At 47.0% G+C, this 240,163-nt stretch overlaps 4 protein-coding genes across 6 annotated transcripts; 3 read left to right on the top strand and 1 right to left on the bottom strand.

Moving 5' to 3' along the window:
• The first annotated feature begins 64,330 nt into the window (after positions 1 to 64,330).
• PPP2R2D (protein phosphatase 2 regulatory subunit Bdelta) lies at positions 64,331 to 94,104 on the top strand. 2 transcript variants are annotated; one of them, XM_075107864.1, is made up of 10 exons: positions 64,331 to 64,547; positions 64,884 to 64,970; positions 78,788 to 78,885; positions 82,051 to 82,216; positions 83,925 to 84,037; positions 86,794 to 86,971; positions 87,839 to 88,003; positions 89,470 to 89,639; positions 89,729 to 89,820; positions 91,933 to 94,104. In XM_075107864.1, the coding sequence occupies exons 1-10, from the start codon at positions 64,541 to 64,543 to the stop codon at positions 92,210 to 92,212; spliced, it is 1,356 nt and encodes a 451-aa protein (XP_074963965.1). In that variant the 5' UTR covers positions 64,331 to 64,540; the 3' UTR covers positions 92,213 to 94,104. The 2 variants fall into 2 exon arrangements, with proteins under 2 accessions (XP_074963965.1, XP_074963966.1); XM_075107865.1 differs by lacking the exons at positions 64,331 to 64,547; positions 64,884 to 64,970 and adding an exon at positions 65,335 to 65,426.
• A 5,152-nt stretch (positions 94,105 to 99,256) lies between these two features.
• BNIP3 (BCL2 interacting protein 3) lies at positions 99,257 to 108,974 on the bottom strand. Its single transcript, XM_075107867.1, has 6 exons — positions 108,706 to 108,974; positions 105,869 to 106,052; positions 104,621 to 104,705; positions 102,177 to 102,283; positions 101,920 to 102,069; positions 99,257 to 100,242 (listed from the first exon to the last, which is right to left on the bottom strand). The coding sequence occupies exons 1-6, from the start codon at positions 108,899 to 108,901 to the stop codon at positions 100,191 to 100,193; spliced, it is 774 nt and encodes a 257-aa protein (XP_074963968.1). The 5' UTR covers positions 108,902 to 108,974; the 3' UTR covers positions 99,257 to 100,190.
• A 12-nt stretch (positions 108,975 to 108,986) lies between these two features.
• On the top strand, positions 108,987 to 215,931 carry JAKMIP3 (Janus kinase and microtubule interacting protein 3). Its single transcript, XM_075107861.1, has 28 exons — positions 108,987 to 109,374; positions 110,397 to 111,226; positions 114,874 to 114,928; positions 143,844 to 143,989; positions 152,785 to 152,932; positions 155,441 to 155,682; positions 158,951 to 159,448; positions 170,859 to 171,074; positions 172,684 to 172,803; positions 174,026 to 174,172; positions 175,030 to 175,161; positions 175,677 to 175,712; positions 177,067 to 177,126; positions 178,629 to 178,757; positions 180,307 to 180,435; positions 182,441 to 182,524; positions 184,986 to 185,048; positions 185,440 to 185,538; positions 186,546 to 186,644; positions 186,734 to 186,787; positions 189,514 to 189,579; positions 190,039 to 190,107; positions 190,211 to 190,288; positions 193,491 to 193,694; positions 194,045 to 194,110; positions 195,076 to 195,117; positions 195,715 to 196,958; positions 213,614 to 215,931. The coding sequence occupies exons 6-27, from the start codon at positions 155,548 to 155,550 to the stop codon at positions 195,859 to 195,861; spliced, it is 2,673 nt and encodes an 890-aa protein (XP_074963962.1). The 5' UTR covers positions 108,987 to 109,374; positions 110,397 to 111,226; positions 114,874 to 114,928; positions 143,844 to 143,989; positions 152,785 to 152,932; positions 155,441 to 155,547; the 3' UTR covers positions 195,862 to 196,958; positions 213,614 to 215,931.
• A 466-nt stretch (positions 215,932 to 216,397) lies between these two features.
• DPYSL4 (dihydropyrimidinase like 4) lies at positions 216,398 to 235,307 on the top strand. 2 transcript variants are annotated; one of them, XM_075107868.1, is made up of 14 exons: positions 216,398 to 216,675; positions 219,071 to 219,159; positions 219,855 to 220,039; positions 220,907 to 221,071; positions 222,464 to 222,525; positions 222,620 to 222,700; positions 224,972 to 225,040; positions 225,141 to 225,261; positions 225,980 to 226,136; positions 228,173 to 228,314; positions 229,404 to 229,574; positions 230,811 to 230,990; positions 232,973 to 233,144; positions 234,065 to 235,307. In XM_075107868.1, the coding sequence occupies exons 1-14, from the start codon at positions 216,436 to 216,438 to the stop codon at positions 234,154 to 234,156; spliced, it is 1,926 nt and encodes a 641-aa protein (XP_074963969.1). In that variant the 5' UTR covers positions 216,398 to 216,435; the 3' UTR covers positions 234,157 to 235,307. The 2 variants fall into 2 exon arrangements, with proteins under 2 accessions (XP_074963969.1, XP_074963970.1); XM_075107869.1 differs by lacking the exon at positions 216,398 to 216,675 and adding an exon at positions 216,738 to 217,120.
• Positions 235,308 to 240,163: the final 4,856 nt, after the last annotated feature.

The raw sequence follows: 240,163 nt of genomic DNA on the forward strand, positions 1-240,163 counted from the left end.
CAGTGCTCAAGGCCAGGTTGGACGGGGCTTTGAGCAGCCTGGTCTAGTGGAAGGTGTCCCTGCCCAGGGCAGGGGGGGTTGGACTAGATGATCTTAGGGTCCCTTCCAACCCAAACTGTTCTAGGATTCTATTATTTGTCATTCACTGCATTACCACTGCTATGGAAAATAGAGATCTACAAATGTCTTGTTAGATATTTCTTCACCAAAGACAGCTACTTGATCTTCCAGTATACTTTTTTGGCTTTTATAAAATACATGAAAGAAAATACTATTCAGACTTATTTTATGCTTAGTGGGAAGACATCCATACTCTGGGAAGGTATGAGCTACCAACCTGCCTCCTTAGTCTAAAAGGAGGAATTAAACCTTCATTCCTAGCAATCCCTTAAAAGTTGCTTTTCAGAGTATTTACAGACAGCAGAAGTCCTAAGGAGCCTTTCCACCACGCAGGGACATCCTCAGAAGGCCCTCAAAGGCCACCAGGTCTAGAGGCTCGCTTATTCTAGCAAATCCCAGCTCACTGCCTTTTAAACCCCGCTGCTTCAAACCATGCCCTTGGAGGAGGCTCTTAACCCGCAGGGGAAGGACGTGCCGTTCCAACAGCCAGGTGAGCTACCCCGATTTAATAGGTTTTTTCACCATCCAAACGCTTCTTAAAGTATGCATGTACCCAAACCGGGCCAGGTGGCCACAGCCTTAGGTGGCATTACGTACTGGACCGATTCATCCAAGTTTTTTGCAAATACTGGGAAATATAAGTTTTATTATAAAACTGTAGCAAAATTGTAAAGGAAGCATCCAGGATAAAGCTGAAATTCAGAATAATACTGAGGTGTCACATATGCTTATATTAAACAGAAGCTTTGAAAATAACCTACTTTTTTCTAAGGGGCTAGAGAAGATTTGAATTTTGGATGGAGACGGGAATGAGGAAACCCCAAGAAGAATGGCACACTTGTGCACTGAAACCCTCCTGAATATTAATGAAGCCATCACAAAAGAAGCTACAGCATTAATATGACTAGCATGATAAAATATTACTTCAGCTTATGACATGTTCAATCGCTCATTTAATTTTTATAGGGGTTGATTAAGATGCTTTCGCTTGAATTTTATACTGTTTACTATAAAACATTACCCTTTTCTTCAAAATCTATAGAGACAGACAAACCACATATTTGCCAAGCCGTTAAATAAATAGTATTAAATCAACAATACCCAGGGTCCCAAAATGCAAGTCATTTCCATGTATATTGATTTTATTTCCATTTGCTGCAATAAAAGTTTTGTCTCTAAGCAAAAAACCAGCTATTTTATCAAACCGTTTTGCTTTTAATTCTTGAAATAATGTAGTTCTGCAGTCACTACGCAGGGCAAACTTGCCCTAAGTGCTTTCAAATAGATGTGCCTCAAAGAGCTGAGTCAACTTAGTTATGTACAAAATAAGGCTTGAGTGGATACCTGCCCAGGAGAGAGCGGACAAGGAAGAGGGGAGCCACTGCGAGCAGCAAAGCGGCACCACTGAGCCATCGCTCTGGGCGCTCGGGGGGGCCCCGAACGGGTCTGCCCATCGCTCCTCACCAGCGGCTCCAGGGGAGCAAGCTGCCAGTCCTCACCCGCTCCTAACCTTGCTCCGTGCAGCGTTACCCACCTTGCATGCCATGACCCCAAAGAGCGTGCGTTGCCACCAGACAAGCTTCATTCCTCAACTAGCAAAGGCAGGAGGGGAGCTGGCTTCGCAGCAAGCAGCTGCGGGTCAGCGGGCGTCAGAGCCGGAGGACTTGGGCGTCCATCCAGGCAAGTCACGCTTTTTCTTAGCGGCGTTTTGCCCAGTTTTGCGGCAAAGACACTCAAACTGCCTTTTCGTTTAACTCTGCGGATCAAATTTGTCCAGTCTCCCACTGATCCTCTCCACAAAGGTCTGCCTCAGTTTCTCACATTTCTATTCACTGCTCTTGATGCTTTTCTCTTAATTTTTTCATAATGAAATTTTCTTAAGTGCTTGGAAGTGTTGCAACAGTCTTAAGAGCCTTCGTTAACACGACTATGTATTATAGTTCTCGTTGCTTCAATCTGGTGCTCTGTCTTCAACGAGGAAGAAGTAAATTTCAGGCTAAACTAGTTATAAATATTCTTCCTCTGGCTTTGCACTGCTGAGTGACTACAGACCATTTAATTTCCCAATACCTGAAAGCACTACCTTGAGAATGAGGTAGAAACTACAGCATTACGGAGAGTACAGAACGATGAAGAGGTGACACTTTTGCCACGCCTTGCACAGCCATAAAGAGAGCCCCGAGATGTACACCTTTGTCCTCGCAAAACCAAAACAAAGACAACAGGTTTGTCCTTCCAAATCGCCTAAGAGGAGTCACCTCGTTAATGCACATCCTGAATTCACATTTGCCCATCACCACTTACAATTCAAAAGTTATTTGTTGGCTAGTAATTCCAGTTCAGGTGACCTTGGATGAAAACTATTTAAAAGTGCCTTTTGTGAGTGTTTGGATTAGTCTTTCTCCTTTTGGTAGCACTATAAAAGACTGCTCCCTTTTCCAATCTATAATAATCATTTTTGGTTCAGCTACACTGAGCTAAACTCCAATTGTTATACAGCATAACCCGGTCCACAGAATCTATATTATTTTATATTTTCCAGAAGTTTTGCATAATTTAACCCATCTGTTTTCTTCTTCCAAGTTTTACAAGCTGATAGTTCATACTTACTTCATTGTGGTAAGAACAAGAACCAAAGGAGGTTACACAGCCGCGGCTTTAGAGCGCCGTCAGATGCTCCAGCATCCAACGAGCACTAAACACGCGCAGTAAAGCCACCGGCCAGGTCCCAGCCCCAGCGGTGCTGCTGCCTGACCTGCTGCTGCAGTTTGAACATTACACTTCACAGTTTTGATCCATCCAAAAGTTTCCCTCGCACAAACCTCGTGAGCACAAGGGAGGAAGAAGGGATGCTGTAGGGACGGGCTTAGAGGCCTCTTGACCTTGGCAACAGCCTCATCTTCACAAGGCTTCTCCTTCAAGCACAAATGAGACCATTTCTGCAGAAAAGGCCACAGTTTTAGCTCCCAGGGAGACGCTGGGTGCTCCTCCCTGTTACCGAAGGAAGGAAGGCATCAAGGGGACTGGCAAGGCCAAGGTGCTTCTGGAGGATCAAACTAAAATAAGCCTCGGTAATTCAGGTCAGCCTAAGGACAGCTGAGCCCCTTTGCCGTGGAAGGGCTGAATGGGGATACTCTATTTACATTTGAACTGCCATCTGAAAAGCTAAACAAATTTGTTCTACAGGACAACATTTCCAATGCAGTGTTCAAACAGCACCCAGAGGTGCTACTGCTGATTCAGCCTCTACCTCCTACAACTGCTGAAACAAACTGCAGTACTGCTACGGATGAAAACAGAGCTTTTCAGGAAAAAAAACTTGCCTGAGGAGTAGATGGGTAATAACAGAACACTACTGTGCTCCTCAGTAACTGGAGTATTTGCTGTACACTGATAAATGCCAGAACTTTTGAGATTGCCTGACTTTACAGGGTGATCATTTATCTGCCCAAGACAAAAATAAATCAATTAATGGATGAACAGACTGAAAATTAAAGCTCTTTTTTTGAAAGCATCCCCAGAAGCAGGGCACTGAATCCCTGGCTGAGTCAGTACAGCCTCACCGACAATCTCAGACTCGCCTGAGAAACTGGTCTCTAAAGCCTATTTCTCTGCGTGTAAAATGCCTCATTTCAAGGATTACCTTCAGTTTTGTTAAACGACGTTATTGTCCTCACTTCAATCTTTTAATCAGCACTGACACTGAGCAAACCTTGCACTTCATGTTGTCTACATCAGCATAAGCTTCTAGTCGGAGCAAGCAGAGAGGGATGCCTTCAGGCTTCCCGGACGGAGAGCGATGTCAGCTGGGTGTACCTGCTCCTTGCATGGCTCTAGATTTTGATGCTGTTAATTACAGCACTTACTTACATGAGAATTGTGGGGTTTCTCCTTTCATTCCATAACTACAGTTGATATTGGTGACAGAGTTCAGACAAATCTGTCTAGCCCTTCCTCTTCACCCCCAAGAAGAAAGCTAACACATTGAGAGATTGCAGCGGTGGGAATTTCTCAGTTGACTTCATTGGGCCTTAGCAGCAAGGAGCTCTGTACAACAGTGGAGTGGATTTAAATTGCTGGAAGATTCACATGTTTTTCAAAGCAAACACAGAACAAAATTCCCCATCATCTAAAATGCATTACTTGCAAAGGATAACAATCAATAGCAATGTCTTGCTGAAATCCAGCCTGTTCAAATTAACATTGTTTGAACTTCAGTCTCAGATATCTGTGGGATAAGGGTTAGATCAGCACTCTGCACTTAGCACTTAAGCTGCCAATATTAAAATAACCCATCATAGGGAGAAGAAGGAAAAAGAATAATTTTTCAAAAGTTTTCCTTTAGATTCCTTACAACGGCTCAGGTTTTTCATTAGGTACAAGTGCATTAAATACATACCAGCTTCTTGTTTTGTGGTTTAATCAGGCTTGAAGATGAGATAAGTGCAAGCCCTTAAATACAGCTGAAGAAAAATAGGACTTTCGCTCCTAAGCTTAAAGTATCCTCGCTGAACAACTGAACAGCTTCCTCGCCCACCACAGCCTGTGTAGACCTTGTACCAGTTCTCCTGGCAGGGAGCAGAGAATCCATAAAGCACAAAGTCTGAGTATCCTGAGTATCCCTTGTAAAAGAAGTTCCCCAGCAGAAATCGCCGCTCGAGAAGCAGACAGGTATCGCAAGTATTTTGCACATTGTGCTGCACCACTGCTGTCTCACGGTGACATCTCGTACTCCAAATTTTAGCAGTTTAATCCTGGCATAACATATTTGAAGCACATTTTACAAGAGGCAAGCAAGTGTAATTCGGTACAGTAGAAAGCATCAAAGCTGTGAAAGAGGAATGAAAGCACAAGTACTGAAAGGTAAACCAAGGAGCAGCTGCTGAGGCCAAGGAACGTGTAAGCGGCAGGTGGAACAAGCTGCACCGTGCCCATAACTAACTACAGCAGTTGCTCAAACAAAGGCAGAGGAATTTGCTTGTTGGGAAAGCAACGTACAAAAAATCAGATTCAAACACAAAGTCTTTGCCTCCATTCCAAGTACAAAAAGGTTATGGAGAAAAGTATTTATTCTGACATTTTTCTATCTCCAAAAGCCAAGTTTTCAAAAAACCTTTGTCTAGGAAAGAAACAAAATACCTACCTTCAGATTTATACAGAATAAAATTTCTGCTAACTCCACACATGGTTAAGGAAGACACGCATATTTGTACCAACAGATGGTATTCACATAAACAACCACACTAGAAGTTTAGCTACGTTAGTTACTAGTTTTAAATAATGCTCTATAAGAGTATCCTGGGTCAGGTAGGTCACATAAATGACAACCCACCTACTGCTGCCTCCCTAAGCCCTCTCAAGCTCTATTTAATAGAAAGATCTCAATCTAATTACATAAAAGCATCCTCTAGTGCAGCTCAGAGGGCCATTTGCTCGGCTCAGCAAGGGCTGCTCTCAAGGCCCAGCAAGTACTAGCCACAGGAGGGGGAAGCGAGGCAGAGCCTTTCACTGCCTTCTCATTTACAAGGTACATATCGAGCTGATGCATCACGTTTTCCAGCAGCCGCCAATCTTGCAATGAGGTAAAAGACTGCAATTTCAGTGCAAGGCTTACTGAACAGGTTCTCTTTAAATAAGTTAAAGCTCTCTGGTGTTTTTAGACCCTTGTGTACTGCTGTGATACACGAACGCTGTAGAACACTAAAAAGGAAGAGGGTTTTAGAGAAACTAAGCTTGCCTTGTTAAAAATCTGCTCCCTAGAGAGGCTTCCGTACCTCCACATTCATCATCTCATTAAGCTCAGACAGTTTGGAAGCCATTGGTCAAGAAACAAAAGAGAACAGTAACCCAGACTCCTTGTTTTCAGAAGCTAAAACTGGCGTAGGTACTTACAGCATCCAGTGAGGCTCCCAGTGACAAGGAGATGCTCGAGGGCTCTTGCCAGGCTGCTCCGTCTCCGCCAGCTGCCCCATCACTGCCGCTCAGAGCTCCCATACACCGAGCACCGCTGAAAGAGCAAACAGGCTTCAGCTCCATCTAACTCAAAACTTCATCCAAAATGACTACAGCTGCTCTCTGTCAAACTCACCCCACGTTATTGCATCAAGCCTAACCCCAACCTGATAGTCCTGACTTAAGTGCAACCCTCGCTGCTTTCTAGACTGTGACCCAAACCTCAGGCATTATTAAAGCCCACCTGTGTGCAGTCAAGTCTCCCTACAGCCTAACCACATCTCTGCCCTCCCTCCTTAAATTTTGCTCCAAATAGCATTCAGCTGGAGCAAGGTATTTAGCCTGAGGATTTTACAGGCCTTGAATAGATCTCATATTAGAATATGTGGATTTATAACATGATTGACAGCATATCAGGAGCACAGACAATGCATATGCTAAGAAATGTTTCACTTCTTACCTGTTCATAGACCTATACCAAAAAAAGTAAGCTAAATCCGGAGATAGACCGATAGTAATCAGTGGTAGCACGCCTCAGTAAACAAGAGAGCATCTGATAAGAACTTCAAAATTAGCAAAGCAAGTCTGTAACCTGTCCTGCGTCACGCTCCAGACCTGGCCGAGTGTGACACTGGCCGCAGATCGAGCCTGAGGGACAGGCGCGTCCCCTCCGCCCGTCACACCGGCCGCACCCGAGAGAAGCCCAGCAGCGCCGACCAATTCCTTCTAACTGTAAGCAAACCCTCTCTAAACCCAGGTGAGAAAATACTGCCTCACCTGAACCTGGCAATACCTCTAGATGCCTCTTCTATGGCATATGTAAGCAAATTGCTAATAGTTTCCATGCCAGCTATTTGTTTCCCACTTGTTTTCACACCATGGCGCTGTGCGCTATGATTTCAAATTTCTAGGAATAGCCTGATTTTAAAAGGTGCCAGAAAGTTCCCCATTTCTCACTGTGTGACAGCGCCTGGATGCTTTACAAGCCTGTTCTCCTTAGCTCTGTTTCACAGATTGTCAAAGGAGGATCTTATAAATCTGAGGTGGAGCAGAAAAGCAGCTTCTGACCAGGCACTAAGGGACAACCCTAAAACGCACCGTGCCAGCGGCCCTAAAACTGCATGACTTTCCCCAAAGCTTTTGTGGGGAGGGTTTGGAGTGGGCAGGTGTTTGTGTGCGCAAGAAAGAGGGAAAGGAAGCGAAAACTGAGCTCCGGAGGGGCGGCAATATCATTAGTCCTGTACCTGTTAAAGTAATGCCAGCAATGAATCATGATTCACAATGCTGTCAGCAAGAAGTGGAAGAGCTATATTTAAAATCAGGGGGGAAAAAAAGCCTTAGCCAGAAAGCGGAAAAGTCTAAAATAGCAGGAGGTTCACAAGGTGTGAGCTGTGGGACGACTCTGCCCCCGACGGCTTGCGCGAGGGGCGGCGGCGAGCCCAGGCTGCGCTGAACTGCAAACCCCTGCTCATCCCAGCGCCCAGCGGAGGATTCCTACCCTCGACTTCTCCTGCTGGTAAAGAGCATCATCAAGCTCCGCTGGATGCTCGTGCTTAACTTCGTTTCCAAGTCGCATTTCTCTGATCCTCCCTCACCCCAAATCTAGAGAGTACCAGGTAGGATGTGCGAGGTATGAGAGATGAGGGAAACAGCATTTTCTTCTCTACCTACAAGCAACAAAACTCATATGCAGCTTTTCAGGAAAAAAAACAGGAGAGGGATAATGAGGTTTTAAGTAGGTACCATAGTTTATTACAAATTTATCTTTATTCATAAAATTTCCCACTAGTAATATTCCTGTCTGAAGCAGGGAATGAAATATCAAATTAAGATCCAAATACCTCAGCACAGACAACGACTTCAGCACAGTCTAACCGTTTTGACAAAGTGATCTGATATAATTAATTCTTATTTTAATAAAATAAAATTAATCTTCCAATACCATTGGATCATCACATCACACGTGTTAGAGATCTTAGAGGTGCTGTGGCAGGTTATGACTTTGATGTGTGCCACTACTATAATTTTGCTTTTATTCCATAAAGTGTGTGGATTGATCTCTAGTGTCACTGATGGGCAGGTCAGGGGAGGCAAGGGGGGGGAAACGCGCCCAAATGGCCTGTTCGGGCCTTTGTACTTGGGTACAGAAACACAAGATTAACTGAGCAGAGGTCCCAGTAACCCACGTTTATCTCCCAATGCCATGTCCCTCGTGATATCAAGGTCTCAGTGGGATCTCAGAGATAATTCTACACAACTATGAGCTAATTCTCAAGCTGTATATTCAATTTGGAGCCAATGAATGTATGACAACACATGAAAAAGGGCTCTTTGGGGACGAGCCACCGGGTGCAGCTCAAAACAGCTGCAGCCTTTTTCGTAACCAGGTCTCCGCTGCACTAACCAAAGGCTTTTACTGAGTTTAGTTAAAGCAGTTTCTGCATAAACTGGGCTACGCACATTCCCTCCGTTGTGATCTGTGATTGCTAGAGCAGGTCCAATCAACCCACTGAATTCGGCAGTTTTAAAGGTTGTTTAGATGTAGGCGTGCCAACTGCTTCCTTTTGCCTTGCTTCCTTTGCTCAGGGTATGAAAGAGGCCATCCAATTGTTTGGTACAGACCAGGAGAAAACAGCTGCACGCTGAGGGGTCCGGGAAGAAGGCAAGCCAAGCTTCTTTGTCTTGTACCACCACCTGCTTCTTTCCTGGAGCTCATGGGAGGAGCTGCAGGCAGGCCAGCCCCTGCTCCAGACTCCCAGTACAGACTCAAGATTTGTTTTAAAATGAGAAAAAAAAAGAATTACTGGAGGAAAAGGCTAACATCTGTGCAGGAGAGAGAGATCACCGAGCTACCGGGCGGCCGTGGAGTCTCTCCCAGCTGGGAGTTTCTTATGGCAGAGTTGAGCCCTTAAGGTCAAACAGTGAATGAATGGTTTTCTTTTTCCTTCAGAAAAAGATGGAGAGCAACGACACCTCTGGGAAAGCACAATTTTCCAGTGCTCCCCTTCTCTCCTTGGCTGATGTTCAACGTGCCGGGGCAGGAGGAGTTCCCAGGCACTGGAGCGTGAGCAGCTGCCCCACCAGGGCGTCTAATGGGAGAAGAGCCGCAGGCACCGTTCCCAGAGGATGGGCTATGGATCACATCGGCACTGCCAGGGCCAGGAACGGTGTGGGAGGCTGCCCAGCGGGCGGCAACTGCGGCCCCGAAATGCCCAGTCCCCGTCTCCAAAAGACAAGGGCATTCAGGCAGGGCACGGCCGTGACGAACACGGCGCCTCCGGGCAAGGGATTAAAAGAAATCCTGTTTTAAGGTATTGATTTGAATTTATAGTGTAGGGAAAGATCGGTGTAATTTTCAAAACCTTTGCAGAAGCATGCGGCGTAGCTGAAACGCAAATGATTGTAACTTGCACGCCTGCTAACACAGCTTGGTGCGGTTGTTGCCATTCGAAGGCAGACCTGCTTAAGTGCGTTACCATTAAACGGTGACAGTGACGTCACCTCCTTTCTTTACTGATTAACCTTTAACCTGGAAGCAAGACGACAGCCTAGAGCTATAACAGAGAACGTGATAACAGAGCCTGTAAGAAGAATGGACTACCATTTTCCTTGGCCCCGATACAACCCCTGTGCATTGCACAGGCTAAACTGTTCAGATCAGTCGATGAGCCAGGTAATAAGTTCACATGCAAGGCCAAAAAAGAAGCAAAACTTGTTCTTTTCCAGTTGGGGAAAACATGAACGTGTTTTTTGTGAAAAGAGAAGGAGGATTCTTGGGAATACTTATCAGCGTGCCTTCTGACCTGCATCATTTCCATGTTTATGTATTTACGTAGCTCTGGTCTTCCAAGAATCTAAAATTTGCTGAAGCACATGGGATATATTGTCTTTGCATGACAGGTATGTTGCTAATCTCCCTCTCCCGCAAGTGGAAACTTAGGTATAAAGAGGTAAAAAGCATTCAATTACTTACCAACAGCTTTGTATGTGGAGAATGAATTGTGATTCAGCATTTGCCAGCACTTGTCAGATATGACATCTCCTCATGACTCTTTTTTCCCCCCTCCTTTGTGAACAACATCCTGAGCTGTGGATCTAAATACCTCCAGCCGTCCCGGAGGGAAGCCCGGTGCAGTCAGCTCTGCTCCCTGGAGAGGAAGGGGTGGTGAAATTCTTTATTACACCATTTACTTCACAGATATCAGAAGTAATTGCCTGGAGGGACACGGCAATCTCATTAGTCACTTGACTTTCTCTTTATTTGCCCACTCAACGATTTCCCTGTTTTATTTTCTCATTTATAATAATTGGTGAGGAGTGTAATACGGCCCTTTCATCCATCCTGGCACTCACCAGCATCCACTAATGCCTCTTGTGAGACCGTTCAAAGGGAACAAGGTTTCATTCAGGTTCTGTAAATGCTCCCGTAAGACGTGCCAGTAGCTCCTTTCCATGCTGGGTGGCACCTTATTCATCCTATCATGACACCAGCTGAATGCGCTATGACTCCTTTCGGGGAGACCCTGCAGGAGTCCCAAAGCACTAACAAAGAGCAGCCGCGTTGGCAGCCCTTTGCTGGAAAGCCTGTGATCCATCGCTCCGTGAACGCTGCTGATGGCTGAAGAAGAGCATCCCCCTGCCCTACGCAGCCATAAAATCAATTACTGACAAGTGCTAATAATGGCTCTGGAGTTTCTTAATGCTGGGTTGCAAATACACGTATGGGTAGAGGGGGTACTCTGAGAGCATCGATGGTCACAGTTCAGTTTTAGTAGTTCATAATGCTTGAAATAAAAAATAATCACCTGTCCCATCGGATATTTTGATAACAAATGGCCAAACCGTTCCCATCTCCCGCAGAGCCTGAATGTAACTGTCCCAGAGGCTTCGACGGAGCCCTCAGCCTCCCTGCTCATCTCGGCCACCACACGCAGCCAAGGCTCTTGCTGCCTCCGCCCTGGGATTTTCAATGGTTTGTTCAAATGCATCAAGAATGTTTTGCCGCTGATACGACAGACCTGCCTGCGGATCTGAGAACTCAGCAGTTTCCCCCGAAGAATATTCTTCTCTCTTTACCTGTTGATGTCACTAGTTGAAATTCTGAATTTGCCTGACTCCAAACTGGAACATGAGAGACTGGGAATGCGCTGCCATTTCATGTCCCAGCCCGTGTTGTGCTTTTCCCTTCTGAAATAGCGTATTTGTAAAAACTGCAGATTTATTTTTCTATTCTTTCCATTTACTTTTCAAGTCCATTCCCTCCAACAGCTAGCTAAAGCATACCAAAATTATTTCTTCCCCTCTAATAAGTTCTCCAGCTACATTAACCGTGATTCTGCTCTCCTGAGCTTCCCAAGCAAGCCGTCGATGATAAGCCTTGTGCACTGATGTCTTTTACTGTTGGTTTTCCACTCCCTTACTCACAGCTCTGCTGGAAACTGTAAGAAATTGGGCACTTGAAATGACGTCCATTTAGCATCAGCTGAGGAAATCACTGTATCATGAAAAGTGGAAGAGAGACGTTATGAAGAATGAACAGACAGTTTTGCTTAGTTGGCTTTTCAACCAGGGGCTGGACAAATTAGAAATAAGAAGCGTGGAGCAAAGCGGTGAGAGCCCCCATGCCTTCCGAGCTCAGCCACTCCGCAACCTGCAAATTGCTTTGTCTGGGATTTGGGGGTTTAGACCCAAATGCTCCATTTTCTTTTAATTAGCCAGGAAATTTTTATAAGCTATATTTATAAGAGCTGTTTTCTTGATTCAGGTGTGGTGGAAGAACATTTTCCAGCTGTGGAACCTGGAAACAGCACCGGAGATGGGATCTGGCACAGACCCCCTTTCAGGGATGTAGAAACGTAACGCTGGAGCTTCCCCGTGGAGATGGAAGGATTACGTCCTCAAAGCAGTTTTGCGAGATGTCGTTCCTTATCCTAATCCTTTTGATTCATAAAATTATGTGAAGATGGAAGATAGGGGAAGGAAGCGACCCTCTTGCTCAGACACCGAGGATTCATCAGGCCTCCAGGACAGGCACCGGGGATGCGTCCCTGCACGAACACGAACCACCCGCTGCAGAGCTGAACCGTCGTCGGAAAACTCTGCCTGGTCACCTTTGGGAGCAAGTTACGTCTACAGAGGTCAACAGGCACTTGCTATGGCTGAATGGTGTTATTTCAGTACCTAAGGCCCTCGCCAAATTTTTAAGATTCGGGGCTTAAATCTTACCGTTTTAGCTATACACCAAATAAAAGCAAGTGCTTTACTAAGAGGACTGAACCACCACATAGAGTAACCCAAGCTGACTTCAGTGTTGAAAGAACTGATAAACACTGAAACGGAGCTTAAAGCTCTGTGCACATACCCTTGGTGTGGGTTTCCTGAAGGTGAGGAAGCTGGGGGATAGGGGTTGGATGGAAGGCCAATGGACAATGAAAAATTAGTCTTAATTTGATTGAAACAAGGCATTTTTCAACATAATTCCCTTCATAGTGTTTTTTTATTGCTCTTATTTTATGTGTGGCAAAAGACTTCTGAGGCAGTTGTTCCCAGGGAGGTATAAAACACTGATTTACCTCATGGGAATACTTTCAAGAAAGAAGGCAACTCAGTGAAAAAGATGAGTTAAAGCCAAGAGGATGTATACCAAACCAATATCTGGAAAAGTTAGTATTTTATTACTGTCACTGATAGGCTGTTAGCATCTCTGAAATGCATACAAATTTTCCAAGACACAAAAAGATCACACTTGAAAGGACACCCCGCTAACAACAGGAATACTGCCTTTTTCTGCTCTTTTCATCAGTTTCTTCCTTTTGCTACGTTTCACGGGAAATTATGCGTTGCTTCCCTACGTGCTCAGCCTCACCCTTCCCACCAGATCCATTTACTCCTTTGCTTCAGAGATCAGCTGCAAAATGGGAATAGTGGCCTCACAGGATTGCCCTGAATCTTCATTAATTAATACTAACATGACCTAAGGATCATTTATTCTCAGGTCATATTTAATTATTAAACATATAACTTAAATATAAGAGAAATAAGTCAGATATTAGCAGGACAAGGGACTGAAAGGGACTCAAAACCCTTTAAATCACCCCACACCCTCAGTGGGATCATACAGACCGTTCCCCACAGATGTTTCCCAGCCTCCTCTCCGAGCAAGGATGCAGACCCACAGCCGCCGTAGGCAGGCTGTTCCAGTGCCCCGGTCCTCTTAAACATGGCAGAAAGCACTTATTAATAACTAAAGAATCCTCCTTCGCTGTAATTTAAGACTATCCATTTTCGCTCTGCCCTGAGTGGACGTGGATAACAGCTTAATGCTTTGTTCTTTGCAATATGCTTTTACATAATTAAAGACTTCTCATGTCTCTCCTTGGGATTCTTGCCTCTAGCCTGAACAACGCTGGTGCTTGCTTTTTCTCCTCATTAGCATGTACAAGCATTTTCTTGGGAACTGTCTAGAATAATCCTACTCTTCTGCATCACTGCCTGGGTTATTAAGGAAAGTGTGAAAAGGAGAATTATCCTCACAGTATTCCACAAGTTCTTGCAGGGTTAAGCCCTCCCCAGGGTAAACGGTCTTATGAGATGCAGAGTAAATACTACGAGGATTAGTCTCAAAATGCTTCTGAACTTCGAAAACTAACATTAGTCCAAATCAGTCATAACCATGCTTGGCTTGGTTAAGTCTCTGGGTTTAAACAAATACTTTCTCATAGGAAATGATTTCCAGGAAGGAGGTTTTGTCCAAATGTCCTTTGCTTAGGAGAGGGACGAGCTTAGAGTTAGAATAAACAGACTTGGTCCCTCTTAAGTATAAGGCTGTGAGGTGCTGTTACATACCCGAGAGACAGTGACTCGGGGAGCGGCTGGGGAAATTATTTAAGTAAAGGAGGAGGAGAAATGAGGAGTTTTCTTCCTCTGCAGTCATTGTTTAAGTTAGTGCTTATTTTCATCATTAGATAGGTTCTAATCCTTACATCTCTTCATTAGGAATTCTACTTTTCTAAGTCTTACTTTTCTTCATTAGGTAGGAAACCCATATCGGTAAATACAGAGATTATTAAAGCTGTCAAGCTTCCAAAAGAGAACCACGATATAACTTTTAAATTTAAAATTTAAACGTTCATTTTAAAACTTTTGTTCAAAACTCCATGTCTCTTCTCTGTTCACAAACACCCAGAAGTTGACAGTCCCAAAATCTGAACAAGTGCCACCAAGGTATAAATGAATATTATTAATGACTGGCTTCTACACGTGGACTGTTCAGAGGAAGCAGAGTCATCTGCAAAGCTTTCTGGAGACCTGGGTTTTTTTACCTGCTGTAAAGTAGTCGGGTCTCTTTTAAAGCCATGTCTTTATTCTGAAAAATGTCCATGTGTGTATGGGGAGATCTAAGAACAGGAATAATTGGGCTTACCTGGTTCATGACCCTAAATTCCTGACATTTATAAACTTACTTGGTTTCTCTTTAGTTTTTCAAATGCATGGGACTTAAATTGATAGCAACCTAAGGACATGAAACACTGAACAATAAGCAAGCAGCAACAAAAACACTTGACTTCTAGAGCAGAGATTAATGTCTACTTGCCGTAGCTGGAAATTGCCCTTCTGACAAATTTTCTATGACTATTTTTTCACTGCTATATTGTCTTTTTCTGAGGATCTAAGAGTCTTTCCTCATTATTCTAAGAATTCTTATAATGTATTGATCTGGAGCCACTAGGAATAAAAGCTTACTTGAATGAATGTCTGCTCCCTGGGACAGCAGCAAAGAGAAGGTTTTGTCATATAACAAATTAGAGAATAAAGACAATTTTTAAAATTCTGATTTAGCACATCTTGCTAGAAGGGCGCTCAGTGTTATCTTCTTTCTACAGAGTCTTCATTTTCTTTCGAAATATTTAGTTTTAGAATATAAAAAAATGAAAAATTGAACATATGCAAAAGGAAATGGCATTAAGTTAAACATAGATACTATGCATTTATTTGAATAATTATTATATTGTGTAGTAAAATGTCTAACCAATGGAACTTCTCTAAATAAAAGGGCAAAACCATCTCTACAAACATCATAAAAGAAGGCGGCACTGAACCCAGTTCCACTAGAGAGGTGGTTTTTTCTAACCAGTTGAAATTTAACATTTCTTCAAATTTTCCAAGCTCTCCTGGTTTCAGCTGGGTTAGAGTTAATTTTCTTCCTAGGAGCAGTAGAGCGCTGTGGTTTGCACTTAGGCTGACAGTGATGCGGATAACACGGATGTTTCAGTTGTTGCTGAGCAGGGCTTACACTAGTCAAGGCCTTTTCCGCTCCTCACCCCACCCCACCAGCGAGGGGCTGGGGGGCACGAGGCGCTGGGAGGGGACACGGCCGGGACAGTGACCCCAGCCGACCCCAGGGATATTCCGGAGCACACAATGTCACGCTCAGCCCATAAACTAGGGGAGAAGGGGAGAAGCTGGCCGGGGGCTGCTGCTCGGGGACAGGCTGGGCATCGGTCGCTTGCTGGCGAGCAATGGGTTTTCATTTACGTTGCTCGTCTTTCTTGGGTTTTCTTTCTCTTTTTGTTGTTTTCCTTTCCATTACTACTACTACTACTATTATTATTATTATCGTTATTATTATTTCAATTATCAAACTGTTCCTGTCTAACCCACACGTGTTCTCACGTCCACTCCGCTGAGTCTCGCCCCCATCCCACCGCAGGGCAGGGCGGTGAAAGGCTGAGCGGTGTTCAGTTGCCGCTGGGGTTAAACCACGACACAAGCACGCTTTAAAATTCCTCCACCCTTTTCCTTTGGAGGGATTCAACTCGCTGCGCCACGGGACCTGCACCTACACTCCACAGCAGGCGTCAGAGGGTATCAATACAGAAAATGACTCTTCTGACTACTTCCAACGTGAAACAAACGGCGTGCTATTCTGGATCACCGTTGCCCGCAGACCACAGCTGCTTTCCATCTTCTGGGTGTTTTGGCTTCTCCACTGTAACCACCTGCCCAGGACCTTCCTTTTTATCGTCTCAGCAAGACCTTCACGTACATGAGTAGTGAGCTCATGCAACTGGAGGAAATTCTACCTTTCAAATCCTTCTCAAGGTTGAAATTTCTTACTATTTTTCAGAAGATGTACTTGAAATAGAAAACCGCGAAGGAATTAACAGTAAAAAAAAAGAGTTTTTAAACAGACACCTCCTGAACACCCAGAAGGATTGCTCCAGCAGGTCGCCAGGGCTACAGCCACTTGACCCCGATTCAAGAATTATGCTGGCTGTCCAGCAGATTGAGAGAAAACCCCCTCTGAAGTTCACACTACTACAGCAGAAAGAAATTTCTTCCAGCCTGCAGATCCAGCAGCCAGCTGAACCCACGTGTGCTGGCCCGAAAGCCCGAGGCATAAGAATTCCACTTCTGCTCTGAGACGTAAATGATGGATGAAGCTTTTCTTTTCTGATAAAACTACACATTTTCAAAAATTTGACAGCATTTCTTCATCATAACACACTTTTTCCAGCTTTCCAGTTAAGCCATTTGATTATTTTTGCTAGTCCCCTGATTGAAACTTGCAATTCTCCTCAAAACAAGTCACCTAAGGGACCTGATTATATCATTTAACACTGAACTGACACCATCATTAAAGCCGAGTGTGAAGGTCCGCACTGTAATATTGCCCTAACACCAATGCTTTACCGTCCTATAGGACTGAGTCTCGTAGGATGTTGTCCCATAGGTGCAAATGCAATCCGTTTCCCTCCTCCCCAGGAACCATGAAGACCAACAATTCCTGTTGTACGTTATAAAATGTTAACAGCATCACAGTTTGCTGTAAGAAAATGACTCATCTGAAGCCACTGACAGCACACACGCGCAAGACAGAGGTCTTGTACCCACATGAGCAGAAAGGGCACGTCTCCTTCTGCTAAGTTTGGGGTGAAACCAGACACACTCGTAAGGTACCAAGGTGGGAACGCGCAAGCCAAGAGGAGACCAAGGGGAAGGTGCCAAATGATCTGTAAAGCACTTGTGCATCTGCACATCTAAGGCTGCAGATACCAGAAACTGCATTTCTGATGAGGCTGGGAGTCTCTTCTAACCTAACCTGCCTCCAGCAAGACTAATACCGGGTGTTCTGGAGGAATGTGCAGATACAGATGGAGAATAATTTCGAGAAGAAAACCTCAAAAATCTTTACGATCCTGTTATCCAGAAATGGGTTTCTCACTTGATTTTTCAATTTATTTGGAAAGTCTTGGGCTTTATTTTTTTTTTATTACTTTATTACTAATGTCTCTGTGACTGAACATTTTACTGTCCATGTAAACGTCCATCCCATTACTGAAAAATGCTGAGGTCTGACCTGTGATATGCTGGGGCCGGGGCTTAAATGAACAGGTTCTTTCAGCTTCACACAGGTTTGCCTGAGTTCCCAGTGCTACTTTTCACCATTCACTTTTCATTCTGCAAAAAGACCTATTGCTTATTAAGCAATACCTTCCTTCTGGGTTTTTATTTTTTTTGTTTACTTTCATGAAAAAAGACCCCAAAAAATGCCAGATTGGTCCAGATCTATTAAAAACTGCCGAAACAGTAATAGCGCGTATGTGTATCAGTCTCCAATCTACACCCAGCTGATGCAGTCCCAGGGTGGCCCAAGGCTCTGACAGTACGCCAGGCATGTTGTCAGGTTCAAAGCCTCGCTCTGAACCGAGCTGATTTTCAGCCACCTGGTTCCCATTTAGATGCAACCGGAGTCGAAAGACCATCTGCATCGCAAGATGCTGGAAATGAGAAGTAGAGATAGCTAATATGACAGCAAATCTGTACCAGTTTTTACAACGGACCATCAAGTGCTGGATTATTTTAGGATCAGTTTAACTGAGGCTCCCCAGCCACCGCGCTGACCAGGGAGGTGCGCTGATTTGGGATCAGGCCCCAGATTTCATTTTTAATGTCAGCATTGTAACTATGGAGCAATTTTGGCCAGCTGTGTTAGCACAGGGAAACGTCCTACTCCCATCAAACGAAGGGGCTACATGCTGAGGAAGGCACCGCTCAGCACGGCATGAATTAAATACAGGAAAGTCTGTCGGAACACAATAAACCACCTTTTTACTGCGAGGGAGGTCGGACGCTGGGGCAGGCTGCCCGGGGAGGCGGCGGGGCTCCGTCCCTGGAGATGCTCAAACCCTCCCGGCCGCGTCCCTGAGCGACCGGCTGCGGGGCCCTGCCGGGAGCAGGCTGGGACAGAGACCCCCAGCCCCCGCCAGCCCCCGGGGTGTGTGACTCTGGGAGCAGTGACATTGGGTCTTACATGGCTTGGGGTCCCCGTTTTAAGATAAACATGTGTAACACTGGAAGTTCAGTATTTTGGAAGAAAAGAAACAAAATTACAGAGGGACTGAGATGAAGGAAATATTCACATTTTAATTAACCAAAAAAATAGGGCAGTCACACTCCCACTGACGCTCTTTTTTCAGATCTTTTATCAACCAGAGTTAGTCAGCTATTTTTATCATCAGGATGCACACGCAACACTGGAGGTGCAAAGCGGATGGGCAAGGATGTATAATTTATACAAACAGCATGAAAAAAAAAAGAGTGAGTGCTCAAACCAAGGGGAGAAATAAGCTGTGTTCCTCTCACAATTACCTTTTTCACTTTCCTCCCCATGTGCCAGAGGTCTCTGCATCTTCTGTAATAAAGAGAAGATGGGGAAAGAGAAAGATGGAGCTGTCATTTCAGTTGCACTGCTGAACTGGGGATTGCAGCGGGAGGAGAAGGCTCTGCACTGAGAGAGATAAAGTCAAAATGAAGTACAGCCTGGCATCGAGCTGAGACATTTTCTTTGTTTAGCCTGGAAAAAAGATCAGGCAGGAAAGGATAAACTGAAAGTCTTGTGATTTTTTTTGTTAAGCTGATGGAAGAGGTGACAAAAATATTTGTGTGATGTTAAAAACAGGAACCCTGGCTAGCTGGTCGTGACTGACAGCAGATTTTGAGATCTCTCAAAATGTTGAAATATGACAACATTAGTGCTTCACAACGGTGCTATGTTACATTTTTGATTTGTACCTGCAGCGTTTCGGTCATGGGCCAGAGGGCTGTTTGTCCGTCTCCTCGGCAGTTCGGAACCTCTCTGGGGCCCGGGGCTAACGGCACATTGTATTGCGCTTGCAACACGAGGAAACGCCGTTTCAGCTCCTCAGGCGCTTCAGAGGCAGCGTAAGACAGCCCTCTCACTGCACCGTGTCCCTTACACCACTCAGTGATCGCCTCCGAGCCCTGCGCGCTCTGGCTTCTGCAAGCACAGGCAGGGGAACGGAGAGGAAAGGCTGACGTTCTGCAGAAGGGCTTTAGCCCGGGTGTCCGGCCCGAGCCAAAAGCCCCACGGTTAACCCCAGAGCTCAGGGTCAAGCATTTCGACACTTCTCTGTATATTTCTGTCAGTCGGTCAGGCTTGGCAGAGTTAACTCAGCAGGCACCTGAGACACTCGCCGCCTGAGCTGCCCTTCCCGGTTTTCAAGTGTCCAAGGAGAGAGGGATGATGAACAGCGGCATCTCGCAGCTGATCCGCTGACATGCACCTGCTTTTAATCAGCCTGATGATGGTACACGGGAAGCGGGAGAGGAGAGGGCATGCCAGGGAAGCAGCCTTCTACCTGCTGAGAGACGTCTGGTTGTAAGGGACTGTCAGCAGGGGACGGGTGAAGGTCCCCCGGCGTGGTGCAAGCCCCAGCAGTGCCTCGCGGAAGACGGACTTGAACAGTGTTAATGACCATGAACCAGGTTCTGGTCAGGAACCTGCACCACCTTTGCAGCACCGTAAATCCCCTTATTTCAGCTCTGTAATATGTCTGTCTGTGATTCCCCTCTCTGGCCCTGGGAGGTGTCTCACCCCCAGCCTGCGCCCGTTGCCTACCGCTGTCCTACCAATGCTCGGATCAGCCAGGTGACGGTCAGGGACGAACTCGGCTGGGGCTGGACTGGACCCCGTGGGTGCCACCCAGTATCACAGAATCATAGAATCGTTAGGGTTGGAAAAGACCCTTAAGATCATCGAGTCCAACCGCCAACCTATCGCTGCGGACTTTGCTTATTTGCTTCAGATTAAGGCTCTTTCAAACTTCATCTGTTTACCTGTTTTCTCTAAGTTCAAACTGGACCACGATTTAAATTAATAATTGAGATTAGGAACCCAAAGATATTTCCTGCAGGTGTAGTACTGTCATCACTGTTTATTTTTAATATATTCTGCCTCGTAACCGGTGCCCTCGCAAAGCTATTCCTCTTTGAGTTTGCCGAAGCTTTCTCTGTGGATCACAGAAAAACTCCACAATCCCTCAGAAAAGACAGTTACTAATTACTATATGGTTTACCTATGACTCACTTTCAGAGTCTCATACCTAAGACTAAAATACTAAACATGAAAGACCCGTAGCTGAAATTGATTTTTTAAGAAGTTATAAATTACACAAAACATGGTTTTTAATTGGATGTGCAAGAGAACATTTGCAACAACAACTGAAATAAATGGTGTTTAAAAATAACTTTCCTATACGGGGTAATTCCTTTGAAGCAAATAGTCTGAAGGTAATAGCATGAACTTAGCATTTATATATTTATTTCTTTATTTGTGTCACTTTCAAACGTGGAAAAAGCTATCATTTTACTTTGGATCTCATAAAATACAGGCATAGGGAGGTTATATGACTCGCTCTGTATCACACAAAGTTAATAGCAGCCTAGAACTGAGCAGAGCTGCATTTTTCCCACCTACACAACTTGTCCTTGCCCTACCATTAGGCTTCGGCTATTGAAATCACAGCCCCGCCTTAGTCAATGGAAAGTTGTTACCGAATTAATGAAGCCTGCCTCTGGTTCCTGAGGAGAACACAAGCCCCAGGTTTCGGATACCACTTTGCAGAAGGTCACAGCAAAGGCTAAAAACAATAATTCAGAAAGTAAAAGAGCAGATGGCACTGAGTGAATGTGAAAAGAAGGTACGTTATCATTAACAAGATGGGAAAAAAGGCCAACAGATATGAAAGTACCCCAGAGAGGTGGGAATTCCTGTATTCGCTGTGAAAATAGCTCTGAAGGTACCTGTTCCCCGCTTTTCCCAGAATGCTGGCTAAATAACCCAGCAGGTGCCGGGTGGTGGGCAGCGCTGGCTGCACCCGGGCGGGTGGTGGGTGCTCTCGGGTGGGTGAGCAGCAGCCGCGGGACCGCGGGCTGCACTGAAACACAGTTGTGGCTCAACGCCGTGTCGGGGCACACAGCACGGAAGGCATGGGCTTTGGAGTAACAGCTGTAAAAGAATAAAACCATCTTTTCACAAATAAAACAATTAACAGTTGTTAATTAACCATTAAAACTATCCATCTTAAAGATCTGTAAGGTTAAATGCGATCAATATTTATTTGATTACACTGAGCAGGGTCAGGAGCCTCAGTGCACCTGCGTATTTGAGGAATTACCTTAGAAAGAAGAAATGGTAAATCCCACTCACTTTGAAACTACGTTCAGAAATCTGCATGATGGGGAAGGGCACTGGAAAGGTGCAGGGAAGACGAGTGAAATGGTAACTGCAACCAAACGTGGGTTTTAGAAAAGAAGAGAGAAGAAGATAGAAAGAGAAAGAGAGAAAGCAAGGAAGCAAGCAAGAAAAAGAAATTAAAATAAAAAAGAAAGAAATAGAAAGAAAGGGGATTAGAAAAGAAGTTCAGCTTTCAGGCTTACACCCACCGTCTTTCAACAGTCCTGAGCTGTCATCCTCCACCCGTCAACCCTGGGCATAGCTTTTAATCTCAGCCACTCCTCAGTCCTCTGCTCATTTATTCCTCATATCTATTACATGTGCCAGAAAGAAAGCTTTGCCAATATATAAACTTTTTTCTTGACTTCCTCAGCTTTAGCTAGCCCCCTTTAATTTTGAACGTTTCTTTACTACCTTATGGCGACTTTTTTTCCTTCAAAACCAAGCAGGCAAATACCCATCCTTCCGCAGAGCGCTCTTGCCGTGGCTGCTGGGTGCTGCTGCACCCTGCCGTGTGCCAGGCTCACTGCACACCCCACCGCCGGCTCCGACCGGCTCTGGCTGGGATTCAGCTCGAGGGGCGACCCACACCTTCCCTCTGTGCAGCTTTAATCCCCCAGCTGCGGGCTACGCTCACCCGTACCCCTGGCTAACAGCTACAGAACTATACGGGCTGTACGTCCACGGGTACCATGCTCTGCTGTGGTCTAATAATGGGAAGAGGGACATGTCTGGAAGTAAAGATGTGACCAGCTCCCACCTCCTTCTACCAAGTTGTAAAGCTACGGTACTGCTCAGCACCCTTAACACAGACATAACAAACGGCCGGGCTCCGCGACAGCTCCTCGCCTTTGGCTTGTGTTCCCCTCTCCAGGGATACAACACACTCAGGCAGGTTTCCCTGGACGGCCCCACGGGCCCCGTGTAAGGCGGCAGGACGTCGCCGGCGGGGACGTACCCAAACTGGCTGCGCCCCGCTCTCGCGGCCACGTCTTTGTGTCTGGCACAGCAACCCTCTGGAGCTGCCACGTCCACCCGTGTCACAGCCAACCCGTCTTTCACACTCATTATTAATGCTTTTTTAAATGATTAATTAATGATAATTACATTACTAATGATTAAAGATCCACTGGAGATGCTGATCTTACCAAAATGAGAGTCGTTTTTATTTATCCTCTCTGCAATTTACTTTTCCCACACTTCTGCTGGCACCATTGTTCTTCCTACGGGTGGGCAGCAGTGTTTCCGAAGGCACAGTCGCTCTATGCCAGGCAGTCACCGTGCAACAAGGATTCTCTGTATTTAAAGCAGCCAACCCAAAATGTGAGAGACACACGATGTGGGCAGGTCCCCAGCCCTTCTCTCCCCGCAGAAGGCTCACACAGCATCCCGAGGATGCGCAGGTGAAAAAGGCGGAGGTTTGGCCGGGATTTGCCACTCCTTTTCCACCCCGCACTGTGACGGGGGGACCCGGTGGCTGCACAGCCCAGGGGCAGCCTCGGCACCGACGGCCGCCGTCGGGGCTCACCCTGGGGAGAACAGCGGGCACCAGGCAGCCGTCGCGCTCCGGCGAGGCCGTGCCACCACCTCTGCGCTCTGCTGAAGGCTGTTGGTCGCCAGCGGAAAGTCACCTGCTGCAGAAACCAGGTGTTCACAAAGTACAAGTCTTTAAGACAAACTGGCTTGTGTACTTCAACCCATGACAAATAACCCGTTTCTGAGGGTAATGAGGCAAAGCTCCTCGGAGAAGGAAATTCACATTTCTTCCAATTCTGAACTTTGTTACATAGTGTCATCAGAAAAGCTATAATTAAAGTACTTACATGCTTTCACCCTGGTTGTAAAGCAGCAGAGGTTTCAAATGTCAATCAAAACTCTGCCTGGAGCCGGAGACTGGCCAAGCTGCCCCAGGGTAATTCAAAGGCTGGAAGTGATGGTAAAGTAAAGGACTTCTTGATTTCATGTGTTTCTGTTCATTTCCCACAGTGGTTCCCAGGTTCCTAAAAGGCCTGTGAGGCAACGTCTTGCTGCCAACTGAGAAAACCCAGTGTCTAAAACGTCACTTTGCCCAGACCCCGCATCCTGCTGCTCTCCACGGAGAAAAGCTCACGTTCGCTGCAGCTCCCCGGCACGGTCCTGCACACTCTGGAGCCGCAAAACTGGACCAGTAACACAGTTTTACTGAAAGGATCCTGAGTCAGGCCTTGCTACTCGTGGCTAGGCTGCTTACAGCACCTACAGAGCTGGGATAGAGCTCCTCCTGCTAAGCCCCAACGCACGTCAGGCGTGTGTCCATGCCTGAGGACTTCTCAGTGAAGGACAGCAGCCAGACACTCCTATCTACAGCCCTGAGAATGAGCAAACTCAGGTCAGCATCAGGCTGTTTGAGACATTTCTCCTGTTTTTCACAGACTCACAGAACGGTGGGTGTCAGAAGGGCCCTCTGGAGCTCTCCCCGTCCCACCCCTGCGTGAGCAGGCACCCCCAGAGCAGGGGCACAGGGCCGCGTCCAGGCGGGGGGTGAATGTCTCCAGGGAAGGGACCCCACAGCCCCTCTGGGCAGCCTGTGCCCCTGCTCTGGCACCCGCACAGGGAAGGGGTTTGTCCTCATGTTCAGGGGGAACTTCCCGTGTTCCAACTTGTGCCCGTTGCCCCTTGGCCTGGCGTTGGGCACCACTGAAAAGAGCCCGGCCCCATCGTCCTGACACCCGCCCTTCAGATATTTATAGGCATTGATGAGATCCCCCCTCAGCCTTCTCTTCTCCAGGCTGAACAGACCCAGGTCTCTCAGCCTTTCCTCACAAGGGAGATGCTCCAGCCCCTCATCCCCTTGGCAGCTCTGCGCTGGCCTTGCTCCAGCAGTTCCCTGCCCTTCTTGGACTGGGGAGCCCAGAACTGGACGCAGCCCCCCAGATGTGGCCTCACTGGGGCAGAGCAGAGGGGGAGGAGAACCTCCCTCGCCCTGCTGGCCACACTCCTTTCCATGCCCCCCAGGGCACCGCTGGCCCCCTTGGCCCCAAGGGCCCGGTGCTGGCTCAGGGTCACCTCGCTGCCCCCCAGCACCCCCAGGGCCTTCTCAGCAGAGCCGCTCTCCAGCAGGTCACCACCAGCCGCTGCCCACAAACCGACCTCCTCGAAGGACCATGCCAGGAGAGATCAGTCGGTGGCCTGGTCCATCCTCGCGACGCTTTGTCCACTGGTTCAGTCCGTATCCGAAATACACACATTTGTGTCATTGATTTCCCGCCCAACACCGCTCCTGTTCACCTGGCGGGATGTCAGCATGGCTCTCTAATCATAGCAGGTTATAAGAGTGCACATTTTTATCCAAAACCATGGCATTTGTACTTTCCTTAATTTTCCATGACACTACAGGACAAGTGACGCTTTTTCATTCTTTTGGAAGATCTTCAAGTGGAGGCCTCTACACAACACTTGGCATCACTGAGACAAAGATTATCTCAGAATCCAAAGGTATGTTATATCTTTAAATTGTGATCACTACATTTAAAAAAAAAATAAAAATAAAAATAAACCACATATAAGAGAAAAATCTACCTGGATGTAACTTATACATCATATACCAAGATACTTGTGAATGTTCAGTATCTCTGAGAATAATATAGAGAGGTGGTATTTTCTTCTAAATCAAAACAAACAAAAGAAGCCTTGAAAGGACCTGATCTACCACTCTTTGAAGTCAAAAGAAAACTCTCACTGACTTCAGTGAAGCTGGATCGAGCTCAAAGTGTGCATATTTCTGTTTTCATGAGTCGTGCAAACTCCATCTGTTTTCCAGTCCCTGTGGGGAAATGCCATCTTTCTGTTTTCATTATTCAGCTTGCTCTCTCTGTTGTAGTTTGTACTCAACACTACCAGTTTTACAAAACACAGTATTTTATGGCGCAGTGCTCAGCTACCTCACGGAGGCCTCGGTTCCTGTGGCATGACTGGCATCAAGCACTTTTTTTAATTAAAAAGAACACATTATTACATCATAACCACCTCTCCTCTCTTTACTCTGAACAACAAGATCCTGCTCATGGCAGACAGTACAATATGGAGCTCCTGCAAGTTTTATTTCATGTGTGTGCTACCTCTCCCATTTTCGCAGGAGACGGAATGTGCCCAAGACGCTCGTCCCTTCCATCCTCGCCACCGGCTGCGCGCAGGGAGATGTCCCAGGACACGTCCCGATGGAAGCTGTTCCATGCAGGACCTTCGGTGTCCAACTGGTGCCCGTGCCCGTGCCTGTGCCCCCCACCCCTAACCTCAACCGATGCAGGTCCTGGGCTGTCTGAAAGGGCACACAGAGATGGAAAGTCTGTTCTTTACTGTTAAGATGAGAGACTACAGGACATGCCCCTTTCCAAACAGTCTTCATATACAGAAAAATTAAATATTGCTGTCCACCGTTTTTAGATATTCAAACTGAGATACCGACAGAAGGAAATGTGACCCCACCAGAAGCAGATTCCTTTACATCCATGTTTACATCACCCCGTCCAACAGTACTTCTGTGCACAGCAATGTCTACATGCTGCCATATTAAGGTCAGCCACTGCTAAGGATGGCGACAGAACTCGGGGACTCACTAAACAAACCTACTACATCATGTGAAGGGGTGTTGCAAATTGCTCAAACCAGCATATTTCAGCTCTTTATTCATTTCAGATTACTAAAGTATGCTGAAATACTGTTTTTATAGTATAATGCTTGTTGTAAAGACACATTAGTATACTTTGGCTCTAACAAATACACTAAAACAATGATTTTTGCTTCTCAAAATACTGGAAGTTTTATCATTAAATGAAAGACTGAATTTTCAAGTGAATGAAATCGTGCACATCAGTGCAAAATAATACAGTAAATAAGACGTCAGCAGTCTCCTTCCATTAGGCTTTTTGAGACATGCTGTCAAGTGGTGATCAAATGCAAGCGCCCGCTCCCGATGCTCATTAGAATTACTGACCAGGGCCACCACGGCAGCACCTCCTTCATCACCAGATCTCCTCCACATCCGTGCCCGGGGAAAACAACGTTGGGTTTCCCCTGCTACCTTTGGTAAAGTAGTGACTGGACACAACAGCCATGATTCAGCCCAGAGCAGACAGGCGTGGAAAGCCTCCAAAGTCTGAAGAACAGTGAAAAAGAAATAATATCGGTGGAACTGCACTTATGTGTGTGAAAGGTCTAGACTAAAACCACAAAAAAACCCTCGCAAGCAATTGTCTGCATCAGTTGGTGCTGCCAAAGATTGATGACGATGATAACTATGATGAATTGATGCTGTAATTACGAATATATGAAGTTTTATGAGGAGACAACAAATGTGTCACTATTTATACACAGTTGAAGAAGCACTACCATATTCCTTCAAATTGTCTGCAGCTTCAGGAACGAGTCATTAATGCAGCTCTGCCTTTTGATAATGTTCTGCCCAATGTGAATGCTTTTGCACCTGAAGACCATCTAGAACTCCATACTGAAATTAGGTTTAAATAGCCAAACATCATTGAAAAGTACTTAAATCTTTTCCCTTGTTTGGTAGAAGCCACTCTCCAAGAAAAAAAAAATTATTTTGCAAAACTTTTAAATAGCATTCTGCAAGAGCTACGTATGCTGGGGCTGCGAAGCTGAACAAAAACACAAATGTGAGTGGATTTGATTTTGACTTACTAAACATGTACACAGTCGAGTGAGAAATTGCAATGTTGGCCGATATGGGAGCTGGGAACACAGTTTACGTACAAATAAATTCTGGATACTATCAGACAATACTAATGCAGGTGTTTAATCAGCCCTAGAATTAGGAAAGCATATAAATGTGAGCACCACATGGACCAGCAATGACCTGATACTCCTCCACCCCCCAAATTCCACCGAATCTCTGAAAACTCCAGGCCTGCGTGCAGGAGCCCTCGAGCAGGTCCTCCTGCTGCACAAGGCAGGAGAGCGGCCGGCCCCGCCCGGCGCGGCAGGACGCGCCCAACCAGAAGCTACACCCAACCTACACCCTGTCGGGTGACCTACACCCACCGCCCGGCTGGTGCCGGGGACGCGCGGGGACACAAGAGCCACGGAAGAGCAGCCGAGCCGGGAGGCAATGACGGTCAGTGCAAGGAATTGAACAGGAAGGCTCCTCCGGCGCCGCTCCGCAATTCCGACAGAGAGCTGTCATGGAGGTGGGTGGCTTTGACAGATGTAAAAAGGGACCCTAAAAACAAGTGAGTAAGAAAAGCTCCTTAACGATTTTTGTAAAATAAGTGGCATTTGGCGAGGTGTTTTCAACCAATTTTAATTCCGATGATTAACTTGTTTCGCTCTACGGCTCCGTAGCCCTCTCCGTCGTGCACAGTTGACCCAGAGGGGCCGAAGAGCTCCTCCAGCACAGCGGGGACGGCTCTGTCCCCCCACCGCGGGCACTGCTTCAGGCGTCTCCGGGTTTGCAAATGGTGATGAGCAAAACACCATGTGGACACCTACCAAAACACACCCGAACCTGCAAACGCCTGCTCCGGCATCGAGGTGCCGCTGAAGCCGACGTCAGTCGGGCGTGGGCAGTGTTTCAGGAATCTAGCGGAGTATCATCATAAACCAGCACAAATTTCAATCATCATTATAATTATTAATAAAAATAAAGGCACCATTGGCCCGAATGCCTGAAAGACTAGACAGATGATACTTGTGCCTCCAAAACATCACCGTGGCCCATGTGTATTTGATATAAATATCCTGAGGAGCTTTGTATTTATACAATTACTGCCTAAATAGCAAAACTAAATCCACTGACAGTATATGTTGGCCTGCGGGAGATTCATCAGGTTTACGCTTATGGCCAGACTCCTCCGTGAATGCAAGGCTACCTGGGTTTCCTGGTAAAACACCAATACTATGGAATGCCATCGCTGCACAGAGGTTTCAATGAAACACGGCTGCAGCCTACATGTGATGGAACCAGACATTCCAGGCACACGTCGGCCATACCTGTGGCACTGGCATATGCCAGACTCCTACATTTTTAAACTAACATTAGTGTTCACAAGGCTATAATATTTTTTCCACCTCCTATCTTATTCCTAAAAGAGAATTTAATGTACTATTTATGCAATTGTTTACATAAAGAAAGCACAAGTATCACATTTTCTTGCTTGAAAGTAACAAAAATATCAACCTATATGTATAATACCCCAAACTAACAAAATGTATTAGTAAAATCCGGAAATCTAGTGAAAGCCAGAATATATGTATCCTTCACAACTTATTGTAATCTCTTTATCACCTTACCACGGTGTTATCACTTAAACTTGGCCTACCTTATAGGGAACAGCTTAGGAACCAACACCTTACAGTGTTTTGCCTTCATGTTGCCCAATCCTCCAGTGTTTAAAATCAGACCCACCCTCTTCTCTCCAGTTAGAGGGAGGAGTGTCAGTTTAGAAACGGTCCCCTGCTGGGAGAACAGACCGGCAAGTCACCCAGCGCGACTCCAGACGCGCCGCTTCTGCCGTGTTGGTCTTTCTTAATGTTTATTACAGTTTACGTACTAATAATTCATTTATAATTTCAGACAACAAAATGTACCAGAGAGCAGAGGACAACTCATAATTATGTGCTCTCCTTGTCTTCTAGTTAGCCTTAAGCTTCTACCTTTGCCGACACACATAAGGCCCGAGTCAAGCTCTAGTAAGCCGTTTGATTACGCTGTTTTGTACTTGGTTCACAGCCACAGCTCGCACCACCATCGACCAACAGGTCAGCGGGGACGAGTAGACACCTGTAAGCCAGGCTCTGCCCATGCTCCTCCGGCCACGGGCACAGAGGCAGAGCAGCAGCCTGGTAAATCAAAGGGAAGGTGTCGCAGGAGCGTGCGCTGGCGGGCAGGGGCTCCGTACTGGGAGTCCCCAAGAAGCAGGATAGATTTGGGTTCTTCAACCAGCAGGATGCCAGCAACGCTCGGATCCAGCCTGGATCTTTGAAGTTGAGAGAGAGATGTCTTTTCTTCCTGTTTATCAAAAGGATTGATGTATTTCTGGACAATAAAGCAGCTCCTGGAAAGCGCTACTGTTTTTCTTGCCATTTATCAGGAGAGAACAGTTTAATGTTTTGGTAGAAGGCACAAGTGAGTATCTCTTCAGTGATGAAGGAAAATAAGCTTAGTGCTAAGGCAAATAGAAAATATTGATCTATCTTCAGGTACTGCAGCTGAAAATCTTTTGTAAAATGTATCTTCTCCCACTCCTACTGATCAGCGTCCTTTGTCTTTTACCAACTAATTCTCTGTACCGGGAAGTTTAACCTTGAACACAGAGAAGGGAAAAAAGCCAACAACAAAAAACCCTGTACATGCTCACCAACAAAATTGGCCCTAAGAAGTATTCAGGTCCCGCAGACACACAGCTGGGGTGAGAACCCTCTATCCCCACCGGCGGCAGGAGCCCCGGCCCCGCAGCACAGGGGGGCTCCGGGCAGCGCCGGCACCTGGCACGGTGGGAGCCGCAGGGTCCCCTCCTGCGGGCAGGGGTGGGTTTCTGCTGGCTTTCAAGCAAGAGATCACAATTTTTGCACCTGGTTGCGCAAAGCCTCGGATCGCATGAATCCTCCCGATGTTACGAGACTAGGGATTTCAAGCACGCTGGCTGTGCAGATCACACGTTAGATGCTCTTTTTGTTCTCATGCATTTGCTGCCATTTGAGGTAGAGCCTAAGTAATACAAACCTTCAACAGTATTTCCTTCCTTTCCTCATCACTTGCATTCACTGTTACAGGTCAGAAAAAGCAATACTTCAGGTACTTCCCATTCCTGGGACACTGTTTCTTCACATTTACTTCGGGAAATCATGTTTTGAGATTCACTTCTTGGCAAGATGTCTGAGGCAGTATAGAAATAAGGAGAAAAAATTACCTATTAGGTAAAACCAGCAGCTTCATAAATCTGAATCTCTGGGCTCCAGCCTCCTGTTAGTTCGTGTCCCCATCAGAGCTCTTTCCCTGCCCTTTATCACCGTTCAGCCAGCAATATCAGCCCATCAATTTTTACAGAAAACTCCCAGAGGCTTATACAGCCAGACAGCAGAATAGTCCCCAGCGTTTACACCCGCCTCGCCCCCTGTTTGCAGGCTCACAGGACAGCTCTGGCACCGGAGCACTGCCTGAAGCAGCCCGGCTGTGTTTGCTGACCCGCTGCCCCCATCCATCCCCCCAGCCTCCCGCCCAGCGACCGGCACGAGCCAGGGTGTGTATTAGCTGCAAAACCGACCCCTAAAGGCTTGCTGTCTCCCATCTCACCCTTTCCTCTCCATCATCTGAGACAGACACCCTATCTTCACAAGCAAAGCCACCAGTGGTTTCATATCCTGGGAGAAGCAAAGCGGGAAGCAAGCCTGGCCCTAGGCACACGCGGTTAATTTGTAAAATCAGCAGAAAATGTTACTAATACATACAATGGATGAAAAAGAGGCATTGCTGATATCTGTTTATATGTAGAAATAATGGAAGCTTCTGACATCCTTCCTAAGAGTGAGGGATGGAAAAAAGCTGAGCTCTCATCCCCACAAGCGGACACGGCTACGCAGGCTGAAAGCAGAGCGTTGGCATCAGACGGCGCGGAGATCTGAAAAGGAAAACCTCCAGAGAGCTGGGGAAGGAGCCTGTCTCGGTGAGACAATGCCGCAAACCTCCAACTCATCTAGAATTAAGCCAAGACTAAAATCAAAGGAAAATGAAAGAATTTGGAATTTGAATAAGCTGTCTGTATCAGCGGCGGCGGCAGCTCCCGGGCAGGCACCGGCGCCTCGCACTGCGGACGACGGACGCAGCAAGAGATCTGCAGAGCCACGTGCAGCGCATGCGGGACAGACACCAAAACCAACCCAAAGGCGCACAAACACAGCCCAGTAAATTCAACTCTTATTTAAGCAAATATTCAATCAGTGCCCGAAGCAGGCAATCAATTCCAAATTAAACCAGCACTTGAAAAGCTGCCTGTTTATTGCGGAACTCATGATTTGGGATGGGATTCTCCAGGCCAGCTTGTTTGTATCTCCTCTCTGCTTTTATTAAGAGCAAGCCTGTGCCATAATATTATTTTTCCTACTCTCATACCACTGACAGCACATCCATCATTCTTCATAATTGCATCTAACAAATATTGATTTTGTCTCCGAAAGAGTAAACAGAAATATTAAAGTGCTTTTGCAGAAGGCAAAAAAACTAGAGGAAAGCATATTTAAACAGACCGAGAAGGATGAAGCCTGCATCTTGTGGTGGAGCATTTGGCTGCAAAAAGGCAGCACCAATTTACACTGGCTTAAAAATGTAGCAAAACAGCATATCGTGCTGAATTGGGCAACGGAGCTCTGTGCCAAGAAAACGCCGCCAATACTTCAATCCATTCAGTCTCAGACATAAGTGCCTCCAAACATTTTCTCAATCCTCCCTGAATGGGAGGAAGTAACTGAATTTTAGCCTCAGAAAACTATTAAGGCTGATGAAATGCGTTGCTGGTCTGCATTTGCTGTAAAGCCACCGCAGCTCACGGCCCAGGCTGCCGCTGCGGCACCAGGTTGTCGAATACCCCAGCGCTGCTCCCAGCTGCTCCAGGAAAGCGTGTCTTGTCCCAGCAAAGAGGCGGCGCGGCGGGTGCTCGGCACCCCACCAGGCAGCCGCCGCCACCGCCCAGCCGCGACAGCACCGCAACAGCACCGCGACAACACCGCGACAACACCACTTCCCCTCCGTTTCTTCTCTCCCGAGGCACGACACCACTGCACTGTTTCAGCACATCGCTTCTCCCGCTTGGGAGGTTCACCCCGTTTCACCGGCGGTCCCCCGCCCCGCTCCGCTCACCCCGAGACAGGCGGCCAGGCTACAGCAGCAGCACTGGGGACGGCTGAGCAGCGAGGAAGCAGCTTCTGCTGTAATCTGCCCTTTGCTCGGCAATCGTAGGCTCTAAACTTGCACGAGAATTCCAGGTTGCGTGTTTGGCTCACCATCAGGCTATGTATAACCAAGCCCAACCTGCCAAAGAAGAGCCTTTGCCTTCAAGTACAAGAAGTTCCCGCACAATTCCTCCGGCAGCTCCGTTAACGCTTCCACCACCTGCCCGCTCGTAGCAGCGCTGCCCGGCGCAGGAGGTGATGGCTGAGCAGGGAGCGGGACAGCCCCGGCCGTGACAAACCTCAGCAGCACCCGCTCTACCGCGCTGCGAGCAAAATTTACTCAACGCGAGAGAGGTTTCCAGAAATGGCCTTCAACACTGGAGCCGGATCAGCCACAGCTTTGAAAGGTGCTGCACTACAGGCAGAGGAGGAAACATGGCCAGCCAACCATCGAGCCTTAAAAAGCTTTTTAATAAAGAAAACCCAGAAAGCTCTTCATGCACAAGACCAAAAATGGAACGTTTCTGGCAAAACATCCAGGTTCAACACACAGAAAGGGAAAAAAAAAAATCCGTAAATAAAGAAAGAAATACAATTATTTGGAAAATGGCAAATTCTACATGGAGAAAAGCACTCTTTGCCTGGTGCATTTTACTTGGTAAATCAGCCCCGGTAAGTGCAAGGTACCAAGTCTCTACTCACTTGAACTGAAAAAATAAACTCATGTATCTAATTCTCTAAGAACTGACATATGGGAAGAAACAGCAGAACACCATAATGGAAAATAATCTTCAACTGTAAGTTTCTGTGACTTCATGAAAATGAAAAAGCATGAAAAATACGTGAAAATGGAAGAGCTGGTGATACCTTTCTCTCCCTGAACTCTGAGGAGGCCTTCAGAAATACCTGGGTTTGGGGAGGACTGAGGGCTTGTTTGTGGGTTTTGTTGGGTTTTTTAAAGTGAACAAAAATCTTACACTAAAAGGGAAAAAAATGTTTCTTTGCTACACAGCACTTCTTACAAAATATCGATGTATTAGTTAATCGGTAGTTAATTTGTAATTAAGAAATACTGTTTACTCAAATCCTCCAGTAATAAGCACCATCGCTGCAGAGCGCTTGTGGCAAATGTTGTGGGACACGAGGCCCTCCGCGCTGTCCCGCTCCCGCCGGCGGCGGCCCGTGCTGTACCCGGGGAACGTAAGGCACGCACGGCGAGACAGCGGAGACAAGCGGCCGTGAGCAACAGCCCCCAGCACGGGCAGCGGTTACAGCATCCCTCTGACAGGTGTCAGCACTGTAATCAACTACAGCAGGGCCGGAACACTCCCCTTTCAGACAGAAAAAGTATTTCAAACTGCAGCTGGATGAGACTCCCTCGTTGACGAGCGCGGCGCTGACGGTGGCCGACACCTGCTGAGGTTCCCCGAGTCACAAAAAGCAACACAAGTTTCCCTCTGCCCACCGGTGGGGTTTAAGCAGAGCAGCAGTGCTGGCAGCGTGAAGCCACAGGGCCATTTGCCAACCAGGCAGCAGGCGGGAGGGACGGGATGGAGAAACACGCATGTCCTGCCCAGACCCAAGCCTAAGTATGGCGCAAGGCATAAACCTGGCTCATTCTTGTCAAGGATGATGTTTAGCTCTACCAGACCTTAGCTTCAGTCTTTCCCCTGGAGAGCCTCTGGGAAGGCACCAACCAGCCAAAGCGCACAGATCTGTGCACGTGAGAACCCCAGCAGCTGGAGGACAGAGGTAGCGCTAAGGCAAAACCCCTTCAACGGGGCGCGATGAGTTTCTCGTGCGCTGGGCTGGCGCGGGATGCTTCTGGCGCAGGGGCGGCCGCCGGGAGAGCGGCTGGAGGAACGGGCGCATCAGCCCTTTTACCGTCGTCGCCACCCAGCTGGAGCACTGCGGCAGGCAGAGCCCCGGCACGCGCTACAGGAGACACCTTTCATATGGGCGGCGGTGCCCAAAATTTCACGTAAGGGCCTGGGTCTCAGTCCATGAAAGTAGGATTTTCAGTACAAACCGCTGCTGCCCCAGCAGCGGAGAGCAGCTCAGCAGCGTTTGTCAGTGCACGCCCCACAGTACACGGCCACTACGCGTTTTAATAGTTTTCCGTTTGTTTTAACGATACTACTTGGTGAAACCGCGCTTGCCAGCACGCCCTCCGGGACAGTTTCAGGTGGCATCGCCCATCGTTGTCAGGCAGGCAAGCATCGCGCTGTTAAATCACCAGGACACTACCACGCCTGTGCTGGAGCCTCCTCGAAAACTCAGGCAAGACAAGAACTGATATTCCTGACCTCCCTAAAGGTCAATGTAAATTTTAAAAAAGATAATTCCCAGAAACACTGAGGCTGCCTTGATATATCTTCATTAGGAAGAAACATAGGAAGCAAATCTTCACCTCTTACTTTAGAGTCTCAATAGCTGAATATAAAGCAGCAGCCATGCGTGTCACAGCTACACAACAGTCTCTCGACTCCTGATAGAAAATACAGGTTATGCCTATATGCCTATCCCTCCCTCTCCCCTCTGCTTTCCCAAGGGGCTGAAATTGCCACAGAGCAAAAGATGTTCTAATGAGCCAATGCCTTATTTTCTTGAGGATTTTCCAACAATTTTTCTGGAGAGAGCTTAAATTTTTCTAGGAGCTACTACCTTCAGCAACAACCCTCTGGGCAACACACTCAGATATTTATTTCAGCAGGAGATGTTCCATTTGGAGAAAATTTTAAGAGAGAAAAAATGTAAATCTCTAAAATCAAGCAAGCAGTATAATGGCATGCAATAAAGAACCTTTTTTTAAAAAAAAAGAAATCTTGCTAGAGAAACTTGATTGACTCTCCTGACAGCATTACCGAGTTGGAAGATAAAGAGAAAAATTACACATTTGAGTTGCAGTAAAGTAATGGATGTTGTGTCTCATCACATCTTGATCGCTAACATGCTTTGAATTGTCGGGTATGAAAAATACCCCATGCTGGAAACGAGGAGAAGCAAGGAAGCAAGGACAAGAAACAATTCACAGCTCGCGGGTTCCCAGCGCGCCTGTGACACCAGCAGCTGGGAGCAGCACCCCCCAAGGCCACCCTGAGCCACCACCTCCAGCATTCACAGAGAATTCACGGTCTGACCAAGAAATCAAACCCCAACTGCACACACATTTGGTAAAGATGAAGTGCTCGCGCATCGGGAAGACGCTAAAGATTAACACAATAAGTTAAAAACAACTAAATTTAAATGTTAGAATGAAACCCTCAGCAGGAAACAAATGAACATCAACACAAGATTAAACAAGACATTCAACAGAAGTCACTCAAGAGCCAGAAAGTTCCTTCTTAGCAAACAGACCATTTAAATAGCTGATCATTATCTGACACGGCAGCCTCCCCCGTCAGTGAAGGTCACTGGGAGGAAGCCAAAAAGGAGAAGAGGAATATCACATTTCTGAGCACATCCTTTTCCCAGAAAGGCCAGAGCTGCGGTCTGATGAGCACAAGCGGAAAAGCACGAGGCAGCTGCCTGCAAGCCCCCACCAGCCGGCAGCTGCCGCGCTGGGGAGAAGGGGAGGACAGAAGGGCTCTGTGCTGCCTACGGTCCCCACGGTCCCTCGTACCTGGGAGGGCTGGAGAGACAGCAGACACTTTCTTCTCTGTTTTCTGGTACCTATTCCTCCAAAATGGGGGATTAAGTACCCAGGTAAAAGAAATACAGGTATTTCTCCAAAAAGCTCCCTTTTCAACCCAGCCTGATCTCTTCTTTTCCGTAGGGGGTGCTGAGCTTGGCAGCCAGTTTGGCTGACATCAGCCCCATCACCTCTGCTGTTCAGATCACTTTGACCACTTCAGAAGTGTTTATTTGGAAATAAAGAATAAAAAAAAAATTTTTAAACTTCCCTGGATTAATTAATCTATCATAATCTATTTTACGGTTAATCAGGCACAAAACCAGCATAAACACAGACTAATACTTGGACCGTACGTGTGTGACGCCGGAGAACCTCTGCGTGCCCGCGCAGTGCTGAGCAGACCAGGAGCGCCCGAATCGGCTGCGGATGAGCATGGGGCTGAAGCCCCCCTGGCCTCTGTGGAAAAGGGGGTTTCACAGCAAGAAGCCGCTCCGCAGGGGACAATCCGAGTTTGCTGGGTCACTACAAAGCAACAGCCTGCCAGCTGCCTTCGCCTTCCCCTTGTGTGCTTAGCCTTGAAAGCCAGGAGGACCGGACGCACCAACACCCGCCCGGCGAGCCTCGCCCTGCCAAACTGACACACAAAAAAAGAACAAACCCAACCATTCCCCTTTCACAGCCAAGGCAGAATTAATGGCCCAGATGTGTCAGCAGCAGCTCACCATCCTGCCCGTTACACCCGATGACGACAACCAAGATACGATGCTCCCACCATCCCCTCCATCCCCATAGCCTGGAGACAGTTGTCGCGGTGGGAGGGGAGATGGTGGGAGGCCCCACTGTCACAAACTGCTGCGACAAGCCCCAAGGGGCTGCAATGGGACAAGGCCAGTGCTGAGGCCATGTCCCTGCAAGCTGCACCTCATGGAAACCTGCCCGAGGACAACCCCAACCCCGCGGGAAGGCAGCCAGGGAGGCTGGGGGATCTCCACTGTGGACGGAGATCCATCAGTTATACATGCTGTCCCGCCCCTCAGTCATACCCGCTGAGAGCCAATTATTATAACAGCATGAAACAAAGCAAAAAAGTCTCAGAGAAAGGGTTGTGGTGAAGAAAAAAAGCTCCATCCATCTTTTCTGGCTCAACATTTTATATTTGTTGATATCTGGGTTTAAGTTTGTAGCTTCCAACAAGAAAGCGATTGCACAAATTAGGCAATCATAAATCCTGTTTGTAAATCAGAACAGGTAAGAGGTGCTTAGGCTCCTGCTGTCAGAAAGCAACAGCAGAATATCATTATTTGTGCCAAAAATGCCTCCAGGGAACCAACCCACCCAGCTGGAATAGTGGCAGGTTGAAGGAGGCATCCCCCAGACAGCCTTTCCCTGGCCATGCTTTTAGAGGCTGCCACGGATGCAGCAGCTCCAGAAGCCGGGGGTGCCCAGGGCCCTTTTACACTGAGGTCACTGACCTGCCCTTAACAGCTCTGCCTTTATTGACCTTGAGGGTAGGAGGAAAGACGATCTGAGCAGAATTCAACACAGAAGAGGATCTTACAGGTTAAATATACAGCTTATGTTTCTCTTCCAGCGGGATTGCAGCCACAGCAAACACCTAAGTACAGGGTTTTGCTAAGGTTGTGTCACAGAAGATCACCACAAGCAGTCTTGCTAACGGATTTTTATAGCTTAAAAATATTTATAGTTTTTTGTCGCTGAAGAATATGATTAACTTTCTTAAGTTAATGGCATATGCTCAGGGAAATGCCTTACTTCATCCCTTTTACCTGCATCAGCTCTGATTTCCATCCCCAAGCAACCCCCACGCAGACACTCACACTCTCTCCATTTCGGGGAGATTTTGTTGCTGCGTTGAGGCACCATAACCATGAGATCAGCAGTTTTATGGCTTTGTGGTTACTTGAAAATACACAAACAGGACAGACAACTGGAATAACTCAGCACTTAATTATTTAAAATGCAGGAGAGTCCTGCTGTGTTCTGTGGCTCTGAGATTGGGTGTCACCCATCGCCAACCAAGGGGTGAACTCCAAGGCAAGGGCAGGAGACGCAAGCTTGGATGCTGGATGCTGGCAGTGGCCTGCTCCACGTCGGAGCGGCAGCATCTTCCCCTGGCACAGAAGCTACGAAGAAAGTAGTACCTGGAATTTCCAGAAACATTTGAGAGAAATCATTTCTGAAAATTTGGGCCTCTGAATAGCCCAGAAAAACACCAGGAAGATACTATAAGGACAGAAGTTAGTTTGACAGTAAGTGTTTAAACCTTCAGTAGACAACCTGAACCAGAACACTCCTGACCCATCGCTGCGGGGACGGCGAAAAGCAGCAAATTCAACAGATTTTTAGCACAAGCTTTCTAAAAAGCCTTTGCCACACATTTAAAAACAACCTGTTTCTAAAATCCAGCTCTTCCTGACACTGACAATTATGTTCAAATTAATGAATTGTTATCTAATTTCACTGATTTCAACATCCAAGACAGTTAAAACCCTAATACATCATTTCCATGAGAAATATCAATGCATTCAAACACGTAAATATATGCAAAGTATTTTTACAAATACAATGTGTGTCACTGAGATCCATTCTAACAGCTTTTCACAGCATGGAAATGAGAACTGAGTGCTACCGCCACCGCGCTACAAACATCAAAAGACAGAGAGGAAATTAAAATAGGGAGAAGGACAAGAAAAATGACAAAAATGAGAACAAGCAATCACGTGTTTCACTGCACGAGGCACAGGGGAACCCTGCTCAGCACCAGTGAGGCAGACGCCAGCGTCCTTGCCCATGCTGAAGCTCTCCTTCAGGTGACGGCATGCCACCGCTCTGGCTGAAGCAAGGAACTACCCAAAGGAGGTCGTAGTGAGGTGGGGGTTGGTCTCTTCTCCCAAGTCACTAGTGATAGAATGAGAGGAAACCGCCTCAAGCGGCGTCAGGGCAGGTTTAGGTTGGATATTAGGGAAAATTTCCTCACTGCCAGAGCGGTCAGGCCCTGGCACAGGCTGCCCAGAGAGGTGGGGGAGTCGCCGCCCCTGGGGGGGTTCAAAACCGTGTAGACGTGGAACTTGGGGACATGGTTTAGGAGACATGGGGGTGTTGGGTTGGTGGTTGGACTTGATGATCCAAGAGGTCTTTTCCAACCTTAATGATTCTATGATTCTATGTATTTCATAACCAAAGAATAACAGCAACAGCTTTTGAAGAAGCAGTGTTAGAAGTTTAAGGCCAGTGGAGACCACCAGGTTTTCCACCTTGACCTCTTCCATAACACAGACTAAATTTCACCCAGGCGCCCTGTGTTAATCCCACGTACTTTGGGTCAGCCTTCAGTAGCCTGTGTGTCCCCGTGGCCGGGATGGACCGGAGCGCGGCGGGGCCAATCCCCCCGCAGCGGCCACAGGAGCGGTGGGTGACACAGCCCTCGGCCACGCGGCCAGCGGGACCCCCCCGGCACCCCTGACACCCTCCCCAGGGAGGGCCACGGCAGCTCCTCCCTCCTCCTCGACTACAGCCCTGGTACCAGCCACGCTTGGCTCTTTTGCGCTCTGTACAACCCTGGCTCTTTCAGAGACCTAGGGATGCAGTTCACTGCTGTCAGATCAGTATCATAATCAGCACGTGTTTGAAATCAGAGGTACTGCTCTGGCTTCGTAAATCACAAATAAATTATTAGGCCTGTTCTCACCTGTCTGTAGGTTCAAATTCACCTTGCACAGCTGTGCAGGAGCAGTGGGGAGGGAAGCGTGGCTCTGTACCGAACCCGCTGCTGCACCGGGGTACGCGGGGTGGGCTGCTGGGCAGTCCCCTACAGCCACTGCCCCTACATCAGCAGCCCAGGGCCAGGACCGAGCAAAGCGCCTGGGAGCAGCAGCGCGGCTGGGACGGCAGGCAGCCTGACCTCCCTGCAGAGACGGCTTCAGGGGCATCTCCACACCGCTTCCAAGGAGCGCGACTGAACCGTGCCCGTCTGTGCCTAGCTAAGCTGAGCCCTAGGTGTAGCTGCTAGCAAATTTTTCATCAGTCTTCACAGGTTTTGTTTCAGTACTGAAAAAAATACATTCCTGAAAGAGGAGGAGGACTGGACTCCCACTTTGTTTAGCTGGCGATCCAAAGTCCACATTGACTGAAACCTTTCGGGTCATCGCTGCCTTCTGCACAACACAACTCACACACACACTCAACTCCTTATCCTGAACGCTGTCGCAAGGACAACTGGATACTTTAGAAGAATCGGGAATGAGAGTAGCAGAAACACAAATTTTGACTAAACCTATGGGTCAAATCCAGAAGTGGTTCCCTGAGTTCCTACCTATATTATTTGAGGGATTCATCACTTTTAAGAGTCTTTACTCCCTTGAGGTATCTCATGATACGTTTTTAAAAGACACTTGAATGTAATGTACACAAGCTAGAGCTATTGTCCAGGTTAACATTCACATTGCTCAAACACCTGCAAAAACATCAATAACAATGACCTTCTAACGTGTACATCTGTACACGCATTAAGCGGTTAACACAACCGTATTTATCACTGACCACAGTAACTAACTGTAGGTCTGACATTTACTGTAGTAAATGCAATAACTGGAACAGATACGAAAGCAGAACTTTAAATACACAGTCTATTATGGGAAGCGCTATCAATCCTACTTCCCCGTTCAGGGGCTGCACACCTGTAATCTGGCATTTAATTTCGCTGCTGCGCAGGAAAGTCTCCTCTTCACAGCCCCGTTACGACAGCCGTGCCAAAAGCAGGCCCCGACAGCAGGTCTGTGCTGTGCTGCTCCAGAGCGGGCGAAAGCCTCATCCGTTCAATGGTGACTCCCCAGCTGTAACCCCTTTCCTTCAAATCCCCACCTGTGCACTGCAGGAACAGTATTTTAAACACAAATATAGAAAAGAGCATCAGAGAGAAAGTAAACAAGCAGGCAAGGAAAAAAAAAAACCAAACTCCATTCTGAGACTCCTTTTTTCTGAAGTCGGACAGTACACCAAAACACGGAGCACCCAGACCCCTTCACTTCTGTTTTCAGGGCATCAGTATCTGACAAGCTTAAGGCTATAGGCAACAGATAACAAAACCCACAGCTGCAGGTGCCCACCTTTCTTTTTTTTTCTTTTGATTGCTGGGAAAGCCTAACGGTTCTGTTTGGTTTCCCTGTCCATCTCAGGGGCAGACTAATTACCGACTAGTCATGGTACAGCACAAACGCAGGCTGTGCGTCGGGCTGCGGTATGCCAGACACCACCCAAACCCCTGGTCCGGCCGCAGAAGCAGCAATCCCTGCAAGCTCCGCTGCTGTTATCCTTCCAGTACAGATCCCTTCCAGAAAACTGCGCTATCAGAATCAGTGTTTCTTTCCAATTAGCTTTTACACCTTTAAGAAAATACTAACATAATATGCCTCTCTGGGATTTGCTAACTCATCGCCAGTACTGCTTAGTGCTTTATGACCTTAAGTGATAACGAAGAGCTTAAGTGGTAAAGCCAGTGTTAAAACTGTATATGTACATGAACCAAAAGGCTGATTTTCATGCGTTTCTCTGCTAAAAAAAGTCAGGAGTGAATTTATGCATTTTTCTGTCTAGAAGTAGGGTACAAAGTCTTCCTAAATTCATTTTCTTCGTCTGGTGCCCCTGCTTTATCGCACCCAACCTCTCACTCTCTCCTCTGATTTGCCTTTTGCGCTTCCTCTCCTGTTCAGTTCCTAATTCTTCCTTAATTCCTCCTGTAAATAAAGGCTGAAGAACCAGCAGAAAATGGCCACAATGGCAGCAAGTCAGGTTCTCATCTGCTTTTACAGAGGCAGATGAGAACAGTTTCCAGTTCTAATATGTTAAACTGGAAGGAAAAAGCCGTTTTAAAAATCTATATTAAAGCTTTTATCCAATTAATATTTCATTACAGATGCCTGGGAGAGACTAGTCACTCCCTGATCGTTTCATTCTAAAAAGCTAAAACCAGTTTGTTGAGTTTTAAATTCTTACTTTTTAATAAGAAATCTTTGTAAGTTACTAATTAAAAAAATAATTTAAGGAAATGTTTTTTCCTCGATTGGATTGTTCTTCTTATTGCTTTTTGCAGCGTGATGAACTAATATTAAAAACATACTGGCTTCCTGGTGCTTGCTCTAACTGGAGCAGAGCTTTTTAAATGGCAATCTACCCAAGATCATCAAGCAGTTAACAAATTGAAAACAGTCTTTGTTCTTTTATTAAAAATCTGACAAATACATTTTTGATAATGAACCTGGAGGGGGAAGGCGGGGTGCTGATTTCCATCCGCGCTGGAGCACTGCCCTCTGTTGCCTGGTGCCTGTGGGTACCATCGCCCGGAGCCGGGGACGCCCAGCAGCTGCCTCGGCACCACGGCCAGGCAAGAGGCAAACCAGGGGTTCACACATCATGGAAAGAGCCGCTTTATTGCCTTGCTACATTCCATTTATTAGTTACTTGTTCTCCTGCCATGTCATAAACTGCACTTCCACGTTTACAGGGTGTTTTCCAAAACCCAGCGATGCCGTCCCTGACCTTGCGTTATTGCAGGACCGCAGGAAGCGCAGGGAAACGTCTTCGTCAAAGGCTTTTCCCCAGGAAGGCTTGCTGAGCGAGGGGCAGGGAAGCACCGAACCGTGAGGGGGGCTGCAGAACCACCCCATGCTGGACACAGGGGGGAAAGCGCCCCACGGAGCCCTGCACAACAGTCATACCTGCAGATGAGCCCGTTGCTCATCTGCCAAACTTACACCGACTGCTCGGTTTTCCCTCAGCAAGAAGCAAACTTCCTCTTGAGCAGCCACCCCACCGGCCCCGCTCCCCGCACGCTCCAGCTCACCCAGGCACGTTACTTTACCGAGGTCCTTGAAGAAATGAAGAAGCCGTTGAAGGAAGGAGATGGCAAACCAGGAGAGGGAATATCGGCGCGCAGCTGCTGAGCTATGCGGTGATTAGATCTATTACCTACATTTGTAACACCAATGGATTATCCCAGGAACGCTTCTCTACACGCTGTGCCAGGAAGGCTCTACAGCACCTCGGAGTTGGCCAAACACATTTGGGTGAGACGCTCACAGCGAATTGATTCATACGGTCAATATTTAGCATTGAAGGGTCAATCATCAGCACATGGCCTGTCTCTATTAAGAATAAGCCCAATGCTAAACTCATCATTCAGTTTCTCCAGGAGCAATAAGTCCTCTGTATCTCTGCAGATCAGACACTTCCTATTCAATAGTTAATTATGGCAGCAAGTACCCAATTTAGTCCAGCCAGCTTGGAAGAAAAACACTAAACTGATGCAGTTTAAGTAAGATTAACATGAGGCTACCTACAGCTGCCTATGCAGGCATACAGGAGCAAGATGTTCTCCAGTAACGGGCTCAAAAAGGAGAAATCAGTGACTGCCCTCTGCTCTGCCACCCATCCTGTCCCCCAGCAACTCATCCAAACGTCCTCCGCTGCCCGTCCTCTGCTGGGGAAGTGGGGCTGTGCGCACCGACCCATCTCGCCAGCGGGAAGGGGGATTAGGAAAAGCTTGTACAACACATCAAAAGCATAATGCTAAAGGAGAACCCAAGCTTGCCGGGGTTCTTGTTGTGATTATTCCTTGCGGTTCAAGTGATGCTGCTTGTCCCCACACTGGTGCTGAGCGCCAGACCCGGCCACCGCGCTCCGCCACTGCTGCCGATGCAGTGGCAGCACCTGGGGAGCCACAAACACCCTCCTTGTTGCAAGCGGTAAAATAAGTATTCCCAGTCTTGATCGCAGCCAAAGACCTCCGGTTGCTGAGCACCACAAGGGCCAGCCTAAGGAAAACAAAACCTCCACTCATAAAGCAAATGTGCATCGCCAGGCATGCCAGCCTACTGCCTGTGGACATGTATTGATCGTAAAATTCAATTATAAATTGTAAAGGCGAAGCATGAGTTTATAAAAAATTGTATTTACGGTACGTTAACAAGATCGGCCTGGGCAACCCCAGAGTCCACATGCTCCAGCCTGCCTCCAGCTCCACGGGGAGGTGTGGGAACCAGACCACGCCAGGAAACCTCCCATACGCTGGGAATATTCCTCGCACAGATAATTATCGGTCACTATCCAGGCTAAGCTAAAGCTCTCCAGTGTGCCATGAAGTAAGTTTTGCAGTCTTAGTCCCCTCAAGACCTCTGTATTCCTCCACACTCCACTGAAATTCTTCCACAAACATCATTTTACAATTGCTCACACATTGGAAAATGCTTCTCTCGTTTATAAACAAGTAATGCCGCTGATGGATTCAGGATTTTCTCTGTTACCTCTCCGAGGAAACATTCAAGGGCTTGGCGTGGATTGATTTGGTTTTTTTTTTCTTGGGTAGAGAACAGGGGAATCTAATTTTAAAACATGCTTTCTGAATGGGGCCATCTGACCTTGGGGGGTTGTTTTAAGAGAGGTGCACACTGACCTTCCCTTTGACGGGGTGGCTGATGCCCAGTGCACATCCTCCTCCAAAGATGGGAAGAACTTCAGCACTGCTGCTGGGAACCAAGTCACCCCTTCCCTCTTTCCTCTCCTGCCACCCTTCAACCACTTTACGCTCAACCGCTCAGACCCAAGCCCTCCAAGGCGAGGAGCGAGCGGTGGGAGCGGGGGCTGCCCGTCCCTCTGCCCCGCACAGCAGTGAGCCCGGCCACCCACCGGGTCCCTGCCTGCTCCGGCAGCCAGTGCTCCTGTTCCAGACCGGCACAGCTCTGCCTTTGCTCTTCCCCCAGCCCCATTTTAACATCTTCCAATGACACAAATCCAAATTAGCTCTGCTGTGTAATCCCTGCTAGGTGAAGGCTTAGCCCTGGAGCAATTCGCGCTTAGCCTGTATCATCCTGTTTAGCAGCTCACGTAATCTCAGTCCTCCTTTGCTCTTCTGAATGGAGACAGTAGGACTGCCGAGGCTTGGTTACTATCTTTTACTTCCTAAAATCAAGGAAGAATCAGGTTAACTTGGCTCGGATCAGGCCTCACTTAACGTTATGGAAACGTCACCTCTCGGCTCCTTTTGCAGAAGCCGCCGCGCAGACGTGCGGTTCAACAGCCCGACGGTGGACGTGGCGGTCCCAACCCTCTGACTGGGGCAGCTTTGATCAGGGCGAGTTCACTGCAACAGATCCTCAGCTGTTTTCCTTCCAGGTGCAGGAGCTCACAAAGCAGTTTCTATCTTTGCAAAATGCTTCAGGATGATACTGTCCAGCTCATTAAATACTGCTACAGTTCCACAAGACCTTTTGTACCAGCATCCACCTTCTCCTGCCCCTCCACCCCCCTTGCTATTTTTCTTGGTCTTGATTAATTTTCCACTTCTTTAACTTCATAATGCCATTTGGGGTTATTATTCTGGGGCATTCTGTGTTAACTTGATTATCATCTAACCTCGGGTCACCTAGTCAGACCACACAGGCGGTGGTCTTGTGTTTTGTCTCTGCTGCCCTTCACTCGTAATTCCAGCACTGGGCGGTCCAAAGGGTCATTTATAAGTTTGTTGACAAACTTTCCTGATTCCTTTGTGCATCAATTTATTAAAAGTTTGTAATTTACTGAATCCTCCTCTTTTTAGGTATAAATAATCTTGGACCGGATCTTCCCTACAGTAGAAGGAAATTGATGTCTCTCAGTTAATGCCATTATTATTTTTAATTAACTGCCTGACATAGATCAGTTTGTTCAGTTGTTCATCAATATCCGTACGTATCACCTAATGAACTGTAATGGCAGCAAGCCTCTATATTTCAGAAATAGCTCAAAAATTGTTGTTGCTTTCACTTCACTCAATTTCTAATACTTTGAACCAAAAATATCATTGAAAAATGCTTACAAAAGCAGCAAAGCAACGCCGTTTCACTGAACCGATGGTTGTTCTGCAGCAAACCAATGTCCTGTGTATTAACCTCTGCAGCCAAGCACAGGAACGTGCTCTGATCTCAGCTATGACACTTTAAACCTGAGATTAAATGCAGTGATGATCACTTAAGCCAATATCATTGGGAAGACAATAGGGCTCTTTGCAGCCTGCAGATAATAAAGTATCTCTGCTTTCATAAATCTCTGTGGTGGGACACTGTGCTAGCAAGACTCAAAATGAGACAAAAAAATCATAGAGGACACAAAACACTGCAGGATTCATTCAGTTATGGTATTATAATCAGGTTTTAGGCAAGAAAGATGCATCAACAGAACAGATATGAAAAGCAATGGATTAACTCTTTTTCCAACTATAGTTGCCTAATTCTTTGTCGTTGAAAATCATTTAAGTCAAAGAAAAGCAAATGAGAAGGGAAGTAACCTAGGGGCTAACGCAAGAGACACCTTCCTGACGAGCTGTGCGAGTTGTTCATACAAAGCTCATGAGGTGTCAAACCACCGGTGCAGAGAGCTGACGTGGGTGATGGGAGCAGCTCTAGCAGCAGATCGAGTCCCGCGCCTGGCTGAAGCCTCCGTGCACGCCACAGAGCACTGGGTGCTGCAGAACCTCAGCAGGCTCTGAGCTGGCTCCCTGACTAAAGCCCAGGTCCGGCCCTCACTTACCCTGGGCATTACGTGCTCTCTCCAGATCCCTGCCTTACACAAAGAGACCGAGAGAAACCGCTTCCCAGAGCCGCCCCCGACGCAGACTGTGCCACGGCATGCGGGGCTTGGCTTCTTGCCTTCCGCTGTTTGCACCTGCCTTGCAAATGAAGGACTCCTTGCAAACTGCATGCATCTTCCTTGCAAACCCCATGCAAACTTCCACACGAAGGGATCTTCCGTGAAAACTCTCCTCTTGTATGAAGGATACCATGCTGAACTGTGAGGACAGACTTGGTCTCACTGAGGAGTGACAAAAATTTAATTCTGGAGGTCCAAAAAAATATCCATAAGTGTTCATCGGTGCATATCCTGTCCTGCTCCTTACATTAAATACTGGAGGATGCCTGCTGCTATAATTATTCATGAAGTATTACCTATTTTAATTGAATTTATACTCGGATATATTTAACAAAAGCATTGTTTGTGAAGGATTTTAAGTCTCAGTGGCTTAGTAACCCAGGAGACTGGCATCTGGCTATAAAACCTTTGGTTTTGTGTCCTCCCCTACCACGCCTCACACACAAAAGCCGCAGAGGAGGAAGGAGAGTGCAGAACTCCGCAAACCCCTCTGCTTGCAGGGGCAGCCCACAGACCGTGCCCCGTGCCCCCGCACGGGCCGCCGCCGCCCGCGCAGCCAGGTGCAGCGGTGTGCAAGGGACACCGCGCCGCTGCCCACCCGCCCTTGACGGATGAGATACCGCGGCTGCACTGCACCGCGCCGGAGCAAGAGCAGAAGGTCACCCGCGTTACCAGCATCCCTCCGGCCCAAAACGAGAACCCCTCACTGCTCCCCATCGGCTAATTTTCAAGTCTGACTCATTAACGTGCCCGTCTTTGCTAGAAGCTGCCATGCTTTTCCTTCACGCGCCCAAGAGCCAGCTGAAACGCAAACCAACCACAAAGCCCCCCGGACCAAACGCCTGCACCTTTTCTAGGCATGAAATGAGAGAAAAGAAATCATGGCAGGAAGAACAGCCCTTGTGACAAGACCATTTCAGTCACGGTGTATTACCCACGAAACCAGTTACTAGACGTAACATTTTAAAGTACCTTTAAATAATGCTTTACCTTATCAGTACTTAATGTAAGACGAGATTGCCCTATAAGAGAAGATTATGACGGGAGTTGCTAAGACCACCCAGCCAACACCATGGGAGCGTATCTGCATCACTGGAAATAACCCTGAAATCAAACAGCAACCATTGAGATGTCTTTCTCCCCAAACTCTATATCAGCTGCACCATCTAATGCACTGTAGGATTAGTGGAAATACAGTGTTCCAGATTTATAGCCTCTCTGAAATTACTTCTGGCAAATATTAAAATGAAGTTTTCTTACAAAAAAAGTTTTTTTTTCCAGGGAAAGCCACATTTCAATAAATACAACTGGGGTAGGGGATGGGGGGGCAGCATATGGATTTTCCAGGTTTAATTAAACACCTATTTATTTTTCATAGAATTTAAAGAATATTTAAAGCTGAAAACAGGGATTTCCTAAACAGACCTACTCTCAACCCCGTGATAACTGCCCTTCTGACACTAGAGTGAAATAAGCCCTCTCCGCGAGGGCCAGCTGAGCAGGTAGCAAAGCGGTTTGGGTGAAGGCTCAATGATGCTGCCTGCGCAGACGGGTGCAGATCAAGAGGGGGAAAAAAAATAAAAGATGAGCTCTTCTCCCCTCCTCTGAGCACATGAGGTGGAAGATACGTGTGGGCGCAACCGGTGAGCAGGGAAAAGAAAGAAAAGTGCCTCTGCAGCAGGCCCCTGGCCACAAACACCCTCTGGGGTCCGTTGTGCAGTACAGCTACCGGGCGAGGAGGAGGAGGAGGGATGCAGAGAGGCCAACGCCAGGCACCAGGGCACGGACACCAGGAGCCAGACCAACCTGGTGCAATTCCCTGCTCCACCAAAGGGTCAGACCCGGACCTTGGTTGTCACTTTGCTCCCCTCTACAGCATGAGCCAGAAGCATTTCTTCCATGTTAGGAGCCAGAAGATAAAAACACCGATGATTTGAGGTAGACATGTCAGGGAGAAACAGTGTTATCAGTGTAATGACTCTCAGTGCTTTTATTACTGCTTTAATTTCATATGTACACTGGGAAGGCTTAGGCTTTGAAATGCAACTTCCCAAGACAGCGTTTCAGTATATTGTGGTAATCTTCATTTTAATGTCTCTGCAAGAGAAAATGTCTTCACAACTGGCTGAATATCATTACTCAAAAGTATTGCAAATTACAGTTTGAAAACCAGACGCTTTCCAACGTGCTGCCCAAACTCACATTGTGCCGACGGCTAACGCCACGGCAAGGGCTTGCACTGCCTGCTTTGCCTAACTCCTACCGTACAGCGCAACTTCCAACGCGAGCTGGGGCGAGCCGGGCTCCACCACCTGGAAGCGGCTGCCCGGAGCTGCCGGCTGTAACTGACCCATGCTGCGGGACGTGGGATTGTTCTGGGGTAATGAGCCGCCCTCGTCCAGCGCACACTGCAAAAGGGATGCATAAGAAGTGTCGAGAAGGAAGAAAGGAATGTGAAGGGTAGATGTCCTAGGGAATTATTTTATTTTTAACAAAGCATGCTGTCTGTCTTCTCTGTCATGCCTTTGGTCTTGTAGTTATTAATCCATCACTCATTTTTCTGAATTAGCAGACAGCAATTACGCATTCATTCTTATGGAGTATAAAAATGAATCCTTAACCTTTAACTTGTGATAGAGCATTTCCATACAAAACGCTTTTCCTTTATTAGTATTCTACCCACTAACTCGGAGTGTGTGAATACTTGAAACAGGGTTCAGAGACATTTCCCTGTGTTTTATACATTTTTCACTTTAAAGAAAGATGAAAAACCATGACCTAGAGAGGCCGGTCCATTAAGATAAATCTCCATAATATTGTAGGCATTAAAAAAAAAAATCCTACCTGTTCCTATTTTCATTCATGTGGAGAAACTGTTTCTAAGAGACCCCAAAAGTTTAAATAGTTTTTATTAGAAACTGCAGTTAGTGAGAGTCTGGTATAATAAGGAACAATGGTGCCACCAAGCGGCTGTGCACTACAGACGGAAGGACCGGCATTAATTCATAGTTTTGATGGAAAGCCATAGAAAAGCAAACGTAGCGATTTCAATGAAAGCCGCCGTATTTACTTTTCCCCATGTCTGTAGGAGGCTATACATGTTACTTGTATTTTTAAGCACTGTAAGGGTGAGAAAAATTGTAAAAATTGAAAACTGCTTGAAAAGCCTTTCCTATTTCAAACATTTTCTCTTCCACAAGCAGAAAGGCATTGCATACCAAGAATTTACAACCTGAAGAATACGTGTGTTCTAGAACCACTCCTTACTTTCAGAAAAGAAGAAAAAAAACCCAAAACAAACAAACCGAACAAAAAACCAACAACCCACAAAACTAAAAGAAACCCGAAGCACAAGTCACTGGCTTTAGGAACGCTGCACGGCTGTCCCTTGTCGAAGCCGCGACTGCTGAGGGAGACGGAGCCCTTCCGAGCAGCAGGGCACAGCCCAAGGCACCCTGCCGGGGCAGGGGCACCGCACAGGCTGCACGAGGGGTCAGACACCATTTAGCGGGGTGAAGCCTCATGTGTCACTGCTGGGGTTTGTGTGGGGAAGACCTTGAGCTTTCCCAAGTTTGGAAGATAACGGTCAGACTTTAAAGACATCGTCAGGATCACAGGCACGACGTGGAAGTAGCTCAAAATAATTTAAAAATACAGTGAAACCCAAACCACTGCTTGTTTCCCTCTGGAGCTTTTAACAACAAATGCACTGAAAATAATAAATTCTATGTAAACAACTGAAACAAACTGAGCCATTACTGTCAAGCAACACCTTATTTGGGGAGGGCACGATGCCTCACTCCAAGGACAATGTCCTTACTGGCATTTAGCTGGAGGTGTAAAAAACGCAAAAAGCAAACTCTAACCACAAGTTCTCAGGCTAGAAGCAAAGACCTCTGCGCTTTACTGCCAGCAGTGCAGACGATCCTTCCAAGAAAACAAAGCTCACCAAGAAAAACCAAATTCTCATCTGATCTTTGGCTGTGTATGAAAAGGCACCACCTACAGAAAAACAAAAGCAGAAACTCCAAACATTTTTTCAGGCCGACACAGAAAATGAAATCTATGCTTATTCACCCTCTTATCCCTCCATTTAATATGCAACAGCTGCTTTCTACACCACCCTCCAGCCACCTAATCCCTGGAGATCCAGTTTCCTTTTCCATAAAAGCAATGCGGGAAGTGCCTCGGTGGGGTCTGCTTTGCATGGGAACGCTCCCATGTGTGCACAGCAAGGTACGGTGGGACGGGTGATGGACACGCTCACGCAGGCACTGTAGGTGCAACAAGGGTTTATCTGCGAACAAGCACAGGCTCCAAGGGATGTTTTATTCTGGAGCTTTCTTGTTTGATACCCTTGACCTCTGCTCTGACTATTTTAAGATTTGTTTCGTTGATCCTCAGTTCTCTGCTTTTGTGAAAACTAGAGGCAGGTTCTCACCCTGGATTTCAAGTGCTGGTTTAGAGCTGATGAAGTTCCTTTGTCCCTGCTTAATCCTGCGATGAGACAGGATCAAATATCAGTGTCCAGAAATAAAAGCTTATCATAATCCAAGAGAACTTTGTGCCAGAACAGAGACCACTCTGCTGTGAACGCCCGTGTACCTCCCCAGGGTTCAGGGGAAGGGATGGAGAAAAGGCGTGATTCCCACACACGCAGTCCCCAGACCCCAGGCACGATTGTTGCTGCTCCCAGGCAGGGATTTGTCAGGGAAAAACCCTTTATATCCCGATATACCCTGTTCTACTCCATGCTCCCTGCCCCCCAACCACAGGAATCTCTTCAGAGCTTTAGTACTTGAAAACCTTCCGCTTCCCCAGGACAACGCAACTGTCTTTAGCTACAAGCAGAGGTTGCTACAAACACTGAATGATTTAAGTACATAAAACACTACTGCTTTAGCAGTTAAAATTACGTGTTTCTACGTCATCCACAAACTACCTCAAACTCTAAGGAATATGCTTACTTACTCCTGATTTTTTATTTATAAGGAAATCAAAACTGTCATCATCCAGATCTAGGTCAAAACCCACACTGTCTCAGGTGGTCCCCCTGCCCCAGACTCCCACCCGGGTGCTGGGTGGCCCCAGCGGCAGCGGGTCCCTCGGAGCCCACCCTGGCCTCGCACCCAGCCCTCAGGCAGAGGAAACACCATCCCACCACCCGTGGAGAGACGCGTTACAAGCCAGGAACTAGTCGGAATGCAAAGTTCGTTTTGCATTAAGTTAAACCTACGAATGGCCAGTACCTCAGAGGAGGGTGTGAAACCACCGAGGGAGTACCCAGAACACTCGAGCCTCCGGGATGAGTGGCAAAGGATCAGCCACAGCAGATGACGTTTCCCTGTTGCAGCTGTAACTCCAGGACAGCAGAGAGCACTACTGCACACAGAAAACAACACGAAGATGTTTTGAGTATTGCATACTTGAAAGTAGAAAGTAGATAAGCAGAATAGCAAACATGACAAACCATTCTCTTCTTGTACAGAAAGAGCTAATAACATGTAATAGTTAGCACCAAGAGTATCAATTACACCACATAAAAAAATTAATATTTGTAACACATTAAAAAGTGCTGACTTAGGAAAATAATGTATATTTGAATATTCTTTAGCCTAAGGGCTAGACTTCTCACAGGAGCTTTATTTAGTGGTTAGAATTACCCTAACGTTTGGTTCCAGAGAAGGCAGGAGGAGCTGCTCGGGCACAGGAAGCTTTGCTTTACCAAATGTCCTAACGCTGCTAAGGGAATCCAGGAGATCGCAGCCAAATGGGCAAAGTCAGTAACGTGTATATTAAAGTACAGCACTTCAAAGGAAAACGACATTTTTTAAACACTGCATGAGTTTTAAATTTGCTGGATGGACAACAGCATATTTGCTGAGTTTTTACTTGCAGACTACTAACTAGTTCAAAAGAAATCAAAATTCAATCCTTATAACTTCAATCAATATTTAAAACTGTATGGTCACAGCTGTAGAAAATACCTTGTGCCAGCTTTCCACATCGAAGGGGTTAGCCGAATTTCCCTTATCAGTGTAAACACGTAACCTGTGAACGACCCATCATCCCCACTGACAACGTTCCTGGCACTGTGTAGTGAAAGACAAGATTGGAGAACACGCCATCCATAATTTATTTAGCTTACACAGTACTAAATTGATACGAACTACCCAAACAATGCTCCGAATGAGGAGGAATCTATTAGCATTACATCCTAATTCCCAGCAGCCAGCTTCATTTTCTGTGTGATTGCACAAAAGTGTCGGGATGCAGCATCTATCCATGTTACTGTCAGTTTACATGGCAGTTTGAATATAGTTACCATAGCCTAAATTCTCAAGACAAGGACAGAAATAAATCTCCATAACCCAGTAACGGAAAGAGCCAGGGTGAAAGCTAAGTGCCAGCAGCAGAACGGGTAAGGCACACAGGCAAGGTCATAACGCTGCGCAGACAAGCAGGAATTCCAGATCATCTCAGCCCTCAACAGCAATAATCAGCAAATCTACACTCACACAACCTCCTCCCCGCCCGACGGCCTCTTCCGTCTCACCCCGGTCATTGCAGGTATTTGCCGAATTCTGAACAACCTGGCGTGCCTGGATTCTCGCCCCTGGAAATCTCTCGGCTACTTCAAACTGCTGCTGAACCGGCAGCTATTTTGTTCCCCGGCTCTGCCATCTCCCCATCTCAGCACACTTCTGCTGACACTTAACAAAAAGGCCGTGGGCTAGAGAGGAACATATAGACAGGAGATACAACCACCTCCGCAGAAGCCTCTAAGCCATTTCCAGGCAGCTAACTTCAGAAAGAGATACCAAACTCATCCAGTACCTCAGAAGCAACCAGCTTCCATCAGCCACGGTGGGAGATGGCGGCCCTTCCAACCCCACCGGTTTGCCTCTCTGGCAGGAACAGTTTTTCCTTTTGATTTCACAAGGCAGGAGGAATAGCACTGTAGAAACCTCTCTCATTGCCGTGACTGTTTCTGCGAGCCATCCATACAAGCACCTTCTTCCCTAGGTCAGCACCTATTCTGAAATGCACTATGTGGCTTTGGACTTGAAGATAAGCTTCCCTTCTCTGAATTTTAAGCAGCTCAACTTCCCATAAAAAAACGTCTGCCATAAGGAGACTTTGGTGTAGTGGCTTATGAGCAAGCCCAGCTCTCCCTGCTGCTCCCCACATGGTTAGGATCACTGGAGAGAACAACTTTGCTTTAGAGGAAAAACACCTCTCAGTTTCTGTCAGAGTGCCTGAAACCCGAGGCTGAATTTGGGACGGGGACCTGGTACCGGTGCAAGACAAGTCACCGAGAGGTTCATACTGGATGGAGAAAAGCAAAGGCCAACTCCAAACTAAACTGGATTGACTGACATCGCCCAGCAACAATTGCTCAGGGCAATGCTTTCAAGCTCTCAGTGGAAAGGTGTTTTTCCAAGACCTTATAATTGAGATAATTTCACTGGCTGTTTATAACCGCTTCTCCCGACCCCCCGGCCTGGGGAGGCTGAAGGCACAGGGGCTGCAGGCTCCCTCGCTCCCCTGGGGGCATTTGCTGGGCTGGAGCCCTCAAGGCAGGTTTTGGATTTTTTGGGGATGCTTCAAGAATTAATATTTATTACATGCCTAAGATAACAAAAGGTTTTAATATAAAATATTTGTAAAATGGCAAGTACAATGCCCATTTTGATGTGCTGAATGCAGGAGAGCCTGTGAATGAGCTGGTGCGCTTCTATCAGAGCAGTAAACCAAGAGTCAGGGTCAGCAGCAGGACCGTGAATTGTTTTGAACACACGCACAGTGGGATGGGTCACCACCAAGGGGAAGCTCCCATAGCCCGGACATGAGGAGAGGGGAGTTTTGACAAAAACATTGGTATGTGGGTAAAGAAGAAAGGTTAAACCTTGGAAACGCTGTACAAAAAGCGGTAAAGTTTAACAGCATTACCATACGTGGACTGCAGCACTGGAAGAAGCTGAATATACAGCTAAAATTGTCCGTCTGGGGGGCAGCAAAAGCAAGCTGGCAAAGACAGCTGAACTTGCACCTAGCGACTCCTATCACAGCAAACCTCCCTGAAGGCATCTTCCCAGGTAACCAACCAGCTTGTAACACAACAAAACAAGAACCTTCATCCTTTCTTTTCTTTTTTTTATAGGTATGCCTTTGTTGGTAGCTTTCATGACATTTAAATGTAAATGAATCCATGCAAAAGGCTTCTGTTTGGAACTCTGACTTTATAAAACAGTTCAAAAGTAGAATCAGCTTGCAGTACGCATAAAACTTGTATTCTTATACAGCTAGGATATTCCCTTTCAGTAATCGTCAATTGGGAAGTGACTGTAAACACTTTATAAGCTTGTGGCAAGAATACAGGGTAGTTCAAACAATGGAAACAAATATTTAGCAAATACCTGTGTTCCTTTTCTTCAGGCTGCTGTTTGCCCTGGCTCCCTTCCCAGAGCAAGCCCATGTTTAACAGCTCTGCTGAGGCGCAGCCACAGCTTCACCCAGCACTGGCGGACAGAAGCTAACGGCCCTTGCTTTAGCTGACCAGTTTGAGCAGAAATATGTGGCCAATAATACCAGTAGCCAATGCATAACAGTATCTACTATGGGAACAGCTCTCCAGTTTTGCTCCAGTTTTCTGTGACATTATGTGTTCTGGCAGACAAACATTTAAGGGTTTCTGCTGGGCAGCTAAGAACTTGCAAAGAGCTGCAAGTCTCTTGAGCTAGGCTGGTTTTTGGTGGCTGTTCCTCTTCTGACGCCCAGCCCTGCACGTGCCTGCAGCTCAGTGACATCGCTACGACACCCAGGAATACGTTCATGGCTGTCTCGCAGTGGTTAGAGCCCAGGACCCGTATAAAGGCTTGCAAGGCCATTTCCTGCCACGTTTTATAGGTCAAACTGTAACTATTATAAGCAATAACATTCCTTTTCTATTTTTGATAGAAACTTAAGTTTACCACTCTGGAAGACCTGAAACATGTATATGAAGTTCACAGCAAACTGGTGCATCACTGGTGCGTGTATTTTGAATAATAGGGACTTCTGAGGGTTACACGAGTGTACACAGACGTGACCCAAGCCTCCCTGGCATCAGTGGAGAGCATTGACAACTTCAGCCTGCGCCGAAGTGGCTCGTGCATGGGGACAGCGGCCCTCTGTGGGGCATTAGGCTTGCCCGCTGTTTTCCACAGGCTGGAGCACAAAAGCGCCCTTAATGCGACAGCTCCTGGCATTACACTGAGCTGTGCATTGTTGCGCACAGCCCGCATGTCCAGCGGAAACATCCGTGTCTCTGCTGACATTCCTCAAGTGGCACAGTGGTGCAATAAAACCACCCATAATACACATGGCAGCTTTCACTGGTTTGGAATTTACTCCGCTTCACACATCGCTAACGCTAAAGGGCGCACAGGACAGACAGATTTAAGATAGAAGAATTTTACAGACCTTTAAAATTGCACCATTTTGAGCCTGTAGTAAAACACATATTCTGTTCCCAATATCCACCGACATCTCAAGTACTTTTTTTGAGTCTTCCAGCCAGACTTAGCTCTAACATATGTTAGTGCTACTTATTTCAGCACAGGATTTTCTCCATTTTTTCACTATAGCTTAAACACTCTTACATTACTTTCAATATACTTTTAATTCTTACTGGAAAGTCAAACAATTTAAGAGGATGATAGGTCTGGAAGCCAATAAAACTTATCATCCCCCTGTTGGGCAAATAGCAGGCAGTATGCTTGTGTGGCTGTGAAAAGGTTTCAACATTTCATTTAGTCCCATCTCACTTTTAAAAAAAATAAAAAACAAAAAAACCCACATTGTTTAAGAATTTTACTTAACACCTTTCCTAAACAAAAGCCTCACAGGCAGACCACCCCAAGGGTTTATTACAGCATTGCTGCTAGAACATGTATGTCCTGCCGTAGCTAACAATGAACGCAGAAGGGCTTAAAAATAAACAAGATTAACAAGTCATGAATTTGGTCCATATGGCCTTTTGGTCTTTTGCCCTTCCTGAAATCATACGCTGCAATCGGCATGGTACGAGAAGGTAAAAATAGTCTTCATTCAAGCCTTCTTTATCTCAAAATAGAAAAGCTGCATCAAGAAAAAAAATGCCATTTCCTACAGTTACATATATCACCACACACAGGTCTTAAGTGCTTCTCTTTGCAGCCTGTTCCAGCATTCAGATAAATAGGTGTTTCCCTAACTTGAGTGTTTACAGTAGAATTCAAATATTTTCATTTCAAAGACAAGTGTTTCTTTTTCTTTCCCTCCCCTCCTCAAGCAGCCAGGTTAGTTTTATGCAGGAAGAAATACTTTAGAGCTGAGTAAGTCCTATACCATGCTTAATTTGCCATACTGTTAAAATGTGGGTAACGACTGACTTCTTAAAAGTCGAAGGAGTGGAGTATCTGCAGCCACACCTAGCTAAAGAAGTGACTCATAACTTGGTTGTGACAGGTTTATAACTTTTCTTCCCCAGTGGAAAATGCACAAGTTGCAATTAAAATCTGGGTGAGGCTGGACAAACCCAAAAATGTTTGGAATTATTCTGAAGTTTTAATTGAAGCTGCACAGAATGGAGCAGCTGCGGCTGGGTGGGAATGAGACTTCGACATTTAGCAAAGTGTCACAGAACAGAAATCTTGCTATCACAGATATGACTAATTCACTTCTGTGTCTGACATCCATCTTCTCCAACTTGTGAAATCAAGATAATTTCTACTTCAATCCGACAGAAGCAGAGGGATGAGCAATTCCATTCAAACCAAATAATACAAGTTCCCTTCAAAGGTAACTTGAAAATTAATATTTTCACAAGATGTTCATGGTTCATCAGCTGCATAGGTCTTTAAAAAGCATAAAGGGTCTTCTCCAGATGGACAGCACCTCACAGAGAAGTGATGCCAACTACCTCCCAATCCACGTCTATTTAGGTAAGAGACCACCATGTGTCCAGGGAAGCTAGCTTCTAACCCCTAGTAGAAACCACTGCAAGCAACAAAACAGAGATTCGCTTGATTTTCATTACATTAACAAGATCGCAAATATTTGGCTTCCATCTTAAACTGAGAGACTATAATGACACACCCAGTTCCTTTTGATAGCTGTTTCAGCTGAGAAGTGGATAGCACCTCTGCAATGCCAAGCGTCTGGAACCGCGATGAACGAGCCCTGAAGCAAAATGGCAGGGACTGGCTCTGGGCAGGACAAAGCAAAGAACCACTTGTGTCAAAGGAAATAACCACCTTAAAGCATACTGAGATGAATCTAATCTGAAACAAGACAGAATTCCTAACTTTCATGCAAATAAGTCACACAACCCTCAGTAGTGCTGAGTAACAAGGAAAACTGCACGGGAAGGGAGGTCTTTTAAGGACTTACCTGATGGTGGGGAAAGCACACATAGGAAACAACATGTGCAGTGTTGGGCGCTGCAGGACATTGAGGGTATAAAGCTACTGGAGAGTGTCCAGAGGAGGCCACGGAGTTGGGGAAGGGTTAGAGGGGAAGCCGTACGAGGAGCAGCTCAAGTCCCTTGGGTTGTTCAGCTGGACCAGAGGAGGCCGAGGGCAGCCTCATGGCGCTCTGCAGCTCCCTCCCGAGGGGAGGAGGAGGGGCAGGGCTGGTCTCTGCTCTCTGGTGACCAACGCCAGGACCCAAGGGAACGGCAGGGAGATGTGCCAGGGAGGGTCAGGCTGGGCATTAGGGAAAGGCTCTTGCCCCAGAGGGTGGGGGAGCCCTGGCACAGGCTCCCCAGGGAGGCACCACGACACCAAGGCTGGCGATATTCCAGAAGCACTTGGACAAGGCCCTCAGAGACATGGTGTGAATTTGGGGTGTCCTGTGCAGGGACGGGAGCAGGGCTCCATGATCCCTCCGGGTCCCTTCCAGCTCAGGACTTGCTATGATTCTATGATCTAGGGTTTGCTGGCACTTTTTCTACTTGACAGAAGAAAACTGAAATGCAGAAGCAGATTGACATCTTCACAGAACATACTATCTGAACTCAGAACTAAAAATCAAGGGCAGCTCTGATCAAAGCGATTACAACCTCATTACATTCAAACAGAGCATATCCACAGCTATACTTCATGTTCTCTATGCTTTAAAATTATTCATATGAGCCAAATCAACCAGAAGAAAGAGAGCAAACAGATGCAAAACCACACGGAATTGTTGTAAGAATATTTTGCTAAATGTCCAGTGATCCACCGCTGAGGAAGTAACCCACCTTCAAGGAGAATCGAAAGCAACTACAACCCATTACCATCAAGCACATCACTTCTGTAAAGGTACTACAGGCAGGAGGCAGGAGAGAGGACCGGGAAGAAGGACTTCATTTTGGAAGAAAAAAGCTGAAAAATACAGCTTCTACAACAGCATTCTCTGAAGGGCCCAGTAACCTGTATGGAGTGATCAGGGCAACAGGCGGAGCTTTGACACCTGCTGACAGTGGTACCTGGAGAAAATGGGTCGTTCAGCTTTCAGATGACAGTTTCAGCTGCCTAGGCATAATCGGAGACAAACAGCAGAAGGCTTCAACGCAGGAGGAGAAACATGCCAGAAAGAGACTAGGGCATGCTGGTGGTGGTGTAGTGCTACAGCAAACACAGAATAAAATTAAATAAAGAAGCCAACTCCCAACCATGAGTACACATGGACTGAAATTACAAGCCAAAATACGAGGCTATAGCACTGATCAAAATTACTGCCTGTCTGCCAGGATGGCAAAGCTGACTGCAGTACGCTAAAGCGTACCCGAGAGGAGAAAAGGGCAGGAAAGGCAAAGGTATAGTCACTCAGAATTCTCCCAATCTACGCAGACTAGGCCATAGAGGCCAAACTAATAGATAATCTCCAAACTTAATCTTAGCTACTGCCAACTGCTGTTTTATGAAACAGCGAGTTACTGCACAAAATGAGATGTAATCCCTGGCTTGGTCCGAGTAAAATGCCAAACCATATTCGAACACACACCAATGCAATTTAGGAGAAAACTCTTGTGGCTCCTCAACCACGCACATGAAGCAACTGTTCCCAAGATCCTCTACAAGTAGCAACATTTTTGACGTCAGTAAAAAAGTGTTTTATATCGAAGTGTTCAGAGTGCTGAGAAACTGCCTGAAGTTTTTGTTTAGCTCAAGATCTTTCCTTATAATGCCAGAGAGCAATTACTGGATCAAAGCATGAAAAACACAATAGAGCAGACATTTTCTTCAGTGAGGAGGTGATTCAGCTATCAAAGAGTTTCTTTTGTTTCTATTTTGGGGAAAAAAATCACTGCTTTCAGATGTCTAAAGCTGATGTTCCCAAGGTATACTCATCGTGACTGTCAGCTGCAGCAAAGGTCTCTGCATCTCTTCCCTTCTCCTCACATTCTTTCCTCTCTAAACAACCATTCGAAAAGCCTGACAATACTACTGGAGCGTAAGCAGGACAAGAAATTGTGACTAACTAGGGCACACTTTGTCTTTGCAGCTGTAAACAGAGCAAAGCAAATGCCATCATCCCTTCCTTTCCTTCATGCAGAAGCTATCCATAACGCACAAATGAAATGCGTGGCAGCAGCCAAACTAGTGCTAGGAAAAAAGGTTGTGCTGCTTCTTCCTGGAAGAGCTCCCCTCGCCAGTGCCGTGAATCAGCTGGGGCCAGGCTGGCAGAGGCGGCTGCAATGCGTCACAGGGATTTCTGCACGGGACACACAGTCTGGTGGCAGCGAGGAAGGTGACGGTGCTGCCTGGAGGACTGGCCTTTTGGGAGAGCAGGAAGCCAGGAGAAGAGCTGAATTGCGAGTTTTAGGACATTAGGCTGGATGTGAACAAAGGGGCTTAATTTACTGAGGAGCTTGGATACAGGGACTCTTTGGTGCAGAAAAAGAGAATCTAAATGACAATATTTCTGCGAGAGCGGGGTCTGTAGCTCCCAGCTTTGGGACAGGGCCGAGAGCAGGCATCCACGTAGGAGGGGGTAAGGGGCGAAGACAACAAGGGCAGCAAACTGCTGTAGTTAAACAAAGACCAGTCTACAGTTGAGGACTGAAGTCCAGAATATGTTTATATACCATATTGATAAACAGCGGTAAAAAATACAGGGGGTAAGAGAGGGCTAAAAACTTACCATACCAACTTCTCAACCAGATTTTCTCTGAAGTTTGGAAGACTGACAAAAATTCCATGGGAAAAAATCTGTTGCTCTTCTCACCTAAGAATAATCAGATGGTTTTATGTCAATAAGCATGTGATACGTATCTATTAGTGAGATCTGATTCTGTATGCCAACCAGTTGTATTTCACTCTATGATAAATGCTATTCCTATGGCTTGCACTACATTTTTTTGAAAATACAAATACACTTCCAGAGTGCTTTGTTTTCAAAGCAATAGCAGTAAGAGGCCGCTACCAAACCACCAGCAGAGTTCAGGGCTTTGTTTAATCATAAACAGATAATGGGAAATATGATGAGAAACAACTGCTGATGCGTTGGCAACAACATTTCACACAGCATATGTCAGGGGGCACGAAGCAGCTGGCTGGGCAAGTTACTATTTTGAGAGAACATTTGGAAACATCGCTGTCAGAAGCTTTTCTTGCTAAGTGTGGCAAGAGCAAAGCGTCACTTTCTCCTAGGCACAACTCCTAAATACATGACACCAAACGATTAAACTGGAAACAGCCACCGCAAACGCTGCGTGCTTTAATTCTGAGAATTATACAAAAGCATTACACCCACCCCCATCCCACTGCTTGTGCAGCCTCCCTCTCCCCCCGGGTGCCCCAGCACGTGGGTAGCTGAGCACGGAAAGCTTTCCCAGCAACCCGATACCGGTGACCAACACAAACGCCCAGGTAGAGGCAAGTGAGCGGAGAAGTATTTTAAGAAAGTCCCACACAAGTGTCAGGCAACTGTAAACAGGCTGAGAAACTGCAAACCCCCCAACAGGTCATGGTGGGCTCAATCTTCTGTTAACACATTCCTTGGAATCTGTGTTCCAAGCTTTAGAAAGCTTGTAAAAACTAACTAGTTCCTTCATTTTACTTAACTTATCAAACATAATCAATGAGATGCATTCTGCATAAAAATTTTAACTTTTTTAAAAAAAAGCCACTCATACAACACTTCAAAAAAGGACCCTGCTCATAAAATCACATCCATTAGAAAATGAACAAATACATGCACCCATTTCCAGAGACTAATTAATAGTTATTTTATCTTCAGTTTTCAAATTAGAATATCCTCAGAACAACTGACCTAAGTCAACATTTGAATTCTCTCTCAGATTATACATACTCATTAATTTACATGAGTTTATTGCATATAAAAGCATCTAGTTCACTCCAAAATCACACCTCTGCACAAAAAAAAGCAGGGGGAACACTACCCCTGCCCCATACATACAAAAATACTGATGTAAGAATTAAGACCGTATATCGTAAACTTCAACCATTTGGGTTGGGAGGGACCTCCGGAGGTCACCTGGCCCTAAGCCCTGCTTAAAGCAGGGGTGCTTTTAAAAGGTGGATGAGGCTGCTCACGACCTCGGCCAGTCGGATCAAGACCCTCCCCAAGGATGGGGCTTTGCCCACGCTGGGGCCGCTGGCTCCGGCGCCAGCCCACCCTCCTGCGAAGGGCCCTTTCCTTACATCTAAGCTGAATTCTCCTTGCTGCAACTTGCATTGACCGACTTTGGCTGTAAACCACTGAGCAGGGCTGTCCTCCACCTTCCCCACAGTCACTCCCTAGGTGGCTCACGATATCCAAAGCACAGACACAAGAGATAGCCAACAGCTGTATTTATTTTTAAAACTTTACCATTACATGTACAGCTCACCATAATGGCAACGTCAACATGACACATGCAAAAAAGCTAGTACGAACACCGAGTACCTGCTGGTTTTTTTTATTTAACTTTGAAATTTATGTTTCTTGTTAAAAAATTCCTAGAAGCTCAGGTCATAGACCTGATTCATGACTAGTAGCTGTCATCACGATTAAAGCAGACTCGGGCCAACAGTGTGACATAAAACCTCCCCTCTCGGTTCAGTAACGGAACGAAGCCAGTGTTTACTTCAAGGTGAAATAAGACTTCAAGGCACAAGGTCGAGTCCGCGGTGGAGCTATACCTATTCTGCTCATAGCATGCATAATTTTTTTTTTTTATTTAAATATGTATCTATCTGTTACTAACACAAAGCAATTAAAAACTTAAAAAATGAAACCTTCAAGACTGAGTTCCTTTCAAAATACAATTAATACTGTTTGAATGTCCATTAGCAAAATAATCTTCATTTTCCAATACAGAAGTTTCAGGTATCCATAAAATTATGACATACATATAACATTAATTTTATATATGGATATAGCTGGCTAATCACCACGGGCTAAACGCGCAAGTCAGTCAAAAAATAAAATGGGCAACCTTCAACAGACAAGTAGGAGTTTCGCTAAGCACAGAGACCAAATAATAGACTGCAACTAATACCTACCCAGGAGACACACTCAGAAGAGTGAGCTGAAAATTATTTCATTCATATTTGTAAATACATAATACACTGCATAAGGAATAAACAATACAAATCAAGTCATCAACTCGTAAATGGGCACTGACATCATACCAAGAACTTAAAGAAAACTTAAGTCAAATGCATTTCTACAGCTGAGGTATAGGAAGAGGCTGCAGGCCTCGAGCGTAAATGACCCCCGAGAGGCACCTGAGGGAGCTGAGGCAAGTGCCAGGCCCAGCCCGACCCCGAGGCACCCGCAGGCTCCACAGGAGGGCAAGGCTCGCTGCAGAGCGCTTCGCTTAGCGGTAGTCATCACTGACAAGGCTCTTACTCCTTAAGGAAGAGGTTATACTTCTTTTCTCATCTGCATTCAAGATCACAACTAACGTTCTCTGTTCAGTAACCACTTTGCTTGTATTTCCCACAAGCAGCACGATTTAGGAAACCTCCCTAACATTTAAGACACGACAACAAAGACCTGTTATCTTCTAAGCGCTCAGCACTTCCCTAGAAGCAGTAAGGGTTTTAAAGTTTGCGTTGTAGCACCTTCTGAGGGGCTCATAGGTCAAAAACACAGGAGTTTCGGGAAAACGCTAAATAAGTTTTCTTTTTTTTCCGCTCTTTGAGATTTAGGGGCAAAACTTGCATCCTCACAGCTTTCAGCATCCACTCTGATTTACGAAAAGCCCAATCGGCGTACGAGGCCCGAACTACAGCGAGGATCGGCGGCGCCCCCGCCAGCCGGGCCCAGGGGCTCCGAGGCGCCAGGTGCCCGCGGTTACACCCCATTTACGGGGCACCAGCTGCGGCCGCTGATACCGCCACAGCCCCACCGCCCCGGGCGGGGGAACAGGCCCCCGGCCGTCTGCTTTGCCCTGCCCGCCCGAGGGGGGGCTGCCCCGGGGCCCCCGGCCCGGCCCCGCCGCCCGCCTCTCCTCAGCCCGGCCCCACCGCCCGCTACTCCCCGGCCCCGCCGCTGCCCGGCCCCGCCGCCCGCGCTCGCCGCCTACCGGAGGGGAGCCGGGGCGATGACGTCACCGGATCAGGCCGACCGGCAATGGGCGCCATTTTGAAACCCCGAAGCCTCCCGCGGCGGCAGCTCGGTGCGGCGGCGGCGGCTGCGACCCGCTCCCGGCCGGCGCCTCCCCCCACGGCCCCCCCGCCCCACCGGCACCGTGCGATATGGCAGGTGAGGCCTCGCGGGCCGCGGCCCGGCTCCGCGGCGGCTCCGGCTCCGCTCCGCTCCTCCCGCCGGGCGGAGGGCGCCGGGGGAGCCGGTGCGGCGGGCAGGGCCGGGCCGGGCCGGGCCGCACCGCGGGGATCCGGGGTGCGGGGCGGCGGGCCGAGGCAGTGTGGCCTGGTCTGGCCGGGCCTGGGCCGGGCCGTGCGGCGGTGGAGCGGGCCCCGCCGGGGAAGGGGCTGGGCCGGGCGCGGGGGCGGCGGGGGCCGGCGTGGGCGCTGCCGGGAGCCCCCGGGCCGGGCAGGCGCCCCCTACCCCTCTCACCGCCTTCTCTTCCCTCCTTAGGGGTGGCAGGAGGCGGCGGCGGCAGCAACGACTTCCAGTGGTGCTTCTCCCAGGTGAAGGGGGCTATCGACGAGGACGTGGCGGAAGGTGAGGGCAGGCCGGGCGCGGCGGGGCAGCGCTGCCGTGCGGGGGCTCCCGGGGCGCCGCGGCTCCATCCGCCGGACGGCGGGCACCGACGCCCCTTCCCCCCCCCCCCCGCCATGTGCTCCGCGCCGCGCCGAGGGGGCCGGGGCCGGGGCGGCCGAGCCGCAGCATCGCCGGTCGCTGCCCGGGCTCGGGGGACGGGGCGTGTGTTGCAATGACTAAGCTGGCGCCTGGCCTTCCAGGGCCGTGGGCGCTTTCTTTTTATTTATTTTTTTTTTTTTCTGGAGAGCATAATAGGGAAGACACGGTGGCTTCCTCCTGTTCTTGAATTCTAATCGCTAGGGAGAAGAGGTAATGACAGTGATAAAACACAAGGAAGAAAAAAAACCCACCCAAATGGAGTCTGTCAGGCTTGTCAAGTTTCGCTCTGACGCAAAGAGAGCAACAGAGAGTGTGCAGGTCTGTCATTTGTGCTTCATTTAAAAAGTAGGGTTTAAAGGCTTTCTGCAGCTATGAAGAGATTCTATTCCTACTTGTTAGCGTTTGGAAGGTATAAATAGGGATATTTCAGCAGGGAAAATGGACACACCTTGACATTTCTCTGAAAATTCCTAAGCACAGCATGTTTTGGAAGGAGTAGACAATAAATGTTTTAATTGGAAAAAAAACTTTCTCTGCAGTATGTAGAAATGATGTGAAGTTTTGCTCAACTTTGAAGAGAAAGTTCTTTTTTTTTTACCCCCCCCTAAATTCTCTGTGTTCAAACTGCTCAGGCTGGCAGTACTGTTTAGAAAAGAGGGTGTGAAGTATGTGTGTGTGAAACAAAACTCTCTGCTGTTTATTTGATTTCTACTGCGTTGACTGAAATAGCTGTATTTACTGTATTAAGTGAGGTGACTTATGGTGCCAGTGTGTGGTCCTCTTGGGTTTGGGATGTTTTGGGGTTTTTTTTTGTCCTGGATGCAGTAAATATTTTTTCTTACTGTCTACTACAGAGAAATTATGCTGACAATGTTTTTGTTTTCATGCCACTTGTTTGGCATTCCATTTAGAGTAATAGCTATGGGAGGAGCAGACTTGAAAACTGCTCCAGAAACTAGTGCTTGGACCCAGTTGTTGTTGTTCTTCCTTTTTTTATTTTTTTCCCCCTAAATACGCTTTGTAACTTGTACTATTGTTCTGAAGTTCCCAGAATTCTTATGAAAATGTATTTAAGTAGCTTTTATGAGTTTCCCAAACAGTAATTGTTTTTTCTTAGTGACTATCACCAGTGTGACTAAAAGTCAGTTTTCTGTGTTGCAATAAATATGCTGCTATGAGCACCTTACTTCCCAGGCAATTGCTGAGCCCCATGAGTTTGTGTAGAGCTGGAAAGCTGTTCATTTTTGAAACATCAATGTGTCTTAAACCCAGGTAATTATTTGAGCGGGTACCAGGTATAAGAGAAACTTATATTAATGATAATACACATCACCCTGGCAGAGCGCTCTCCAGTTAGAGAGGGAAAGCTCTCTGTTCTGAGTAACTAGGAGTAATAAGGGGAAATAGTGATGATAATGCTTTTGCCCTGGATTTTCCCAGCTGTACCTTATTAACGTGACTTTTCCTGGAGTGAGGGCTTCAGATTGTGTGTGATGCTCCTGCATATGAAGAATTTCATTTTCTTCATAGGGCAATTAATATAAGCAATCATTCAGCACGTGCTTTTGCAGAACTGGTACTAGGGTTTCGTTTTCCTGCTGGGATATGAGAACTACTTACGGTTTTTGTGACTCATTGCCTTTATTTTGGTTTGTGGGCTTCCTCCCCATTAGTTTTTTTTGCCTTGAAACTGGAATTAATTAATAATTCCAAGGAAATATACAAGGTATTTGCTAATAGTTGCCTGAATTTGATTCAGCAGTATGTGGTAAGAGTTAAATTCCATTGCTAGATTTTTTGGCCCCAGTAAAATTTTTTACCCAGTAAATATTTACTAGTTACCATTTTTTTAAACATCTCTTACCAAACTGCACATCTAAACCTATTTGATGGGCCACTGATGCCTTGAAATAGCCTCGATGCAAATAGTACATAAAACTACTGTGAATTTCCTGTAAATTTTTGTGATAGTGAAAACTTGCTGTTTCTGTAATCTTTTTTTCCTCTGTTTTGTGAAAAATAGCTTCTGTAGAGGAAATCTGAAAACACCAACATAAAGTGCCTGTCAGACATATTAAATGCAGATATTTTTGCTAAATGTTCTTACAGACGGTTCATTCAGTAGTTGAAATTAGGGAGTCTGAGAGTCAGGCAGCTTAACCAAAAAGTCACTTTTTGCATTGCAATTCTAGAATACACTTTATAGTCAACAGCTGTTTCTCATGTGTATTACTTCAATAAAAATATGAACATGGCTATGACAAGTTGCTATAGGTAGACTGCTAGCTCCAGGATCCCAGGATTTTTTCAAACTAGGTCATTAATATAGTAATTATCTTTTCTGTGTATTCACTTTCGCCAGTGAGTAATCTTTCAAATCTGTACAGTGCTCTCTTTAAGTAACTAGAAGAGCAGCGTTTATATGACCAATCTGGCCATTTCAGAAAAGATCAGAAAAATATACAAGTTATTGAAATATGTAGTTTTCTGAAGCTGAAAAGTGTAGTTGGATTCAAGGAGGATGATTGGAGGCTAAAACCGATATTGAATGAAAGAATTAGTATTGAGGATGGCAGCAAGCTTAAGTTTAAAAAAAAAAAGTAATTTAAAATTCTGTTGTAGTTCTGTTGTTAGTGTAAAACCATGTAATTACTAAATCATACTGATTGCCTGTGAAACTTGCTATTCTTGGATTACCTTTTTGGTTGAAAGTAGCTTTCCAAATGCAGGTTGTTCTTTTTTTTTTTTAATAATGCTGCCTGAGACCGACGAGTTTTGTGATTTCAGTGTTTAATTTGTTTTGCATGTTCAAAAAGTTCTGTTTTAGGGCAAGCAAAATATGAAACAGTTTGTTAAATAATGTACAGATATGCCCAAATTCCCTTGGGCCAGATGTTCTACGTATGATCCATGACCACTTTTGGATGTAATTAACAGCATATATTTTTTTAAATGTGTAGTGGGCACTAAAATACATAACCCTATGTAAGACTAGAAATCTTCATAATGGACTGGTGCTAGTGACAAGTTGGAACTTCTGGGAAGAATCTCACCTTTGCCAGAACGTGAACCTGTGTGCTGTGGAGATCATGGGTTTCCTGTTAGTGACACTGGGATTTCTTCGGGTTTTTCGAAGTAGCCAGTACAGGGGTTTGGCTTGTGAGGAACTGTTCCTTCTGTAAACGCTGTTTTAATTTGGGACCGGTTAGTTACATCTTGCTGTTTCAGATATAAGCAGCTTGAAGGGTATGGTTGCTCCACTAAATGAAAAGGGTACTGCTTTCCTCTTGGACCCTCAACAGCTTAAGTCTTAAAATAATCTAAGTGTTATATTTAAACCTTTTCTGAAGCAGCTGTGTGTAAAGGCTGGTCTTGCACAGAAATGCTGGACATGGTGCCCTTCCATAATAGACAAGAGCTCCTTGGAAGCTCCTGCTCATTAACTTGAGGATGAATCTGTGTAAGGTATTTCACCTGAGCAAAACTTTTGCTCTTCAAAAAAAAAAAGCTGTCATTGACTTTCAGAATGCTTGTCTTGTACTGGAATGTCTACTTGTTAAGAAATTTTGTACCTCTGTTTAGAGATCAAAGAAAAATACTGGGGTTTTTTAATTTTCCAGCTATTAATTGGCAGTGACAGCACTAATAAAGATACCTTGTTACCAGTTCAACAAATTCTTTACTTCTCCTTTTAAAGCTTGTTACAGTGCTAAGTAAGTCCGCCTCAGAAGTTTGTCAGAATGCAGTACGCAAGAAAACAACCATGGTCTAATAAAAATATATTGAACTATAATCCTGTAATTGTTCTCAAGTCCTGATACAAGAGATTTAGAAACACTTTTAGTGTTAAATTGTCTTTACAAATCAGTGGTGTTCTTATGTGTTGGTCAGGAATTTAACTGGCCTATTCTCACTGTTTTTAAAGCAACTTCTGGCATGATTTCTGACTTTTAAAATAATATTCCAAAAGTTACAGCTATTTGACATCTGGTTAAAATTGCATGGAAGAAATTCCAGAATTGGTTGATATCTTTAAGGTTTTTTCCTGTAAGAACTGGAAAATATCACAATAATGGCTCCATTATTAAGCCATATGTATTGTTTCCTTTCATCATAAATAACTGGCTATTCCTGAGGATGTTACTTACTACTGGTGTGGGGCAGAGGGGGGCTTCTGAGCTGTGTTTTGGGGTTTCTCTTTTTTTTTTAATTCCTTGAAAAACAGCATTTTGCCATAAGCAGGACTTTAGATGCCTGTTCTTTTGCCCTTCCTAAGACATTATGCACTTATCCCTGTTTTTTGGTGACGTGCTTTTGCCTTGATCCTTTGGCAGTTCACCGCATCTCTGCTCCCCAAAGGACTGCTGTGACTGTTCTGAAAAGCCACCATTTCTTGCAGGGACCAAAGTTCTTGAAAGTCTCCTTATCTTCCCTGTTTTGTGTGTGCTGTGCGTGGTATTCTGTGCCATACATATGATGGCATAATATCGACTTTGGGAAACGTTTTTGTGTGTTTTGTTTTTTTAAATGTGGGCAGAAATGATACTTTGCAAACGGTTTTGACCTGAGCACATGTTATATAGTGGTTTTCTGTTGGAGAAAGGAGTCTTAATATTCCTGGTAGACCACTTTAATCTCGAGTCATCGTACAACCCCAGGACCAACAATTTATCCTCACCCTTTATTTCACAACACTCTCTTCCATAGTTCACCCATAGCTTTTGTATCTAGCATCTTTTTCCTGACAGATAGGTAAAAGAAAGTCAGGGAAATCTTGTCAGAAAACTACAGAGGTGTAGGTTTATGGGCATCGAGGGGGGGAAAAAAAAACAACCTCTCAATACCAGTGAAAGATGGAAATGGAATATTGAAGAATAGGTAAGAAAAATCCTTTAAAAGACTAAGGAACCACTAGGCTACAAGAAAAGACAAATTACTAGTTGTAGCTGGATGATATCTTGATTAAAACGTGAAGCTGCAGGAGTGCATAACTCATGAATGATAAACAGTTTGGGTGAGCATTGAGTATCAGCTGCAGAGTTGTAAGGTGGGAATACAAAATAAAACATTTAGAGTAGTGGGAATACAGAATTTAATACAAGTCTTTACATCTGTACTGTTCATCTGTGAACAGTGAAAGCCGCTGCCATGTGTCTCGGCAGAACTGTGGGCTGTGATGACAGCAGGTTGCACTGCCTAGTGACCCAGGAAAGCTTTGATACCCTTCCCATGCACGCTGTCATTACTCTGCCAGTTGTTGGGTAGTTTAACATCTGGGGAAAAGCTTAATAAAAAATGACAAAACCCACTTTATTTAAATTTTAAGAGAAAGGAAGGTACGAAAGCTGTAACTGGACAAAAAGTTTTATTTGCCCATCGTGTTAAGGCTTTCATTAACTCTTATTAAAGGTGCAATGAAAAGCATGACAATTAACTACTTACAAAAAAGAGTAACACAAATTAATTAAATATACTTCCAGTAGGAGAAAGATTATTGGAATTACTGTTCCAGAGGTTAAAAAAATAATACTGAGGCAATAGATTTCCATACAGAATACTGGATTATGTCCTGAACATTATAAATAGACTCCATAAGTTCTCAATGCTTGTAAGAAAAGGCATGGCAAGCCTTGGCAAGCATGAAGGTAACGTTTATTTCTGTCTTACTGAACTTCAGCTTTACTGCTCTCTGTTCTGGCTGCTGCTCTACCCTTTCTTTGTACTAATGCATCCAGAGAACTACTCGCACTTTAAGCTCAATAAAGACAGGTGGTTTTTTTAAATACGATTCAAAGGAGTTGCAGCATCAAGTTATGGTCTGGTTCCATTGACAAGAAAATGCAAATTTGAATAAATGAGGGAGTTGCACTGGTTGTCCTTTATGAGATGCAGACTCTCTGGTGACTCTTAAATCAGCTGGACAAGTGTTTGCTTTGGGGGAGTTTGCTGGGCAGCCTGGCCTTTGGAACAGGTCCTGGGAACAGTTTGACACCTTCTGTTGCTGCTTTTCTACCAGTTCGTTGTAGCCCTCCGAATGGAACAGCCCGCGCGCTCGCTCCTCAGAGAAGCCAAGTGGCTGAGCTCCAGAGGGGGTCCAGGCCACGGGAGCTGGCAGTCTTTCTGGGAGAAATGCTCTTGTTTGTAGTTTGGCACGGCCTGTCAGTGGTAATGCTGACTCGGGCCAACTTCTGCTGCTTCTCGAGCCGTACTGTGCTGGCCAAGCTGCTGTGCTTCTGCTGAAGCAGCTTAGGTGCCCTGTTTGTGCCCTTGGTCGACCTTAAATCTGTTCAAGGATTGAAATTAGTTCAAAAAGCAGAGTTATTTTGGACTAAGTTAAACTCTAGCAGGTACTTAAAGGCAATTCAAGTCATTTTGCAACTTGTTTAAGTATTGGGCCGTGAAAAATTGTTAGACCTGATGGACACTTGAAGTGGGCCGAGTGCTTAACGCTGTGAGCTGGAAGAAATTTGGACTGAGCAAAACTATACCACCTTTGATTTATTATCCTGACTTTTTGACACATCTCACCTCTGTGTTAACCCTTCAAAGAAATCACAGGAGTGGAAATGTAAAAATTGAGTATATAAAGTGGCATATTGTGAAAAACAGGTGACTTTAACATACATATAGTCAAGTGATTATTGATAGGTTTAAAGTTCAGCTCACCTTTCAGTGCAATTTATAGATAAAATCTCATTTCTATCAACTCTTAATTTAAGAAATATGCTAGGTGAGCTTAGGCATGACAGTAACAGCCATACTAGTCTTAGTCTGTCCTAATTGCACAGCAATACCAATCTTTCATTGGCTATCCTGGCAGCCATAGTATGGAGAATCCGCACTCCCCTGAGAGCAAACCAGGACAAGGTACACAAACAAGGAGAGAGCCTGGGGACTAGAAATCGGTGCTGGAGTCAAACCTGTGGTTAGCCTGCCCCAGCAAGAGGAGGGTGAGGGTGGTAAGAGCAGGGGGCCTGCCTGGGGGCCTGCTCTGGTAACTGTAGCCATCCAAATGTGACTAATCACCAGAACTCACAGGACTGCTTCCCCCCTCCCAGCCCAGGGGCCTTTCAGGGCCTTCCCTGGTGTCTGGGGAGTGTTCCCTTGCAATTATTGTGGGTCGAGTAGCCAGCAGTTCTGAGGCCCTCTGTGTCTGTAACTTGTTGAGCTCAAATGGGATTTGGGTTTTTGTAACATTGTTTTCTATTATTTACTGTTTAACAGGCATTAGGCTCTAAATTGCTTCCTTCGCTTTGGTTGCTCTGTTCCCTCTAACAGGTCTCTGTGTATCTTTTTTCCTTTGCTAATCTTACTTGTTCCTTTAACGTTCTGTTTGACTATTTTTGAGTCTTCACTTGGTTGCTCTGAAAGGTTCCTGGCCGTTCTCTGTATGGGCCCCAGCTGACCATGCTTCTCCCACTTGGACCTCAGCATGGTGTGTTGTCACCTTCTGTTGCAAAAGAGGTTCTGTTCGTTCTGATGCCATGTCACAGGGAGATCCCAACTTTCGATTCCCAAGTTGATTTAGGAGCACATAACCAGCGCTTATCCCCTTCTACGCTCTCTGCTTCATTCCCATCAAGTGTAGGAGACCATACAATGTCTCCCGCAGCTTTCTCCAGCTGTAGAATAAGACGTTCTGTGGAATAAGAGTGTGTGTCGGAGGGAAAGGTGTGTCACCTTTGATCTCAATTACAGGCACAGAAATGTGCTCTCTGTTTAGTTTCCACTGGCAATCCCTTCAGTTTATGCCAGCCGTCTGGCCTGGGTCCAGATCCAGTCATTTCCTCTCAAAGCATGAGCCTCTTCAGAGTTTCATAGTCCTTAAAGCAGCTCATTCTTTGGATCTCTAGGACAGGTCATGGAAAAAGGTGCTGTGTATTAAAAACATTTTTAAGGGGAGGGGCAGGAGGCAGCTCTGCTAACACGCATTTTTGTCAGTCTGTGTCCTGAACACGAAGCAGTGTGTTGCTCATTACATATTTGGAAAACTTTAAAATCCCCTAGAAGTTGGAGCAGCACCTTCTTAGATAATGTTCGAAAACTTTTGACTTGTTTGTTAAATGCCTGAGGAGTGAGCTTTTTGCAAAAGTCTTTGAACAGCTTATAAGGATGAGAGAGAAGTTGGTGCTGCTTATGTCTAGTTAGTGTTAGTCCTAAGCGTGGGCTACAGCTGCAAATTCATTAATCTACTGGGTGAGCTTTGAAGTAATTATGTTTTTTCAGTTCTTAGATTTTAACCAAAGTAGCAATGTGCAGCCAGCTTAGAGAGGAAAAGTTCACGGTAGCTAATTTTAGGCATTTAATTTAGATGTTCTGGATCTCTGCATTCTCCATTACCTAAACAGACAGCCCAGACATTGATATCGGTGTCAGTTAGACATAGCTAGTGTGAATCCTTTGTAGGATTAAATTAGTTTGCAGGTATAAGCTTGCTGTCATCTCAGAATCCTAACAAATGCTGGTCTCTGTCAGCCCGTTGCTCTTTGCCCCCCAAGATAACTAGCCCAGGTGGCTTTGGAGGTTATAGAACTGTAACAGAATTATGACGGGAGTTTTGTGATATAGGGAGGCTAATATTCAGCAGTGATGTTAAAAGGCTTAGAGCATTTGCACTGAATTTTGAAACATCTTTCAAGGCTTACAGGACAGTCTCCTGAGTCACTGAGAATGGGTTCCACTGCATTATTATAAAGATAGATATTTGTAGCTTTCTAATGTGTTGGGAGGGTGTTTACTACCCATGGAAGTGCTCAGTGCTTTTAAATCTGGCGATTCTACAGAAGCCTAAGTTAGTTTCCAGCAATCCTTTTAATATAGTAGCTTTGAAAACAGCTAAGAGTTTCCTACTCTGTGTAGACTGTAACTAAGTTAGAACTCCTTCCCAAAAGTGAGACTAAACATTAGTTTTTCATGTCTGAAAATAAATATTGCTAGACTAGTATCTTACCATAAAGCCATAGGCCTTGCTTGTCTCCATAGTTTACAGGAGGGAAGTGTAAGTGGGTGCTTTCAGGACAGTGAGTCCTAGCCACGTTCGAGCAAGAGGGGAGGGAAAGGTGTACAATCTGCTCTGTTTCTGGAAAATCCTAATTGCAAAGGTCTCTTGTGGCCAAGAAGAGTGCATTGGGATGCTGTATGTGAGCAGATATTGTGATAGTTTGTCTTTCCTCACGGTCTTGTACGTGTCACTATGAGTTACTTTGCTAGTGTGGAGAAAAGGCTGAAATATTCCGCTGGGAACCAAGACTGGTGCTTGTACACATAAGAAAACGATATAACATATAATAAAAAAGCTTTAAAAATTCCAAAGTTAATGTGATGATTAAGAACCTGCAAAGGCTTGCTTTGTTTTTTTCCTGAAAGCTTTAAGCTACCTTGGAAATAAAGGGTGAATGTAGATGGGTAAGGTGCGTTGAGCAGAACAGTGGTTGGTTTGGAATAGGTTGTGGCTCACCTCTAGCCTCAGATTTATTTTTTTTTTTAATTTATTTTACCTGCTGTGAGATAATATAGTGCTGAGGATACAGGATGGAATTATACTGGGGATCAATATTCTTCAATTAAACATGCCAATAGGGAAAACTGGTTTTACTTCATACCTTTATATATTGAAGAACATGGTGTTGTTTAAAAGAAAAATACAGTTGATTCATCATATTCCAAATTTTCTAACTTACAGGAACTTTTTTCAAGTATTTTCTGGTTTTTGTCCTGATGTGTCCCCTCAGGTACCCATTTCCGTATAGCATGTTGGTACATTGGCGACGCACCATTTCAGTGCTGATTTAAAATGTCAAGCTGCTTTTTCCAGTTGGTAGTCAGTCGTTAAGGAGAGGCACTCTCTGCTGGCATGATCGTTTTACTGATGCATGTTGTTTACCCTCTTCTCCCTGTACTTCTTGTTTAAAACCATAGAATTTGGGTAGCGACTGTGTTTTAGCACGTTTCCACAGTTCTGGATGGATTCTGTTTGGCTAGATAGCACTGCTAGTAAATCATAGCTGTGTCAAACATGTTGAAGCAAAAGCGGTGCACAGTGGATTTTCAGCAAATAAGTCAATAAATGCTTTGATAGTGTACGTGGGAGAAATTAGTAAAATCTTTTTCCCTTTCTGAAACTAAATGTAAAAGCGCGGTTTGTGACTTTGTTTGAAATAATTGCTTCCGTTAAGGAGTCATTTATTTTTGCTGGCATGTTTACTGATGTCTCAAAGGGTTAAAATGATCCATGATAGAATGGCTGTCAGGTTTTTGTGGTAGAGGAATATTAGTTTTGCTACTGATTAAGTAGCTCTTGAGTTGCAAAGCTTTATGTTTGAGTTGACAGTACTAAAAATATCATGAAACTACTGTATCAAGTCACTTCACTGATTGCTTACCTCGTTGGTTGGTTTGTTTTCCTTAGTTTGCTACTTTCCCATGGTTTCTCTTGAAATGCCTGGGTTTTTTCTGGTGTATAATTGAGTGATAGTGGGATGTAGGATTTTTATTTTTTTTATTTTAGCACTATTGTCAGTCTTGGAGTAGAATTTAATTAAGATGCCATCTCCAGCTAGTTCACTAGCTTTCTCATTTTCATACAAAATTCTTCGCTTGTGTCGTGCTGTTTAGTGTTTGTACCTATAAAACCTCTCAGCCAGCCAGCCATTTGTAATAGCTTATAACTTATGCATTCACACAATGTAGGCATGTATTGGGTACAAACCAAGCATCTAATTGTGACAGTAATTAGCGCGGGTCAGTATTAAAGCCCGACAGCAATATTAGCCACGTACACAGAGATTTTTCTTGATGTTGAATCTCATTTCTCAAAACTCTTGTTCGCCCCACGATTGTCAGGCAGGAAGAACGAGCTGGGATTTGAAGCATTTTCACAATCCCCATATACATTATTTATAGATTTTATATATATATTATATAGAGAGAGAGATTATAGATTGTTATGAAGGGGCCTTGTTTAAGTTTTTTTTCTTTCTTAAAAAACAAAGAAGTTCCAAATTACAAAAAAGCTTGACGTGGAGCAGCTCATATGCTTCCTGTGTATGTGACAATCCTTTGCCTGTCTGAGGACCTAAGCAGGGTAGGAGACATTGCATTGGAGAAACGTGACAAGCTTTGGAAAAGTGACATAGCGCATCAGCATTACAGCCTGACGTGTTTTTTTCTTATCTGTCATAGAAAGTATATTTAAGAAACAGTTAAAATTACTTACAAAGTACTCTGAATGTTCTTTTGACTTGCTTGGGGTAAAAAGTCTGAACAGGATTCACTGGGAAATCAGTGAGCTGGAGACTGGTCTCTTTATGGCTGTCCAAAGCGCCTGTCCATCATCGCGAGTCCTGTTTACTCGTAATATTAATACCTGTCCTTCCTATACTTATAATCTGATTTTAGTGTATCAATGATCTGAGTTTTCCTTAACCTTGCAAAGAGAGGAACAGAGGTCCCCTTCGCATGCAGGTTGACAGGAATCATGTCATTGTTCAACCTTAGGCATTTTGCTGCGTGTTTTAACGCTGAGGTTGGGGGCAATGTTACCGCTGTGCCCAGGGGGCAGGTGTAGTTTGACAAAGTGGGTCTCTATGGTAAGTGGAAATATGTCACCTTTCTATTTATATTTTTGGGTTGAACACATGTAGTGCCACTCTGTAGCATTAAGTTTTTAATTACATGTGTACAAAAATACATATTAAAATATATATATTTAAGGATGTGTATGTATATGTCAATATTTTATCCGAGTTGTGCTATTAAAGCTCATAACTCTAAGGCAGTTTCTAAAGAGATCATTTAGTCTAGTGAAACCTTTATACCATATGCTCTTTTCTGTAGGTAACTACTTATTGCTGTCAATTAATTTTAGCAGTTTGGAGAGGGGAAGGATTGTTTGGGGGAATTTTGTGTTTTCAATACTTCCTGCATAGTCTGTTACAGAGGCAAATGGCCACATACCAGAAATTAGCTACAAAATGTGGAATTGGTGTAAAGAGAATAGGGGGATTAATTTTTATTCTGACACTGCTCAGAGCGAAAAGCCAAAAGTTTGCTCCTTCCTTACTTGGAAGGGGTCAGCAGTGACGTGTCAGGTTTGCAGCGAGCTCGGTGGTTGATGACTGGAACTGGTGAGGTGGTGGTCGCCGTAGCTGGTGGCACGATGGCAAGCGAGGGTCACTGTGAACGGAGGGGAGACGAGCTAGAGAGACCAGCCAGAAACTAGCAATATGGTTAATTTTCAAAAGTAGGTCAACCGAGGAAAGATGGGTGTTTGCAGTGTGGAGTACATGCAGCAAGGGTGTGGGGTTTGTTCTGGTGTGTTGGGTCTGTTGGGGATTTGGGATTAGCCATCATCCTGTTCTTTACCAAAGTAGAATCTTTTCATAACCTTTAAAGAAAGGTGAGTGTAAAAATAGATGTGTCCAGAAGCAGGTTAGTAATGCCGTTTTGAAGGCTGAGGTAAACCTGTAGAAAGATTTTTAAAAAAAAAATGTATTTTTTAATCAAAGAAGGTAAATCATGGTCTTAAAACAGTTTTTTCCTAGTCTATAAAGGCATCTTTTAATAAAAGATGAAATATGAATTATGTATTGGGAAAACTGATTAGACTTCCTAATCACCTTCCTCATAGGAGTGCGGGATTATTGAAAGGAATTTGAAAGATAGCACATCAGAATCAATACAGGAAAGTAGTTTTCATCTAGTTTCCAATTGCAAACTCTGAAACTAATTGATATCATATACTCTGTCTTACAATTTTTATACCTGCATAATATAATGACATATTTGCACAGCTAGCAAGCTGTGTGTATGGATAAACGCTTACTGACAATTTTATGCCAAGTGGTTTGTTACCATGTGCCTAAAACCTGTGGCAGGCATTTATAGTGCCTTATCTCTCTGCCCCTTGGTTAGAGTTGTTTAATGGCAATTACTTCTTTATTGCCACCTCCAAAGATTAATTGTGGTGTGCAGGGGTAAATAAATACTGGTTGTTTCCAAGGTTCAGTCCCAAGGGCACTTAAGTCAGTTTAAACTGGAGGTCCTGCGGTCTTTTCCTTTGCTCTCCTATTCCTTCAGCTGCAATCATCCTTGCCTCTTGTTTGTTGTATACATGCTGATGCTTCTCCACGGGGTTGGTTCAGGAAGCTCAACTGGAAGAACTTTCTTTTTCTTTTTTCCCCCCCTTTGGCAGAGAGGGGATGCCCAGTTTGGGTTCCCGAACTGACCACATGAGTACTGAGCTCAGGGGAAGGCAGGTATGCCTCAGCCTTGCTTTGGTCAGCGCGAGCTGCTGTGCTGCTCCAAAGTAATGCCGCAGATAAGCCACTTTTGATATGAGTCTTAACTTCTGGAAGCTCTGTGCAGGCATGTCTCCTTTACATATTGTAGCATCTACTGTCAACAGGCAGAATACACCGTTTGGATTCTTAAAAACGATATGCCTTCTCTTTTAGGATTGAAGGCCCTCAAGCTAAAAAACAGACATGAGGAATTGTTTTAGATTGTAAATAAAATTTGATTATGCTTTGAAATATGACAATTTCTGGATACTGATGATGTAAATCAAGCATTTGTGCTGTTGTGTTAATACAAGTTGTAATTTTGTTTTGTGTTCAAGTCTCAAAACATCTTGATTTGCTTTACACATTACAGTGCTATTATTTCTGTTTTGTTTACAGCTGATATTATTTCAACAGTTGAATTTAATTACTCTGGTGATCTTCTTGCAACAGGAGACAAAGGTGGCAGAGTGGTTATATTTCAAAGGGAACAAGAGGTCAGTGACTTGAAAAACAAAAGTGCTGTTACTACACTGTTCTTGTGTTGCGCAGTTTAACATCATCTTTTCATGCCATGAGGCTTAAATGGTTGGACAGTTTTCTCATAAAACCCGAATTTCTAAATACCTGCCTTGTGCTGAACCTGGTATAGGATAGTTTGGTGGTGGTTCCCCTCTCACCGTTAAAAAAAAAAAGTCCCAAAAATACGACGAGTTCTTTATACATGTACCTAGTATGCTCAGTATCATTTTGCAGAATTGCCTTTGGACTTTCTCCTAAACTTTGCCCTTGGTCAAGTTGGTCTAAGACAAATCATAATGCTTTTGAAGATAATGTAAGAAAAGCTTATTTAAAAAAGAGATACATATTAAGCTGCAAGGACAACAGGATAAGATGGTTTAAAAAAGAAGAATTAAGCATCCGATGTGTTTTAGGGTCCTATGAATCAAAAACAATGGGAACAGCTACTCCTCCAGAAACACTTGAGCATTTTCAGTTCAGAGAGTAGGAAGGCTCTCCAACACAGCTTTTCAGCTGGCTCTTTGCAGTGGTATTCAGTTGTGTGATAATGCTCTAACGTATTCTGGCCATTCATCAACACAGATACATCACTGAGTCTTTGTCTTTTACATCCAGAGAAATAGTGTCTATTGGGAAAGTGCACTACATACTGGAAAATAATTGTCATGCCTTGTGATGTCTGGGAGAAATCTGGAACTGTGTTCTTTAAAGAAGTCAATATTCTCACCTTTTTCCCCCACCACTGAAGAGCATGTTTATCCTTTCCTTTGAAGAGCTGATGAAAATTTGAGCCTTTGGCTGTGAGCCTTCTCGTGGACCAGAAATACCAAAATTGATGGTGGGATTTTAATTCAGCTTGTCTGTGCATGAAGTGCACTAATCTTAGGTGCTGTGGGGGGGTTTTTTCAGCAGAATCCCGCTTCTTTCATTGTGCGGTTCAAATGATGCTCAGTTAACAAACAGCCATCCAATATTTTGCATTTCATCCTCGCTGTGATACTGTCTATAAAACACTTTACCAAAGGTGACCTGTCGGCTGTACTGTGAGGACTTTGAGAGGTAGTGAAATGAAAATACAATTGCTGAAATGTTATACTAGTACACCTAGACAGCTCATAGCTCATTTATCATTTAGTCTGGCTTAGGTAAGGAGCAGAGAGATCAAGGTCAAAAGTGTCCACCGCTCAGGATCTCTGACTTCCCTGGTGCTTATTTAGAGTGGAACTGTTATTGGTTGGCTTTCAGCTGTTAGTGCTCAGTTGTTCTGTAAGCCATAACCCAGCTGTCACGTCATTTCCTCATAGTGTTAAAAAAAAAAAAATCGAAGTCAGACTATCCACACAGGAATATTCAACTGTCTGCTTAGGAGCACATGCAAACTGTAGGGAAGAGTTGGGTATAAGAGTAATTCCTCATGTGCAAAACTGCAGACTTTCTGGAGTGGAGGAGAAAATCTAAATTAATTATATAATACTGGAACCTTGATAAAATCTTACGGCCAGTATTTTTAAACAGAGTGGATTTTAGACTAGGTTAATAACAGCTTAGGATAGTTACAAAATTTGGGATAGCTACTTTAATTTGGGAAGGCAGGCTGACACGTTGTGCATCGTGCCCCGAACTCGTACAGCATGATCGCAGTTCCAAGCAGCTGATTATTCCGACCAAATGTGTGAGTAAGGAGTGGACCGCTACCTAGCGCCAGAAAAGGCAGCTCGCGCAAAATGCGGGCGGCTGGGTAAGTAATGTAGACAACTATACTGAAGAGTGTTAGGTGAGAGGATCCTGTCCAAAATGCTGAAAAGTTAAATGACAAGTAGGGAGTAAAATAATGTGAAGTCTCAGAATTAACTAAAATGCCATACTTGTGAGAGACTGCAGGAAAAAATCCTAGCTGAAAGAACCTTATCCAAGTCGCCAAGCCAAGCGTGGAAACATAAGGAAGTGTCAAACAAAGGTTGCCTTTGCAGCCTTATGTTGGCCTAGCAGTCCTCGATGATGTGAGGCACTAGTGGCCGTTCCACGGTAACGTACCACTAGTCACTGGGCCGGCTAAGCTTTTCCTGCACCGACTCTCGCCTGCCTCTGCAAGTGTGTGACTTGCTGCTTCCCGAGAGAGACTCCCAGTGATGTTTTGGGGAGTTTGTTTTTTCAGAGGTCAGGGCACCGCAGCTCCACACGTGGGGCTGTTCTCCAAACGTGAATCACTCCCTAACACTAACGTATCTGAAAAGCCTGATAACTGGTTGCCTCAAACCTGATGCGGCAAATCTCTTCATACTTGTGACTTTGATCTTTGTTCCTTGCTGTCACATCTACTAGATAAGGGTAGGACAAAGGGGTCTTCTGTGAGTGTTGGTAGTGTATTTGTAATAGTCTTTGGTATGTCATGGTGAGCAATATAGAGTGGCTTAGATGAAAATGTGGTAATTTCAGCCTTCAATTTTTTATAATAAAAAAGGTCAAAGCTTAATTATAGCCTTGGTATAGGCTGGGCACAGCATGTTGTAAAATCAGTACGAGAGGAGCTAGATCTAATGCTCATACTTGATCTTGCTGTCCCTTCAGCAGAACGACTTCATGCAATCGTGGTTTTATAAAAGAACATATTTAATTACTCCATGTCTTCTGTCCTTCAACATTTAGCTTCTAGTCTGGAAACCCCACATTATGACCATACTGTGGTGATTAGAGGGAAGAGCTTCGTAAAAGGAGGGGAATAGAGACTAGATGAAGGGCAGAAACTAATCACATGAGTTGGTGGTTTAGGATTTAGGATGTAGCAAAATTCTCTGCTCCAATTCTGTTGAAACCGCTTGGGAGAGGGAGCGTAGCCTAGAACTCTTCCAAGGAAACACAGGAACTCCTTTGTGGACAGCGTGCCTCTCTAAAGGGCTATAATATGTTATGTTCTATGAGTACGTGCGCGTTTATATATAACAATACATTTTTAAAAAGGAAGTCCGCACTATATTGATGGTAAACGAGCTATGGTGTCATAGACTAAAAATGTAAAAATCCTCAAGATCTGTGGTAAAAAGCTTACTTTCTAATTGACAATTTCTACTCATCAGTTTGTATGTACAATTTCTAATGAACCAAGTAACATCAGCTTCAAGAAATATTATGTTTCCTTGCAGAATAAAAGCCGTCCTCATTCTAGGGGAGAATATAATGTTTACAGTACCTTTCAGAGTCATGAACCTGAGTTTGACTACTTGAAAAGTCTAGAAATTGAGGAAAAAATTAATAAAATTAGGTGGTTACCACAACAGAATGCTGCTCATTTCCTGCTGTCTACAAATGGTAAGGATGCTTTATTTTTGCATAAAGAACTTTTTATGTCTTTTGAATACTATCTCACCTGTCATGCACTTGCAGGGGTTTTTCTGGAGTGTTTTGGGGTTGTTTTAATGTCTTATCCAATTACGTGCAAAATATGTTTTGATTGTAATACTCTAAATTACTGATTTATTAATGTAAAAATAGGGAAGCAGCAGCAGAATAGGTGTAGTTAGAGCTACGCTCTATAGCCGACCACGCTATCAACTTACATTCCTCTTACTCTGCTTTATGGTTTTGGTATAAACAGGTTCCCAGCATGCTGAACTGTAGCAGAAGTCTGAATTTGACTCCCTCATCCCCGTTTTGAAACTGATTTTTTTTTGTCTGATCCCAGATGAATTTTTAATAAAAGCACTTGAAATTGAAACGCTGTGGTTACAATGCTCTTTTTGCTTTTCCAATACCAAAATATCATGTGTGCTTTGAATAGCAACTGTTTAAAATACAACAGTCACCCTGGGAGGAGTACCTTTATACCATTTTCACTGTGTACCTTAGAATACGTAAAAGCAGTGCATAAATTACAAGTTGGAAATGACAAGTTTTCATGCACTTTGGCTTTTTAAATATTTTTTCCAGTATTTTGGTAGGGGCTATTAGGCCTGTATGAGTATCAGCTCTGTTTCATTTTGATGCATCATGGAGCAAGCTGTAAATGTAAATGCAGAACTGTGCGTGGAAACTTGCTCTTAGTGTTGGAGGAATGCACTTGTTCCTAACAGGTTTTGGATCACTTCTTTTGCCTTGTACTTAAATGACTTTAAGGGCTGATCTGCTACCTGCGATACGAAATTCTAAAAGTGGAGCAACTTCTGTCTACTGGACTTTGAAATTAAAATAATCTTACTTTGATATAAGTCTTACTAAACTTAAAGCAGTCTTTAAACTCTCGCAGTAGTTTGGTGAGGAGGGGTTTGTTTCCAGTGAGATCCTTAGCTAACTCCTGGTGCTTGCTGAGCTTCCTGCGCTTGGAAAGGCTTCCCCTAACAAGCCCTGGGAAGTACTTGCCTTCAGCCACGAACCCAGAAATAACGGGGCGAGTCCTGTTCTCACTTACTGCCTTTGGCTGCCTCTTAGCAGACACCTGGGACACGCTTGGTTTTCCTTGAGGTAGTTAGTGTAAGTAGTTTATGGGTATGGGGTTTTGTGGGGATCTCCCCCCCCAATCATTTATCTGTCAAAATAATTTAGTCGTACAGGGTTTATGGTAAATTGTGGTAATTGGTGTGTGAAACTTTCCCTGTGAAGGGTCACTTTGGTGAATGGTGCTCATGGGGCCTTATTGTTCAGGCAGAAACTTGCACTTTATTCAGACTGAACATTACATTGGAGTTAAAATGGAAACCATCTTTTTTTTCTCTCCATTTACTGATATTTTCATGCATTTCCCATCCACATCCTCCAAGTGCATGTCTGGTATATTTTTTGTTTGGTTTTCATGTATCAATTCTGCTAAACAATATAGCTGAAGGCAAAGTACTCCCAGTGTAGGTAGGGAGGGCTGCACTCCATATTGCATTGTTGTTTAAAGGGTTCCAGCAGGTCCACTCTGTTGCAAGCAGTGGAAGCCTAGAGAGATAAATAATATCCACTCTACTGACTCCATTATTTACTGATTTTACTTTGAATTTAATTCATTCTCAAGCATGTGAATTTTTGTTGGTTTTAGATAAAACTATTAAGTTATGGAAAATAAGTGAAAGGGATAAAAGAGCCGAAGGTTATAATTTAAAAGATGAAGATGGAAGACTTAGGGATCCTTTCAGAATCACAGCACTACGGGTATGTTCCTGATCTTTGACTTCATGTTTTTGCATGTACTTCTCTACCTTTGTATCACTGAAGTTGTCAACTGAAATGCGTAGATCAAAAACGATGCTTTGGTCAGGGTCGTTGAAAACTTAGAAGAAAAGACACTTCATTATACGTATATAATTATTAAATAAGGCTCCTCTGGAAAACTTGAGGCAAGATTTCATTATTATAATATTACATTATTGGCTTTCTGATAGTTTGTTGGGTTTTTTTTTCTTGGAACATCTTAGCATATTTTAAATGGATTTTAAATTTAAATTGTTTTGTAAAATTAAAATATTGTGTTAGACAGCCTTCATCCACCTCAGTATATTCAGACTGTAGAAAGAGATATACTAATTTATTGACAGCAATAAAATAAAACAAAATATTGTTGCTCCAGCCTGAAAAAGCAGCATTTTGGAGTATGTGTGTCTGGGGCTGCACTACTCTGTACTCGGTTCATAGAAAGCATGGACTCCTCCTGCTGTGTTCTTAAAATAGTCTGATGTCTTAGTGCAACCTGAAGTGCAGGGAACAGATTTATTTCAGAGACCCGTAGCATAGTGACTTCTCTTCCCGGCCCCGGCTATTCAGCAGAGGATAGCGCTGACGTGCCTGTGCTGCTTCGCTGGCACGGCACGGTAGGTGCCCGGGTTAGCCCCGGTATCCCCCCCGAGTGCTGCTCTGTGAGTCGGGCAGAGGGGGTCCTGCTGTTTGGCTTACAGCCCGTGCCACGGTGAATTTAGGAAGAACTTGGTTTTGGTTGTATTGATAATAGTTTTTCCCCCCTCAATATTGCTCATATCAAATTTGTTCAGTCTTTTTTCTAAGAACAAGACCCAAATGGAAACGGGGTGCTGGGTATTCTAGGGTTAGGCAGCAGGTGTTTCTGTTAGAGGCAAGTTCTGAGCATTTGGAAAACCTAACATATACTTGAATAACCTTGACATTTTCTCCACTTGCACAGTGATGTAGTGGTAGTGTTAGTGTTCCAGGCTTGGGGTCATTTGATGCAGGAGCTCAGGAAATGAAAACATGTGGGGTTGGGGTTTTCCTTTTTTTTTTTTTTTTTAATGTTGTTACCACAAATAGGAGTCGAACTGAGGCTCTCACTACTTTCAAAGCCAATGCTGCTCCCGACAGTTGTGGGTTTTTGCCTTGCTTTTGCTTAAATTGAACATTGAACTGAAGCTTTAGGTATATGTGAGGCTGATGCATAATCACGTTGGGAGAGGATATCCTATTCCTCTGGAAAGTGTCTTCCTACTCAGCATGTGGGAGCCAAGATCTGACAGAGCATTCTAATGAAAACATCTAAAAACAAGGAAATAAGTTATGATGCAATGCCTTAGCCCAAAAGTAGGTAGAGGTAGAATTTTGGGCTCTACATCCTTGCTCTTTGGTGGGAGCAGGCTATACATCCGGGAACACGGAGAGTCCAGAATGTGGCCTGCGGGTTTTACCCGGTACTGGCTGTATCGCCGAAGGAGTGCGCTAACAGCTACTTTAAACACTAATACGTTTAGGAACCATCGAGCGGAATGAGAGGAAGCAACAGAAAGCAAGAACCTCTCTCTCAAAAGTTAGTTGTATAAATTTGCTGCTTTTCTGGGAAAGGAAGGTTGGGCTGAGCTGCAGCCCTTCCAGGCACTGCGTCTTAGGAAGAGATGATGGAATGAACCAAGTCTGAGCAACGATTGGCAGAAGGGGAAAAAACCTTGCCCACAGTTACCTCCGTGTGCTGAAATGATCAGGTTTTAGAGATCTAGAGTATATGTACCTTGGGCTTTTATGGGCTTTGTTTGCATATTTCATTACAGAGATATAATCCCCATTTGTTTATAAAGAAGCAGGCATGGAGGAGCAGCAGCACTTCAGAGCTGCATCTTTCGCATAGAGACCATGGCATTCCTGAGTACCGTTCCTGATAACTCACATTAATGCGTTTTCAAGGCTAGGAACACTCACGTGGTGAGATAGGAAAATTGCCTAATAAAAAGAAATGGATTAATCTTAATCATTGCAGTTTGATGTAAACAGACTGTGAGTTGCAAACATGGTGAAAGCAATTACAGAGCTCTTGGATTAATTGGTCTCTTGTTCCAGGAAAACAAGATTATCTTGGACACTGTCATAACTTTTTCCTTGGTTAGATGATGTAAGTTAGTGTTCTGTTGAATTGTATGTTCTGGAACAGCATAGGTCATCCTTGGGCAACCGTAAACTAATCGCTAGCTGGTCAGCGAGAAGGAGCAGGAGGGAAGCTTAATCCACTTGACCCTGACAAACTATGTCAGCCTTCAGATCAGCTAGTTGTGGAAATAGGGTGTCCAGGCGTTCCTGAAATCCTAATGACTCTTCAGTGGGGATTTTCTTTGCAAACTGTTCTTACCCATTTTACAAGCACCCCTCCAAGATATGGGGGTCACTTTTAAGCGCTTGTTTCAAATCAACATAATCTTCTAACATCATTATAAACGTACACCGTTTTGTTGTTGGATGGGGTACAAAGCGGCAGTATTTGACAGGTAGCTTCTGCAGAAGTCAGTGCCTGAGGTCTTGTGTTGGTAGTGTGCCGAGTCAGCATTCGTAGGCTGTTTGGTTACTTTCCTTGCTCACTGAATTTGGGAGGTGTTTAGCCACTAAATCAAAACAGAAATTTGTGGTGTGCAACTAATTAGTATCTTCTGAAGCAGAAATAAATTTTATGCCAAAATTGACTCTTCTTTTTCATGTTTCAGGTGCCAATATTGAAACCTATGGACCTAATGGTAGAAGCGAGTCCCAGAAGGATATTTGCGAATGCACATACTTATCACATAAACTCTATTTCAGTAAATAGTGATCATGAAACATACCTTTCTGCAGATGACCTGAGAATTAACCTATGGCATTTAGAAATCACAGATAGAAGTTTTAGTATCCTTTTTTTGTTTTCTGTGAACACTGGGGCACATCTAAGTTGTGTATGCTTAAGAGAATCACTTTAATTTTACTCATTATAGTAGGTGTTTGGATCTAGGGATTAAAATACCAGATTTTAAAATCTGGAGGTTTAATACAGTGAAAGCGGGCCTTAGGATGCTCTCATTCATTCCTTTATTCTTGGGCGCCAGCATTCTTTCAGTGGAAGACTGCCAGTAGAGGTATCATAGATAGTTCGATTTCTAAATGGAAATTGAGGAATTTTGGGAGCATCCTTTATTTGAGGAGTTCAGTCAATGTAAATAAGAGTTGAAATATTTGAAAAGTAGATTCTTTGTTTTGGTAGATGCTTCTTTCCAAAGTTTAAGGTCTCTTAACTGTTGAAGTGACCCTTCTCTTGAAGACATTTTATTTTTTTCCATGTCAAATTATATCATTAACAGCAGAAATAATTTTCAAATCTTTTTGCAAGCCTGTGTATCCCAAACCAGCAGTGTGTCCTGCATGGGCAAATCTGCAGGGAAATAAAAGTTGCAGAAATACTAAATATTAAATGGGTCGTACGCAAGTTTTCTAAACCTTTAGGTAAATAGGTGAAGTATGTTCAGTAGGAAGCGTTAAGAAGGAGGCTTGAGAGGAGTCTGAAATTATCGCCAGCATCTGTTAAAGTTGATTTGTAAAATCTAGACTTCATTTATTTTTAAATCTACTCAGGTCGCATTACTTTGTGTAGATTGCACACCGCGGAAATTAAGATCTCACCCTGGTTTTCTGCATTGTATTTTTAACTTTTTTTAATAATTATCTTCTAGAAGTGATTTGAATGTGAATTGTTACATGTCTTTACAAAAACCTTCCCAGATATTGTAGATATTAAGCCTGCTAACATGGAGGAGCTGACAGAAGTGATTACTGCCGCAGAGTTCCACCCTCATCACTGTAACGTGTTTGTCTACAGTAGTAGCAAAGGAACTATTCGACTCTGTGACATGCGTTCTTCAGCCCTCTGTGACAGGCATTCGAAGTGTAAGTTAGGATGCGTCTTTGGCTCATGGCCTTCTTGCTCTGTTTTCCCGCAAGATAGAGTGCGTAGGTGTTCTGCTTGTAAATAAACGTACCACGTTCTGCTTATTGGTAAAGAGCATACAAGGTAAGGGGTAGCGGTTTTGTAGAATGGAACATGTTAATTGTCTTGTTCTAGGCCACCAACAAGCAGAAGTGTAGCATGAGACAATTGACGATCTGACTCTGCTCCTGTTTACCCATTTATGCATCATAAACTGATGGGAACAAGTGCTTTTGGCACCAGTGAGACCTGTCTTCTGTCCAGACTCAGTCTTGGTGCTTCTCAAAGGTATCTGCTTATCAAATGCCAGTTCAGGGCAGTTTATTCACCTTTGTGCATTAGAAACTGGGCTGATGCTGCCAGAATCCATTTACTTTGTGACCATTTGCAGCTCCTAGGGTAGAACTAATTCTTAAGAATACATGCTGCGTTAGAAGCGAGCTTGCAGGGATGAAAGGTGGATGCTGTTTAGTCTGCTGAGCCACGTAAACTTATGTAGGTGAGGAAGGCTTTTCTACTGAAGCCGTGAGGAGAACTGCCTGTGCCCTGCACGCAGCCTCTTGTTCTTGCTCGCTACTGCAATAGTTGTGGCTTATTAGTAGTACTAGTCCTGTGGGGTAACCTACCGTACTGATATTTGCAGGTAAGCTTTCTAGAGTGCAGATAAGGTTTTCCTGTTGGAAGGAAGCATTTGTGCCGTGGGCAATGTAGAATGCTAGGCCGCTTCATCTGTTTGACTTAGTGTTGCATTAAATTTCTTAGAAGCACTTTTCTTTTTTAACTGCCTGTCACTGAATAACATCCCGTTAAAAGGGGTCTGTTCAAAAATTAAATCAATAGTTCTGGGTAGCTTGTGTCATGAAACGTTGACTTCAGAGATTGACTCTTCAATTTAAATAATGTGTTTCTTTATCTGCTTTCTAAAACCATACAAACTGCATTTCAAGGCTAGATACTAATATTTCAGTGGGTTGTGCTGTACAGCTTTGTTCAGATCTAAAGAAAAGTATGTTGTACAGTAGTCTCAAAAAGTGGGGGTCATGCATTAAGATAGTGTGTTTGGGGTGCTGGTGTTGTCATCTGCTCTCATTCGACATGATTTGTAGACCAGTTGCAATGTTTTCAGTACCCATGTGCTGGTTTTTTAACTTTTATTTTTTAATTTTTCCTCGGATTCATGCCTAAGACCTGGGGACTGTAGTTTGCTGGTGCTGTGCTCCGGCTGAGACTGTTGGAGAGGCACCTAGCAATCTGATGACTAGGAGCATAGCATTGTTTAAAAAGAGATTATTTTTAAAAAGCATTTAACAGCAACTTTCTTTCAAAAGAAACTACTATATTGATTTCAAGTTTTCCAAGTACCAAAAAATGTTTGAAACTGTAAAACTTGGTGTTGGTTTAATTTGTAATTGTCTTCTATCTGCAGTTTTTGAAGAACCTGAAGATCCTAGCAGCAGATCATTTTTTTCAGAAATAATATCATCAATATCTGATGTAAAATTCAGTCACAGTGGTCGATACATGATGACAAGAGACTACCTTTCTGTTAAAGTGTGGGACCTCAATATGGAAAACAGGCCTGTAGAGACATATCAAGTATGGTGTTCAAGTTCTCTTAAATATCCCTTCCTTTCCCTTTTCTTCTCTTTCTTTATATCTAATGCAAATTTAAATGTTCCAAAAAGGTTCACGAGTATCTTCGAAGCAAGCTTTGTTCCCTTTACGAAAATGACTGCATCTTTGACAAATTTGAATGCTGCTGGAACGGTTCTGATAGGTAAGCTGGGGGTTAGTTTTGTTCAAGTGTTAAGGATGTAATTGGTTACATTCAAATCAGCTGGGTTTGGTTGTTTCGGGGGTTTTTTGGCAAGAACACTTCATTCTTCAATCCTCCACCCTCCAGCTGCAGAATTGGAATAAACTTTTGCGTGTCACTTTCCTTCTAATACGAATTATTGTTGAAGTTTTACATAGTCAAGACTGGCCATTTCAAGCCATGAAAATGTGGCTCAGTTTCATTCTTGAAGCGTGTACAAGAACACACGTTCATAGCCTTGCAAACCGAACCTCCTTCCCGTGTTTTCTGTAGGCTAAAAAAGATAAACTGTGTTAGATAATTACTCATACTTGTTGCAAACAGTGGAAATGCACGTCTTGCCTGCAAGCTGTGGAAGCGTAATCGGAGAGCAAAGGCACTGTGCTGGCGCACATGGCGTGGTCTGTGGCACTCACCAGCTGTGGTAATATTAGCCACCTGTTAAAATGCTTTCAGAACCCGTGGATAAGATCGTGGCAGATCTGAATCTTCCATCTGGATGCGTTGTGCTGGCTTGCCTCGGGGATCCTCCTTAGTTTTTTGTAGGAGTTTGAGGCTCTCTGAAATACCTACAGCAGTGACTTGCCTGCCACCAATTGCTTGCAAGCTGCTGAATGAAAAGGTGTCGGTTTTGATTTGACAGTAACAAGACCAGCCTGCGAAACAGGCTTTGGCCTAAATCTTATCAAATATTGGCAAACAATAGATCCACCACAAGCTTAGACGGGGCAGTGATCAGGGAAGCCAAATCCCGTAAGCTGACAGGAGTCAGCAGAACAGGTGAAACCTGCCTACGTTGCTGTTGCAGCGAGGGTTGAGATGGCACGTGCCGCTGCGTGCCGCTTACCTACTGATGTCGTAAGGAAGCTGGTGCCCAGGCTTGCAAGTGGCTTTGAGTTATAGAGGGGAGAAATCGTACTGTATCATCAGTTTACAAAATAAGACACAAAATTGCTAGCAGTGTTTACAATATCTAAAACAAAATATGTAAAATAAGAGGTGTATGGTTTTCCCTAAGTTAAACGCAAGGAGACTGACCTGATTTCTGTGGGGTTTTGTCAAGCAACTCCAGTCAATCTTTTTTGGAGGCGTAAAAAAAAAAACAAAAAAAAGTCAAAGCAAGGTCACCTCCCTTTACATAAGAACATAAGTTGTCAGAAATGGTGATGCTCACCTCCCTTTGAAAAAGAAAAAAAAACCTTTCCCTCGGTGCACTCCCTGGCCCAGCCTGAGCGGTAGATGTTGTGGTAGTAGCATCTCAGTCTCCTAGTCGTGGCTTTGTTAATGCCGTGAGAACTATGTGTATCAGCAAATAAAGACGACGAGGCTGAGGTGCTTGCGACTTTGCCCCTCCGTGGGACTTCTGCCCTGTGGGGAATGGCTTTTCCAGTTCCAAGCCGTAGAAATGAGTGTCCAGTATGGAAAATAACGAACGGCTCAGCCTCAATTTCAAACATATTCTTTTGTGAGAGCTACAAACAAGCTCTTCATTGGAAGTTAGATATACGAAGGCATTTTCACGTGTAAATTTTTTCTACCTCGTTCAAAAGCAAATTTGAGACTGTGCCGGAGCTCAGAATTGTTCCCGCAGGGCTGCATCAGGCACTCACGCAACGGGTTTCTTTTACTGATTCAGGATCCATTTTTTTGCAGTAAATCCATTGGCGTGCTCGCGGTGAACACGTGCCCGGTGCCAGGGAAGGCACTTTGAGTTGTGACAGTCGGCTGAAATTAAGCAGTTCACAGTGGCTTTGCTTCCACCCTGGCGTTCATTGCCCCGCGATAACACAGCGGGGGAAACGCGCTTTGCTCGCGTTAGGACGTAAAGCATAAGCCCGGTGCTGAGGGCTGGCGGCGGGAGGGGGGCGAGGGGTGGTCCCGGAAGAGGAACTGGTGGCTGAAGTCCAAAATGGGAATGGAGCAAAGGTGCACGTCGGGGGAAGGGAGCGCGATGCCCCACGCTGGCCGTGCACTTGCGCCGACGGCCACTCTGGGTGTGGGAGGGAGAAGGTGGGGGAGGAACGCCGTTTCTGGAAACCTAACGAGACCTGCCTTTCTTCCGCTTTCAAACAGCGCTATCATGACGGGATCGTACAACAACTTCTTTCGAATGTTTGACCGGAACACGCGACGGGATATCACTCTAGAAGCATCCAGGGAGAGCAGCAAACCTCGTGCCATCTTAAAGCCGCGTAAAGTGTGTACAGGCGGAAAAAGAAAGAAGGATGAAATAAGCGTTGACAGTCTGGACTTCAACAAGAAGATTCTTCATACAGCATGGCATCCCATGGAGAACATCATTGCTGTAGCTGCCACCAATAATTTGTATATATTCCAGGACAAAATTAACTAAAGATGACTTACTTGAGGACAGAGTCGTCGTCTTGCATAGTTACGCTCAGTTGTTTATCTGTAAAAGAGAAGGCCTTGTTGTCCTACCAGTGAAGAACATTGATGCACTTACTTCCCTTTAGGTAAAGGAGAGGATCTGGCCTGGGTTTTGAGTTCACGGTGTGGTTCTGCCTTCAGCGGGGGTGGGGAGCGTCAGCTGCAGTTTTCTGGGAGAGACCCTCTAGAGGCAGAACTGATGGACAGTGCTCGATAAGGCCAATACTCAAAACATGTATTTATTTAAGTCTGAGCCTTCCTTTCCAGTTTATAGACCAAAAATTTAACACCCAAGAAGAAAAATTGTCATAGAAACGTAATTTCTATCTCTCGCGCGCTCTCTCTGCTGTAATATTTGGGCCTTTCAAAACATATATTGTGCTTGATGCCTGTAAACATTCCTCCTCTGGCCTGTATCTAGGCTTAGGTGTTTTTACCTTTGAGCACTTAGGTAGGTCTTGAGTTGGGTTCGTAGACAGGTTTCCATGAATATTTACTCACCAACTGTATCTATAACCACACCTTCTGGTGTAAACCACTTAATAAAATAACAAACTATAAAAAGCGGTTTTAAATCTGAGGGTATGTATTCAGTCTTTTTATTTTCTTTTTTATTGCATGTACTGAGATTGTGCAAAATAATTCTGATGGGCAGGTTTCACAACGTTTGCCCCAAAACATGGATATTTTTGGCAGACTAATATGAACTTTTTTGTGTAGTATTTCAAATTCTAAATCTAGAGTTTCCATGGAATTGTCATTTACTTTCACTTGCACTGTTTTTGTTGGGTTTTTTTTTTTAAATGCTATCTGTGTACCAAGTAGGAGATCGAAAAGGTTAGACTATAGATATCCACAGCCTTAACAGAAAGCGACCACCTTGCGCAGGAGGGAAAACAACATTTAACAAATTTTCTTCTTTGAAGATAAAAATTCAGTTTATCTGATGCCTCTCAATGTTAGACATGCCTTATGTGCATTATGTTTTTTTAACCTTTTTAGTATTTGTCATGAAGATAAAGTTTATTTTAAATATTTGGCATAATATATTGTATTTCACACTGCAGTTCAGGCCAGCAAAAAAGGAACCAACCGAACCTCTCTCTGACGCCCAGCAGCAGCGCGGCACGTTCCAGCGCGTTCCGGCTCCGACACGGGGGCGTCGGGAGACACCGCGGCCGCGAGCTGGCGTTGCCGCCTCGGCTCCAGCGCTGCTCTGGCTAACTTTTGCTTTTTAAGCCTTAGGTACCTGTTTTGTTTGTTCGTTTGTTTTTTCCAAAGAGGCCTAAAATGCATCGACCTTCTCTTCGCCCTCGACTAGCCGGGGTGCGAAGCGGTTCCTGAAGCTGTTGCAGCACGTTTTAGTAGCACCGAGTAGCTCGGCATCGCGCGCCGCGAAATGTGCCTGCAAACGAGAACCTTTCTGAAAAACGAGGTCCCTTGAGCTTCCCAGAGGAAATACAGAGGTGTGGTTTACACTCCGTTTTTCTTAAAATGAAGGTGTGTTTTGATTACCGAACCAGATCTGCGTATGCAAGAGCAAAATGTCTCCGTTCTTACCCTCCCGATTGATGTCCATAGAGTGCCACTCTTGTTCACAGTAAGCTAGTGAGTACAACTAACTTTGAGGTTCTACAAATAAAGTTTAAATTAAAAAAAAAAAAAACACAAAAAACTTATACTGTATATTGGTTGTGACACTATTTGAAAATCTTGAAATGTGGAACTTGCGGGTCACTGAAGCATTAGGTTTGACCTTGTTCCTAAACTACGTACTAGAGCTAATACAATGGGATTGTACATATTGTTCAGTTATTTTGACCAAAAAGTTTAATAAATTTTAAATGTTTACCTGGACTCGCGCTGTGTATTTTGGCAACTTCTTCCGTTGGTGAGATGACTGGCCAAGCGAGGCGACCGGGAGATTGTTTGTATTTCCGTTCTGAATGGTTAGTTTTTGAATGGTCATACCTCTAACTCGGAAAGCTGTCTGTTCATATTCAGTGAATATATTAGTGCTGTCTATTTCTGATCTATTTTTTCAGCAAATGTAAGTGGAATATGAGTAAAAAGAAAAAGGAGATGATGAAATCTTCTATTATATAAAATATGATTTGCTTGTACCACTTTCAATTAAATAGTTTTTGATGATTGATGAAATTTTTTATCATTTCGTTGTATCTAAAAACAGATTTTATTGTCGATTTGATAAAATCACTGTGTTTTTCAGATATTTTCCCCAAAGCACCCTTGAGTTGCGGGACCAGTGCGGGAGCGTCGCGCTGCTCGCGGTGCCCCCAGGGCTTAACATCGGGGAGGTGGAGGGTCTCGCAGGGACGTGGCGGTAGGGATGCGTTGGCGGGGCGGAGGGCCAGACCCCCGCGCCCGTCCCCCTCCGCGGGGCGACCCCGGGCCTCGCTGCCTGCGGGGGTGGCTGGCGGCTGGAGGCGGGCGGGGGGCCTGCTGAAGCTTGCTTTGAACAGTCACTTATTTTGGTGTGATGAATCCTTAATGCCCAGTCAATCCGGGCTTAAGTGAGCGTTGCGCATCAGCGACGGTGTCTGTGAGCCTGAGAGGGTTTTGCACTAGTCCTCGCTTTGTGGGACTCGTGCACGTGTTTGGAAGTGTCGCTGAGCAGAAAGTCAGAGTCTGTGAGACCCGTAATCGCCGGTTACGTGACGGCAGAGTACTGGGAGCGGACGAGCCACCCTCTGAGGTCATGTGCTTCCCCTCGGCGGTGGCTTTGGAAAGGGCAGGAATGGGATTTAAGATTAAACTGAATTCCGTTGTCATTTTACATTGGCCACAACCACTCGCGCACAGAGAATCGGGCTTCCTGGCGGAAGGGCCGGCGGCTCCGGGAGAAGCTCCGGTGAGGCAAAGTGAGAAGCGGCGGGGGTGTATAAACACAGCCCTGGGCTGGGGGCTGCGGCTTCGATGCCCAGCGGTTTCTGAATAGCAGGACCTGGAATTGGTGTCGGGGGATGATCAGCTCCCGTGGCCGCGGCCGTGCTCCTTGGGACACTGGCCTGCGGGGCGGGGGGCGCACGGCCCGCGCCCAGCGAGGGGAGGGTGAGGGCAGCTGGAACACATCTTACAGCCTGAAGAAATAAAACGTGCTTCCAAAGAGTTCAGGCACTTAATTGGTACTTCTAATTTCCCGGGGAAATGAAATGGGCTGGGGCTGAGGAGCGGGGTTGCAGCGGGGAGCGGGTGGGCTCCAGCCCTCGCCCTGGGCCCTGCTCCGTGGGGTCTGTGACTTCTCCCGTGCAACGGCTGTCCTTCACACTAACCTGGTGCTTCACCCATTATGTGCTAGAACGCTGTTTTTAGGCTCAAAAATCAGAGAAATTGTTTCCAGCAAGCGTTTAACGAAAGGCCCTGTGTTGTACCCTGCCCCAAGGCTGTCCCTAGAAATGAAGTAACCTTCCAGGCTCCCTGGCAGGACTTTCCCGTGGAACTGCCCTGTCCTGGAATTACAGGGGCCGGGGAGCGGTGTTTGCCAATGCCCATGCTCGCCCCTGCATCACCAAATAAAACCTAGTGAGGGTGGGTCGGGTTTTTTCTCTCCCGCAGGGTTTCCGCCTCCTGGCTTTTGGGGCAGCCGCTCTCTGGGGGCCAGGGTCTGGGCTGGGGGTCAATCCCCCGGCCCCACGGGTGGGACCTGGGAAGACGAGCAAGCGTACTGGGTGAACGTTTAAGGGGATCAGAACGCAGCGAGACGGCTGCTGCCGGACCCGCCGGCGCGGGTGGGGGGAAGGGAGGGCCAGGCGTCGGGCTCCGCCGCGCGACGCAGGGAAAGCACTTGGGTATTTGGTGTCCTGCTCTTTGCATCCGGGGGTCTTAACAGGCAGACTAGAGCCCCGTGCTGATCCGGTGGGGTAAGAGGACGCAGCCTGACTCTTCCCTGCTCCGAGTGATGGTTACCTGGCGTCTGAGCCGCTCTGAAGAGCGAGGCGTAACTCAGAGCAAAGGCGGGTGCGGCTCCTCCTCGACACCCGGTGCTGGGCTGTACGTGGACATGTGGGTGTCGTGCCCGGGTGCGGAGCACGGCCCCGCAGGCCGAGCAGGCGAGTGCCGGCCCTTCCCACCCCTGCGGGCTGCCTGGCCACAGCCAGCGCTGGCCCTCTCAACTCACCCGTGACATAAACACCGAGGTTGATCCCAGCTCCTGTGGTGCGTCCAGAACCGGCGCTAAGAACCTTCATTAAGCCTTGAAACAGCTGAAGGGCCCCCGTGCTCTGGCTGCGGTGGGGAGGCAGCTCCCTGTGCTGCGGAGCAATCCCTGGCCTGGGAGTCTGTGCCACTCCGGGCGGTGTTGGAAAGCGGCTCCTGGAAGTAAATCACCTCCTCGTCCTCCTCGCACAGTGCAGGCTGAGTGGAGCCTGCAGAGAACAGAAACTGGTTTTGCAGCTAGTCCCCTCTGTTGTAGCATCCTTGAAGGCTGCAGTGTTAGAGCTGAGCTTCTCTCTTGACCTTTCTGGCTCCTTGTACGCTGAGCCTGCCCGGACACTGGCCATCCTCACGGCGTCCTCTGCGGTTACAAATAGCATGTGCAATGCGTCCCGTGTGCCCCAGAGCCATCAGCTGGGCCTCTGAGACTGCTCGTTGCTGCTAAGGATTATGTTCCAGTAGTAAAGCAAAGCACACAGAAATGCAAAGCTTTAAACCCAGGTAGGGACTGCAACAAACTGATGGCTGCTCTAGAGCAAGGGCAGGCTTCTGGAGCGTCCCTTGGGAGCCTTTGGTGACAGCTTGCACGGGAGGTCAGAGAATGCCTGGATCCATAGCAATTCTTTCCTGACTTCCTTTTAATATTTGGTAAGTTTCTAATGCCACAACTTCACTGAACGTATTTCTTGCACAAAAGTACACAAGCTCTCCATCTGCCCTGTGCCGGCCGCTGCTGGCATGAGCCTGCCGAGCCTGAAAGTGCTAAACCAGACCCTGACAAGCTCGGCTTTGAATAGGGCTGGCTGCCTCCCGAAGCCTGTGCTCCAGCTGAAGCTCTGCACCACCCCAGCAGCATCCATGTGCTTAGGACTTAGTTCACCTTCCAGGCCTCTGTCTCATGTGAACCGTCTTCCCACAGCGCCGTCCCCACTCTGCCCCCTTCCCAGCCCCGTGGCTGCCGGGGTGGCGTGAGCCCGGGCAGCCGCGGTCCCGCCAGCGCCGGCATCGGAGCTGCAGCCAAGCCACGGCCGGGGGGAGCTGGAGAAGCGGCTCTGTGACTGCCCACGGTGTTGGAGGGTGAAGCTTCTCAGCCTCTTAAAGCTCCGGTGAGTCGAGGCTCCAAAAGCCAGGCGCTCCGACACCTCCTCCCCACGAGGGGTTGTTTTCCCCATCCCACCCAGGCCGGTTCCCAACAGGCAGCTCCTGTTGCGGCCGAGCATCACGACCTGCCGTGGTGGTGCCCGAGGGGCGATGCTGTGCACGGGGCTGGCGTCCTCCTGTCCGTCCTTCGGGCTGCGGCTGCCCGCGGAGGGGTGACCCCGGCAGAAGGGACTCACTCCAGCCCCACGCTGAGCCCCTGGCGCAGGAACGAGGGTCATTAAGTCAGTTCTAATGAGTTATACTTGCTCGTCTCGCCTTGGACTGGAAGTGTGCTGTACTTAAAATGTTGCTTATTTATGCTGACTGTGGGGTCAGCATAAATTTTTGGTGGGTTGGTTTGGTTTTTGTTACTTTAAGAAAAGAAGTTTAGTTGCAAAATTGACCTGACTTTTCCATTTCCATTGGTATGAATTGTGAGGATCAAAGGGCTTAGAGGCTTCAGTGCAAATTTTGTCACTAGCCAGTGTGTTACGGCAGCTCTAGGCTGTATCTTCTAGTATTTGTATTTCTCTTTGACTACTTTTCCACTGGTTCCATGGCTTTAGAGAGGCCTGTGCAGTTTAAAGCTGTTTTAAAAAATTGATAACTGTGAAATCTGTGTGAGGCATCTGTTACAGAAATCAATGTGGAAAACGCAGAGGCAAAAGGCCAACATTTGACCACGGAAACCTGATGTTGCTCTGTGAGAGTGCCTTGAGCAACAACGCGGTACTGACGTCAAATATTTTGCCAGTTTAATGGCAGCAGGATGAAGAGGTTTGGGTTTTTTTTTTTTAACTTTGCTTCTTTCAATCGCGTTAAAAGTAATTGTTATGTACGCACCGGCTCAGCTTGGCTCAGCGCAGCCCGAGAGCGGCTCCAATAAACATAAAGCTCTGAGTCAAGTTGCTGATGAATGTTTAGGGTGGGTCACACATTGTTTTTTCTGACACGGGTAATCCTTGGGCATGTGATGGACATACAGGGGGCGGGGGCTGACGATGAGGTTTTCTGCCTGTTGATCCTAAAAACGTGGGTAAATGGAGCGTTAACGGGTGTCTGATACTTGTGTAAGTCAGCGCTCCCGTAGCGAGTACAGCGTTAGCATCCCCCAGCACACCTCGCTGCTGCGTTCTTGGTGAAATAGAGTCACAGCCCAGGCTGCCCCCCCAAACAAGTATCTGTATTTATTACCTTTGATTTTCTGGAATAAGTCAAAGAAATGGGCAAAATATTTCTGCTTGGTACCTTCAGGAGAAGTAGGCCAGGCTTGCGCATGCGCACCGAAAAGCTCTGGTGAAACGATACTCGTCCACTGCAAGATCAAGGGCGTCGGACCAGACCCTCAGAGATAACTATGCATGTAATGGTAATTCAAATGAATACAAATTAAGAATGACTAAGAGTGACACGTGTAACTGCCTCTAAACCCTCATAAACAGGGGCAAAAATAAAGCAGGAGCACCTTTACTTTTAAACGATGACGACGGTACGAAGCAGAACACGCGTTTCGGGGTGAGTTTCTGTTACCTGAGTGACTCCTACCCCCAGCTGAGCCGTATCCGACAATGAAGTTGTTTTCTCTAGAAATGTCTCGCGTATTTGTCAGTTATGGAAGTCAGTAACCTGCGTGAAACTCTTGTTGAAAGGCAAAGAACCTTGTCAGCTGCTTTCAAAGGAATGAGGAAACTCTGAATCCACGAGGAACCTTTTTATTTAAATATATAAAACATGGTATTTTGGCAAACATTCATTTTCTTCTCATTAAATAAGGTAAAATCACTGACTGAAAAGGCATTCCATTAGTAAAAACAAATAAGCAAGCAACCCTTTCTTAACTCTATACAAGGATGAGGCAAATGTGAGATGCAAATTTATTATTTTACAGATAAAAAGACTGAGAAGCGACAGTCTGCAAGTAGATACAAGAGAAGGAGCTTCTATCAATTTGGGAGTTGAACAAACATCTTTGCGAAAGCAGCTATTTATCAGGCACTAAAGTCCACATTTTCATTCAGGCTGCTGTGCGTCGCACTCTGACCTAGTAAAACCCGACGGCAGCTCCACTCGCACGCTAGCTCCTCCCAGGGGCTCTCAACCTTTCGCATCTCACACAAACGCAAAGGAGAACTAGGCAAAATCTGTGGAAGGAAGAAACGGCCCCGAGCGAGGTATGAATCGGGAACTCCCGTACGTGATACGTAAGGCCACACATCGCTGTGGGCTAATCCCTTAGTGTCGTGATTACAGCAGCAGTGACGGATATTCACATCTATGAAGTATAAAGAAACAGCAGTTTAGAGGAACACCAGCTCAATCACAATCGCTATACTGAAGCTATGATTGTTTTTAAACATCAAGTTGTTTTAATTTTCGAAGGTACTTCACCACAAGGCAATGTAACGGACGTTAATGCACCTGAGACAAGCGCTACGCACGGACCCAGAAGACGACGTGTGGCACGTCGGCTTCGGCGTCCCTTTTCCCATTCTCACTAAAGCAGGAGCACAACGCTGACAACACGCACACACCGACCAGGCGCTCGTCGCCTGCTCGGACGTTTCTGCTGTTCACCTCCTCCCCTCCCAGATGAGTATCTTCTTTGCTTCGAAGCTAGATTCCAGGTGCCTTTAAAATGTACTGCTTGAAGCCGTGGTCGTAAGGCGTCTTCCGATGTAGATCCTGAGGACCAAGAACACGCGGTCAGCGAGCGTTACACGAGCAACGTACCGCACAAAGGAACACTATTTCCCCCCCAGGTTACCGGTTACGTCAGCAGGAGCAGCAGCGACAGCTATAATTGAGCGGCAAATCAAGCCACTACTGTGAAACTCAAGTTTTTGGTTGCTGGTGGCTTTGTGCGCACCCTTGTCTAATTACGCTCCGAGTTCCCAGACCCGGACAATTCTGTGGAAGCTGTTCAGCTTCAGGAGTGGGAGGCAAGCACGGGGCTCGCCAGAACACCCTGCTTCGGGAGGTTTCCCAGTCAGATGTTTTATTACCTTTTTCCTTTTGTTATCTGAAGGTTTTCTATTTGCTCAGTACCTCCGAAATTTGTAAACCTTTCATTTTACTGTCACCTTTGTGTACTTCTCACCATTTCCTTGGCCGTTATTTCCCAGCTGGTCACACTTCCACAGCTGCCCTACCTTGTGTCGTCTGTCCACGTACTTCTTGTAGCTTAAAGAAACCCATATTTTGAAGCGTGACTATTTTACTGACACCACATTAAACGCTTCCTGAAGATGGGACTTTGTTACTCACTCATTCTGGAACTGGAAAGATGCAAATTTGCAGCAGTGGTGGAAGTGACCTGGTCATCCCCAAACTTGTGTTCATTTTGAACGGAAAATGCCATTATGCTTTTATTCTATCTTGTGCCGTTGCTCATTTTAACTTTGGAAGGAGTTAGATTAGTTTCACGTCACTTTTACAGCATGATGTGGCTGAGATCTTGATTTTGCACAGGAGGACAAGCTGTGCCTTCATCCACCCCAAGCGACGCGTACGGCAGGGGCCACAGCGGATTCGGGCTGTCCCTCCTTCCAGCCTCTGCAGGTGCGCAGAGCCCGGCTCTCGCCCTCAATCTCTCGCTCCCCCTCACTTTCAACTTCCGTGGCCTTGGTAAGGTTCAGGATTCATGCGAGGCAGCGAGCAGAGGAAGGGCAGGACCAGAGCTAACGATGGCAGGTTCCCTGGCAAGCAGGCGTCGCCACCCCGGAACATCCCTGCCCGCTCCCCCAGGCCCCCCGCGCGGCGCAGCGCGCTCCGGTGCGAGGGCAGCCGGACGTGCCCGGATCCCCACCGCTCCTTGCTGATACCAAGGGATCTGCCGCGCTCGGGCACAGGCAAACTCTGATCCTGACCAAAAGGCACTTGATCTCTTCCCTTTAGTCTGGGCCCTGTAACTGTTTTCAGAGGAGGATCATCTAATCCCTAAATCATCTAAAGAAAACCAATTCCTCCGTCCCTCCCAGGCGTGAGTGTAATTTTAAAATATATTAAATAGTATCTTTTCCCTTTGCAATTAGCTGTGAGATTAAAAGTATGATCTCCAATGGAACCAAGCATTGCGTAGGTGTGACTATAGTTCATGTACATAACTCCTAATTTCACTGCCCCTTAATTATTTTGAAAGGTTCTCAACTAGCGGGAAAAGCAGAAAAGGAAAGTTTGGTACATTCAGCAATACCACGAGCAGACAAGTGGAGAGCGCTTCCTGACTAGCTACCTGCCCCCTGTCTATGGAGAAAGGCGCGTTACTCATCTTTTAGAGGGAATCGGGAGTCAGGATTAGGCCTCAGAGAAAGCAGGTTAAAAAAATCTACCTTTTTTTTTTTTTCTTTACTTTAAACTTACCCTAGTCCAATGGCAAGCAAATGAGACAGAAGCAGAGAAGGAAGAAACACCTTCAAAAATTCCGCTGAGAATATCCCCCCTTTCTTCATTACACTGGTGTTTCTCATGCTGAGCGTAGCTGTGCGCCTGGGATGCTTGAAGAGGAATTCCCTAGTTTTGAGGAAGAAAAGGCAGTCACAGCGTTAACAGACACCTATTTTGACGTGTGGAAGTAAAAGCTGCACCCGAGTTCATCCAGAAACACTGGCAGCACTCACTTTGGCGGGATGTTCTCCGGCCTGCTGGACCAGTCCCATATCCAATCCGCATTCTTCTTCAGCAGCCTCTCCACTTCTTTCCTCCTTTCAAGGAAATCTTCTTCAGACTAAAACAAAGAGCCATCACCAACCAGTACTCAGGACTAGGACAGGTAGGAAGTTAGTACTTACTGCAAAACAAAGCTCCTGCTCCGCCCCTAAGACCTCAGGCTAGGCTACCCCTGAAGCCCCCTTCTCCCCGCTCTTCCCGCTGAGGCCTCTCCACATCACTTGTATCGAAGTATTTAGATCCCAGGTAAACACGGAGGGAAGAGGCAGATCTGTCTCCAGAGGAGGATTTCAGCGGAAAAGACTGTATCCCATATCCATGTCCTGTCCTCAAGTGAATCACAGCATTAATGCTGAATAAGGATAGAGTTTATCGCTTAATACGTGTGCATTAAATGAAGCCAAGGTCTTGCGATAAAAATAGTATTGCCTGATCACAGGATTAAAATAGCTACATGTGCGCACATACATGCTGAAGAACGGAAATAAAATTGTCCCAGCAACTTGAATTCTGATGGTTTTCTAATTTTTGACTATTTATTCTCAAAGTCTAAATAATGATCTTTAAAAGCATGAAGCGTTTTCTGGAAAGATAAAATAAAAATAATTAATTTCCAGCAACGCATTTAGCTAAGCTAAAGGTGGGAATCTGTTCAGCTAGGCTCCTGTAGGAGCTGTAGAGATGAAGGGGAGTTTCAGATAAAGGATGAGGCAATGGGACCAAGCACATTTCATGTAATTTTGAGAACTGATTTCATCTATGTTATTGATACAGCTGTATAACTTAGCAACTGTATGAAGTTGCAACCCCGCAAGGTTAAATACCGTACAAACAGCGAACACACAGCCTTTGTTTTAAAAAGTTTGCAACACTGGGCAGAAAACGATAATCCATGAGCTAACAGAGGCAGCCAAGGAAATCAGGGAGCCCCCAAGATGGTAATACCCAGCGCGCACCCAGCTGCAGGTGATAAACAACAGTAACTGAAAAAGGGAAGAGCTGGAAGAAATCAGGGTTTTTGAAGTAAAATGCAAGGATCCCAAGTTCTTGCTAGAATTAACGGAACACCACTCCCCGCTGGAGCAGGAGGAACCATCAGGGCTGGCAGCTTTCGCCAGTTTGTCATACATCACTGTTTCTTTTCATGCAGAGGCCCCAAGTGAAATATAATCCTGATTTCTAATCCCTATCTGCTAACCCTGTACGAATTAGTCACAGGCACGGAATATACTTCAATTTAATGAGAAAACAGTATCACTTTGTATGTAAAACAGCGCAGGGAGAGTGATTTACCCAAGATAATAGAGCAAGTCTTTGGAAGAGCAGAGGAACACTGTTGATACTTCACTCCTCAAGATGTTTTATAAGTAATTTTTTTTCCATATTAAAGCCAGTACCTAATTACAGTGAAGACTTAATATTTTAGCCTGTCATCATGCAGTAAGCTATAAATTGATACAACATGCTTAATATACAGTATCCTTTTCCCCGACTCTTTTCTCAAATGTATTTACTAATTTTCTTTGCAAGTACGTAAACAAACGTACAAAATCAAATGAGAAATAACAGCGAGCTTTTCAAAGCAGCCTGTAGAAATGCTAGGTACTGGTTGTTAGAAAAGAACGGAATCATAAAGCTATGGCAGCGCTTTGAAAGCGTATGTCATTGGCTGTCACGTTTAAGTGACTAAAAATTCCTGCTGCTGCCAAATTCACTTTCTCAATTCCCAACGCACCGGTGGTAGCGCATTTAAATAGAATTTCATCGTGGGGGACGCATGAGACGTACCAAGCTCACAGTCAAAGGTGGAAGAGGAAACTTCAGCACCATAAGGTGTCCACAGAACGCTGAGCTTCGCCTGTACTGCCACCTACGTGCCCGCCCTATCGATGCGCTTCCTGTACACCTCGTCTCATAATCTGTTCGACTGACAACAATGCCTGCTGCACAGGACAGAGAAACCACGACAGAGGACACATCGCCGGATCACCAGAAGCTGGAGGCCTAGCGAGGTGCTGACTCTGGCTCTCTCGAAGCCTAGAGCAGTGATTATCTTCTGGATTATCTTTTTTCCTAAAAGCTACTTGTAGGATCTGCAGGTTGGCCTTTTCAGCTTGTGGCTAGGAAGGGACATCTGAGAACCCAGCCATTTTAAAAGACAATAGATTAGGGCACTTAAATCCTTCTGAAAAAATCTCACATTAGAGATTAAAAAAAAAAAATAATCCATGCAAGTCAGATTCAAATACACAAAGCCTGATTCTGCAAAGATTATTCTAAGTTACTAAATTATTTAAGCCTCTGCATTAGCAGCGTCCCCTCTTACCTCCTAATGCTGGTTTTCGAACAACAAGAGGAAGAAATTCTTCCTCCCAAAGCAAGATGAGATTTTTACCTGAAAGCTGTTCTTTTCTCCACTGCTGTGACTCTCTATTTCCAAAGCTCGGTGACTGTCCTGAGGTGTCTGGGAACGAGGAGGACTTGATAAAAAGAGAAACGCAAGTAAGAAAGAACTCATTAAATTTTTTCATGACATTGTTTATGGTATGAACAAGAAGCTAGTGAATGAGCTTATGCACGCTTCTCCTGAAGAGCTGCAGTGCCCTGGCCCTAACTTAAGACATTAATTTCCCAATGGGTGATATAATGCAGCCATCGCATTCAATTCATCTTTGATTTTCTAACAATCTGCCAGGAAGCTTGCTGCACAGAGCTGTTTTTCAGCAGCGCGGAGATATGCCTGTGAGGCTGTACGATTTGGCCCACGTTAGTTAGTAAGTAACAATGGGCAGCAAATGATGAATAAAAGCAGGGTTTGGTTTGAATTCAAACTAGCCAGAGAAGGCTGGGAAGTTCTGTAGCCAACTGTCTATTTTGAACCCTGTAGCTCCTTGGTTTTTTTTAAATAAACCTTAGGCTGCAGACTTCACAGCCCATCAAAAATCAAATAAATGAATTAACAACACTGACTGACAATTTGCATGAGACATAAGTTGTTTTGTTGTGTTATAATTCTAGAAATCTGTTATGTTTTGTAAACCAGACGTCGGACAATTCCTTAGAAATTACCTTAGAACTACTCACTGCCATACCTCGTCACAAACCACAGGTTGCTTTTTATCACCGTTCTCTGACGCTCCTGTTCCAGGCAGCGGCCTTAGCGCTACACGCCCTTCGGAGCGGCACCGACACCGCTTGCCCAAGGGCCGATCCTTCAGAGCGACAGCCCCACGCGGCTCCGGCATGTTTGATTTGCCAGAACGAGGCTGCTGCCGGTACACAAGCAGCACGCCCGTGGGAAGTTCGGCTGCTGCTGCTGGACTTCTGTATCAGGCTACACCAACACCCCAAGATGGCATCTTCATGAGGTGTGAGAACTCTTCGAGAGTCCCCTCCTCTGTAGTAACTTCCTTCTGGTTTCAGGACAGGCTTCTACCCAAGCAGTACTCTAGTATTTAAATACCAATCTTTTAAATATGAAATTTTCCTATCTCTTCCTCTCCACATGCGTGTATATGCACGTGCATAAGGATATACACACACGTACGTAAGCATTTCTGCACTTGTCTCTGCCCCTTGGGCAGAAAAGTGGCTTTGTGTGACAGCGACCTTTCCTTTGCTCACGATACAGCACCCTGTTTACCTGTCACAATGTGAACTTTCTCTTGAACTGCTTCTTCCAGATTCATGTTGAGCATCGAGGAGTATCTTCTCCATGTCACCGTTGTGAATGGAAATAGAGGCGGGCACTTGTTCTTGGCTCGCTGGAGTAGCAGCAGTTCCGCTGCCATTTCCGTTACTGCTGAAGTGGAGCTCTACCCAGGAACCTGCTTGGCATAATTGAAAACAGAACCAGAGTAAACCAAGTGGTTTTGCGTAAAAGCCATGTAAAACATGAGACTGTTGATCCTCCCCAGCGTGGCATTACAGTACGACACGCAGAAGTACCAGCACTGACACCTCGGCTAATAAACACGCTGAAATGCCAAAACGCGGGGGCGCTTTGTGAGCGAGCTGGGAACTCTCTCAGAACTGGGAAGCTGGTCAGTACAGCGTGTCTCTTTCTGCAGCTGAAGTCCTTTTATTTCAGGATATGTTTAATTTTTATTGTTCAACATAGGTGGTAGCCAAACAAAACAATCTCAAGGACTTTCTCTGCCAGAAGTCTATTTATTCATTTATTGAAAATATTTTAGGCTCAAGACTCCAAGAACTGTGTTTTGTTTAGTCTTTTTTCAGGGAGCATTTTTAGGCGTTGCTGTTAAGCAACAGAGGATATGTGGCAATGACTAGATCATGTGTTTGCTGCTCGCAGTATATTTAACACGGACAGTCACATGTTGCTTTGTTTTTTTAAGAGTGCACTGAATAACAACTCTCTTCTGGCTAGCAGTAACCAATGCACAAAAGGACCTGTATCTGTTGTCTCATTTATAAATCAGCTCAAGGGACAGAAAATATTTGAATTACATGAATGCCAGTGGAATTTACCTATGGAACATGGTCACGTGTGTAAACAACAGCAGAGCAGACAGATGTATCGTGCCCATCCCCAAACAGTTTACAAGACACAGAACAGCAAGTGCAGCAGCAGGAGGGCAGGTGAAAGCCCCCGAGTTTTGGAGAGTGCAGTGGAAAGGACGTCTAAGCCATAAGCAAGGAACGGCAGTGACACAGAGTGTTTGAAGCGTTCCTGCTCTGGGGCAGCAGAGGCTCGGGCAGAGCCCGGGAGCAAACCACGTTCAAGGGAACAGCAGGAGGGACAAAGGAGCTGTTTTAGAGGTATGCAGAAGGGGAGACAGCAAGGCGGAGATCTAGTGCGAAATACAAATGTCAAGTGAAGAAAGATATGCCAGCTGTGAAAAGATTGAAAGTTCATAAATGGAATGAAAAGCCAAACTGCTTGGCCTGCATTATTAACATTAATCTCTCTCTTCTGAAAAGCCAGACGACCACCAGATCTTTTGAACAGAAGCACACCAGGTTACCAAGTTTTGAAGCAACGTTTTTCTGGATAGCCTCTTCTACTTTACAACTGTTCCGTTGTTTTGGTTGGTTTGCGTTCCCTCCCCTCCACATGACCCTGTGTGGTATGTGTCTGGGTATGTGTTTACACCCAGACAAACCCTTCCCTACTCTTTCCCCCCAGATTTATGAAAGCTCAAGTTGTTACCCAATAATGATCACAACCACTGACGTTTAAGATGGTGTCCAAAAGGAGCTCTGGCTCCAGCTACCTTGACAGTACCGGCCAGCTCCGAGCGTACGTGCCCTTGCCCCTCCGCACATCCCACCTCGCCTCCCGCTCCTCTATTTAAAAAAGCAGAACAACTTCACACTGCGTGGGCTGCGCTAGAGCCACTCACAGACGTGGCCATAAGCGATTCTCGCCCTGACGATGTGTACTGCTTCGGGCTCGCGCGCGTTGCAACCGCCAGCAGCACCACAGGCAAACCTAACTGCTTCCTACAGCAAACGACCCTACCTGGGCACAGCGCGGCCAGCGCACGGTGAAACACGGAGAAGATTAAGGCTATAACAGAAGGACCACAGGACCCGTGTTCTGCACGTTTCCTTTTCTTGGGTTTTTTTTTCCCTTTTAGACACTCCTGAGATTAAGGCTGTGCTACTGCGCTAAGAACAGCTTGTTATATTATCATTTAAAGATAAAAGAACCTGTATTTTTATGAAGTTGGAAACATAAACAGGTAAGAGCACGTGTAACAGGGCAATGCAAACCAAACAGACCGAGCTGTGGGGAAGGATTTTTGAAGGCAATGATCTTATATCATGTTCCAACCCAGGGTTAGCATTAAAAAGAGGTACTGGATCAGCTCTGGACATCTTAATTTCTTAATATACGGCTTTCAAACCTGGAAACAAGAAAGCGAAATTCCGCAGAAAGATGAGAACGTCTCCTGAAACTGCTAAAGCCACCGTGCAAACGGCACACAGACCTCGCTGCTGAGGCTCGTTTGCTTCCGAGCTCCGCGGAACGCCGGGACGTGCGACGGCCCGGCTCCCCTCGGGCGCCGCGGCCGCGAAGGGGCCGCGCTTACCGCGGCACGAAGCCTCGGGGCCCGCGCAGCCGGGACAGCGCGGCCTTACGGCCCGGCCCGGCCGTGCCACCGGGGCTGCGCGCCCCCGCGCCGGCCGGAGCCCTGCGGGCGCTTCGGCGAGCGGCCGCGGCCGGGGCGATGCGCGGCCAAGGGGCGGCGGCGGGGAAACCCGGAGCGGAGCGGAGCGGCCCGGCCCGGCCCCGGCGCCGGCCGGAGCCCGGCCTCGCCTCAGGCCCGGGGAGGCGGCGGCCCGGCCGCCCGCCTCAGCGCCTCGCAGGGCCCGGGCACCCAGCGAGGGAGGGAGAGCGGACACGGACACGGACACGGACACGGACACGGACACGGACACGGACACGGACACGGACACGGACACGGACACGGACACGGACACGGACACGGACACGGACACGGACACCCTCACCCTGCAGGTTCTCCTCCTGCGGGCTGAGCCGCGACATGGCGCGGCTCCGCTGCGCTGCTCTGCCCGGTCCGGCCCTGCCGCCGCGGCGGAGGGACACGCAGGCCCCGGTGCTGCGCACCCAGACGCAGTAGGACGCGCACTGCCCGCCGCTCGGCGGGACGAGCCGCCGTGACGTCAGCGGGCGCACCGCTCGCATTGGCCGCTGCAGCGGGGCGGGGGTGGAACCGGGCGGGTCGCGCGCTGCCTGAGGCCAGGCGGCGGGGCCCCTCAGGCCGCCATGGTGGGCGGGGCTGCGGGCGGGGGCCCCGCAGGGCTCCGGGGGCTGCGGGCGGGCGGGGGCCCCGCAGGGCTCTGGGGGCCGCGGGGGAGGGGGTCCCCTGCCGGCCTCCGGCCGCAGCCCGGACAGCCCCAGCTGAAGAAGAGGGCGGCTCCCTCAGGGAACTCCTCACCTTCCCGCTCCCCGCCCGCTCCGCACCCCCCGCGCCCCGCAGCGTGCCTCCCGCCCGCCCGCCCGCCCGCCCGCGGGCGCCAGACACTGCTTCTCACACAGAGTCAGCGAACAGGCCTGTCCTCGGGTTTTGAGGGAAGCCGCATCTGACTGCAGAGGCGGGAGGGCTGGCCTCCAAACCAGCCTCGGGCAGCTCTAAACTGACGCACAGGGCCGCGTAGGTAATGGCGAACCCCTTCCCTGTTCCCGCCGATCCGTTGGCTTCGTCGACTCAGGCCCTGCTGCCACCTGAGCAGGCAGCGAGGGCTCTCCAAATAGAGACCACTTAGAAAAGGCTAGTGGTGCCATTTGAAAGCGGATACTGAGTTACTGCTGGGAATTTATAAAGACAAATACATAAAAATTTACTCTGCTTAGCCAGAGGATGGGTAAAGTGTTACTTACTTAATTGGAGGACGCAGGCATTTTCTCTAGGGTGAAACTTTTCATTTGTGCCTTTCTGCAGCAGGCAACCACGAAGCCCAAGTAAAATAAATCTGGTGATTTTTCAGTGAGTCCACTAATAGCCAAGGGTACTAACCTAAAACCTCCCCAGAAAGACAGGGTCAGGATTTTATTAATACATGCATTATACTCAGTACAGCCAATGGATAAATGGACAAAGCAGAGTAACAGTTTGGCCAGCAAAGACATTTTCTGGGTCAGTTCTCCAGCTTTCAGTCCATCCTTAGCACACCGTTTTTCCATGCCTCAGTCCTAGGCCTCCCAGGACTAACACAGAGCTTTAAGCAGGACCTTGTCTGTACTTCTGCCGTAGCCTAACCCACAGCAGCTCCCCGGAGCAGCCCACGCGCCCTGTGCTGCGCACGCAGGCGGAGGTGCAGAGGCTGCCCTGGCAGTTGCGCATCTGGGCACAGCTGGAGCACAGCTGTCCTGCTACGCTCCTCCCAGGCAGGCAGCAGCGAGAGGTGGGACATGGCATGCATACAGCCCCTTCAGAGATCAGCCCTTCCAAGCATGCCGATGCCTAAATTACCTTGTTATGCCTAAATTATCTCGACCACAGGAAATCTGCTGAGAAAGTTGCATTTAATTTGTGTGATTAAAAATCAATTCTGTTCTGCCAAGGAACTTAGGGCAAATTTGTCCTTGGCTGAACAAAATACAATTTTTAATTGAATAACTGTTCAAGAAGCAAGTTCCTTATGTTTATGCGTTTATTTATTATGTCCTGCCGTGCTAGGTCGGATAGACTGGCAGAGGAGGCTCTGGACGCTGGAGGCTGCCCTGGCTTTCGTGCTCATCTCGTAGCTCTCTGCTGCTCTCTGCTGTCCAGCGATCCTCCCGCTGCACCTCGCTCTGAGGAGGAAATCAGGCAGCCCTGAACACAGAAAACAAGAGCAAGTTCATCACTCCAGGAATGTGTTAGTTTTCACCGCGTGAATACTGCACTTGCATGCCTCAGGGGCTGCGGCAGCGCTGAAGGAACAGAAAGCTCAGTGCTGTATTGGCACGAATACGCGCTGACTGGCTCAGAAGGCAGGAGGAGGTCACCAAAGCAGCTGCGATCCCGCTGGCACAACCACCTTTTCAGTCTTCTCCCACCACAAAAAAAAAAAACCAGACAAAATTGCATGGGAGATATTTACAGCCACGGGATATCCCCCAATCAACAGGCCCAACAGCGCTTTCCTCCGACCTGGGAACCAGCAGTAACTCCACGATACTCATCACAGGCAGAAAAGTTCTCTGACAATGTCTCCGAGGAGCACAGAAAGCCCTGACAAGTATTTTGTCTTATGGTGCTGTGCATACCCTCTGTGGTGTATTTGCCATGGGCTGTTGCCTGTTTCTGCAGCACAAATATCACATTGTCTCCGAACTGGCTTCCACTGTTACCAGTTTTCAGCAGCAACAGGCTTTTCTCTGGAAGGAATTTGAGAAAACATAGAGCTCTGTAAGGGTTTCCTGATGAATTCGCTCCCCTGTTGCTCTCCTGGAAGAAGAGAGGAGCTGACCCCACCTTTTCCCCTCTGCAGGACGCGCTTTGCAATCAGCCAACTGTCTGGGAAGGTAAGAAAGACAAGGCATCGTAGTTGCAAGCTCACTGTTCTTCTGGCACCAGGGAATTGTCTAGCTGGTGTCCAGTGCATTCAAACTGCCTACAGGCCATTAGATTCTTCAGCTGGCCCAGCGTGCTGAGTGAGGCAGAAGGGCGAGGTATAAAAGGGAACTCGGAGCAATGCTCTACCTGCTACCATTAACTACCAGAGAGATTTTGGTAAGGGATTTCCAGCAATCTTCTGGAAGGAGAACGTGCGGCTTGCAGGGCAACTCTTCTAAAGTAGGGACTTTGTTCATTCATAGTAAAACTGTATTTAATATTTCTACCAATACTTGACAGTACTCCCTGGCACTCTGCACCGCTGGAAGGAGTCCTGGCCAGAGCACCGGGGCACGTGCCAGGGCGTGGGCAGACTGGGGGGGCACAGCTGGGTTGCTTCCAAGGGCACCCCGCTGAGTGCGTCAGTCAAACTCGCCTGTCTCAAAATGAAATCACTTTCTCCACCTTCTAGGAGAGGAAATTGATTTTGTTTTGAAACAAAAGGAACGTCACTGTTAAAATGTTGCAAAATTATTTCCCAAAAGGGAAACACCAGGGAAAGTTCGCTATGTTTATCCCCTAAATGCGCATTTGTGATTTTACAGTATTGGTTACCCTAAACATCACAGACAAGGGGTTTGAATTAAAAAAAATTCATTACATTAAGAAGAAAAAAGTCATAAATGGCAGGGAAAGGTATCATTTGGGTAGTAAATACTGAAGTGTTAAAATTAAGTGTTCAGAATTCTTTCTGTCAAACTTCTCCGACTTTGAAAAATAATTAAAGTTGCAAACCATGGGTCAGAGTTTGCTCTGACCTTGGTCATAGTAAATTAATGGAAAAAATTTACTGCTGTAGGTGTAATTACAGGTATAGCAGGTATAATTACACGGGTAGTTATAATAAATATATTTAAGCACCTAAAATATGATGTCTGTGCTCAACAGCTGGAATAAACTCTTCAGAGATCCTGCCAGGGCCCAGAGTGCACTGGTGGCTCCCCCAGCAGTCCCCGGACCCCCACCCACCCACCCTCTGCCTGTGGCCCTGTGGCCCAGCGAAGGCCAGCCCTGGGCCTTTGCTGCTGCCCGGAGTGGTGCTGCAGGCGCTGTGCCGGCTCCCAGCCCTGCTCCTGGATTATCTGGATTTTCTGACCTGGTCTGTGGGCTTGCCTGTGCCTGATGATCGCTGGACGGGGTGTGCTGCTTCTCGTCACCAGCCTGCCCTGCTCGCCTGGCGCGGGCAAGGGAAGAGGTGAGAGGGACGGGTCATCCAGTCAAGGAGGATGTGAACAAGCTCAGAAAAGCTTCAGAGCTTGACAAAAAGAAGTAACAGCACCCTCCTTCAGTCCTAGTCCTCAAAAAGAAAGATTAGAACTCTTTGAAAGTCCTTCAAAGGCAGGCAGCCAAGGGTGCAGCGTGTTGTGCAGATTCCAGGTGCCAGTGCCGCTTGCCAGGGCTCAGCCAGGTCGCCTCTGCACACAGTTTTGTGCTTCTCCTGCCACCCAGCACTGGCACGTCCCCACTGCACAGCGCATCTCTGACACTCACTTTCTCTTTATCTTGTTTTCTGTTGACTGATCTTCCCATCAGGAAATCGATTTTCCAAAAGCCTTTTCTGCTTTAAGGCAGGTGTAAAACAGGGTCAAGTTAATCTTCTTCTATACCAGCAGACAACACAAATCGGCTGTGACAGCTTACCTCTGGGATCTTTCATTAACAATTGGATGACTGCATTTATTTTCATATAAATCTTTATGGTAAAAGGTTTTTGGTTATTGCCAGGAAAGCACTCTGCTGTGATTATGGAAAATTGTAGATTGTATCAGATGAAAACTTTAAAAGCGTATCAATTTGTTAAGCTGCGATCCTCTTTCAGGCTGGAACCTGCTTTAATTTTGTTTACTTGCATGTCAACAGAACAATCGTGTATCGATTAGTTCCTTTTAAATCAGAGGCAGTGACCCACCTCCTCCATTGACTGAAGAAGACGGTGGTTTAGTTATGAAGTCACGCTTGCTGTCAGACAACTCCCAACTTTGTGTTTAGTTTTGAGCATGTGTTTCTGTAGTGACGTGGCAGCTTGCAACAGTTGTGAGGAACGATTATTTTAGGCATTATGCAAAAACTGTTGGTAATCCCAAACTGATTATAAACGTAAATTAATTTTAAAATGGATAATATTGATTGACGTTGCCTTGGTTTCTTATTGGTATCAACCAAAGTCATCTGCACCAGCTCTGTAATGGATACGGTGTAGGGTGCGGGGCAGCCAAAGGCAGCCTCAGGTCTGATCTGGGAGAGTGTGCCTACATCACTTCGGATGGTGACACCACTCCGCACAGCACAAGAGATGAAGCTCGCTGCTGGCGTCCTCTCCAGCAGCATGGTACCCCCATCTTGCTCACCTGTGCAAAACACAGGTCCTTAAAAGCTGCTGAAATCTGAGAGCTAGCTGGTTTTGTCTGTTTTTTTCAGTGCCAGCAATGGCTTAGTTATTAACCTTCCTGGCTGCCTCTGGAAATCAAACCAGTACATATATTTTTATGGTGTGCATTTCTTGGAACGGTGTTCATCATTAACTACCAGACTGTTCTCAGATACTTGTTTCTGAGCCGTTCACGCTTACCCAGGCCGTTAACAGAAGGAGATCTAACAGACACACGTAGTCTATCAATTTGACTTCTTTATATCTGAGTTTTAAGAATCAAAACAATCTTGACACAGTGGATTCAATGATCTGATTTAATATACAGTCTAAAGAAGGAAAGGAATTAAGGTTTAGGTCTACACATGGTAATCATATCAGTTTAAGCAAACGTATTTCTAAAATTATTTAAATGGGAAGAGTCTTAATATAGACGCTCTTAAATTGGCTTATACTAGCTTAGAAGTGGATAAGACTGATGATCAAACTGTTGGGCACAAGCCGTTGGGTGCTGCCGGCGAGCCCGAGCCTGCGGGCACCACAGGCTCAAAGTCCCTGAGCTGCCTCTGGGGTGGCATGACCTGAGCCAGAGCCTGCCTCTGCACCTCAGCCCTGCTCCCTGCCACCCCTGAAGCCCCCAACAAAATGGCAGCGACAGATGTCACCAGTCCTGACAGCTGCTGGCGAGGATTTTGTGATTTTGTGCATTACTTCTGGCAGCCCTGGAGTCGGCTGAGCTCATGGGATCAGGCAGGGAGGCTGTGAACAGCCTTATAAGATGTATGCATCTTATAAGTAATGAAGGAAGCACAGAGGAGTGAAATAATGTCTCCCCAGTCCATCAGGATTCAGGAGAAACTACACAAGCACAGAAGTTTCCTTTTGTGTAATTTTTAATGTTAGGTTTTAAAGGGCATTTGCACTACAGGGGTAGAGGAGAGAGGAAGCGGGATCCTCTTACAGGTAAAAGAAAACCAAGACTTGGGTGCAAAAGAGCCTGAGTCTTCTATTTGGGCCAATCTTGTTACTTTTTTGTGAGATTTGATTTCTTCAAGTTTAATTTATGAGTGCGCATCACTGTTTCTTGCATATGCTTGTCTCTCTTTCTGTGCGTTATTTCTTTCTTACAGCAATTTCTGATGGCCCAATGACAAAAAGCTGATCATTAGTATCATTCATTCCTTACAGAATCGTCAGTTGGCTTTGCGGCCTGGACAGGTGCAGGGAACAGGACCCATTGACTGTAAGTAGGACTTCATTGATTTTAGATATTCAAATAGATACTCTACTGTTAGGACTCAGAAATATAATTTTCTTAGGTCTAAAAGTTGCTCATAGAACCAGGTTTGACATTAGAAACGTGGATCGAAGCTTACCTGAAAGACAAGCAAAGAAGGGCTCTCTCCGGACATCCTTTATCTGGCTGTAGCCCTGAGGTGTTGTTATCCTGCTCCAGAGGATGAGGTGCAAAGCAATCTCCTGCAGAACAGGATCTGGAGTGAACCTGGCCATCTGTTGCTCCTGCCCTCTGCGTATTTTGTAGCAGAGCAGTGCCCCTGCTTATCAAAGCACTGCTTCATGCCCTTCACCTCAAGATCTCATCGTGGTATTTTCTTGGCTGAGAAGGTTCCCTTTTGTTCCATTTGGAGAGAAAAGAAAAAAAAACAAACAAAAACCAGAGCTGCCTCTGGCATAACTAGTGCAATCCCAGGGCTCTGCTGTGCGCTTTGTGCAGGGACTTCCACGTTTATCTCCAGCAATGACTGAGTGAGAGGCTGAGGAGAGGACTTGTGCCTGGTTTCTGTAGGTAGCTGCGCAGAGTGCTACGTGTAAAATCACCTGGCTGACCTGCTGATCTGTGTTACAGGTAAGTTGTGAACAGTGTGCTGGGACAGCTGAAGAAGGCAGAAATCAGAATGTTTAAAACAAAAACCAGCCTTCTATTGGTTTGCTTTCCAGTCTTTAAAATGGAGGACATTCTGACAGCTTCTAGTGTGAATCAGAAAAGTGGAGCATAAAAATTTTTTCAGCTCTCATTTACTTGCTAACTTTGGGTTTTTAAAGATCATTAGCATTTCTGTTGGGCGTGATAAAGGACTGAGCAGTGGAGTGCTTTGGACAAGCCTGCAGTGGATCAGCTCAGTAAATGGAAATTGCCAGAAGAATGCCGTTTCCCTAGCACTTGCCAGCTGAAAAACAAAACCCGATTCTTTGAGTGATGTAAACTAACGATGGCCTCTTGCTTTTTATCACTTACAACACTGGGTTCTATGTTATTTGTTTTACTTACAAACTCCCACAAAATGTTGCAATTCAACTCTAAAAATAGAAAATAGTTTTATTTATCCGACGGTTCAAAAGCTATTGTTCGCACAGCTCTCATCACAGCCACAGTCAGCCCTTGCGTCTCGAGGGAGACGGTTCCTGGGTGAAACTAGGGAACCGGCCAGAACACGCATGACTTGGTGGTCAGCTCACCGTGGAGCGGGCTAAGCTGTAGTGAGGTGATTTCATTTTAAAAAGTATTTGTGTGATAAAGGAGCAAGGAGAAATGCTGAGAATTTGTCAAAGCTGAAGACAGAGATTTCTGCAGTTGGTAGTGCGCCTTTGCCTGGGTTTGACGCTGAATTGAGTAGCTCTGTGTTTGTCGAGGCACTGATCCCGCGGTGCCTCTTGCAGCCTGGCGTTGCACTCCCACAGACTTACTGGCTTCAGCGGGATGCCAAAGAGGCAGAATGTTTCGGATAAGCAGCCCAGACTGGGGCTTAGGAAAAACCACCCCTGTAAATGAGGTGTCCATGTCTGTGAGTAACACTGCTGTTTCACACTGTGCAGCCCAGTATGGATGGAGAGAAAAAAAGGAAAATTTTGAGTCTATGACTTTGATACCAAAAAACCAAAGAGATCCTGTTCTTGCAGCTTCCTACCACTAGAAACTTTGTCATATCTTTGTCTTCCTAGGTGTTTCTATGATGTAAAGAGAAATTTTGCTCTAATGGCTTTCTCAAAGTGCCACTACATGTACCTTTGTCAAAGGATAATTAAACTGCAGAGAAGGGGGAGAGGGCATCAGAAATACAGCAGTGGTTAGGCACAAGAATGGGAACAATTTCTAGGAATCTGGTTAGAAGTCGCACACGTTTCTTGGCTTTGCATTCAGGTGCTGCACAGCATCAGGGGCTTTGGACTCAGGGAAAACCAGGTTTTTAAATTGAAAGTTCCAGATATTTTAGGTATTGTTTAAGGAGAAAAATACCCCACACCCTCTTTTCTAACAGCTGAGAATATATTTCAGGGTAGGTTTCTGCCTTCCAGTCCTGTGCCTAGATCACTCTGTCATGCCTGTCAGCAGTTCACAGACATTCACTGGGAATTCTTCCCAGCCTTCACTGTCAGGAAGACAGGAAAAACAAATAAATAGGCCCCATATCCTCTTCTAGATAATTTTGCAGTTTGGGGCTGTTGAAAGTATCTTGCAACCAAAGAGATTCATTTTATCTGTATTTGTTATTCAGTTCTAATGTGAAGGGGAGTTTTCCATGTGGTGAGTTTGAATATTGAAAATTAATATTTTTTCATTAATGAAGAGTAGTGAGAGACAGCAAGCTAGGGGTTAAAGACACTCTTTTCATATCTGCAGTGCTTTAATTCTCAAATCATACCTTACAGGAGTTTGTAAAGACACCTGCCTTTTTTCCACCATATTGCCATTTCCAAATAACTTCGGAGTAGGGGGTCCTTCAGTAATGACATTCCTATTAGAGATAGGCTCCAATGCCTGGCCCCACACTTACACATGTCAGGATTTCCATATAACTTGGGTCCATTTCTTTTGCTAGGAGCAAGTGCAAAGGCTGCTAGCTATTTTTAAATCTGAATATCCTTCAAATCTTCTCTGCCCTTTTCAGTAATTTAGCCCCCGCTTCAGGAGGAGTTCAGTTCAGATTCAGTCTGTGCTGGATGCAAATCTTTGGCTTAACAATTAAGCTGGAAATGCAAGCCCTTCTAGCAGCATCCAAGTACAAGGGGACCTCGGGCTGCGTGGAGGTGAGCTGGTTTTATACCAGCATGCTTGACTTAGATTTCTGAAAGGGAGGGCTTTCGGTGTTGAGGGAGCTGGTGTGATGACGTGCCTGCGCTCAGCTGCAAGCTGCAGTGACACTGCAATGGCTGAGGGGCGGCTGCTGGATCTTCGCAATGAGCTCATTCTCCCCGGAGGGAGCAGGATTTACAGTGCATCACCCAGCAACTGCAGCCTCCTTGTGAAATTCGTCTTTAGCTTCTCCTCAGTTAGGCTGGTCTGATTCTTCACTTTGGGGGTGTGTACATGGTGAGCAGATTTTACTGTATGGTTGATTTTTTTCTTTTTTTCCCCTTTTTCTTCTCTGTCCTCTAAATGCTTCCCCGGACTGGTTGATGAATCATTTCTCATTCGATTCCACTATTCAGAGGACAGAGATGGAAAATATAATCTTATGCAGTGGGGTGGATTATTTTTTTTTAGCCTTTTGCAGCATGAATCATAAAAATCCTTTTAAATCTGTCTGCTAGGAACAGCCTACAGGTTTTAAAATGAAGTGCACTGCATACAAGGAATGGTACTATCCTCAGGTAAAGCAGACAAGCAGTGTGCATCATGATGGAGCATGCCTGTGAGGTTAGTTCCTATATGTGTTTATGCATATATAAAAATGTACATACTGTGTGTTTTATATATATCGATGTTACACGTGAATCATCTACTTCCTCAAGGCTTTGCATAATCCATTTTCAAATTCTATGCTTGGGATTCCACACACCCCCCCCTTAATACCTAGTTTGTTTTTGGTGTGGTTAATAAACATAGCTCTGATTTGCAGCGGCTTTGCTTTAGGATGCCGGCAAACCCATCGAAAATAATGTCTCTGCCTTTCATTGGTTAAGTGGGCTGCACCTTCCTGCTCCATTTATTCGTCAGGGTCTTCACAGAGTCTCTGCCATGTATGATTGACTTGAAATGTCAGGGCCTGTAATTGTTGATAAATGTCCTCTGCAGCTGTGAACACTGGTGTTTCAGGGTAATACAAGTTATGGATTACTGTAACAAAGTAATCTGGTTTCTGTGCTCGCTGAGTAACTGATTTGGACATTTCCTATTTTCTGAACTCCAATGCATATACTGCGTTTCTTGACAACTGCTTCCTATTCTGTGCTGTTTAACCCGTTAGATTAAAAAAAGAAAGTTCATTTTCCTTCCAGCTGCTTGCTCCCTTGGTGGTTGTAAATGTCAGTTATCAAGATTTCTTTTCTTGTCCATTAATGTGGCTGCGCCTCTATTGACAGTGTTTAATATGCAGATAGAAATTAGAAAACAAAGGCATTGGAGTCAGACTGACTTTTGTTTGTTATTTCTCACATCATGATACTTCCAGAGAAATGTATGTAGTATGAAAGCATAACTTACTGGCAGGAGGCGCTCACTGCTGTCAGTCTAGGCTCGCAGCTCGCAGCTGACATACCTTAACCTGCCACCTATGCTATGCTTCTGCTCTGCGCTGTGTGTCTAAATGCATGGCAGGTGCTTGAAGTATGCTCAGAAATGGAAAGTTGGGTGTAGGGTCTGTCTTAATACTTCACTTTTGCAGCGGACTTTCTGTCTATTTGGTATTGGCTCTTGTCAGCTTTCTGAGTAATAAATGCCCGTTCTTCACCTGGAAATACCAGACGGGTAGAAAGTTTAGCTTCTGTAGGGGTGAATTAAAAGGTGAAAGATGCTGGTATGAGGATACAAGAACGCCTTGGCTGGAGGAAGCTGCATTTGTCACTAGGACCCTGATGGAAAAAATAGCACCCCGTTTTAAGACGACTTTTAAGAATGGGCTTACGGCCCATTGGTTGTCTTGAAAAATTCTAGTCTTGAACATATTTGTGGAACTGTGTGACTATAAATGTTCCCCTTATTATATGCTCTGAAAGTGACAGTTGTCAACACCTCCTACTTGGTGAAGTTTCAGAAAGTTTCCAAGTGCACTGTCAATTTATAGGAAGAATAAAACTTTGCTTCACTTTTTTTTTTTTCAGAATGCATCTCTGAAATATTACCTTTCATTGTAGATAGCTCAAATGCAAACTAGTGTCAGAGAATGAATGTGAACAGGCGAAGGCCTTTGAATAATGATCTTTGTTATTAAAACTTTCCTTTAAACATCTGTCTTCTAAGTTTATTACCTTCTCCGGTGCAGCTCTTCATGTATAATGAACAGCAGAGGTTCAGCTTAAATGGAAAAATTAAAAAAAAAGAAGGTTCTAAAATTTTTACACAAACCAATTGACCGGGATGTAGGATTTGAACACAGACCTATTCCACGCAACTACTCTGGTTCTGAGACTCCAACAGGACCGAGTAATTTTAAGACAGATAACAGCATTTTTACTAATATACGTTAGAGTAAAAGCAGCTAAATATTAGCCAACACTTCAGACTTCCAAAAGAAAACATTCCTGAATCCTATCTTTATTTGACCACAACTGGCTAGTAGCATTTATCTGCATGCAAAGGAAAAGGGGAGCTAACTTGTCCCTAGAGCATCGAGTGCTGGCTATTATTGGTGGCAAAATACTAAGCAATTTCTACCAGTCGTCTAACCTAGAAAGGTAAATCCCTGATTTTCATTAGGCACTGACAACTGAGTGCTCTGCAGTCAAATAGACCTGAGATGCCAAAAGATCTTAGGAATTTAATATTATTCTGTAGAAATTAGTCCAATGGAGAATGACATCCTTGTAGATTTTTAAAAAACTCTTCAGTTCTATGAAAATCCACAAATCATTATTTCCAGGAACACGTGATTAGGGATTTATTATTCACTGATGATGCAGAATCAAGGTGTAGGTTCAATAAATTCCATCTGTGCAGCTTCCTAAATCCTCCGGCATTGACCCGCCCTTTTATACTCCATAAAAGCAGAGGCAGTGTCTGAGGAGTAGTTCAGGAAGGCTTGAGAAAATGTCTGGAGAACAAAACTTGTTTCCTCAAACACACAAGTGGGAGGGTGTGGAATGTTGTCTTTCTTTAAGGCCAATAGATACCCTGTCATGCTGCTTTTTCAAGATACTCCACCAGCGCAACTGTCATTTGTCCTTGACAAGGTCATGTGCAAACAAGGACCTTATATTTCATGGAGCTCAGGTGAAAAGAAGAGTTGGTTGAAGATGCAGAACGTGTATTTTCCATTGTTTTAACTAATGTTTCTCGGTTCTCCTTTTCTCCTGTTGTTGGTTCGAGGCTCAGGTGCCGTTTCATAGCACAACTGGGAGGCCTGGCTGTTGGTGGGGCTGGCTGCGGGTCTGGGTTTCGGAGGAGGGCGATGTCCCCTGAGCTTTCCCAAACTAACCGGGATACGGTGTCCCAGGGCTGACTGAAACCTGCATGTGGTCTGGAAAGCTGCTGCCCAAATGATGTTGGATATGGCACGAGGCTGACTTTGTCATAGTTCATAGCCAGAATTTATTCTGCCGGCAGCAGACTGGTGTTGATTGCAGAGCAAAGCGTTGGCCGGGCAAGGCTGCTGCGGTGTGAGGCGCTGTTCAGGCTGGCCACCAGGCTCTGGTGATCCTGGTACCTCTATTGCAACCCTTTGGAAATCCATCTAGATGGAATTGATTCAAGCTGGGCTTTTAATAACAAAAAGACTTCTCATCTTTTTGCTGACTGCTCTGTTTTGTCTTGCATGACCCTTAGTTGCATAATAGATATGTCCCCTGGCATGTACTGTAGGTAAAGGACAGCATTAGTGAACTCCAGATGGCACATACTACGTTTTGCTGGGATGTAAATCTGAAACAAGCTCCGTATTAGTGGGGTTTAATGAAAAAAAAGAAATTGTACACAAAAGGCCTGATTTTGATGCCACTGAGTCAATGTCAGAAATCTTACTGACTTCAGGGACTCAGGATACACCCAGAGGGAGAACTCTGCTAAATATCCAGGGTGGCTGAAGATTTACTGATTTGCCCTAACTTCTAGGAGGACTCTTACACTAATGGTCCTCCTAAAACGTTTTTGCTGCATTTTGCATTTTAGCTAATTCTATACTAAAATAATTATTTGATTAATCTGATATTGGATTACTTTTCTAGCTGCCTCCATAAGAAATGAATTCTAGCCATGGTTTATAATAAGAATGTGCCTATTTGGATGAGGACAGTGCTTTTAAAGCAAATCTCTTGCCAAAACCCCTTTGCACCTTGGTTTACGTGATGGTATGGTCTCAGCATCCACAACCTGCGTTCCTTTTGGGTAAAAGTAAATCAGAAGGTGGTTTCCAGCCAGTGACTGGTGCTCACACTACAAGATAACACTAGATTTTGAAGTTCCATCAAAATGTTCCATAATGTTGGCTTTTTATAGATACAGGGTTTATTCTTATACGTCATATTTTCTTGCTCTATCTGAAAAGAAGTATTGGCAAAGAAAGTTAATGAGAAACTCAAAGGCATAGTAGAAATCTAATATAACCATCCAAAGCATGGATTTTTCTTTACCTCAGAGACTAAGGTTCAGATTTTTGCATAATTAGGAAAAAAAGTTCCCTAAATATAGTTGATGTGGTCATGTTTGTATGTTGAAGTAGACAGTAATTTATAGCCACAGCCTTTGTCACTCTGGAGAATTCCAGAGATTTGTGTACCACGCTGTGATACTGGAATTTTGCCCTGGGTCAAAGACCGGGGCTAGCAAATAGCAAGTATTGGCTCCACAGCAGTCAATACCCACGGTGATTTGTGAGATGCTTGTCGGCATTTTTATCTTTGCAGGTTGCTTGTGTTGTTAGCAAAATAAAATGATTAATCACAAATTATTTTTTCATTATTGTCTAATTACTTCTTGCACGCTAGGAAAGGGCAGATTATCCCGACAGTATTTCCTGGGAAACGCTTTTTGTGGTGGATGGGCAGATTATACGTATGCTTCGGCTCAACAGAAAACAGTCGGAGTACCCCTTAATGTCTGAGGGAGAACGAGGCGGAGCGCGCGGTACGCGGCTGTGAACGCGCAGGTGCCGGGAGCGCAGGCGACCTCGCTCGTTGCTCAGCTCTTCCACCCACTTTCCACAAAGCCTTTCCCCGTCTGGAAAATGGGGGTGGTGCACTGAGCATGCTGAAGCTTGCTGGCAGTTATCCGAGAGTGAGTCAGGTCTTGCTGCTGCGACTTGTGTGATGATCGCTGGAAGTGTCAAGATCTCTAGTTTGCATGCAAAGCAAAGTCAGAGGAAGCTACAGGCAAAGGAAATATTTGCGTGGAGCTAGCAAAGAAAAAATGAAAAGGGTCTTAAAGGAAAATGTATTAGCTTGATATGTAGTAATAATAAGTAAAAGGAAAACACGCTGACTTAACAATCAATATTAATCCATTTTATCTCAGACGATGCTTGCAGTTGTTAAAAACCTTTTCCCTCCAAACAAAGCAGTTTTGGGATTTCTAGTGTTTTCAAATGCTCCTTAAGAACGAACTTTACTGGTGGATTACAACTTTTCACTGCATAAGCTATCTATTTTACCAGTTGTCCTTGAAAGAAGCATTATGGGTTTTGTTTGTGTAAACAAACATCTGATATTTCCACCAAGCCCTCGGCTCGCGATGGCCGTAACTCAGAGCGCTGCTGGAAGCCGCGGGAGACTTCCCTTTGCTCCGTGGGTGCCTGCAGGTTCTGGACCTGGAGGGCTGAGGCAGTCTTGTCACGCCAGGGTGAATGATTTATTATTTATGTTGCTTGCAGAAGGATTCATTATACATTTTGACACTTCCACCTTTTACTTGTGTCTTCCTTTTTCTCAGTATTTTATGCCGGGCTTTATCAGGTGCTGTTGGGGTTTGCCCACAGAGGTTGCGAAGGGGGCAGGGAGAGGCTTGCTGCACTTACTACCCCGTCAGACATTGGGCTGTTCTGCTTCTGTCCTTTTCACCTCCTGGCTTATTTTTTTCCTGCTCCATAATAGAGACTGTAAATTCATTTGGCATTCATTGTTGAACAGCTCAAATAACCACAGGTTAGGCATTGAGAAAGACTAGTTCACTTGAAAATCATAGTAAAGGCTGATTTTTATCTCCAGAGATCACAGACAGCAACATTTAGTGGCACAGTTAGAGAAAAGTCAAAACAACGTTTTGAAACAAAGGGACGTATTTTGGTTTAGTTGTCTCTCCTTTTCCCAAGCTTTCCTGAACATGTGGCTGGTTCCTGGACTTGCACATGCAGAAATTCCAGTGCCACATATTGCTCATACCTGTTTATGCCATTTATAGGGACAAAACCATCACTGCCAAAGCTTTGGACTTTGCTGGTTTGCAAGTTTGTAGCAGAAAGGAAATCTCATTATGCTTAACTGCCCCCAGGATACAGTCAAGCTTAGCAGGAGTTAAAAAACTAGTTGTTTGCTCACAGGTGTCCCTCATTACACTGTCAATTAGCCCAGCAGGCTGTGAAGAGCTGACCTGGTTTTAGGCAGAGCCTGGCAGGGGTGTCTGGGGGAGTTTTGCCAGGTAGTTCTTCCTAAACAGAAGCAATTTGGTTGTTTTCTTTGGTTTGGGTTTTCCACCTCGCTTTCCCTCTTACTAAATTATCTGTGTGTCTTTTAAGACTGGCTTACAGTTTTGGCCTAATAAGATTTTATAGTCCCAAATTAAGCAAAAACATAGTGGAGAAGCAAGCAACCTGGAAAGTGGGAGTACGACAGATGTGAAGAGGAGTGGAAAAGAGAGGAATGCTTGATACGCTCCTGCAGCTGTCCCGTGTGAAGTAAGCGGTGGGTGAGGATGTCTGGTCTGGCTGGGACAGGCAAAGCAGGCGGCGCGGAGGACAGGGAGAGTAGCTTTGTGTGTCAGGCTCACTGTCAAGAGTAGGAGCAGAAAAATGTAACTATGCTCTTTTTCCCTCAAAGTTTGTTATGGGTTTTTTTAATAATTATTTTGTTTGTTGAAAGGGAAAATCTGAAATAGGGAAGTGTGTGAAATGACTTTCTTCAGCAGTGCCAGGTAATCAGGATGGCAGTAGGTGGCCAGATTCAATTTCGTATTGACAGAGATGGCAGGTCCAAAGCCACAGGAGAGTGGGAAGATGAACAAAACCCTCAGAACACCTGCAGGCAGCTGGAGTGAGCTCTGCTGCTCTGTAATATGCTGCTTGGTAAAGGACTTGTAAAAAAATTGGGGAAAAAGCTCTTAGCATAAAACTTCTTTCCTTCCTTCACCTGTAAAATACATACCATTCTGAGAAATACAATGTGAGACACTGTTTTTTCTGCCATGAGTTAAGCTGAGCTGCCTTTCTATTATGGCCTGTGCTGCGAATGCTCCCAAAGGAATGCCTTGGGAGTGGCAGAATGGGTTGATGCTGTACCTGGTGCCCCAGTCCATGGGGCGGTGAACAGCTATTGCTGGGCTGGTGTCCTCTTTGGGTAGAGCCTATGTCATTGACAGCCTGGGAGAGCTGGGACTCCATAATCTCAGCGGAGAGTCTGGATTTTGCTTGTGAGAAGGAAACTGTAGGTGTTGTACTGTTTTTCTGGTTTTCACTCCATTATCACCATCTCTCTCTGGCACTAGAGAGAGGCATGTGTGTCAGGGGAATGAAGTAGGCCTTGGGGACAGGGCTGGCCTGACAGCATGGCTTGTATTTGCTCTCCACTGTCTCCAGCTCTCATGAAGAACATCATGAGTGGAGAGCAAGTGATCTTCATGGCCCACGATGCATTCCCTTTCCTAGATAAGAAGTTGGGCATTTTCTGTGTGTACAGAGTTCATGTGGAAGAAACAGATGTAAGAAAATTCTTCCATCAGATAAAGCTAGAGGCTGGATGGCCGGGGTACTCACCAGGAGCAGACTTACATCAGCTCTGCATGCTTTTGAAAAATCTGGAATGGCTCCCAACAGACAAGATGCTTATTCATTGGCATTGGCCTTTTTACTGGTATTGGCAAGGGGCTGGGCATCAGTTACAGGTCTGTTTTAGTGGTCCATTTCAACATAGTCATTGCTTTGCACCCCCCTGATGGTGTCAGAAATGTTTGGATGTGTTTTATTGTAAGGGCAGTAACAGTTATGTGAAGGAGGAAAAGTTGCTGATTAACTCGGTGTTATGAATAAACATGTGAAACTAAAGAAAAATAGGTGCTTCTGGTAAAAATATCATTACTGTCATTTAAAAATAAGTCACTCAAGAACTACATTTGACACTGAATAATATTATACAGGCATGAATATTTTTCTTCTGTTATATGTCTATGTCAATCAACAAACAGTGGTATCAAGTAGTGTTAGTCAGCGCAAGAGTAGACATACCTCCTGGGAAGGAATGTCTACATGGAAATGGCTGTACACGTGTATCTCCAAATCCCGAGTGAAAGGTAGGGAGCAAAAGATGAGAGGATTTGTTAAAGCAACAGACGCACCTTTGGAACAGAGTTTGAAGATATTACTGTGTACCAGTGCTAAGTGAAACCAGGTAGTTTAGTTACTAATAAAAACTGTCCTGGAAACTGCAAAATACATTGCTCCTGCCTTCAGCCAGCCCTCGGGCTTAACGCCTCACCCTGTCGTTTGCCTTAGCGTCCATTATCTCTCTATCACTTCTTCAAATACTACTGTTTCTAGGAATGTACATAGTAACTCTGGGTGTGATTTAGGAGCATTGGAAGTATCTTCTCTCTGTTTGTCATCGTTTTAACTCCCGTGTTGCCATCCCCATGTCTACTCCCAGCTCGAGGCACAGCGTGTCACGTATGGATGTAACGGTCTAGAGGTGAGGCAGGTGTTTTCAGTAGCGCTTTCCTGGGTAGCTCAGGATGTGCAGGCACGTGCCGACACGGCCGGCTCTGCGTACCCAGACGGGTAACTCCAGCCGCCCCCAGTGCCGGGCTTTGCCTGTTTCAGTGGCGGCACGAACGTGCTGGCTGACTTTGCGCTGAAGGTGCTGATGGCCTCTTGGCTCTTGTTGATCGCCCCTTACTGTTAGTGCCCCGCAGCGCGAGGCCCGCTGCCGTGCCTCTGAGTGTGCGCCTGCGCTGCGTGTTTAACAGTTACCCGCAGGACGAGCCACCGGCTGGTCGTTGGGCGGTGTGGGCCTGACTGTCTCAGGCTTGCCTTGGTGCTGCGGCCGCCCAAAGCTGGTCTTTGCGCTGCGTGCGCTGAGCATGTAACCGATCGATTAAAGAGTTAGTTTTGGACAAAGCAGCTGAATATTTAAAATTGTGGATCAGAACCCACTTCTAGGTGCATAAATAAATGTAGCCTCAAGGCATAATTCCCTGAGGTACCTTGGAAGATTTTGCCCTTTAAGTTTCTTGTAAAAATAACATTTAGTGCTTGGATAATATGCTACGGTGTTTAGAACTGGGTATGACCTGTATGTTTCAGATTGCTGTGATTGATTCATGTTAATATATTTGTGTATATATATGCATACACACACATCTAGATACATATGACTTTATATCTATATTAGGGCTCTATAAAGAGCATAAGCCTTTTAGGAAAAGGGAAGTCAAATTGTACAAAAGAGAAACTAATTTTTTCTCACAAAGACCTCCCCTCCCCCCCCCCCCCCCCCCCCCAGCTATGATTAACACCAAGGACCAGAAATGTTTTATCTTGTTAAGAGCAATAATTACCATTTTCCCCAAAGGACCTAGACATACACATTGGTTACATTCGCTGGTGTAAACCCAGGCATTTCCTTACATGGGAAATCAGCAACAGACCCCTTTCCCCAGGTGAGCGCTTCTGGAGCGATAGGTGATGGTGTGCAGAACCTTGGATGCTACTTTAAAAAAAGGCAACTTTTTTTATCAGTGACTTCTCATAACACTTAGCTTTGGTTTGGAAGCTCAAGGCTGTGATTATGAACATCATTTCATGCGTGCGTACTTCATATTAATGTGACTTTAAAGCAATGTAAGTGCAAGCTTAGGTCCCTCAGGTTTCCTTGGAGTTTTGGATTCCAAGCACTAGCTTGACTCACTTTGAGTTAAAATTTTGAGACATGATTTCATGTTATTTACAGCCAAAATAATTTTTATTACATCTAAATTTAGGCCGTCGGTCACGCAGGTGGGATTAGAAGCAGTTATTTCTCACAAAGATACAGTTACCTCATTACTGTTGTGTTTTCATATGGAAGTTCAAACCAGTTTCGGGGTTTGGGCTGTGTCCTGCCTGCCGCCTGCCTATAAAGTCTGTGTTAAACATCAGAAATGTGAAGGAAGGGGAAACCTGAATGGCCCCAACTTACCCCTGCATATTAGTATATTGTTTCATTTCCTCTACGGCTCAAAACAGCTTTAAGTCATTGTTTTCCAAAGGCGCCTTTGTGCAGTAAATCATAAGCACTTTATGTTAGGCTGCTTTTCAGAAATGTGTGACTGTCTTAAGGGCGGTTTCATTCATGAGAAGAGGACTAGAAAGGAGCTTATAGAGCCAAAGCTGTAGGTAAAATACCACATTTGGCAGGCTTACAGTACCTCTTCAGAAAGTTTAATTTGGATTCTGAAATATTTGTAATATTCTTTCTGGGATGTAGGTTTTGGGGTGGGTTTGGCTTTTTTTTTTTAAGCATTGTGTCACATCTACTTTGAAGATGAAGCTTGAAAATCCAACTGGTCTTGCAGACTTGCTGGGCTCTGGTTGGATTGTTGTCTAGATTTCTCTGAGATTCTGGTTTTCCTCAGAGGGATAGCCCGTACTAGCACATGACAGTGAAAAGTGTTGCCTTAGTTTGTGCACTAGCCCAGCTGAAACATCTCAGATATGTTTTTCCTTATTGGGAAACTTCCTTTCCCCTTCTTTCCCCCTATTCCTCTCCCAGAGAGAATAAAACCTTATCACCTGACACAAACACATTCTTCTTGGAAGACAGTGTTTTAAAATAGGGCTTTTAAACTCTTGTTTTTGATTACGTGTGAGGAATTCTAAAAATTCAAATGTCATTCTAAAACATTTTAGTTTCATTTTTGACATCATCATATTTTTAAAATCTTAATATTTTTACTAAAATGATTGAGAAATAAATCCATCAGAAAAACTCTTCAGCCAGCAAAGTTCATCACAGTAGCAGTGGGCTGCAGGTATTGCCTTTTGCCTACAGCCCTTCGAGATCTTATTGTAAATACAACTTACTGATCTGCAGCAGAGTCATTGCCCTTCTGGGTTTTTTTTTCCTGTTTGGTTGGTTGGTTTAGGTTTTTTTTTGCTTTGTTGTTGTTTAGTTTTGTGTTTTGAAAAAGAGAGAATATGAAGAGAGGAAGCAGAGGGCAGGGATGCAGTCAGTCTGCCACACGGCAGGCAGAAGATGGTCTGGAATAAAGCGAAGCACATCAAGGGCACGGCTGTGCCGACAGCCCGGCTCCATAGCAACTGCAGCTGCTCCCATCAGGAGGGATTGAAGTGTTCTGCTGGGCTTGAGGTTTTTTAAAGCTGCTGCGTGGGTAAGTTGTTCCTGAGTGTGTATTTGTTTTCCAAATCTTGTTGGCTACAAGCCCATTTGCCAGCAAAGAAACTAATCCTTTCTTTAAATCCAGTTAGCAAGAGCGATGATATTGCTGCAAATGGATTGAGCAAGTCCTGCTCAGCCCTCGCAGATCACACCAGCTGAGCTGCGTCTTCCAAATAATCTCGCCGGGAAGGAACACGGCGCGCACAGCAGCTTCTCGTCTGGCACGGAAGGATGGGGCCCATTTGCATCTTGGGATCTGAAGTATGAGGTGGGGAAAGAAGGAAGTGAAATTCCCAACCGGCTGTTAGGCACAAGTACTTGTGTCTTCACAGGCCTGTGATAAAACTTGTTTTCTTTTTCCCTTCATGTGGCTGTATGCTAGAAGTTGCCAAAGCGTGGGTCAAACGAAGGTGTGGGTTTTTTTTTTTCTTTTTTTGCCTTAACCTGTGCTATAAAGACAAGCAGGAAGGGAAGGATGAGAAAAGGCAAACTTTGGTCACAGAAAATGTCTCCTTAGCTCAAGACAAGACATTTTATTTCAATTTTACAGTCATTATAACAAAAACAAAGCAGCAGAAATCAGGAGCCAGACTGCATACCAAGGCAATGGGGAAGAAAAAGAGATGCATAGAAATAGAGCGTTTCCCCCCATCTTTCTGCCCCCTTTCAGAGACGTTACTGTAGTTCGTGTGTAATTAGGGTGAGCCTGGTGGGATTCCCTCCTCGGGGGAGGATTCGGGCTGGTGCCTGCCACCGCTGTGCAGGAAGGCTGGTGACTGACCAGCTGCGAGCAGAAACTTTTGCAGTGGGAGGATGGCTGGGGAGGGCAGAGCAGGCTGCCCAGAGAGCTTGAGCGGCGTCCTTGGTGGTTTCAAGTCTTGCTATTTTAAATTGTGATTCTGTAGTGCCTCAGGCTGATATTGATTTATGTATTTATTTTTAAAATTTTTTATGCAAGTATTCACCTTATGGTCTCCTGAATGCCCTGAAAATTTTATTCTTCTGTTTTCTTACTCATTCACCCATTTAATCCATTCTAAAGCTCTCAGCTATACCTTTTATTTCTCATTTTACACTGGTGACTGCATCAGCTCCGGGCCAGTGTTTCTACCTGCACAGTTGTTTAGATGTACAGGTGCTGGTGACAGAACCAGTAGAAGATTTATTGTGGCTTTAGGTAGGTGTGCCACGCGCTGAAGGCAGCGGGTGACGCTGCCCACCCGAGCAGCACCGGGTGCATGGCACAGGCTCTGCCGCACAGCGCTCCCAGCCACCACTTCCCCTCCCAGTAAGGTCCTGTCATCACCAACAGGCACCTCTTGCTTTTCTCGTTGCAAAATGACACTCCTAAGTACGAGACCTGTATGGCTGCATGTGGTTTTTGGTGATCTCCACGACAGCGTGCTGGTGGGACAGGTGCTCCTCAGAGGCTCCCTGCTACCCGCCTGGTCTATCTGCGTGCCCCGTGGTGCTGGCGTGTCCTCTCTGACACAGCATTGGGTGCGGGTCCCGGGACAAGGTGCCAACCTCGGAAATACCCCCTCCCGGTGGTGGGCAGGGCCCAGCCCCAGGGCAGCAGAAGGCTTTTGGACATCCATGGGGCTGGGCGGGGGGTGCTGCGAAGTTTTCCTTGTTGCCGCCTTTTAGCCCACATCCCTCAACCATGGGCTCTCCCGTGGTACGTACAGAGTCAAGGCCCTTTATTAGAAGAAATATTTGAAGTTCTCACTGGTAAAGACCTGTCAAACTATAGCTGATGATCTTTAATATTTTAATGGTTTAAACAGATTTATGGCTGTGGATAGGTGTAAAAATTGTATACTTTTCTACACCAATTTTTGACTGCTGCTGGAGTACCCTGTATCTCAAAAGCCTGATGGTCAGAAGTTTTGTAACCCCGAGGACTTTATTAAATCCATGCCCGGTGTGACTGAGATTCAGTTGTACTAGCAGTGGAAGAAAAACAACAAAACCCTTGTATATAAATGACATCCACATTCTTGCTTCTAATTGAAAAATTGAAGGGAAAGACTTTATGTAATTAAAGTACATGTTTGCTAATTTGTCACAGGCTGAACTCTCAAGCACTTCTTGGTTAGATGCTTCTGGAAGTAAACTTTCAGCTTTCGTTCTCCACAGTAACGGGCTAATCATTCATCTGAACAATTACACTTACTCATGGTTTAAGATTCTTTAGGTATTTAAATTCTGAGGTCAGGTCTCAGGGAGCGGACAGGGACAGGGCTTCCCCTGGTAGCGGTGGAAGCAGGGCTCGGGCTGCAGGCACCCCTGCCCCATGGGCCCATCCCAATTGCCCGTGAAACCTGGCCGTGATTCCCTGCCTGCAGCACCCAGAGCTGAACAGGGCTGGACCTGAGGTCTTTGCTTTCTCTCTTGCGCTTGCTTTTGTGAGTTATTAGCAACTAGAGTTCATAGCGGCAGTGACAACATCTTTCTTATCTTTGTTTTAAAATGAGATAGTAAAACAAAAATTGTAAAATAACCCTGGGGAAGGAAAAAAGTCAGTTCTCTCTTATCTGGCTGGAGAGCAGCTCTGTGGAAAGGGACCTGGGGGTCCTGGTGGGGGGAAGCTCAACATGAGCGAGCAGTGGCTGCTGCGGCCAAGAAGGCCAACAGGATGCTGGGTTGCATCAAAAAGGGCATCGCCAGCAGAGATAAAGAAGTCATCATCCCGCTCTAGTCAGCGCTTGTCAGGCCACACCTGGAGCACTGTGCACAGTTCTGGTCCCCGCTGTACAAAAAGGATGTGGCCAGGCTGGAAGGGGCCCAGAGAAGGGCCACCAAGATGATCCAAGGACTGGGAAGCTGCCACACGAGGACAGGCTGGGAGAGCTGAGTTTGTTCAGCCTTGAGAAAAGGAGGCTCAGAGGGGATCTCGTCACAAGGTACCAGTACTTCAGGGGCAGCTACAAAGAAGATGGAGACTCCCTTTTTACACGGAGTCCCATGGAGAGGACAAGGGGGATGGACACAAATTGCTCTTGGGGAGACTCCAATTGGACACAAGAGGAAAATTTTTCACAGTGAGGACAGTCACCGTTGGAATAATCTCCCCAGGGAAGGGGTTGACTCAGCCATGTTGGGCACCTTTAAGAGTCATCTGGACAGGGTGCTGGGTCATCTTGTTTAGACTCTCCTCTTCCCAGAAAGGGTGGACTAGATGATCCCTGAGGTCCCTTCCAACCTGGGATTCTGTGATCTGGTGTAACGGGGAACTTGGGACATCTTAGATAAGGGAAATAATCTTGTAGGATCAATACAGTGGCATGGGGAAAACCCCAAATCCTGCCATGGGGGTTGCTGGGGCTCAGGGCAGCCCTATGCATCCCATGCAGCAGCATCCTCTTGGCGGGACCATAGGGGGAGAGGAAAGCCAATATGAGATGGGTGGTTATTGGGTTTGTGTCTCAGGCCTGACAAACAGCTGGCGCTGGAGCTGGCCTGGAGCTGTGGACGGTCAGCATTTCTGGAGACAGTTCATCGTGCCTGAATGCACGTTGCCATGTGTTGCCTCATGACAAGCTAGGCTGCTTAGGTTAGTGCAAGAGATGGGATTTTACACTGGAATAGGCTTGGGATTTTAAAACATTGATTAGCTTTTTGTCCCTGAGTTGTTGGAGTTCACAGTTTCTTAACGGCAAGAGCCGCAGGTTGCACAGCCGGGAAGTACACCTGTACCTGCAGCGCCGCCGAGGTACTGCTGCCTTATGTGGGCTCAGCCTAACAGAGAGCGATCGCAGGCTGCACAACTCACCTGAAATCCTACGCAGAGATTTCCGCGCGCAGTTTCTCCGTGGTTTCGGCAGTGCAGAGCAGAGGGAGGCAGCGGGGTCTGGCCCACGAGCAGGGGCTGAGGTTGGGGTAAAGAGCTCTTTTCCCACACACCCCATTGCCCCAGCGTGTGCCAGGGCTTGTGCCCAGCCTGCCTGTGGGGTATGAGGTGACCACTGACCCTCCAGCTGATCTATCTGTGGAGGGGCCAGAGGGATGCTTTCAGAGGGCAGAGATGAGGTGACAGGGCAGGAATGGAGACAGCTGCCTCGCTCCCGGGGCACTCCCCGCCTCTGCCAGCCTGCCTGGGGCTTCTCGAGCAGGAGGCTGTTCTTCTGCCGAGCTGCAGGTGCATCGCAGATGGTTGCAGATCTAAGGATGTCTGACTAGGAGCAGCACAACTCCTAGGCTAATAATAAGACGCCACCTTTTCTTTTAAATACAGTGTAGATAGAGGTTGGGAATTTTTTCTTTCTTGCTCAGCCTAGTTTCCATGCAGGCCTGCATTTGATTTTTCCCCAAAGAAATCGTTTCCTGTTGTCATAACATAACCAGATGGGGAGGGTTCAGTGGAAATATCTCAGGAGAGACCGGCGGAGAAGTGGATCCAGGAAGCAGATCCTCCCCGTAATATTGGCACGGTTTGGTAAGTTCCATCTGAAAAATAAAAAGCTGCTCCCTTTGCTGAGTCACAGCCCCCTCAGAGCTGGAGCTGTGACAAGCCGGGAGATGCTGCGCTGCTGGAGTTGAAGCAAAGGTGAGGAAAGGCTGTCCAGAATCCTTCTCGAGTGCATTTCTTGTCTGAAATTATTTTTAAACCTCATTAAAGTGTATTATAAGCTTAATTCAGTCTGTAGTGTACAGTTACGTTCCTGTCTTGCAGGGCTCGGGGTTGCATGGCTGGTCTAAGGCAAACGCTGGGCAGCTCACGGTGGTAGCCCCTTCCCTCTCTGAAGCCCTGCATCGGAAACAGGCTGTGGCTGTCGCTGCCATCGCAGGGGCTTGCTCGGGATGCAGCGCTGCATCTTCCCGGATCCCCTGGCACGGGCGATAGCACCGCAGGCCAGGGAAGCCCGTACCTGCCAGGGCAGGGAACTGGAGGGGCAGTGGCAGGCGGAGCAGATCTGCTGGGAAGGAGGTGGCCAGCATGACAGGAAAGCTTTCTTCTTGATGGAAAGGGAAATTGGGTTTGTTTTCCTCTTGCAGATTAAACGGTGAGGTGGTGGGTAGCCAGATGCGTTGCTTCCTCCACTGCTTGTATATGCACACGCAGTAAAGCAGCTAATGATCTTCTGTTCGAGCAGCCCCTCTTAGTGTCCCGAGTCTATTCTGCTTTCCTCGTGGTTACAAATATCTCCGTCGCTAAGGCCTGGTACTTTTCCAGGCTTTGCACTGTTGTTTAATCGCTGGAGTTGTAACAGCTTTATTTATACTTGCTTCTATATCGTGTTTCAGTGGTGCAGATGCACAATCAAAGATTGTTTGCTTTCTGAAGCCTTTTCATCTTCTTAAGCCTACAGAACCGGGTGTCAAATCCAGAGGACAAGTCTATGTGGGGAGGAGGGAGTTATGGTTGTTGGAGGAAAGCCAGCTAGGTTTCCTTACGGCTGCAGGTAGTACAGGGACACAGGAGCATTCATCAATCACCTTTAAAATGTAGCATTTGACACTTGAAAGTAACTCTGGTTTCATTGAAATGATGCTAAGGTATGCGTTATCTAGACAGAAAAATAACCTTTGGCTATTATTTCAAATATATATGTGGACATTTAATTTAGGGTCACTTTTCTTGTGAATTCCAGATTTGTATTTTAAGAATAAGAAAATTTCAAAAGCAAATGTTGAACTTAAGATGCTACAAGTGAATATATGTTTTCCATATGCCTTTTAACAGGTTTTTAAAAAGTGAACAAAAAGCTCAGCGATGTCTTTAGAGGCTGTGATTTTGCTGCTGCACAGGTAAGCGGCCCAGCTCAAACTTCCTATCCGCGGCGCTGGACGCTGTGGGGTGAGCTGACGTCCCCCGAGGGCAGGAGCAGAACGTGCCATCCTGCGTGTGCATCAGCGCAGGGGGTGGCCGAGGCGTGTTGGGCTCCTGCATTTTGCAGGCAGAAGAGCTGTGAGGCGGCGGGGCTGTAACCCGTCCGGGCCCACAGTCAGTGAGTGGAAAAGCGAGCAAACTTTGCTACAGTTGCTGCACCATAGAAACCTGCACCTCTACTGTCTTCTGTGTAATCTGCAGTTTTGTCTTGCCAGCTTCGTTTGTATTCCCCAGCCAGGTCTCTGCCTGGCCTTCGAAATCAGCCTGGATGGGATGCAGCGCATCTCGCCCGGCTACTCCTCCTGGCCTGTGCCGAGCTGGTGCTGCCCCACTGCTGGCGCCCCTTTCCCTCCCCTCCGAGCCGTGGGCGCCTTTTCTGCTCCTCCTGGCCCAGGTGGTCCACTCCCAGGCTGTCTTACCAGGACGTCTGTCCTGTCCCCCTGGCTTTTACACAGGGCAAGCTGAAAGAAGAAACTGTGTGATTTCAGTACAGAAATAATAATAATAAAAAAAAGTAAACTATTCTCACTAAATGGAAGGGCCAAGATGCCTCGTTTCAGTCCTAATGCCCAGCCTCGCCCTGCCTGAAGCAGTTTGTGCAAGGACAGTCCGAAACTGAACAGAGTACGGTGCTGCTGCGCGGGGCGGAGGCCACACACCACTTTATACCGGGAGCCACCGCTGCCTCTGAAGGATTTTCCTAGCCTTAATTACTATTTTTTTTAAACAGCTGATCAATTTTAGCAAAAGCGAATGCAGAGCGGTGCATCAGGACTGACCTGAGGCTGCCCACTGCCAGCAGTGGAGAATGGTGCCTTGGAAAGGGCGCGGGAGCTGGGGGTGGACGGGTCTGCACGGCCTGACAGCGTCTGTGTTGCAGGGGCGCGCTCCCCTTCCCATTCCGTGGGGCTGTAGCGTTCGCAGTATGACGTTATTTATTGTGCCCACTGACAGGGGGGATTTTGTCGCTGACTTCAGTAGGAACAGAATCATAATTTTAATTATACTGTTGTAGCAAACAATTGTCGAGGAAAAAAAATATTGTCTTGGACATAGTGTATGTATCTTTATGGCCATGTAAGTCTTTTAATTCTTTGCTAATTATATCCTGATGCAGGGCAGTGTTGAGGTCAACTTCGGACCCTGATTCTGTGTACACAGTGCTCCTCTCTGTCTGCCTGTCAAAAAAAATGAGCTTAAAATACATGGAAATGTGTTCATATTGACATTCTCCCCTTAGTCATGGAGCTCCACAGCCCAAAAGTGAGATGAGCATCCACTCTGTGCTTGGGTCCAACCTTTGAGATTTTAGTACAAACATTTTAAAATGCTGCACTGAATGTCGATACTTGTTTGAATCTGGACGGGGACTCTGAGTGACGTGGTGCTAGTTGGAGGCCAGAAAAGCAGCCCATCCAACCTGACTGCAGTGGGATGCTCCTGTGCTGCTGGGCAACACAAAGAAGATGTAACGTAGCAGTTTTTTCTGTTGCGTGATTTAACTAAATACAAGTTTAAAAACAGATGTAGAGACATGTTAGCTCTGTAATGCACACTTGATGCGAGCTGGGATTAAGGTGAAGCATTACAGAAATGAGGACAATCTCGCTGTACTCCTTGTCGCACCATGGCTGGACTGTGAGGCTCCACAGGCCTATTTATAGGCTGTAGCAAAGCAGAATATTACCCTGCACAGGCTCCACAGCGTGACAGTCAGCTTGGGTCAGAGGGGCAGTCGTCCATCCATGCACATAGGAGCTGCAGGGGGGTGGTTGTGCTTCATCCCTGGTGGATGAGAAGTAGAATTAAGAGCCAGATGATAATCCTGATTGAAACAATGGGGCGGGCTGCAGGTGAAGCACCTTGACGAGCTTTGTGTTCAGAGTTTCTGGAGAATTCTTGATTTCATAGGAAGAATGCTTTAAGGAAGTGAAGCAGGGTGGAAGTTTAATTATATGTCCAGAACTCTGTAAAAATGATAGCTAGCTATGAGAAATGAAGCTGGATTTTACTAATCATATGCGGCTGAAAATAAAAATGACTGCAGTTTCAGTTTACTACAGGCATCTTAAAAAACCCACCACCGCCAAACCCTGTGCGCTATGAAGACAGGCTGTATAATTTTAATGATAATTCTTTTATCTCTTTTAGCATCCTTCCAGAGTCGGAGTATGTAAAATCCGGAACAGACTGGGGAAGCAAGGATCTCTTAACAGGTTGCCTTCTAGGGCTGATGTAGGTGCTCTACCTGCAAATTGAAACGCTCGTCTCTTCCATATTCTGCTTTACTGTTTCCAGCAGGTCGCCTCGGCGAGTTTGGGTTGCAGGATGTTTTGTGCTCAGTGTGTGAACCGTGTGCCAGCCTGGGGAACGCTCTGGTTCCTTGTTGGTAAAGGATTTATGCGCTGTATATTCAAAGCAAGGGTTTCAGAGCAATGTGGTTCTGCTCTCGACAACACTTGGGAGGCGTTTGCAGCAAAACCTGTTGTGCTGCTCATTAGTTACTGAAACTGAGCCCAAGGAAAATCATCCCAGCAGAGTTGCCAACGTACCTTTTCTGAGCGCTGTCACAGGTTGCGTCGGGGCTGGATGCTGCCAGCTCTGCTGCTGTCGCCAACACCTTGTGACCCAGCACGGCAGTGTTTCTCTCCCCTGTTGTATTTGGCTTGTGGTGGTCTGACCCCAGGAGCTGCAGAATGACATAGAGCTGCTGCCGGCATCTGTGGTGTACGATACAAAATGGAAGATTCATCTTTCCACTGGGGAAGTCATGTAACTACCTCCGGCCAATGTCCCATAGCGTGGCTTGTTCTTGCTTTAGGGTGAAAAAGTAAATGAAACATCCTTTCCCCCTACATAACATCAGTCATTTTATAACTGCCTTTTCAATGTCTCTTCAAAATATTCACAGATCCTGATTCTTTTATTACCTGGTTGTACCTATTACATTCCTTTAAGATGAATGCGAGTGTAATAATGAGTACCTACCACTTACCTTTCTGCAACATTATAATGCTTTTCATCTTATTTCCCATCTCCTACTATTACAATCTAATATCTCATTTACCTAGCTGCGTACACAGCAGATGTCCTCAGTGATGACTTGATCTTTCCTTCTTATTCTCTGTGTGCAGGATATGTCAAATTGTGTTTTTAAATAGAGATTATCTTGTACTTTCCCATATTGAATTTCATGTTGCCTAGTTACCTAATATTCTAGTTTGAGGTTATTGCTTTATTTTTTCTTCCTTTTTTCTTGCTTTATATTCCCCTCTCATCTTGATTGACCTAAATAATTCTCTGTTATCAGCAGACTTTGATATCCTACCCTTTACTCTTTTTTACAGGTCGCTAGCAGAATAGCAAACGCTGCCAGCCCTATCTCTGGTCCTTGGAGCTCGCAGCTGTAAATCTCCCCACGTTAGCAGTAATTCCTCTGTCTCTGTCCCCCATCCGTGACTAGAGTTTCTTACACATCACGGTACTAAATCTTCTTAAGCAGTTAATTACATAAGCGTCCAACCCTTAAGTGTACACTGTGAAGCTGAGACTCAGGTTTACATTCTCGCATCCTTTTCACGTTCACGTGCAAGGTTTCGTAGAGGTCGTGTCTGCTAGCCCAAACGCAGCTCACACCTCAGGTGGCGAAACCCTTTTGCCTGCTGGCGAGTAGCTATCTGTGCAGGTGGTCCCAGGAGCTTCAGCGCGTCTGCTTGCGCACAGAATTCTCTTATGGCTTTAATAATCTATGTGTATTTGCACAGTTCTTACATACTTTTTGTCAAAACTTCAACAAACTCAGGTTACCCTGGAGCAGAGCGGCCACAGCAATTGCTGTATGTGATGTTGCGCATCTTTTCTCCCAGAGCTTTGCAGATGTGTAGTTCCACCCTCTGCTGCTGCTGGAGGACTTGCCTGGCTGTGATGGCAGCCGCTGGCGGGGACACAGACCCCAGCGGGCAGCACTTCTTGTGCCCTTGGGCATCCAGAATGGCTCCCTGCAGGCAGAATCTGCTCCCAGTGCAACCTGCTCCCCGCTGTTAAGAGCAATGGTCAGCTAGAAAGTCAGAAGCCAGATGGACACATCTTCTCAGCTAAAGATCAGTGCAGACCAACCCATGCAAGAAGCAACTTTCTCTGAAACAGTAAGTGCAGAAGGCTGAAAGATTGGAGAATCCTGAATTCAAACCCCAGGTTACCCAGATGCCACACTAAACAAACAGCTAGGGAAGAGCACCTCTGTAGCTGTTTCCTGACTGTAAATGGAGGTGTTTGTGGGGATGTTTTCCCGGTTCTTTTATATAGCACTTTTCACAATGAGAAGCAAGGCTAGCACTTTTCCAAATCATCTGAACAAGTCTGAGGGGGAGATACCTGCACAGGAGGAAGGTCTCCCGAGGTTAAGACACCCACAAGCACTGCTGTCAGAAGGTGCCACTCTGGAATGAGTGACTTGGCCACAGAAGTGAACTCCAGCAAGTAGGTCTTAGTGACACAATAGAGAGCACGAGCAGAAGCAGCTCCTGAGGTTCCCTTTTTCCCTTTTTTTTTTTTCTTTTCCTTCCCCCCAATATAGAAATAAGAGACTTTTCCGTATATTTACGTATCCTGAGATTTCCCCAGTGTTGTTCCTTAGCAGAACCAGGAAGCTGACCTGAACTTCAGCTCTGCAGGTGCCAGCTGATGTTGGTGCCAGCGTGCTGCCCCGGCGTGCCTTGTCCTTCGTAATCTCACAGCTGGTGAGCAGCAAAGGTCAGGAGAGCTTTCAGAGTTGCTGTTCAGTTTTAGTCTGTCACAGGAAACTCTTACAACAGCAGTTATGCAGCTGCTGTTGTGGTAGGGTTTTTTGTGGTTTTTTAAAAATAATTTGTATATTGGTCGCTGGATGTCGTTTGTGGGTAGGTGGAGGCCGCGTGGTGCTGGTGGAGGTGTAATCCTCTGGGTCCATGTTTCATCCTTGGTCTTGGTAGCAGGAGGCTCTATAACATGGTGTAATTTCTGTTAACTTTCTCATCACATGCACACATGCTTGGTTTGGACCATCTGCCTTCTGTGGGTTGATCATTCCAGTTATTTTTACATTTAAAAAAATCCAATTATATTTATATTCAAGGTAATTCTTACTACATTTAGTGTAGCATTAGAGGGATCAATTTATGTTGTGCTTGTTACTAACTGAAATTATATCTTGGGTGTGATAAGGTATACAAACTGTGGTTTTCTGTGAAACTCAGCCTGTGTTCTAGTTGTTAGTCTTGGTTAAAAAAAATATAGAGCTCTTGTGTTGAAAATAAGATTTTCCCAGAGGAATGGATCATTTGACTTCAAAAGTTAAAGTTAGGTTGAAACAACCCTTAACCTTTTATCCCCGTTGAAATGCTGAAATATTTGAGAATGCCTCTGGTTTTGCCATGCTGAAAGGAAGTCTTAAACCTCTTACTGATCTGTTCCATGACACTACGGAGAAATGGATACCTGCGTGCCAAGCAAATTGACTGGAAAGGTTGATGCATCTCAGATCAAATCAGCTTTAAAAAATCAGATTATAGCTCAAAAATTCTCAGCCACGTACATCTGGTCAATGCAGAGGCACCTACTCACAGAAATCACCTTGACAAGGTCGGTGGTGGTGGAACACCACCGCATCTGCGCATCCCAGCGTGGCAGTGACCCTGTTACCAGCCTCACGGACAAGAGGGTTTGCTTCATGTCACACCCAGCATTTCTTGCTCTTCAGTTTGTTTTTTCCTGCGTACCTTCAGCATTTTCCTTCCTACTTGTTGCTTTGCCTCTCTGTGAGAAAGATGAGCTTTGTTACTGCGAGGTTCTCCAGTATTTGTTTCATGATCTGGGAGGGCATTTTGCCCTTAGCATTTTATTCAGTAATCTTCCATGGGCTGGGTTGGGCTTTTTTGTTTGTTTTGCCTTTAAAATCTTTTTAAAAGTGGTTCTTTTCTTTATAGTTGGAAATATGTTCTTAACCAGATAAAATTGGAGTACTTCTCCCTTTCTATGTAAATACTGAGTATTTAGATACTTGTCATGGGTTGTAGGACCTGTGGGTTCTTCCCTTAGAGCTTGCTTCATAGCACAAGTGTCAATAGGGTCCTCCTCTGCGCACCTCAGCGCCTGGCTCAGACCGTCATTTACACGAGTGTGTCTGAGTTCCACCCTCCAAGCTGACAGTTTATTTGCCAAAAAATGGTTAATCAGAACGGGCCCCATACATACAAACAGCAAATACAAAAAACATTGTCAGTGGGAAGTTAACTTACTCATATTTGGCACAGCCATGGCTAAATATGAATTTGCTTTCACGTGTAAAATTCTTCCAAGGTGGCAACATTTTTCATGGCCACCTAAAAAAAAAACCTCATTCGGTGTTACAAGGATTGAGTATTCTGCTTAAAACTTTGTATCGTGCTTTTCTTCAGAGCACTCAGCCAGCTCTGCTTTCCTCATTCTCCTTGATTTCTTTTCTGGTTTTTCCTAACATTTCAGCCTCACTTGCCCTGGCGGTGCATGGGCAAAGGTGACTGACTTGTGCCCGGGTGCGGCTCAAGGGTGTCATCCCTCTGCCCCTACAAACTGGAAGACATCCTTAGGAAAAAAGCAGCGACCCGGGATGTCTGGCTCCAGTGAATCATCCTTTCCAGCTCTGAGGAGAAATAACTTGTCTCTTTTCTAGGGTTTATCCTGACACAGCAGTCTCTTGTTCCTTTCCCTCTCCGTGGCACAAGGAGAGCACAGGTACGGAGGAGGACCAGCAAGTGTTCCCCCCGGGAGCTGGCCGTGTACTGTCACTGTCCAGCCTCCTGCCAAGACCGCTTCTCCCCTTGCCTGGCCAGGGCCCTGCTGCCGCCCTACCCTGCCCGGAGGATTGCTGCCGGGGACGGTCCCGCTCCTGCGCTGGGCTCCGCACGGCGGCCATCGCCTCCCGGGCTCCTGTGCCTCACCGGCACCTCCTCCTCCCCAACGCTTTACGCCACTGAGCGTTTGGTCCATCTCTGAAGAGAGAATCTTTTGCTTTTAAATTGAAGCTCTGGAGAAGTGGCTTTTAGGCACTTATTTTTGACTTCTGAGTATATTAATGACTGGATCATTACAGTGGATGGAAAGTTTCCTGCTGACTTGAGTGGAACTTGGCTCAAGAGCCTCATTTGTAACTCAGTGGAGCAGATGGGAAGAGCCTGGTTTCAAGGGGCCGTGGGTGAGGCTGCGAGGGGATACAGCTGCTCCCGAGAGCATCGCTCTTCCCTGGCATCCTTATTCCTCGCAGAGATGCATTCTTTCTAAAGACGTACGGGGGCTCTTCTCTGAAGTTGGCTAACGGTATTTTTTCCTTTTTTTTTCAAATCCTTCTTTGCTTGCTCAATATCACTACATTTCCTCTTTACGTGGATCTTATTCCGTGCATAACATGAAATGCGCAGTATCAATGAGCTGGGTATTTTGACTTCTTGTTTCTTCATAATGTTTATTAGCTGTGAAAAGACACTGCTCACATGCTCATTATTGGGTGAATCATGAAATAGGTGAAAACCTACAAAATCATTAGATATACAGCAGTTCATATCAACCAGTGATCTGGTGTCCCTAAGGGTACTAGTGGTAAATTCAATAGCTTTTCTGAAGTTGGTTTTTTTTTTTTTAAATAATCTGTTATTTTGTAGCCAAGTGTATAAGCTAAACACGGCAGTTCCAATCTTAGCAAGATTTACAAATAAAGGAACATTTGCTTTGTTTCTTTTTCTTAGTGTCTCTGATAGTAATTTTTAACAGAGGATTTGCCCAGAGCACACGGGCGAGACGCAGAGGTGCTGTGGAGGGAAGCCGGGTCTGGCTGGGCTGCTGGCCTCTGGCTGGGATGCTCCGGAGGTGCTTCTAGCTGTCATCAGCCCTCTGCCTGACTTCAGGGGTGACCCCTGGCCCCTCACATGCCGCAGATAACCTTCCGTGGGACCCAAGCTATGCATATCACTTTACAGTCAGTAAATCCTGCTGTAGCTGCCCCAGGGCAGTGGGAAGTCGCGGTTCTACAGGAGAACAATGATGACTTGCTGTTGCTGAAGTTAGTGCTACTCCAGCTTAGAACTGCTCCGCTGACTTGTGAAAACCTTGGCTTTTTGACTAAAACTGACAGTAGTAACACTCTTGTCTTTTGTACCTTTGTATATAACTTAGACCTCTTACATGTGTGTCTCTGCAGCTCTTTCCTTTAAGAAGACAAAATCTTACATTGTTGTCTTGTCTCCCAATTTGTTGTAAGAGTTTGTACAAGTACATGGATGAACACCAATAATTAAAAAGCACTGCTCTTGCTGAATCCTGCAGAGCTTTGATGCATTGAATTGTCAGCTTCCTTCAGGAAGGAATATAAGTCTGAGTTGTTAACCCCCAGGGTACGTAATAATTTCCAGAACTGTTTTTTATTTCCCTTCCGCATGCTATGACGTTATCACGTGATAGAAATCCATGCACCTAAAATAATCCAGCTAATTGTGTGACAATCCATATAAATGACTGTTATGTTCATCACAGTTTTCCCACCCTGTTTCCAGTTCTCACACCGAGTATTCATTTAGTGCTGCCCACTTCAAATGTTAAGAAGCCCCGTTGTGTGATACTCGGCAGCAAATCTTAAGGGATGGTTAATGTGCTATTTGAACAGTTTCTCTTTTCTGAACTCGTTTGTCATATCTAAACTGGATATCTCTCTTGGCTTTATCTTCTCTAGCAATGCTCTTGCCAGAAGCGTGCCCCGTGTGAAAAGCAGCACGTTGTCTCTTCGGTCACTATAGTGCAAAGGATCTCCCCTTCACCAGAACTTACCTAAAGCTCTCTTGGTCTTTCCCAGGGACCACCTTCCCATCTGAGATCATGCTGCAGGGCTCACACTTGATTCCATGAGATTTTGGACCTCCAGCCCCCACCAGGACTGCCCTCGTCAAGCAGATGTTGGTGGGAGAGGAATGGTGTTAATCCCCAGCGCTGTCGCCTTCGGTGGGTACTGCAGCGCACCCTCCTAAAGCGTCGCCACAATGAATCTCCAACAAGTCTGTTAGTTTGATCATGTGTTTGCTTTCTTTCTAAATCAGCTTATGGGCCAAGGGACCTGCTCCCTGTTAAATAAATGGGCAGAGCTGGGCTGAAATTAGGGAGGGGAGTCTCAGCAACTGTAAGGAAAGGTTATTTAAACTAAGATATTTAGTAGTCAAAAAACAGATTTTAAATAATCTGATCCTCAGATTTTTTCAGGCTGAAAGAGCAGATTTTCATAAGTACTTGATGGTCTTCTAGCAGCTTGCAGCCGTTTTCACTGGGGAGCTTAATCGACCTTCCATTCATATTCTTGTCTGTTGCTGTTTAATATAAATTTTTATCTTAGTTTGGAACTGGACACGCATCTACTGAGAAATAGAACTCACTGTCAGATAGGAATATCTTTTTTGGCTAACCATGGTCAGCCTAAAGAAAAGTTCCTCCTCCCGTCAGCGTCCTTCCACGCCGCCCAGTTCCTCAAAGCTGAGTTTGATGAGGATGAGTAATTCTGGAAATTAGTCTTAATTCTGAAATCTGAAATGCAATGTTTTTGTTGCCACAGTAGAGTCTGATATTTTCAAGCTCATTTATAAATTGAATAAATCCAAGAACTGCAAATCTTTTATAACAGTGTTGCGGTTAAATACTGCCTTTTCCACTCTCAAATCCAGCTGTGTTGTGTGTTCATGCAGAAGAGGGCTGGAGAGGTAGCGTTAAATAGTTATTTAGGGATGTTAATAGCATGCTTAAAATGTTTCCATAAAGTGCTTTTGGATCATACGATGCCATCTGTGTCACAGTTGATTGTAGTTAATTATACAGGCATTAATTCCTTGGGAAAATGGATGGCATTACTCGTACAGTTTGTTTGTGATCGAGATAATGGAATGACACAATATTAAACTGACGGAGTTAAGTCTGAAATGCATTCCTCACTAATAATCCTCCACAAATCAGTGGAATTATTCTGAGTTGCTCCAGTTTAACGGAGAATTTGGATGGGTGTGCTGTTGTAATATTATTGCAGTAACTCCAGCGTATTTTTGTACCTCAAGTGTTGTGGGGTATCCGAGAAAAAAGAAAAGTTAGTTTCCTACATAATAGCCACTGTTTCTAATTAATTATTTCACTTTCTGCAATGTAGCCATAAAAGATGTAAAAGTTAAGCCGGTGGTGTGCTTAAGTGATGTAAACTTGTGGTGTTACAAAATACATGTTGAGATTTAATAGCAATTATGTCTTCCGGTACTTAAATTCTATAAATCTCTTCTGTTTTACTATAAGCCATTGACTAATCACATAACTGACACCCAGCTATGTTTTGTGTTTTAAAAAAATACAACAAACTGTGTAAAACTTAAAATGAAAAATCAGTGGATATGATTTAGATAGGGGTGTGTGTGATGCAAACAGGTACCTGTACAGACGCGTGGGAAGCCTGCACATAAGAATCTGTATGAACTACATGGGTATGGCTTACGAGGCGCAGGATTTTGCCTGGGTTTTGTAAACATGGTCCACCCATCAAGGAGTTAAAGCTAACTGTGATTGAAGGATTAATCTTTGTGGAAAAATTCAGGTCAGTCAGGATTTGACATGTGTCTGTTAAAGCTGTTGTTGGAATTGATCTAATCCTAAGCAAAACTTTGGCTAGACTTCCATCTGTAGAGACTCATTGCTGTATGGGGGGGTTGGGGAGAGGGGGTGTTCATTATTTTTAATTTAAATCAGCTATGATTTCATCAAAGTTCCAGAACTTAGTTCACACTAGGAAACATTGGTTGACTGGTTGGTTTTTTTCCCTTATGGAAACTGAGATTTGCTCTAAACCAGGCAACTCTTGGTGGAGGCGTGCATTCCCTTGGCGACGTGGGTAGCCTGCGAGGGATTTGCTAGCACATGGTAGTGCGCGGTAGTTCTGTTGGGAGGGGAAATCTTCAAGACAAGACCCTATTTCCCAGTGAGCGTGGCGCTGGATTAAAAGCAGGGCCCTGACCGCAAGTCTCTCTCATTCTGAATGAGTGTCCTGTGCGCTCGGGCTTTGCCTATGCTGGTGTCTTCTGCTAGTTTTGATGAGAAACTTCTCTCTTTGAGAGCAGAAACTCTCTCACCAAAAGCCTGGTCAAGACAGGTATGCTCCTTTGGAAGTTTGGGTTGAGATACCCACATTTGGTTGTATTTAAAAAAAAAATTGCTTTATCAAACTAGTCTCAATTTACTCATTACCTAAACAGCACAGAGAAGAAAAATCCTCATGGGATGTATACAGGAAACATGCAACACAACCATATGTACACGACAGTGCCTGTCTTGGCAATTATTTCTTGATCTCAGGGCTTTCAAGACTTGACAACTGCTTACTCTATTTTTCCATGTAATTTCCAACAGATTTTCTTTTCCTTATGTTGCAGCTGAGTGAATAACATACTGTTTGTGACAAATGCTTGTACAGAAAAAAAAAAACCCCAAACCATAGAACCAGCACATGATGCGATTACATTGGCAGAGCACTTTGGCTTAGCATGAAATACCTTTCCAGAGCAAAACTCATTTTCTTGCCTTCAGATCTATAGACTGCTGAAATCCTACATGAAAAATTAAGATTACTTAAGAAGGGCTTCCTCACAGGAGGAAGTGGGAACTCAGAAAATTCTATTATAGCAGAAAGAGAATATTACATTTTCTTTCTATTATAATATTTTGAGATGCACCAGAGACTCAAAAAGGTCTGTCTAAACTAAGTAATTATAACAATTTGTCAAAAGTAGAAAACAACAGTGTTCACAAGGCTCATCAGACATTTGAGATTTTCAGCATTTGTAAGAATAGGGTTTTGCTTAAGTTATGCTTTGCTTAAAATATTGGTACTCTGGGTAGGGATTTATTCATTGATTTTTAAGTGCAGTGAAACATTGATTTCAGAAACTACTCTCTAGAAAACACATTTTCCAATTAGCCTTGATGTCTGAATTGCAAGTCAGGAGGCAAGAAGAGTGAGCTTCTGCTAAAGGCAGCTTATGGTGCATTATTAATGCTATTTTCAATATCAATTGAAATTTTGCCAGGAATCATATGCATAATGCATTCTCCCAGAATCAAAAATATGAAGAGCTTTCTGTTCTAGTGAGGTGATGTGTCTTAGAGGTGTCCGCTTCTACAAAAGTCATTGGGAAAAAAAAAAAGGAAAAAAAAGGAAAAATCCAAAGGCACCGCAACTGGCTTTATAGGCAATGGCTTCTCTGCCCACGACTGGCCAGCCCTCCGACGCCGGCGTCCCACTGAGCTGGTCCTTAGCCGTGGGGGCCTGGGCACTGCAGGGACCTCCGGTCGGTTTTGGCTCCGGAGCGTTGGCCTCCGGGGCTCAGCGCCCGTTAGCGTGCTGCCCGAGCAGGGCGCCGAGCAACCGGGGAGCGGCGGCTTTGCACTCCCGCGCCGTTGCAGGTTGTCTCTGCCGCGTTCTGTATCAGCACAATGATGTTGGCTTGGGAACATTTTCTGTGGAAAGTTTTTTTTTTTTTTCTCCCAGTATTTGGGAGAAATGTTCTTTTAAGACTGGCATTTGTCACCAGTCCCCAGATGGCTTTTCTGTGCACAGGCATGCACCAGCAGACACTGCTGCCTCTGTATTACAAGACCGGCACTTTTATTAATAACAAATAACTACTTTCATAGTTCCCAACAATGATGCTTGTCCCATGGCGTACACAGAAGCTCGTGGTTGTCACTAGGAAGCTGTCTTACTCTGCCCAGTCTGATTTCCCATTACTATCCCTGGGAATAACAACCCAGCGTACGTCAAGTAGACCGGCGGCTCCAAACTGCAACTCCCTTTATGGTCTGCAGGACAATGAATACGGGAGGGGGCCTCTGTGCGCATCACCAGTTCTTGAGAAGAAAACCATTGCTTTTGGGTTTTCCCCTTCAATCTGTACAGTGGCCTGGCCACCTGGTCAGGAGTCCTGGCCCAAAACGATTCCGCAGTTGCCTCCCCGTGCGTCTGCTGCAGCCCGTGGCGGTGTGACGGCTACCTGCAGCCAGAGGTGCGTCTGTGACTGGGAGAAGGGAGCTGGGATTCCCTTCTCTCTGCTTTGTGCCCATTCTTGGCAGTGTTTTCATCCTCTGTGATGCCCAGCTCTGCGAGGTGTGCCATTTAAGGGTGAGGAAGCCGCAGCCTTGGGGCTGTGCAGGAGTGCTGGGGGAGAAAGGGCTCCTGTGCTCCCGTGTCCCCTTGCACCCATCCCGCTGCTTCCTGCACCGCTGTCTTGGCCCCAAACCAGACAGGCGCTGCCTGGGGGGAGCTGGGCAGGAGGGGAGGGGGAGCGCTCGGTGCAGAGGGCCGAGAGCTCCCGAGGGAAGGCAGAGCAGCAGGGGAGTGATCTCACCAGAAGGAGTCTGCTCCCAGGGAGTAACTGCAGGTCGCGTGTCAGCCGGCGAGTGGGTGAGTACCTGTCTGCTACCTGCTTTTCTTCTCTTTATCCTTTCTGCGGATTTCTTCAGTGTGGAGAAAACAGCGATGAGTGAACAGTGCGTGTAACGCGTTTATTGAAGCTTTCATGCTCTGACAACAAGTCTCTGACAACAATACCAATAACAGTTGCTTTTTGCTGGTTTTGCCTTCAAACTAACTGTCCTTGCGGGTGAACAGCAAATCTGATTATATTTCTTGGTTTACCAAGACATAAATCAACCTGGTCAATACCAATATGTACTGCTTACACTGCGTTTTAGTCTTTCCATACTTAGAAGTTCAAGAGCCTGTAGGTTTCATTAGTTTAGATTTTCATAATGTCTTTGAAACCAATGGAGTTTCGTGAATGTAAATTATCCAAGGATCTTTGTATTGTTACTAATCATTCATTAATTTGCATAGAATGAAGTAGAATTACAGGTAAACCGTTGAAGCGAGCATTAGGTAACACTGAAGCTCCAGTCCTAAGCTGACTTTGCTTCCCCCTCATCCCACAGGGCGGACAGAGCCGGGTCTGTAAGCACAGAGGCGTTTGGTCCCTGCCTTGCTGGGAGGGGAAGGGGGAGCCTCCCGGGCCTCAGCTGGGACCCCAGCGAGGGCAAGGGCACCTCCTTCTCTGTCATTCTCAAGCGTGTGCCTTTTCCGCTTGCAGAGGGATGTGCAGAGCATTCTGCCAGCTGGGGCCGCTGCCAGCAGGGCCTGAGCTTTGACACATCCAGGAACAAACCCATCTGTAGCATCGCGGATGGGCGCTGCCGCTTCTTGACCAGCACTTCCATCCCCACTGGTTTCTACGTGCATGTGGAAAGGCTACCACAGCCACCACCTCCGCAGGCTCCTTCCCACTCCGCATGAGCAAACCTACAACTAACATAGCCCGGCTTTGCCCTGAGAAAGGGGAAATGTACTCCTCAGAGGAAGGCCTGCAAGAAAGAAGCCTTCCCTGACTCCCCCACGGGTTTCTGGAAACACGGCGTGCAGAGCAGTTTTCCGTTGTTCTGCAGATCTCTTCGCTGTTGGTACATTTGTGCAGACAGACCACTACGAAAGCTGATCAAACTCCTACAGTCTGGATCTCTTAATCCTTGGATGTTATTCTTGGCTACATTCAAGTTTTATCATTATGTCCCTTTTCATCCTTAAAGATTTAATTGAAATAGTCCTCAGCTAATTTCTGTGTAGTTCTTTTTGAAGCAGTCTTATTACTTTAAGTACTGGCAAGGGAACTGATTTTTCGCTGGGAAAATCTCTTTCAGGGTTCAGCCTTCCAGTCTAGAAGGTATTTCCAATGTTGGCCCCTTCGCCCGCACTGCGCTGGTGGGAGCCTGTAGGATCTGTAAGTCAGCTCTGTCCCCTTTCCTTTGCCACCTCAGGCTTACCATGGGCCATAGACATGAGCCACAGCTGAGTCTCCTGGCACTGATGGTTGGGGGAGGGACGCCAGATACAGGCAGTGCCTTTGGCTGGTGAAGCCTTAGCAAAGCTTGGCTGAGGGTGGGCAACTGCAGTCCCTGGCAGGTGTTCAGTTTACTGTGCTTGGGCTGCTTTTATGGGGCAGCAGGGAACACCTTGCTGATAATATTTCAGATTATCTTTAAAGGTTTTGCAGAGCTGTCCTGAGCACACGTTGCGATCCAAGCCTTTCTTTCTTGAAATAAGCTAACCAATTTAACATTCTATTTTTCAGTGGAGAAAAGTCAGGTTTAGGCAGTTGCTTGGCATGATGTGTGTCAACTCATACAATCAAACCTTGACAACGCTTTAAACAAAATTTAAAAGCTTAAGCACTGAAAGCATGAGGACACATAGTGCTACAAATCGACCTCAGACAGAATTCCCACCACAAAACCTGATGGTGCTTAGAAACCCCTAGGCCCCAGCTCTGCGGTGAGACGCCAGGGCGGTGTGCTCCTCGGCGTGGTGCTCCTGAGGGGCTCTCTGAGACCCCGCCAGCACGTCCCAGCGAAATGGTTGTTCTTCTGCTAGGTGGATGCACTGGGGCGCCTGGGGCGTGGGTGTGCAGGGTGTCCGACTGCTGACTGTCCGACTCGCACGCTGTTACCAGGCGCTGTCTCCCAGCAAACCAGCTGCTGGGCTCGGGCTCCTCCTGGCATGCCTCTAATAACGTTTTTGCCTTTCAGTTTACTTGTATCAGTTCCTTAGATTTATTTTCTGTAAGCAAACAAAAAAATTTCATATAGCTCTCATCCATCAAAAATAATCCTTCTGATTTAAATTATTTTCACAAATCCCTTTATTGTTCAAGTTATTATTTGTCTGACATTCAAATGTAAGCAGTTAAAAGTTTGTATTATACAGGACTAGGGAAGAGATTGTCCCCTTTGTCATTGTTTAAGCCCAGCCCCCCAGCAGCTGTTCACTCCCCACCGGTTGGATAGGGGGAGAGAATCAGAAGAGTAAAAGTGAGGAAGCTCATGGGCTGAGATAAAGACAGAGTAACAGGGAAAGCAAAAGCTGCGCACGCAAGCAAAGCAAAGCAAGGAATCCCTTCACCCCTCCCCACGGGCAGGCGGGGCTCAGCCACCCTCGGGACCGCAGGGCTCCATCTCACCTAACGGTGCCTGGGGAAGGCAAACGCCACCACTCCCAACGTGCCCCCTTCCCCCTCCTCCCCCAGCTCCATGTGCTGAGTATGACGCCATGGGGTGTGGGACAGCCCTGGGGTCAGCTGGGGTCGCTGTCCCGGCCATGTCCCCTCCCAAACCCTTGTGCCCCCCGGCCCCTTGCTGGTGGGGTGGGCTGAGGGGCAGGAAAGGCCTTGGCTTTGTGCAAGCCCTGCTCGGCAGGAATGGAAACATCGCGGGGTTACCAGCACTGTTTCCAGCACAAATCCAAACCACAGCCCTGACCAGCTACTGTGAAGAAGATTAACTCTATCCCAGCCAAAACCAGCACACCCCTGTGCTCGGCCCTGGGGAGGCCCCACCTCGAATGCCGGGCTCAGGTTTGGGCCCCTCGGGACAAAAAGGGCCTTGAGGGGCTGGAGCGTGTCCAGAGAAGGGCAGCGGGGCTGGGGCAGGGTCTGGAGCACAAGTGTGCTGGGGGGCGGCTGAGGGGGCTGGGGGGGTTTAGCCTGGAGAAGAGGGGGCTGAGGGGAGCCCTTCTCGCTCTCTGCAGCTGCCCGAGAGGGGCTGGAGTGAGGGGGGGGTCGGTCTCTGCTCCCAAGTCACCAGTGACAGGACGAGAGAAAACAACCTCAAGCTGCGTCAGGGGAGGCTTAGATTGGATATGAGGAAGAATTTCTTCTCCAAAAGAGTGGTCGGGCATTGGAACAGGCTGCCCAGGGCACTGGTGGAGTTGCCATCCCTGGCACTGTTTAAGACATTTGCAGATGTGGTGCTGAGGGACATGGTTTAGTGGTGGGCTTGGCAGTGCTGGGTTTACGGGTGGACTTGATCTTAAAGGTCATGGCCGACCTAAAGGATTCTATGACTCTCATTTCCTCAGGTTGTGAAATAACCTGACTCCACCTACTGCATCTGTCATTATAATGTATCATTTAAGAAAATAACTGTAATATGCACAAATGCTTCATTCATCAGAGCAGGTAGAATTCAGTGCCTGTGGTTATAGACTGCCCCATTTTTTTGTCTATAAAGAAAGAGGGGTTTTTTAAGACCTCCAGTCTAGAACACTGTATTACATCTTCTTACACAAAGAAGCAAGAGTCTTAAGTGCTAAGACCATCTACTCCTGCTTATATGTTTTTCAGGCAATACCTGTAAAATTTTATTTATTTTTATTTCCTTGACCAACCAAACACATTTTTTTGATAGAAACATCAAGGCTATGAAGTCAAGCCCGACTGAGAAACAACGGAATTGGGACTTTTGTACTGCCTTGGTTTGGTCAACTCATACCAGAAATTTTATTTTTTTTCCCCACTTTTTTCTCTAAGTCTCAGCCTCCCCACTCTTGCCCTGACCCAGTGTAGATTTGTAGCGACTGCTTCTCCTGCTTGATTTCTTTGGCTCTCAGCAGCTTTGCCCAGTTACTCCCAAACTGCAGCCACTTCTCCCGGATGCTGTCAGCCCTCTCCCAGCTTCATATCCCATTTATTTATCCCTCAGGGCAGCTGCTTCCCTCTGTTCTTTTCTCCCTAATGGGTACAGGGTTTTGCTTTTAGAATTCAAATCAGGCTGTTCTATTATAATAATAATAATTATTATTAATAATATTATTATCACCATCATCATCTATTACTATTTACTATTATTATTATATTGATATTTTGCTGTTATTATTTATTGTTATTTTATTATTACAGCTGCCCGGAACTGTTAAGCCTGTTGGACAGTTGCCCTGCTTGGACAGGGACTGGTGCCGCTCTGTTGTGGTTTTGACTGAGAGTCAGGATGAATAAACCAATGCATTGAAGGTCATCGTCCGGAAAGATTGTAATCCTCATTAATAAGGTTAGTATTAACAAGGTTGGAAATATTTTCCAAAATTTGAGCTTTCTTGTGTATTTTTTCAGTATAACTTAAATCTTTAAAACAAGGATCCCTTCAAACTCGAAATATAGTGACAGTTAAAAATTAATTCCAGTAAGCTTTTGAACTGTGAAATACATGTAATCCGTTCAGGATATAGTTTTATCTAAGCAAGTCAAAGTTTTCCAGTGAAACATTTTTCATTAGATTTTACATTCTTCTGTAAATTTACATGTTGTTGTAAAATTCCCGAACCGGTCTGCTGTTTGCTCTGAAACACCGAAACCGCGATGTCCTCACGCCTGGGCGAGAAGCTGGCCCAAATCTTGTCTGAGGTCTTTGTTGAAAGCACCTTTACACCACTGGACTTCACACCTCATCTCCCACTGCAGTCTTTGGGATCATCTAGTTCTCTGAATGTCATTTTGATCCTTCTCTTTGCTGACGGTGTGTCCCCATCTTGCATTACCCTGAGTGTGTATCTGTTGTGTGAGCTTGCTAGCTGCTCCTCGAGCAGTTTCATTCATTATTTCACTCCTGTTAGTTTTTTTCATAGACAACATTAAAATAGGCTTTGACAGTGAGTCAGCTTTGTCTAGAGAAGCAGAGGCAACGGCTTCTTTGCCTGTGTTGCTGTTTATCCTTTAAATAGGAATGAACGGGGTTTTCACAGCCTCAGTCTTTATCCACAGATTGAAAAATTGCACGGGATAATTACCAAGGAGCTCGTGTGGTAGCGTGGAGGTTTTCCTTCCATGGGGCTACGACAAAGTAATGTCGTTGTAAGAGAAGATCCTTCAGAAAGTATACAAAGTGTGGCAGAAACCTTGGGGAAACATCGTGTGTCAGGATAGAGCAGACAGTACCTATGTTCCATGGCTCTGGAGCTAAACAAAGCCCCCAGGACACAGAGTTTTGCCCAGAATTTCTTGCTATCCTCAGGTTTCTGTTAAATGAAACCTGTTCATGCTACTGATGAGCACAGAGCTAAATACTGGTCAGCGGAAGGATTGGCGGCAACCCGAGCGCCCTCCTACTGACTTGTCAGCACAGAGTGATCAAGTGCGTAATACTAATGGACAGCCTGTCTGCAGCAACAGCTCCAAGGAATGAATCCAATGAAGTCAGGACAAACCGTGATACCTTCAGTCAAGTTCACCTCTGTGCAGACAACGCACAGCTCACAGGCATTTAATTTGATTTGACGAGTAGATTAATTATTTATTTTTACATAGAACGCTGATAGAGTTTTCTGAACCGTGGGACGGATGCAGCATAAAAATGGCATTAACAGATAAAAAAATAGCATCTTTCTCCCTACTTTAATCTGTCTTTGTCTCAGATTGCAAACTCATCAAGTGAGTTTGTGTCTTGCTCTTAGGCTCCCTGTGCCTGACAGTTACACTAAGCTAGAATATGTTTTTTGCAAGGATATGAGCTTTCAATAACTCTTATACTCTTTCCTTAATCGGTTGATTATGAAGGAGCTTTGAGTTTCATTGATAATGTGATGTTCTAAATTTGGCACGGTCTCCACAGACTTTAATAACGCTTACCCATTCCCAAATGCTGCTGTTTAGTCTTTGTTCTCTGTTGGAGAACCTTGAAATAAAAATGCAGAAATGCATGTAGCTTTTAGCACTGTACTTGATACTATATGTGCTGTTGACAAATCTGAAGTTACCACTATAAATTGTGTATGTCGTATAGTTTATGAATGTGTTGGGATTAATGGGTAGACACTGAGTGCAGACTCTATTAATACAGTAATTCTGTGAAGTCGGGTCCACTTTTGCCCAGTTCTCCACTGTTTAATAGAATGAATTTGCTTGTCTCGGTTTTGTTTGCTTAGATTTGACTCAAAACCTCTTAGTGCAGATAAAACTGCTACCCTGTTACCAGACTTAGATAAACCTACATAGATCTTAATTGCTGCGCTGCTGATAGGCCGCATGCTCCTGTACAGAAAGCTTCGGTTGCCTTTGGGTAATCTCTGCTTGCGTCTGCAGCCTCTCACTTTTCTTTTTTTTGCTTTTATTATTTACATTACGAATATCTGAAAAGTATTTGTAGGAAACCAAACATTATTTTCTTAATAGTTTTTTTTTAAAGAACATAAAAGTATCCTGCCTATACTGCAAATGGTTTTCCCGTCTCCAAGCCGTGATGGTGCCAGGGGATGGCGCTTGGATGTCCCTCCTGAACACCCGCATCCTGTGCGCTATGTGTATTCCAGCGCAAATGAAGTGACAGAGAACGTTTATAGTTTGTGATTTAAATGTTTTGCTCTATACAGGTGTAATACAAAACACTATTACACCTGACAATGTGTCTAGCTCTTACTTAATCCAGGGAAGAGCCCTTTCACTGGCTGATGTGTACCTCGTGCTTTCTAGAAATGTCTGTGTCTCACGGTGCGTTTGGAGGGTGTCGCATCCCCTACCCACCTCTGGTGCTCTGACAGTGGCTGTATGATTTCCCTCCTTCCAGGAAAGTAAGAAAATGTAGTGGGACAGAGGCAAGGACGAGAAGCCCCGAGCGAGCGCTGGGACGAGGGCCTCCAGGCAGGACGCCCCTCCCTGCCGCGCAGCCTCACCATGTCCAAGAAGGGTGCCAGCAGCCGAGCTAGGGGGGAGAAGCCGGACGCCTTGGCCGCCTTGCAGGCTGCCAATGAAGAGCTCAGGGCCAAGCTCACCGACATCCAGATAGAGCTCCAGCAAGAAAAGAGTAAGGTGTGCAGCTTTTCCTTTCCTTCTGCCGTTAATTAAAATAGTCTGTTGTTTCTGACTGCTGACCACTCTTTGCCCCGCTTGTCCATGACTTTGACAGTAAATCATCAGCGTGTGTGCACCAGGAATTAGCCTTCCATGGGAAATAAGAGGGAACCACTTCACTGCAGATTTTTTAATTGTTCTCCTTGTATTTACAATGTGCACATGGGACAAAAGATCTCTGAAAGCGAGGATGCGTCGGCAGTATAGCTCTCGGTGGGAAAGCTGAGCAGTGAGGACGGCCAGTCCCTGCGCAGGCAGGGCTCGGCCGCGGGCAGCACGCTTGCTCCCACCAGCCAGGAAGAAATGAAGTTGAAAAACCGCGTAGCAAAATGCCAGCAAAAGATCTGGAAAACCAAACATCTGCTCAAAACAGATGGCATACTCGTAGTGGTGGGCTGAAAGCTCTCCTCGTCCTTTGTTTCTCTTGCTGGAACTTTTTCTAGTAAATATTTACCTATTTACAAGGATGTCTGCATTAAGGGTTTTGAATGCAATTTTGTGTTATTCAGAAATTGTCTTTGCTTATTACTCTCACATTTACACTCATTTAATTTGGATTTTGTGCTCAAAATCCTTCAAACTGGCTACATACAACTTTCAGATGTGCGGTAGTAGGCCTCTGCTCTGCCCTCCTTTCTGATTGCCAAAGTTCAAGGAGCCACAGTTTCACCCGGAGCCGTGGAGGGAGCGGCAGCCGATGCAGCTTGAGCCTCAGCTTTAAGAGCTTTTAGCCGTAGCCTTCAGACCACTTCTCAGTGAGGGCATGAAACATTCATTTGCTTTTCCATAATCCCCCAAATTAGTTTCCACTGATAAACTTTGGGGTTTTTTGGTTCCAGAATGCTAATAGAGACATGCATTATCATGCCAGGGACAGAATAATAGCCTGCATTTTTCCATTCATTTGCATCATTATCAGGCATTGTAGACTATGAATCTCAGTTTTAAGGAAGCTTCTAAGGGGAGATATATATATATTTAAATGGAACACCTATTAATCCTTTTGTTGTGAAGCATCATTTGGAGTTTTAAGACTGCAGACCCTGTTTTCCTTCCCCCGCCCTCCCCAGCCCTTTTGATACAACGCTTCTCATCATGGCTCCTTGAGTTCATGATATGGTTTTAAACTGAAATATCATTTGACCCTCCAGTGGTCAGATACAGTTAGTTATCTGTAATGCATAATTCATTGCTGAAAAAGCATCTGATAAAGTGCAATTGTTTGGGGCTCCACAGTAGCTTGCGCAGAGCTTTTTGTGTCTTGCATACGCAGGTGCGCCCGGCGCGGTTTGGATCAGCGTGCCAAAATATTGGCTTCGCATCTGGTTTCTCACGTTTTCTTTCGGGGACGTAGTGTGGCAGCTTCTGCGGATATCCAGCTGAAAATGAAGTATGGACTCGGACTTACTCCACAAGCTGTTGGCTAATTCCTAAATGCGTGTTATCTTAAACATTAGTTTGTTAGCACCAGCTGTCACACACACGTTAGGCTAGTCCCCGAGCATACGCTTCAGTAGTGCTGCAGTGCTTGGATATTGACGGCTAGTTCAGCTGCGGTTTGTGCTTCTTGCATAACTCTGTGATATTTATAGTGTGTTAACTCATGCTTTTTAGGGCACTGGATTGGGCATAATAAAGAATCAATAAGATTGGACAGCATTATTATTTAATTGTAAAAATAGAATATGATGCTAAAATCAGCATTGGTGCGGAGACTTATCCTCAGTCTCAATAATTTGCAAAATTACGATGACACACTTTTGTTTCTCTTTTTTTAAATATGCAGATATTTCCACTTATGCTGATCTCCAGTGAAAGAAAAGTCTTTTCTACAAATTTGTCAGTGTTCTTTTTCTTATTTTCACAAACGACTTTGTCCTTAGAAGTCTTCTCAGAGTTCTTTGTAATGTCACAACTTTTTCTTTACAACTGCACGGTTTGGTTCTGCAGTGTTCTTACCCGTGAGGCAGGCTTAGGCATATTCTTCGCAAGGAAACCTTATTGTGTCAACCAGGGAAGAAAAATGCATCTTTACTGGAGAGAATTGACCCGAACATTTTTCCAAAAAAACACCTCGGTAATTAATTATGATGTAGTCAATACCCACTTCTTATTTTTAGCATTTCAATATGTGCACAGGCTGTTCTGATAAACATTACAGGACAGAAAAGACAGAGCAAACTTTCTGAGGCAGGGACTGCACACCTAAACCTGCCCAAAGGAGAGGGTCAGCTGTGCAAACGCTGCAAATGCTGCTGCAGATACATGCTGGGAATATCTTCTAGTGCAATACCTGCCGTTACACAGCAACCACTTCAATGCAAAGCTGAGGTGGGTCATATTTTCCCCTAAGACACATGATTCTCGTTTGTACCCCAGAAAATCACGGACGACCCAGCTGTCGGCTCTTCTGGTGTGCCTGCACAAGTGCGGCCTCCCGGGCAGGGGCGTGTAGTCACTAGTGCAATGGACAGAACCGGCGGCGGCACCCAAGTGCAGTGGCTCTTAGCCACAGCCACCCGGAGGACAGGCTGTACCTTAAGGGCTTTCATCACTGTCACTGCTGGTTTGGGTTATGTGGAGCTGCCGTGGCTGCATCAATGACAAGTGAACTCTCACGGGGGCTCTGGAGAGAGGATGGGTCTGTCAGGCTAAGGCAGAGTTGTGCCCAGAGTGTCTGTGGTAGATTTAGAATCCCATTTACGACCCCGAGTCCTCGTGGCTGCGTTGCAAGACGGGCTGCGTTACTAAAGATCCCCAGAGGTACCTGGCGAACCTCGACTCCAATGACAGCTGTGACCGTGCATTGAAAATGTTTGCCATAAATTGTAAAAAACCTTCTCCCTGTGAAAATGTTTTACAGGGGTTTGTAATATGTATTTTCTTAGCACAAAATGCATCAACAGAGGAAATTGCTCTTTCGTAAGTCTGCAGCGTGAAGGCTGTGAGGCAGAGCTCAGTGACCCTGGTTTTACCTGGAACCTCCTTAAAAAAGGGGTGTTTGATATATAATAAAGTATCAGATCGTAAAGAATGAAAAAAATGCCAAATGTGTAGGCCTGCACGTGGTAATACTAACTCACCAGGTTGGGCTTTCGTTCTAAGGCATAGACATACAGCCTTAAGGTCTAATACTATAAAGTGATCCATACCATTTTTAGATAATATCATCATTTGTATTAATGATTGTTGATTAAAAACACTTTTTTTTTTATTTTCCTTGTAGGTCAGCAAGTTGGAAAGAGAGAAAAATCAGGAAGTTAAGCAGATCAAAGAGCACGAACAGCATAAAAGTACAGTGGTGGTAACAGAGCTCAAAGTCAAACTTCATGAAGAGAAAATGAAGGAGCTCCAAGCTGTTCGAGAAGCACTTTTGAGACAGCATGAAGCTGAACTACTTAGGGTAATAAAAATTAAAGATAATGAAATCCAGAGACTACAGACCCTTCTCAATGCTGTACGCGATGGGGCTCCTGACAAGGTGAAAACGGTGCTGCTCACGGAGGCGAAGGAGGAGGCCAAGAAGGGGTTTGAAGTTGAGAAAATAAAAATGCAGCAAGAAATTTCAGAGCTGAAGGGGGCTAAGAAACAAGTGGAAGAGGCTTTAACGATGGTCATCCAAGCTGACAAAATTAAAGCAGCGGAGATAAGGAGCGTGTATCACCTGCACCAAGAGGAAATCAGCAGAATTAAGAGGGAGTGTGAGAGAGAAATTCGTAGACTGGTACGTGTTGCTATCTGCATCTATGTTTTTACTAACACTTAATGTCATTGATAGTAAGTGAATGAAAGTTCAGTGCTGGACTCAGATGCATGGATAAGGACGGGCATTCAAACTTCTTCAATCTTGCTTCAAATCTGTTTTACATTTACTAGTAGAGATGTCAAAATATTTTTTAAAAATTATTCGGAAGCATTGTAAGGAACTTATTTATCCTTGTCAGTGCCTATTAACGTTGTTGACATTTTAGATAGGGGTTACTAGCTGGTATGGGGAACTCTACAAAACAGTTACGTTTCTTGGCCCATGCCTCTATTTCCCCACCATTTGTTCCTTGCTGATCCACCTTGGTCCCTCCCTTTCCCTGCCTTTGCGAGTTCCCGTAAGCAACGCATAATGAGCCCTACGCAATCCCAAAATGTTCTTTCCTCTCCATCCCATGGTGAGTCCTACAGCCTGCAGGCAATGACCCCCTTCTCTCTGCAAGGCGTTCGGGAAGGGGTTCTTCTCTGTGACCCAACTTGGTGGCTTCCCCCCAGGACAGGCACCATGCTCCTCCTTTGGTGGCCCTGCGAGCAGCAACTCAGCAGGCTCCCGACCTCAGCAGGTTACTGGGGTTCCCCTCCCGCCATTGCTCACCTGGTCCTCACTGGGTCTTCGTGCATGCTGATCAGCCTTCAGCACCTAATCGAACCATCCGAGTCTTGGGTGCGACAGTGTGACTCTCAAAGGCAATGGCTACATGCTTACGGCTTCCAAGTATTCCTCCAGTGTGTTTGGAAACTCATTGGAGAGATTAAATTGGAACATGTTGCTTGGAAAAGGGGAGGACTCCCTATGGGAGGGAGCTCCCTCCAAGAGAGAAGCCGTTGCGTGAGAGCCTGGCCGGCCACCGATGCTGTCTGTGTTTTGGGATGATTTCTTCCCCGCTGCCATCTCAGACACTTGCCTGACGATTCACAGTCTTGTGTGTGCACAGCTGATTGGCAGGACCGTATCCCTTCACTGTTGCTGCCGTTCCCAAGGACGTGAGAACAAATGTAACGCCCATAACTCTCGTGATGCGTATTTTGGGTCTTGCCTCAGTATTTATTTGAAGTTACCGTCTTTTTTGTTTGCCATGCTTTTTTATAGAATTCAGTGTCTCAGTATCAACTCATCCGTGTCTCTTCTAAGTCATTATCCCTTGACTATTATCCAAATCCTAAAAAAAAGTTTTAAAATGCAGAACCAGCTGGCAGACTGGCTCGAAGTCGAAGCATGGCAGCGTAGCCGTGCCTCAGTGAATGCCCTGCAGACCCTACCCACCACAGAGGTGGTGCAGCATTGGCTGTGCCCTAACGAACGCAAGTGGCTGACAGCGGCTGGTCACCGTGCGCTGCTCCGCGAGCCACTGGAGCATACGTACCCTTTATTAGCCCACCCGTTCTCTCAGACTTTAGGCCGTTAAGTTTTTCCCCTCATAGATTATTTTATTTTTATGAAGAGGATTTTAAAATAATTTATAAACGACTGATCTATTGACACTGTTCAAATATCCTGCAGCGTAAGTACTTTCTTCTCTAAACATCCATTACCAGATGCATTGATTTAATACACCAGAATGAAAGGATGGCTAATGAACATCCTAAATAAACTTGCTGCGTTACATGAAAAGTCCACGCTAATGGCCTCTAATGTAGAAGCTATAAAATAAATACGTTCTTAGTTATAAGGAATAGAGTGGTTTGAGGTTATGTTTTCTAAATTGCCTTTGAAAATCAACCTTTTTTTTAAATTCCTGCTTGAAAGAATCAGATTATCTACCTGTGCTAATTAAATTACTTGATGCCATCGTTTTACCAAGCCCTGAGTGCTTCCTGAATGACTTTAAGTACTCTCAGCTCCATTGACTCAACTGTAATTGATTTCAATGGGAGCTGTTGGCTGCCGGCACCTTGCAGGGGAGGGCCCTGCCGTTTCAGGGGGAAAGGCTGGTGCCACGCCATATGATAAGAGCTCTCCTCTCTGTGAAAATGAGGCAATTCTCAAAACACTTAAACTGTTACTGAAAACCAGTGCTTTTTTCCCGCTTTAAGACAGGGGCCAGCTATAAAGTACACCCACTGAGCCTGATGACAGAGAGAGAAACGCAGAATAGCCAGACGTGAGCGGGTCCGTCCTCCAGCAGGGCGGTGGGGTTGCACCTTCTTGGAACGGCTGTGGCAGACAGCCAGCCCTGAATTGTTAATGGATTCACATCAGGATTTCAAAAGCTCAATGATGCATGTACAATGCATTATTTAGCCATTTTAACCAAGGGGGGAAGTAACCTTTGAGCAAATTATAGTTTCCCGCCTAGAAAAATTCTGCTTTTTTTGTTTAGTCAGAATAGAGAAAGAGGTTGTACTCGTTCATGTTTAGCTTCATAATGATGTGACGTCCTTTAACATAAAGTAATTTTTTGAAGTTATTTATCTCTGATATGTACAGTTTTCCATTTCCAAGTCAGATATACCTGTGCAGGCTTGGCTTACAGAAAATACTTCCATACATAGTCAGACAAAGATTGTTTTAAAAAGGTGGGTTAGTACTACAACATCATTCTCCTTTTGAATTGAAACAAGGGTTTTTTCTTCATTGGAGAGAGAGGAATACATTTGTTGATATCTCACTTTAGACTTGGAAAAATGTTAGGTGGCCTTTGGAGTAACAGATGTGGTAGGAAGATACAGCATTATGCGAAAAGGACCTGTACTGCCATCAAAGTACTTCAAGAATATTGGAATTTTTTTTGGTCGTCAGCATCGCCCTGCTTTGCCAAGGGAGATGCAGGGTATATACGCTCAGGCTTTCAAAACAACCAGCTCTAATACAAACCCTTCTGTTTCGCTGACTTACTACAACTTGGAGAGCAATTGAATTGTTGCACTGAGACAAACCCAGAGCCAGTGAAAGAACTCTGTCCTCACCAGCTTTCTGAGCCCTCTTCCAGAAGAGCTCTTGGAGAAGGCACAGCTGCACTGCAGCCTGTCAAACCAGCTGTGCCTGCCTGCGTGCTGTGCTCATCTCCAGCAGCAAAACTAAACCCAAAACACTCTTGTGGTCAAAAGGAGACTTCCAAATGGGACTGCAAGCTGGCTCCTCCCCAGCTTGCGCCCTCGTGCCAGGACGCGTTTTCAGCAGAGCCTACAGATGCAGCAAGCGGGCTGTTGCAGAAGAGGGGCGATGTTTGCAGGTGATAGTTTTGTGCTACAGGCACGCAGAGGATGCAGATTGTAGCAGCTGACAAGGTGTAGTCTCTCTTCAGAAGCAGTTCCCACTTGGTATTTACCAAATAAAAATTCTAGCTATTTATTCTAGTTATTTTTCAGGTGCCAAGGTAACTATTACTCATTGATGCCGATGGCTTTGGGCTAATCCCCTACAGCAGAGCTGAGCGTCAGCATAGGAAAGGAAATAACGTGTTTTGCAAAAGCGTATGTTCAAATTATTCTGGCCTCGTGGTTTCTGTCTGCACGTATGGCTTGTGCCGTTTGTGCCTGTGAAGTGTGAGCGTGATGCTCTCCAGAGAAGTACAACTAACCCAGTTAAGCTATCCCTGGCTCAGAAGCTTAAGAAATGTTAATGTAAAAGATGAAAGACCCTTGCAGATGGTAACATGTAAATATGGCAATGAACTTCTTTCTAAAGAATTTCTAATTTTAGTAAACTTTTTTTTAAATTTTAATTTGTACATTTTAAAACAGCTTAAAATACTACACAAATGTATTTGGTTACATTTGTACGGTCCCTCACTAATAACAGCACACCCTGTGTTAGTGTGTGCACGTCCAGGGAAACCAGCCCTTTGGTCAGGAGAATTCCCTGAGATTGACAGACCTCGAATTTTGCTTAATGGGCACTAAAATTCAAGGTGGTAAAGAGCATTTAAATCTTACCTCAATGAGGACTGGTCAGAAAGGAGAAGTGCTGAACAGCAGTGGCCACTGCAGCCTCCCTTCCTCCTGTCTCGTTTATAAGGGGACTAAAACAGAAATCTGGAAAACTGAAGAAATGAGATTTGTTAAAGACTGGAAAGTGTTTATTTTCAATTTAAGAAGCTGTAGTTGATGATGACTACCAAAAGGTTTAATAACCTGCTCTGACAGCTCATGTGAGACCACTGAAGATCGAGACCTTCACGGCTTCCTTATGGTAATCCAACAGCACGGACAAAGAGGAGAGCAATCTTTTCAGCATCTCTCTGAACCTCTATGTTTACAGGCACTTCCCTGAGGCTTCTCTGTTAGGCAGTGATAAATTAGTGAAGACGTGTAATTTAAAGGACGATATCAGATGAAAAGTGTAGGAAGTTGACTTTTTAAATATTAATTTCATGGATCATTGATGTAGTCTTTATCTTCTCCTTTCTATTCTCTTACACGGTGAAAAGTTGCCATATTTGGCATCATAAAGGCATCTCAACAGTCAGCCTATACTGAAAGGTAGACAAATTATTCAAGGTGAATAATTCCTTCTTGCAAATGCGGATTTTTTCCACCGTTTGTGGTTTGAGCCTCATTTACAACAGTATTTCTTTCAACTAAACCTGGACTGCTGAAGGACTTTGTTGTCTATTAAAAGCTATACAACGTCACTCCTATATTTTGGAGGGTCAATAAACCTCCTACCTCTGAGTTGTTCCTTTTGTGTCTTACAGTCCAGTTTTTACAAACATTTTTCTCTACGGTCCCAAACAAGAAGCGTACTCTCCCCTGCGCTGTAACCGCGCTCTGTTGTGCTACAGCACACCTAACGCGGGGCCTGGGGCTCCCGTACGTCCGGAAGCGCTTTGAAACCGCGGGCCGTGGGTGTGAGATTTCTGCTTTCAGCAGTGTCGGTCTGAGACAGCACACGCCTCATCTCATGGCATTTAGCAGGGGCAGAGGGTAGTTACACTGTCCTGAGCACGTCCTGAGTGAAGTATGTCCTGTACGTATGTGTCCTGAGGGAAGTAGGGTGAATGTTTGAGGGTAGAGCAAAAGGGGAATGCAAAACAGGGCTAGTGTGGGAAAAATCTTTGAATCTTTCTTTATGCACGGTTATTTCTCCCATCCAATGTACTTCACTCTTCAAATTGGTCTTACATCTAATTCTGCTAGAATTCTTGTTACAAACTGTGCAAGTTATTATTCATTCCAAAATCTACTTTGGTCAGAAATTTTTTCAATATATCTTAATATAAATCCAGAATGTAACAATTTGATGTGAGTAGCTTTACAAATAACACTACCAATGCTGTGTACTGCAATTCTCACCTCACACTCCAAAAGGAAACAGTTTTCAGAAACAAAAGCCTTTAATCCCTTAGCAAAGGATTTTTTTTTTTGTTATTTATAGCCTGATGGGGCAGCAAATTAGGATTTCGCCTGCACCACTTAACCTCTCTATGCTTAACAGTTTAACGCTGCATCTCTCTCAACATTGGTCTGGTGATTTCAGTGGAATTACGGTGATGTGCAGGATGGCGATAAGGGTCCAAACCCTGCCCGTCGGTGTCAGTCGTTTCAGCCGGTGAAGCTGCCGGCGAGGCAGCCGCAGCGCTCGGGTTCGAGAACCTGTTCCCGGGGAGGCGTCGGGAGCCCGTGCGATCCCAGGGGAGCCGCGCCGTCGGCCCTGTGCCATGGGCGGCTCCGCTAGAGGAGCGGTTTGCTGCGTCACCAGGTCCCAGGCAGCACATGGCTGCGTGTAACAGCCGCTGTAGTGTGCTAACCATCTGGGAACGGGCATGTTACATTTACTGGGCGTTATAAACATTTTCTGTGTGGTTAAGTATAACTGGGATTTAATCATTCGGAAATAGAATCATTCTTTGGCCAAAGTTGTAACAAAATCACATGGCAGAATGAGGTTTTTGGTAATACATATCACATGTGTCCTCGTATCATGGTTTAAGCCCAGATGACAATGCAGCCCCCACCAGCCGCTCACTCACTCCCCACTGCTGGGATGGGGGAGAGAATCAGAAGAGTAAAAGTGAGGAAGCTCATGGGCTGAGATAAAGACAGAGTAACAGGGAAAGCAAAAGCTGCGCACGCAAGCAAAGCAAAGCAAGGAATCCCTTCACCCCTCCCCACGGGCAGGCGGGGCTCAGCCACCCTCGGGACCGCAGGGCTCCATCTCACCTAACGGTGCCTGGGGAAGGCAAACGCCACCACTCCCAACGTGCCCCCTTCCCCCTCCTCCCCCAGCTCCATGTGCTGAGTATGACGCCATGGGGTGTGGGACAGCCCTGGGGTCAGCTGGGGTCGCTGTCCCAGCCATGTCCCCTCCCAAACCCTTGTGCCCCCCGGCCCCTTGCTGGTGGGGTGGGGTGAGGGGCAGGAAAGGCCTTGGCTTTGTGCAAGCCCTGCTCGGCAGGAATGGAAACATCGCAGGGTTACCAGCACTGTTTCCAGCACAAATCCAAACCACAGCCCTGACCAGCTACTGTGAAGAAGATTAATTCTATCCCAGCCAAAACCAGCACAGCTTGCTTAACTGAAAACAGATAAAACAGATGACATATTGTCTCCTCTCATATCTGATGATCTGGCAAGGTTACTGGAACAATGGCCATGGACTGCTGACAGCGATCACCTTTTTATGAGGGTTAATTCTGGAAGGAGATGTGAGAGGAGAGGTTTCCTGGGTGACCCCGGCAGCACTGTACGGCTGATGAACCACAGCTACTGCTGTCCTGCGGGACAGGGCTGCTAGGGCTGCACCCGACGGCTTCCAGCCGCTGGTGATGGCAGCCAGCCTGTAGGGGATGCTTGCCTGCTTCAGGAGAAGCAGTGGGATAGCCACAGGTTTTTTTCTAATGTCATCTAATGATGACTCTTAAAAACCCATGCAACCTGTGAGATTCAGGAAATTCAGGCTGGAGAGTGTATTTTCACCTTACAGCTGAGCCGAGCTGAGCACACACGGCTACCAAAGCCCCAAGCCACGCTCCCTGCAGTGCCGCCTCTCCTGCACTGGGCCAAGGATGCACAGAGCGAGCCAGCCTGGGGAGCTGCCTCGGCAGAAAATGAACCATGGAAGTGGAAAAGAACGACGTTCCCATGGATCGATCTGATGAGCCAACTTCTCCGATCGTATGGCCTAGCACTGATGTAGGATTTTGGAGGGAGAGGCAGGGTGTGGGACCACCTCTTCTGGTGGGGGTTTGCTCTTGTGTCACAGCTTCACTGCAATCAGAAATTATCCTCTTGCGGAGCTGCGCTCACTGCAATGCCTCTAAGCAGCAACGTCGGCATGAAACGCGCTCAGGTTCATCTCCTCCGTCAGCCGTGAGGGAGGTGCGTCGGTTCTGGCCCCGCTCCCCCAAGAGCACCAGTAAAACAGCCTGGGGTATTCCTGGGGGCCACGGCGTGGGTGTGGGAATGCACAAGTGGCTGTAAGGAGCACTTTACTCTTCTAAAAATACATCGTGTACTTTGCAATATGCAGCTTATTTTTGCAATATACATTGCAAAGTACATCGTAACAAGGTGTTACAGCAGCGTGAGAGGTGATTGCACTTTGCGTTTTGTTCTTCATCTGAACTGAAATAGGGAGAATTTTCCTTGGTCAAAAAAAAGAAGAAATCTCAGCTTGCCCCTGTATCGTACCGGCTGTGTTCCCGTCGTCTGCGGTGCTGGGAGCCAGTGCGGGTCTAGTGCTGCAGCAGTGTGTGACAGCCTGGCGTGGACAAGGGAGCGTGTTAGCGGAGTTGAAATGCCTGGAGCCAGGAACATTAACAAGTCAGCAGGATCACCCTGCAGGTACGCTACCGCCAGCCCCCCCAGCCTTTCTGTAAAACACAGATCATCATAGGGGATGAAACCGTGCGGTATCAGAACACCAGCTTGACTTGTTTGAGTACTTGGCAAAAAACGTTTGACTTAATCTAGCTGGCTCTTGCTGGTGAGTGCCATATATCCCCCGGGCAAGGGCCAGTTGCATTTATTTCTTTGAAAGCCTTAAGGAAAACATTAGGAAAATGGAGAGGGAAGGTGAATGTGAGCACCGCTGCACAGGGGGCATCCACCCCCTGCCAGCCTGTACATGTGAACCCCGGCTCTCGTGGGGGAGACCACGCCAGAGGGTGACCCCGTCTCCTTCCCTCTGGGCCTCCTGTTGCCAGCCGGGGTGGCAGGGGCTTGGCAGGAGCAGAGGGCTGAGGCCGGGGCAGGTCTCCTCGCACGTCCTAATTGCTGGCTTTCCCCACCGTGCCCGTGGGGAAATGCGTGTGTCATGTAGCAGCTCCACCTGGCAGGGGGCTTCTCGTTTGCATTTAAAACCGCTGCCGACGAACGCGCGGCTTTTATCCACCAGGCGCTGGTGGCTTCAAAGGCGGATTTCTGGGGCGCGTGGCCATGCTCCTGGTGGCATCTGTGAATCTGCAGAGCGGCAAAGGCCCCGGCAACATCGCGACGAGAGATTTCCCAACCAGGGAACCTACATGTTGATTTTACAACCATGATGGAAATAACACGCTTAAAGAGAGTCACACGGCTTAAAACCTGCTGCACATCAGAGCGTGACAGGCATTGCGCTGGGTTGCACAAGGAGGGAATAACAACTTTAAGTTTGCATGGGATTATGTTTGCATAATTGGCATCAGCTGTGCTCACGGGCTGGTTGCTAATTAGCACCTCCACATAAATATTCATCCGGAGCCGAGGCAGCCTGCTGGAGCCAGAGCGGGAATATCCACAGCGCGGCACGGGGCATCCTCTCAGGTGGTTGGATGCTGCGCTCCGACGTGCGCTGACGCCCTTCTGTGAGCGCTGCCGGTGTCTGAAGCCACCAGGCACACGGCGGGAGGAGGAGCCCCGCCGGCCCCGCACCCAGCGCAGAATGAGGCCGGCGTGGGCGACAGCCTGGTGGGGCGCACGCCTGGGGACCGGCGCCTCTTCCAGTGAGTCCCAAGTTGTTTCTTGTCTTTACGTCTTCTTATTGTTACTAAGGCTAGGAAGAAACGTGCTAACTAATATTTTTCAGTGAAATGCTTCCTTCAATTTGTAATATCTACAATGTTGCTATATAATAATGGGCTGCAAACATCAAATTGTTATGCCTATTTCATGAATGTGAATTTAATCATATGAGGGGGAATGTGAATGCTGATGTCTCCTTTGTTGTTTATGATGATTATGTTTAGGGTTTTTTTCTGGAAAACAAACCATTAGTGAAATACTGTGAAATTTTTTGTATTTTCTCCAGTTTCTTTGTTCCTCCTAATTTAATGTGTTGCCTGTGTTGTAACATATGTTTGTTTTAATGTAAATTTGGATCAGCTACCCCATATTCTGCTTATTTTAAACAAATAACCATTTGATGATGTCTTACCTTTTCATCTATATATCCATTTAGATTTCCACCCCATTAGGTATCTAGCAGAAGGACCTCGGGGGGGCATCTCTTTGTTTCATTCAAAGTTAGTAGACCATCGCTTGAATGGAAATTGTTGAAAGCACCTTTAATAAAATGGCACCCGAAGTACATTTGATTTGCTCCATTTTACTAAAAGAATCTAAATTTTGCATACCCTTGAATCACAGTTTCCACGCAGGTATTTATGAGTTGTCCTATGTTGTCTTTTGGCAAAGGCTGGCTCTTCCCCCGGGGCCGGTGCGGGATCTCTCCGCTTTGCAGCCTCGGTCCTTCCTTCCCGCGGCCCCCAAAGGGCTGTGCCGCCCTGGCAGCGCGGCCCCTCGGGGGGCGCCTTGGCTCCCGCCTACGGCCGGAGCTGGGGCCGCGGAGCTTCCCCGGAGCGTGAGGGCGATGGGAGATGGAGCACCTCGCCTGGCCTGGGGCCGGACGCAGCCTCCGTGCCATGCAACAGAGGGGCATCGTGCCCCAAGCCCCTGCGTCCTCTCCCGCGTAATTGATTTCACAGCTGTAAGCTGCAATCAACCCCTCCACCCGAAAGCACCTGATGGAAGTAGTTTCCCGATGCCATTGCTGGGTGTGTGCAAACTGCCCCCACTTGCTTTTTTCCCTGGGTTGGCCATTTTTGTAGTTATTGGAAACAAAGTGCTTTGACTGATCTGTTAATTTACAATGTCATTTCTTTCCAGGTTTACAGACAAAGCTAGCAAGGATAAAAGTATCAAACGCGGTTCTCACAAGGCAAAATGTGCTTATTTCAAGCAGACCACGTTTTTAAAACTGATCATTTAAATTAAATGTGTAAAGTCTCAAAAACTCATGCCAAAAATCTTATGTATCTACGGTGTCTGAAACCAGATCAACAGACATTTTAGAGGATTTATCTGCTTTCTTTCTTTCCGTAGAATCATAATCTGTAAGCACATTTGGCAGCCCTGTGGCGTGTGAGCGTAATTAATGCTTTATATTCATGTATAATGTATATGTATGCGATCAGCTGGGAAGAGCCTGAGGTTCTGTCGCAGCGTCGCACAGCCTTGCGGACACAGAAGATTTCGGGCTGTGCTCAGTCATTTTTCGTTTTCAGGCAGGGCACGGGCCGTCCGTGTCTGTAGGTCTCTGAACAGGCTGCGAGGGTCCGATCCCCGGCCGTCAGCGGCGGCGCGGCGGCGAGAGCCACCCCTCTGGCCCCGGCTCGCCGCCGAGCGCAGCTCGCTCCGCGCAGGGGAATGGGGCTCGGCTCCGTACAGGGGGAGGCTTTAATTCCACATGAGCATTCGGAAAAAAACATCCAGAACATATTCCTGGAGCACCTGCAGATTCAGCGTGCCCGACGGAGCGGCGATGAGCCTGGCTCCCTGAACTCAGTGCAGGCGAATAGGAAAGAGGACAGTTAGAGATAGCGGGATGTTTGTCATTGAAGCACTTAATGATTTTGCATGTTTATGATGCACAAGCAAAACCTTTCATGGGAAGGGGGTAATTAAACAAACTGCTCACATGGGAGACTTCTGGAAAAAGAATTTTAAAAATTCACATTCCTTGTATACTTTGAAAATTAAAAGGATATTGAGGTTTAAATATTTTTCTTTTAAAATAATGAATCCAAATTTTCACAAGGTGATGTCCAAGCAGAATGCTGCAAAATCATGGACATGTTGAGTGAACCAATCCAAACTGTGATATGAATATCAGGTTGTAATTTTTTTTTAAGATATTCTGAAATGCTCCTAAGAGTATGGGTTATTTCCCAATCATTTTAACGCAAAAATTCCTGCTGAAAAGAGAGATTTTATTCTGGGGGGCCTGCAAAAGAAGAGTAATAATCATGAGTTGGTTAAGCGATTCCGTTGATATGTTCGCTGTCAAATATTCGTTGCTGTTCTATTTCCAGGAGAGCGTTGTTGCATTTTCCATGTTGAGGGGTGTCGGCTCCGTGCAAGTGTTCTCTGGCTGCGTTTGGGGTCATAAGATGCTCTGTTGTTGTCAAGCCGCTGCCTGCCTGTGTGATTGTGTTCTGTTCTCCTTGTAGATGGAGGAGATTAAATTTAAAGACAGAGCAGTCTACGTGCTGGAGAGAGAGTTAGGGGTTCAAGCCGGGCATGCTCAGAGACTGCAGCTCCAAAAGGAGGCTTTAGATGAACAACTTTCCCAGATCAAAGAGTCTGATCGGCATCTGAGCAGCCCCAAGCGGGAACTTCCTTATGCAAGTGGTGCAGGAGACGCTTCAGATCATTCGGGAAGCCCCGTAAGCACTTTCACGTGGTTTCACCTACACAAACGAGCAGACAGTGACAAAACGGCACAAAGTGACAGAATCTTGATGAGTGCACCCTCAAGCAACAGCTTTCCCATAGCCGCCAAGGGGAAGCCCCGAGGCACTGATTTCTTGCTCTCGCTCGTTAGCCAAGCCTTTCAGATTTAAAATCAAACCTGGTTATGGGAGAGCTTTTGCTTTTTCGTTGTTTTGTTTTTGGTTTGTTTGGTTTGGTTTTGTTAGCAGGGTGAAATTTTTCTGTTCTCTTTCTCTTCCTTTCCTCACTGTACCATACTTCTGCCACCTGCCTTAACGTGACACTTTGACACAGTTTTGCCAACAAATGATGCAAATGCATTTCTAACCAAGTGATGTATGTGTGCTAGCTTTCGGACTGCTAACAGTGGGGTTTGTGAGCAGATGTACAAGGCCAGTTTACAAAGGGAAACGGGGAATGTAGTCGGTGCATGAAAGTGTGGGAAGTCCCGGAACCCCGCTGCTAGCTCGGGTTTTTGTGCTGCTAAGTGCTCTCGCTTCCAGTGGACCAGAAAGTGAATCAAACACCTGTTAACCTCTTCTCTCCTATTCCTTTTCTGCAATGCAATATCCAGAACATTAAATTTCAGTCACCCCTCCACAGTGGCTTTTTTAATGTAACTATGGCACGTTTCTGCTTTGGCCTTAATTTGCTAATATCACAAAACCCTCAGTTAACTGACCTCATATACCTGACGTATGCAAATTTTCTTCATTGCTGATTCTCATCAAGATTTCTTTTGCAACAGCCTTAATTTTCTCGGTAGAAGTGTAAACACTTGTACATGAGCAACCCGATCTATTTTATTCTTTGTCCCAAGCCTCTCCTGCACCTGTTGAATGAGGAACCCTAGACCTCCCAAAGTGCCACCAGCACTATGGACGCTAATTTGCCTGTTTTGATTTGTACTCAACTTCTGCCAAACACCAGAACGAGACCTAGAGAAGGGGAAAAAGTCTGTCACGTTTGTCAATAGATGTAACTTCTCTCTGATTCTGGACGAGAACGTGTCTACCTATATTTCTATTCATTTATAATCTGATTTAAGCATTTTCACTCAGATAGAGTGCTACCCCTTTGGCTTCACGAGTGACCCTTTAGAACCCAATAAGGGCCACAGCTTTATGGAAGAGGAGCTTATGCTATGGCATAATTGCATGGATTTTCCCCAGTTGTACTTCAGTATTTTTAATATCATTTTCTTATAACAAAGTCCTTGGAGTGGGTGATGTGTCTGAAGCACTCAGTTCAACAGTGGCATACATTGGAAACATCGCCTTAATTTTCGATATTTTCTTTTCTATTTCCAAGTTTACCATTTGTGACTCTGTATTTGCATATACATACTTCTGCATTTGCATACTTTGTTACTTTTTCACTCCTAACTTTCTGTTGGTCTCATCCTGCAGCTTTCCGTGGTCAGTTAGGTTACGTAGGCTACACTCTGCCATATAATGTTTTGAAATGTTCGCATTTGGGATAAGAAAAAGTTTGAGCTTTGAAAAAATACCGATAGTGCGCGTACACTCATGAACAGTTATTTGCAGTTGATCTTTGTTTTAGGAACAGCAGTTGGATGAAAAGGATGCCCGGCGTTTCCAACTTAAAATTGCTGAGCTGAGTGCCATCATCAGGAAGCTGGAGGACCGGAACGCGCTGCTGTCGGAGGAGAGGAATGAGCTGGTGAGTGCAGCGGCCAAGTGCGGCGATGACGGCTTGTGAATGCGCTGCCAGGCCCGCACCTTACCCCCAGAACAGAATCACAGACTGGTGGGGGTTGGAAGGGACCCCTGGAGCTCATCCCTTCCCACCCCCTGCGTGAGCAGGCACCCCCAGAGCAGGGGCACAGGGCCGCGTCCAGGCGGGGGGTGAATGTCTCCAGGGAAGGGACCCCACAGCCTCTCTGGGCAGCCTGTGCCCCTGCTCTGGCACCCGCACAGGGAAGGGGTTTGTCCTCATGTTCAGGGGGAACTTCCCGTGTTCCAGCCTGTGCCCGTGGCCCCTTGGCCTGGCGTTGGGCACCGCTGAAAAGAGCCCGGCCCCGTCCTCCTGACACCTGCCCTTCAGGTATTTATAGGCACCGATGAGATCCCCCCTCAGGCTTCTCTTCTCCAGGCTGAACAGACCCAGGTCTCTCAGCCTTTCCTCCCATGGGAGATGCTCCAGCCCCTGATCCCCTTGGCAGCTCTGCGCTGGCCTTGCTCCAGCAGTTCCCTGTCAGTCTGGAACTGGGGGGCCCAGAACTGGACGCAGCCCCCCAGATGTGGCCTCACTGGGGCAGAGCAGAGGGGGAGGAGAACCTCCCTCGCCCTGCTGGCCACACTCCTTTCCATGCACCCCAGGACACCGCTGGCCCCCTTGGCCCCAAGGGCCCGGTGCTGGCTCAGGGTCACCTCGCTGCCCCCCAGCACTCCCAGGGCCTTCTCAGCAGAGCCGCTCTCCAGCAGGTCCCCCCCAGCCTGTGCTGGTGCGGGGGGTTGTTCCTCCCCAGGGGCAGGGCCTTGCACTTGCTTATTTATTGTTTATTTAGCTTTATTTTCCCCTGTGCCATTTTGAAATCGTTGCAGGAGGACCTGGCTCCTCCTTACGCTCTGGGTTTGGTGGTATGCCACATTACACTCATCTTTGCTTACACAACAGTGGTTTCTTAGGATGGCATTAGCTGGAATTATTTTTATTTATTTTTATAATAAATACATTCCCCTTGTGGTATGCTTGTTGCACAGACCGAATACTTCATGAAGAAGAAAATATCTGCTTCCCAATGGAAAATACCAAGAATTTTTTATCAGTTCTGCTTTGCATTAGGAGAAAATACTGCTAGTGTGGTAGTTAAAGAAAATTGTTAATGTATTTGATGAAAAATAACAGCTCCGGAGGTGTTAATTGTCTCTTTATCTTTCAGTTAAAACGTCTTAGAGAAGCTGAAAGTCAGTATAAGCCCATTTTGGACAAAAATAAACGCCTTAGTAGGAAGAATGAAGAATTGTCACATGCCTTACGTCGAATGGAAAATAAATTAAAATTTGTAACACAAGAAAATATAGCAATGGTAAGCCTCTGAATGCTCCAGAAAGAACATGTAATTTAGTACTCCCGGGGCTGAAGAATTCAGGCATCATCCCAAGCCTGCAAGTTCGATAGGAAGCTTTCCCCCTTCTGGTGCTTGCTGAGGTGCTCTGCAGAGCACTGCTGAGTGGTCTGTGGCTTGAACATGTTTTGTTTTACATAAAATGTTTTATTTTAGCTTTAAAAGCAACCAGTTCTGAAGTAACTGAGGGAGCTTTGCATGTTTTGATCAGACCGCTCGGTCTCTGGCTACTCAGCTTCCACGCGAGCACAAACCACCGCACTGCTCCTTTGACTTTTGTATCAGAATCACCTCATAATTCCTAGGAAATCAGCGCCTGTGACTCTTTTCCAGGTTTTTTAGTTGAATATTATTAGTGGGCGACCGCCGGTAGGAAGTAGCTGTGGTACTGCATGGCTGTAGGAGGGCTGGGGTCATCCCTGGGGCTGCTGCAGATCAAAACTAATGAGAGGAACCCGGAGAGAAGCGACATTGGCCCCAGCTCTCCGAATTCCTTCTCCACCCAGAGGAAGCCACACAGCCCTTGGCAGAACCAAAGACCAGGTGCAGCTGAGTTGCTGCTAGCCCCTCTCTTTGGTGCCATGGCCCCCTGCCCGCTGGCCTCCCCAGTGACCACGAGCGTCACGCCTCAGTCTGAGGAGCAGGAGCACCCGGTGTGTTTGCACGCTAGCTGTGTCACCCAGCAAAAGGGGAGCAGGACAGCGGCCAGAACAGCCATTAGATCGGCTGCATCGCTAGCTGTAAAGGGAAGGGTTGTGTACCGTCCCTTGGCAAAGCCTTCTGATCATTTCCTCTTCCTCCCTGCGGGTTTCTTTTAGAGGCAAAGAGCTGGCACAATAAGGAGACCGAGCTCTTTAAATGACCTTGACCACAGCCAGGAAGAAAGAGAAGTTGATTTCCTGAGACTGCAAGTTATTGAACAGCAAAATATCATCGACGAACTCTCCAAGGTAAGAGGTAATTCTGCCGCTCTCACACGAGGTTGCCTAAGGCCACAGAGAAGAACAGGAAGCCTAAGCAAGGGGTGCCTGGGGTTGGGTGAGCTGGCTGGCATGGCTCGCACCAGGGGAACACGGCAGCACTTCTATGATTACTAGTAACTGAAATGAATATAAGTTATCTGGGGCATAGTATTTGGAAAAATCCTTTCAACCTACACTGCGCTTGCATGACAGAACCATTGCGGGACATCCAGCAGATATGCTGACGGCCGGGTCCTGTGCCTGCAAGAGAGGAGGTCAGGGCTCCTTTAGCTGGAGACAGCATCAGAGCTAAAGATCGCTGCCTACAAGGGGGGGATCCTGCACTCTTGTGTTTGGGGTTTTGCTTCTTTTTTAACATGTTCTCAGTCTTTGGAAAGAGAAAATACTGAAATCATAATACTCCTCAAGAAAATACCTTCTTCTGTTTTTTTTTTTTTTAAAGTCTGCACACTTACTGACATTATTTCACTCTTTTTCATTAGACACTGGAAACTGCTGGCTATGTGAAGAGTGTCATGGTAAGAATGACGTTAACTTCATCCTCACCTTTGTATGCTTTAAATTGCTGTTCACAAAGAGCACGCAGGGTATAACAGTATATATTATCACTTACATCTCCATTCAGGCAGCAAGCTAACACAGTGTTTTTCTCAGCGTAGATGTTGTCAAAGGCCGTATCAGCAGAAGCTGTTCACCAGATAAAAAACTAGTGATAGTGGAGAGGAAAGCTCTGGTGAGAGGAAAGCTTTTTTTTCCACCACTAGAAAGACCTCAGTGGCAAAGGCCAGCGTGGTCCCCCTGGCCTGATGGCCGATAGCAAGTGTTCCCCGTCTCTGGGACAGCTCTGCTGTCGTGGAATTGCATTTTTTTTAGTGTCTGATTACCACTAGCTTTGTCTCACCCATACCAGCATGTCCTCAGTCACTGCCCTTGCCCGACTCATCACTTTGTTCTTATCGGTAAATTTTTGTGAAGTTAAGCCACTAATATGTGTTGATAAAGTGCCTGCTGTTTGTTCTTCACTGCTGAGTGTGTTGTCAAGCAAAACAAGTGCTCCGTTTTCTTCTGTCACTGCTGCTGCTGTTAGGATCTGCCACTGGGCTGCGGGTAGTGGCGCATTACCAAAGTCCCACAATGTCATCGCACCCTTATACCAGAGGGTTGAACTGAAAGATTACAGGGGTTTTCCCGTTACAACTTTACTCTGCAATCCTAAGGTTTGCCTTATATGCAATCCAGAATAAAGGATTTTTTTTCAGTACTATAAAAAATTGACATGACTCTGTGAAGCGGGTCATAATTTCCACGGAACGGACAAACTTGCTGGCAGCAATAAACGCTCCAACCCTTTTTCAGAAGCACTGGGAACCTGCAGATCCTTAGAGAAATCCACTGAGACTGAAAGTACTGAGCTCAAACAGCCTCCGAATTTTGCGCCGCTGGGCTGTTAGGTGTGCGCACCCTCCGGAGGGCCCTGACAGCCGCGGCACCGAGAGCCGAGGCGGGAGTCGGTCTTTGCTTCGCGCCCGTCAACCAGAGCGGAGCCAGAGCGCGGGCTTGAATGTGCACGCTCGCTCACGGGGCAGCTCCCAAGCGCGGCCTAAGCCGTCGCTGTGTCGTGCTGGTTATAACCGGCTTTCTTTTGCTGTTTTGGTTTTCATCAACATAAAGAGCTACTTGTACACGGCAAACTTGGGGGATGTTGGAGTAAAGCTAACGTTTGACTGATGAAAGCACCGTTATCTGATGTTGAGGCGGTGGCCAGCGCTGACATCACTATTTCTTGATTGCCTAATGACTACTAGTACCGACATAGTTAATTTAAGTAGCGGCTCTCTGAAAACAGCTAACGTATGTATCTGATTCTTTCAGGAACGTGATAAGCTGTTGAGGTATAGGAAGCAAAGGAAAAAAATGACAAGAATTCCTAAGGTAAAAAGAAAGCTTGTACCGTGACGTGCGGGTGGGCGTGCTGGCTTCCCGGGGTGCTCCGAGCGCCTTGGAGCCGCGCAGGGGGAAGTCCTCGTCAAGGGTCTAGGAATGGGTCCTAATCTTAAATTTGGGTCCGAGGGCGTTCACAGGCAGCATTAGGATAATTCAGACAAGGTCTGGTAGGGGTAGGGGAACCGTTTGCATTGCGCGTTACAAGCATTGGCGCGCTCTGCAGTTTGTGTCCCGTGGGACTCCCGTGGTACGTGAGTGTCTTAAGACAAGACAGATTTTGTGAATTAACACGTCGCAGAATGATCTTTTGATAGCACTGCCTGAAAACATATGTAGGTTGTAAATAATTCATTATGGAGTTTTGTAACATGCAAGAATTGCTGATTACAAGGAGCAATGGTTAATGCTCAGGGAAAAAGAAAATGTTAGTTAATGAAGACTCAGCAGGGTGTTAATACAAATACTAACACTGTAATGACATCGTAAGGTATAATGTCGGTGACCTGAGAGCAAGCTGTGCTCTACATAGCAAGAATTTAGGCGGTGATGGAGCTAATGAATCTGTAAACAAGGAATTGCGGTCAATGTGAGAGAACTCCTTAACTCCTGTCATCCCGCAAATGGCAACCGGGCCTTTGGAGGAGAGTTACGTTTTGTCTCCTTCAAAAGTTATCCACTGCAAATACAAAAAAAAAAAAAAGCCAAGACCTAGAAATGTTTTTTGTAAATCAATGGTTTAAAATGTCCTTAAATCTGTGTTTGAAATGTTGCCTTTGACTTTCAAGCATGTAACAGTAAATCTTTTTTTACCAGCATTACCCTCATTCTTTTAAACAGAAACTAGATTTGAGTGGAAAGATCTATTTCTTCAAACTGTAAAAACATTGCTGTGGTGATTAACTTCAAATTTGCAAGTAGAACATCTCTTGAAAAATCTAATTTTTCATGCTTCTTTGTGGTAATGACAGGCGGGACATCGTGGTGATGACGATGGATTAACACAGACGTTTCAGTGCACAACTCCCACCTCACACTCAGCTGAACACACAAAGTAAAAAGGGTGATCTGCCTTGGCTGGAGAAATCAGGACGTATTTTAAATGTATATAAAATACATTTTAAAATTTATTTTTTTAAATACATTTAATAAAAGGCAGGGCTTTGAGGTTGCACCCATCATACCTAGTAACAAATACAGCAATTACATGGTTTGAATAGTTTTAGCTATCGTTAGAGCACTCCCATTTGGGCGAGAAAGCTTGACAGAATACATGTGAAGAGCTGGGTGGTTTTCAAAAACCGATAGAGAGAAAATTGCCAATAATCTGGAATTTAGGTTCCTCCGAAGGCACGTATGTTCAAATCCTACAAAGGCGCAGGGTTTAGCCAAGTGCCCAGAGCTGCGGCTCCCCCCGGTGCCGTGGGGCGGCGCAGCCGACGGCACTGCTGCGGCGCGGCACGCCTGCGCCGGTGACGCCTTGTCTCTGTCAGAAGCCGGTTGTGGAGACGTTTTTTGGCTACGATGAAGAAGCTTCCTTGGAGTCTGATGGTTCCTCTATCTCGTACCAAACTGACCGGACAGATCAAACCCCTTGCACTCCTGAAGATGACTTGGAGGAGGTATTCATCAAAAATATGTGTTATTTTGTTTTGAAACCTCATTACTAATTTTAAATGAAACTCCTGGTCTGCTGTATCATTCATTATTCATCATTCATATGTATCATTATTATTCATCATTCATATCTGACCATAAAATTCAAAATTTATGTTAAATTTAATACTGTGCGTGTTGGTTAATATCTCTGGATCTCAAGCCTTCATTAATTTCACAACTTTTAGCCAAGCTGGAAATATTAAATCCTAAGAATATTAGATTTATAATGGGTTCATAGGTTAGAGGCATAAAAAGGCTGAGGCATTGGATGACCTTAGGCAGATCTGTTCACACGGAGAGTTACTGCAGGTTTGTGTACGTGTAGTTTGGCTCATCTCCTTCTATTTGTCCTTCTGACCTCGGCACAGAGTGCAGCCTTAAGTGATAAGGTTTGTGTTTCTGGAAGGAGAAGTAAGCAGCCACGTAAAACACCAGTCTCCAGAGGAGAGGCTGTCTCCTTGCCAGTATATCGAGGTCGTGACTTTTCGGGAGGCTCTGAATGCAGAGGGACACAAAGTCAGCTGGTAAAACAAATAAAAGTGATTATTCCTGGTGTTTTGCAGGGCTTCCCTACAAACGCATTCCCGAGCGTGTGTCAGATCACTGTAGCGTTATGTGTTTCTGGGTTTAACAAGAATCTTGTAATAAACAAAAAATTGCTAACAATGACTTGCAGCCTCTTTGTGCTGCGCTGGCTGCATTCTTCATCTGCCATTTCACCTGTTTCATGAGTTGTAAATAGACCTGTTAAAAGGGAACCTGAAGGATTTCTATCTCCATCATACAAGGTACAGGACTGGTTACCAGGTGTGTGCTGCACTGCAGGGAATCTGCATGTATTTTTATATGTATGAGCCTATTTATTTTTCATTCCTGTATTGACTTTTTTTTTCCCTGTTCAGATAGCACGAGGTTTATGCATGCAACCAGCAGTATCATTTCATTTCATGTCGAATGAAATATTCCGGTCAACCTGGCATGAAAGCAGTCAATGCTGGATATTGTAAGGAGAGTGAAGAAGATGAAGGGCTCTTTTCATGTTGATGTCACCATTTCTACAAGTATTAACTCTAGATTAGTGTTTTAATAATTGAGTGAGACCGTCAGGCTTAGCTTATTCTCCAGACTGGAAACCTTTTGTTGTTTCAAGATGGTTCTATTTTCACCTTTAAGCGCAATGACTTTGCCTGTTACAGTAATAAAGGGCGATTCGGTTGTTAGTGTGTCAGATGGCAAGTTTTTACCTTTCCAAGGCGGGGGGTATTATCTTTTTTTTCTATATTGCATTTTCTTGAAGTAAGTGTATGCAAGAGATGTTTAAGGGACAAAAGAGAAACAGTCTGAGGGCACATAGACAAGGTCCTTAGTGTTGTGCTTCCCAAATTGCATTTTGAAACTAATAATTTTGGCACTTTTTAGGGGAAGCAAACATAATCCACTCTTATAGTATTTCTTACTTTCAGTGCAGGAAAAAAGGGAACAGGTGCAATGCATATTTGTTTTTAATTCCAGGGCATGGCCAAGGAAGAGACAGAACTGCGGTTTCGGCAGCTGACGATGGAGTACCAGGCTCTGCAACGAGCATACGCCCTATTGCAAGAACAGGTCGGAGGAACATTGGATGCAGAACGAGAAGTTAAGGTCTAAATGGCTTATATTACATGAAAATAAAGGACTGTGATTGTATGGGGGTTTCCAATTGTACTTGCTCAGGTTGTTTTCAAGCTACACCAGAGTCAGCCAGCCCCTCCAACATGCTGCTGGCCAGGAGTGCAGGGCAGGGGACCCAGCTGGGCTGGCTAAGGTGGGCTCTAACTCCAGCCAGCTTGTTCGGCATCCCCCACGAGGTGCTGCTTGGCTGGAGGAACCACCATTACCGTGGTTTACTCTTTTCACCTCTGATCAGTTTAGGAGAAATTCAGAGAGAATTTATATGAGAAATACTTAAAATTAAGCTCTTTTTCTATAAAAATCTGGGACAGATAGCCTTAAATATATAAGACTTGGTATTTAATTCCTTCTGGATTCTGTGAGATTATGTGATTCCTCATAAAATGTTTAGATGGTTTATAGCTGAGATTCTTGTTCTTAATTAAATTGCAAAGTGTCCTATGCTATTCTGCCTGCCTCACACAGCCCACGTGGCTTCAAACATCTGGCATAAAGTGCTACATTTATCATGGGTATGTTGTATACTACAAGGAGCTGGCAGGACTCACCATGCACAGAATGTGAGGGTGACAAATTCTGTTCTGAGCTAACAGTTTGGAGTTTAATAGGAGCATTGTAACTGCAAAGTCTGTTGTATGAATGTAAGTGTGAGCCACACTTACAGTAGTTCAAGGTAAGGATGACAACGCTGGGAGATGATACCCTCATCCTGCAAACTGGTGCCTGCGGTGGGGACACCTCCGGCAGCTGGGGCACAGCACCACGTACCACCACGCTCTGACTGTCCTGACCGCGGGCACTTCCCTGGCCCCAGTTAGGCATAAAACAAACAGCCAAATCCCTCTAGCTGAAGTCCATCGTTACGATAAGATTTTGGCTTTCCAAACTATACAACTAGTCTGTTTTTCTCCCACTGAATAGTGCCAAGAATTAACTTCTCATTTCACCACTGCCCCCACTGGTGCGTACCTCTCAGCCACGCAGATTTTGCAGCAGCCCGTGTGTCCCAGCCACCTCCCCGTTTGGCAATCGCAGACCATCTCGCTCTTGCTGAATGCTCAAACTCCATTAAAACCACCGTTCCCAGAAGCACGCGCTCGGCTCTGAAGTGTTAGGGGTTGCACACGTAAAGAAAATTGTAATGAAACAAGACATGCCCAACTTGAAAGGTGACTTGATTTTTACTTTTTCCGTAGTGAGACAAAAAGAGAGAACAGTGCAGGTAACGCAGACAAATAAGATCATTTTTGTTATAAATAACAAGATAAATAGCAGATAATTGGCTCAAGGAAATAAAATGTTCTGTAAAACAGTATTTAATTAATAAAACAGCTAATAATAGTTACATTCATTCTCCAGAAAACACATGTTGGAAGGTGGTGTATATTTAAATCAGCATAAAACTACAAGTATGGTAAAAAATTACCCACAATACAGGAAGACCATAGGAGAGGGTACTAAATGCATAAGGAGGAGCACAGTTTGCCAGGTGGTAACGTTACGTACGTAGGGTTAGTTCTGAGCTTTTTAGCTCGTCAAAACTTTAAAGGAATCAGGTGTGCCCAGGATTGTGGCATAATCATTTTCATTTGTCTCCATGGAGAAACGAGCGCTTGCATTACGCTGGCTTTTTTAAACACCTTGTTCTAGAACAGGGCAGGCTGCTCGCTGCAGGCTGTCCTGACCAGCTGTCAAAGGCCATTGATATTGTGCTGTCCTACTGTCTGCCTCGTGGGGTGCTGTTTATGTTAATCTTGACTTAAGCCTCAAAACTATTGCCCTATCTTACAGAGTTCTTCTTATGATTAATGACTAATGTTATGTACTTAGCTGCAAATTTATTCTGCCAAAGAACTTCAAAAATTATTTGTTAAAACTATTTGATGTTTCAAGTATTTTCTGTACCTGTGTTAGCTTTTGTCTTTTTCAGAAAGTTTGATTTATTGTTTTTTTGCTTTTCCCTCATATCCTACAGACACGTGAGCAGCTCCAAGCAGAAATACACCGATCTCAGGCTCAGATAGAAGACCTAGAGAAGGCCCTCGCTGAGCAGGGGCAGGTAACGCATGCGGCCAAACGCCGGCCCTTTCGCCAGCCTTCATGCTGGGGGCGGGAGGGGGCTCTAGGAACGTGCCCGTTCGTGTTACCACATAATACCGCGGATGCTAGTGCGTGTGTATGTACGTATAGAATGATCCTGATGCGACTTTTCAATAGCTGTTTCATTTCATACAAAGCAGACGTTCCAGGGGAGCAATTACGGTCCCTGTCGACGTGTGCTGTAGTGACCTACCCTGCACAACCCCCATCACCACTGCACCCCTGATTCAGGAGACGTTAATGCAACCTGCCAAGTACTATTTCAATAAATGTGTCAATTTATTGAAAAGAAAGCACTTGAAACCAGCTAGACCACGTGTATTAAGGGGAGTCAGGCATGCAAGGGCTATTGAAAACCCCACTCTCCCCATCTGCATGCATTAATACCTCAAACATCAGTCCCCAAAGCCCTGCATCCCCGTCAGTGCCTACATGCTAACTCCTGAAATCAGCACCCATTAAAGCCCTAGGTACCGTTGCTGATCTCAGCCTTAATGCCTCCCTGGAGGGGACAGCAGGCGATGCCGGCGTGAAAGGGTGTGTGATGCGCAGAGGTTACAGCAAGGGAAAGCAAAGGTCAGCTGCTGAAGCAGTGCCTGGATCTTGTACGTGTCCAGCTGTGAAGTCAAACCGGGTGCGGTATATCTGCAGGACACTGAGAATGGCTCTGTGCGGCGGAGAGGAAATGAATTCCCGTGCTCATTGGCACTGCCTGACGTCCCAAAGCACAGGCTCTGCTTGGCATTCAGCTGCCAGCCGCGCCTGTTAGTGTTCCTCTATCCCTCTGCTGTCCCTAGCCTGGAATTGCCTGTTATTTTATTCTGCATCTCCTGAAAATTCAGTGAATCACTAAGTGACAGGTCAGCTCCCTTATCAATTTGAAGATGCCTATAAATACTGAGAAAGTATGATGATAGAGAGAGGGAACAGTTGTGTTAGGCAAGAAGTTGGTCTACTTTAAAATCTCACAGATTTTACCAGTATTTTTGATACCTGGGAGAAAATGGGGAAAGTAAAATAAAAGAATAATACTTATTTTCTAACTAAATGTTTGCTTAGTGAATGTAAAATTAAGCCTTCCTTGCCAGCAGCTTTCCTTGAAGCTCCACAAGACGCTACGTGTGAGAAAAGGGAGCAAAGCAGGTGTTAAATTAGAAAGTGATTAAACATTTCAAGGCAAGGAGGAAGTGCACGGCACAGGCCGTGTATTTTCAGCAAACACAAAGTGGTTCTCATCATGTGAAAACCTTTGCTGTGGATGCTGTCTTTACATTCAGACTAAACTTGTGTATCAGGGGTATTTGAAGCAGTTTGTGTAGTTCACTGTGCAGCCTGTTCATGCACTAGGTTGTCGAATCATCTCAGACATTCTTTCAAAAAGGATTAAGCTGAAATACAATTGAATAATCTAAGAAACTACACCCTAGGAAATTTAGTCTAACTGATTAACATGAAGTACATCACATTCAACCAAACATCTGTCGAGCTCTGCCTTTTTCATCCCATCAGGCATTACTAAGATGCCTTATTTTTGATGTGTTAAAGGCTCGCACTTGGTAATTTTCATTTCTGAATTCACTGCAAGGCGCCTGCTTTTGCTCACCCGGCTCATTCCAGGCTGCCTCAGCAGTCTGTTACCTTGGCCTGACCTGGAGATCTCACTCTGCAAAGCCAGCCCCACTCGAGATCTTGCCACTGCGGCTTTCGGTGGGTGACGTTCAGCCCCTGGCACAGAGCACGTTGTGCCCCTGGCGGCGGCGCGCCCTTTGGATCGCAGCCCTGAGGTCCGCGTAAACGCCATTCGCACACATTCGCCTCGCCACTGTTAGAAGATGCTCCCCCGTGATGTTCCCCAAACAGAAAAGGCATCACGGTGCTGGGAGTTTCTGCTTCCCTGCCTGCAGACTGCGCTCAGGAACATAAAATGTTTTTTGAGAACTTGAAAATAATACTGTCACTTGATCGTTACCTTTCCAGCCTAACCTCTTATTATTGTGAACCGTACTGATAAATAATGTTCTGGGGTTTGCGGCTTTTGTATATCCATTAAACTAAGAAATTAGTTTCAAAATAAGGTTTATTTTTCTTAGCCTTCAGAATTATGTCATTTATATTCAGGATAACTGAAATGTAATAGCAACTGTATAGCTAGAAATATCCCTTTTAATGCAAACCAATCTTCTATCTGAAAGCGGTTTTGTAATCATTGGAGTGTTTCTGTTCCATTTGTATACCACAGACTGTTAAAATAAGACAGAAGGGTGAGGTTTTGTGTCATAGGAAATAATGGAATTATAATTTCATATGCGATATTATTCTGTCCCTCTTCTCTAGATGTGTGGTTTAATGAAATACTTGCTACTGTGTTTGTGCTAACCATTGCCAGCTTCACCTACAATATTGGTCACTTCTTTTTCAAGGACATGAAGTGGATTGAGGAGAAGCAAGCATTGTATAGAAGAAATCAAGAACTGGTAGAAAAGGTGTTCAATGTTTCTATCTCTATTATTCAAATAATATTTGTAGCTTAAGGAATGCAGAAGGTACAACATTTTGACCTCTATCACACAGCTCTACTGGAAATAATATATAGTAACAAAATCCTTACAGTCCTGCCAGAAAAAGTAGTCTTCTGGCGTGCCTTATTGCCCAAAAAAACATCCCGCTGTGAGGTTGTGTGAAGACGTGGTTGTGGGGAAAAGCCCCGCGCTGCCCCGGCGCTGGTGCTGTGGTCCCCGCTCGTGCGGACCCCGGGGGTGGGCTCAGGCCCTCGGCGTTCGCACCGACCCCGGCACTTCCCCGGCGTGGCCGAAGCGTGGCGGATCTCGGGTGATGCTGCAAACAGGGCTAACACGTGTTGCTTTGTTTTTGCAGATAAAGCAAATGGAAGCCGAGGAAGCTCGCTTAAAACATGATGTCCAGGATGTTAAGGATCAAAATGAGCTCCTGGAGTTCAGGATCTTGGAGCTTGAAGTGAGCACGTGTTGCAGCCGTGGTCCTGCCTGCCTGCCCACCCTGGGCTGTGCGAGCCATGGCCGGCACCGCGGCTTTGGGAGCTCACCCACGTTTACCTTAAAGAGCTGCATTGCACTGAAAGAGACCCAAGGGTTTGGTACAAAATGCTTATAAAAGAGAAAAAAAAAAACCCAAACACCCAGAGATCAATACTGGTATTCTTGAGAGGTTGTTCTGGCAGTCTTACTACTTCAGTAATTTTAAGATCCAGAAGACTGGCTCATGATGTAGATACACATTTTACTATACTCCATCTGTTCTGAAAGTGCAAAGAGATAAAACCAGAACAGATCGTATGTGGGAAAGAAAAAGGAACTTTTTTGCACTGCCAAAAATTATTGCAGTGTTTCACCTCTTGGTAAACCTGCAGAGGAGGCATCACATGGCTTAGATGGCTCTGTTTACTCCACTGAGCCTTCTGTTTTCAATGTCATTGCCTGTATAAACAGAATCTGTAATCTAATCTTGGAAACTGTTTTCCAGATTCTCCAAAGAAAGCTTAACAAAACAGCCACTTGAAAGAAAAATTTAAATGCTGTTTATATTATACTAGGTGTAAATGTACGGTTTTGTTCAAATGTATTATGCGGTCGAAATAGCAGGTAAGTGGTCATGATCGGTGCCCTGTGAAGAAGCATGGTGGGAAGATACTGGTGCTGTTAATATGTACGTCTGCCCTGCTTTGCTATGAGGTGGAGGTCTTCCCTGTCAGCCCTGAGCACCCTCGCAAAAGCGCGTGGTCTGGCCGGAGGAACGGTTCTTGCTCCTGGCTGCTAGCGTCCATAGCTCAGGGTGCAGGAAGAAGGGCTGCTGCGCACCCAAAATAAAGCCGCGCTGCAGTAGCATTGCTTTGCAATGTGGTCCGTTAGAGTGAGCCTCTTTCGAACTGTATTTATCAAGTTCTTGGTGAAGCTGCCATTTGTGACATACCGTAGTAAGTAACCAAGCAATTATTGTCGTTTCAGGAGAGAGAAAGACGATCGCCTGCCATCAACTTCCATCACGGTCCTTTTACAGAGGGGAAAAGCCCTCTCCAAGTGTACTGCGAGGCAGAAGGTGTAACAGTAAGGGATTCTCGTTTCGTACTTTCCTTTCCCCAAACAAAGTCAGAGACTCTGTTCTGACTCCTGGTTTTCCATTTCTCTCTTCTTAGGACATAGTAGTAGCAGAGCTGATGAAAAAATTGGACATTTTAGGGGATAACGCCGTAAGTGTATGTTCCTTTAATAAATTGTGCATGCTTTGGTAAATATTTGTCCTCACGTTAAGCTAGCAAAGCCTTCTTGGTTTGCTACTGCACAACCTGTCCTCCCTGTCGTCAAAGTGCCGGGCTACGAGCTAAGCATTTTCTGGCTTTTTAAGATTTTGTTAATAGCCTTCTGACCAGTGCCGCGTGGGATCTCGGTGTCACAACATTGCTGTTAAATTTCCAATGATTTGGAAAATATTTTGAAACTTTGGGGCGGGGTGGGGGAGGTCGGTCGGTTCTGGCCACTGTTCACACACGGTTTGTTTATTTGCTTACTCTGCATTTGCTTTGCTTTTGCATTTTAGCAGCTGTGTGTATTAATTCTGTCTGATAACCCACAAACCTTTGACAGTAATCAGGCTATTAAGCAAAAAGTTACAACAGCAGCATGAAAAGAAGAAACAAATAATAATTCCTCCTTTATCAAATGGAAGTGATTAATTATGCCTATAGTTATGTTTACAGAAGATATATATGCCCTTGTGTGTCTTTCTTCTGTACTCCCATCTACCAGCGGAGCCCCAGAGCCCCCGTGGCTGCGAGGGGCAGAGGAGAGCAGAGGGTCTCGCAGAGCCCTTCTCCCTGGAGAACCCCGCTGCAGACATCGGGTCTGCGGAAAGGTCCCCCACCCCCATGGCTCCTCAGCGGAGCTGCCCCGGCTCTCCCCCGTGCCTCGCACAGCTCGGGTACGGGCGAGAACGCCGCCCCCCGGGCCGTGGGGGCAGCCTGGAAGTACCTCCTGTCCACCCCTCGGTTAGGCCTGTTGGGTCGTCACGTCTCCACCGTCCCCAGCCTCTGACATCTGCGTGGTCTGCCCCACAAAATCAAGCCAGGAGCTAGTGGAGGAGCTGAAACACATTGAAGCAATTAATAAGCTTCACCACTGCTGCAGTTAATGCTATGCGCGGTGGCAGAAATACAAAGAATCCTAAAATCTTCTGTGTGCAAAGAATTAAAAAAAGATACATATAAGCCTAATCACCAATGAGCTAAGACTGACCCTACTGATGTGTAGAAAAGCAATACCTATTAATCTGTTAATGCCTGTGCTAATGTTGGCTTCAGTGGCATTGTTAATGTCAGGTTAGTCCCGTGCAGCATCCCGAACAGGCAACTTGGAGGCAAACAGGAACAGAAAAGTGATACCTTTTCTCACATTTTCTATTCCCTTTCTTGGCTTCTTTACTTATATTAATGATCCCTAGTCTAGAATGTCATTTTCTCCTGGTTTTTTTTTCCTATTATGTACAACCAGGTAATTCCAGGTGCAACACAAGGGGCAGTTCTCAGTTCTCACCTCAGATAGCTTTAAGATAACTGTAGACTGTTATCACTCAGTTTTTTCTTGTTTTCACGTTTAACACCACAGACTCAGCCACCGTTGGCAGACCCTCCCCCGTGGGTGCATGTCGTCATGTCTGGCTGTTAGGGAGTGTGGGAAAGTGCACCCAAGTCCTGCCTGTGTGCAGGTGACTCCATCCTTTTCTGCACATTTTCTCACTTGCATTTCAGTAAAGCCCACTGGCAGCTTCTAGCTGCTTCCTGCTGAACTGTCATGAGTCAAATACTGCTCTGAGGGAGGCAGACCCAGAGACAGTACCGTAGGAGCAGGGCAGAAGCACAGGTCAGAGGGGTGCAGTCCATCCCCTGCAGCCTACGGGGTCGCTGGGAATGGGCACAGAGAGAGGGGGCTGAGGAGCACAGATGCTCTCCTCTTCCCACCAACAGGGGAATCAGGTCAGGGGATAACCCACAGAACAGGAAAGGACACCGTTAATATTCTGGGTGGATGGTTTCGTTTTTAATATAACATAACTTGTTTTAAAAAATTACTTACATTTATGGAAGAGACAATTTTCAGGGCCCCTCAGGACAGGTCTCCTCCCATCCCTGACAGAGAGCACTTCCTCTCTCCCCAGCCACGTGCATTAGATTCAAGTGCACCGTAGTCACCCCTCTTAGCAACTTCCTAATTACCCCGTGGGAATGGTAACACACGGAGACTGGCCCGTCCTCCTGCTCCTGGAGGCAGCGTGTCAGACTCGGCTCTCTGGATCTGAGCAAACACGGGCCACAAACTAGAAGGATGCGCTTCTGCTACTGGAGACGTGGCCAGAGACAGGCTGAGGTTTGGGATGAGGTGAAAATGTGGTTTCAGTGCTTTCATTGAAAAAAACAAATCAAAACAAAAAACCCAAAACCACAAAGCAACAAAAACTCCCAAAACATGAAAACCTAACATCTTAACAGGCGTTTTCCAGAACCACGACTTCTGGCTGTGCAGAATAGGGATTGTGTATTAACCTACTGTGCATATAATGGAACAGAGAGGACTTCAGATTGCATCTCTTCACTTAATGGCACGTTGTGCTAAGCTTGGTTTTGTCTTGTGTAACTGTGTGTTTATTCCCTGTTGGGAAAAAATCGATCCAGTGTCAACACCTTTTTTTTGGTAAATGTGGGAATTTTAGAAGAATTAACTCTATGTGTGATAACAATTCAGCATGAACAGTTGCAATCGTTTTTACAACAGTGTTGCATTGCAATACTAATTTTTTTTGCCTTAGCTTATTGTTCCTCAAACGTATTTAATTTCATATTTATTTAACACAGCAGTAGCCCAAGTAGTGGATTAATAACAAGACACTGGGATTTGTTGTAATTGTATTCTGCTTTTGGCGCAGAATCTGACCAACGAAGAGCAAGTAGTTGTCATACAAGCAAGGACAGTTCTCACATTGGCTGAAAAGGTAATTACAACTGCATCACTCGTCAGTAAACGCATGTCCTGAAAGCACCTGACCCTCTCAGAATAGCTCACTTCAAGTCACTGGTGATGTCAATGACAGCTGCATCACAAAATGCCCTGATTCTTTATGCGGAATCACGCTTACGCTCGTTTTTGTCAAAATAAAGGTAACATTCAGGCAATGCACACAGACATCGCTTATTGTAAAATGTCACTTAATTAGCAAAATGATGTTAGAAGGTAAACGGCTGGGCTTTGAAATAATGCTCTTTCCACCACCAGTATACATAAAAGAAAAGATGTAATAATAAAGTTAATTTTCCCTCTTTTATTTAGTGAATTTAAATAAGTACTTGCAGCGTGTGCTGACACACCCTAAGGTCGCAGTGAAAGCTGAATACGCAGGCGCGCTGCCGCTGCTCTTTAGGCTTACGCACCGGGTCTCTGTTTTTGTGCGCAGTGGCTACAGCAGATAGAAGTGACGGAGTCTGCGCTGCAGCAGAAGATGCTGGATCTAGAGAATGAAAAGGTACCGCGAGGCGTGGGGAGCAGACCGGCGGGAGAGGCAGCAGGAAGGGCCGCCGCGTCAGGCGGCAGCCGTTGCTCTCACTGCCTCCTCCTTGTGCCCCCAGGAGCAGTTCAGCAAGCAGAAGGGCTACCTGGATGATGAGCTCGACTTCAGGAAACAGTCCTTGGACCAAGCTCACAAGGTGAGGAAAACCAGTCTTGACTGAAATATGCCATCTTGATTACCTTACCTTGTGTGATGCATGTTCTCTGTAGAAAAACTTTCTGCTCCTGGAGTGACCCGAGGACTAAATAGGCTGAATTTTAAACAAACCATCTATGCCCTGAGCTAACAGTGGGTTCCTTACAAGCCAAGTTCCTTGTGTTCGCGTGGTCCATGCAAGATTAGCACCTAAATACTGATTTATTAAACACAAATTGGAATTTAGTCGAGGTTTTGGTAAATGACTGATAAGAAAATGATGGTTTGAGTAATTTCTGTTTTCCTTCCAAAATAGAGATTTTGACCTAGACATTTCCTTAGATCTGAGATTACAGCCTCTGTAGCCAAAGCAGCAGGAGGAATTATGTGATTCTGAAAATGTGAAATGAAACTGCTTTTAGGTCACGTTCAGCATTAGCTGCTCCTGACCCATTTCAACCATCTCTTCAGTCATCAGCTGTCGTGTTTCCTTCAGGTAGAGAAAAGTTCAGTATATACTGATGAAAGACATAAATGCATAGATTTTCATATCAATTTATCTCATTCTTTCAGTTCCATTTAAATCCTGAGCACAGTTACACTTTCTGAGAAGCAATGAGTATTTGTGCCTCTTTTTCTGGATACCTATTACCTACTTGTATCTCAAACCATTTGGGGGAGCTTTTGCTCAGTACACTTTCTGTTCCTGTACGGATGATATTTAAGACTGATTTTGCCAAATGCTGCGCTATATCTGGAACCAATGTCTATGCACAGTGGAAACCCTGGAAAGTACACAAGCCCCTCTCACCTGCAGTCCCAGCCCTAATGCCAGCTCATCTCCTGCAGCCTTGAGCTGTTCTGAGAAGCAGTTTGGTGCAGCCAAAGGCTGAGCCTATAGGATTAATCTTCAGAGATAAGCCCTGAGAGACATGATCCTCTAGGTCTTGGCCAAGTTCTGAAACAGATACATAAATCTGAGTATGTGGAAACTTGCAACAGCAGCAGAGTGGGAAAAATTGTGTGGCATCACTTAACCCCTGGTAACATCAATGACTCTGCGGGAGAGCTCCGCCGTGGAGCCGTGGCTGTCTATCAGGGCGTTACTCGGCAGCCCTGCGGCTCATGGCCAGCTCACTCTCCATCTATGAGATGGATCTCCAGTTCCAGGATCCTGAGTTTACCACAGGGTCCAACAACTACATGCTCCTTGGCTCTGCTGATTGTGGAGAAGGAACAAGCGTAATGGATGTGTTGCAGCCCGTGCAGAAGTAGCTGAGGGTTATTTGCATCTCCTGTATTCTTTGAATGCATCATGCGAGTGTCCCCAGGCAAAGCGATGGGCTTTACTCCCAGGCACAAATGCAGCCTGAAAGCAGAAGAAAGCTTTGTTCTGCCCTGAAATCCGAGTGGCAAAAGCTCTTTTGATTTCTATAATTTGTTTCACTTCCATGTTTCCTTTGTGCCCCTTGAGATGAGGAGCCGCTAATCTTCCCCCGCTAACTACAGCCAACAAGATTACCAGCTGTAACTGCTAAGCTTCTGCACGGTTTTCACTCCCTTAGGTTGCTGGCGGGAGGTTTTGCTCCGAGAAGGACTTGCCTCCCACAGAGACTCCTGGCACTGCTGCTGGTCTCGAGACCATGAATTTCCCCACGCTCCTCTTTCTTCACAAGTCAATGTAATCAGAGAGGGATAACGGTTGTATAATGAGGTTTGGGGCCCAAGAGAAATCCATCTTTCAGATAACAGCGTGTTGTTGAGACAGTTATGGTTAGCAAGGATGTTGGCATTATTTTTAAAAGTGAAAGCAGATTCTTCAGAGATCTGATCTGATCTTCCCCACAGAGATATCATGGTTGTTGTCTTTCAGTTACCATCAGTACCCGTAACCCCTGCCACGACGCTATTATTCTTGTAAAGGCTTGTATTCTTCTGCCCTGACTCTGCTAAGACGTAGTAAGGAAACACCACCAGCAGCCTCAGGGGGAAAAACTTGTTGATTTTGAATTGAGCTGAATTATCACAACAGACGTCTATGGCATTTGCAAACGGCCCGTGTCGAGGTTCAAGCCGCGCTGTTGTGGCTGTCCCGTTCTGAAGCCGCGGAGAGCTCCGCAAGGTTCAAACGCCACTATTGCAGTCACGTTCTCCAGAGGCCAGAGAGCGCTGCAAGACACCACCAGCCTCGGAGAGGCTGCGCAAAGGTGCATCCTATCCTTGCCTGCTTTGTCTCTTGCTCTGTATCAAACTTGCTGGAAAAGATTTTGTCTTGTTTTTGGCTTGCATGAAGAAATAGCATTCATCTTGGACGTTGAAGCAGAAGACATTGTCTGGCAAGGTCACCTGCCCTCGGAGGGTACCAGGCTCCGCGGCCCTGCAGAAGGGTCACCAGTGTTTTTCCTGCACACCTGTATCTCAGTAAATCTGGAGGGTTCATCCATCTTTGTGCAAGAGACGTTTTCTGATGCAGTGACGGAAAGGCTCTGCAGCCCGAGACTGCAGGAACAGAGCCCAGCTACCAGATATATCTTTCTTGAGCATAAAGCCTCTTGGAGCTGACAGCTCTGCCAGAGGAAGTGCTGGAAACACCTTCACCTTCATTTTAAGCTAGTTGGGACAAAATGCCACAAGCACACACAGGGAGTCATTCCTTTCTGGCAGGAGTATGAACCGGTGCTGCCGTATCCTCTGCTGCTGCGAACAGAATAGCTGGGAAAGGTGAATTGAGAGAATGAACATTACATTTTAAAAATACCTGTAACTCACAAAATTAGGTTTTTTTGAACCTCTTTCCTTCTTCCCTCCTCCCTCTTCCCTTGTCCCTCATCCTTCATCCCTCGTCCCTCGTCCCTCTTCCCTTTCCTTTTCTTCCTTTTTTCCTTTTGCCTCTGCTCCCCACAGCCATCTCCCCATCTCCAGAAAGGAGAAGCTGACACCCATCTATTTTTTGAGCAGCAGACTAGGCTGGGCCCAGGGGCCGTCCCGGTTCCAGCAGTGCTGCTCAGAGCCCCACGGGCTAAAAGCAGCCTGAAGTATTTTCCCCCTGGCCTGAGCTTTCTGCACTGTCCTGTGTGGGAGGCTCAGCACAGCCCCCCTCCTACTCCCATTGCCTTACCGGGGTAGGATTTTCAGTTCCTCACAAAATCCTCATCCGACCAGAGACAAGGTCAAGCTGACAGCCTTATATTGTTTTTGATTAGCAAATTCTGGAATTAGAAGCCATGCTCTATGATGCCCTGCAGCAAGAAGCTGGAGCCAAAATTTCCGAACTTCTTTCAGAAGAGGAGAAAGAGAAACTCAAGAGCGCCGTAGAGCAATGGAAGCGGCAGGTGATGAGCGAGCTCCGGGAGAGGGACGCCCAAATCCTGCGAGAAAGGATGGAGCTCATTCAACACGCGCAGCAGGTAGGTGCCGGTGCACGGGCATGCTGAGCTTTCGGGTGGGGCGGTCCCTCAGACAGAAACGTAATGAACTTGTGAGCACCGGCCTCTCCTCATAGAGCTGTACCAGAAGTGGCTGGTCCTGGGGCCAGATTTCGATTTGCCTTGGATAATCCCTGCAAACTGGGCATTTTCATTTTCGTGAATTTGGCACGCGTAGTGATGTTCACGGAGGACTCATCTACAGCTTAAACCCCAATTTATTTTTTTTAGAAGCACAGCACATACAATTTATAACTCCAGAAATAATGCATCTTCTGGGTACATCTGTATTTGGTTGGTTAATAAATATTTTTTTATTTGAAATCTGACAGAGAATTAAAGAGCTAGAAGAAAGAATTGAAGGCCAAAAAAGACAAATAAAAGAGTTAGAGGAAAAGGTAAGGTAATGCAGATGAAACAGTTATTGTATGTGCACATGACCGTGTATTCATTTCACCTTGGCTAAGAAAGCAACCTTATAAAAAGTTTGTGTTCGTTAGTGCAGTGAGCTGATGTGGGAGCGCTCCAGGAAACCATTTTGCATTTGCATTAGTCCCTCTGAGAAGGAAAGGCTACCAGCTTAAAGTGACTCCTTCCTTCTGTTAATCCCTCAGTGAAGTCTGAAGCACAGGACTTGGCAAGGATGGAGGGGTCCATCTGCCCTGGGAAGGGAGTGATGGAGAGCTGCTTGATGGCAGAAGGCTGAGGTCTCGCAGGTGCTCCGGGGCAGGAGCCAGGGATCTTTTCTCCCTCCCATCTCCAGCATTTGCATGTGCAGCTGCTCTGACCCGCCTTCCCAGAGGGAACAAGGAGGCTCCCCCTCCTCTCCGTACCTGCAGCCGCAGCAGTCACTGTCATCGAGCTATCTCCAGTCAAGCCATAACTGTTGCATTTTACCCCAAAATTACCCTTCATCTGAAACCACCTACTTCTAGTGAAGTTGCCCTGGGAGAACTTGTTCAGCTACAACAGGGACTGAGCTGGACTTTCATCTGAAAATAAACTCAAACCTTAGCATGGGTTTGGGGTTTTTTTGAGGTATCAGAAGAATTCAGCTAATTTTTTTCCTCCCCGTTTTTCCTGAGCCCTTGGCTGTCAGTGGGCTGGGCTCCGCTGGGGCAGAGATGACGCTCATCAGCCCGAGAGTTGCCGGGCTCTGGCTGAGCTGAGCCCTGAGCCCTCAGAGCTTACTTCACACCTTATATTTCTTTTCAACTGAGAGTTTTGTTGCACTCTGTCTGTAACCACAGCTTATTTCTCAGCTAAACACACTGTAAACTCTTATTCTCTTTCTTCTCTTCCATTTTTTCCTCTCCTCCCTCCCCTTTTCAGTTTTTATTTTTGTTTTTATTTTTCTCTTTAGCTTTCATTCTTTGGTCATAGTCCTTCAGGCCACACACAAAAGGTAAGCCCTTGGATCACCTCTGGTCTCCCCTCTTCTTCTTGTAAAGCACCAGAGCCTTGCCCTTGCTGCTCCAGCTTCAGCAGTATTGGGGTGGGAAGGGGGGTCTCCTGGGCGCCCCAGGTAACCCGAAAATGGAAATCTCTAACGCCACTGCTCTTCCTCCCTGCTCAGCTGGGCCGTCCGATGTGCTCACAGCTGGATTAAACCCCTTGCATTAGCTTGTCCTGTCTTCAGGCTAAAAAACCAGAATGGTTTGCGGGTTACATGTCATTTATAAACATGTGTTTCTCCCAGCATCGTGCCGTAGGGCCCTCGATATTGCCCAACTCCACCGTTTTCCCCCATGTAAATAGGAGACAAAATGCCAATCTGTGCTTCCAGAGATGGCAGGAATCACTGCGTCATGGGTGGCACTGAGGGCAGCGTTCCCTATTAGTCATCAAAGTCAATGGAGCACAACACAAATCCTTCTTCGTCAGTTGTACAGTTCGAACAGATAGTTACATATATAAACCTTACAGAAATGTCATGCTTGTTATTTTTGTCCAGATATACTTTTTGTTTGATCCATGTTTTTATATCTTTTTCTTGTTTCAGCCTACTGAGGAAGCTCGAATCGCTTCTACTGTTATTAACAGGAAGACAGCACTGAATACCAAGACAGAAATAGAGACATTGCCATTTCGAAAACCCCAGATATCTCTCATATTTTGCTACTGGCAATGGAAGGTGCAATCTTTCTGACCCTTTCAGACTGAAGCTGAACTAGGGTATGTGGAAATTTCTGCACAGGCGGCACCTGGACCACTGAAACCTCAGACTGAACATTTTGAAAAGCTAGAACTAAGTCAACAAAGAAGAAAGCCAAAAACCCCCTCCCTCTCCTACAGCCACAGGCTCCTTCCCGGAGTCCTGGCTCTGCTGCTTGAACTGACTTTCAGTGGAAGTCCTGGCTCTACTGCTTGAAATAGCTCTCAGCTTTATGTAAGGAGCAGTATTCTAATTCAGATAAACTGAATGCATTTTCATTCCCTGCTAAGCAGGTAGTAAATTGCTTCTCTGTAGAAGTGACCGTGTCCGGTTTTATATGTCACGCATTTATATTTGTTATTCATAGTCATTTAAAAATCTGTCTGAAAGAAGATTTTAGGAAGAGATCCAGAGGAGTAACTCTTGAAAAGATAAATGTGAATGAAAATGAAGTGTTTTGTTCCAAGGTATTTCTTCATAACACAGCGTGTGTCCAGTGGTTGGTTGAATACCCTGCAAGCCCAGTTTTAGGGAAAAACGTGAAGCTATGTTTGAACCCTTCGAGAAATCAAGTTGTAATTTTGGGGGGAGTTTTCGGTAGACCATGGCCAACAGCACGATGAGAAAAGTGGCACAAAAATTTATCATTTGCTGTCCCTAAATGATAACAAAAGACTTAACGTTGTCCCAACAAAACGTTCAACCTGGAAGAGTGAATGGCAAACATGTTGTCCCTGATCTGCACTCTGGGCTGGGGGAGGCGGCAAAAGGCAACAGAAGATTTTATCACCTTGAGGCAAGGGAGCCCGAGCCCAGGAGGCCGGCACAGGAGCCAGGAAGGGAAAATGCATCCTCTATAAAAACAGGTGAAGGAGGGGAAATGCAGAAGAAATCCCACCAGTGTGAGTCGCCAAGTGGGAGCTGCAGCTGAGTGCACAAGCCTGGGCTGTGGAGGAAGGGCCAGAACAAGCTCCCGTCCGCAGCTCCCCACAGCTGCAGCGTCACGAAGGTCCCCGAGGCGCAGGACACGGGTGGGACCTGCCCGTCCCTTGGAAGCATGGGGCAGGAAGCAAACCCAGAGCTCCTGACAGGTAAGGCTGGTTAACTGGAAACCAATTTATTATATCATTATATATACTGTGTAACTTCCTTTACATGTTAGTCCCTCTTGCTCAGGTTGAATTGTTTGTGATGGTAATGCAGAGGAACTTTTGTAATTACCAAATGTAAACATTATCTATCTATCGGTCTGTCTATCTATCTATCTATCTATATCCATATCTCTATCTATCTATCTATCTATCTATCTATCTATCTATCTATCTATCTATCTCCATCTCTCTCTCTCTCTCTCTCCATATCTCTCTCTCTCTCTATCTATGTATCTACCTACCTACCTATCTATATCTATATCTATCTATATCTCTATCTATCTACCCACCTACCTACCTACCTATCTATATCTATATCTATATCTATATCTATATCTATATCTATATCTATATCTATATCTATATCTATATCTATATCTATATCTATATCTATATCTATATCTAGCAATCTCTATCTAGCAATCTCTATCTCTCTATCTCTATATATCTCTATCTCTATCTCTCTATCGATATCTCTATCTCTATCTCTACCTATCTCTACCTCTGTCTCTATCTCTCTAGCTATCTCTCTATCTCTTTCTCTCTCTCTCTCTCTCTCTCTCCCTCTCTCTCTCTTCTCTCCCTCTCCCTCTTTCTTTTACTTTACTAAATTAGGTATCAAATTTCTGTATGATATAATCACAAATCCTAACTTTATTTCTTTAAATCAGTGGTCACTCTTAACAAAAAAGTACTAGGTAGGTAATGAAATGCACTGTCACATTTGTATGAACAGCAAGCAGTCGTGCTACTTTAAAAATGTACATATTAAATGCAATAGATGAAAATTTCATTTTGGATTGAAAAGACAAATAGTATTCAGAAAAGTATTTTAATTCACAATTTCACTTACTTTTTTTCTAATTTACGCTGGTAATGAGTTACTTGGCTGGTAGACATGACGGGGACAGCAGCAGTTACCCTAGCACTGCCTGAGGCTGTCTTTTTTCAAGAATATTTAAGAGTACAGGGATGTTAAACGGGGCACCAGAACCCAGCTAGACGGTTGACAGGAAATTGCTGCTACCACAGCCTGGGGAGTTTGTCCTGCCCAGAAAAACTACTGCTCGCGGGTCCCCCCCATCTCTCTCCCCAAATGAGGGGAAAGTCCTCAAATCTCCAAAAAATAATGACCTGGAATAGAACTGTTGTTTTCCAGTCACTCCTGTGGATAATGCTCTGGCTAACTCAGTCAACCGGCAAACCAACAGGCAAATCGGAGCCTCTGTAGTGCTTGGAGGCCGTTCCTTTTCTCGGCTTGGTTGGGGCCGTCCCAGTACTTGCTGACGTTGTACTTGTTGCACTAGAAGTGCTTCTCACAGGAACTTGTCTGCTGTAAAGGAGGAATTGTCTCTCTGTACTTCATCCCATCAGTTTTCTTTTTTCCCAAACAGTTTTTCTAAGCAGAATGTTGATCAAATCTGAGTTTTAACATCTTAAGGTGTTTGACTGCAGGCAATTGATTTGCTGCTCTAGATAGGATTGCTGCTTTTAAAATCAGTCAGTCAGACCTAGGCTGTCTACATACAGAGGGATGCACACGGGGAACGTTAGGAATCATTTGTCTTGCATGGCGCTCACCGAGGTAACCTGTGCCCAGGGTTAGGTTCAACAACGCCTGCTCTTCTTCAAAACCTGCAGTTGTACATCTCAGCCCTGCCAGCTTTTAGAGAGGGGCCCAAATCCTGCGTGTCCGTCAGCGTCACGCCAGTCTCCAAGGGGCTGGTGTTTCCCAGGCAGTAAGATCAATGAGGTCTATGTGTTTAGTAACCCAAAAAAGAACCTTAATGGAGTCAAAGGAGGGAAATAATTTAAATCAGGAAATGGTTGAGATAAGTATATGACAATGGGAGGGCTTTTTAAAACCAAGAGCAGATTTACAAAGATGGCAAACTTTGTTTTGTAGAAGAAAGACTTACCCAAGTCTGACTTTCACGCGAAGCGTGGCGTGAGGCTTTCCAGGAGCGTTGGCAGGAGGGTGGTTAACCTCCGGGTCTCAGACTGCTCCACCTTGCTACGTGGAGGCATTTCAGATACTTGCCAAAGCAAAAATTAAGCGCACGCACATGGGGCTGGCAAGCCTATAGACTCCGAGTCGATATAACTCAATGCATGCATGCTTTCAGGATCATACCGTTCTTACACCCTTAGCACACCTGCGTGTCCGTGTTTCAGCAGCGCTCGCGCGCAGCGGGCATCGCACCGTGGCACCACCTCCCACCTATGGCGAAGGGCTGAAGCGGTGGGTGGGAGCTGGTGCGGCGGGGGCTGCGGGGGCTGCGCCCAGCCCTTCCCAGCGGGGGGCTCGGTGCAGCCCGGGACGTGCTGGGACGTGCTCCGGCGAGATGAGAAAGGAAGGGAGGAGTATTGAGTAGGGACCACGGGCTGCGAGTAGCACAGGGTGCTGGGGGCAACGCAGGACAGCGGCGTCAGAGACGGCACCGGCACAGGAGGCCAGTCAAGGTCCGACGAGTGGGTTTTTTCTGGCTTTTCTTAGTTTATGACTGCTTAACTTCTCAGCATACTTCTAATAACATTTTGATATGAATCTGTGTTTGTATACATACATATCTATGTGCAGGCACAGAGGAAGTTGCAGTTTCAAGTATTTTATACAAGTATGATTTATGCACCACGTTTATGCGTTAATTATGCACCAAATTTAAATTTCACTGCAAGACTAAGCGCTCCTGTTGGGTTGAACTTAACGGCGGCCGGAGCGCGGCTCACCCGTACCCAGCCGGACCGGGTGTGGGGCAGCAGGGCTGGGCAGAGCGGGGGGATCCCGGGGGGGGTCCCAGTTGTAGAGAAACCCATCGGCTGGATCAGCCACCGGAGGGTGCTGCAGGCAAAAGGAAGCTGGGAATAGGTTGTACTGTAGGGAAAGGAACTGCTGCTTTATGGGCTGTTCTGTTGTTTTGAGCAGTTTTAGGAAGTTGCTTTAGGCTGTTACCTATCTCGGTTATTTTTCAGTATATGTTTAAGTCATACGGGAGATCGGAGGCTCCCGGGGATAGGTAGCCCTCGCGTCTTTCCAGATAAATAAGTTGTCAGTTAAGCTAAGAGAAATTCTTCCTGATAGAAGGGCTTGAGCATCCCAAGATTTTTTTTTTCCCAATTACCTTAGTTTAATTTTAAAAAAAACAACATTTATTATAACTCTAGTTGATATTTGTTTATTCAAAAGAAATAACATCTGAAACATGCTGAAGCCCAGACTTTCGTAAGGGAAATCCATACTTGATGCACAAGCTTGTACTTGAAAGCATGTACTTCAGGAATTTAGCGGCACGTGTCTAAGCGTATATTCGGTCAAATCCTAAATGAATGCTGGGAGTTACACCCCAGCATTAGACCCATATTTCATATATCTGGCCCAAAGGATTTTTGGTTGCAGGGGAAAACCCCTAAGACCCTGCATATTATCAGATGGAAACCTGTCCCTCGGGTTGGAGTTGCTCAGGCCATGATGCTCTTGGGTTTGGAAGATGATTTTCCCTGTTCCCTATTTTTTTTTCTGCCTACAAGTGTCCTGTACTCCCTGCCTCGCCCTCACAAGGTGTGCATGCCCCTCCGGTCTGCGGCCCCATCCACCACCCCGCAGGAGGTGGCCACTGACTGTGCCGTTCCCCCAGTCTCTTGGGGGAACCCCTGTGGCCCCAAAGGCTTCGGGGGCCACCGGTGCGGCAGGAGGTGGGACCCCAAGGACCCGAACAGCATGGGAGGTCAATGGGGATGTGTCCCACTTCCCCAGTCTGGCGAAGAGGACCTTTCAGTCCTTCCTTACCCCTCCCACATTGCCTTTCCTTCCAGAGGATGGACAGACAAACAGACGCAAAGTCAGGTTCACCTCCAGGCCCTGACTGGGACTTAAATAAACACGAAGGAAGAGCTCCAGCACGACGCTGTTGCCCGCAGCCAGCTCTGCCAAGAGGAGGGTGGTCACAGACCGAAGTCCTCTGTGGTCGGGGTGGGCAGAGCTTTGTAGCAGAAATTATGGGGGTTTGTACCGTGTGGGCTATAATCGCCACTGCTCATGTGGCAATATCTGATTGAGTAAGAAAAATTGTCCTCAACACAGAGTAGGCTCTGTGAGTAGGTTGTGGTTTCCAGTGAATTGATGCAATTAGTCCCTCTGTAGCGAAAAAGTTATACCTCGTATCGTATGCTTTGTGTGTGCGTACGGGTATGTAAGATGGAGAGCTGCGAGACCCGTCCTTGGAGGAGTCCATAAACGTGTGCGTCTGAGGAAAAGGGGTAGTTGGCCATCACTACTGCACAATATCTTTCGTAAATGAATTCCTTCTGACAAATACATTTGAGGCATTACGTCACGTTAACCTGGACTGAAGACTGGCACAGATAAAACTGGAATGACAAAAATAGGTCTTGTGCTCCCCCTTACAAAGGGATATTCCCATGTGCAGAAGGATCACATCAGGGGGGTGATCCAGTTTGATTCGTGACTGTAAGGTTTCCTGTTGGTAACAGAAGATAGTACTGTAATTACAATCTTAATTATTTTAATCTTAATTAAAACATTGGAAATATTAGTATTAAAGGAAGATTATTTACATTTTTTCAGTGACAGGAGGATGGAGAGAAGACCTCAGCTGAAAAGAGGGTTGCGATGTTTAACTGGCACCTGTGGAACACAAGTGCTCCAGGAGCATGGGGAGAGGCCTCCCCCCAGACTGTCAGCGATGTCGGCCAGCAGCGGGCCAGCTTTACGCTCATCGTGGACAGTAACCCATGTATTTACAGATCCTCTCGCCCTTGTGGTTCTTACATCAGTCTAAATTCTTTCTAGAAGTGCTCTTAACGTTTTTAAGAAAGAATATACAATGTGTTTCCGACGGTAGGCAGCAATTAGAAATACCAACTTCAAATCTTCAGAATCTGGTCTTTTTATTTAGCTGTGGGTAGTGCGTGCGAGCGTGCGCAGCAGAGGGGCGGGTGGCATTTCTCCCAGCGAGCACCGGCAGAGCTCCCGCTGGGGTCACCTTCTTCTGCAACAGTGCTGGATCTGTCCATGTGAGCCCGTTTGGTTCGCAGATAATTACTTTTCTTTAAATTTATGCATTGATCCCAGAACCAAATTGCTTTCTATTGGTGTGCTTTAATTGTCAGGAGGCATTGGGTTTTTTTAAGGTCAGCAGCACATTTTCCAGAAACAATCCACAGGGGAGATGACGAGCTACTGGAGCTTAAATTTTCCTGTAAATTCTATCAGCTGCCTTCTTATATATATATTTTTTCATGCATTTTGAAAGGGGCTGTAAATGGCTTTCTTCACAGGGGTACGGAGGAGAGGCTAATGAGCTACATTATTAGAAGTCTAATTGGCAAGTCTTTGCTGTGCAGGATGACCCAAAACGTTTTTGATTAAAGTGAACTGTGTAGGGAAATTCAAGCCACCAAGATGACCCCAGTCGAGCAACTGGCATTCACGGGAAGGTGCAGAGGAAATGACTGAACGGCTGCTCATTTTTACTGCACTGTAAATCTTGTGTAACTTTCTTGATCTCAGTAAAAAGCAGAATTTGGCTCAGTAATCATGAAGTGATTTCCGGCAGATTAATAATTGTCAATTTATATAAGAGCTTAGGGTGTCTCATTGCACAGTATTTCTGCTTTAATGTTTCAGGGTTGTTGCAAACTGAAATGCATAGAAACGACAATGTCAGTCTGAATTTGCAGATGAGATGAGATGGAGGGCCTCGGGCAGGAGCAACGACATCGCTGGTGCTGAAGCGATGGATAGCTTCAGCACGGTGCAGATTTGAGGTGAATCAGGGAAAGCTCTTTGACCATGGAGAGTTTATAAAGAGGCTATTTACTGCTTTGCTAACTCCCACAGGAAAACAATTTGAAGCAGACCTGCTGAGGTTTTCCTTCTATGCAGAACATCTGTTCTATTATGGCAGTAACTTTTCTTTGTGTTTCCTGGCGAGGCTAAGAAAGAGCAGTACCTGGGACAATTCTTTACGTTGTCCTCTCTACGATCAAGCAGCCCACATCCCTATTCTGTGGTAGGGGTATCTGATATACAGTGTAATTCATACGGGTGCTCTTGTATCTGTGAGAAGTAGTGAAGAGCTTTGTTGGAGGGTAAACATCCTGTAATTTGTGCACAGCAGCAGCAATTCTGCATCGTGCCTGTCCTCCCCAGAACCTCAGGAGCTTCCATCCCAAATCCTTCTCTCAAATAGAAAATTGCAGACATGCTCCCGACGGAGCCCGGAGTTTGGAACAAATCCCCACAGAGACATTTCTACGTAAACTGACCGTTTCCTGGCGTGCCTCACGGTCTAGACATGCTCCGCAGAGACTAGTTGTTTCCCATCAGCAATGTGAACGTTTCACTACCAGCAGTGCAGGGTTTTTGTTAGGGAAAAACAACAAATCAGTAATTATAATCGAACTACACATTCAGCATAATTCAGTACAGAACTGAGATTTGCATTGTAAAAGCCTGGTCCGTGGAGCTGTTTTTAAAAATAATAATTCTTTTTCCAAAGTACTCCCAGGCAGAGCAGATGCAGTTGTCATTAAGTCTGAAGTGTTCTTCCCCTTAATTTTATTATTGCTGAGTTCTTGTAAATAACAAGGATGCAGATTTTTATAATGTACTGAATTCAGATTAGTCTGAAGAATTAATTAGCTGGAAAACCTATTATAAAGTGAACTTCTTTTAAAAATGCATTATATTTGTAAATTAGTATGTTTGTGTATACACTCCCCTACATCTATACATAGCTACATTTGTATATGCATAGCACTAGTTTGCAAGGCTTGCAGGAGTCAAAACCTTTGGTGAAGTTGTCATATTGCTACGTAACAGCACAGGAAGAAAAAACAATATTTTTGAGCATAGAATCATAGTTTGGGTTGGAAGGGACCTTTAGAGGTCATCTCATCCAGCCCCTGCAGTGAGCAGGGACATCCCCAACCAGAGCAGGTTGCTCAGAGCCCCATCCAGCCTGGCCTTGAATGTTCCCAGGGATGGGGCACTGACCACCTCTCGGGGCAACCTTAGCCAGGGTTCCACCACCCTCCTTGTAAAGCATTTTTTCCTTATATCTAACCTAAACCTGCCCTCTTTCAGTTTAAAGCCATCACCCCTTGTCCTATCACTACATGCCCTTGCAAAAAAGTCCCTCTCCAGCTTTCAGCTTTCTCATAGCCCCCTTCAGGTACTGACAGGCCGCAATAAGGTCTCCCCGCAGCCTTCTCTTCTTCAGGCTGAACAACCCCAACTCTCTCAGCCTTTCTTCGCAGCAGAGGGGCTCCAGCCCTCGGATCATCTTCATGGTCCTCCTCTGGCCCCGCTCCAACAGCCCCGTGTCTGTCCCGTGCTGAGGAGCCCCGAGCTGGAGGCGGCGCTGCAGGGGGGTCTCACAGAGCGGGGCAGAGGGGCAGGACCCCCTCCCTCGCCCTGCTGCCCGCGCTGCTGGGGATGCCGCCCAGGGCACGGTTGTCTTCTGGGCTGTGAGTGCACATTGTTGGCTCATGTCCAGCTTTTCATCCCCCAGCACCCCCAAGCCCTTCTCCGCAGGGCTGCTCCCCATCCCTCCATCCCCCAGCGTGTGTGGATACCGGGGGTGGCCCCGACCCAGGCGCAGGACCTTGCACTTGGCCTTCTTGAACCTCATGAGGTTCAAGATCCTCAAGCTTGTCCAGGTCCCTCTGGATGACATCCCACCCCTCAGGCATGTCAGCTGCACCGCTCGGCCTGGTGTCATCGGCAAACCTGCTGAGGGGGCACTCGATCCCACTGCCTATGTCATTGATGAAGATATAAAAGAGCTCTGGTCCCAGAACGGACCCCTGAGGGATGCCACTTGTCCCTCATCTCCATCTGGACATTGAGCCATTGACCACTACCCCTGGGATGCGACCATCCAACCAATTCCTCATCCACCGAACAGTCTACCCATCAAATCCATATCTCTCCAATTTAGAGAGAAGGATGCTGTGGGGGCAGTGTCAAAGGCCTTACAGAAGTCCAGCTACATGACAGCCATAGCTCTCCCCTTACCCATTGATGCAGTCACTCCATCACAGAAGGCCACTCGGTTGGTCAGGCAGGACTTGCCCTTGGTGAAGCCATGCTGGCTGGCTTGAATCACCTCCCTGTCCTCCCTGTGCCTTAGCACGGCTTCTAGGAGGATCTGTTCCATGATCTTCCCAGGCACAGAGGCGAGGCTGGCAGGTCGGTTGTTCCCCGGTGCCTCCTTTCTACCCTTTTTAAAGGGCATCATGCCCTACTCTAGCATAAATTAGCAGGAACCTTCTCCTGGGTCCTGTCAGGATCCTCATCCTTTCGCTTCTGATAAAGGGCCAGGATGCACAACAAAACACTTAAATATTATCTGGAGAATCAAATTTTAAGCACAAATGCAAATTAGCTGGATTAAACTTAATTTTTTACAACTAGTTCACAGTACTGTTAGGCACAACTTTTTGTGAATTCATGCTCTTTATTCACAAAGATTTCACATAATAGGCCTGAAAAAGTGGTAAAACTGTTTGATAGTATCATGGACTTCATGTATCCCTTCCAAGGCTATTATTATATGCATATATAGAAGCATAAAAATGTTTCATGAAGATTTTGGTTTGAGATGTATTGGGAAGAGTTACAATTCTGAGGATTTTTGGTTAGATAATTAGGTGAGAGTAATGAATATTTGACTTACTGTTTAGCATTATTAGCTATTAGGATGCTCTGTTATCGAGCCTTAAGCTTCTAGTTTTCCAGTTTTCTAAAGACACAGAAATGTTGTGTGTCTGCCTGCCCGGCTGATCCCGCTGCATGCACACCTGGGGTTCGGGGGTGCCGGATGGCGGCAGAGAGAGGACAGCCTGGCCGGGGGTGGATCGGACGCGGGACGGCTCCAGACTGTGCCAGAGGGGTTAATGTAAGCGTGGCTGCGTGTACGTGGGATGGTGCTGTTTCCTCCATGACACTCTGCTGCTTACAGGGTTTGGGTGTTACTGTGCTCCACTAAAATCAAAGAGAGCAGGATGTCTCCTTGCACCTCTCCTCTGCTCCACAGTGGCACAAATGGGGGGGCTTCCCCCATACGTGTGCCGCGTCCAGCTTGCGCGGCCAGCCCCAGCCCGCCCACCCGCCTGCCTCCGGCCCCGCACGCCCCCAGCCCACCACTTCGCTGCACGCGTGCAGATGGCCTTCAGCACACGTACGCAGTGGGGCTGATACGCGGAGTGGCCGTGTCTGCGCTTCTGGGTCGTTAGAAACACCACATAAACCTCCCCCAGGAAGGGAGAACATGTCCAGAAAAGGAAGACCTGTAACAGCCTTACGCAGATCTGTAGAGGCAGACGCAGGGAATTTTGTTCTGTCAATGGCTTTTCTAAAGACAGATTGCCCCAATGGCCAGTTTCCTTCTTGTTATAAACAAGAACGTGCCCCAGGGAGACAGCAAATTGATGAAATGAGTGTCAGAACGGCTGTCAAGGAGATACCAGCATGTGTTAGCAGTGCTGTGACGGTCACGAAGGTAAGAGGAGTGTAAAATATTCACACATCACCAAATCAAAGCAACCTTTTCAACCTACGCTAATTGCACCGAGAGAGCGACTGTGGAATCCTAAAGGCTGTAAATTTATAACCTAACAGGTTTCTGAGAGTGTTAATTGTAGCTGTGTTTCCTAAAAACTGCCGTGAAAAGGTCATCTAGGGAAGAGAGCTATGCTTCAGTAAGATTAAGCAGCTGCCTTCAACCCGGAGGACCCAGGGGTCCTCGTCAGGGCTGGGATCGGGGCTGACATCTTGCCCTGAACGCTCGCCCTTGGGCTGCCTTTCCCCCAGGAGCAGCCCGGGTTCCAGCCGGGGTGCCAGCCTGCGTCTGCTGCATTAGCTCCGCATTTACGCCTTGGCTAGGTTCCCCACCACTTTGAAACCCCCCCTTCCGCAATGGCGTGTATTAATGCTGCAGCTGATCTCCTATCTGTGACCTGGTGATCTAGAATAAGAAATAATGCTTGTGAGCAACCAGGTTCTTGACAGATGGACATGCTTTTATTATTTTTCTGTCTTTCAGAGCTGCTTCAATGGCTTGTTTCCATTGCCCTTCAGAGCCGATGTAGTACAGAATAGGTGAACCAGGGGGATGTTTTTATTCCCTGCTGTGTTGTGTAATTATGATTTTCAAGGAGTACGAACGCCTTGGCCATGAATTTAGCAGCGGGGCACGTGTCCCCCTAACGTGGCGGAAGGGGCCTGTGCCATACCTGCTTGAGAGCAGGTCTGGGCAGGGACGATGCTGAGCTCAGCCCCAGGCCCGGGCAGAGGCGGGTGCCAACCTGCCCGCCCCAGCTGCCGAGGCGGGCACCCCCAGCTCGGCGCTGCCGCCGCTGCCGTCAAAAGGCTCCGTTTTCTGCAGATTACTTTTGAAAATACAAAAAATCCGTTACTATTTGGCTAGGCTGAGTGGAGCTGAATGGCTTCTCTGTCTGCAGTTTTCACGGGAGTGCCCCAAATACAAAATTCCTGATCCCCGGCTGCCCGCGATGATGCTCCCAGCTAACGGCTTTATTTCTCGTGGGCTTCTTCAGCCCTTCCAGCTGCGGCAGCAGATGGGTGCCTGTGCTACCCAAGGGATTCCAGCCATAAAGTTACTGCTTCTCCATGACAAATAGAGATTTCTATAAGGGTTAAATGCTAATAAAGTTTTAAAATCCACATTATTGCAAATGTAGAAGACAAATATTTTAAATTCTTTTCTTTAGTTGGAAAACAAATTAATGCTATTTATGTTTTCTGGGTATGTAACAAATAGTGATATTATCTCATATTTGATATATAACACAACAAGTATCATAGCAAGTCCTGAGCCGGGAGGGACCCGCCGGGATCGTCGACTTCAACTCCTGTCCCTGCACAGGACACCCCAAATTCACACCATGTCTCTGAGGGAATACGTAAATATACTTTAAAGCTATTGTACTATATTTTCTAAACCTTTAATGATTGTCTTCTAATAGATTTGTCTTTTTAAAGAGCATTCTAATATCATTTACCAATTACGTGAAAAGTGTATGTAAATGCATTACAAATTCACTCATAAGCACCATTTACCCAAATTAAATACCCCAAATAATTAGGGGATGATACCAGCAATTAATGTAAGCCAGGTTTCAGTGCAGAACCAGCCATTATTCTAAAAACAATGCGTGATGACACAGAAAAATTTAACCTGTTCTGGTGGGAGTGCAAGAACCCGGGCTGTGCCGTCACGTGCTGCTTTTAGGATGGTATAGGAGCCATCAAATAGTTTTAAATACAGATCTTCTCGTTCTCCGTTACACGCTGCTTCAAAATCCAACTTGAAAAGAAAATGCGATAGACAACTTCTGTGCACATATATATTATATACGCATATGTGTGTGTAAAATGAATAGTATTCTGTTTATTTCCAGAAGATTTTATCACAAATAAATAATTTGTAATGGGAGAAAACAGCTTTTAAAAACCCTGCTTTTAAGCATCAAAGGATCAACACTATTTTATCCCGTAGCAGAAGCAGTTTATCACGTATCTGTGTCAGATTTTCTCCTATCTCCATTAAAGAAAGATGGGTAAGCCTAATTGTGCTGCAAGAGCCCCGGCATTCTGCGCTTCATGAGTGCGATGCTGGTGCCAGGAGCCCAGCTTTGCCCTACATGTGGGTCTCTTCGCAGCATAAAATCATGACGAAAAACGAACAGAAACGGTTAAAAATCAGACGTCCTAGTTGTTGCCCGTGTTAGCCACAATCTCAGCAGAGCCCCAGCGATGGGAGGCGGAGGGCGGCGTCTCTGATCTAGGTCAGGGCTTGGCGCGGGCAGCTCGCATTAAGGGAGGCGATGCCTGAAATCCCCAACCCGCCCTGACGGCAGCGCCGGCTCCAGGCTCGCCCCAGCCCCGTGAAGATGCTGAAAAGGTTCACTGAATCCCAGACTGGTGGGGGCTGGAAGGGCCCTCTGGAGCTCATCCCCTCCCACCCCCTGCGTGAGCAGGCACCCCCAGAGCAGGGGCACAGGGCCGCGTCCAGGCGGGGGGTGACTGTCTCGTTCAATAAAGGGGGACCCGGGGCCCCAGGAGCAGCGTTTCAGATTCCAGTCCTATAAATATTTATGAAGTGAAATGCTTTCATGCTCATGAATAGTTCTTTTGCATAGCATATGTTCACAAGGTTTATCAACGTAAATGGATGATGTCGGGTAATTTTCCTTCAGTTGGTATATTTTACTATTTTAGGGGGGAAAACCCCAGAATTTTCCGAATCGGTATGGTCAGGAACAAAATGCACCATAGATATATTCACTGGGATGTCGTGCAAACAAGTGCTCTTAATTCTTAAATGCCAAAATCAAAGTAAAAATTAAGAATTTGGGAACAAATTAAGTGGACAGTAGAAGACTGCTGATGAGTGAGGCTCGCAGAGCTGGTAACCAACACTCACGCCACAAAAGCCACTTGGACGTGGCCTTAAATGCAGTCAGCCCTGCTGCCTGGTGTTTGCTGCTGGCCGGGCAGCCGGCGGGCGCGCGAGCGGCCGGGGAAGGCAGGGCAGGGCCGCGGGCAGCCGGCGCGAGCGCGGAGGGCGGCGGCGGGTGGGGATCGGGCTCGCACTCACGCCGCGGGAACGGGCAGCATCAGAGCAAGCCTTCACGTAAAGGGAGACCGTGGAAGTTGGCTGCGAGCGCTGCTTTCTCACGGGAGCTGCTGCGCTCGCAGCTGAACAGCGTGGGCAAAAGGCGCGACAAAATTTTCAGTCAAACTAGCTTTGCCACAGCCCTTTTGTGTTTTTTTTTTAAGCTCCAGGCAGGATGATGCTCCAATAGAAGCCTCTGAATTTCTGCAGACTTCTTTTCTTTGCTCAGTAGAGAATTAAACTAGGGAAATTGCATGAGTGGTCTTCAGCCACTCATCTGGCTCACACAGTCAGGTATTAGCAAAAAATTACATCTTAAAAAATAAGGTACGCTAGTTCCAAGCTGTTGTTGCAGCTGTAATTTGTGTAAGTACTGAAGGATCCATAAATATTATTAGCCTGATCTTTAGATACTGTAAATCACAAAAACTTCATTGCAACTAGCAGAGTTTCCTCTTTCTCACAAAAAAAAAAAAAAAAAAAAAGAAAAGGAAAAAAAAGGAAAAGGAAAAGAAAAAAGAGAGGTTGTCCCCTCTTCCTCACCAGGGACCTGCCCCGTCGCCTTCCCTGACATAAAACCTTCACCATTCTGTGGAACCTGTTTGAACTAAATGGCTACTTTTTTTTTTTTTTTTCCATTTGAAATGATTAAATAAACCCCCTCCATATTTCATTCTGCTCATTATTTCTTCCTGTTTTCTATGACCTCCTCCCTCCCGTGCAGTAGATACCAATGGGTTATCTGCATTTACAAGAGGAGGGGTTGAATATGCTGTAAATTTACTCATGTATGAGGATCTAGAGGGAGAGGAAGGGGATAATAAGGAGGAAGCCATGCCTGGCCCATTTTTCTTAATATGTAAATGAAATTCCACCTTTTTATTCCCAGCATGGACGGTAAGTGGGAAGACAGGAGAGACTTTGCATTCACAGGTCCGAGTGACAAAGCCTGCGGGTCCCCAGGGGAGGGTGGGATCCAGCCCCGCGCCCGCAGGGTTTGTGCGAGGGCTCTCACAGCCTGTGATAAGGGTCCCGGGAGCCTCATTCTTTGGCCCACCCACCTCTCGCAGAGGGCAGCTGGGTTCCAGTCGCGTTCAAGGTTTGCGGATGATAAAGGCCCTCGGGCTCTCCGTGGGGGGAGAGGGGTGACCTGCTTTAGAAACGCCCCCGGCATCCCTGGCCCGGTGCAGTGCCCAGGGTGCCGGGAGGAGCGGCCGCAATGCCGCCGCGTGGCACCGGGCTGGGGCAAGCACTGCTACGAGCCCGGGCTCACAAAAGGCCGTCAGCCGACGGTGCTCGGGACTGAAGCCACCGACTGAGGTTCGTCCTTCTAACTCCTGGCAACTCAGCCCTAAGCAGAACGCCTCCAGGCTAGAAATGACTGGCTTAGCCCCCAAATTCACCGTGTCTCTGACCTTTTCGGCAAGACAGCCACCGAGGTTACTGCTGTGACGGGGCACACCACGAAGCACGACCTCCCAGCGACATTCACCGCACATTGCTAGCGTGCTCAAGCAAGTATTATGTCACATTTTCAGCCAATTTCAACTTGCACCCCTGTTTCAACTGATCATTAACTCTGGTTAACGGAAGCAGTGTAAGATAGGTAAAGCATTAACTTAGGGAGCTGAGTTACTGCCTGTGCGTTTTAGTTGCCGTTCTGTTTTTCCCTGAGCACCTCTCGTATTTCCCCCAGCAACTGTGAGAGGCGCAGGCCCAGCGCTAACGCTGTCTGCCCCTCTCAGCCGTACGGCCGCTGGGGCTGCTAACGCGGGGCAGCGGGGCTGCCAGGGCGGGCGGCCCATCTGCCGAGCCTCCCTGGGGACGGCCTCGTCCACAACCGGCGGCCTCCTCGCTTCCGAGCCTGGCGTACGACGGGCAAGATCCTGCGAAATGGGATTTACAGCTCAGGGTGGTGTCTTCAAACAAACCACAGCAAATCCCCTTAGTGCCATTTATAGATAAAGAAACGTATATTTGTGTGTATATAGACCTCCTTCCACTGCAGCCTTGGTAAGAGGCTGTGCCTAGTAATAACAGGCAAATTAAGGCAATAATTCCTTTTCCATATGAAATTTTATCCATAATCTTTGATGAATTGCATTTCTGAATGGCTCCATTTCAGGGAAGCTGCAGTTTTTCACAAGCAGTGAACGCTCAGGTGCACAAATGTGAGAGCTCCATCCATTACCATTTTTGAAATGCTTCTTTTGTCCCATTTTTACAGCTTTCTGGAGAAAAAAAAAAAAGCTCCCTTCTTTGGCAGAAGATTGCATGGTGTGAAAATGATAACTGAGTTCCTTTTGAAGTAAGCAAGCATCAGCCCTCCAGACAGGGCCCCAGACAGCATTTAAGTGACATCTGAAATGGCAGCGGACGTGATCGTGAGCGAGGGCACAGCACCGTGGTCTGCCTTCACGTAAACTCGTCGTGACGTCCTTACCCTGCCCGGCGCTGCCGACCTGGCTGCTGTTTAGAGTGACACAGCCATGCCTAAATCAAAGTGGCAGCTTTAAAATTCGACGTTATTTACTCTTGCTTTCTCTAGGTTCTGTGCCCTTTTAGGAGCTGCTTATTGAAATTCTTGGGTTTTTATTTTCCACACAGGAGCAGCGCAGCCCTGTCGCAAGGCTGCCAGGGAGCTGCGGGCTGGGTGGCTGGGCCGAGCTAGTGCCGGGGAGGGGGATCCGGTGATCCTACTGGTGGGGGGTGCGGGGGAGACAGGGCGGGGAACGGGGGTTTCTCTTCCTTTCTAGTCGTTGGCTGAACTATCCCGCTTTCCATGTGTTTGCCCTAGAAATTGCCCCTCTGTCTGCTGTTGGTCTCGTAGCTAAGTGTAGATAGACACCGAGGAAGAGCGGTCCAAGAGCGGAGCAGACGAAGGGATGGGGCAGCGCGGAGGCAGCCACCCTTCCCACCTAAGGGCGTGACCTCCTTTCGTGCCATCCCTCCTCACCTGAGGAGGCCAAACGCGGCTCTGCAGGTTATTAACTCGCGCTCTCCATGACACGACTCCTTTCTCTGTCCATTATCCCTATGTAAAACTATCAGTAGGAATCAACTGTCTCTGCAGTAGCTTACGCTGCTGCATGTCTCTCTGACGGCCCCGGTGCCTGGCGGTAGGATTGAGCATCTGTTGCTATCCTGGCGACACATCCTGGCGACACAGGGAGGTGTGTATCCGTGCAGGATGGCCACTGAACCCCGGGTTTGGCAGGGGAGGGAGGGAATCGCTCCCGCTCGGAGGGCGCGTTCTGCCACCGCGTTGGGCAGCCTCTGCCAGCTCCTTGTCAGCTCCGAGGTTTAGCTGGATTGTCTCAGCCTCTCTCACCTTTCCTTTCTGAGAGCAGGAGAATCCGTACCCCTCCTTGTAAATGACAACTATCAGACGAATCACCTGGGTGCTCGTTACCGACTGTAACGCAGAAGTGGCAGCGCCGCAGCATGTTGCAGGTCGCTGCTCACGCGCTCGCTCTCTCGCGGGGTCCCGATCCGCAGCGCTCCCCGCGGCCCCGGGATTCACGTGCACCAGCGGATGCGCCGAAGGGGGGATGTGGGCGCTGCGGCGGGTGGCGTCAGGCAAGGCGGCCCCAGAAGCTGCGTGAAGACAAACGGGGCAAATTTTAAATTCATTATTTACTATTGTCATCAGTATGTTCTGAGTGTTACCTGAAACCTGGTAGGGGAGTATTGCTTAAGAGAATTGAGTAACATAACATATGGCACAGCCTGTAGAAAATAGCACATTTAACGTTTAATAGATTTATTTTTTCAGAGAACAACCAGCGGTTGGATAAGCCTGCTCCAACTGTAGGCTCAGCTGAGAGCTACTTAACGCAGTCCAGCCAACCCCATGAAAGGGAAATGTTGTAGTGCTCGGGACTAAAACTCCCAGCTGTAGTTAATCCTTGCATTTATTTTATTCTGTAGGTACCTGCACCGCTCCCAAAACTTGTGTCGAGTTTATAAAGCTACGAAGAAAATCCCTCGATACTGAAATTCTAAAAATTCTCCAGATACTTGTACATCAATGGTCTGTTTTAAACCAGGCAGTGTAAACAGCAAAGGGAGCTAAACCACCAAAACGTAAGAAAATGAATTGTTCGGAAAAGTGGTGTATTTGTAGTGAAGTAGTATGACCTTGTAAGCCAAAGGTTACGGATTTTGGTATCAGCATATGATTATATTACAAAAGTAATTTAACAAACTGCAATTCTACCAGATGCAAATACCAATATCGGGATTACATTGATGAGCTACATTTTCACTTCTGCATTTCGTGCTTAAAACGTGTCCGTTCTGAGTTCTACTTAAATATTTAAGGTCTTAAAGTGTATTATTTACTTGGAAGAACTGCAAACAATAGTTGAGGCAACCGCCTGCAGTCCAAGGCACTGCCGAACTCTCGCCGGACGCCTGCAGGACGCCCTGTGCTGGCATCTCTCCCAGCGCCTGAAGGGAAAGGCCCGAGGACGCAGCCCCGGGGCACGGGAATGCGGGAGCCGCTGGGGGCGAACGTGGGGGTCCCAGGCGCTGCCGGGGCCTGGGCACGGGGATGGCCAGCGCGTTTGGAAGCGGCGTGGATACGTTTCACCGCTGTTCAGTCACTCAGGCCATGCTTTTGCACGGTGTGTGCATGCGTCTAGAATTTCGGTTCCGTTTTCCCATTAATTAGGCTTTCTTAATCATGGCGGGTTTTTTTAATTACAAAGCTAACTGTACAGGACAGGTACACGTGTAAATAAGGGATTATGCTTATGTATATGTCAATATTTATATGTAAAAAGATGTGTACATAGGAAAGAAAAAAAATGGCTCAAAGAATGTTTTCAAAACTGTTTCTTTCTTACAAATGCACAAATGGGAAATTTATGTAAATGTGCTCCTTGATTTCAGCATAAGGGTTTTTGCTCAATTTTCAGTAACTTTGAGTTTGATCCAGCTGGGATTTTGTACGTCGGTTTGTACGAGTCCCTGACCGTGGCACGGAGCCATTCTGGAGACGGTGCCACCCTTCGCCCACGGATGAGCTGTGTCAGATCCCGTTTGCCGTCTCCTCACCTCTGGGTCTTGCGCGTCTTTTAAAAGCACGGTCTCAAAGCCACAGGACTGCGGCGTGGGGGGGCACCACCCTAATCTGGGGCTCTGTCCTGCAGCCCCTCCGTCCCTTGGCGCAGGCGTGAAACAGCAGAGGAAGGTGGGGTTTCCACCCGGGGAGGGACCCCAGCCATTCCCAGGCTGGTGAGCGCCCGCTCCTCGGGGAAGCAGCGCAAGGCAGGGGCTGCCAGCGCCTCCCGTTCCTCACCTGAATTTTTTAGAAATAGAAAAAAATATCTTTTAGAAATTCCCCAGATTTTCTTCAAATAGCGACACGATGGGGGGCGGATAAACCAAGCGCATGACGGGGTGCGTGGCTGATAGAGCTCGGCCGCTGCCCTTCGCCACGAGGGCCAGCGCAGCGGCTGCAGACGCGCTCCCTCGGAGCAGCGCAGGGGTGCGAGAGGGTCCCTGCCCGGGCGGGCACGGGCCGGCTGCCGCCTCCGCGCCGCGGCGCGTCTGAACTGGCACCTGCTGGCATTGCAGCTCCCTCTGCCAACAGCCGAGCGTTGTGCGTTTCAGGCCTGTACTTCTTGTTCAAGTTGTCGGAGGACTGTGGCTATTATTTAAAGTATTCTGCCCTAGTAATATCTGTAGCCTTCAGCGTACCCTCGAGTGCCTTACACAGCGTGTGAACAAAGCTCCTGACCGTGACGAGAGAGTGCACCGCCAGTCCCTCGGGGGGGACCGATGCCAAAGCCCTTCGCATCCCGGACGCCTCCACCCGCGGCGGGCAGCGTGCGTTAGCACAGGCATGGGTTTAGTTCAGACTCAGGAAATCGTATTGTGAATATGTGTATTAACCCTGTACTTACCTATTGTACATTTTATAAAAAGGAACTATTGTAAACTTATGCAAAAGGTAAACCAGAGAAAATGTTTGGTTTTGTTTTTTTTTTCCCAATGGCCGGTGTGCCGTGACTTGTGTTCTGATATAATCTCCTAATAACCGTATCCTAAATGCATAACGTTTGGTTCAGTGCTGAAACAGTGATTGACAGGCCTAAAATAGGGCTGGATTGGTCAATTACAGAATTTTACACATATTTTTGTATTGTGATTCATATGATATATATCAAGAGACTTTCTATTCATTTGTAAAATACATAAAGTATTGGAAACTTTTAATAAAAAGATCTGTTTTAAACCTTCGAACTAGATAAACCAGCTTGGTTCTTCTCCCAGGTTGCACTACGGAAGCCTTTGATTAGTTATAGTAACTTTGCTGATTTTTCTTTTATAACACAATAATTTTGAACCCCTTTTTAAGTTCTACGATGAAGTCGTGAATTAAAAGGATGCCAGACGAGCCTCAGCGATGCGGCAGGCCTCCTGCTGAGCCTGGTTCGACTTTCCTCATGTTCCCCTCGCTCGACGGCCGCTGGGGTGAAGCCCCCCGGCACCCCCCGAGGTGAGCGGGCGGCCGGGGCCGGGGGGGGCGCGGGGGGGGAGCGGCCGGCCCGGTGCCCTGCTGAGCTCTGCCCGGTGCCCGGCTCTGCCCGCCCGGTGCCCCGCCGTGCCACGCGTGGGTGGTCACGGGCGGGGCGGGCGGGGGGCGGCCGCTCCCTGGGCTGCTCTTAACGCGCCCGGCTCCCGACGGCGGGGCGAGGCGCGGCGGCCGCGGGAGCCGCCACGGGGGGCGGCGGGGGGGGCCCATGGCGGGGCGGCGGGAGGAGGCGCTGCCCGCCTGCTTTGCGGGGCTGGGCGCGGGCAGCCCGCGGCCGCGGCAGAAGCGCGGCGGGATGTTCTGCAGCGTCGTGGACGCCTTCGAAAACAAGACGCTGGATTTCGCCTCGCTCGGCGCCCCCGGTCCCGGGACCCCCCCCGGCGGGCACGGCCGCGACCCCGGGCCCGGCCCCGGCGCCCCGGCGGCGCTGCCCGACGGCTGCCCGCAGGTAAGCGCGGCTGCGCCGGGGCAGGGGCTGCGCCCGCCTCGCCCCCTCCCCTCCCGCCGGCGAGCGGGGGCCCCGTCCCGTCCGTCCCGTCCGAGCCCCGCCGGCCCGGCAAGGGCGCCGGGGCCGGGAAGAGGCGGGCGGAGCCGCTGCTTGCAGGGGACGACCCGAAGTGCGGCGAGCGACCCCTCCTCCTTCGGGCCCGGGGGAGTCGGGGCTGCGGGCCGGGCGCGGGCGGCCCCGCTCCTTCCCCCGCCGGGAGACGGAGCCGCTTTGTCTGCGGCGCCGGGAGCGCGGCCCCGGGCCGGCGGCAGCGGCGGGGGGCGCGCACGCACGCGGGGGCGTGCAGGCACCGGCACACGGGCCCGCACACGGACACACGCACACGCGGGCGGAGCGCGGCGGGAAGATGTCGAACCAGGGCAAGAAGAGCGTCCCCCGCATCACGGTGAGGAGGTCCCCCGCGGGGGCGGCGGGCGGCGGGACCCCCGGGGCTGGCGGGTCCCTCGCAGCCGGCGGGGATGGAGCGGGCCGGTCCCGCCGCCCGTGGGGCCGCACGCGCGGGAAGCGCCGCTGGGCTTCACCCCGGGCGGGGGCCGGGGGCCCGGCCGTCCCGCGGTCCCGGAGCAGCCGCCGCCCCGAGGAGGGGGTGCGGGCCGCGCATCCCCCCCCTCCCCCGCCCCAGCCCCGCCGCTCCCTTTGTTGGCGGCGGCCCGGCCCGAGCCCGCCGGCCCCGGCGCTTTGTCCCGCAAAGCCCGCCCGGCTGCGGGGCCGCCCGCGGGGGACAAAGGCGGGCGCGACCCTCACCGCGGCTGCGGGGCCGCCCCGCCGCCTCCCCAACTTTCCTTCGGGCCGTGGGGCTTCGGGAGCGCTTTTTCATGGGGTGGGCTTGGCGGGGGCGGGGGGGGGGGACACCTGCCTGCCTTGTTCCCGGCCCCCAGCCCAGGCCGGTGCAGGGGACGCGGCCCGAGCCGGGCTTTGCTGGCGCCCGCTCCCGCTCCCCGGGGTTGCGGTGCCGCTCCGGAGCAGCGAGCGCTCCCCGCCGCCGGCTGGTGCGGGGGGGTTCCCTGCTCCTGGTGCCTGGGCTCTCGGCACGAGTAAGGAAAGCTCTCCAGATAGCGATGCTGGTTTTTTTTTCCCCCTCGTTTTGCCGGCTCACGGCTGAGCTCCCCTGAAAACACGCCGGGGGCTGCCTGGCGCGGCGGAGCCGGCCGAGCTGCGCTACCCGCTGCGGGAGCAGCTCGGGGCGTGCGGGGCTGGAGCTGGTGTGGCTCAGCTGGGCGGGGATGGGGTCGGGGTGGGCATGAGGGTGAGGATGGGGTCGGGGTGAGGAGGGGCCCCGCATGGGGAGGGGCAGTAGGGCTCTCCCGTGGGGCAGCCAACACTGAGGCTTCTTTTGATTGATTTTACAGGATGAGGGAAAACAATAAAGATGCAATAAAAGCCGTGATATTTTAAAAAACACAGTGCAATTATTTAATAAGTTTTTAAAAATATGCCAGCGGTGTTCATCAGAACAAGACCCCAAAATGTTTTCCAGGCTGTTTCCCATCAGCACACGTTGCTGTGTCGTGAGTTATCTCCTGGGCCGTATTGCCACGCGCTCTTGCATCCCTCCATTGTGTTTGTGCTGAGGCCGTGCTCTTTGTGGTGCCCATTTTAGCCTTGGTGGTAGTTTTTCTAGCAACACCAGGGAGTGGGAAAGGAATCCTCTTAAATTAGGCTGCGGTTGCACATTTACATAAATGCAGCTGCTTTCTAATCTTTCTGATTAAAGATTCTGTAAATCTGACAACCGTGCGGCTGCTTGCTTTGAAGTGAGGAAAGTCCTTGAGGCATTATCTGCCTCGCGAGAGTGTGAAAACATCAACAAATTACCAGGTTAATAAGATGCACTTGTGAGTCTCTGTAACCGGAGCTGGCGGAGGAGGCTGAGCTGCAGGTTGTTACCTTGCAAACCGTGCAGAACCGCTGAGAACTTCGGTCCGTCTCTGAACCTGCTCCGAAGGGGGTCTTGGTGGGCCCCGGGGTGGTGGGGTGCTCGTGGGGGTGTGCAGCGAAGGCTGCAGCGCGCTCCCGTTGGCCAGCCCCACTCAGAGATGTGCGGCTCAGGCCTCTGCAGCGGGGGGACGTTCTGGTACCCGGAGCTGTCAGGCTCGGCTGTGCTGCCTGTACACCCCCAGGCTGGTGCCGCGCTCCGTAGGAGAGCGTGCCTGCCTCTGAAATGGCAATTTTGTGTGCTTTCCTTTGCAAAATACAGATGGGCTTTGGTGCACCATAGTTTGGATATTCAGACTATGGGCAAACATTAAGTCCTGGGCGTAATGAAAGCTCAGCATTAGTAAAGCAGCGTCTAAATAAAGTAATCTTAAAAAAGTGTTGGTGTTTTTTCCATTAGAGTGACCGGCTTCTAATCAAAGGAGGAAAAATTGTCAACGATGATCAGTCATTTTATGCAGACATTTATGTGGAAGACGGCTTAATAAAGTAAGTTAAAAATTTATATTTTATAAAGTAATTTCCAAGCATGCTACAGTGCCATGGAATTTGAACAAGGTCCCTTTCCATCATTTTTCTCTTGGAAATACATTCCCTTTTTGAAAAACAAGGACAGATTTTTAGAATATCGTCAAGACAGAACCACATTAGTGTCCTTCTGTGGCCGGAAAGGCGAATAAAGCGCTGACAGCTGGGGCTGTGTCGTATGTTGTGCGGCAGACGAGCGAGGAGCCAGGATGAGCTCCGCAGAGGAGCAGGTCAGCAGTAGGGTGCAGAGTCTGGCACTGGGGCCTCAGCGGCTCCTCTGTGCTGAGCGGGTCCCTCCGGCACCGACGCGTCCGGGCGCTGCCCAGCCGGAGCTGGAGCCAGAGCCGGAGCCGGAGCCGGAGCCGGAGCCGGAGGGGTGGGGTGGGGTGGGGTGGGGTGGGGTGGGGTGGGGTGGGTGCCGCGGGGCCGGCAGGCTGCGACCCGCCGCGTTCCCCGGCAGACCCCGGCGCCGCTGCCGCCCCGGCCGAGCACACCGCACGCCCTCGTGCAGCTTCGCCTCCCGGGGAGAAGCCGGCGCCGCGGGGCGAGGAGGCCTGGGCAGTGCCGGCGTGTGTGCCGCGGGCAGTACTGGAAGTCGGTTTTGCGTCTTCACTTAGAAGTTGTTGCCATTTAACAGAGCTTAATATCTTTTTCAGACAAATTGGAGAAAACCTGGTTGTTCCTGGCGGTGTAAAGACAATTGACGCCTACAGCCAGATGGTGATGCCGGGGGGGATAGACGTCCACACCAGGCTGCGGACGCCGGTCATGGGGATGACCTCAGCTGATGACTTCGCCCAAGGCACGAAAGCAGCCCTGGCGGGAGGAACAACAATGATCAGTAAGATGGAGCAGCACTCGAACCGACTTCTAAGTAGAACGTTGTTTAGCAGAAGGTGTTGGGCCTTTTATCATTGCAGAGGTTATTTGCCCTCATAGCGGAGAAATGTTAATTTTTGCTGTAGAAATCAATGCATTACACAGCTAATTAAAATGCATTATGTGCCTCTCGGAACCTCCTTCTGTTGCTACACACTTATATTAAAAATATATGGTTGCTCCTGCTTCACCTCATAAGAGAATAAAATAGAGGGAAACTTTAAAGACCTTTTAATATGTTTTTAATAGCTTTGTAAGTGTGGTTTTGTAAGAGTTTTTCAGCTCTGTGAGCGTGGGTTCCACTTTTTGTGTTAATGATAAATAATTTTGATGTCTGTTTTGTTCTCGTGCTGGTCCCAAGGCCCGCTGCCGTATGTGAGCGAAGGACCAGGCTCAACAAGTCCTGGCGTAGCTCTGTGCCGACCTCAGAGCCAAACTGCAGGGAATAGGAGCAGAGACAAGGGAAGTGCAGAAACTGATGGGCTGTGGGTGGCTGCACATGGAAAATGCCCAAGGGAGCTGTGCAAGTGTGTGCAGGGCCGTGCTTTGGTCACCAGCCTCTCTCAGATGCTGTGCTAGGTAGGCTGTGTGAAAAAGGCACAGCAATAGCCTTAATTTGGGGTTCATTTGTTCCATTTGTTTCACTTTGTCTGGGACATTCAGTATCCTTCATCTTTAATCAATGCTATAAAAATGAATTAGTATTAAAACGTCGCCGTTTCACAGCAGTAGAGTCTTGCACAAGGCTACCAGTGGCGGCTGCACCCCGCAGGTATTTCTCTAGCCCTTTCCCCGGCACGCGTGCTAACGCTGTGCAGTGTCTCCTCAGTTGACCACGTCTGCCCGGACGCTGGGACGAGCCTCCTGGCTGCCTACGAGCAGTGGCGCGAGAGCGCCGACAGCCAGGCCTGCTGCGATTACTCGCTGCACGTCGACATCCCTCGCTGGCACGAAAGCCTGAAGGAGGAGCTGGAAGCCCTGGTGAAGGACAAGGGTAAGGGCAGAAAGCGCCGTGTTCTGGCAATAACCCCACAACCCGCCCCCATCCTAATTATTGCAGTACAGACGCATAAGCCAGTCGCCGTAGGGGAGGCTGCGGTCGGTGCTGCTGCTCTGCCGTGCTCCTCTTACCCGGGGGTGAAAGGGGTACGGGAGGGACCGCGCGCCTTCGCTCCCGAGGCGTGAACGCCCGTCCTTTGCCATCTAGGAGAGGGGTGTGCACGGGGGTATCGGCACCGGGTTCACACCGCACTATCGTGGTCGTGTGTCCTCACCCGAGGGCAACTCGCAGCCCGGTCACGAAAACCGAAGCCAAAGGCATGGGATCGGGCACCCTGATTCAGGCTGCCTGGTGTACAGAAAAGTACTTAAATAAAAACGTTCAAGAATATAACTAAGCTTTAGGCTTTGCATAGAGATTTCCTTCGTGCCTATAATTCCTGCACATCCTGAAGCATCCGCTGGACATGGCTTACTGGAAAGCAGGCCGTGCAGCAGGAATTCATGCATTTCATTAACACTAATTTCCATGTTCGGAACTACATTTTGCTTTCAGATATGCTAATGTGGAGCTAAATGACTCCAGTGTAATTTTCAGTCTTGCAGGCAAGGGCTTAATTGGTCAATTAACATAGAAATTTGCAGTGGAATTCCTATTAAAATGCAGAGTGGCTGAAGTAATGTAGCTATTCCGAGCTTATACCGGGTATTTTTCATATGTACGTTCACATGAAATACAGTTTATTTGTCATCTGATTGTAGTTCGGTATTAGTTGTTGCCTCTATCCATATAAAATATGGTAGCAATTCTCTGGCTTTAACTCAGTGCTTCATGAATCATCCTTTTTGGTAGATAAAAACGATAGAAATTAGCATTGTGTGCAAAGTACTGCCCATCTATTTCTCTGCTTAAATAATAGCGCGCTAAATAACAGTGCTCTAATATCAGAGAGTCCCATCTGCTGCTGTAATTTAGTCTTAGCACTAAATCACTAATTCAAAGACAAGTCTCAGACAGAAGTTGAGGATAAGCCGTAGATTGGACCCTCCACGGGAGGGAAAGCGCAGCCTGGGAGCAGCGTGTTTGATTCTGTGCGTTCGGACCAGCTGCAGAGAGTGCCTGACATGGAAATGGGCCGCAGGTTGGGGTTTTCTGGTTCAGGTGCATCCAAAGACGGGTGTGTTGTCTTTCATGGCTCCCAGGCTTTGGGGTTCAGTTCCTGTGGGGACAGTTCCCGCTTCAGCCCTTATTCCTACTTTGCTTTCAGTCCAACCCCAGCCAGCACAGACCCCCCCCCCCGGGTTCAAATGCCCCCTGCTCAGCCCGTAACCGTTCAGCGAGTTCTCAGCCATGGCAATAACGCACGTGCCATTTTCTTTTCTCAAGGTGTGAACTCCTTCCTGGTTTTTATGGCCTACAAAGACAAACTTCAGTGCAGCGATGCCCAGGTAACAGCCCGGCAGCGGCCGGTGAACGTCATCACCCACCCTGAGTGTGACCTGTGACTTGCCTGATGTTGGGCAACCCACTGTCTCTTGGCAGATGTATGAAATATTCTGCATTGTTCGAGACCTGGGGGCCATCGCCCAAGTGCATGCTGAAAACGGAGACATCATCGATGAGGTACAGTACTTCTGTTCATTTAAATTCAAGGTTGACCAGAGTACTTCGATTTCAGGCAAAGTGCTGACTTTAACAGATGAGCTGTAGTGCCTAGAGGAGGGCAGAGCAGTGCCAGCATGCTTTTAGCCTTCCGTTGGTGCTGCAAATTCAGTAGGGATCGGTCCGGATGGGAGAAGGAGGAGCAGCCTGCCGTGATGCCCCGTTGCTTTGGGGAGAGGCCCAGCGAGCACTTTCCAGTGTCTGCTCCCAGCAGGGCGTCACCCCGGGCGCTCGCCTCTGAGATCTCCGGCAAAAGCCGAGCTGAGCTCGTGGCCCTTGCAGCAGAGCAGCCCTGGTCAGGCCGTGCGTGCGGGCACCGAGCCTTGCAGCAGCCAGGGGAGTGGAGAAGCGGTGCCCCTGCGTCCTGCCCCGCGCCCCCAGCCCCGCACTGGTGGGGGCCCGCTCTGCGGTGCGAGCTGATCGCCCGCGCCTCGGAGGCAAGGGGCCGACAGGAGACCCTGTGGTGGCAGCACGTGCGGGCAGAAGAAGGGGCAGGAGGATCGGGGGCACCTGCTAAAATCAGCAGCATCCTCCCAGTTTGTTGCACGCAGTTGGGTGTCGCCACGGAAATCTTTGCAAGGACTGTTCTGTGGTTCCCAGCAAGTACATTTTGGGGCTTCTTAAAGGATGACTGACTGCCTTAAGTGACGCTTTATCACATTATCTATCTTGTTTAGAAGTCCTGAGTACTTGAGGAAATAAAGAGGTTCGGATCTTATGAAATAATGAACGTTACACTTGGCAATATTTATCTCCAAAAACGGTACTCGGGAACTTCCTTGGTATTGCAGACTTGGTGCCTGTTCATTATTTTTCCTTTTTACCTTTAAAAAGAAAATCTTGGATACATACTGCAATGAGGTGGTACCAGGTAGACCTAGACTTGCAGTTCCTCTTAGCTTATGGTCCCGCAAGTGCTCAGTCTGCTGTGGGAGGAGGGTTTAAAATGAAAGCAGGATCCCAATTCTTCAAATGGGCTTATTTGAACAAACAGGATAAAGGCTAATTATCACCTCCCCGGGGTTTCATCAAAGAAGTCTTTCCTTCATCTAGTGGTGAAACGTAATGTGATCCGAAGCAGTTCAGTATCTTCAGAAGTATTTTTTTAAGCTGCCAGAGTGATGACACTCGAGCCCTGGGGAGAAACTGGAGGATCTCTGCAATAGGAGTACAGCGGATGGAAAAATAACCATCCTCTATGAGCAGGATCCTTTAAAGCCCGTGAGATCCGATCCGCAGTGCTGAGTAATGTCCTCGCATCTACCGCCAGCTAAGCGGGCGCGTTGCATGGTACAGAACATGGCAGGAACCTGGGTGAGGCACGTGCTGGGCATCGGCTTTCACAGACGACGGCAGTAGCCTGGGTGCAGCCCGGTGTTCATTCCAGCTTGTCGCGCTGGTGTCCCAGCTAACACGGGCTCCCTGGCGGGGGCTTGATTCGCGCCCAGGGTGGGGGAGGCTGTGGCAGTGGGGACCAAGTGCGTCGCTCTTCGGGCGCCGCTGCTGCCAGCGCAGCGGAGCTGGGTGGGAGAGGAGGTGGGCGCAGCCAGGTGGGGCTGCTCGGCTTCATCCCACGTGCTGGGGCACACGGCTGTGCCTGTGGCTGTGCAAAACCTCCCCTCCCGCCGCTGCCTCCCCCCAAAACTGCGAGGGGGCGAGTGGCAGCGGCCTTTCGTCTGAGCCGCGTCCCCGCTGCTGCGTGGCGAAGCGCAGCGGGGACGGGGAATGCACGTGGCCGTGGCTGTGAGACTTACCGGGCGAAGCTCTGCAGGGGCGGCACCTGCTGCACCCCGCTGACAGGCTCACGTGCCTCGCACCCATCTCTGCTTCCTCGGTGGGCTTCTCGGAGCAGCCTCGGGTCTGGGGGAAACACCTGCTCCTCTCCTGTAGCCGAGCATCGTACCTAGCACAGCCTTAGAGTAAGAGGTGACAGGTTTAAGATCCCACATCCTCCAGAAACACAGCTGGGTGTGAAGAGCGGGGAAGGTCCAAAGGTACCGCTGGGACACGGCACTTCCCAGTCCAGGAATGCTTCCACAGCTGAGGTGGGTCTACTAGGAGGTAGCTGCAGCGGTTTATGGAGTGTCACAGGTATAAGTGGTACCGCCTAGTTGTATTCAGGAATCTCCATCATCCTTCAGGTGCTTTTGAAAAGGTGTTTTGTGTCCTGCATTGCTTCGGACAGGCTGTTCCTATCACTGACTGCTCTCCTGTTCATCTTTGTCCATCTAGGAGCAGAAGAGGCTGCTGGAACTTGGGATTACGGGGCCAGAAGGGCATGTCCTCAGCCGCCCCGAGGAGGTAACATCTCCAGTCCTTCAGCAGAACTACCCAGGGGTTTAGAACAGCCGCTGCGGCTGTAGCAGAGGTGTCCTGAGACGTTTTCTGCCTGTGTCCGCAGGTGGAAGCGGAGGCGGTGTACCGTGCAATTACCATCGCGAAACAAGCCAACTGCCCCCTGTACATCACCAAAATAATGAGCAGAGGTGCAGCAGATGTGTTGGCTCAAGCAAAGAGAAAAGGTGAGGCATTGTTTCATATTTGCACGCGAATTGGGCCTATTTAAATGTGTCCAGGAATATCGTTCTAGCTGCAAGGTTTAAGAGCTCGTTATCTCCCAAGTTGTCTCACATTTTAAGGGTGCTAAACCTTGGTGTTGGCTTTTCTTCGCAGAGTGAGCCAGAGCTAATTGCTCTGAGCTCATGTGCTTAAAATCTGAGCTGATGTGCTCAAAACTTTGACACCTCAGTCTCAGTAGACACAAGTGAAAAAAAGGAGGTAATTCACTTGCAATCATTTATCATGAACTAAATGAAAAATGGCTCTGGAGCAAGCTCCACATTCAAACTGGGGGTAGAGTGGGAAGAGCTGGACACTGTCCTGCGGGGAGCAAGACAGCCGGCCATGCCCAGGGACAGGCGGGGGTCCACAGCCACCTCTGCCCCCGGCCAGGAGACTCTGCCAGAGACTCCCTTTGATCTAGAGGAAGGTGCAATGGTTTGTAGATACGAATGTATGGTTGGTCTAAGAAGAAAATAGATGAGTTCAAAACTTGTTTTGACAGCATTTCCCAGTCGTGTGAGATAATCTGAGGGATTAACATGAATTTAAAAAGCTGAAATGCAGAGAACACTGAAGATAAGTGAAACTGTCTCGTTAACCACAGTATTTGTCTGTACTCTGTGAAAGGAGGCTGCAGGACATGCGGCGCGTTTGCAGCCATTAACTGATTGCTCTTAGGCACGGTTGTGTATGGCGAGCCCATTACTGCCAGCCTGGGCACCGACGGGTCGCACTACTGGAGTAAAAACTGGGCCAAAGCTGCAGCCTTTGTCACGTCTCCCCCCATCAGCCCGGACCCCTCCACGCCGGATCATCTCACCTCCCTCTTGTCCTGGTGAGTGCCGTGTCGGCATGGATGCCTGCGTGCATCTGGCGTGTTTGCATCCCACCTGCATTTCTTCGCATGCCATTTGCAGTAACAGCATCGCCTGCAGAGCGGGCCTGGCGGGGGGTCGCAGCCCCTCACCTCCCTGGCGTGGCCCCCCCGACCTTCCACCGGTGGGTAACAGCCTCCCTGTTCCTGGGGGCACCCCCACTCTCCTCCCATACCTGGGCACTGTGGGGTGCAGCAGCACAGCAAAGCCTAGAGTGCAGTTCAGCCTTCCCCTGGATATTATAATCAGAGTAAGAAAAACAATCTATCACTGCTTGCACTTTTCCATATCAAAAGAATAAATCTTTATGTTTTTTTGAGCAGGGAGCCAGGTGACTCTTTCAAAGAGTCTAAATTATGCCTTGATGAAGCCAGGCAAGAGTTACCAGATTTTTTGTGCAAAAGTTAGGCTCGCGCTGCCCGGCTCCTCCCCCAGAACTGGAGCGGGGAAAGCGCAGCGTCCCGCGGGACGGCCAGGACACCCCAGCACAGGAGGCACAGCGGTTGCTGCTGCTCTGCCTTGCTGTGTCCTGGGGAAAGCCTCCTGCGCTGCTTTAGCACTGAAGCAGAAATAAGGATTTTATCGGAAGCAGTGTTGGGCATTTGCAAGATTTTGAGGTGTGTGAAACATAAGCTTTTAGGGCACGTCACTGTGCGGAGTTGTTTCGAGGTATTTGGTTATGCAGCAAAGCCCCAGGGGCTGGCAGGAGCATCTCTGGAGCCGTGCACGGGCCAGGCAGGTGCTGTCAGCCCAGACGGGCAGGGAAATGCAAACACGCACGTGCTGGGGCTGTATCCAGGGACGCAGCCGCCGAGCTGTTAATCACAGTTGGAGCTTTGCCATGGACCAGGCTTTCCCATTCCACAGCTAATACGCACCAAATTTGTCACTGCCGCCTTGCAGAAGGCAATCCGTAGAAGCAGGGAGGGTTTCCCAGCGGCGGGTTTGCATTCAGGTGCCTGCAGCTTGGCCCCAGCATCTTCACAGCCCGCCGAGTGGCACCAGTCAGTAAAGCTCTCTGCGTTAGCTGGGGTTTGGTATGGGTGGAGTTAGAAAAATCGGGTCCAGAAGGAATGCATGAAGAATTTTTGAAAAGGGATGAGAGATGTTTATGGATCCAGATAACTGTAGAAGAGTCGCGTTCAATATATATTTTAAAGAAGAAATAAACATTTCTTAGAATTCCCTGAAATGTGATTTTTTCCCCCCAGGATAACCATTTGCTAACAAGAGAGGGGGGTTTCAGACTAGTATATCTATCTAGTATATAAAGATATCCCAATGCATTTAATATTTTCATAGAAGAGGCAGTAACATACAAGCGTAGCTCGGTCTAGCACAGCTTTGACGTAAGTCTGGAGGCACGCTCCCGGGCTCGTCAAGCTACGCACGCCCGGCTCTCCTCGTGCCCTGCCGAGCCCTGCCTGCCAGCGTGGATCCAGTTCCTCCCACTGCAGTGTATGATAGTCCATAGTATTTGGGTTTGTTCTGGATCTTGTTTTATTTAGCCTTATCCTTGCTTTAAAAGAACCTTCCTTGGAGAAGTATTTCCTAAAATAATCTGAGGTTCAAAAGGAAGGTACAAAGATTAAACTGTTGACTTAAATAGTAAAAATAATGGCCAGTTTAGGAGAGAATATAAATCGTGCTTATGAGGCTGCTGTTTACATCTTTTAGGTGATTCCAGTGCTTAATTTCTGTATAAATTAGTAGAGTGAGATGCCCGTAAGAATTGCCTTTTAACTTGACTTCCCTTGGGATTTACGGATCATAAGTTGCCTGCCATAACAGTCTCTGTCGGTGAAACCAGCCTGTACCGAACAGCCCGAGCACGGGGCCCACAGGCCGTTAGTGCCACACGCGGTGTTCCAGGCGAGGGTGGCTTTCGCCCGCCGAGAGGAGCGGTGTCCCAGGGCCGGGGAGCTGGTGTTAGTGCCGGGGGGCCGCTTGCGCCGGCGGGTGCCTCCTCTGACCTCCTCCACTGTGCTTTGCCTAGCGGGGACCTGCAGGTCGCCGGCAGCGCTCACTGCACCTTCACCACCGCGCAGAAGGCAGTGGGGAAGGACAACTTCACCCTCATCCCCGAGGGAACCAACGGCATCGAAGAGCGGATGTCGATAATTTGGGAAAAGTGTGTGGTAGGTACTAAAATAAGGCCGGTTCCTTGGGAAGCCGTGGGCGCGAGAGCACGTGAGCAGCGCTTGTGCTAGGTGATGTCGGCGTCCTCGTTAATTCCAACGAGGCAGGAGGTGTGACATTGTCTAGACTGCTGCTTCAGAGGAGCTTGCTGATCAGAGGAAATGTGACAGTCGAATGCCTTCAAAGTGCCTTCAAAGGCTTCGGTGTGGGGATGATCCACCCCGCTCCCACTTGCAGTCGCAAGAGAAAGTCTCTCCAACACATTTTCCTAAGGATAAGACGTGACGTTCCTCTTCCCTGGTGCTTGCGGGAGGCTGGGGGAGGCGGATGGCGATGGGCATCTCTCCCTTGGGGGCCGTGGCCATGGCCGTGCCTGCCAGCTGCCCCAGGCCCCACCGGTGGGGACGGGTTCCCACGGCGCCTCCGAGTCTGCCGGGCAGAGATGCTCTGCTGCTGAGGAGAGCTGTGGTGCAGGAGCATCGGGCTGGTGGGACCGAGTCCTGTGTCCCTGCCCTCCCAAGGAGCATCCCTAGGAGGCTCTAGCCTGCATCCCACGGAGCAGATGTCTCTGGGTGGACTTCCAGGAGCTTGGGAACCAAGCCACCCTGAAGTCTCATCTTAGCTAGGTTTTGAACAAAGGTAAACGGAATTTATCATAAGATAATAAAGAAAGATGACAAATGCCACTAGTTGTGTTCAGTTCCACTCTTTATTGAAATAGCCTTAATCATCTTTAGTGACCGTGAGAGGCCTGTGCAGGGAGTTGGAGTCTACCAGTGAAAGTTTTGTTTTTCAGAGATCTTAAATTTCACGGAGTCCAGGAGAAATAAACCCCATCTATTGTATTATTTAGCCCCAGCGACAAGGCTCAGCCGCCCACGTCCCCCTTGTCCCCAGAACTGCAGCCCCGTCGCAGTGTGGGTCCTCACACCGCACGGTCACGCCGCTCGATCCTGCGGTTTCTCCTCCCGGTGCCTTGTTCCTGCTGGTGGGAGAGCGCGGGTCTGGCCGCGGGGACGGGGCTGCTGCCGGCTGCTGGGAGCAGGGCACGTCTGCGGTGACGGTCCGTCCGTCCTTCTCTTTCCCAGGTCTCTGGGAAGATGGACGAGAACGATTTTGTAGCAGTGACCAGTACCAACGCTGCCAAGATCTTCAACTGCTACCCCAGGAAGGGGCGCGTCGCTGTGGGCGCTGACGCAGACTTGGTTTTGTGGAACCCCAAGGCCACTAAAACCATCTCAGCAAAAACCCACAATCTGGTAAAATATTTTTAAAATTGTTTTGTTGAACTGGTTTGAAAGACAGAAGAGAGCAGTAAAGCAATATATTTCTTCAGATGAGAAAGATCAGATCGTTCAGCAAGGGAGGAGCGGTTTATGTGGATAAAGTGATGACGGACCTTGAATTTCCTTTTTAAAATGCAAGTGAAAATAGGCTTTGGTTACTGTAAAGCTGGAGAACCGGGAGGGGGAAGGATTGTAATGGAGTCGCAGGGTGGCTGCTCTGAGACAGTCCGCCTCTGGTACACACATTTTAATATCAACGTGCTCGTGTGGACTAGAGAAATGTAAGTGCTGGACTTTGTTTAAGTATTAAACTATTAATATGGTTTAATAAATCAGCATCCCTCCCGAAGACCCCCTCCTGCTGTGCTCCCGTCCTCCGCGGGCGCTGCCCCTCCGCAGGGGTGGCTCATTCCGCAGAGGATCGCGTGCACCGCAATGGCATTTTAGCCACGCTTTTCCATGGGCGGCCCCAAACCGCCTTCCAGCGGCAGCCTCGGACAGAGAGCTGCAGCTGGGAGAGCAAGGGGGCGAGGTGTTGCGAGCATTGTTGGCGACAGAGCTGGTTGAAGTTAATGTAGAAACGTTTTGACGTGGGGTTTTTTCGCCAAAATGTTTTTTATTGAAGAAAATTTATCATTGTGATTGAAATATTCAGGTCTTGTCTTTAAAAAAGAGGAGCAGGTTATTTTTTCATCCAGAAAATTCACCTTTGCTTTTTTATAATGCCACATTTTTTCACTGTAAAGTTTATTTTTTGGATAGTTTGTTAGTGATAGTAATGGGAGCATTTGAAGAAAGTGGCATGATTTTGCATTTCTCACAAAACAGACCTGACTGTCCACCCTGGTTTGGTGGAAGACTTGCAGTGACTTGGAAGAAGTGACAAGACGGTCTGTCCCCACGTGCAGAACTTAAGCAGAGCTCTCCTGGGGCTTAGCGAGAATTAGTTGTTGGCGTACAGTAAGAGCCTGGTTTGCTCCAGGAGTGCTGCATGTCTTCTGGGCAAGTAGTGAGTGCTCTGAGGGCGTAGTTTCTCCACTGCTCTTTGCTTTAGTTCATGCAACGAGAAGAACCTTATTTGAAATGTAAAGGGTTAGTTCAGTACGACTGGCTGGGCCTGAGGGGCAACGCACAGACGCGGGGGGCTGTCGATGGCTATCACCTTCTCTTCTTCAGCCTTAAACGTATTGAATACCTTGTTCTTTCCAGAACGTGGAGTACAATATATTTGAAGGCACGGAGTGCCACGGGGTCCCTACCGTGGTCATAAGTCGAGGAAGAGTTGTTCTTGAAGATGGAAACCTGTTTGTCACCCCGGGGTCAGGTCGCTTCATTCCTAGAAAGACGTTCCCTGATTTTGTTTATAAAAGGATAAAGGCAAGAAACAGGGTAAGGAGAAATTTATTTGCAATAATCCCATATTTTCGTTGCAATCTCTCTGCATTATTGTATTGCAGTCGCTGTTACAGTAAGCTTCCTGACGGAATAGGCAATGGAAACAATATTATTAATATTATTTCTTCTTAGGCCTCGGAAATTTGTCCTGTCATGTAACTGCTTTGGTGTGTGGCTCAGCTCATTAATCAGTAATGCCTATTTTAGTATTATAACTAGTAATACTAGTATTAGTATAATATGCCTATTATGAAGTTATAAAGCAAAAAATATGACTTCTAGCAATCTGGTTTTGTTTGTTTTGCATTGAGATAGACGGGAGGAATTTCCCTCCTACCTGTATTGGAAAAGTTTATGTTACTGTATTACCAGTATCTGCTTTGCATCTGTCAGAGACTAATGGACGTAGCGTTTGGTAGTTACTGGAAATACAATAAGATAAATCCTTCAGTGTGCTGGCACAGCTTTTTTAGGAGTCACGAAGACGTGCAAATACATAAAAAGCTTCTTAACAGCTCTGCCCTCCTTTTTTCCATGTGTTATTTTAGACATTTTCATTGTGCGTTGTAGATGAAGGTAGAGCAGAAATCATTAACCCCAAATTACCTGCAGAGGCACCAGCCTGTGGGGTGCCTCTGGGTGCCTGGGGGTGCCTGGGCGTGCCTCTGGGTGCCTGGGGTTCCCTCCAGGGGTGCCTCTGGGTGCCTGGGGGTGCCTGGGGGTGCCTCCGGGTGCCTGGGGTTCCCTCCAGGGGTGCCTCTGGGTGCCTGGGGGTGCCTCCGGGGGTGCCTCTGGAGTCAGGGCGGGCCGGGGACGGGAGCTGGCGGGTCCCTGCGGGATGGGGATGGATGGGAGCCTGCCGGCTCGCTGTGGGCGCTGCCGGGCGGGGGGCAGCCCTCTCCGCTCCGTGCCGCGCCCCACTCCGCGCACAGGGGAGCGGTGGGGCGGGCTGGCCGCCCCGCTCGGCTGGGGCAGAGGGTCGCTGGGATCCTGTTCGCGGTCAGGCTGCAGCTCTGTCCGCTGTGGAAGCAGACGCTCCGCCCCGCATTTTGTATCGTAAAGGACGGAGTTTGCCAAACACAAACCTTGACCCAGAGTGAGCTGACCTGCTCTGGCGGGACGGTAACCGGGCGGTGAGGGGGTGGTTGGTTCAGTTAATGCTTTCGGGCAGGCGCCTTCGGCACTTTGCAAACAGCCCGGAGGCCTGCCCGTGCCGATCTCCAGCCTTGATTTAACCAGAGCTTGTGACAAAAGCTACGGTCAAGAAGAGCACTGGGAAACACTGAGCAGGGTATATTCTTTGCCAGATATTCAGCGTGATGAAGGCAAAGGTCATGTAAGAGAAATGTTGCTACAGAAAATACTATATACTTATTGATAACCTATCCTCCGTGCCTTTTTAATATGAAACCCAGCACTTTTACTCTTCAAAACCAAGTCCCTTCTGACCGGTGGTTGTCAAAGGGCTGTCACTGTTGCCTAGGGTGAGAAACAGCCTTAAGGAAACCTGTGATGACACACTGGTAACGACGTTGTTCCGGCTTTGGCCCCCCCCCGCCCCCGGCAGCCGTGTGCGCCCAGGGCTGGGCTCATCCTCCCTGCGGGAGGACGTGGCGGTCGCAGCGGGTGACCCCGGCTGGGGCACGGTGCCCTCTGGGGAGCTCGGCCCCTCGCGTGGCAGGCACGCCCCCGGCCACTGCTCCGAGCCCTGTTTCCCGGGGGGGACAGGACCTCTGCCCCTGCGGGATCCGGGCAGCCTCCTCCGCTTGGCTTTGAGGGTGGGAAGCGCCGCTGGCTGCCCTGTCCTGCCTGGGCTGCCCTCTCCCTGGGGGGCATCTGGTCTGCTCCGCGTGGGGCTGCCGTCTACCCAGAAGCCCTCAGTAAGGGGTTAAGCACAGAGAGAAGAACCCATATGTTGGGCCTGGGTCTTGTTCACCTGAGCTTAAATACGCGCCTTCCGTGTCCCCGCCTCGTAGCTGGCCGAAGTCCACGGCGTCCCCAGAGGGCTGTACGACGGACCGGTCCACGACGTCCTCGCGAGCGCCAAAGCCGTGGCCCCCACGCCGGCGTCCAGGATCGCGCCCTGTGCAGGCAAAGCCCAGGCTCCTCCCGTGCGCAACCTCCACCAGTCGGGGTTCAGCTTGTCTGGTAGGGCCCGGGGCCCCCTGAAAGGCGGGGGCTGGGGGGGGGGGGCCTGGTTCGCGTGGGGGTCACAAAGTCCCGGGCTCGTGTGAGCGGCAGGGCGAAACTGAGGCATAGAACCTTCATTTTTGCTCAGTAAAAAGCAATTGTTACTGTCACAGCAGGCTAGGGACTAAACGCAGCACAGAAATCTCTAGAACGTTTCACAGCGTCTCTGTAAATGCACTGATGAGCGTGTTGTGCAAAGCCCGGCGGGGGCTGCGAGGCTGTGAGTAGAGGCTCCGCGGAGGGGGGGAGGCTGCAGCCGCGGGGAGCAGGAGGATGAGGCTGGCAGCGAGGGAGTCACCGTGGCCCTGCCCGGGTCAGCGGGGACGCTGCCGTGGCTGTCGGGGGGTCGGGACTCCAGCCCTGGCTGTGTCCCCTGCCAGTCGCGGGTTAGAAGTGGTTGGGTTTGTAGAGATAACTTCATTTTCAGAAACCAAACCGATAATTGCTTCAGGGTTTCTATGTAAGCAGGCAGCGGGTCAGCATCGCTCAGCTCAGCGTCCTGCAGAAATCTGCTCGGCAGCTTTAGGGACCTTGGAAAGCCAATGCTCTGCCATAAAATGGCTTTCATAACTTTGTTTTCTTAGCTCGTTGAAATCAGATGGATCACATGTTGCTTAGTATTGTAGAAGGAGTCACATTTTATTCTATAGAAACTTTATGTAGAGGAAAGCCACTTGGAATGTTTTCCGGAAAGAAGCAATAAAACATGAACACGTTCAGGCAAATAAAGCCATTCCAAACCGTACTATGATAATACAGTGTCCGAAATTGTATGTAATGCAAACCCTAGCATTTCCCACAAAGGGAGCATTTCATGATTTGTGCATTTAAGGCAGCGGGACTCCCACATCCCAGCCCATGCCTGTCCTCTTCCCTAGGGTCGCAGGCGGACGATCACATCGCCAGGCGCACGGCTCAGAAGATCATCGCCCCGCCGGGTGGACGGTCCAACATCACCTCGCTGTCCTGATGGGCAGCCCGGGGGCTGCGCCCTCCGCCCGCGCCGCTGCTCCCGCCGCAGCATGCTGGGGTCCTGCCGGGGCCGGGCCCAGCCGGGAAGGGGCGGTGGGTCGCCCTCAAGCTCAGGACGAAAATCGAGCATTTGTCAGCTGCCCCAACCCCTTTTTTCTCGTAGGTAGAGAATAGAGTAACCCTCCCGAGAGGTAGCGCTCCCATCTCGATTTCTCCCAGTCTGTGTTTCTTCACTAGCTGCTCGGAAAGCCCTTCCCTTGTGCATGCGGGCACCGAGACGTACACTTGGCAGCGTGCTCAGCTGTGCTGCTGGCCGGCTTGTGGCCAGGATGAAACCGAAGGTGCATTTTGGCTGGAATACGCGCCTTTCTAGTAGCAAGGACTGCCCTTTCTAGTCGAAGGACTTTTAACTGATAAGCACTTCCGAATCTGTATGGTTTTAATACGGTGAGTTTGCGGCGTCCCCGAGCAGAGCTCTGCGCCGCCACACTGCGCAGCCCCGGCCGTGCGCCGGCAGCCGCCGTCACTGCGCCCGTGAGCGGCCGCGCAGGGTGGCAGCGCGTCCGTCTGTCCCGGCACCGGTCCCGGCGTCAGTGGGGCGGGGGCGGGTGCCCCGCGTCGCGGCGCAGGGTGGGCGCTGGGTGCTCCTGGCACCCCGAGCTGTGGCGGCCGTGCCAGTGGGCTGTAGTCCTTCTGTTAGGCTTGTTTTTTAAAGATGATTATTTATACAGTTTTTCAAGAACCAAGTGTAAGTCTTATAACCAATAACGAGGCTCGTTTAAAGGCCAGTTGCATACGACAAACTCTTTTATAAAGGTTGTTATAGCCCGTTTATTTTATTTAAAGGTATGTACAGTAAAGGTGAACCTCTATGCCACAAAGCTATGCATGTACCTCTAACAGAATGGCTCGCCATTCCTTACCTGTTCCTTGCTCTGAATAAAGTTTGTTGGAAATCATAAAATTATAGAAGTGGTTCATCCAGCGTAGTCACTTTTGTAGCTTCAGTTCATGACTCGCAGGTTCCGTACTTGCTTTTGACAACAAAAACAGGCTTATTATTAGCTGCGTAGGAATAAAGGGGAATCCCACCCTTCTCCTTAGACCTGGCACGCCTGCCAAGAGCTGCTCGATGAGATTTGGTGTCACACAGCTGCCTGTCCGCTGAAAGCCTTTGGTTTGCAGATAAAGCTAAAATACCATGAGGGTGGTCTGATTTGTCCCATTAGGTCAATAACGCGTCCAGTGCCTGTGAGACACAGGTGCGCTAAGAGATGCTCTAATGTGTCTGAGAGATGCAGAGTCTCCTCAGGCAGTGTTATTCTGTGATTTCCAGCTCTGGCTGAAAGCAGGGAGCAAGAAAGGGAACAAAAGAGTTGTGGAAACACGAGCAAGCATCTGCTCCATAAGTGAAAGGTGAAATCATACCATTCTGCAGCTCTGGATACATAACGATGCTGAAAATAAATGTCTGGTACTGTTGCACGTGCCCAAGATGCCTGTAAGTGTTATAACCCTTTTTTTTGGTGGGGCTGCGGCAGCCCAGAGGCAGGCAGGTAATACCGGTGAGGGACGGGGACGGGGGGCAGCTGCAGAAAGCGCCGGGCCGTCGGGGTGCCAAGCCGCGGTGGGACGGGCCGTCCGGTGGCCCTCGGGGTGGGAGGTGGTGGCGGGGACCCACCGCCCGCCCAGAGCCGCGTCCCGCAGCAGGGACTTGAGTGGGGCTGATCGGAGGCAGCCGAAGCCTGATGGGCGTGAAACCTTGGTACACATGTTGCATGCGACCCACAAGTTAAATATGAATGAATGCATTGTTCTCTGAATTCACATGTTCAAACCAGGAACGGAGTCGTCTTTGTTTGGGTGGGGTTTTTTTTATTTTTTTTTTAAAATTATCTGATCTGACCTACATCTCTTAGCTTACTGCAATGACCTGTAGTAATTCCTGCATCAAACATATCTGGAAATGCATTTGCTAATGTATTTTATATTTAATTTTAAACTAATTATTTAATTTCATTTGTTGGTTTTCTCCTTTTTCCCTGCAATTGTGCCAACTATTGAACATCTATTTATTTTCTTTCTAAATAGAGTTTTAAAGTGATGGCAGTGGAAACTGCATGAGGAACGGGAAAGGTAAAAGTTACAGTGTGCTGGCAGTGCCCTCTCCCAACGGCCCAGACATCCATGGGGTGACAGGGATCCCCCCAGCTTGGTAGCACTTAGCAAGGGAAGTTCTGTGATCTCTGCCCTGGAACTATCCCTGCCTCCAACAGCCAGGCTCCCTACTGAAAGGGACCTTGGGACCCCACAGGAGCTGGAGACCCTGTTCCCCCTCCCAGCATCGCCCTGCAGAAGCAGTTTGGGCTGGTCCCTCCATTAACCTCCCCAGCTGAGGGCTGAAATCCAGCCACCCCTTCCCCTTTGAAGGGAGGGTTTATATTTATCTCCTCCATCAGGGAGACGACTCCCAAAGCAGGGACCCCCCAGGAGGCACGGAGCCGGCACCGCTACGTGGCTGTCCAAGCCTCCCGATGCACGGACTGGCGCTGAGCCCGTTTCTGCAGCTCTCCCGGTGCCCGGCGGCGCTGAGCAGGGTCCCAGCAGAGCCAGCCGCCTGCTAACGCGGCCAGAGCCTCTGGGAAACAGAACCACCTGGGGCACAAACACAGTCGCTGTTTGGCCTTAATTTCTTTGGACAGCTTTCCTGCAGGCTGTGGGTCAGGGACACGCAGGTGAAGGGGCCCGTGGCGATGCTTCGTGCCCTTGACCGAGGGCCCGTGCCTGGCTCTGCAGCAGCGAGGCACCGCAGCCGCGCTGGAGGAGTCCCGTGCCCCGCCAGTCCCACGTTTGGCGTGGGGATGAGCCTCCCAGTTCCCAGCAGAACAGCAGTACTATTTAAAAAAAAAATCAGTAAATTCAAAGATAACAATTGCACAGACAAAACCGAAACAGAATATGCAATACAGCATGCACAGTTACAGGCAGCAGAAAATCACGCGGTGCCAAAATCAAGCAAGGACACCCCGCAGCCAAGCAGCCTGGCCGAGGGCTGCGGGGACACGGCTGCCCCAGCATCCTCCTCTCACCAGCCGCAGCAGAGGAAAGTGGGGAGAGGGATGCTGCAGGGCTCACACCTGCTGCGTGGAAACAGTCCCGGCACTTCCCGAAGCGTGCAAATCAGCTGGCAGACAGACACAGAATTATCGCTGTGGGTCCTTGCTCTCTGCTGCCTTTTCCCCAGCTTGTGGCAAACCTCTGACCTGCTCCGCTGGGTAACTGGGCACCAGCAGCTGGCACCCACCTTTCCTTCAGGTCCTGCCACCCAAGGCAGCGGCACAGTAAAGCTCAGCAGGTAAGAAGGGCGAAGGCGGGTGCTGAACACGGGGAGGGCCGTTCCCTGTGCGCCCCACCCCGAGGGCGAGCCCCAGCAAACGCCGCTTGCAGCAGTTCAGGCACAGCGGTAGCAGGCACAGGGCAGCGGCTGTGGAGCTGCCTGCCGCTGTCATTTAAGTCTATCGGCTTTTTCACCCCCTAATTTAAGGGTGCTGTGTGGGGCACTGTGCTCACCCTGTTACTTTGCCTTCTCCCCCCACCCCGTACAAGAGGTGAGCGACCCGGCTTGCCGGCTGCCCCACGTGCCCTCGGCCCGTCGGGGAGCCCAGGGATGCCCCAAGGGATCACGCCAGAGACCTCAAACGGGCGTCCAGGCACAGCCCTGCTGAGATGGGGCACGGGGCTGCCAACCGCCAGCAAAGGGCTCTGCAGAGAGCCAAGTTAATGTTCATATATTGATTTGTCTCATTCCTTTACCACTTCTTTTGAAGTGAGGAAGAGCCTTTGTAGATGCTTTCTACGCTGAGACAAAGCCAGCATGTTGTCCCGAGAACCATAATAAATAATTCCAAGTTCTGATGAGGGATGAAAGAGGAAAACGGGAGACCTCCTCAAGCTCCCCAAGGCCATTTTTCTTGAGTTTAAGATACAAAATCCAGGGCCGTGCAGTGAAATACTAAAAACGCGTGAGCCATCGATGTCAGCGCCTTGGCGGTGGGCGCTGGGCACCGGGCCCGTGCCCCGGCCCCTGCATGGGCGCGCTCCTGCCCGCTCTCCCGGCGCGCTCCCAGGCACCACCCCAGCACGAGCCCGTTACGGACCAAGAGCCCCAGAGCCGTGCAGTGCGGGTCCCCGCGCAGGGGCTGGGGGGGCAGAGGCGACCCAGGCCGGTGGTTGTGCCCAGGGCGCTCCTCCTCCTCACCGAGACCCCACACCCACCATCGAAAGGGCCCTGTAAAGATAAACTCTCCCCAGGGGGTTATAAATACCTTCTGACACCGGAAAGTGGGACACCGCAAAATGTCTGGATTCAGCCGTTCCCCTTTTAATGCCTGTTTTAAGGAGTCTGACAGCCACGTTCCTGCAGCCCTCGTCCCCCCCCCAGGCTCTGCGCTAGCAGCGACCGTCCCCCCGGCTCTGGGCTTCAAAAACTTCCAGCGTTTCGATGCTTTTGTGGTTCATGCCTTCCCGCGGCCTCACAACCATCAGCTGCAACCGCCCGGCTCTGCCAGGCATCGTGCCGCGCCACACAATTTGCAGCAGATTAAAAAATACCTGGCATATTGCCCCGCTGGCTGTAAAGGACAGGGGGCTGCCGCCAGGCGCGGGCAGCGCGGGCAGCGCAGGCAGTGCGGGCAGCGCGGGCAGCGCGGGCAGCGCGGGCTGGTGGCACGCTCTGCCTGTTGCACCGACTGGCGTAGGCTGGGCGCTAAACAGCTCCAGTCTGTGATGCGTGAACAAGAAATGTAATTACAACATCCACTTTTTCTAAGATTCAGCGGGGTTGTTTTTTACAGATCGATAACCGGGAAAGGACAACAAATTCTTGGCCATGTTAAAAATACACATTTATTACTCCACATATGCAATGGCTTCTCGCAGTATCTGCAAAAACACAAACTTGTCATAACTTAAATATTCTGTGACGTGGTAGAATTTTCATGCAATAAAATTACAGAAATGTATTAACATAAAATACGAAGATATACTTTACATAGATTTCCACTGAAATAATTAAAAAAAAAAATACCCTACCAAGGCATCAGGTTTTCAGCACTGCCCAGTGTCAAGGTCATACTATCGTCCCTTTTGCTATTATTTTATTACTCTTATTCTCTTTTTGGCAAGGTATAGAGTAATAAAGAATTGGCATCAGGACCTGATCTGGCATTTGTTTTCTACGCAAAATTCCCAGTGAAGTCTGCGGAATTCAATGGAAACACTTAAAAATACGCAACTTTGCAAAACTTCATAATACGACAGAGATAAGAAAAGAATCTTATGGCAAGGAATTTAAGGAGACTAATTTATAGGCGATGTAGACTTTTCACAGTGAATAATGGCACACCCTGTATAAATCTGTCATACAAAAAATACATGTATTTAAATATTTATATACAGAAAATTATTGTATTCTGGTTGTAGTGGAGATGTAAACCAGAGCTGCTATTGACCCCTTTCAAGCTCTGCATGATGGGGTTTGGTACCAGGAGTCGTTCACGGCTTCACTGCGAGTTTTGCTCACGTATGGAGCTGCAACAGGCTCTGACACAACCGAGACCAACAGGAGAGGAGCGGCTCAGAGGACTGGAGAGGAGCCAGCCCTTCTGCAGAGAACAGCCCTTCGCCCGGCCCGGCGTCCTCGGCGCACACCCGCGCCCGGCCCCGCCGGCTCGCCGCTCGCTGCGGAGGCCGGCGGCACGGCTGGCAGATGCCGGTCCTCGTGCCGGCCCCGGTGAGCTGCCCCCCAACGCCGCCCTCCACGCGGTCACACCGACGGCACCGACGGCTGCAGGGCGGCGTTGGCGGGTAACCCCGCCGCACCCCCGGACGCGAACTCCCATCCGCTGGAGCGGCGCGGCGCGGCGAGGGAGGCGGCTCCGCGGCCCGCAGGAGCTGGGCGCAGGCGGGGTTGGCTTTACATGGCACGTCCCTGGAAGGAGCCACGG

Source organism: Phalacrocorax aristotelis, chromosome 12 (assembly GCF_949628215.1).
Source record: "Phalacrocorax aristotelis chromosome 12, bGulAri2.1, whole genome shotgun sequence".
NCBI classification, from domain to species: domain Eukaryota; kingdom Metazoa; phylum Chordata; class Aves; order Suliformes; family Phalacrocoracidae; genus Phalacrocorax; species Phalacrocorax aristotelis.

Bases quoted from the DNA above. Each gene is read 5' to 3' on its own strand.
- PPP2R2D (XM_075107864.1), top strand. The intron at 88,004-89,469 runs GTAAGTTAGGAT...TTCTATCTGCAG, and splicing joins CTGTGACAGGCATTCGAAGT to TTTTTGAAGAACCTGAAGAT. The intron at 89,821-91,932 runs GTAAGCTGGGGG...GCTTTCAAACAG, and splicing joins TGCTGGAACGGTTCTGATAG to CGCTATCATGACGGGATCGT.
- BNIP3 (XM_075107867.1), bottom strand. From the start codon at position 108,901: ATGCGAGCGGTGCGCCCGCTGACGTCACGGCGGCTCGTCCCGCCGAGC. The intron at 102,284-104,620 runs GTAAAAATCTCA...TCTTTGTTTTAG, and splicing joins GAGAAAAGAACAGCTTTCAG to TCTGAAGAAGATTTCCTTGA. The intron at 102,070-102,176 runs GTGAGTGCTGCC...CCTCAAAACTAG, and splicing joins CCGGAGAACATCCCGCCAAA to GGAATTCCTCTTCAAGCATC.
- JAKMIP3 (XM_075107861.1), top strand. From the start codon at position 155,548: ATGTCCAAGAAGGGTGCCAGCAGCCGAGCTAGGGGGGAGAAGCCGGAC. The intron at 159,449-170,858 runs GTACGTGTTGCT...TTCTCCTTGTAG, and splicing joins AGAGAGAAATTCGTAGACTG to ATGGAGGAGATTAAATTTAA. The intron at 175,713-177,066 runs GTAAGAATGACG...TGATTCTTTCAG, and splicing joins GCTATGTGAAGAGTGTCATG to GAACGTGATAAGCTGTTGAG.
- DPYSL4 (XM_075107868.1), top strand. From the start codon at position 216,436: ATGGCGGGGCGGCGGGAGGAGGCGCTGCCCGCCTGCTTTGCGGGGCTG. The intron at 225,041-225,140 runs GTAACATCTCCA...CTGTGTCCGCAG, and splicing joins TCCTCAGCCGCCCCGAGGAG to GTGGAAGCGGAGGCGGTGTA. The intron at 230,991-232,972 runs GTAAGGAGAAAT...CCCGCCTCGTAG, and splicing joins GGATAAAGGCAAGAAACAGG to CTGGCCGAAGTCCACGGCGT.